At 44.7% G+C, this 243,793-nt stretch overlaps 6 protein-coding genes across 27 annotated transcripts; 3 read left to right on the forward strand and 3 right to left on the reverse strand.

The window, feature by feature from the left end:
- Positions 6,141-21,728, reverse strand: RGS14 (regulator of G protein signaling 14). Of its 2 annotated transcripts, XM_005661452.3 has the most exons (15): positions 21,444-21,728; positions 14,504-14,525; positions 14,136-14,314; positions 13,730-13,822; positions 13,504-13,647; positions 13,000-13,143; positions 12,771-12,882; positions 12,234-12,343; positions 11,576-11,779; positions 8,945-9,021; positions 8,572-8,698; positions 8,412-8,493; positions 8,252-8,298; positions 8,058-8,172; positions 6,141-7,789 (listed from the first exon to the last, which is right to left on the reverse strand). In XM_005661452.3, exons 1-15 carry the CDS (start codon positions 21,486-21,488, stop codon positions 7,587-7,589), a joined length of 1,704 nt encoding a protein of 567 aa, XP_005661509.1. In that variant the 5' UTR covers positions 21,489-21,728; the 3' UTR covers positions 6,141-7,586. The 2 variants fall into 2 exon arrangements, with proteins under 2 accessions (XP_005661509.1, XP_013850320.1); XM_013994866.2 differs by lacking the exon at positions 14,136-14,314 and having other exon boundaries at positions 21,444-21,687.
- LMAN2 (lectin, mannose binding 2) lies at positions 26,794-67,898 on the forward strand. Of its 2 annotated transcripts, none has more exons than XM_005661451.2 (8): positions 26,794-27,275; positions 27,434-27,552; positions 33,952-34,069; positions 34,689-34,768; positions 34,911-35,072; positions 35,160-35,274; positions 37,886-38,005; positions 39,550-40,220. In XM_005661451.2, exons 1-8 carry the CDS (start codon positions 27,071-27,073, stop codon positions 39,708-39,710), a joined length of 1,080 nt encoding a protein of 359 aa, XP_005661508.1. In that variant the 5' UTR covers positions 26,794-27,070; the 3' UTR covers positions 39,711-40,220. The 2 variants fall into 2 exon arrangements, with proteins under 2 accessions (XP_005661508.1, XP_013850319.1); XM_013994865.2 differs by lacking the exon at positions 39,550-40,220 and adding an exon at positions 67,870-67,898 and having other exon boundaries at positions 27,018-27,275.
- On the forward strand, positions 68,508-73,076 carry MXD3 (MAX dimerization protein 3). 3 transcript variants are annotated; one of them, NM_001244104.1, is made up of 6 exons: positions 68,713-69,189; positions 69,455-69,560; positions 70,228-70,257; positions 70,388-70,502; positions 72,327-72,510; positions 72,586-73,076. In NM_001244104.1, the coding sequence occupies exons 1-6, from the start codon at positions 69,120-69,122 to the stop codon at positions 72,699-72,701; spliced, it is 621 nt and encodes a 206-aa protein (NP_001231033.1). In that variant the 5' UTR covers positions 68,713-69,119; the 3' UTR covers positions 72,702-73,076. The 3 variants fall into 3 exon arrangements, with proteins under 3 accessions (XP_005661505.1, XP_005661506.1, NP_001231033.1); XM_005661448.1 differs by having other exon boundaries at positions 68,508-69,189; positions 70,228-70,502; XM_005661449.3 differs by lacking the exon at positions 70,228-70,257 and having other exon boundaries at positions 68,508-69,189; positions 72,586-73,071.
- On the reverse strand, positions 73,574-78,120 carry PRELID1 (PRELI domain containing 1). The gene is made up of 5 exons (NM_001244208.1): positions 77,823-78,120; positions 77,014-77,239; positions 74,518-74,631; positions 74,325-74,403; positions 73,574-74,106 (listed from the first exon to the last, which is right to left on the reverse strand). The coding sequence occupies exons 1-5, from the start codon at positions 77,912-77,914 to the stop codon at positions 73,958-73,960; spliced, it is 660 nt and encodes a 219-aa protein (NP_001231137.1). The 5' UTR covers positions 77,915-78,120; the 3' UTR covers positions 73,574-73,957.
- RAB24 (RAB24, member RAS oncogene family) lies at positions 78,156-83,228 on the forward strand. Of its 5 annotated transcripts, none has more exons than XM_005661447.3 (9): positions 78,156-78,281; positions 78,551-78,699; positions 78,783-78,851; positions 79,054-79,132; positions 79,238-79,305; positions 79,392-79,491; positions 79,715-79,765; positions 79,877-79,939; positions 83,046-83,223. In XM_005661447.3, the coding sequence occupies exons 2-9, from the start codon at positions 78,583-78,585 to the stop codon at positions 83,180-83,182; spliced, it is 684 nt and encodes a 227-aa protein (XP_005661504.1). In that variant the 5' UTR covers positions 78,156-78,281; positions 78,551-78,582; the 3' UTR covers positions 83,183-83,223. The 5 variants fall into 5 exon arrangements, 4 of the variants coding, with proteins under 4 accessions (XP_005661504.1, XP_020933707.1, XP_005661503.1 ...); XM_021078048.1 differs by lacking the exon at positions 83,046-83,223 and adding an exon at positions 80,058-80,406; XR_002340069.1 differs by lacking the exon at positions 83,046-83,223 and adding an exon at positions 80,058-80,406 and having other exon boundaries at positions 79,392-79,765.
- On the reverse strand, positions 81,612-242,664 carry NSD1 (nuclear receptor binding SET domain protein 1). 14 transcript variants are annotated; one of them, XM_021084408.1, is made up of 24 exons: positions 242,558-242,661; positions 239,260-239,373; positions 238,430-238,519; positions 180,109-180,244; positions 167,422-167,594; positions 162,950-165,521; positions 146,925-147,049; positions 144,821-145,091; positions 143,124-143,233; positions 136,258-136,333; positions 134,981-135,099; positions 133,902-134,045; positions 129,924-130,047; positions 123,088-123,288; positions 120,570-120,749; positions 111,424-111,580; positions 108,572-108,777; positions 105,116-105,228; positions 102,771-103,040; positions 100,629-100,745; positions 99,428-99,569; positions 92,608-92,714; positions 89,502-89,706; positions 84,147-88,024 (listed from the first exon to the last, which is right to left on the reverse strand). In XM_021084408.1, exons 2-24 carry the CDS (start codon positions 239,287-239,289, stop codon positions 86,394-86,396), a joined length of 7,299 nt encoding a protein of 2,432 aa, XP_020940067.1. In that variant the 5' UTR covers positions 239,290-239,373; positions 242,558-242,661; the 3' UTR covers positions 84,147-86,393. The 14 variants fall into 14 exon arrangements, with proteins under 14 accessions (XP_003123715.5, XP_020940067.1, XP_020940064.1 ...); XM_021084405.1 differs by lacking the exon at positions 242,558-242,661 and adding an exon at positions 241,299-241,487; XM_021084407.1 differs by lacking the exon at positions 242,558-242,661 and adding an exon at positions 240,820-240,859.

A 243,793-nucleotide genomic window follows, 5' to 3' on the forward strand; every position in this document is an offset into this window, starting at 1 on the left:
CGATGGACATGGAGACCAAGAGGTGGGGGGAGTGGAATGGACTGGGAATTTGGGGTGAGTAGATGCAAAGTATTACATTTAGAACAGATAAGCAATGAGGTTCTGCTGTATAACACAGGGAACTATAACCAATCACTTATGATAGAACATGATGGAAGATAATAGGAGAAAAAGAATGTATATATATGTATGACTGGGTCACTTTACAGTAGAAATTGACAGAACATTGTAAATTAACTATACTTTAATAAAAACATTTTTTAAAAAGAAAGAAAAACTAACATTCCAGACCACCTGTTCATGAACTGGATTCTCCCCCCCTTTTCGGAACCCCTCATTGGCCTGTGGAAGTTCCCGGGCTAGGGACTGAATTCAAGTCGGAGCTGCTATCTACGCCACAGCTGCAGCTAACTTGGACTCCTTAACCCACTGCCCCCGGCAGAGACACCAATAATCCCGTTTTACCACAGCAGCAACTCCATGAACCGGATTTTTTTTTTTTTTTTTTTGGCCTTTTTGTCTTTTTAGGGCCGCACCCTCAGCATATGGAGTTTCCCAGGCTAGGGGCTGAATCGGAGCTGTAGCTGCCAGCCTACACCAGAGCCACAGCAACGCAGGATCTGAGCCGTGTCTGCAACCTACACCACAGCTCACGGCAATGCCAGATCCTTAACCCACTGAACAAGGCAGGGATCGAACCCGCAACCTCATGGTTCCTAGTTGGGTTCGTTTCCACTGAGCCATGACGAGAACCCCTGAACTGGATTTTTTGAGAGGATCTGGTTAATGACCACAACAGGGTTCCTCATCAGCCTAGTTTAGAAATTCCTGCCTCTTCTCATCAACATATTTATTTATTCAACCAACATATAAGCCCCATGGAGGTGGCACAGTTCTGTGTATTTGGAATATGGCCAAGGACACTCCAGCCCAGCATGCAGTCAGCACAACTGCACACCAGCACAGCATAGACGTATATTGCACACCCAGATACACCCTCTCTGTATCTGTGCTCAAGGCAGATGCTCTCACCAGCAGTCTGGGTGACCAGGGGGTCAACTGTCACCTCCCTCTGGGGAATGGAGCAATCCCTCCCCTAGTCCTCTCGACTGTCTTTCTTGGAGAGCCTGAAATCCAGGCTGGATTTCAATCTAAGTTGCTTGGCACAGAGCAGGCAGGGCCCTGAGATATTTTCGCATCTGAGCCCCGCTTGCCAGAGGAGGAGCCCAAATCTTCATTAGCGCCTGTGGGTCCAAGGCAGCTGCGGCTAACTTGAGGATGCCTTGTCCTTGTTTGGGGGATAAGTGCCCTGTATAATGATTAATTCTGGTGGCCCAGGCACTGGTCACTCATTGACTGATGAGGCCAAAGTCTGTGGCCAAAAGAGCTGAGGCTGCTTTGGGCTTTTCTCAGAAATTGCCTCTTCCCCCGCAGCCCCCTTCCTTATGTGGCTCCAGCCCCATGCCCTTCATGCTGGCATCAGGGACCAGGCCTGAGTGGGAGGCTGTGGACTTCCAGCAGGTGGTTCCAGGCTCTGGCTTCTGGGTTCCAGACCTGAAGCTCAATGATCTGGCTTCAGACTTCATGGCCTGGCCACTATGCTCTGGGCCTGAAGCTTGTGTCCAGCATCTGTGTCCCCCCGACTCCAGAAGTGGGGGGGTCTTGGAGTTCCTGCTGTGGCACACGGGATTGGCAGTGCCTTTGGAGTGCTGGGACGCAGGTTTGATCTTCAGCCCAGCACAGTGTGTTAAGGATCTGGCGTTGCTGCAGCTTTGGCTTAAGTTGAAACTGCGGCTCAGATCACAACTGTGGCTCGGATCTGATCCCTGGCCCAGGAATTCCATATGCTTAGGGACTGCCAAAAAGAAAAAGAAAAAGAAAAAAAAGAAGAGGGGTCTGGTTCTCGCCTCCAGGTGGGCTCTTGGATTTGAGCTCCCATCTTGGGCTCCAGTTTTAGGCATCAGGATACCAAGCTTGGGGCTCTGGTTCTCAGCTCCGGGCTCCTGGTTCTGAGCCCTAATCTCCAGTTTCAGACTCCAGACACCAGACTGGGCTTCTGGCTCTTGGCTCCAAGTTCTGGGACTGGGCTTCAGGCCACAGATCTAGGCTTTGTGCTCCAGACTCCAAACTCTAGGTTTGGAGTCTGTGTTCTGGGTTCCTTTGGCACCTCGGCAACCAGGCAGAAAGACAGTGGCCTCCATGGCTAGTGGGTTTATCCCTGCCTACCCATCTTAGCCTGTACTCCATCCTGGCAGCCGGCACCCTGGGCCGGCCTGGAGGTGGGATGCTAGTTCAATGGCACTTCTCTTTGGCTCTCTGCCTCTGCTCTATCCCCCAGGCCAGTTCTCTGGAGATAAGAGCTGAGATGGTTACAGAGCACCCCTCACTCAAGACCCTACAGGAGTTACAGGACACATACACATATTCATGTTCCCAGCTCTTCTTGGACCCCATGGTGGACACCAGTGGCGCCCCCTGCAGCTGTGCAGTGAGCTGGGTCTGTGCTCAGCTCTGGCTGCATTTGATTCAACATAACCCACCATGTGTGTTTCTCCCCATTGGGGCCTTCCTTTCCCTGTGAAAGCTGAATTCCAGCTTCCAATCCCCCAGAAGTCCAAAGTCACCTGACCACCCAGCCAAGTCCCCTCCTGGGTGCACCTTGCGCTCCCCCTTGGGGGGTGGTGGCTGCCCCCAGAGCTCCCACCCACAGCTGCATCAGCACATGCAGCCTGGTTCCAGGTGCACAGCTGGCACCTCTACCTGCCCCCACCCTGGCCCAGAGCCGAGGTCACTGTGTACCCTGGGCTAGCCCTGTGCCCATCCTGTACCATCTGCTTTCCCCAGCCCCAAGGCTGTCAAGATGGGGGTGGGGACAAGAGACAGGTGGCATGATTCTCTCTTGGAGCCTCAAGGGCTTGGGCCCAGAGGTGTCCAAAATAGTCAGCAAAAGTGCCTTCTCTCCCTTCCTTCACACCTGGCACCGGGTACACAAGCCAACTCCCTGCTGGGCTTCCCCCCAATGGGATGAGGGGAAGCAGGTCTGCTACCTTTCCTGACTGTCCAGGAGTCCAGTTCTGTGCAGTGGCTTTGAAACATGGTCCTGGGGATTGACCAGCTGACTGGGGCCTGGCCTGGCTGGGATGGTGAGGGCCCAGGGCTGCTTCAGGGGACATGTTGGGGATGGGCTCTTGAGGGAACTGTGGCAGAGGGACACACCCAGCCAGCCAACATGAACTGAGAGGGCAGTGGGCTGAAGCCCCCAAAGGAAGAGTTGGGTTCCACTTCTGGATAAAGTGATGGCAGGCCAACAGTGACAAAGAAGTGGACTTGGGGGAGTTCCCGTGGTGGCTCAGTGGTTAACAAACCCTGCTAGCATCCATGAGGATGCAGGTTTGATCCCTGGTCTCGCTCAGTGGGTTAAGGATCTGGCATTGCCATAAGCTGTGGTGTAGGTCACAGATGCAGCTCGGATCTGGTGTTGCTGGGGCTGTGGTATAGGCCAGCAGCTGCAGCTCTGATTGGACCCCTAGCCTGGGAACCTCCATTTGCCCTAAAAAGACAAAAAAAAGGGAGGGGGACTTGGGAAGTTCTTTGTGATATTGTAAATTTTTTTTTTTTGTCTTTTTGCTATTTCTTTGGGCCGCTCCTGCGGCATATGGAGGTTCCCAGGCTAGGGGTCGAATCGGAGTTGTAGTCTCCGGCCTACGCCAGAGCCACAGCAACTCGGGATCCGAGCCGCGTCTGCAACCTACACCACAGCTCACGGCAACGCCGGATCGTTAACCCACTGAGCAAGGGCAGGGACCGAACCCGCAACCTCATGGTTCCTAGTCAGATTCGTTAACCAGTGCGCCACGACGGGAACTCCATATTGTAATTATTTTTAATTGCACTTTTTTTTTTTTTTTTTTTTTTTTTTTTTTTTTTTTTTTTTTGCCGCACTTGTGGCATAGAAGTTCCCAGGCCAGGCCAGGGATCAAAACTGAGTCACTGCAGTGACAATGCTGGATCCTTAATCTGCTTCACCACAAAGAGAACTCCTTATTGCACCCTTTAAAAAAAAAATTAGGATTCTTGCTGTAGCACAGTGAGTTAAGAATCTGATTGCAGGGAATTCCTGTTGTGGTTCAGCAGGTTAAGAACCCACTAGTATCCATGAGGATTCGGGTTCGATCCCTGGCCTCGCTCAGTGCATTAAGGATCCGGCGTTGCTGCGAGTGGTGGTGTAGGTTGCAGATGCAGTCAGATCCCACATTGCTGTGGCTGTGATATAGCCCTAAAAAGAAAAAAAAAAAAAAAAAAAAGAATCCAACTGCAGCAGCTTGGATGGCCATGGAGGCATGGGTTTGATACCTGGCCCAGCGCAGTGGGTTAAAGGATCCAGCTGTGGCATAGGTCACAGCTGCAGCTCGGATTCAATTCTTGGCCCAGGAACTTCCAAATGCCATGGGTGCAGCCGTAAAAAAAAATATAATAAAAAAATTTAAAAACTAAAGCAAAGGCAAAAGTTTCTTTGGACCACTGCCCGCAGTCCTAGTTCCCCTCCCATCTCCCTGACAATTTGGTATGTATCCTTCTAGAACATTCTCTCTCATTTTTGTACACTTGTAAGTGCCTGTGTGTTTGTGGTTTATATAAAGGTACCATGCCATATTCATTGCTCTGCTATCTTTTACCAAACAATAACAGGTCTTGAAGAACTTTCCACGGCAGGACTTACTGCACCCAATTCTTTGTCTGCTGTGTGGTATTGCACCTGCTGTTACCCCACACCCCACCCCTTTCTACTTTTGCCAGTTTTTCAGGTCACAGACAACCCTACTGGGGGGTGGGGTCTCCTCGTGCCTGGATGTGAGTGATTCTCTGGTGGCACAGTTTATAATTTTTAGCAGAAACTCCCAAACTTCCCCACTGCAGAGTAACCCTACCAATGTGCCCTCCCCTGAGCGGGCCTTGGCTCCCCAGTAGGGGATTCTGCAGCATCCAGGCCCTTCCTGTTGTGTATCTCTGGGTCAGACAGTCTGGGTGCTGGTAAGGGGATGGTGATGCCCCAGTGACAATTCCCTGCATGACCCTGGACAAGTCACTTCCTCTCCTGCAGCTCTGGTTTCATCCTCACCAGCTGTTTTGTCGTGAGGACAAAACAAGATAAAGGATGGAGCAGGCCTAACTCAGGGACCTTGGTAGATGTGAATTCCTCCTCCTGCAGGGGGTGACCTCTACAGAGGCTCTTCCACCTGGCCCACAACCCCCTCTTCTTTTTTTGTCTTTTGTCTATTTAGGGCCGCACCCATGGCATATGGAGGTTCCCAGGCTAGGGGTCCAATCAGAGCTGTAGCCGCTGGCCTACGCCACAGCCACAGCAGTGCCAGATCTGAGCTACATCTGCGAACTGCACTACAGCTCATGGCAATGCTGGATCCTTAACCCACTGAGCGAGGCCAGGGATTGAACCTGAGTCCTCATGGATACTAGTTGACATGGCGGGCACTCCCTGTGACTCCCCTTTCTCATGAAACAATCTTGTTTGTCCCTAGGAGTAATAGGCATCATTGCTGGGATTGAAGGGGGTAGTCTGTGGAAGGGTGGGCTTAGCCTGCAGGATATTCCAACTTAGGGAAGACACCTCATCTCTCATATGGTGTCCCCACCTCTCTATCGTAGGGCACACAGAAGAATGTCAAGGTAGATGCGCGGGGGCGGGAAGTATGAGTGAAGTTCTGTAGCTGATCAGGGAAGGGATGTGGCCTAGCCTCCCTGCCTGCGTCTCTGGCCACAGACTGTGACCCTGCTGTGATGCAGCCCCCTGTCCAGGACCCCTACTGCCCTGCTGCCCTGCATGCTTCCCTGGAACTACCTGAGGCTATGGCATCCTTTGCCACCCTGCTAGGCCAGGCATATACAGCAGTGACTAAGATGAACAAGGTCCCTGCCATTAGGGCATACACATCATTTTGTCAGCAAACAACTATAAATAAGCAAACAAGGTCATTACAGAGTGGGCTGTGTGTTGTAAGGGAAGAAAACCAGATAAAATGGTAGAGAACAAAGTTGGGGAGCACTTTTATACAGGCTGTCTTGGTCTGGTTGGCTAGTACTATGTTCTGCTGCTATAACAGAAGTACCAGCAATGAAGGGGCTTGTAAACAACAAAAAACTTTATTTCTCAGAGTTCTAGAGGTCAGAAGTCCAAGATCAGGGTGCCAACGTGGTCAGGTTCTGGTGAGGACCCTCTTACAGGTTTTAGACAGCAATTTTTTTCTCACGTTCTCTCCCCCAAATTTCAGGACCCAGTTATAAGATAGGGGGTGGACGAGGGACAGCAAGTGCAGAGCTGGCCTGGGGAAGAGAGCCTGACCTGTTGAGGGTGGTCAAGTGGGCCCCTCACTCCCCAGGTTCCTTCTCAAGGCTCCTGCATTCCCTGGTTTCCTCTGTCACAGCAGTCTGGGCACTTAGTGGCTTAGTCTGGCTTCTAAACCACTAAGTCTGGCTTCTCTGCCTGCAGGTTGGGGCCCTCAGTCTGGGGTCTTCTCTGCTCCCCCTTCCCACAGGGGCTCCAGGCTTCCCTGGCTGCCTCCTGGGGACAGAGATTACACAGCCAAAGCAGGCAAGGGGCAGAACTTCCCCCTGCCCCCTGCCACGAAGACCAGCGCTCTCCTCAAGGCCTTTGATTCATCCATAGGAGCCCAGCACCATGTCTACAGAGTCACACTCAGCCCCGAGCAGAAGCAGAGCACCGTGACCAAACACTGCACTCGGATCCAGAGATCAAGGAACAGCACAGTGACACCGACGGAGGCCTAGCTCTCCAGAGGGATCTACCCCTCCCCTGCCTTCCTCCCTCCCTCCCCCGCTTCCTCTTTCCCTCCCTCCTTCTCTTGGGCTGTCTCTGTCTTTGTCTCTCTCACACTCACACCCATGACTCTGTGCAGTCAGGAAGAGAGGTTCTGACAACAGGAAGCCAGGGGGGCACATCCTGAGGTCCCCAAGAACTTCCTGGCACTGACCTTGGTGACAAAGGCAGTGCAGTTTGGGGGGTAGGGGTGGCGCACAAGGAACATGCCTCATGGCAGAATAATAATAATTATCATTATAACAATATACATTCAGGACAAATCTAGCTGTCCCAAGCCCACTGCAAAATCCTTAATTCCAGTTGTGTCTCTGTGGGTAGAGGGAGGGGCTGCCTGCCTGCACCCCCAGGCCTTGCTCATTCCAGCTCCTCTAGGAGGGACCAGCCCCTCCTCCTGCTCCCAGCTGAAAGCTGACACATGGTGGGGAGGCTGGCACTGCCAACGCCATCCCTCCGTGTTGGGCACACCTGCACTGAGAACTAGGCCCACCTCCCTGCTGTGGCGTGGCGGCGGGGGATGGGTGAGCAAGCCTGTAAGGGATCATGTGGTGGCCGCCGTGGAGTGTCACTCCTCTGAGTCCCCTCTCCACCCTCTCCCAGCTCCTCCTGCGGGCCCGCCCGTGGCAGGAAGGGGCCAGGGATATTCATGGCACAGACAGGGCATGCAGAGCGGGCCCGTGGCATGCTTGGCCCGCCAGGTGCCATGCAGCTGGCTTGGACTTCTGGGCAGCTGTCAGAGGGCTGAGTGGGCAGTGGAGTCTGAGGGGGCCCCCTTAGGCTGGGCCGCTGATTCAGTCTGTGCTGGGGCCTCCTGGGAGTTATTTCCTTGGACAGGCAGCTGCAGAAATTCTGGAAGCACCAGGTCCTCTTTGCGCAGAAGGCCCCTCTGATCATGGGCTCCGCTGCTCTGCACCCGGTTCAACAGCTCCACCAGGCCTGTAGATGGCCACAGAGTCATGGAGGGAGACCCACCTATGCCAGTACACCACAGTTCCACCACCCTTACTATGGCCACAGCCTCCATGAGCCCAGCCCCCCTTCCACCTTCTACCCCAGCCTTTCTGGTCCCTTAACCTCAGTGGATCCTGGTCCAGCCCCAGGGACATCCAGGCCCCTGACTCAACACAGGCTTCTCTGATGCCACCCACCCTCAATGGTCCCCAACTCTTCGGGTCCCTAGCCCCCCCCGTCATCCCCAACATACCTTCAATGTCACAGGTCTGCCGCTTCCCAGTGATACTACTGGATGTCTGGGCCAGTGAGTTCAGGGACTGTGAAGGGGGGTGGGTGGCTTTGTCCTGGATCCTGGGGGGGCCACCCTAAGAGAATGTGGGATCAGAGCCATAACCAGGAGGGGAGTTACCGTGGCCAAAAGAGGGCGCCCCGCCCCTTGCTCACCTGGCTGCGGCAGGGGGGTACGTCGCCAGCTTCAGGGATCTTCACACCTGCAACAGAGAGCAACACTGTTTTTGTTTGCCTTTGGAAAAGACCCTCCTCCCCCTTCCTCTTGGGCCTGAGCTGCCCTGGGGGACCAAGCCCCAAGGCCAGAGTACCCTACCTGGGAGAGTGTCCAACACCAGTCTCTGGGCCGCCACGGAGCTCACCAGCTTCCCTAGATCCAGCGGCTGCTTCTCACCTGGCTGCAAGGACCGGTCAGCCCGCCCCTGCCCCTGCCCCTGCCCCTGCCCCAGCCCCTGCCCCACGGCCCTGCGGCTCACCAGGCGCAGCGCCACCTGTTGCGGGCTGAGGCCATGCTTCGCCAGGATGGGCTGCAGCGCGTCCTGCAGCCGCTTGGTGGGCTTGGCGGAGATCCGCACCACGCGCTCCAGCGCCGCCAACTCCAGCCTGCGCGGGACGCTAAGAGCTGCGGGAGGGCAGAGAGCCCGCCCCACGTCTCCCGCAACCCACCTGGGACCAGCCCGAGAGAGGACAGAGCCTGAACTGGGGAGGTGGGACTGCTCGGGGTGGGTGGGGCCTTAGCACAGCGGGCGGGGTTAGCACAAATGGCAGGAAACGAGGGAAAACCGAAGCCTGAAATGGGACGCAAACCAGGGTCGGGACCCCGGACTCCGCTGGGGGAAAGACCCTTACTCGAAGGTGATCCTGTTCTCCAGTCGCACTTCCTGGTCCGCCAGCACGGTGCAGTCCTGATCCAAGACCAGGGCCTTCTGCGGACGACAGGCAGGGTGAGGGTCTCATAATCTCTTCTCCCCTCCCCTCCCCCTTCCCCGGGTCTGAGGGAACTCTCATTGTCACTTCCTCCCAAGGCCGCCATTGAGGCTCCCTAAGGGTCAGAGGGAAGGGCTGATGGACGGGTGAGTTGTAGAGATGCAGACAGAGTAAGAAACCAAGCTGTGGCTCAGTAGTTAACGAATCCGACTAGGAACAATGAGGTTGCGGGTTTGATCCCTGGCCTTGCTCAGTGGGTTAAGGATCTGGCGTTGCTGTGAGCTGTGGTGTAGGTTGCACACTCCGCTCAGATCCCGAGTTGCTGTGGCTTTGGTGTAGGCCGGCAGCTACACTCCTATTCGACCCCCTAGCCTGGGAACCTCCATATGCCGTGGGAGCCGCCCTAGAAATGGCAAAAAAGACAAAAAAAAAAAAAAAAAAAGGAAAAGAAACCAGGCTGGGTCAGAGCCTAGCTTGGCCAAGTCCAAGGAGAAAGGTGGTAAGGATGCTGGAGAGACTTGGAAAAGGAACAGTTATGGGAAACATTGGGAGGGGGCATGAAATGGTAATGGGGCTGCTTGGCTAGGGAGCAGATTTAAGTCCTGGATCATGTGGCCACCTCTTCCTGAGCCAGATGAGCACCTGCCTTCTAGAGGGCTGCCCCTTGTCCCTCAGGTGTGTGAAATCCAACCAGACCAGCTGCATGCATTTCCTCCCTCACCACCCACCTCTAGTCAGCAACCCTGGCCTTGTCCCTTTTTTTTTTCCCCCTTGCTTTTTAGGACTGCACCCAGGGCATATGGAAGCTCCTAAGCTAGGGGTCTAATTGGAGCTGCAGCTGCCAGCCTACGCCACAGCCACAGCAACATGGGATACAAACCACATCTGCGACCTATGCCACAGCTTGCGGCAACACTGGATCCTTAACCCACTGAGCAAGGCCAGAGATGGAATCTGCATCCTCATGGATACTAGTTGGATGTGTGACCTATTGAGCCACAACAGGAATTCCCGCCTTTCGCTTTTTTTGACACTTGTCCACTTCTCTCCATTCCCACCTCCTAAGGAGACTTCTCGTGGCCTCCCTGCAAAAAGGGCTCTTCCCTCCAAGACACCTGTGAGGCCAGAGGATTTGACTCTCGGCACAGTGCCTAGCACACAGTAGGTACATAAAAGGAGTTGTGATTACCACCTCTGGAGGCCCTGCTGCGCGTACCAGCCCAGGGCAGGGAGGCAGCCTCTCCCAGGCAGTAGGCCTGTGCTGTGCTGCAGGGACAGGTGGAGTGTGGGTGGTACAGTTATATTTAGCAGACACGAAAACCCATCTGGGTTGCGGAGGCTGCCTGGGCGGCCCAAGAGAGTGGGCAGTTTCTCCCACTGCTGCCCTCACACTCCATGCTCCAGACCCCTGAACGTGCCCTGCACTTCTTACCCACCTCTGCCTGGAATGCCCCCCACCCCAGCCCTGCCAAGCAAACTCCTCATCCTCATCAACTGCTGCCTCTTCCATGAAACCTCCTGGGACCAAGCAGAAATGCTTCCCTTGCCCCAGAAACTCTCTGGAGGTTCATTCCTCCTCCCTGATCACATCCTGCTTGGCCCACCTCCAGCCTTTGGACCTGGAGGACAGAGCTCAGCCTGGATCCCTTTGCCCACCCACCTGACAGGGACTTAGGACTGTTTACTGGGTAAATGAAGCACTGAAAGATCTTCCTGGGAGCATCCTTCCTTTACAGCCCTGCTTACTAGATGCTTTGGTTTAAGGGACTTTTCCCCTAGACCCCTCTTTAAAGCTATGCTAGTTTGTACCTAAAGGAGTTTTTCACAGGTTGGGTGCAATTCGGTGTTCAAGGTGGTACAGGAAGTGAAGGCGCCCCCAAATGGCCATTTCTTTCTTTCTTTTTTTGCTTTTCAAGGCCGCACTTGTGGCATAGGGAGGTTTCCCAGGCTAAGGGTACAATTGGAACTGTAGCCGACTGCCTACACGACAGCCACAGCAATGCCACACCTGAGCCACGTCTGCGACCTACACCACAGCTCACGGCAATACCAGATCTTTAACCCACTGAGCAAGGCCAGGGATCAAACCCGCAAGCTCATGGTTGCTAGTCGGATTCGTTTCCGCGCTGCGCCACGACGGGAACTCCCAAACAGCCACTTCAGGGATGGTAATCCTGAACTGGGAGCTGGGGGTGGGGTGGGTACAGGACCAACGCCAGCAGTGGTTTTCTCCCACTCTGCCTCCCAGAGAACATCACATTGAGGATGACAGATAAAGCTGGAAACCCACGTGGGAATAGTGTGGGGATAGGATTTTCATGGGATGAGAGTGGATATTTGAGTTGGAGTGAAAAACTGGTGTTGGGTTGATTTGGAGTTGGGCATGGGGGAGGTTGTGGCGGGGGCTGGAGTTAGGAAGGGGGTGAGGATTGGGGATGTGGTTGGAATTAAGAATAAAATTGGGTTGGGGGTCTTGGCTAAGCCAAGACAGTAATGGGGGTGGGGTCAGGATTAGGAAGGGAGTCAGAGTAGAAGACCAGGCTAGGTTCATACCTGCTCATTGCCCACCAGGTAGACCTTGATGTCAGGTAGAGAGAGGCCTCGTTTCTCACAGATGCCTGCCAGCATGTCACGGATAGTGAGGCCAGGTCGGGCTAGGGCCAAGGAGGCTGTGCCATCAGGCAGGTACACGCAGCAGTACTTCCCTGGCCGGCTTTCACTCTCACCTTCTGAGCTCCCAAGGCTCTTCCGGTGGCTCTGATTCACAGAAGGTGTCAAAGGAGGTGATGTGTTCACATGCAAGGACACACAGACAGGCACACAGACAGGTAAGCTCACGGGGGCACACACAGGCACACACATGCCCAAGGGCACACCTGTAGGCAGGCAAGATGTGTCCTCCTGTACGAATAGATGTATGCTCACCCAAGCATATGGGCACCCAGAGATAGGTCCACCTGCTGACTGCTGCACACGTGCTGTATACACCTGGGCACCCACACATGCACACACATTGGCTCCAGAGGATGTACACTCATGAAATGCACAGGGCCCAATGTGGTGAGGACAGGAAGAAAGTAAGGAGGCTGAGGGGCTGGCTAGTGGATCAAGTGGGGAGATGAAGTAGGGTCAGTGACTGGGAAGGATGGCAGCCACACAAATGGGCCTGAGTAGTGGTTCCAGGCCACACCTCCCACGGCAGTCAACTCACTTCAGACTTGCTGCTGACAAAGGCAAGGAAGCCGAGGTCCAAGCTGGCGGAGGAGTTGAGAGATCCCTGAGACTCTCTGCGCAAGGCTGAATTTGCTGCCCCACCTTGTTCTAGGGGAGGGGGAGAATGAGCAAGACAGCCCCCCTACCCCCACTCATCAGCTGAGGCCTCTCCCCAGCCCAACCAACCCTGCTGGAGTTCAGGGATCTGAAGTGGTTTGGGTTCCTGGAAGTTTCTCTATTGAGGGGGCTTCCCAAACTTCTGGCTCTAGAGTGGGAACTGAATCACCGAGGGAACCTGGGGGATCACAGGGACCTGCATTTCTTTTTCTTTCTTTTTTTTTTTGGAAGCATAGGCAGAAGTTCCCGGGCCAGGGATCGAACCCATAGCCACAGCAGTGACCCGAGCCACCAGGGAGCTCTGTGGGACCTGCATTTTCACAGACTTTAAGACTGCGGGACCAGTAAGAGGAAGGTGTTCTCAAAGCTGTTCCAGACGCCGCTCCCACTCATCTCAGTGGCCCGCTCCTGCCCTCACCCTTGCGGAAGGACTTGCGGAGAGGGCGGCCCCCAGGGCCCTCAGCCTGCGGCTGCTGCCCCAACTCCTCCACACCCAGCGGCAGCGACTTCCCAGGCTTCAGCTTAGGTTTCTGCAAGATAGAGGGAAGGCATTGGCAAAAGGCCGGACCCTAGCCCTCAGGCCGACCGTGGACACACCCCCACAGATCTACACCTGGCTGCTAGCCCCCACACCTCCCAGTCCGCACCTTCCTTGTGGCTTCAGGGCTGCCGAGGCGCGAGGATCCAGGTTCCCGCAGGGGGCGACCCTCGGCCTCCGCTAGGAGGCACTCGCGGTACATCGGGGATTTGACGAAGCGCGCATAGCTGTCGAACTTCATCAAGTTGAAGATCTGCGGAGCCAGCGCCGGAGGGGTGAGCCGGAGGGGGCTCTCTGAACGCCGCCACAGTCCCAGACCTGGCTGGCCTTCGGTCTTGGCGGGGTAGGCAACCTACGAGCGAGCCCCTACCCCCTCCAAGATCCAGACCCTGTCCCAGGTCCTCCTTCACCGCAGCCATCCGTATACCCTTTGATCCGCTCCCTGCCCCTACATTAGCTAAATCCTAGCGTCCGATTTGCGCTTTTCGCTACCCGATCCCACCCTCCCTGCCGTTCAGGCCCCGCCTCTGGATCCGGCCCCGCCTCTGCTCGTGGGCGCTCCCTTCCAAGGCCACGCCCCCTCGTCCCAGGCCTTGGCCCCGAGACCGCTCACCTGAAGCTGCTGTTCCCGGAACATGTCCGGTCGGGGCTCCGCCAGCACCTCCTCGCCGAGCCAGGCCTGCCGGTCGATATTCACCGGGCTCAGCGCCTGGCTGGACAGGAACTCCTGGTAGATGTTGCGGGCCTCCTGAGCTAACTGGGGCAGGAGGGACAGGAGATCAGGGACATGGCTCAGACCCTAGTCCCACCTTGATGCCTCAGCTCCTCCTTCTCCCCACCTGCTGGGTGTCGCTGGCTGGGATCTGCTGGAAGCGCTCGCAGGCCTTCCAGAAAGTCACGTTCTCGGCACTGAACTCCTTCTTCAGGAACTCCTGGGGGTGGGGAGAAGGAGGAGGCAGCCAGGGGATGTGGTCAAAGAGATTAGTATAGAGACAGGGCCAAGAAGCCAAGCCAGACAGATAGGGCCAGACAGACAGATGGGATCGGATCCGGAGGCACAGAGAGAAAACAAGAGGCAGAAAGAAGGAAACTTTCCAGCTGGGAGAAGAGCAAGAGAGTGCCAAAGAAAGGCTGGATAAGGCAGATGACAGAGGAGTCCCACTCTGGCCAGTCGGGAGCTCCCCCCACCCTTCCCCCCGTGGTGGCCACTGCCATCCACCCTCCCTATCCCACCCCAGGGCTTACAGTGAAGTAAGCCAGGCCCAGCGGGTCCTGCAGCAGCCGCTCGAAGGACAGGCCCCAGCTGGCCACAGGCTGCTCCTCGGTGGGGTAGGGGCTGCTGGGGCCACTGGGGAGGCTGTGGATGCTGAGGGAGCTGCCTCGGCCCTCGCCCTGGCCCTGGGGCCCTGCCGTGCTGCTTAGCTCTGCAGGGGGGTGGACAAGTGCAGGTGAGCCTTGAGGGCTTTCCCAGCCCCTGGCCCCACCTCATCTGCAGGTACTTTCCCTGGAAAGACAGCAAGTGGCAGGGGTATCCCCACCCTGTTTCCACATATACCCCCCCAGTCCCCACCCTCACCCCCAGCCAGGCTTCTTCCACTCACTCTGTCACTTACCTCCATCAGAGACAGCCAGAACCTACAAGAGACCCGAGATGGAAAGTCAGGGTAGAGCCCAGAATGGCTTCTCAAGGGACATTTCTAGGCCTGGCCCGCAGGACTGGAGCTGTGTTCTCCTCGCCTGGAGGGCCAGGCTGGCATTCTCAGCTGGGTCACTGCTGGCTCAAGGTTTTGCTCAGACTGCTCCAGGCTTCCCTTCCATCATGTGCCAACTTTTGTTTGCTGGGACTTATTGCCAGGTCTCCTCCAGGCACCCCTGGTTGACCCCCAGCATCCACCTTGTGAGCCTGGGTACAAAGCATGGTGGGGAGAAGCACAAACTTTTAATCTTGTCCCTGCCACTTCCTAGCTGTGACTCTGGGAAAATTAGTTGTCTGTAAATAAGGGATGATGATAATAATAGTATCTTACTTCCTGGGCCTGCTGGGAGGATCACATCAGTTTACTATATTTCCAGCCTCTAGAACACTGGCCAGCATGTGGCAAGTGCCATAGCAATGTTTGCCTCTGTCTTTGAGGAAGAAGGGCTGTCTCTGATGATTTCCTTATGGCAACTGCTTCCTCTTGGGAACACTCCACCTTGGGCAAGGCACAAGGTGCTATTTTATAGGAGAGAGCAGTGGTTCTCAAATTTTAGTGAGCATTAGAATGTTGGGGGTAGAGGAGAACCTCCAAGGGATTCAGGTTCAGGAGCTCCAGGATGGAGCCTGAGACTCTCCATATCCATCAAGCTCTCAGGCCATGCCGATGCCACTGGTTCTGGCCCACACTGTGAGCAGCTGTAGAGGCCAATCCCATCCTCCCCCACCACCCCATGTACAACTCCGGTTTCTCTGGGAATCCCAACCATTAGTGAAACAGAAAAACCCTCCTTTCAAAATGACTCTCGCAGTGGTTTCCCTTGGCCTTCCTACCTTCCTATCAGCATCTCCGGCTTCCTTGTCATCTACACACGCAAGGTGGCCCCTACCCCTCCCTGACTTGTTCTGGGCTCTTCCTTTCTCCCTCCCACATCTCCTCAGCTTCAAATGCACATAGCCAACTTCCTGCTGACATCTCCGCCCAAGCGGCCCACAAGCCCTCCCAACTCAGCCAGTCCCAAATGGAAGCTACCTCTGCCACCACCAGAGCAGGACACGGGACCAGCTTCCCTGCATCCAGTTTTCCTTCCATCACCTGGGCTCCCAACACCAGGGCTTGACTCACCCCTTCCTCCCTCTCTCCCACCGCCTACACTTTCGCTCACAGGAGCTTCCACCACCTGTGCCTTCATTCCATCCCCACTGGAAACAGGTCTGCAAACATCTCCTCCCTAGAAAGCCTCTCCCCCCCTCCAGGCTGGAATCTCCCTCTTTGTTCCTCAGTCCCAACTGGGAGCCCCTGGGTCACCCATCTGTGGGCCAGAGCTGGCCAGCAAATAGGTAGGGCATTATTAATATCAGAATGTTTTTTTTAAACATTTCAGGGGTTTCCCACATTTAAGAGTCTGGAGTTTTACATGAAACCCCAGCTGCCCTGAGCTTCTTCCCAGCATGGCAACCTTGGCTGGCACTAAGAAGCAACTGCTTTGCCTAGAAGGGGTTCGTGCTCTCCTCAGAGGTCTCAGGGGGCGAAGGGGGCCCTGTTGGATGTATTTATGTTACTTATGGAGGCAGGTCCTGCCCCAGGTTGTCTGAGTTCAAATTTGTGCTGTGTGACCTTGGACAAGGTACTTCACCTCTCTGTGCCTCACTTTCTCCCTCTGTATGGATGGGGCAAATAATGGGCCTGACTTCAAAGGGTTGCTGTGATTAAACAAGTTATGTATATGTAGAGAGAGAACTCAGAATACTAACTGGCATGGGGGAAATATTAAAGGAGCATTACTATTATTGTTGCACTAGTGGTGTCTAACCCTGCTCCAGCTTATGGCTTTGTCAAGCCCTGCTGTTGAGGGAGGAGCACAGCTATCCAACTGTCAGACCCAGACCCGGATTCAAATCCTAGCCCTGCCCTTTTCTAGTTTTACAATCTTGGGCCCCTCCCTGAGCCTGTCTCCAGACTGGAGTGTGGGGATAATGCTGAGGAGGAGGGAAAGTTTGTGGGGAGCTGGGCTGGGCATGGAACCGCCCCACGCACCCTTCGGGGCCACCCCAGCCTCACCCTGCTGCCTCAGCACTTGCCCACCTGACACCTTCATCCGAGGCCTCTCCTTGGGGCTGCAGGACAGGGTCCCAATTCCTGGGGTGTGCAAGGGGGACAAGTTGAAGCCCTAGCTGCTTTCTCTTCCTGGCAGCTGCCTTCATGCCAGCACCTGCCTGCACCAGGTTCTTCTCCCCAGGCTGCTCTGTGACTGTACCCAGCCTCCACCCAGGTCTCTGGGACCCATCCTGACCGCCCCCCCCAGCCCTCCATGGTGGCCACCTGGCTCTCCCTCTTCCCACACCCACCCATCTCTCTCCGGCCCCCTTCCAACCCAGGGTTCAGCCTCTCCCTTGCTCAGAGCTCTCCACCATGCCCCTCCTCCACTCTGCAGGCTTACAGTCCTATTTTGTTTTATTCTTTTTGTACCTTTTTTTTTTTTGGCTTTTTAGGGCCACACCTGCAGCTTATGGAAGTGCCCAGGCTAGGAGTTGAATTGGAGCTATAGCTGCCAGTTTACACCACAGCCACTGCAAAGCAGGATCTGAGCCACGTCTGCGAGCTCTACCACAACTCAAGGCAATGCCGGATCCTTAACCCACTGAGCGAGGCCAGGGATCAAACCTGCATCCTCATGGATACTAGTCAGGTTCGTATCTGCTGTGCCACAATGTGTCCGCTGTGCCACAATGGATTGTGTCTTTAGGTGGGGCCAGGTCCCAGGTCCTCTCCTGGCCCCACTCCTCGCTCTGGGAAGTAGAGCAGTTGCTGGGTTACAGCTGAAGCTCTGCCTGGGCCTGACTAATGAACCCCTTCAGCCTCCCCCATTGCCTCCTCCTCACCTCCACCCTACACTTCATCAAACTTCTATTTTCCACACACCCCTTCACACTCCCGCTTCCTGCTTTGCTGTTTCCTCTGCTTGTTATCAGCTCCTGATCCCCCTGCTCCAGTCTCAGCCCGTTGACATCAGTCACTCCCAAACACCAGTCACCTGAATCCCACTGCCCACTCTGCCACTGCGCACCCATGTCTGGGCCTCTCCCCTGTCAGCCTGCTGGCTTCTGGAGGGAACCAGCCTGAACCCCCTCCTCACAAAACACTGTCTTTGCTCGGGTGCTCCCAAGCAGCCAAGAGGGCCCGAGCAACCCTTCTCCACCCCCAGCAGGAGGCCCTGGCCCTCGTCAAGGATGCTCTGTCTCTGAACCATCTCAGTGGCCTGCAGTTCTTCCTGGCCCCTCTTGCCCCACTAGATATTAACCCATGTAGTTGGGGCTGAGGCAGGATGGTGATCCAGAGGTGGCGGGGGGCGAGGAATGAGACCAATTCCAGATCCAACATTCTGGGGCAAGTAACTTCCCTTCTCTGGGCCAGTTTTCCCCTGGGTAGCACGGGGGCTCAGCCTACCCAACCTCCTGGGGCTGCTGGGAAGAGGGAGCGAGGCCCTATTTGTGGCAGCAGCAGGTGTGCAGCTGTGAGAGCAGCGAGATGCTGCTGGCAGGGCTTGGATCTGCCCAGGCTCCCAGGTCTGGGGAAGTTGTGCTGAGTGGGGCTGGCCTTGCCCCACCCTGGCCTGCCTGAAGAGAAGTGGTGAGTGAATGGGAGAAAAGGGGAAGAAAGGATGAGGAAGGGTGTGGTGCCAATGGCGCTCCCGACCCAGGTCTGGCCTCAGTTTGCCATACTTTTTTCTGTGGAAATGGGCCCTGGGGGAGCCGTGGGTAGGTGAAATACTATGCTGAGGGTGGCCTGACATTTGCTGAGCCCTGACTCTGTGACAGGTGTTCTCTGATGGCGACAGCACACATCCATCTTCTCCCTCCATCCTCACATCCCGACTTTGTCTGGCAGGTATTATTACTCCCATTTCACAGGTGAGAAACCTAGGCCCAAAGAACTCACACAGCTGGGAAGTGGCTGAGCTGAAATTAGTTCCTGACTCTGGAACCCGAGTCTCTGGTCTACTGAGCTGCCTCTCTGGATGGACAGGAGACATACCAGGGAGAAGGGAGGCCCAGGGCCTCACCCCTTGCAGCACAGATGGGAGAAACAGACTGGAGGGAAAGGGTCCAGGGACTCCGGGTGAGTTCTGCCCTCTGGAGGGGTCCGACTGCGAAGGGAGGGCTGATTTTCTGAGCATCTTCTAGGCAGGGCCCTCTCTACCATCATCTCATTTCATCCTGGCTTGGGGATACTGGGGCCCCAAGATACTTTCTGGGTAAGCCTGCAGAAAACCCTGGCTGCCTCATTCTTCAGCTCGAGGCAGGCCTGTGCAGCCCCAGGCTGGACTCCAGGAATGTAGGCTGAGGTACAGTGGGCTCTGCCCACGGAGAATGATTAACTGCGCCTCTCCAGGCTTCAGCCTCTCCAGCCCTTGAGCTCTGTCCCTGTTCACACACCCTGTTTTCCTGCATGCATTCCTTTCCCCACGCTGTTCCCTCCTCTGGCTGGCACATCTTTTTAGGACATCGTCAATGCCAACTATGCAGGAAGTGAGTGGTGAAGTTAGTTCTCCCTCCCAGGTCCGCCTCCAGCTTTCTCTATCCCTGACCCCACCCTCCACTCTCACCCAAACCTGGATTTGATTCTGCTCTTCGTGCCTGTGCCTTTGCTGTCCTCCAACAGACCCAGAGCTGTTTGAGGGCCAGGGATAGGGTGACGGGCCTGGGTCTTGATGCCCCGGATAGGGCCAGCACTGAGCGAGCCCTGAGGAGGGGTTGCTGAATGAATGAGTGAGTGACCAAATGAAGGGGCGAGATTGGGGCTGTATGGAGGCATGTCTGGGAGGGGCTGAGAGCCATCTCTAAGTGACAGGTTTCATTGCAGCTGCCTGACTAGCTGAGTGGCAGAAAGATGAGGCTGACACATGAAGCTGCCTTGGCAGGGAACGATGGTGGTGGCGGGTGCGGGTGGCGGCAGGGGGAGGTGGGGGAGGACAGAGCCAGGCAGTTCTGGGGGGTGGAGGGGCCCTGGCACGGAGTCAGATTGGTCCATTCAAACGTGACTCCCTCTACTTGCCAGCTGCCCTCAGCTTGTCATGTACTCCATTGAGCTTCCGTCAAGAGGCAGCTCATGGAAGGAGACTGACAGCTGGCCCACAGATGCTGATGCCTGTTGTCCCTCCCTGTCTCAGCTGAGCATGGTCTCAGAAAGCTGCCCAATGGCCAGCAAGTGGCCAAGCAGTAACCCTTGGGATTCCAAGAGGCAGCACAGAGAGTTTAGAATGAGCCTGGGAAGAGCAAAGATAAAGCTGCGTGTGAAAGTCTCGGAAAGGGGCCAGGGCATCTGTGGGCTTGCCAGGGCTGGGAGCAGAGCTTGGGTGCCCTCCCTCCTCTGAATGACCTTCGAGCATAGTATCTATGTGTTGACATGGGACGGGCAAGGGCTGGATCTGTCTCTGGCCCCCTCAGCTGCCCTGCTGTTCTGGGCACTGCTTGGAAGCATCTACCCAGCTGCCCTCTGGGGTGGGTGTGGGAGTGGGCATGTTCCCCCTTGGCCTGGATGCCCGGGGAGGAGTGAGCCAAGTGTCATGCCTCCGGAGTGGGAATGCGAGGCCCACCGGTGCTTGAACTTTCAAAGTTAGGTTGATGGTATAGATAGCGGTAGGGGGGAGGGATTGGGCCAGCTTGGAGGGGTTCATCTCTCTCCCACCCAATAAAGAGATGCTGGAGGAAGGGGTGTAGAGATAGGTCTTGGGAATTAGGAGGAGGAGCGGGGGTTGAGGTGGTGGCTCAGCTTCATGGTGAAGCAGAGTGTCCTTGAAGAGGGGCTGAGAATGGAGTGGGGGGCATTGGGGCTGACAGTTATAGAACCCCCACAATGGATCAGGGGCCTCATATTCATCATTTGGCTTAATCATCTAAACAAGCCTTTGAAATCCATTCCAAACTTCTCATTTTTATAGAGGAAGAATCTGAGGGTCAGAGAGGACCCTCTAGCCAGGGACAACTGAGCTGAGATTGGAAACCACATCTCTCTGGACCCACTGGCTTTGTCCCACAGTACTAGGCTGGGGCTGTGTAAGAAACTAGGACACTGTCTGGACTTCCCAGAGTTTTTAGGAGGGACTGGGGTTCTGCCAAGTGGGCTGTTGTCCTAGGGATAGAAGAAGAGAAGCCCCGGCACAGCCTGTCTCATCTGCTGAATGAATAAAGAAGCTGGACTCTAAGAGCAGCTCTAACCCAGATGCCAAACAGCCAGGGAGAGGTTTGGGGGAGGGGGCAGCAGCCAGGGGCATCCCAGTACCCAGCTCCCCCTACCTTTCCTAGTGGTCCAGGAATAGAACAGACAGAAGCTGTATCAACTTGGCCTGACCCTGCAGACCCATCCCTGGCTGCCAAAGGGCTCCTAGTTCTGGCAGGAAGCCTCGGGAACAGGTCTAGGGGGAGGGCAGTGACCCAGCAAGGGCTGCCCCTTACCTGACCTTGAGCATCAGGACATGGGGGGCGATATTGCTGAGGCCGAGTGAGGTATGGGAGCTCAGGCCAGTATAGGGGGTGTCAAGGGGCAAAGGCCATGCCCAGTCTCCCTGCTACCCCAGGTGATGCCAAAGTAGCAAGGAAGAGAGCAGTGGGGACTGGGCCAGAAGCCTCTCCTCTAGTCTCATCCCCAGGGCGGCCCCAGGTCCCCCAGCAGAGCCATCTGGAAGGTCCTGTGGTGAGGGCACCAGGTCCCACCACCTGCTGCTATCTGTCCCCAACTTCTCCCGCCCGCTGGCAGCACACAGGCTGTTGCCCAGCCCTACCGGGTGTGCCTCTCGGGCTCCACCCTGGGTGTACCCACCTCCTCCCCGTGGGCCTGGCCTAGAGCCCACACTCACCATGCGTCCGTTGGGGACGCCCAGGTGCTTGGGCTTCCCCGGCATGCCGCTGCTCTTCACGGGTCCCTGCCACGGGAGGCGCCCACCATGGGGACTTCGGGCAGCGCCGGTCAGAGCTTTCACGGTGATGGGCAGGCGGCAGAGAGAGCCCAGCTCCGCTCCTGCGGGCCCTCACATCCTGAAACACCAGCTCACTACCTCTTTTCTCTGCCACAGGAAGCGTCTCTATAGAAACCGAACCACAGAAAGAAGCAAGGTCTAAGAGAGCGAATGCTTCTTCCTACATTCACACACACACACACACACACACACACACACACATGCACACGCACACGCACACACACATTCACGCGCCCGCGCGCACATGCTGCCAACACACCCTTGGCAGTGCTCTACTCAGGCACCAACACAGAGCAGGGGCCTCTGTGTGCCCAGCGAGGAGCCCAGCCTGGTCTGGCGCAGACCGGGGAGCTCCATAGGCATGTCTGGGCACAGAAGTGCCTGTTCACACACCTGGAAAACTTTGTACACCCTGCTGGGGCTTCTGTGGACATGGGAACTTGTGCACCAGGACCTGAATGTCCACTCGTCTACATTACTCAGCACACACCTATCCCACACCTGCTGTGTGCTGAGCATGCACACACTCAGTGCCCCTCCCCCTGGCAGCTGGGTGCATTACTACCTCTGTCCTGAGACACCTTTGGGCTCTCCCTCCCAGGTCTATGCCCAGGTGTACAGACAAATGGATACATCTCATGCATGGTCACATACACACAAGATCCTTCAGGTGTGCGGGTTCTCCCTTGTCAGGTATACCTGGGCCTTCAGTCATGAGTGTGCCCAGTCCCTCGGACAGATGCATGTGACAGGCACACCTGCACAAGGCACATATGAACCCAGTGACCTTTGCAACCAGGTGTGCACGTGCTTGCCCAGCTGGGCAGGGAATGGACCAGGTGCATCTGTGCCCAAAGATGTGTGTGTGCATTCATAGTCACTCATAAAAGTCCCACTTTTGTGAAGTACTGTTGACTGAAGAGGGGTAGTCTGCCTCCTCAGCCCTGGCCCAGTCCCAGTCCCTTTAGCCAGGGTCCTTATTGGCTTTTTTTTGCCCCCCCCCCTTTTAGGGCCACACCCATGGCATATGGAGGTTCCCAGGCTTTGAGTCGAGTTGGAGCTACAGCTTCTGGCCTACACCACAGGCACAGCAATGTGGGATCCGAGTCACATTTGCAACCTACACCACAGCTCATGGCAACACCAGACCCACTGAGCAAGGTCAGGGACTGAACCCGCATCCTCACGGATACTAGTTGGATTCATTTCTGCTGTGCCACAGTGGGAATTCCCTTTCCCTTTTTTTCCTTTTTTTTTTTTTGGCCATGCCTGTGTCATGCAGAAGTTTTTGGGCCAGGGATCGAACCTGAACTACAGCAGTGACCTGACCCATGACAATGATAATGCCAGATCCTTAACCCACTGAGCCGCCAGGGAAATCCCTGGCCTCTTTCTTACATATGTATGTACCCACGAAGACTTGTATTTTACTGAAGTTTGGGCTTTCCTAGAGCCCTGAAGTTACCAGGCACTACAGTTTGGGCCCCACTTTCTGCAAGGAAAAGGTGACACCCCATCTTTCGTATTCTACCCTCTATTCCACTCCCCCTTCCTTCTAAGGCCATGACTTGAATATTTCAGAAGCAGAAAATAAGTGACTCTTCACCATAAATTCAGGTCCTTTTCCTCCTGGGCACATTGCTAAACTTTAATTTCCCAGGCTTCCTCACAGTCAGGTGTGGCTATGTGCTGCCTAGTTCCTACCAACTGAACGCGAGTGGAGTGATGACGTGTACCAAGGCTATCGGGTGCTCTGTGCCCTCTGCCTTCTCTCCTTCCCCTTTAGCTGGCTGGATACAGGAGATGACGAAGCCCTAGGGGATGGTGGAGCCGTAAGAAGGAAGGAGCCTGGGCCTCTGCATTTGTGTAAGAAGGCAAGTCCACAGGCACCAAAAACACAAGCTTTGGACAGTTAAGGGAGAGAGAAAAATTATCTTGTTCAAGCCATTGTATACATTAGGGTTTACTTTTTTTTGGTCTTTTGTGTTTTTAGGGCCGTACCTGCAGCACATGGAGGTTCCCAGGCTAGGGGTCTAATCAGAGTTGTAGCTGCCGGCCTACACCACAGCCACAGCAACTCTGGACCCTTAACCCACTGAGCGAGGCCAGGGATCGAACCCACAATCTCATGGTTCCTAGTCCGATTAGGTTCTGCTGCACCAGGAGGGGAACTCGCATTAGGGTTTACCTGTTGTAGCAGCTAGTGTTATCCTAGTTAATACACCTCTTACCCAGTCCTAACTCACCTTTTTCTAGACACCTTGCTCCAGCCCACCTAGATAGAGGGTGGTGTGTGTATTGGAGGTTGCTTTGGGGCCTAATGCAATGCCAATGGTGGTCTTAATAAGGTGTGTGACAGTGTCAATATACCTGTGATGGGATGGTAGGGTGAGTGATGGGAGTGGAGATTGCCTGCCTGTCTGCTAGGCCGTGGATCCAGGCCTAGCTTCATAGGGGTTTTATGGTTTACAGACCATAATTACCTCATTGGATCCTCACAACCTCTTTGTGAGTGGTGCTCACTATTCCCATTTTACAGATCAAGAAACTGAGAAGTGAGTTGTCCAAGTTTACACATCGAGTTAGAGATCATCTAAGCTGTGAATGTGTGCACTTAGGGCGACAGGTGCTAGGCCTGGGCCACCACCTGTCCAGGTACCAACAGTTCATCTTCTTCCCTGAAAAGGCCCAACCACATCCTTCCTAAGCACATCCCTTCCTGCTGCTGCAAAGATGCCTCTTTGTACCAATCCGCCATGGATGCCAGTTTCAGTTCTGACCACATCTTCACCCCAGGGACCCCAGCCAACCCTAGGATTTCCCATCTCTTAGCCCTTCGTTTTTGCCACCTCACAATCTTTTTTTTTTTTTTAATGGTTTATTTATTTATTTATTTTTGTCTTTTTGTCTTTTTTGTTGTTGTTTTGTTGTTGTTGTTGCTATTTCTTGGGCTGCTCCCGCGGCATATGGAGGTTCCCAGGCTAGGGGTTGAATCGGAGCTGTAGCCACCAGCCTACGCCAGAGCCACAGCAATGCGGGATCCGAGCCGCGTCTGCAACCTACACCACAGCTCACGGCAACGCCGGATCGTTAACCCACTGAGCAAGGGCAGGGACCGAACCCGCAACCTCATGGTTCCTAGTCGGATTCGTTAACCACTGCGCCACGACAGGAATTCCTCACCTCACAATCTTGATGTCACAGATCACTGTTCTCAACTTTTCTTTCCCTGGCTTCCCACAGGGGATTCGTTACCTATGTCTGGTTTACCTGTGGGACTTCTGACCCCCCTTCCCTGTGGAGACCTCCCTGGCCCAGGCCCCACCCTCTCTTATGTGGTCATAACACCTCCATTGTCTCCTTACCTGTTTCTTCCCTCTAGTCTCCTCTCACCAGAGAAACCCAGGTTGGTCAGTCCCATGCTTAAAGCCATCCCACTGCCTTCTGGGGAAAAGGCCATGCTCCTTAGCGGGGAATTGAAGCCTCTTTGAATTCTGGCCTCAGCCAAACTCCCCCCAGTGACTCCTCAGCCATTCCAAACCGCTTGTATTCCTTATGCTTTCAGGGGTCCCTCCTGGCCTTCGCATTTCCTGTTCCCTTTGCTCAGGAAGCCTCTCCCCTCTCTACTAAACTCCTACTTACTCATCATGACCCTTTTCCAGGTTCTAGAACAAATATTCATTCCTTCACCAATTACTTATTAATCATCTGCTAGGAGTTCCCACTGTGGTGCAATGGGATAGGTGTTGTCTTGGGCATGCTAGGACACAGGTTCAATCCCCACCTCGGCACAGTGGGTTAAGGATCCAGCGTTGTTGCAGCTCAGGCCGCAACTGCGGCTCAGATCTGATCCCTGGCCCAGGAACTCCATATGCCGAGGAGTGCTCGCTCCCCAAAAAAGGAAAAAAAATCACCTTCTATGTGCCAAGTAGGCCTAGGATGCTAGATGCTAGCAAAGCTAGATGCTTTGCTAGATGCTAGGGAATCATTAGTGACAATAGCTGACAAAAATCGCAGCCTTGGAGTTCCCACTGTGGCACAGAGGATTAAGGACCTGGCATTGTCTCTGTGGCGGCTACTGAGGTATGGGTTCGATCCTTGCCTTGACACAGTGGGTTAAGGATCTAGTGTTGCCATAGGTCACAGCTGTGGCCTGGATTCAATCCCTGCTCTGGGAACTTCCATATGCTGTGGGTGTGGCCAAAAACACTGCAGCCTCTTGGAGGCCTTGTGGAATGCCCAGGTCTTTGCAGAGACACAGATAAATCTCTGGAAGGGTGTACCCCTTGGAAGAGGAATTTTGTTATATCTATAGATATTTAGACATAACAAACATAGCTATATGACACACACACATATATAGCTAATTTTGTAGCTAATTTAAAAAAGATGTCTCAGCACTTAATCTTGAATAAGTTCATTCATTCAAAAGGAGCAAGCAACCAACTAAACCACCCTGTGCTCTATAACAGGGGTCATTAACTCAACGGGCTAGAGGGGCCAGGCAGGTGCTGTAAATTAGCGGCCAGAATGGAGATTAGTTTAGAAAAGGAAGGAATTTTTATGAGGGCAGCTCTATGAGCTTGGTGTGGTCGGGTCTTACGATTTTTCCTTAGAAGCTGGAAATTTGGATTTTTAATGTGTATTTGTCTCCTGATTTAAAATAACAGTAGTTATGTCCTTATTGAAACACCATCAGCAAGAGCTGTATTTGGCTGTGGGCCACCAGTTGTCCACCTTTGATCCACAGTCGGCTTTCCTGGATGCTTCTTGTTGCAGCAGGCAGGCACAGCAATCATTTAGATATTAACGGGTCCCAGTCATCACTGGGAAAGGATTCAGGTCTGCCCCTTCTGATGAAACCCAACTGGGCCTGAGGAACTGGAAGGAGTGGACGCCATCTAATAACAGAATTCTAAGTTGCTAAAGGTGTGGAGCTAGGGTGGGTGAAGCCAGAGATGGCTAAAGGCTCGCCTGGGATCACCCAATGAGTTCCAGGTGGCGCGGGAGTTGGAATTCAGGCCTCCGCCTTCAATTCAGAATTCCTTTCTCCTCGGACTGGAAAAGGTTACTCTAGGGATCAGACCAGTGGCCAGAGACCAAGAGCTTTGTAGATTTCTACCCAGCCTGCACGAGAGGCCTAGAAAAACTACAAGTCCCAGCATGCCCCGTTCCACAGACGACCCTAGCGCTGCTCGCAAATCTTCCCTCTGCTCCAGGTTGGCACACAAGCCGAACGTGCTGTTCCATGATTGGTTGCTGTTCTTTTCGCCCGTTAAAACCCATTCCTGAGTCTGGCTGACAGGCGCCTCGCAGCCGCCAAGGCACTCTACTAGAATAGAGGTCTGATCAGCAAATAAAGACCCCATTCCCTCGGCAGCGAGGCTTTGTTTTTGCTAGAAACTCCCAGATAAAGCTAGGGTTGGAGCGCTTCCGGCCGGAGGCCATTAGATGGAACACCCGGAAGGCGGAAGTCCTAGGACGGAAGTGCCCGAGAGGAAAGGGGAATGGCGGCGGCGGCGGCGGCAGGCTGGTTTTGGCTCTGGGGCTGGGGCCGGCGGTGCCCGGGGAGGCCTGGGCTTCCCGGCCCCGGCCCTGGCCCCATTACACGTTTACTCTTTCTACTGTTGCTGGGGCCAGTGACTGCGGATATAACTGACGGCAACAGCGAGCACCTTAAGCGGGAGCATTCGCTTATTAAGCCCTACCAAGGTGAGGCCTGGGGCGGGAATGAGTGCAGGGTGAGGGCGAGGCCGGGTAGAGTTGGGGAACGGGTGCCTTTCTTCTGGTCAGGGCATCTTTGTGAGTTTCCTGTCTCTGGCAAATCTCGGCCTGGCCTGGCCTGTGTGTGCCCATGTCTCTGCCCACAGGGGTCGGTTCCAGCTCCACGCTCTTCTGGGACTTCCAAGGCAGCACCATACTCACTAGCCAGTACCTGCGTCTGACCCCTGACGAGCGCAGCAAAGAAGGCTCTATTTGGAACCACCTGGTGAGTGGCTCCCAAGAGGCTGGGTAGACCATTAAGTAAGTCACTACAGACAGTCTTCAGCAGCCCAGACCTGAGCTTGGTTTGAAGGCCCGCCGCCTTCTCCATCTTGATCACACCTGCCAGTAATAACAGGTAATGACTTCTAGAGTTACCATGTGTCAAGAGCTGGGCTTGACACTTTATACACCCTTCTCTGTTCATTCTTTCAAAAGCCTGTGAAGTAACTGATGTTATCTCCATTTTACTGATTAAGAACTTAACACTCTTGAAAGTGCCTTCCACGAAGTCACATAGCCAGTAAGTAGTAGAGCTATTGGCTGTCTGAACTGAACCCTCTCATTAGTGGGATAAATGGAACAAATAGGGTCTTTATTGGGTGTTTTGTGTGTGTTAGGCACTGACTTTAACATACCTTATTGCTTTTAATTCTCATAAACAAACTGATACAGATGGTTGTTGTAGTTTTATGCAAAGCTAACACAGACAGCCAATAACATAAACAGTTAAATTCTTTTTTTTTTTTTTAAATGGGCAAGAAATGGATTTATTAAAATTGTGAGAGATGCAAGCGGGCAGGCAAGGAGGCTCTACAACAGTTAAATTCTGATCTGTCTCATGTCCAAGCCCAGCAATTCGCTTGCTACGCCTGACCCTAGCCCGGACAAAGGAGGAGCCCCTTAGAAATAGTTGCAGACTCAGTCCCCTTCCCCAGTGTTTGATTGAGGATCTAGTCAACAATAGTAATGTAGGGGCTGAACTTGTGGACAGTTTTAGTTTCTGTGACCTTTGGCGTAGAGGTTAGGGAGCCTCAGTTGTCTCTGGTGTGTCATACATGGGCAGTGGCCAAAATCAGCTGCTGTGCAGACTCCACACGGAGGAAGTTCTGGAAAGGGGTGAAAGGGGAATGATTTGGGGCAAAGCCTACTCCTCCCCAGCCTGCTTGATCCCTAAGCTCTTGGCCGCTGTCCTAGTTTTCTCCATCACTCTGCTCTTTGGTCCCTTCTGGATGACTTCCCCATTTAGTTCTGAGAGTCCATGCTGTCCTTGTGTTGCTTTATCTGCCTGTTATCTCCTTGCCTTCCTGCTAGGGGCATCCGGGCTTTAACTCTGATCCACAGAGCCTGGGGTCTCCCGTGAAGAGATAAACGTACGTTATGCATGTACAGCCTGGCCCCTGGTGCTTGGCATCTCTGGTCATTCACTCTTAATTTTGTTCTAGCTTCTCTGGCTGCCTTCTTGCCTCAGGACCTTTGCACTTGTTCCCTCCATCTGGAACACTGCCTCCGGGCTCTTCATGCCCGCTTGGTTCCTTCTCATCTGTTAAGACTTAGCTTTAGAGCCACCCACTCAGAGTATGTCAATAACTACCTTATTTCCCCCGAGTCACATTCTGTTATGTTATTCTGACATAGGGCTTTTGGATAACATTTTAAAATGATAATGTATCCTTGTATTTTTCAAGGAAGTGAGTTCAGCGTAGCATTAGAATTTTTTTTTTTTTAAATGAGGTACAAAGAGTGCCAGAACTGTTAGAAATTGATTCTAGGAGGTAGTTGGTGGTTGGCAGTGTCACAGGGCTGAGAGAATTCTGCACCTTGCCTTCATCAAATTTTCATAGTCTGGAATATACTTGTCCTGTCTTTCTTCCCCCACCTCTTTTTTCAGCTTCAGGGACCTTTTTTATTAGGCCCTGCAGGTATTCCTCAAAGGGTTGGAGTGTTTCCTGTAATTCCTGAAATTGCTTGGAATGCTTAGAATTTTCTGCCCAGAGATTCCCCGCCCTGTGTTATTTATTTATTTATCGAAGTATAGTTGTTTTATAGTCTTGTGTTTAGTTTCAGGTGTACAGCAAAGTGATTCATGTATATATATATAAATCTTTTTCAGATTCTTTCCCCATATATGTAATTACAAAATATCGAGTATAGTTCCCTTGGCTATATAGTAGGTCTTTGTTGTTTATCTGTTTTATATATACTAGTGTCTATATGTTACTCCCAAATTCTTAATTTATCCTTTCCCCCCGTACTTCATTCCTTTTTATGGCTAAATAATATTCTTGTCCCGGTGTGTACACTGCATTTTGTTTATCCAGTCATCTGTTGGTGGACACCTGGGTTGTTTCCACCTTTCAGCTATTGTGAATAGCACTGCAGTGAACACAGGTGTGCATGGGTGAGTGTTGGGGGCATCTGCTTTCACTTGGTATATATCTAGGAAGTAGAATTGCTGGAGCATATGGTAACTCTGTTTAACTTTTTGAGGACCACCAGACTATTTTCCACAGCAGCCACACTATTTGACGTTCTCACTAGCAATGCACCAGGGTTCTAATTTCTTTACATATTCACAGTACTTATTTTCCATTTTTTCCCCCATTTTTATTTAATAATAGCTAGCCTAACAAGTTAAAGTGGTGTCTTGTGGGCTTGATTTGTGTTTCTCTAATGATTAATGATGCTGAGTATCTTTTCATGTGCTTATTCGCTATTTGTATATCTTCTTCTGTGAAAATATATCTGTCCAAGTCTTTTGTCCTTTTGGGGGGGGGGGCAAGGGGCTGCACTCACGGCACGCGGAAGTTCCCAAGCCAGGGATCAGAGCCGGGACACAGGTGTAGCCTATGCCACAGCTGCGGCAATGCGGGATCCTTAACCCACTGTGTCACGAGGGAACTTCCAGTTCTGACCTTCTTACTGTGTTTAGCCATGGGCCGAAAACTAGGTCTGAGCCCAGAGAGCACCTTCATTCTTGAAGGATATATTTGCCAAGTATAGGATCCTATGCTGATTGTTATTTCCTTTCAACTCCAAATATACCAGTCGGTTTGTCTTCTTGCTCCTAGTATTTCTGTTGAGAATTCCGGTATCAGGCTAATTATAGCTCCTTTGAAGGTGATCTGTCTTTTTTTCTTTCTGGTTGCTTTTAAGAGTATCTGGATATTGTTATTGTTCTCTTCCTACCTCTATCCTTCCATCCTTCCCCTCTTTTCTTTTTTTCCTTTTCCTTTTTTGGCTGTTCTGAGGCATATGGAGTTCCTGGGCCCGGGGTCAGGTCCGAGCTGCAGTTGTGAGCTACTCTGCAGCTGTGGCAAGCTTGGATCCTTTAACCCACTGTGTTGGGCCGGGGGATGGAACCTGCATCCTGGAGCTGCAGAGATGCTGCCAATCCCATTGTGCCACAGCGGGAACTTCACTCCCTTCCTTTTTGTTTATTTATTTTTTTGCTCTTTCAGAACTGTACCTGCAGCGTATGGAAGTTCCCAGGCTAGGGGTTGAAGCAGAGCTGCAGCTGCCTGCCTACACCATAGCCATGCCAGATCCAAACCACGTCTGCAACCTCCACCACAGCTCACAGCAACGTCGGATCCCTAACCCACTGAGCAAGGCCAGGGATCGGACCTGCAACCTCATGGTTCCGAGTTGGATTCATTTCTGCTGTGCCATGACAGGAATGCCTGTAGTGTGATTTTTTAAAATTTCAGTTATCTACCAAAATTCTCAATCTTTTATCTCCTTGAACATAGTTACCTAGTTATTTAAAAGGCCAGTGTCTGGAGTTCCTGTTGGCCTCTCTTCCTACTTTCCTTCTCTCTCCCTCCTTCCCTTTCTCTGATTTTTGTTTATATCTTATCTCTTTATGTATCTGGTATTTTTGGTTGTGTCCCAGATGCTGTGTTTATAAGTTTTTTTGTTGTTAAAAATGTGAGGTTGGAGTTCCTATTGTGGTGCAGTGAGTTAAGAATCTGACTATAGTGAGCTTAGGTCCCTATAGAGGTGTGGATTCAATCCCCGGCCTGGCATAGTGGGTTAAAGGGTTCAGCATTGCCACAGCTGCAGCTCAGATTCAGTCCCTGGCTTGGAACGTCCATATGCCATAGGTGAGGCAGTAAAAAGGAAAAAAAAGTGAGGCCTTGATGAGTCTCTTTAGTGTCAGGGATTCTGAGGACTGAGAGCTGAGTTCTGATCCCCACAGGCCCTTTCTCCTTCCTTCTTACTTCTGGCTTACAGTCTTTGTGGTGTCAACCCAAAGCAAGACTGGTTCACAGGCCTTCCACCCCCTTAGCGGGCCTTGGACTCAGATTCCTTGCCCATCTGTCCTTGAGAGCTGGTTCTCATTGCCTAACCATTGCCCCTTCAGAATCTGCAAGTCCTCCCGGGGCCCCTGCACTATCAAGACTTGGGAGGGCTTATTTCACACTGTGCAGGCTGGCGTGCGGGCGCCTGCTAACCCGTGTGTTCAGGGTCCAGGTCCCTGCAGCTGTGTTCCTAGAGCCCAGGCCTGGAACAGTGAGTCAGTGATGTACAAGCCAGATTGCCCATGGTGGGACGTGGAGTTTTTTGGTTTTTATTTTTAGTTTTTTCCCATTACAGAAATACTGTGTTCAGTAGAGAAGATTCAGACATAGAAAGTCAGTGTTCCCCTCCCAGAGTTAGCTTCCATTAATATCGGTTCATATTATGTTCATCTCTTCCTTTCGCTAAACATATACTAATTCCTCTCCTTTTTTTTTTTTTTTTTTGTCTTTTTGCCATTTCTTGGGCAGCTCCTGCGGCACATGGAGGTTCCCAGGCTAGGGGTGTAATCGGAGCGGTAGCTGCCAGCCTACGCCAGAGCCACAGCAACGTGGGATCCCAGCCGTGTCTGCGACCTACACCACAGCTCACGGCAACGCCGGATCCTTAACCCACTGAGCAAGGGCAGGGATCAAACCTGCATCGTATGGACACTATGTTGGGTTCTTAACCTGCTGAGCTACAACAGGAACTCCAGTTTCTTTGATAGCTTGATCTTGAAGTGTAAATGCTCATGAATCTGCCTCATTCCATTAAAAAGCTGCAGCAGCCAGATTTCCCCCAAGAAGATGGGGGCATCCATAGTCTCACGGGTTGTTTGAACATGTGTCTCTCTCCACCCTTGTCTGCATTGGTATTAATTGTCTCTTTAAGACTTGCCAGGAGTTCCTGCTGTGGTGCAGTGGGTTAATGAGTTGGCTCATCTCTGGCGTCACTGGTTTGATCCCTGGCCCAGCATGGTGGGCTAAAGATCTGGTGTTACTGCAGCTGTGGGATAGGTTGCAGCTGAGGCTCAGATTTGATACCTGGCCTCAGGATCTTCCATATGCCACAGGTGCAGCTGTAAGAGGAAAAAAAGAAAAAAAAAAAAAAAGACATCCCAATCTAATAAGTTAGCAATGTCTTGTTTCTGTTTGCCTTTCTTTTTTTTGTGTGTGTGTTTTTGCTATTTCATGGGCCGCTCCCGCGGCATATGGAGGTTCCCAGGCTAGGGGTCCAATCGGAGCTGTAGCCACCGGCCTACGCCAGAGCCACAGCAACGCGGGATCTGAGCCACGTCTGCAACCTACACCACAGCTCACAGCAACCCACTGAGCAAGGGCAGGGACCGAACCCGCAACCTCATGGTTCCTAGGCGGATTCTTTAACCACTGCGCCACAACGGGAACTCCTGTTTGCCTTTCTGAGAGGCCTTTGTTTAATTACTGGCTCACGCACCTATCCGCAGACTTCCTCTAAGTAGAATCTTGTCAAAGTGATGTCGACACCATAGTTTTCAAGAGCAACTTCCTGGTGTAAGGCCTGGTTTCCTTGCTGTGGGGCAGACCTAGCTCTGCACCTGGTATTCCTGGGGGTGGGGAGTGAGCTGCCTTCCCTCACATCCCAGTAGCCCAGAGGTCCCAGCCTCTGACCCATCCAGCCCCTCACGCTGATGCATTTACCACCCTGGGGCTGGGCTGAGTCGGCCAGAAGCTGGAGGTGTGCTGGCTGAGACCTGGGGATTTGGCATCAGCCAGAGCTGGGTTTGAGTCTGTTTGAAAACTCGGTTAGGAGGAAAGACAGTGGGGGTGGAAGGCCAGGAGGGAGTTGGAACAGTTTGTGTTCTGGGCCTGCAGGCTGTGGGAGGTGTAGACGACAGCACGAGTTTCCAAGTCAGACAGCCCTGGGTGTGAATCAGGACCATCCACCTACCTGCCATGGACAAGTTATTTTGCCTTTGAATGTGTTTTCTTTTTCTGTAAAATATGTGACTCAAGTAGTGGTAGTAATCCTTCCACAAGAGCGCAGGGCAGGAGCAGTGGGGATGGAGAGAAAACAGGCCTCACGGGTTTGGCTGGTGTTGAGGAAAGTGAGTCAAAGTGTGAGAACCGGTTGGGAGAAGGCTGGGGCGGGTGGAGCCTGGGCCTCGGGCAGCCTTGGGACAGTGTGTGGCCTCCCTTGTCCCCACCTGGGAGGTCCAGCCGCCCCCTCCCTTCCTGCTGAGAACACTGGGGGTTGGTCAGTGGCACTTGGGGCCCTGCTGCTGGCCCTGTTCTGAGTGCACAGGGTCCTTGCAGGGTCTGTACTGGGCTGTGTCCAGCAGCCCTCTCTGCTCTCTCTCTAGCCTTGCTTCCTCAAGGACTGGGAGATGCACGTCCACTTCAAAGTCCATGGCGCAGGGAAGAAGAATCTCCATGGGGATGGCATCGCCTTGTGGTACACCCGGGACCGCATGGTGCCAGGTAGAGTGGCCTTGAGCAGGTGGAGGCGTCTGCGGCCAAGGATCCTTCGCTCTGCACCCTCCTGTTGGGGTGCTGCTGCTCCTCATCAAGGAACTTTGGGACCTGGGGGTGGCTGGGGGAGCATCCTCTTAGAAGATGATCCTGCGGCCCAGCTCAGTGCCCTGTGTGGCCTGGTGTTCTGTACCAGCTGACCGCGGGTCTGCCATCCTACCATTTTAAAAAAGCAAAAGCAAGGAAGACTGTATGACAAGAACCATCTGTGGCCCACAAAAACCTATGGTATTTTCTCCTTGGCCTTGGATGCTAAGTTGGTGACCCCTGGGTTAGGGCATGGTCCTTACTGACACCTGGTTTTTGCAAGCCAGCCATCCCCTTGTCACCTGACACCTCAGAGCACGCAGCAGGTGCTATTCTCTAGTTCAGGTTTCAGACTTGAGTCCTCTGCCACAGCCCTTAGACCACCCTCCACCCCCCTCCTCATCCCCACTTAGAGATCCCCTCTTGGGAGAACCATGACGGAACAACCTCTCTTGGCCCCACCCATGCTGGCATTACCTTGTCCTTCAGGTACCCATGGGCAGCTCCAATTTCTCCTGTTACAGAAATTCTCTAATTCCAGGGCCTGTGTTTGGAAGCAAAGACAACTTCCATGGCTTAGCCATCTTCCTGGACACATACCCCAATGATGAGACCACGGAGGTAGGTCCCCGCTCTCCCACAGAGCAGGACAGGGCTTCTCCCTGGTCCCCGCTTTAGAGGAGCCTCCAGGGATGGGGCGGTTGGTGCCCTGCGGCCTCCCACGGCCTGGGCTGGCCGTGGAGTAACCAGTGTCTTGTCTTAGCGCGTGTTCCCGTACATCTCCGTGATGGTGAACAATGGCTCCCTGTCCTACGACCACAGCAAGGACGGCCGCTGGACCGAGCTGGCGGGCTGCACAGCTGACTTGCGCAACCGCAACCACGACACCTTCCTGGCCGTCCGCTACTCCCGGGGCCGCCTGACGGTGAGCAGGCGGGTGGGGGGCCCCGCGAGGGCTCGGGGAGGCGGGCAGGCCGGCCCGGGCTGCCCTTGAACTGCTGGCTGGCCGTAGGTGATGACCGACCTGGAGGACAAGAACGAGTGGAAGAACTGCATCGACATCACGGGTGTGCGCCTGCCCACCGGCTACTACTTTGGAGCCTCGGCTGGCACCGGTGACCTATCTGGTGAGCTTGTGGGCTGGGGGCTCAGGTCTCAGTCTGCTCTTTCCTGGTCTGTCGGGAACCTGTGACACAGCCGGTCCCTTTCCTCCTTGATCTTCCTTCCTTTGGTTCCACACTGGCCTGGTTTTCTTCTTCCCCATCCGTTTCCATGAGCGGTCCCTCAGCCATCTTCCCTGTCTGTCATCTGGGAGCTGGGGGCTTTGCCTCTGGAACGGTGACCCCTAACTTCCCATCTCCAGGTCTGTGTCACCAGCAGACTGCTCAGCACCCCCACCTGGTGCCCAGCAGGCCTCTCAGCCTTCGCACACCCACAGCAGAGACAGAAACCACCTCTGTCCTTGGAGTTGCTTGGGTCAGAACACCTGGTGTCACTCCGGCCTCTGTCTTTTCTCTCACATGCCACCTCTCGTCCATTGGCGGGTCCTGCTGGCTTTGTCTCCACCCCCAGCAGACCACTTCTCACCCCTCCTTTCCTGCCTCAGGTCTGGGCCACCATCCTCCCTCGCTTGATGACAAGGGTCCCCTTCTCCGGGCCAGCCCCGACATCTCCTGGCACCGCAGCAGAGCCGCCTGTTAATGCTGCTCCTCTCGCCTCACTCAGAGTCAGGGCCACCATCCGTTCCTGTGGTGTCTGGCAGGCCCTGTGTGTGGCACCTTCCCACCCCATCCCCTCAGCACTCCCTGCTCCCTGGGGACAGGGCCCCCAGCCTCTCTTCAGACCCACTACCACCTCCTGTCTTAGTGCCTGGGCCTCTCCCTCGGCTCCTCCACGTCTCCCTCAGATGTCACTGTGGGGCCTTCCTCTTTTAAAGTCGTGCACACACATCTGAGTCCCTTGCACACTTCCCATCACTTTTCTCTTTATTTTTTTTTTTGGTAGCACTTAACCGTCTTGGAACATACCATGTGATTTATTTTCTGGTCAGTGAGGGGAACACAGAAGTCATACCAAGAAGTCAGGGCTCTGTTTTTTTTTTGGCCCACAGTGAATGCTGGAAGTTTTGGGGCACCGCCTGCCTGCAGACCTCGCTGGGACAACCAGCCTGTGTGGCACTTAATGGTGGCCCTTGCCTGTGGTCCTCAGTTCCTTCTCAGGGCCCTCAGGAGGCACCAGGCCCAGGGTGGGCTCCTGCTGCCCAGCACTGGGAAGCAGCATGGAGGACCAGACAGAGCTGTTGATTGTCAAAATAAACATTTCTGGGGCCTTTGAGCCAGCCTCCGTCCAGGAGCCTCCCCCTCACCACAGAAGGGTCTGAGTCTACTTGGTCCCCAGAGTGTCTGTTGTTTGGGGGTTTTATCTTAAGGCTTTTCCTCTGGAAATTCCAGTTCCACAAGAGGGGAGAAAGGCCCCTTGTTGCTGTTACCCAGCCTCAGTAATTACCAGCTCACAGCCAATCATACTCGTATCTGAGGATCCACGACAGACCTTTCCCTGAGTTAGCTGGAATTCCATCATGACAGGTGTCATGAGAAGGTTCTGGGAGCAGGGCCAGGTCTGTGACAGGTGGGCGTTCTCTCAGGCTGTTTGGAGAGGCCCTGGGAAGGGTGAGGGAGGGAGCTGTGCACACAGTCGTGTCTGACCACTAGTGGGTTGTGCACGCCAGTCTCCCACCAGGCACAGTGTGGGTGAAGGCACACAGGGTGTCCTTAGGTAGGTAGCGGTTTCTCTCCCCTTTCACACAACTGAGACTGCTGGGCATTTGGGAGCTGAAAGGATCTCGTCAGGTTCACATGCCCAGAGAGTGGCGGAGCTCAGACGGGACGTGCCATCTGACTCAAGTCCGTGCTTGTTGTTGGGCTTCTAGGGCCTGTGCAGGCCGGGTGTTGGGTACGGCAGGGTGCTGCCTGACAGAGCTGCCGGGTCCTTGCTTTTAAGCTCTTCCTTTTCTGGGCCCTTCCTCAGACTGCAGCTGGTTAGCTGAGCTGATCATGGGTCAGGCTGACCAGGACCCTCATCTTGGCGCTGAGCCTCAACATCCCCACCTCAGAAACAGGGTGATGAGTTACTGTCAGCGTCAGGCAGAGGTTCTCTCCTGCCCATACCGGTTGGACCTGGGCTTTTCCCAGGTCTCCTCGGGTGCACTTGCTGACCATGTCTGAGGCTGAGCTCTCAGTCACTGCCCCAGGTCACTTGTCTGCATCCTGTACTTGGGTCTCTGACAGGAATGTCTGGCAGCTGCCTGTCCTTGGGAGGATCAGGCTTCTTGACCAGCCGTAGAACAGTGTGTGGGTCCTTATCTGGGTCTGTTTTCAAGGACACTGCCTGCAGGCAGTACACCTTCTGCCTTGTATGTCCTATCTCGTTTAGGTGCCTCGGTAACCATGCACGATGGAGATTACCACCCCATTTACAGATGAGGAAACAGAGCCTCAGAGAGGGTGGCAGAGCCAGGATTAGACCAATGATTTCGATTTTAAAATCTGTGCTTTTCCCTCTCCATTCTGCCTCTCCCACATTTCCTATTGATGAGTTCTGGAGGTTTTCCAGTCCCTGGAATACTGCCTGCTGGGGGCTGAGCACTGGGTTCTTCTGGGGGGAGCTGGGGGGGGCTGTGGTTGGGCCACGAGCACTGGGCAGCTGCAGGGCCCTCAGCAGCTAATTCTTGTTCTGCAGACAATCACGACATCATCTCCATGAAGCTGTTCCAGCTCATGGTGGAGCACACGCCTGATGAGGAGAACATCGACTGGACCAAGATCGAGCCCAGTGTCAACTTCCTCAAGTCTCCCAAAGGTACATGTGTGCAGCCTTCCTGGCTGGGGTCCGGGCCAGCTTGGGCGAGTGTGGGGTCTGCCTGCCTTTCCCTGGTCCGGCTAGGTGCATGGACCTGCAAACAGCGCTCATGAGCTGTATGTGAGCACCTGGTGTCTGTCCTTCTGCATCCAGTGCTGAGATGGTGGCCATTGGAGCCAAAGGGATGGTTTGTTGGTGTGGGTGGCATGCAGGGCACTCTCACCGTCAGTGTGATGCCTTGGTGTGTGGCTTCAGTGAACGGCCTGGAAGGAGGTCCTGCCACTGCCAGGGGCCTGGATTCTCAGGCTTCGTCAGCTAGAAAGGGGTAAAGAGGCGAGATGTGAACTTGAGTGTAGGCAGAAACCCCAGTCTTGGAGTTCCCGTCGTGGCTCAGTGGTTAATGAATCTGACTAGGAACCATGAGGTTGCAGGTTTGATCCCTGGCCTTGCTCAGTGGGTTAGGGATCTGGTGTTGCCGTGAGCTGTGGTGTAGGTTGCAGACGCGGCTCAAATCCCGCATTGCTGTGGCTGTGGTATAGGCCGTTGGCTACACTCCGATTAGACCCCTAGCCTGGGAATCTCCATGTGCCGTGATAGCGGCCCAAGAAAAGGCAAAAAGACAAAAAAAAACCCAAAAAAACAAAAACAACAACCCCAATCCTGAGCTCTTCCCAGGGCAGTAATCAACAGCACTCCATCCTCATGGAGCGAGGGTCCTCGTGAGGGATGTGAGGCGCGCGCGCACGTGTGTGTGTGTGTGTGTGTAAATCTATCCACAGAGCCCCAAAGTCGTGTGGGGGTCCCCCAGGGGGTGGAGCTCCGATGGAACCCAACATTCTGACTCAAGTTGTTTTTAAATGTTTTGGGGGTCTGACATCCTGCTGTAGACCACTGTTTTGCAGCCTTTGGTTGAAGGCTTCTGCTTCTGAGGGCTTTCAGAGACATCTTCTGCTCCAACCCAGCCAGCAGCCCATGTGGCTGGCCAGGCAGGAGTTAACTCGTTTTCAGTCTGGTGGACCCATTGGGGTAGAGGCTCAAAGCAGGACAGGGGTTGGGGGCTGGGGGCCTTGGAGCCCCCCTAGGGGACATCAGATGAATGCAGGTGTGAGTGAGGGCAGTCTGTAGCCGGGGCCATGCTTTTCCAGATGGGACCTCGGGCCATTGCTCGGGGCTGGGGCTGGGGCTGGGGCTGGGGCTGGGGCTGGGGCTGGGGCTGGGGCTGGGGCTGGGGCTGGGCTGGGCTGTGAAAGCAGACCTCGGCCCTCCACAGGCAGACTCAGGGTCTCAGGGAGAGCCCAGGAAGCCGGTGCTCACCAGCTTCTTGCAGCAGAAGGCACCCCAGGCCTCGATCCCTGGGGGCTGTGATCCCTAGGAACCTCAGCTTCAGTGAGACAGCCCCTTTGTCCACACCCCTGCCCCTCCGTGGTGTGGCGGGAGCAGGCCCCAGCTGCCATCTGCAGGGTGGGTGTGGGAGCTGTCACCCTGCTCCCCCGTCTCCTGGGAGCCCACCCGCCCTCTCACTGCCCCCTCTCTCCCTCCCTCAGACAACGTGGACGACCCGACGGGGAACTTCCGCAGCGGGCCCCTGACAGGGTGGCGGGTGTTCCTGCTGCTGCTGTGCGCGCTCCTGGGCATCATCGTGTGCGCCGTGGTGGGGGCCGTGGTGTTTCAGAAGCGGCAGGAGCGGAACAAGCGTTTCTACTGAGTGGTCGGTGTGCGGCTCGCAGATGGGCCCCAGTGCTAATGTGAACTTTTTTTTTTACCGGGATTGTTAAAAGACAAATAAGACGATCTTATTTCTTAACCATTTCAAAGAAATAATTAAAGTATTTTCGTACATTTTGCTTCTTGCCCGGTGGGGACAGGCAGGACTGGGTAATCAGTTTGATGCACCCTCAGCTGGGGGTGGCGGAGGCCCTGGCCCAAAGCTGGCCTCACAGGAGCAGGGGGCTGTGCCTGGAGCTGGGCCGAGACCCTGGCAGGTGGCTGTTGAACACTGGAGGTCCCCAGAGCACACTGGGACGGGTGCCTGAGGACCCGAATGGTGATCTTGTTCTGTGCTTTGTGTGGCCAAGGAGGCTGACTGGGGAGCCTGGGCCTCCTGGTCACCCTCCAAGCTTCTTCCCAAGGTTTACCCTCCAGCGCGGCAGGAGGAGCGGTGTGGTGGGGCCCAGAGTGTGACCGTTTGCTAAATAAAGTGAAATCACCAACCTCAGCTGTGTGGCTGTCCTAAGAGGCTTGTTTCTCTTTCCTTCAAATGACTTTGAGCCGGCCCTGCTTCCTAGCTCCTGTCCTCATCCCCTCAGGTTGGTGGCACAGCCCCAGGAGGCAGGTGGTCTGGTCCCTGTTTCCTAGGTTGCAAATCACAGCTCTTGGAGGTCAAGTGGAATTTGCCCAGTGTCGCACAGCTGGTGGCTTCGTGGGGTGGGACCTGTGCTGTCTTCATGTCCCCTGCGCCTCTGCACCCAGGGATCTGGTTTGGGGATGGTATGGGTCCCATGCTGAGGGTGTGAGCTTGGCTCAAGGCAACTCTAGGGGCTGGGGTGATTGGGAGGTGGGGGGATGGGTGCAAGAGGGCAGGTTGGGGTCAGTGGTTGTGTATTCCCTTTGGTGCTGAGAAGGGTCAAAAGCCATACAGGGAGTAAGGAAAACTGGCAGTGGAAGGAAAGTGCTGCATGTAGCAGCCTCTGATCCTGCTGCGTCCATTCCTCCCCTGACCCCCTGACTGCCACAGTCTGGCATTCAGTCCGGTTTCTTCCCACACACATTTCAACAGGGTTTCAGTTATCACTGACTTCTTTATCATCTTCCTTCTCCACATAAAGAGAAATGAGTGGGATAGCCAGAACATTGAGAGTGTTTTTTCACGATCTCCTTTATTGTTTTCTCCCAGGACTCCGTTTGGTCTCCTTACAGATGCAGAATAACCTTTGTGCCATGACCCATAGGTTTGCCTGTGTCAGCCCCACCTGGACTGTCCTGCAGAAGATTCCAGGCGTGCTGCTCGCTCTCTTTGATGATAACAGACACTTTCTCAGCAACCGGATCGGCAGAATAAAACCTGACACCAAACTCGTAGATCTGTACCAGCCTGCAAAGCCTCTGTGGACCCTTTGGTCTCAGACTTGCCCATAGCACCAAGGTTGTTGGTCAGATTGCCCTTGTCATCTTCGTTCTGGTATCTACAATAGCGAGGGTTTGGTCTTCTTTGTCTGGAATGAGATTAATGTGCAGCTCTTTCCCAGAGTCTGATTTACTGGGATCTATGAAGCTTTCATAGCCTCTTTTGTCCAGTGCATCCAATGAATTTGAAATAAGCTGCCTCAGAGAGAGTTCTTGATTCGAGTAGAAAGTATTATGGTCAGTGACATCAACTGGGCAGTTCTGCCTGAAAGGGAAACGTCTCAACCTCTTCCATCAACTGGTCTTGGGTCTGGGTTTCCTCCAGTATCTTGGCTGAAGGACCACACGGGCTTGTAGTGACATAGCACCAGGATGCAGAAGCAACTGAGCGTCGTCTTAAAGCAAATGCAAACCCTCACTTCCTGTTGCAGCCAGGCTTTTTGTAATTGACATTATCCATGAGATTCTCATTGTAAAATGGTGTTCAAGTAGATGAGGTGAAGAATGAGAACTTATTTTCCCCTTGGGCTTACAGGCTCACACTTCAGGGGCTCTTGGTTGATCTACTTTTAACCATCTTCTTCCGCTCGGTGTTTCCTGTGAGGATACAGCTTAGGTGTTGAGAGGTGGTTCACTAGCTCGCAGCCACTGAGAGGTGTCGCCTGCATTTCCCTCACATGGGTCTGGGGGACTGTTCAGAAAGCTGGAGGAGTAACATAATCCTCCTCATCGAAATATTTTATTGAGCACTTTCCTCAGAACACTTTCTTTAGAAGTTCCCTTGTGGTGCATTGGGTTAAGGACCTGGTGTCATTGCAGTGGTCACCATCGAAGGGAATTTCCTCCTCGACTGCTTTTTTTTTTTTTTTTTTTTTTCTCTTTTTAGGGCCACACCTATGGCATATGAAAGTTCCCAGGCTAGGGGTCAAATTGGAGCTGCAGCTGCCGGCCTACACCACAGCCACAGCAACCCCAGATCTGAGCTGCGTCCATGACCTGCACCCCAGCTTGTGGCAATGCTGCATCCTTAACCCACGGAGTGAGGCCAGGGTTCAAACCCACATCCTCATGGACACTTATCTTGGGTTCTTAACTTGCTGAGCCACAGTGGGAACTTTGTGGGTTGCTCTTTGTAGCCTCAAGAGTTGTGAGTTGGAGCTAAATTTTTTTTCTAAAAAATTGTATTTTTATTTTGCTTTTTAGGGCCAGACCTGTGGCATATGGAGGTTCCCAGGCTAGGGGTCCAATTGGAGCTGTAGCTGCCGGCCTAAGCCATTGCCGTGCCAGATCCGAGCCACATCTGCGACCTACACCACAGCTCATGGCAACGCCGGATCCTTAACCCACAGAATGAGGCCAGGGATTGAACCTGCATTCTCATGGATGCTAGTTAGATTTGTTTCTGCTGAGCCACAGTGGGAACTCCTGGAGCTAAATTTTAATCCAGCCCTAAATTAATTTTTTCCCTATGCAGCCTTGAGCCATCTGATTCAGGATTTTGGTAAGGAGACTCTCCCTTAAATCCACTCATAGAAATTTAAACCTGCAATGCAAAATAAATGTTTTTAGGATGCAATCTAATTCTTACTTATTTATTTATTTATTTAATTTTTTTTGGTCTTTTTTTTGCTATTTCTTGGGCCGCTCCTGCGGCATATGGAGGTTCCCAGGCTAGAGGTCCAATCGGAGCTGTAGCCACCGGCCTACGCCAGGGCCACAGCAACGCAGGATCCGAGCTGCATCTGCAACCTACACCACAGCTCACGGCAACGCCGGATCGTTAACCCACTGAGCAAGGGCAGGGACCGAACCCGCAACCTCATGGTTCCTAGTCGGATTCGTTAACCACTGCGCCACGACGGGAACTCCTTTATTTATTTATTTATTTATTTATTTGGCCATGCCCATGGCATTCGGAAGTTCCCAGGCCAGGGATCAAACTCAAGCCACAGCAGTAACCTGAGGCACAGCAGTGACAACACCAGATCCTTAACCCACTCTACCGCAAGGGAACTCCTCAGTCTAATTCTTAACAACTTGAATTGCTTGTGTTTATGTTCATTCCTGCATGTGATTTGAGAACAAATTTAATATCACCCAGACTATGTGTAGCAATTCAAGTTCCCTTAAATAAGCTGATTCTCTGTTTAAGTGAGAGGGTGTCACCCCCCCCAACAGACAAGGGAGTCGTGCCCCCAGAAACTGAAAAAAGATGAGACATTTTCTCAAAGTAAAAACTTATCATCTGATTACAAATATAAGTTTTCACCAAGGACAGAAAAGAGCTTGCTAAATATAGGACTTCCCATCATTAGCTCAGCAGGTTAAGAACCCAACATAGTGTCCATGAGGATGTGGGTTCAATCCCTGGCCCCACTCAGTGGGCTAAGGATCTGGGGTTGCTGCAAGCTGTAGCCTAGGTCACAGATGCAGCTCGGATCCAGTGTTGCTGTGGCTGTGGTGTAGGCTGGTAGCTACAGCTCCAATTCCACCCCTAACCTGGGAACCTCCATATGCTGCAGGTGTGGCCCTAAAAAGAAAAAAAAAGTTCACTAAACACAATCATGTGGGTTAATTAAAATAATTTACAGGTTGTTATCAATCCTGCTCTGTGCTTATTTAAAAACATCTCAAATAATGTATGCAATGATTTCCAAATCAAATATGCCAAAGTCCACAGCAGCAACAGACATGGCCACCCTTCCGTGATCCCCAGATCTGCTCTCCAGCGGCAGTGATTTTCAACTTTCTTAGCTCTTTCTCCTGGCAGAGACTCAATTATATGCTTGTTTTGTCTTAAATTTGTAAGCATTCAGCATTATATATTCATTTCCTTGTGTAATAGTTGAGGTTTAGCTCTTTTATATCCGCCTTCTCTCCAGCCTCCAAATGTGATTATGTCCCTATTTTTAGCTAAATAAATGATCATTATCACGATGCAAATGTATTCCACTCTCAGCCAGGTAGAGCGCCCCAGTTACAGCACCCTGATCGTGTGGCTTTGAGCTTTTCCTTGAGTTGACACATACCTCACTTTTAACTTGGATTATTTCCCACCTACAGATCCTCAGTTCTTCCTGAAGCCCCATCCCCATCGTGCTGTCTTCGTCTCCTTTCCTGGGTGCTTCCCCTCTAGCCCAGGGTGGCCTTGCACCTGTGCCAACTGCCCAGGTCTTGGCTCTTTGCCCTCCTGGCTTGGAGGCAGGTCTCTAGGGCCTCATTCTCTTCCCAGGCACAGATTTTTCTAGAATCTAAATTCTGGGGGAGTTACATGAAATTTTAGATAGATTGAGATCATGACAGTGCTGTGGTTAGACATCTGGCTGTGCTTGAATCCTTCCTCCATCCTTTTCCAGATGTGGGAAAGGAAGAGACCAAGTTCAGCTCCTATGTGTCTTGGTGTCATCTTTTTTGAGGGGTAGGGGGCTTCCCTACAGGCTGCAGAAGTTTCTGGGCCAGGGAGCAAACTCATGATACAGCAGTAGCCTGAGCCACAGCAGGACACCAGATTCTTAACTTACTGAACCACCAGGAAGCTCCTTGGTGTCATCTTAAATAGGGGCTCATGTTAGCATCTGCCTTAGGATTGCTGAGAGTAGTGAACTCATCACACGAAGTGATGTCTGTCTGCCACAGACTGAGCCCGGAGTAACTGTTAGTGTTGTTATAAATTATTTTCACGTTGGAGTTTTCTGTTGTGGTTCTGTGGTTAAGAACCCGATATAGTGTCCATGAGGATGGGGGTTCGATCCCTGGCCACGCTCAGTGGGTTAAGGGTCTGGCATTGCTGTGGCTGTGGTGTAGGCCAGCGGCTATAGTTCTTATTCAATCCCTAGAGTGGCAACTTCCATATGCCACCATGTACGACCCTAAAAAGAAAAAAACATTAAAAAAGACTTGTGAATTTTTAATCCCTGTGACACCCCCATCCTGCATACAGGTGGTGTTGGGGCAGCTCTCCTGGCTGTCCCACGAGCCTTCCCAAAGGTTCGGGGGCAGAACCCAGCCTGTCTGCTTCTGTTCCCTGCGCCTTTTCTATTTCCTTGAAGCTTTTCAGCGCTAACGCTTCTATTCCCCGGAATGCTTGCCGTTCTCCCTACTCTGGTCCACCCCAGGATCTGCTGACTATTTGTAGAGCAAATTTCATGGCCACCACCCCAGACCACACAGATGAACACTGGTGTCTTATTTCAGTTCTCTTTCCTTGAGTGCTGTCCACTTGAGTCATTTGCTACCAAATTCCTGGGCATTGTGCTTTACTTCTGAGCAGGGTCATCCGGTGGGTTTTGGGGTTTGGTTTTTTTTTTTTTTTTTTGCTTTCATTTTTCTGTTAATCTGTACTGAATTTGTGGAACTTTCAAATTATGGGATCTGACAGTACAGTTTCTGGAAATTTTGCTCAAAATTATGGGATTTGAACACTGTGTGTGTTTTCTAGTGATCTTTTTTCCCTTTTTTTTTTGCTTTTTAGGGCTGCACCCATGGCATATGGAAGTTCTCAGGCTAGGGGTCAAGTTGAAGCTGCAGCTGCCAACGTACACCACAGCCACAGCAACTCAGGGTCTTTAACCCACTGAGCGAGGCCAGGGGCGTCCTCGTGGATGCTAGTTGGATTCGTTTCCACTGCTCCACAATGGGAACTCCTTGCTTTTTATTGATTTTAATGGGGTTTTTGGAAAGAGGAGATGTAGACACATGTGCCTTCCCTCAGGGTCTGGTTTGTATTCTGCAGATGATCAGCTGTGCTTTTCCTTGTGGTGTAAAATAGTAGTCCACTTCTGGAAATAGGCCTGTGTATTGGGATTGTACGGTTTGTTTTTAGAAGTGGAGCTTGATATGTCTGTGTTAGATCAGCCTTATTCTGTTGCTCAGATAATCTATAGTTTTTGTGGTTTGTGTGATGAACAATGAGAAAACTCAGTTGAAGTAATTTTTAGAGTACTTTTTTTTTTTTTAGGGCTGCACCCATGGCATATGGAGGTGCCTAGGCTAAGAGCCCAATTGGAGCTACAGCTGTCAGCCTATGCCACAGCCACAGCAACTCCGGATCTAAGCTGCATCTGCGACCTACCCCACAGCTCATGGGTAATGCTGGATCCTTAACCCACTGAGCTAGGCAAGGGATCAAACCTGCAACCTCATGGCTCCTAGTCGGATTCATTTCCACTATGCCACAACAGGAACTCCTAGAGTACTGTTGGTATTTTTCTTTTAAATCAGTTAATTTTAGGTGCCTAATGCTTTATTTATTTTTTATTGGCTGCACCCACAGTGTTTGGAAGTTCCCAGGCCAGGAGTTGAACCCAGGCCACAACAGTGACCTGCACCACAGCAGTGACAAACACCAGATCCTTAACCTGCTGAGCTACCAGGGAACTCCACTGTTGGTTTTTTTTTTTTTTTTTTCTTTTTTTTCCTTTTTTTGCTTTTTAGGGCTGCACCTGCGGCATATGGAGATTCCCAGGCTAGGGGTCTCATCAGAGCTACAGCTGCCGGCTTATACCACAGCCACAACAACACTGGATTCGAGCCACATTTGTGCCCTACACCATAGCTCACGGCAATGCTGGATTCCTAACCCACTGATTGAGCCCAGGGATCGAACCTGCGTCCTCATGGATACTAGTCAGATTTGTTTTTGCAGAGCTATAAACTCTACTGTTGGGTTTTTTTTTTTTTTTCCTTTGTCTTCTGACCTTTATTTTTATTTATTTATTTATTTGTTGTCTTTTCTGGGCCTCACCCACAGCATATGGAGGTTCCCAGGGTAGGGGTCTAATCAGAGCTGTTGCTGCTGGCCTACCCCAGAGTCACAGCAACGCAGGATCTGAGCTGTGTCTGCGACCTACACCACAGCTCACAGCAACTCATGATCCTTAACCCACTGAGCAAAGCCAGGGATCGAACCCGTAACCTCATGGTTCCTAGTCAGATTTGTTTCCGCTGCGCCACAATGGGAACTCCCACTGTTGGTATTTTTGATATATTTTTATTTGTACAAAGCACTTGACCTTTTCTCTTGCCTAGCTCGAGTTTTTAGTTTACCAGGCTGTCCTTGTACAAACTGGAATGAGGCAATCTTTGAATGATATATTGTTCTAAATGAAAACAATCAGTACTAAGGAAGACTATCCATTGGGAGGTCATATAGATTACAGGCTAATAAATTATCAGGGGAGATCAAAATAAGATACCGATTCTTTGAAAATATGACATATTGACTTGCCTTATCAATAAAACTACCCAAGTTAGTGGTCAAATGTTAAGTCACTTTACTTAAAAAATTTTTTGAAAATGTATAGGAGTTCCCGTCATGGTGCAGCGGAAACAAATCTGACTAGGAGTCATGAGGTTGCAGGTTCAATCCCTGGCCTCACTCAGTCAGTTAAGGATCTGGCATTGCCGTGAGCTGTGGTGTAGGTTGCAGATGTGCCTTGGATCTAGTGTTGCTGTGGCTCTGTTGTAGGCTGGCGGCTACAGCTCGATTAGACCCCTAGCCTGGGAACCTCCATGTGCTGCAGGTGCAGTCCTAAAAAGCAAAAAAATTTAAAAAATGTGCGTAACATTTAATTGACCATTTTAACCATTTTTCAGTGTACAGCTCAGTGGCATTAAGTTGTGCATTCAAGACTTGTGAACTCAGCGTTGTCACTGCAGTGGCTTGGGTTGCTGCTATGGCACAGGTTCAATACCTGGCCCCAGAACTTACACATGCCTTGGGTGCCAGGAAAAAAAAGTAAGCTGTGCATTCACAATGTTATGCAGCCATCACCACCGTCCATCTCCAGAACTTTTTCATCATCCCAAACTGAAACTCTGCACTCAGTGAACAGTAACTCCTCTTTTCCCCCTACTTTAGCCCCTAGGACTCTGTGTTCTACTTTCTCTCTCTGAATTTGCCTGTTCTAGATACCACATTTAGTGGAATCATATGCAATTTGTCCTTTTTGGTCTGGCTTATTTCATTTCACATATTTTTAGGGTTAGGGTTAGGCTTTCAGTGTCATCAATGTTAACAAGTATCATCAGGGCTGAAACTGGAGACTCATACTAAGTAAGCCAGAAAGAGAAGGGCAAATACCACATGATATCCCTTATATCTGGAATCTAATATACGGCACAAATGAACCTATCTATAGTAAAGAAACAAACTCATGGACATGGAGAACAGACTTGTGGTTGCCGGGGGGGTGGGGGAGGGAGTGGGATGGACTGGGAGTTTGGGGTTAGTAGATGTAAACTGTTGCATTTGGAGTGGATAAGCAATGAGGTCCTGCTGTGTAGCACAGGAAACTATATCTAGTCAGTTGTGATGGAACATGATGGAGGATAATGTGAAGAAAAGAATGTATATTTTTGTATAATTGGGTCACCTTGCTGCACAGTAGAAATTGACAGAACATTGTAAATCAACTATTTTTTAAAAAAAGTTAACAAGTCAGAATATGATGACCGGGAGAGTTCCTGACGTGGCTCAGTGGAAATGAATCTGACTAGCATCCATGAGGACGCAGGTTTGATCCCTGGCCTTGCTCAGTGGGTTAAGGATGTGGTGTTGCCGTGAACTTTGGTGTAGGTGGATGCTGCTTGGATATGGCGTGACTGTGGTTGTGGTATAGGCTGGTGGCTGCAGCTCCGATTCAACCCATAGGCCTGGCAACTTCCGTATGCCTCTGGTGCACCCCCCAAAAACAAATAAAAGAATATGATGACCAAGTAATGCTCCATTTTATGGATGGACCACATTTTGTCTATTCATCTGCTGATGGACACTTGGGTTGTTTCCACCTTTCGGTGGTTGTGAATAATGCTGCACTGAACGTGGGTGGCAAGTACCTGGTTGAGTCCTTGCCTTCTGTTCTTTTGAGGTGTTTAACTAGGAGTTCTATGGTAATTTTGTGTTTAACTTTTTGAGAAACCTCCAAACAAATGACCTGGCTTTGTTGGCATTGTGCTGTAACTGTTGGCATGGGCCCACTCAGTCTGCCCTCCTTCCTACAGGATGTCGCTGGATAGACAGGACTGGTGACCACGCTGTGCCCAGCCATGTCCCACTCTCCCAAGGCTGGATGCCCTCCCTAGGCGCACCTGTGGAGAAGGTGCCTGCAAAGTGCCTCAAGAAACTGGCCTACTGCTGCTTTGATGGCCTGTGAGGTCCCAGGCTATGGGCAGTAAGGAGGTCACCTCCTGAAAGTTGGGCTCAGTGGTGAACTTTGGGAGCCCAAGAAAGATGATGCCCCTCCAGTGAAAGGTTATGCCCATGATAGCCGGTAGAGACTAGCGTGATAGCCCTTGCTTCCTGAACTTAAGGTGGAGGAACCTTAGAAAATACTCCAGCTTGATGGAAGTTGGAAAAACTACGACTGTGGGGGCTTTAACAAGCCCCAGCCTCAGTGCCAAGGTCGAGTTTTGTCAGCTGCCCATTGAGGCCCTAAGTATTAAAGAACAACTTTTGTTCCACCACCATAGGGAAGACATCCCCAATAGCACTGCACATTAAGGTCATTATGTAAGTTCAAAGAGTTCCCGTTGTGGCTCAGTGGGTTAAGGACCCGACATAGTCTCTGCGAGGATGCAGTTTCGATATCTGGCCTCGCTCAGTGCGTTAAGGACCCAGCGTTGCTGTGAGCTGTGATGTAGATCACAGATGCTACTCAGATCCTGCATGGCTGTGGCTGTGGCATAGGCCGGCAGCTGTAGCTCTGATTTGACCCCACATACCGAGGACTTACATATGCTGAGGGTTCGGCCTTAAAAAAAAAAAGAAAAAGAAAAAAAGAAGCCACTTGCACACAAGCCCTGACTGCAGCCAGAGCTTTTCAGGGATGGGGAGGACCCAGCCTAGAAACCCATTTGAGACCAACCTAGGAGTACCCATTGTGGCGCAGCAGAAACGAATCTGTCTGGGAACCATGAGGTTGTGGGTTCGATCCCTGGCCTCGCTCAGTGAGTGGGTTAAGGATCTGGCGTTGTCTTGAGCTGTGGTGTAGTCTTGGGAACCTCCATATGTCATGGGTGTGGCCCTAAAAAGCAAAAAAAAAAACCAAAACCAAAACAAAACACAAAAAAAACAACCTAAACCCCAGCACTTAATATATGTTCCCATCCCTGCCAAAAGCAGAGTATGGCCAAAAGGGGGAAACCAAGGAAGGCCCTGACCATAGCAAGTGTTGGACCCCATCTTTGTTTTGGTTCGCTGCTCTGGGTTGGCTCTGCCACCTTCAGGAGAGAACAAACAGTACAGGGGCACAGCTCCCAGAAAACCCAAAATGTAATAGATGAGATTGACCAACATAGTCCTTAGAAAAACCGCAAGTTCACAGATCAGTAACCAGCCCAAGCTGCACCCAGCTGTCCTGAATAGACCACCCATGGGCCTCACTAAATGGCCCATTCAGTCTTCTGTGTGGATTTTGATTTTTGATCTTTTGGCCTCTGTAACCCTTGTCTTTGTACTTTGTTCTGGAAAAAGTCTTAAGAGAAGCTTTTCTCTCTGGAATGAAAAGCATTAGTCCTATGGTTCCCATTTGCCCGGCCCAGGGAACCACTTTTTAAACTCTTCCAGTTGTTTCTTCCAACCCAGGAGCATAGTAGCAGGAGGATGGAGCTCACAAAGAGGCAGAGGCCTGGGAGCACCTGGCCCAGATGGGAGCAGAATGACACAGGATTCAGGTTTGGGGCTCGAGCCAGGGTAGACTTTGGGGCAGCATCATATCCTGGGGGCAGAAAGTTTGAGAGGAGAAATGTGTTAGGTTAAGGAAAATACATTCCAAATATATTTGGCTTTAAGATTTATTAAGGCATATTTACGTAACAAGATGACCTTAGAAATAGTCTGTATGAGGAGTTCCCATTGTGGCTTAGCAGGTTAAGAACCTGACATAGTGTCCATGAGGTTGTAGGTCCAATCCCTGGCCCGGCTCAATGGGTTAAGGATCTGGCGTTACTGTGAGCTATGGTATAGGTTGCAGCTGGAGCTCGGATTTGACTCCTGGTCTGGTAATTTCTCTAGGCCGCGGGTACTGCCCATAAAAATAAAGAAAAGAAATAATCTGTATGATATGCTTGGAGAAACAGATTGAATAGATTTGTGAGGTTATAGTTTGGTCCATGAACCTGTTTTCTGTTGCTGCCATAACAAATGCCTGCTGACGTAGTGGCTTAAACAACACCAGTTTATTTCTTCCAGTTGGGTAGGTCAAAAGCCCAAGCTGGGCCTCCACCTACTGACATCAAGGCGTCACCAGGACCATGGTCTTCTGGAGGCTCTGGGGGAGAGTCCTGTGCTTGCTCATCCAGATTGCTGGCAGAATTTGCTTCCTTGTGGCCGTAGGGCTGAGTCCCTGTTTGCTTGCTGGCTGTCTCCTGTGGGTGGTCCCCTGCTTCTGGAGGCCACCCCTATTCCCTGGGTCACAACCTGCTTTCTCCATCTTCAAAGCCAGCAACAGGGGTTCCTGTTGTGGTTCAGCAGGTTAAGAACTTGGCATAGTGTCCAAGAGGGTGCAGGTTTGATCTCTGGCCTTGCTCAGTGGGTTAAGGAGCTGGTGTTGCCACAAGCTGCGTTGTAAGTCGAGGATGTGGCTCAGATCTGGCGTTGTGGCTGTGGCATAGGCAGGCAGCTGCAGCTCCGATTCAACCCCTAGCCTGGGAACCTCCATATGCCAGGGGTGTGGCCCTAAAAAGCAAAAAAAGGAAAGGAAAAGACAAAATGTCATTATTTGCAAATGATTTGATCAACAATATGGAAAAAATAAAATACAGAATTTCCAGATACAAGATCAATTTCTAAATGTCAAAATCATTTCTCAACACCAGCAACAATCAGAAGAGATAACATAACAATAACAATAGCAAAAAAGAAAAAAAAAACCCAAGAACCCTATATGCCAAAAAGCATTAGAAGTTTTAAACTTTCTTAGGTATCATTGAGGTTAGAGAGTCTAAACTTTACACTGAGTAGTTCCCATCATGGCTCAGTGGTTAACGAATCTGACTAGGAACCATGAGGTTTTGGGTTCGATCCCTGAGGGAAGGAAGGATGAAGAACCACGTGGGAAAGTCAGACTGCAGCCTGGTTCCAAGAGAGGTTCAGTCCAGCACTGCAAGAGTTCTCAAGCCAAAGAGAGATTCCCACCTCCCTTATTTTTTTTTTCCTTTTTAGGGCTGCACCCTTGGCATATGGAGGTTCCCAGGCTAGGGGTTGAATCGGAGCTTCAGCTGCCGGGAACTCCAAGACTGCTACCTCTTGCCCAAGTGGGCTGCCTTCCTAACCTACCTTGTGCTCAGGCTTTGGCTCAGGGACATGTGGCCTTAGGGAAGGCACAGTGGTAGGTCTGGGGGGTACAAGGCTGGGCCATGTTCACGCCTTCCAACCAGCACACATTGACAGCCTCCACACTCCACCTGTCACACCACACAGATCTGCAGCCTCAGGAAGACTTCTTCTATCGCTTCTCTTGGCCTCTTGTTAAGACAAGTAGGAGGAGTTCCTGTCATGGCTCTGGTTAACAAATCCGACTAGGAACCATAAGGTTGCGGGTTCGATCCCTGGCCTTGCTCAGTGAGTTAAGGATCTAGCATTGCCGTGAGCTGTGAGAGTAGGTTGCAGACGCAGCTAAGATCCCACGTTGCTGTGGCTGTGGTGTAGGCCAGCAGCTACAGCTCCGATTAGACCTCTAGCCTGGGAACCTCCATATGCCTCGGGAGCAGTTCAAGAAATGGCAAAAAGTCAAAAAAAAAAAAAAAAAAAGGCAGGAAAGTAATTTAGAAAAGGAAGGTTTATGAGACAAACTGTAGTCACCATTGCTGCAGTTGGTCTCAGGGCCACAGCTGGCTTCCACCCTCATCTTCTGGTATCCATTCTTTTGTTTTGGCCACGCCCACAGCATGTGGAAGTCCAAGGGCCAGGGGTCAAACCTGTGCCATAGCAGCAACCCAGCCGCTGAAATGACCACACCAGATCTTTTTTTTTTTTTTTTTTAATTTTTATTTATTTATTTATTGTCTTTTTGCTATTTCTTTGGGCCGCTCCGAGGCATATGGAGGTTCCCAGGCTAGGGGTCGAATCAGAGCTGTAGCCACCGGCCTACGCCAGAGCCACAGCAACGCGGGATCCGAGCCGCGTCTGCAACCTACACCACAGCTCACGGCAGCGCCGGATCATTAACCCACTGAGCAAGGGCAGGGACCTAACCCGTAACCTCATGGTTCCTAGTCGGATTCGTTAACCACTGAGCCACGACGGGAACTCTTTTTTTTTTAATGATTTTTATTTTTTCCATTATAGCTGGTTTACAGTGTTCTGTCAATTTCTGCTGTACAGCAGAGTGGCCCATTCACACATATATATATATACGTTCTTGTTCTCACATTATTCTCTATCATGTTCTATCATAAGTGACTAGATATAGGTCCCAGTGCTATACAGCAGGATCTCATTGCTTATGCACTCCAAATGTGATAGTTTGCATCTGATAACCCCAGACTCCCAGTCCATCCCACTCCCTTCTCCTCCCCCTTGGCAACCACAAGTCTGTTCTCCATGTCCATGAGTTTCTTTTCTGTGGAAAGCTTCATTTGTGCCTTATGTTAGATTCCAAATATAAGTGACATCATATGGTATTTGTCTTTCTCTTTCTGACTTAATTCACTTAGTATGAGAGTCTCTCGTTCCATCCATGTTGCTGCAGATGGCATTATTTTGTTCTTTTTGTGGCTGAGTAGTATTCCATTGTGTGTGTGTGTGTGTGTGTGTGTGTACACTGCATCTTCTTAATCCATTCATCTGTTGATGGACATTCAGGTTGTTGCCATGTTTTGGCTATCACAGATAGTGCTACAATGAACATACAGGTACGTGTGTCTTTTTCAAGGAATGTTTTGTCCAGATGTATGCCCAAGAGTCGGGTTGCTAGATTGTATGATAGTTTCGTGTTTAGTTTTCTGAGGTATCTCCATACTGTTTTTCATAGTGGTTGTACCAATTTACATTCCCACCAGCAGTGTAGGAGGGTACCCTTTTCTCCACACCCTCTCTAGCATTTGTTGTTTGTTGACTTGTATCCATTCTAAACTGTCTTCATCCTCAGCCATAGCCTTAGCAGATCTTGAGGCTTACCTGGTGGTGTAACCCAAATACTCATTTCTGAGCCATCTGGACTTCTGGTAATCACACCTTTCTCGGGTCAGGCTTGCTGCCTGTGAACATAACTTGGACCCCGTCCTCGGGGTTCTGGGAGAGCTGGACCCAGATGTTCCTGTCCTTTCCCCTGTTAAATGTTGAGCCACTGGTCTCCAGGGATGGGCCCTGAGAGCCCATTGGGTCAGAGGACAAATGGCCGCAGTAGTAAGCAGACAGCGGCAGAGAGGTTTTGCAACCCAAGCAATGACATTTACAGGACGTCCTGAGGAGGATACCCTTATGCCCATGAATGGCCTGTGATGCAGACGGGAGTGTGTAGGTGGAGAATCTCCCACTTCTCCGCAGGACAGGCCAGAGTTTTGACTCTGCAAAGCTCAGAGGTAGAAAGGGAGGTGGTTTATCAGGTGCCCCAGGAGCACATAACATCCTAGACCATAGGCACTTTTTTTTCTTTTTTCTTTTTTCTTTTTGCTGTTTAGGGCCGCACCTGCGACATTTGGAAGTTCCTGGGCTAGGGGTCAAATTGGGGCTGCAGCGGCCGGCCTACACCACAGCCACAGCAACGCCAGGTTCAAGCCATATCTGCGACCCATGCCACAGCTTGCAGCAACATCATATCCTTAACCCACTGAATGGGGCCAGGGATCAAACACATGTCCTCATGGATGCTAGTTGGGTCCTTAACCTGCCTGGCCACCACGGGAACTCCAGTAGGCATTTTCTATAAATGACTCAGTTGGCCCCACCCATGGTCAATGCTGCCCAGCCCATGGATCAGATCAGACTTGTCCCATGGCACCAGGAAGGTAGTCACTCCTTTTTGAGAAGCTGATGTATCTGGTTCCATATACACCCCAGGCACTCTGTCCTGGACCCGACGCTTCACCTGCTTGGAGAAAGATGTTGAGTGCCCGTGGGCACTCAGTCCCAGACACTTGATTCTGTGGCCTATGCAGCAGCTTGAGGAGGACTTAGTTTTCAGCATGCAAAGTTTAGGTTGGGAATACGTAGCAACACCCTGCAAAAAGCAACCTGAGGCAGAAGCCAGCACAGGGCAGGCTCCTGGCCATGGGTGCTGTCTGGTGGATCCCTTAGTAAGCAAAGAGCAGTTTGTAACCATTCCCGCTCACTGTGCCAATTGCTGTAAAGGTTCCTGAGATTTGTTTTCATCAGATTTGGTAAGACACACAGACACAGAAATGATGGCCATAAAGGAAGAAGTTGATACTCACAGTTCCCTAAAAACTGGAGAGATGCCAGGCCATGAAGGGCCACATGGGGAAGTACCAGGGTTAGTCAGGAGGCAGAGAGAGGGAGGAAGAGGAGGAAGTGTTGGCAAGAGTCTTTATTGTGGTTTCTGCAGGAGGGAATGTGTGAGGCATGGTAATGAGGCTTAGAATTGGCTAATTGGAATAGTTTCATCGGGATATAGGGGCTGACCCAAGCTGTGTGGGAACTGGCTCTGGGGTGATTAGGATAGGGGGAGAGTGACCCAGATTGTGAGGGTGGTGGTGTGGGCTCTGGGTTGGTTGGAGTATGAAAAGTGTGCTGGTGGGTGAGTCACTTGCTGTCTCTGGGAATTGGATGAGCACGTGAGGTAAGATGAAGCTTTGATTCCTTCAGGGCCTTTGGGCTCACTATAGTGCAAAACTGCACTGTGATTTGTTACTGAAGGCAAAAGTCAATAATGAAATTTAGAAATGACAGAATCAGGAGTTCCTGTTTTGGCACAGTGGAAACGAATCCGACTGGGAACCATAAGGTTGCGGGTTAGCTCCCTGGCCTCGTTCAATGGGTTAAGGATCTGGCATTGCCACGAGCTGTGGTTTAGGTCACAGACTTGGCTCGGATCCTGTGTTGCTGTGGCTGTGGCTGTAGGCTGGAGCTCTGATTCGACATCTAGCCTGGGAACTTCCATATGCCTCAGGTGCGGCCTTAAAAAGCAGAAAGAAAAAAAAAAAAAAAAAAAAAGACAGAATCAGCTGCCAAGAAGTTGGTTCACTGGATGCATAAGGAAATTCAGAGTTATAAGAAGTAAGTAAAAGACATTCTCCCTTGGTTATTGTTATCTGTAACAGCTAAAATGAAAGCAAGAGAGCGGAGTTCCCATTGTGGCTCAGCAGTAACAAACCTGACTAGTATCTATGAGGATGCAGGTTTGATCCCAGGACCTTTCTCAGTGGGTTAAGGATACGGCATTGCCATGAGCTATGGTGTAGGTCGCAGATGTAGCTCGGATTCTGTGTTGCTGTGCCTGTGGCTGTGGCGTAGACCGGCGCTGTAGCTCTGATTCCACCCCTAGCCTGGGAACTTCCATATGCCATGGGTGTGGCCCTAAAAAGCAAACAAACAAACAAAAAACCAAGAGGGAATGTTGGGGCAGATCCTGAAGATCCTGAGATTGGGCCACACTTGGTCTATGCTAAACACTAGTCTCAGGGCCACTATGAAAGGGAAAAGTGATGCTGAAACAACAAACAGTGGAATGAGTCATGAGAGAGCAAGGGAAAGAAAAGGAGGATCGTGGGGCTCATTCCAGCGGCATGCAAATCTTTCCATGATTATTAAGAAATGGGGAGTTCCCATCGTGGCGCAGTGGTTAATGAATCCGACTAGGAACCATGAGGTTGCGGGTTCGGTCCCTGCCCTTGCTCAGTGGGTTAACGATCCGGCGTTGCCGTGAGCTGTGGTGTAGGTTGCAGACGCGGCTCAGATCCCGCGTTGCTGTGGCTCTGGCGTAGGCCGGTGGCTACAGCTCCGATTAGACCTCTAGCCTGGGAACCTCCATATGCTGCAGGGGCCCAAGAAATAGCAAAAAGACAAAAAAAAAACAAAACAACAACAACAAAAAAAACAAAAAAAAGAAATGGGATGGGGGTTCCCTTGTGGTGCAGTGGGTTAAGGATCTGGTGTCACAGCTGCGGCTCTGGTTACTGCTCTGGTGCAGGTTTGATTCCTGGCCCAGGAACCTCTTCATGTCGTGGATGTGGCCAAAAAAAGAAAAAGAAGAAATGGGGAGTTCCCGTCATGGCGCAGTGGTTAACGAATCCGACTAGGAACCATGAGGTTGCGGGTTTGGTCCCTGCCTTTGCTCAGTGGGTTAACGATCCGGCGCTGCCGTGAGCTGTGGTGTAGGTTGCAGACGCGGCTCGGATCCCGCGTTGCTGTGGCTCTGGCCTAGGCCGGTGGCTACATCTCCGATTCAACCCCTAGCCTGGGAACCTCCATATGTCGCGGGAGCGGCCCAAGAAATAGCAACAATAACAACAACAAAAGACAAAAGACAAAAAGACAAAAAAAAAAAAAAAAAAAAAAAAAGAAGAAATGGGATAATAAGGCAGACGTTTATGGGGTCAAAACATAGGTCATAATCCAGCACTCTTGGAAGTTTTGTGGACTGATGAGAATCCCAATATTGAAGGGCCCTCAGCAAGTCGATTTACCCTCATTTGGAGGAATTTAAAAAGCTGGAAGGCAAAGGTGGCTAGAGGCCTCTAGTTACTTGGGGCAATGGTCCTGCACTATAATCAAGATAAGGACAGACTACTACTGGGGACTTAAGGCCATGTGAACTTGAGTGAGTAAAATGGTCAGAGGATGCAGAAGAGACTTTGCTGGGACTCCTTGCTACAGGACCCCCATGCACCGTAATTCCAGAATCTGTACACGAAGTCCCAATGGTGCTACAGCTGGATTGGGAGGATATAGGAATGCAGGGGTCGACGGGATGAAGAAAGTTTGGATGAAAATTGGAAAGTTAGAACCAACTTTGTGAAGTGATTGCATCTGTTTTACCTGAATATATTGTGGGGGTGGACTTTGTGTCTGATTGGGGAAGGCTTCCCCATAAGCATTGTACAAGAGAAGGCGTGGAAGTCTGCCCTTCCAGTGCTGATTGGACGTGCTAGATGGGAACCAGTGAGATTGCCTGAGCCTGTACAGGTTAATTTGCTCTAGGACAGCCCGGTGTGGAGTGCAGACTGGAGCTGAAGGCAAAAGCCTGTGAGTGCCATCTAGTGGCAACTTCTGAGATATGAGACCAGAAAATTCTCTTTGAGAGAAAATGAGTACTAACCAGCTTGCTATTGGATTTTGAAAATTCCCCAGTGACTGAAAGACATAAAATAACTTTGAAAATGGAAGTACCCACAGTGCTATGAGTGATGTTGGAGAAATGCTGTGATCGGGAGGCTCGTGCCCAGGAGAGTGGAAATGGTTTATACAGGAATGTGCTACCTGTGAAGGAGTGGCAGTACTCATTCTTTTCCCCCAGGGCTAACTCTGGAACTATCTGAGGAGCTGCTGGATCCTGCAGCCACAGGGCTAATTGGGCAGGTGCCCTATGAACAGCTACCCACCCCCCCCACCGCCTGGCCGATCAACAAAGAGCTGCTTGGTTAATGGACTGCAGTTCTGCAGGGAGTGGACAGACAGCTTCCTGTTTGGAAGCTTGCCACTCTGATAGGAGAAGGTAAAAACAAATCAGCTTAGGGGGCCAGATTGCATCTTTCCTAGCAGTCATGGAAGAATTGAACAATGGTTAAAAGCCCCTATAGGAATTTCCTGGTGGCCTATCAGTTAAGGACTTGGTGTTATCACTGCTGTGACTCTGGATACTGCTATGGCATGGGTTTGATCCCTGGCCCAGGGAACTTTTACATGCTCTGGGCATGGTCCCCCCCAAACCCCCTATATTTGGGTTTTTACCAATTCACAGACAGTGGCTAGTGGCCTAGCCATGTGGCCCAGCAGAGGGCAATAGAAAACTGGCCTGTGAACAGGATGCCTCTCTGGGGCACTGTGCTATGGAAACCACTGTGGGAATCTGAGGGGTGCATTTAAGGAAATGTGACACTCATCAGAAGAGTCCCTTCTAGATTTAGAAGAAGATTTGAATTAACGAGTAGGTTTCCTGGTTTTGCTCACCTGAGGTGGCCACCTGGGTATGTGAAACATGTGAACACTGGGGCTGCGGCCATGCAGAGCTGGGCTGTGTCTGCACTCAGTCCTTTTGCACCCTCTGGGGCACAGAATGCAAACCAGGACTGTCTGCCAACAGGAGAGACAGAGGCTAAAGACAAACTTCCCGGGGAGGCCTCATGTGTAGCTGTTAAGTCAGGCTGATGCGGGTAAACCTGGAATCGGGGGACAAACGGGTCCTGACAGGAGCAGACAGTTATTCTGCACTGAGCTCTGGAAATGCTCAGGCTATAATAAAAGGACTGAAACAGAAGATACTAGAATGATTTGGACTGCCAGGTCCCATGTCCTCAGACGAAGGAACACTTTTTTTTTTGGCTTTGTCCACAGCATGTGGAAGTTCTTTGGCCAAGGATCAAACTTGCACCACAGGAGTTCCCGTTGTGGCTCAGTGTTAACGAATCTGACTAGGAACCTTGAGGTTGCGGGTTTAATCCCTGGCCTCGCTTGGTGGATTAAGGATCCGGTGTTGCCACCAGCTGTGGTGTAGGTTGCAGGTGTGCCTTGGATCTGGCATTGCTGCAGCTCTGGCGTAGGCAGGCAGCTACAGCTCTGATTTGACCCCTAGCCTGGGAACCTCCATATGCTGCGGGTGAGGCCCTAGAAAAGACAAAACAAAACAAACAAACAAACAAAAAAACAACCTGCACCACAGCAGCAACCCGAGCCACTGCAATGACAACCCGCTGAGCCACACAGGAACTCCCAGGAACGCATTTTATAGCCCATAATGTCTAATAGTGGGCAGAGAACTACCATCCTCAGAGTTCCTTTGATGGAGAAATAGACAATTGAAACTTTTTTTAAATTGAACCTCAGTTGATTTACAATATTGTGTTAGTTTCAGGTGTACGGTAAAGTGGTTCAGTCATACACACACCTGTTCTTTTAAAAAATTCTTTTCTGTTATGGGTTATTACAAGATACTGAATGTAGTTCCCTGTGCTACACAGTAGGACCTTATTTATCTGTTTTATGTATAGTAGTGTATATTCCCAAACTCCTTTGTTTGTGTGTGCTTTTTAGGGCTGCACATGCAGCCAACCTATGGAGGTTCCCAGGCTAGGGGTCTAATGGGAGCTACAGCTGCCGGCCTACGCCACAGCCACAACAACTCCAGATCTAAGCCTTGTCTGCGACCTACACCACAGCTCATGGCAATGCCGATCCTTTAACCCACTGAATGAGGCCAGGGATCGAACCTGTGTCCTTATGGATGCTAGTCAGATTCGTTTCTGCTGAGCCACGATGGGAACTCCCCAAACTCCTAATTTATCCCTTCTCCCCTTCCCCTTTCATAACCATAAGTTTGTTTTCTCTGTCTTGTGAGTCTGTTTCTGTTTTATAAATAGGTTAGTTTGTAGCCTTTTTTAAGATTCCACATGTAAGTGATATCATATGATACTTGTCTTTCTCTTTCTGACTTACTTCATTAGTAGGATAATCTCTTAAGTTCATCCCTGGTGTTGCAAATGGCCTTATTTCATCTTTTTATGGCTGAGTAGGATTCTCTTGTACGTATATCCATTTTCTCTATCCAGTCCTCTGTCAGTGAACATTTAGGTTGCTTCCAGGTATTGGCTCTTGTAAATAATGCCGCAGTGAACATTGGGGGCGTGTGTGTCTTTTCATATTGGAGTTTTTGTCTTTTCTGGATAGATGCCCAGGAGTGGGATTGTTGGATCATATGGCTACTCTATTTTTAGTTGTTGAAGGAACCTCCATACTGTTCTCCATAGCAAGAGAATTTACATTCTCATCAACAGTGTAGGAAGTTCCCCTTTTTTCCACATCCTTTCCAGCATTTATTATTTGTAGACTTTTTGATGGTGGCCATTCTGACCAGTGTGTAGCGATACACATTGTAGTTTTGATTTGCTTTTTTCTCTCTTAATTAGCGGTGTGAAACCTTTTTTTTTTTTTTTTTTTTTTTTTGTCTAAAACGAAGAAAATAAAGGGTGAAGGGCTGGCTTACATGCCATCATGAATGTGTGTGCTCACTCTCAAATGAGGGGGCCAATGGATGGTGCTCATGAGATGAAGTCCTCTGCTTTGGGGAGTGGGTATTTGCAGTAGAGGGGTTGGGAAGGATGCTGGTATAACTATACTTTTTTCTCTTTCCTTCCATCACCTCAGCCTTTTGTGTCCCACCTGATGAGTTGGTCCTGGCACCAGGGCTGCACCTGCCGGTGCCAGAAGCAGGGATGATCCCTAAGAAACTGTAACTATACCTTCCAGGCTTTATGTCAGGCTTCCTAAGAGTCTGATGGGTTGGGGTTGTGGTTTTACCCCATCTGGCAGAACTTGGGCTGACAGTGGATGCAGCTCTATTGCTTAATGATCAGGACATCCCACCAGCTCTGCACCTATTTGTTTAACCCAACCCCTCAGAGGCCTGAGGGAGGGCAGGTGCTAGACTAGACATGTATTTCTATTGGCAGTCTGGGCCAGCACAGAGGCTGAACCCAGCACCCTTTGCCACAGTGGGAAAGCTAGAGTTAAGAATGGAGAGGAGGAATGGTAGCTGAGTGTAAAGTTGAATGGTTAATGCAGTGAGAGAAATCCATTGTTACACTGCTGCCTCCAGATAGGCTCTGAGTGAGAGGTTATTATCTCTTAGCTCCATTATACCAGAGGCCTGAAAGTGTGACAACATATGTTGTAGAGACCACTCCTGCTTTTGGAGCCTAAAAAAAACTGAACGGAAGTCTGCAAGCCTGAATGACATCATCACTCTGGGAGACATTTCTGCCACTGGACTAATTTTTTTTTTTTTTTTTTTGCTTTTTTAGGGCCACACCTGGGGCATATGGAGGTTCCCAGGCTAGGGGTGCAATTGGAGCTACAGCTGCTAGCCTATACCACAGCCACACAACGCCAGATCCGAGCCATGTCTGTGACCTATACCACAACTCACGGCAACACCAGATCCTTAACCCACTGAGTGAGGCGAGGGATTGAACCTGAAACCTCATGGTTCCTAGTTGGATTCATTTCTGTTCCTCCACGACGGGAACTCCTGGACTAATTGTTAATGGCTGAGTGGGGCTCTGGTCATGTGCCAGAGGCCTTCAGGTCTCCTCTCCTGCCACACTGCGATGGGGTGTAACACTGGTCTTGTTAAAATACTGATATTCATAGTCAGGTGTATTGGGAAGTTGAGGTAAAACTCCCTCAGGAAGTAAAACAGGTGGAAAATGACAGGCCTGAGGGAGAACTCGATTCACCCAATGATCAACTAATTTCTTTGCTAAATAGTTCTGCACAAGTTTATCATAAGATACAAAGGCGAGGAGTTCCTGCCATGGCACAGTGGATTAAGAATCTGACTACAGGAGTTCCCTTTGGGGCTCAGCAGTTAACAAACCCGACTAGGATCCATGAGGATGTGGGTTTGCTACCTGGCCTCACTCAGTGGTTTAAAGATCCAGCATTGCCATGAGCTGTAGTGTAGGTCTCAGACTTGGCTCTGATCTTGGTTGCTGTCGCTGTGGTATAGGCTGGCACCTGCAGCTCCAATTTGACCCCTGAACTGGGAATTTCCATATGCTGCAGGTGTGGCCCTAAAAAGACAGAAAAAAAAAAAAAAAAGAATTCGATTGCAGTGCTTGGGTTGCTCTAGAGGTGTGGGTGGGTTTGATTCCTGACCCAGGGCAGTGTGTTAAAGGTCTGGTGTTGCTGCAGTTGTGGCTCTGATTCAGTCCCTAGACTGGGAGCTTCCACATGTCATGGGTGTGGCCATAAAAAGGAAAAAAAAAAAAAAAGATGCAAAGGGGAAAATGAGTAATTGAATTAGTACACAAATATGAAAATGTATATACTGGCTTTATAAGACAGGTGAGTTTTTTTTTTAAGTCTCTCCCTACCTGGACACTGGCCCCTCCATTGTTGGGCAACAGGATCATTTTGCTTTAAGAGTCTTGGCCAAAGGCAAGAGGTGACCTGTGTCCTAAAGAATTTAACTTTGTGGAGTTCCAGTTGTGGCTCAGCGAGTTAAGAACTTGACATAGTGTCCTTGAGGATGTAGGTTCTATCCCTGGCCTTGCTTAGTGGGTTAAGGATCCAGCATTGCCCCAAGCTGCGGCTCAGATCTGGAGTAGCTGTGCCTGTGGTGTGGGTTGGCAACCGCAGCTCCAATTTGACCCCTAGCCTGGGAATCTCCATGTACCGTGGGTGCAGCTATAAAAAGAAAAAAAAAAAAAAAGAATTTAGCTTTGCCCCCAAAGAAGTCTGACTTTTGCCCTCAGGTCCTGGAGATGTTTTCCCTTGGGCTAGCCAGAGAATAAGGCACAATTTTGGGTGGGACCGCACCTTAGGGTGGGGACAGGTCACACCAGAATCACCACACAGGTGATTTAGGGTGAGGCTCTGGGTCATATCAGTTGACCTGGAAACTGAGCTCAACCAATCAATCATGTCTACATAATCGAGCCCCCAAAATGGAATACTGAGGCTCACAATAACCTCCTGGAGTTCCCACTGTGGTGCAGTGGGATCATTGGCATCTTGGGAGTGGATGCAGGTTCGATCCCTGGCCTGGTGTTGCTGCAGCTGTGGCTTTGGTCACAGCTGCGGCTGGGATCTGATCCCTGGCCCAGGAACTCCATAAGCCTCGAGGCAGCCAAAAAAAAAAAAAAAAAAAAAGATTAACCTTCCTAGTGTGCAGTACCCTGTGTACATTGTCACATGCTGATAGCAGGGAAGTGCCATGTTCTGACTACACAGGGAGAAGGAGCTGAGGTTCCGCTTTTCATACCAGACTCATCAACTTCTTCCCTTGGACAATCTTAATCTGTATTCTTTCCCTGTAAGAAACTGTATAATATAATTTATACAGCAGATGTAATGCTTTGAGTGGGTTCTGTGGTCTGAGCAAATTAACATCACTAACAGTGGTTTTGGAGAATCCCCTGAATTTGCAATTAGTGTCAGAAGTGACGGTGGTCTTGGGTGGACTGTATCCCTTCTAACTATATGGCTGGTTAAACTTCTCACAAAGCTCAGGTGAAGAGGAATCTGAATAAGCCTCTCCCTCTTATTACCAGATAGGTAAAGTCTTGGACTCTTAGGAAGATAAACAGAACAAAACAATATTACTTTGATATGGTTATACTCCATTATATTTCCCTTTCCTTTCCTTTCCTTTTTTTTTTTCCCCTGGCTAGGCCTGTGGCATGTGGAAGTTCCTGGGCCAGGGATCGAACCCACACCCCAGCAGTGATAATACCAGATCCTTAACCTCTGAGCTACCAGGGAGCTCCCTTCCCTCACTTTTATATTCTAGAATCAATAAAAAATTATAAGACATGAAAAGCAAGAAAATGTGCTTTATAAGAAAGAGAAGACAGGGAGTTCCCGGCGTGGCTCAGTGGTAATGAACCCGACTTGTATTCGTGAGGACGTGGGTTTGATCCCTGGCTTCCCTCACTGGGTTAAAGGATCTGGTGCTACCTCAAGCTGTGGTGTAGGTTGCAGACGTGGCTCAGATCTGGTGTTGCTGTGGCTGCAGCATAGGCCAGAAGCTGCAGCTCCAATTTGACCCCTAGCCTGGGAACCTACATATGCCGCCATGCGGCCCTAAAAAAATAAAAAAAAATTAAAAAAAAGCACCAGAGGCAGCTTACCACACAAAAGAAAGCCTTAGCTACCAACACTGTGAAAGGCACAGAAGCGAATTAGTGCTGGGGTATGAAAGGGACATCAGTACACTAACCATAAATATCTACAGCATTGCTGCGTTATGATGACGGCTGTACAACTATAAATATAATAAAATTCATTGAGTTAAAAGGAAGGAGTTCCTGTTGTGGCGCAGCAGAAACGAATCTGACTAGTAACCATGAGGTTGTGGGTTCGATCCCTGGCCTCACTTAGTGGGTTAAGGATCTGGAATTGCTGTGAGCTGTGGCGTAGGTAGGTCTCATACTTGGCTCGGATTTGATGTTGCTGTGGCTGTGGTGTAGGCCGGCAGCTGTAGCTCCGATTAGACTCCTAGCCTAGGAATCTCCATATGCCTCAAGAGCGGCCCTAAAAAGCAAAAAAAAAGAGAAAACAGAACCCATAGACGTGTCCCCCCCAAAAAAAACCCCCCATGTTGGAATTAACAAACAAGGACATACAACAACTATTATGATACAATTAATTATATATATATACAATTATATACAATTATATATACAATTATATATATATACAATTAATTATATATATATATATACAATTAATTATAAAACCAGGTCAGATTGAGCCCTAATCCAGTGACTGGTGTCCTTATGTGAAGAGGGAAGTTTGGGCATTCTTGTCATGGCTCAGCAGTAACAAATCCGACTAGTAACCTTGAGAATGCAGGTTCAATATCTAGCCTCGCTCAGCGGGTTAAGGATCTGGCATTGCCGTGAGCTGTGGTTTCGGTGGCAGATGTGGCGCAGATCCTTGCTTTTCCATTCGGCCCCAACTCCCACCTCCCCTCCCAGTGCAGCTCTCCCCTGCAGGGAAGAAGGTGAAAGGAATCTGGGGAACAGCAGGAGCCATCTCCTCAGGCATCTTGTTCACAGTGTGGGAGAGGATGGAGAGCCTGGGGCTGAACCGGGCAAGGTGGCTGGGTGGGGGACTCCCTTCTCCCCTCCCACTCAGGACAGATGCAGGCTCTGTCCCTCAGAGCCCAGTGGTTTCTGACAGAACCTGCACTGAAATGTAGGCAGCATACCCACAATGACTTTGGTGGGCAAGGCTGAGGGGTGGGGAGCCCGCAGGGAGTCTACAGGGCTTCAGCATGCAGCCTGGACCATGCAGGGCCTGGGGGTCTGGGACAGAGGTTCTCAGACTGCTCACTGCTGAGGGGGCAGGAGCACTGGAGGTCTCTGCCCAGTCCTGCCCCAATGGTGCCTTCTCAGCAGGGCCCAGAAGGGCATCCAAGGGCTTGGGCAGGAGCCCCATTTTCCCCACATGCCCTGCTCCCTGGGAGGGACTGCTTTCTCTTCCTCTGGCCAGGGCCCTGGCCCCATTTCATGGGAGGTCTGAGGCCATAATGGTTCCATAGCTTGACTCCTACCCTCCTAGGATGGAGTTGAAAGTCCTCAGCTCCCCCCCGCCCCACCGCCTCACTTCCACAACCTCCAGTTGGAACGGCTCTAACTCTTCAAGAGCTCCCTTCCTCCCTCTGCAGGGAACTCTCCTCCTTCAGAGTATCCACTCTCTGCATCCTGCCCCTACTCTGAGGCTGGGCTACCTGGATCCGGGTTTGTGCCTCCACTGTGTGGATGCTGCCTTTAGTGAAATAAAATTGGAAATTCATTCACAAGTCTTGTAACACCTTTCTTCAGGCATAATGAATTGGAGGTGGGGGTTTGGGGAACCCATCGGCCTGTTCTGGGCCCTGCCAGCCTCTCCAGTGTCAGCCTGCACCACGCTCTTGGATCGCTTTATACTGGCCACGTGCATCGGGCTTCTTTCCATCTGCACACATTCCTTTCAGCCTCAGGGCCTTGGCACCTGCTGTTCATGTATCTGGAAATCTTGTCGCTTGGCCTGTGTGCCGTGATCGTATAGTAGTTAGTACTCTGCATTGTGGAATGCTCCTCGGTTCCTCCTCCTCCTACTAAATGTAGGTAACTCCTACTCACCCACCTCCCCCAGAAAAACCTTCTCTGACCTTCCTGATTAGGTCAAATGCTCCTAAGGACATGCACTTACATTGTATTTTTCCTGTGAGGACCTGTCAAAGTGTATCTCTACTGTGTGATGACTGTGTCTCTTCCCCCCTCACCTATGAGCTCTGCAGAGGTGTGGACTATATCTGGTTGTGCCCATCCTTGTATTTTCTAGGCCTCAGTACAGTGCCTAGGGTCCAGCAAGTGCTTAGCAAATGTTTCATGAGTGAATGGGTGGGTGAAGGGGTGGACAGTCCCAAGCAGCAGTTCTTTGATCATATCAGTAATTCCTCTGGGAATGACCCTTAGAAACTCAAACGTTTTTTTCGTGGAGTTTCCATTGTGGCTCATTGGTAATGAAACTGACTGGTACCCACGAGGACTCAGGTTTGATCCCTGGCCCAGTAGGTTAAGGATGCGGCATTGCCAGAGATGTGGTGTAGATTGCAGATGAGGCCTGGATCCTGAGTTGCTGTGGCTGTGGTGTAGGCTGGCAGCCGCAGTTCCAATTCAATTTGATCCCTAGCCTGGGAACTTCCATATACCGCAGGTGTGGCCCTAAAAAGACAAAAAGTTTTTTTCTCAAGGATCTGAGGACTGACTGCCATGTGCTATGTGTTTACCCAGGACTGTCTCTTTTTAAAGAATCTAGGGATTTCCTGTTGTGGCTTAGCACTAAGGAGCCCAACTAGTATCCATGAGGACGCAAGTTCCATCCCTGACCTTGCTCAGTGGGTTAAGGATGCTGCCTTGCTGTGGCTGTGATGTAGGCCTCTAGCTATTGCTCTGATTTGACCCCTAGCCAGGGAACTTCCATAAGCCGCAGGTGTGGCCCTAAAAAGCAAAAAAAAAAAAAAAAAAAAAAAAAAGAATCTAGTTCCTACTTCTCCATCCTCTCCTTTTCCGGGTCACAGACCCAGCCCCAGTCTGGCGGTAATGCTCCACCCTGTAACAGCTGCTTTCATCTTCAGGTCTCCACCCTTAGGCTTCACCGCCCCCTCAGGTGTGACGACACCTCGTGGTGCTACCCATAGAAGTCACTGCATCTTCTTCAGGAGGCTATAAAGTCACGTTAAAGAAGGGCCCATGGACTCCGAGTAAGACGACCAGGGGCCCTGTGGGAGGAAGAAGCCTGCATCAGGTTGCACCAACCTTAAGACACCAGGAGCTTCTACAAACTGCACACAGCATAGGCATGGGTTCAGATCCTTCAAAGACGCCGTCCCAAGGCTTCTCGATCCTACAGGAAGGAAGGCATTTTCCTGAGAAGTATTGGTGACAAGAAGAATTGGTGTCGGCTCCAGAACCCTAGCAAATCAGTTCTCAAGTTGGTACCCTTCTGATGTTTTCATAGCGACAGTAGCTTCCCTGCAGATGAGGGGTTGGAGGAGCCGGGAGACTATTCCCATCCGCCACAGTAGGAAGCTGAGGCCCAGTGGGCGTTACGGGGGCAGATGGCAAGCAGGCAAAGGTACAGACCCGGGAGCGCAGGAGCCAGATCCGCGCCCCTCTTCCCTGGCGCTTGCGCACTGCGGGCCCCATTCCCCGCTCAACTCCGCCCTCCTCGCTCGGGTTTTCAAATTTGAAACCTGCTCCTTTTCCCGCCCGAACATGTTGACCAGCGGCGGGAGAAGGCGGAACCGCGCGCAGCCAATGGTGCCTCAGAGGCCCCCCAGCCCCGCCCCAAGGTGAAGACAGCTGGCCGCAGGAGGCAATGGGCAAATGAGTGAGGGCGCCCGTCGGGCCCCGCCTCCGCCGTGCCCACGTGCAGCGGCGGAGCCAGGGGCCTCCTAGAGATCACCCGCCCCCAAAGCACCATTCTGTGTTCCGGCCTTTCGCCACCAGCACGGGGCTGGGAACTGAGGCCTAGAAACGCAAGTAACAGACGTGGAGTTGCTGAGCGAAGCTGTAGGACGCAGCAACCCTCCAGCCCAGGAGTTTGTCCAAGGGTCGGGCCTGGAGCCGAAGCTTGTAGCAGCCCTACAAGTCTGAGGGGGCGGGCGTGGTCGCGTGGGGTGGGCCGAGGTTCCCCGAGGTTCCCCGGCAAGTTTCAGGAGGGCGGGGCCAGGAGCTGGGCTGTCCCGGGGCGGGGCGGGGCGTCCTGGGGGGCGGGGCCGAGCGCCTGTGTTTGTTGCGCCGTGTCAGTTACATTGTAACAAAAGTGGTGCAGCCGCTCCTCCGGCCAGCACCGTAGGCCAGCCCGCCGCCAGCTGTCGCGGACATGGAACCCGTGGCCAGCAATATCCAAGTTCTGCTGCAGGCGGCCGAGTTCCTGGAGCGCCGCGAGAGAGGTGAGGAAGAACCCTTGGTTCTACTCGAGGCAGCGACCTCGTTGACATGGGCCTGGGCTGGACTTGGCTCCCAACTTGAAAGATGCATGGCTTTAGGGCAGTAGTTCTGGGGCACCCCTCCCTCACCTCAGAGGCGTCGGGCAGTGTGGTGGGAGGGCTTGGCGACATAGCCCTGTAGCCAGAAGGCCCTCCCTGATCCTACTGTGCCAGGGCCGCCCGCTGGTGTTAGCCCCAGCCTGACGCGGGCGGGGGTTCTCTCCCGCAGAGGCGGAGCATGGCTATGCGTCCCTGTTTCCGCACCGAAGTCCTGGCCCGGTCCACAGGAGGAGGCGGCGGTCCCCCCAAGATCCTGGCGCGCTGGACAGTGGGCGGTGAGGAAGGCTGGGGACAGCGGGGACCTGGGGTGGGGGATGGGCGCCGGCCCTCTTCGGGCCCCTCCACTGCCCACTTCATCCTTGTTGCTTGAATCGTCTGGGTCAGGTACCCTCCTCTGGAGGTATTCAGACTCCTCCTGCCGTTTCTCCCCTCCTCTCCCGCCCCTTAACACTCTTCGTTCAAGGACTCTTTCTCTGGTATGTTAGGAACTGTAAACCAGACACTTCTGGGTCTTGCGTCCCCTCACACTCTTACACTCCACACTCTTACGTCCCCAAGCTTACTCCTTTGCTGTCTTCTCAACCCTTTGCACATGCTGTTCCCCCCAGTTGGAATGCCTCTCTGTCCACTACCCATTTTGAATAACTTGTGTTGCTGGGCTTAGTTCAGTTGTCACCTGTGTCCAGGAAGCCCTTCCTGATTGCTGCTGGGGTTCTGATTTGGACCCCACAGTCACCTGGGCAGGCCTCTGTCAGCATTTGGCCTCCTTACTCTCTCTGCCTCTGCCTGGCGACTCAGGTGCCTGAAGCCAGTACGAGCTCCCCACAGCGGGCTGGTTTGGGGGACACATCTGTAGTGAATTTTGAGCCTCTGGGAGCCCTGGGAGTGAGGGTGTGGGCAGTAGCTGACGCCCCCTCACCCCATCCTCCCTGGCATTGGCAGGTCTGTGCATAACGAGTTGGAAAAGCGCAGGTGAGTCCCAACCCTGCCCTGACAGCACCAGGCCCCAGGAACTGCCTCCCTCTGGCCTTCCCTCCCCTGCTGTCCCTCATCTGGCCAGCAAGTCTGGGCTGGCACTGCCCTCTAGACCCCTTCCCCGCAGGAGGGCCCAGCTGAAGCGGTGCCTGGAGCAGCTGAAGCAGCAGATGCCCCTGGGGGCTGACTGTGCCCGATACACCACACTGAGCCTTCTGCGCAGGGCCAGGATGCACATCCAGGTAAGGAGCTACCCTGGCACCCTGGGGCCAGCTTGCCAGGATGTGTGAAGCAAGGCAGTCGGGAGGGGCCGGGTGGAACTGAGGAGAGAGGTCTGAGGTTGTGGCCCAGCTGTGAGACATGGGGCTGTTTTCTCTGTGCTTTTAGTTTCCAAATTTGTTAGGTAGGAAGAAAAATAGAAAATAATTCAGAGGATTGTTCTGAGGCTTTAAGCAAGTTCTTCCAATAAATGTTCACTTGTTATTATAGCAATTATTACTTGGATCCCAACTGTGGGACCCTGGACGAGTCACGTAGCCTCTCTGGGTTTCATTTCCTCCTCTGCATGGGAGGCATTCTGTGACGGGTCATGTGTAAGGGTCCCTCAGAAGGTAGAGAGCTGGTTCTCACTCTTCCTCTCCCCCATCCTTCAAGGCCTCCTGCTCTGGGCAGTCTTTCCTGACCCTGTTTTGGGAGGCAGCTCCAGGGGCTGGGAGGGTGAAAGCCCTGAGAGGACACCAGTGAACCATCCTCCAGGTGCCCTCGCTGCTGCCAGGACTGAGCTCAGCGCCCCCTAGTGGACGGGAGTGGAGTGTGCTGACTAGAGCACAAGGCAGCTCTGCATGGTGGGGACTAGAAGTGCCTGGGAAGCGATAGAGAGAGGCCTTTTCCAGCCCTCTTGGCTCTTATGACAGAGGGAGTAATGGAGGTGCAGCCGAACTGTTGAGAGGCAGAATCAGAACCCAAGCCTGGGTCTCCTGACTTGCATTTTTGCCTTCAACAAGTGAGCACCTGCTCTGCCAGCCCTGGCAGAGACAGATGGAAGTGCTGTGCAGCAAGTAAATCAGTGTGGGCCTAGATGCCCACATTCCCCTCATTGTGGCTGAAAAACACCGGGGCTGAGTAGCAGGCTCCAGTTTCTCATATGGAGTTTGCCTTGCTTGGTTCTCAGAGGGGCTGATGTGTGATGTGTACTTAGATGCTGGCTGGCCTGTGGGCAGGACCTAGGGATTGCTCCTTCCTTGAAGCCTTGTCACTCCTTTCCTGGACTCCCTGCTTCCTGTTTTGCCTCGACCTGGCCCTAGATTCTTTGCAGCACATAGTCTGACCAGGTCTATCTCCTGCTGAAAACTTTCCATGGCTTCTGACAGGACAGTTTCCGTTTATTGCTTCCTATGAAACTCAAGTCCCTTCACAACACAGGTCCTTGTCACTGGTTTGCTGTTTTGGTCTCATCTTTGTCCATTCTCCACCAAAAAAGCTGAACTCTCCATGTGCTTCCCATTTTCCCTCTGCCTGGATGCTTCTTCCTCCCCAGTTTTGCCTGGGCAGCTCTTACGTGTGGCCAAAAGTGAGATCTGAGGAGTTCCCTTGTGAGGCACTGGCTTAAGGACTTGACTTTGTCACTGTGGCTGCTGGGGTTGCTGCTGTGCAGCAGGTTTGGTCCCTGGCCTGAGAACTTCTACATGCTGCAGGCATGCCCTCCACAGGAGATCTGGCAGCAGTGGGCCTGTTTCTACGTGGCAGTAATTAGCTGGAAACTGGAGCAGCCACCAGTGCCTGTTGCTTGACACCAGCACTCTCCTTCTTCACATCACTTGACTGGGCCTGAGAGGCCTTTGAGATTGTGGTGCCCTCCCAGTCCCACCCATCTAGACAGAACTCCCTGGGCATTTATGTGGGACAGAAGGGCAGGAGGGTCCAGCTTCTTGCAGGATGTGGGGCCCAGATCTGGTGAGCCTGAATGGAGCAGGTGGTCACCACGCAGCCAGTCTGATGTTGAGTGGTGTTGGGGTGAGGCCTGAACCCCCAGGTAGCCAACCCCAGCCCCTAACTCCTGATTGCAGAAACTGGAGGAGCAGGAGCAGCGGGCCCGGCGGCTCAAGGAGAAGCTTCGAAGTAAGCAGCAGAGCCTGCGGCAGCAGCTGGAGCAGCTCAGGGGGCTTGCGGGGCCTGGTGAGCGTGAGCGGCTGCGGGCAGACAGCCTGGACTCCTCAGGCCTCTCCTCCGAGCGTTCTGACTCAGACCAAGGTAAGTGCCCTGAAGCGGAGGGGTGGAGCGGGCTGAGTAGCCCCTGGTCTCCTGACTGGCCCCCTCCCTGCACAGAGGAGCTGGAGGTGGATGTGGAGAGCCTGGTGTTCGGGGGCGAGGCTGAGCTGCTACGGGGCTTCAGCGCCGGCCAGGAGCACAGCTATTCACACGGTGGTGGCGTCTGGCTATGACCTTCGTTGCCGGAGGGGCCTCTATGCTCAGACCACCCTTGGCTCTGCCCAACTGGAGTCCTCGCCGAGCCTCCAGGGCTGCTGAGAGTCGCCTCCTGTTGGAATGGACTAAATGGACCTTGTGTGGAAACAGGTGCTCCCCCTACCCTGCTGCTGGCTGCCGGCAGCCCCTCCTAGGACAGAGAGCCCTGCGGGGCAGGTGGCTTGGGCCCAGGCTGCCCTTCCAGGCATTTTTAGTAGCACTTGGCTCTGCTGTCCATGGGGGCAGGGAGCCTTTTGGGCCCTCACGTTCCTTCCTAGACAAGGGCCCGCCCCTGGCCTTTGCCCCACATGTACTGTTCAGTGTTTTCATTAAAAGCCCCTTTCTTAACTTCCTGTCCATGGTCTTGCCTGATGAAGATGGGGGAACTCCTAGCCACAGACAAACCAGAAAAGAGGAAATGAGATCCGCAGCCACCAGACACTGCTGACCACACTGGGCAGTGTCCCTTTGCTCCTCACAGCTTGGAGGCTGCCTCTCCCCACTTCACAGTGGGAACAAGACTGAGTGATGTGACTTGCCTGAGTTTTCAAACCAGGAAACAGTGGATTCAAGAATCAAATCAGGAGTTCCCGTCTTGCAGTGGAAATGAATATTAGGAACCATGAGGTTGCGGGTTTAATCCCTGGCCTTGCTCAGTGGGTTAAGGATCTGGCGTTGCCGTGAGCTGTGGTGTAGGTCAGAGACGTGGCCTGGATCTGGTGTTGCTGTGGCTGTGGTATAGGCCGGCAGCAACAGCTCCAGTTGGACTCCTAGCCTGGGAACCTCCATATGCTGTGGTGCAGCCCTAAAAAGACAAAAGACAAAAAAAAAAAGCTTTCTGACTCCAGACTGGGGTTGATTAAATTCAACAGTATTTATTGAATGCCTGTTATGTGCTAGATTTTGTTCCAGGTATTTGGGACACAACAGAAAATAAAACAGGTCCCTGCCCTCATCGAACTTATAGTCTAGCATTTATGACTTCACCTGGACACCATGACCATGGGCCAAGTCACTGCGCCTCTGCCTTCAGCCACGTGATGCAGGAATAAGGAGGCCCAGCTCAGGTATGGGCAATTGGCCTGGTGCGTTGGAGATGCCAAATGGGACAACACCCCCTGCCCACCACCCAAACAGCCGGGCTGGAAGTTGACTTTTAATAAGTACAAGGGGGAGAGGGCACAGGGACTGGGGCCAGTGGTCTGCTGTGCTGTCGCCCCAGGGCCTGGGCTGGCTACACAAACTGCTGCTGCTGCTGCTGCTTCTTGGTGGCTGCCTTGCTGGCAAGGTCCTTGGCCTTCTCTGTAGCTGCCAGTGCCGTCTCTTTGGCCTTCTCCTTGGCTTCCTTGGCTGTTTCAACAAGGGTTTTGGGAGGGGCCTCACCTGGAGCAGAGGGTGGGGCTGGTTCAGAGAATGCCATGAAGACCTACCTAACCACCCCCGGGACATTCACCTCCTCTGCCTCAGGCCCTGCAGGAAATACTCAGGGTCCAGATGAGTTGCAGGCGGGGCTCAGAATAGGGTGTGACAGCCCCAGGCTCCAGCCCAGTCAGCGCAGCTAGGACTTGACCCTGGCCTCTGCCTGTGCCCAGAGCGCTCACCTTGCAGCTTGGCCAAGATGTATTCAAAACCCTTCATAGTCTTGGTCACGTTGCTTTTGAACCGGGCGAGACCAAATTCCTGGCAAAACATGAGAAGGGGAAGGCTTCTGGGCTGCCCAGTGACCCCTCAGCCCCAACCCTAGGTCAAATGCCCTGGCCCCCAGAGCCCTGGTCCCCCCACAACACTGCTCACCTGCACAGCTCTGGAGACACCAAATAAGCTAGAGGAGACCCAGGCTTCCCGGCGGATTTCGGTCCAGCTGTTGTTATCAGAGTTCACACGGTAAACACATCGTTCCTCCACCACCTGTACAGTCAAGTCAGTCACAATAGTGGGAGTCTTTCACTTTGCCAGCTCGCACATAAATCTGATCCCCATTTATTCCTGGGGAAGCAATAAAGTGAAAACTGATTCCCTTTCCTTACTGTATTCCCAAGCTGCACTTCAGAAAGAGAGTAAGATGATGAAAAAAGTAACTTTGCTCTCTAATATCTTCTCTGACACTTCAAACTAAAATATGGACTCTCGGGAGTTCACGTCCTGGTGCAGCGGAAACAAATCCGACTAGGAACCATGAGGTTATGGGTTTGATCCCTGGCCTCGCTCAGTGTGTTAAGGATCCAGCGCTGCCATGAGGTGTGGTGTAGGTTGCAGATGTGGCTCTGATTAGACCCCCTAGCCTGGGAACCTCCATGTGCTGGGATGCAGCCCTAAAAAAAAAAAAGAAAAGAAAATATGGATTCTTGAGTTCCCATTGTGGCACAGCAGAAGCAAATCTGACTAGGAAACACGAGGTTGCGGGTTCGATCCCTGGTCTCACTCAGTGGGTTAAGGATCTGGCATGGCTGTGGCTGTGGCCAGCAGCTACAGCTCCGATTTGACCCCTGGGAACCTCCCTATGCCACAGATGCGGCCCTAAAAAAAATAAAAAATACGGACTCTTGAAATCAGCAGAGGGCCTTCCAGCTCCACCCTGGCTCTTTGTCTTTTTTTTTTTTTCTTTTTTCTTTTTAGGGCTGAACCCGAGGCATATGGAGGTTCCCAGGCTAGGGGTTCAATAGGAACTACAGCTGATGGCCTATGCCAGCCACACGGGATCCAAGCAAGGTCTGCGACCTACACCTCAGCTCACGGTGAAACTCTTTTTTTCTGGTCTTTTTATCTTTGTCCTTTTACATCTAGATATGTGCAGTGTTTTTAGCCTGCCTTCCACTCACTTTGGCTCTTGAGCTCTTGGCACTTCAAATAAAAGTGAAAATCTGGCCATCACCACAGCTCTCATCATCAGAGGAGGAAGTGAACCTACACTTCCAAGAGAAACACTTAAAAAACATCGCTCACAGCTGGAATGACAGAGATTTCTCAGGGCTGGGTCTTGGTAATTTACAAAGCACAGAGATAGTGCCCTCCGGGCAGTCAGCTGTGAGGCCCACAGATAACTCTGGGGCAGAGAATTAAGGTGCCTCCTCACTCGGTGACTTTATAGGATACTTCCCCTCTCTGAACCTCACTTTCTCTTTGTGCAACAGACAGTAATACCCACCTCCGTGTGTCACTGTGAAAATTAGCTGAGAAAGAGAGAGTCCTCTGAAAGCTTCCAGGGTATTCACATGTAAGAAATTACTGTAAAGCTCCTTAAACTAAACCTCAGGTTTTGCAGACGAGGCTCAGATCCCTTGTGGCGCAGCAGAAACGAATCCAACTGGGAACCATAAGGTTGCAGGTTTGCTCCCTGGCCTTGTTGAGTGAGTGGGTTAAGGATCTGGTGTGGTGTGAGCTATAGTATAGGTCAAAGACATGGCTTGGATCCTGCATGGCTGTGGTGTAGGCCGGCAGCTGTAGCTCCCATGGACCCCTGGCCTGGGAACCTCCATATGCTGTGGGTGCCGCCCTGAAAAGACAAAAAAACAAAACAAGAACTCGGCTTTTCAAGCCTTTTTCTTTTCTATCATTTTAGGGGCCACACTTGCAGCATATGGAAGTTCCCCGGCTAGGGGTTTAATCAGAGCTATAGCTGCCGGCCTATACCACAGCCATAGCAACAAGGGATCTGAGCCTCGTCTGCAACCGACACCACAGCTCACGGCAATGCCGGATCCTTAACCCACTGAGTGAAGCCAGGGATCGAACCCACATCCTCATGGGTACTAGTCGGATTCATTTCCACTGTGCCACAATGGAACTTCCTTTTTTTTTTTTTTTTTTTTTAAACAAAGCAAGAGATCAAAAGTATGTGGAGCCCTCTTCTTCTGAAATCCCTTACATAAGATAGATAAAAGACTCCCCTAGTCAACGTGGGGCAAGAGCCCCAGGTCCTCTCCCCTCTGAGGCAGAGCCAAGCCAAGGCACCATTATGGTTTGATGGATTCCTGTTTGAAAACCCTGCCTCTCTCGCTCAGCATCACTCCTATGACCCAACCTATACACTTGTCAGAAACAGTATGAATGCTCTGCATTTAGTACTTGCAACAACTCTGTAAAACAGGTGCCCCTCCTCCACTGTATGAATGAGTCAAAAGGCAGGTCCAGAGGAGCTGACCAGCTCAAAAGACAATTTGAGTTTGCATTCTAGAGCCATCACTCCTCAGCAATCCATATCTACTTGGATTGCAGAAACTCCTTCGTGGCTCCCTAGTCACATGTACCTGCAGCTCTCTACTTTTGAGGGGACCGAGAGAGGGGTCTCACCATCAGCCGGGCGTGGTTGATGTTCCAGGTGAAGGTGGTCATGGTCTGGTTCTGTGGGTCCACGATAGAATCCTCCAGGATGTACACTGAGTGAGCAACATTGGCAGGAAACAGTCGCTCAGCCCAGCGGGGCATCCTGTTTGTCTTGGTCAGGAGTCGCCGGGACAGGAGCTTCTGGTCAGGGGTCACTTCCCGGTGCACTATGTCTTCCGTCAAGACATGTTTGCTGCAGGTGTCAGGGTGAAGGTGACCCTCAGAAGGCTGGCCCTAAGACACTGCTTGTTGGGGTTCCCATCTGGAGCCTCCAAGCCCAGAAACGCCATGCCTTTCCCCAGACCTGCTGTGTGACCTGTATTGTGGCTCAGACCTAACTATGAGCCTATCCCAGGGCAAATTCCAACTCCCGCCCCTTCGCTGACCTGGATTTCGGGGCCTCCCAACAGGGCTGGACTTCATGATTTATTGCACCACTGGAGAGAGTCACAGGCAGAGTAGAAGGCAAGCGCCCGGACTTCCAACCCCAAGATCCCTCCCCAACTCCTGTGCCGCCGCCTTTTCCTGTTTCACCATCCTGCGATGAGAGAACCTTAGACTTGAACCTCAAGTAAACCACTACCCAGACCCAGCCTTCTTCTAGTACCTTGCAGGCCTAGCCTAGCCGCTTCACCGATAGGGTCGTTTTGCCCTAAACATGGCCCCGGTTCCGGCGATGCCCCCACCTCAGACTCGAAGTCGAGTCTTTCCTGGCCCCCTACAATCCAATCTCCAAAAAGCAAGGTGGGAAGGTACCTCTTTATAGGGCCACGTACCTATAGGGATTCGGGTACCGCTGCCAGAAGGCAGCAAACACTTGGTCCCAGGAACTCCGGAGCACGCTCTGGCCCAGGAAATACTTCACCATCGTCCCGGCCGGGGCGGGCTCAGCACCCGCGCAGCATCAGCCGTGCGGCGCCCGGGGCGGGGGGCAAGCGGAGGCTAGGCTGGAGCTCTTTGCCCGGCTACCAGGCTAGGAGGTCAGTCACCACTGTGCCGCGCCCAACCAGCCACAGCCGCCGCCATGAGGAATTATCAGGCTGCGCGCCACTTCCGGCGCAGTCTCGCAGAATCCACCTCTTCCGGCGCCTGCCCATGTGACCCAGAGGTTCCGCCCCTACACCCCCTCCCACCCGGCGCCGGAATCGCGGCGCTGCGGGCTGGAGGCAGGTTGAAGGGTCTTCCAGCCTCCGTAGGGAATCCGTGCCCCAGCGGCCTTTAAGCCAGGCGGGCAAGTGAGTCGTAGCGCAATCGAGCGAGCTGGGCGGCGGCGTGGCGCCGTTGAGGGCGCTACCCCGCGCGCTCCTAGGCCGCCCCGGGTCCTGGGCTCCTCGAAGGAGGATCAGCGCCCGGGGCTGAAGAGCGGGGGCGTAGGGAGGCTCTGCCGTCGTTCAAGCTCGTAGCGGCGTCTGGAGCCGGAGGTTGGCGCCTGGGGTCGGGAACTGAGTCTTGGGCGCTGCTCGCCGGAGCGGAGATCCGGGTTTGCCCCCTGCCCCCCGCTCAGGACCGAGACGCGGGTGAGGCGACCCTGGGAGCATGAGCGGGCAGCGCGTGGACGTCAAGGTGGTGATGCTGGGAAAGGAGTACGTGGGCAAGACCAGCCTGGTGGAGCGATATGTGCACGACCGCTTCCTGGTGGGGCCCTATCAGAACGTGAGTGCGCCCGGCTGGGCCCCTGGCGGGTGGGAGGGGGCTAGCCCGCACCCACGTCCCTGATCGTTTCTTTCTGGTTGCAGACCATTGGGGCCGCCTTCGTGGCCAAGGTGATGTCCGTGGGGGACCGGACGGTGACTTTGGGTATTTGGGTAAGTTCTCTGGGCAAGTTGTTCTGGGAAAACCTATTCCTAAGGAGGCGTAGGTTCTGTCAGTAGACTGATTTGTAGCCTCTTAGAGGCCATTTCTCTTCTCTAGACCCCAGCTTAAAAACGGGGGTCTGGAGGATGTGGTATTAGTTTGCAGTCTTGATCAGTAACTCAGGCCAGCGCTGAGCCTCCCCCTGCCCTTCAGGACACAGCAGGCTCTGAGCGCTATGAGGCCATGAGCCGAATCTACTACCGGGGCGCCAAGGCTGCCATCGTCTGCTATGGTAAGGAGGGATTTGGCCTGTTTCTGGAATAAGGGGTGGGTGCCAAACTGGCCTTACAGAGCAGCCCCTGACCCTTGGTTGTGTTTTCCTGTGTCCCATACCAAGACCTGACAGACAGCAGCAGCTTTGAACGGGCAAAGTTTTGGGTGAAAGAACTGCGCAACCTAGAGGAGGTAGGTGCCTACACCTCACCAGACCAGGCAGGGGCTAGGGGCCTGGTGGTCCAGGGGAAGGACCCTGACCTTGTTTTCTGCTCCAGGGTTGTCAGATCTACTTATGTGGCACCAAGAGTGATCTGCTGGAGGAGGACAGAAGGCGTCGACGTGTGGACTTCCACGACGTCCAGGACTATGCAGACAGTAGCTGTTCCTTGGTTCCTTGGGTGTGGGGGAAGGAAGTGGCTGCTTGCTTGGGTCAAGAAAATAGGGGCTGCCTTGGCTACCAACAGCAAGATCCCTGTGGGAAGCCTTTCACTGACCTTGAATCTCTGGGGTCCAGAAGATTCCCTGTACTGCTGGCCTTCCCCTTTGTCAGTGCGCACCCAGTTCTCAGGTATGAAGCTTCAGTCACTTCTCTTTACAGATATCAAAGCTCAGCTCTTTGAAACATCCAGCAAGACAGGCCAAAGCGTGGGTGAGTGTTGGCCAGGACTCACAGCAAAACAGGCAGGGGCAACAAAGGAGGCAGAAAAGAGCCTAGAGTGCTGGGTTATTGGTCCTCAATGATCACTCTTTTTCCTGCCAGACGAGCTCTTCCAGAAAGTGGCAGAAGATTACGTCAGTGTGGCTGCCTTCCAGGTGATGACAGGTGTGTCATTCCCTAGCCCTGTGGAGACTTCCTCTAGGCCTACTGCATCTGGCCCCCTTCATGAGTTACCTGATCCCCCAAAAGAATGATGCTCAGCTGCCACCTCTCTCTTTGACAGAGGACAAGGGAGTGGACCTGGGCCAGAAGGCAAACCCCTACTTCTACAGCTGTTGTCACCACTGAGTCACCATTCACCTGGCCTGGGGGAATTAAAGGAACTCCCCCAGAGAGGCTGGACCTAGCTCTTGTCTGGGCTTGGGTGATCAAACGTCTGAGCTACCCCGGGGCCCCATGGCAGCAGAGGTGGCACCTGCCTGTGCTGGCCCATGGAAGAGAGGCAGCATTGGACTGACTGAGGGGCACAAGGAGGATAAGGGCTGATTTGGATCTCAGACTTCTGCCCTGGACGTGTCTACAGATTAAGTGGCTTCTGATTTGTAAATAAAATCAATGCACTGTGAATCACACTCAGCCCCCTTCCCTGCTGTGTGGATTGGGTGTCAAGACACCTAGCACTTTCTGGGGCCACCTGGCTGGCCTCACTTCCTATATTAAGGCTCATCCCGCTCTTATTTTCTTTTGTAATCCAAGTACCTTCACCCCAGGGTTGCAGCTGTGATAACGGAGAAACAAAATGGCCCTTTCCTATTCTTGGCAGCAGCAGGGGCGGGGTGGGGGTGACAAAGAGAAGCTGGGGTTGGGCAGTGCAAAGCTCCCAATTCCTTCTTCATCCTAAGAAGCATAAGGAAGGCACTGAAATGGTATTCAGAGATCAAAAGGTCAATCCCTTCTACCTCAGGCTCTGGCTGGCTCTCTGGCGTCCGTCATGACTAGGTCCATGAGGACTAGGCCCATGAGTCATCCCTGTGGCTCAGATCGTAAGATTCCCAGCAACACCCTACAATGTGGCTTAATAGTAGAAAAATCATAGGCTCTGCAAGACTTAGGAAGGTCTTATGGATCCAGATTGGGATCCAACACAGCTACTTAGAAAAGGGACTTAAATTTGGCCAGTGTTTCTGATCTGTAAAATGAGATGACCGCTACCCAGTTCAAAGACGGTAAAGATATGAATAAGAGTAACTGTACGCTAAACGCTTGTCTTCCCATACTCTTCCTTGGGACAACTGAGTTCAGGACTAAGTCAGAAGGGGAAACATACTCCCAGGGTTCCTTTAAAGCATATTTTTAGTACAAATACTTCTGAAGGATCAGATGTTATTGTAGACAGGGCTGACCCTTCCGGGTATGGGAGGCTCAGCCCTTGGCCTTTGCTTTCCCATTTTAGGCCTGGGCCAGGTCCTCTGCAGTAACCAGGACCTAACTTGGCCAAGACAGTCAGACTCGCACTCAGAGAGTACTTTGGTTCCACTTCCTTTTTAAAAACCAATTCCTCAAAATACCCTTCCTTCGTGGGTTATGGAGGCTTCCTGTGTAGGGACTGAAACTGACACCAGCCACTCCCCAAAGGAGGCAGACATTCTGACAGCTTTGGGCTACTGGAAGGTAACCCACACCACTCCCACTGGATGCTTGGAGGAAGAGCTCAGCTCTGTGTCCCCAACTGGGAACTACCTCAAGGAACGGCTTTTGCTCTCCTTCCAAACCCATCCTCCCTCATGTTAGGCTACATCTCCCACGGACAACAAAACAAAACACAGGGCAAGGGCCATAAGAGTAAAGTTAAACTTTACTTTACAGTAATTTTTTTCTATATACAAAGAATTACAGTACATGTTTATGGGGACTCCTAGCACAGGGCTCCCCTCTTTTTCACTAAGAGTTTCACTTACAGCTGACAATCTATGGGGATGGTGGGGGGGACAAAAGTGATGGACCTCAGCTCTAACCCCCTCCACCCCTTTCTGAAAAATATAAAGATCTTTATTGTCAGCTTGTTTCCTTGCCAAGACTTAAAAAGCTGCTCTTCCATGAGCTCCTGTGTGCTGCACTTGCCCATCTTAAACACTCTCACCTACCACGCACACACAGGCACAGCACCCACCTCAGACCTGGAGACCGCCTGTTCTCTGCCCCTACCCTGGAAGTCGAAAGCACCAAAACCACTTATTTCTGTTCCTACTCCCTGGGCTCACCTCCTGTCTGCAAAGCTTTGCCGGATTTCCAGGGTGTTAGACCTGAAGCCTCAATAGCCTGATGTTTTGAGTCATGGGAAAGTAGCTCTAGAGAGGGTACACAAAAAAGTTTAACCTGTGCTGTTTTTGCTTATGTTGATAGGAAACATTTCTTCCCAAGCTGTGGATTTCTACTTAAAATAAATTCTTTCCACTTCTTTAAGAAACATTACCCTTAATCTTCATAAGCAACAGAGGTGCTCCCATGAGAGTGGAAGAGGTAGAGAGGGGCAGAAGGTAGCCTAGGGAGACCCCACACCTGGAGCTCTCTACCAACTTGTTCAGGCAACGTGGACAGAGGCTATGGCCAACGTGACACCAGCCCTGAGAAACTCAATGTCCATCCTCATCTGGAAACAGTATCTCTCTTCCACCTCTGGACTGTGCTGTGCCACTTCAGGGTTGGGTGCAGGATACACCAAGGCTCTACCTTCCCCTCCTCTAAGAGAGCCTCAAGGAAACCGGTCTACATAAAATCTCCTCTTAAACGGGAACCTGGGTTTCTCAAGTCACCAGTCCCTCAACCCTTGGCAGTGCTTATTTATACCAGGAAATTAGCACCATCGTTACTTTTTGTGTGTGTGTACAAAGCAATTACCTATTCTTTTTTTCAGTTTATACTACAGCAACCTCTGGCCCTGCTGCACTAGCCCCATGAAGCTCAGCTGAGAGCTAATTGGCCACAGCCGATGAAAGTCTCATGCAGCAGCTACCCAGCTCTAAATGATCTGGAATGTCTAATGCATGGAACAGCCCAAATACCATTCAGCAGGAAATGGGACTTGTGACAGCTCCTTTCCTGTCATGATCTCAGAGAAGTCAGGATAATGGATTACTCTGACCTCTTGGCTGGCAAACCCCAAGAGGATGACAATATCCCCCCAAAAAAGCCTTAGGAGAAAACCCACTCTGTAGGAGCCGAGGGAAAAAAATCTATCCATGTTTAGTGCTCTCCTGATTCTTCTCCACAGGGGAAGCTGCCAGGACCAGACTTCCTTCCTGCCACTCTGTTCTCATGAGGCAACCTAGGAGTCCAGCTCCAGTGAGTAGACGCTGCCAAGCCTGGGAGAGGATCACTGATGCACTTCATGCCCTGACTGTAGTGTGAGGTGGAGGATGTGAAGAATAAAATAATTATTTTCATCAATACTAAAGATGTAGGTTTGGTAGTTGTTCAGAAGAGGATCAATATAGTGATTTAAATCACTTCAAACTGAGTAACTTCAGGAGGAAGCAGACATTTAAAACTTGGATGCTTTTGTAGCAATGACAACTATTTTGCTATCAGAATGAGTCTGCTCCACCAGAGAAGCAAATGAGGTTTGAATTCAAATTTCAGCAGTTTCTAGCTAGGAGAGATAATTAGTTCTCTAGCTACCTAAGGAAGCTATGGTTTCCCCCTCAGAAAGGCTTCCTGGGGAACTGCCTTAGAGGCAGACTCTCTTGAGATCCTGATTTCCAAGCCTTTGGTGAAATGCCAAAATACCATCTGACACAAAGATCAGGAGTTTCCAAATCTAAAAGTAAAGATTTCCTTTTAATTGCCAGTTCACACTCCCTGGAGAGAACCCCCTAAGGCTGGCAAGGTCACTACCCCACACATTGTCATGCAAGAGCCTCACTTCCCAGAAGTCCTTCTGACTCTGCATATGACTGTGCAGCGAGTGACTGCTTTCAGGATGTTAACAATCTAGTATCAGATGCTATCAGCAGACCCAAGAGCAGACCTTACAGGCAACCTAAGAGAGTCTTTCAATGGCCCTCATGAAAGCCTGGCTGTCTATCCATCCATTTAAATAAAGAACTACCTCCCTCCCCTAAACCAAGCACAGTTCAGAAGTTGTTTCCTAGGCAGGTCTGGAAGGAAGCTTCCAGTGAATGGTGGAGAACGGAGAAAGATTGAAATAAAACCACAAAGTGGCCCCACCTTTCCGTCACTTCTTCCTGTCCTGTGAGACACATCTAGAGTGGCTGTCAATCAATTACCTACCAAAGCCTACTTCAGGATCAAATTTCTCCATGTAAAAATTTTACATAGCCTGCACACCCTCCTGCAAAAAAATAAAAATAAAAAAAAAATTCACAGTTTATTTCATGAAACAAAGAGCTACGGTAATTTAACACACAACGTAGTGAAGAGATTCTGACAGTGCAGTGCGGATATCTTTTTCTGATCACAACTACAGATGATAGGAGAAAAAAGGGCACAGGACTGGCACCAAGCAAACCCTACTCATACAACCTAAGAGATTAGGGAAAGGGACCTACGAGCTGCAATTATATACTTATTATTCTCACACATGATAAATACTTAATATAATGAACTTTAATGTTCTGGGTGGATTTCTTTAAAAATATCTTTTCCATGGTTTAAAATTTTTTAAAAAGAAAATAAGATGCTTTGTTTTCTCTTCCTCTTGAACAAAGAGCTTTTCCTCTCTGATGCTGTGGGAAGAGAGGATGAAAGGGGAGAACTAGGCAGGTGGAATCTACAGAGGAGATTCCGAGGTCTAAGTGAGATGCAGGAATAAGGCCCCTAAACTTGGGGCAGCCCTGCCCAGCCTCATGCCTCTGCCTGAGTTCAAATGTCTCAACCCCAGAGACAGACTTTGGGAAATAAAAGCAAATTCTTTTTTAAATCTTTATATAAAGCGCAAATGCTTCTATAACAACTATTGTTCCCTCCTCAGAAGTGATGGGAGTATCCTCAATAGAAACTCACAAGGAGGAAACTGGGACAAATACAGCATCCTGTTGAGGGTGTAAAAGCCATAACTGAGACAGAATGGCCGGGAGACATTTAGGCCAGGAGATGGCCTATTGGCTAAAGCTGCTGGCTAAGTTGGCAAAGCAGAGAGGTAAACATGTTTGGTCTAGGGACAAAGGTGGGGGGGGGGGTGAATGGGAAGGAACTGGCCAAACAGGATTTCCTGTTGGCAGTCAGTGAGCTGGGTGAATGGTAGGGCAGGGTAGCACCAACAGATTTCCCAGCCCTTGGGCCCCAGCTCAGGGCAGCAGTAACAGATAATCAGCAGTTATGAGGAGTCATCTTTTGACTGGACATTGCTCTAAATGCCGTATCTTGCCAGTCACAGGGGAAGGGTTCTGGCTTGCCTTTTGAGCTCAGTCAGCAGGCAGGTGCTCTCAATACAGAGCAGAGCAATTCTCAGGGAGAGGGTGATAGAATCCTATCATAGGGAGATAGAGAAGAAAACTTCCTCCATTCAGGTAGGAGGGCAAAGGATCAGGAGAGAATTAATTTCTCATCAGGATCTGGCATTCTCCCTGAGCTGGTGATGGATCTAGCCCAGAGCTTGCCAGAGATTCCCTAGGTCTACTGCCCGAGACTCTGAAATCTGAAAGCACCTGAGTGTTTGGGGAACGGGCATGGGGTAGGTTGATGTAAAAGGAGGAAAATCTATAGAAAAGAAAGGTAAGCTTGCCAATTGCCTTCTTCACTGAGGGAAAGCTACATCCTCATAGAGCCCAGCCCTCCAACCAGCTACTCCACCAAAGACAGATCTTTGGACTTGGCATAACTCAGACAGAAGCACAGTGGCTTCCCAGCCAACAGCCCCACTTGGCTTTGATGCAGCCCCTTCCTGCCCATAGAGAGAACCTCTACATGAGCATACATGCACATGCACACAGGCACACTCGACCAGGAGACATCTCAAACCACCACTTCTGGGGCCACAAAGAACATTACAAAATGAGCCTGGAGCCCCAGGGCCCCTCAAACTTTCTGTTACTTCCTGGTCAAAGGTTCTTAAAAACAACCTGGGAACTCAGACAAGCATGTTAGGCTCACAGACAGCAGGTCTTATTTATCTCTGTGTCTCCTGCCAGTGACTAGCACCAGGCCTAGCAGACATGAATGCTCAATAAATCACCACTGGTTTGAATGGATATCATTTCCTCCCAAGGGTTCAGCAGGTACCCTCAGTGGGCCTCTGGGGGGCTAGAGAAATAGCTTTGAGGGCCCCTCTACCTTCCAACCTGACCAGCGGAATCGAATCCCATGCTTGACTCCAGAGTGGACTTTTTATTTCAAGTTCACCATGAGTAAAGGTTTGGGGAAAGAGATCCGAGTCTGTCTGTCTCCTCGGCTGGGGCCCACTGGATTTTCATACATGGTTCATACAACCACAAGCCCCCACTTGCTAATATCACAAGAGTTCTGAGTGTTGGGATATAAGTAAAGAATAACAGTGGAAAAGTGTTGTGGGGGGGAGGTGTCTGTTTTTTAAGAGGGAAAAACATTTCCCTTCCCCAAGAACCCTGGGGCAGCTGGTCTGGTCATGTGACATTTACTGGTATTATTTCTGTTCTGACTCTGCACACTTATGACTGGAAGGAGCCTGGTTAAGAGCTGGAAGTGTATTTTGCTCTGGTTTAGGGTCTTGCCCTCTTCCAAGGGACCAGCAAGTCTGTGCCAATGTCTGTGTGCTCCCAGAGGACCAGCAAGACTGTGCCAGTGTCTGTCCAGCCACCATGGGCCAAAGCCCTGGCCCTGGTGAGGCCTTTCCCAGGGCCCAGGGATTCTGCTCCGTGGTTGTCAATTTCTTCTCTTCAGTGGAGAGGGAGGATGGAGTTTTCCCAAGAGGCCTGAAGGACTGCCCACTCTTGGCAGCAAGTCCAGGTAGTTGCTGGCCTCCGACCAACTGCTTCACCTGCTTCACTAGGCCTGGTGCTTGGCTGGGAGGCCCTGTGGTCTGCTCAGCCCCTGCAGGTGCTCTTCCTGAGGCCTGAGTTGTTGGCTCATATAAAAAAGCCTTGGCAGGGGGCTGAGAAAGAAGTCTGGCCTGGGTGAGTGATTTAACAGCTTGCCAGGGGTGTTCCGGAGGGGCCGCTGCTTTGCTTGGTGGCAGAAGGACAGGATCTGATACACTGCTTCTCTCAACAGCTCGTGGCATCTGTCCCAGACATTTGCTGGCAGGCCACGAGGTCGACTCCAACACTGGCATCTTCTCATCGGCCTGGGGTATGATGTCATGGGGAGAAGCTGCCCGTTCCTTCTGGCGAGGAGTTAGGTCTATTAGATCCATCACCAAAGCAGCTCTATTTTTTGACTGAGTATTCTGGTCCACAGGCCTTAGTGCTTTTTCTTTTGCTACCAGGGTCTGGACCACAGCTGATAGTACTTTGTCAGGAGGTGGGAGTCTCTGGGACAAAGAGGCATGGGATTTGTCAGGGGGCCTGTCTGAAGACTGGGGTTTGGGACCGCTGGTGACTAGCAGTCTGTCTGGCGGTGGAAGTCTCAGGCCAGTAGGGACTGGGGTTTTCTCTAGTGACTGGGGCCTTGGGCTGGCAGCACCTATGGATTTATCCAGCCTTGGGTCAGCTGTCCCCAGGGGCCTTTCCAGTGGTTGGGACCTGACTGAGGGTGAGGAGCTTGGACTGGTCACTGGAGAGGGTTTGTCAGATAGTTGGGACCTTGGTCCTGCCAGGGCAGGTGGCCTGTCCAATGGCTTCTGGCTAGATACCAAGGATTGGGATTTGGTCCCAGACCCAGCAAGGTCCCGGACCCTATCAACAGGCTGGGGCCTGGAGTCAGTTCTGTCAGGAGGTCTTTCAGGCAGCGGTGGCCTCTGACAAGTCCCTGCCAGAGCTTTTTTGGACAGCGACAGTGTCTGGTTGGTGTCAGCAGATGGCTTGTCCGACATCTTAGGCCCCTGAGCAGCCACTCCTGACGATGGCTCTGCCAGGTGAGTGCTTGGGCCTGGAGGCAGCGGTACTGGGGGAGGTACATACTCACGGATCTCCCCAGGTTCCAGAGGGTTGGGCCCACATGGATCATGCTCAGTACAAGACAGACGCCCATCCAATTTGGAGATAAAGAGCATCCCTTCCCGATGCTGCTTGCAAAAGGAGCTGGGGCACATTTCACAGAAGGAGGCTGCTTCCTTTCCACAGATGTCACATTGATGCCAAGGACACTCCCATTTCCCTGAAAACACAGATATGAAACAAAAGCTTAGAAAAACAAGGCATGTATATGAAATGTGCCATGGCTCTGGAACCAAGGCAAAGGAGTGATTTCAAAAGGCTGCCTTCTACAGAGAGCTCATGCTACTCACCCACCTCCTCTACCCCAGGATCTGAGCTTCACCTTCAGCAAAATTCATAAAAATAACAGGGAATTATCAACTAACAACTGAGTAGCAATTTGAAAACAAGCAGGAGTAAATCCTGATTTTTATGACTATTTCCAACAAGAAGAAAAAACCCTCCAAAACACAAAGCCCCTCTTAGATATAATGTGAAGATACTTTAAATCTTCAACTCTAAGGGGAAAATCTCAGCCAATTAAACTGCTTATTTGGTTATTACTAGAAATAGAGAGCAGATACACAAAGGTGAAAAGTGGAAACAGATTTACCTTTACTAAATGTTAAGTCTGGAAACTAGCACAAACTACCTGTGCTGCTTACACTGAATCACCAGGAAAGACCCAAAGCCAACCAGAGTTGCTCTCTTTTATCCCCATTTCCTGATACTCAAGTCTCTGCCATGGACAGTGTTTCCATCCCAGCTCCTTCCAAGTAAACTATGCTACATCTTACTCCTGGCTCAGAAGCAAGATCAGTTCTATGGCAACTTGTGCCAGCTATGGCTTCTGAAACAATTCCCTGCTTCCATTTCCTGGCACTGAGGTCAGTGTTATGGCCTTGCCTGCACACTGCCTCAGTTTCTATTATTTCATTACCCTAGCAACCACATATTGAAGGAAAGCTAATTTGGGGACAAACTCCTCTCACTCCCATTCCAAAGTTCTCTATCTGCAATTCCTAGAAGCAGGCCACTAATGATGTATAACGCAGAATGTTTCTCACTTTTGTCTTTTAAAAAAGATGAGATTACCAAATCCTTAAACTTCCCTAATGTAAAATCACTACCCTGAAATCAGTGATGATTTCTCTAGCCATAAATTCCTGGGTACCATATTTATCCATACAGCTTCTCTTGATTTTACTGAAACAACTGCGTCTTGTTCAGAGGGGAGGGGGCTACAGTGACCGGAAACCTCCATTTTTTCTCAATCCATCTTTCTCTAGAGAACAAACAGGACTTAGTGGGCCTGAAGTCAGAAAACCTGGCTTTTGATAGATTTCCCCCATCTATATGCTCTAAAGTGACAAGTCAACTAAAAAAAAAACCTGACTCAGTTTCCTCATCTGTATCATGGGAAGGTAAAAAGTACTCATCTTTAGGGGTTTCCAGGAGGATAAAATAACATGAAATGCTTGACATGCAGCAAGTTAAGTTCCTGTTCCCTTCTCTATAACCTAGGATTCTTAGCCTTTGTTGTCATTTATTTAAACACGGACCATACCAGCCCTCAACACAATGCATGAGAAGATCTTAAAGGGCTCTAGAATTCTAGCAGAGAACAAGGAGCACAGCAAACGGATTTTGGCACCAACCTGCTGGTCGCTTGGTTAGATTGAGACAGTCTGCATGGTAAACTTTTGGGCAGCCTGGTTTCTTACAGGAGACGAGCTGGCCAGCATCCCCACAGCTGAAACACTCATCTTCTCGTTCTTTTGTGACTTCCCCCTGGGTCCTGCGCTTCCCCTGCTGCTTCTTCTTGAATTTCTTTGACTTTTCCTCTGTGGCAATGGGTTGATTCTAGAGGTCAAATATTGAGCAGTTTAGCATTTTGTCAACACATTAGTTGTATCATCATGACCAAGTTACCTATCCTCTCTGAGCTTCAGTCTCTCCGCTGGGCCAAGGCCTGAATCTAAGCTGCAACTGTGACCTAGGTGACACTGGCAGCAATGCTGAAACCTTTAACCCACTACACCAGGCCAAGGACCAAACCTGCACTTCCACAGCAACCCAAGCTGTTGCACTGCACTACATCAGAAACGCCAGTAAGTTTTATTTTTATTCTTTTTTTCTTTTTTTTTAGGGCTGCACCTGGGGCAAATGGAAGTTCCCAGGCTAGGGGTCGAATCGGAGCTACAGCTACCAGCCTACACCACAGCCACAGCAACGCCAGATCCAAGCCACGTCTGTGACCTACACCATAGCTCACAGCAACACCGGATCCTTACCCCACTGAATGAGGCCAGGGATCAATCCTACATCCTCATGGATACTACGTGGATTAATTCCACTGCACTGCAACAGGAACTCCAGTTTAATTCTTAGGTTTGTCTAATTTCAAAAATAAGGAAGACTTGTCTGGATGTGTTACACACATTTCTTTTTTTTAAATTTATTTTTAAATTATTGTTGCAAAGTTGTGCCGATTTCTGTTGTAACTCATTTAATTTATTCAATGAACCTTCACTGAACACTTAATATGAGCCAAGTGCTAGGAAGACACATAAAACTCATTTGTGGTCTATGACCATGACAAGCTAGGCATCTTTATCGAAGTCAGTTTAGGTTCATATCCACCACTCCTCAAGACAGACCCTGGTACAGCCAGCAGGTCTACTCTGTGCTCCTTGCAACCTACACTTAGTTACCAAACTTCATGGTTTTCTTTTCCTTTCTTTCTTCTTCTACTTCCTTTGTGTGTGTGCCCACACCTGTGACATGCAGAAGTTCCCAACCAGGGATCAAACTTGCGCCACAGAATTGACTATGCAATGGCAACATCAGATCCTTAACCCACTGAGCCACCAGGGAATTCCCCTCATGGTTTTCATCACATTATTTATCTTGAACTAGAAACAGCTAGAACTAATCCAATTTACTGTCAGCCCACAGGGATCTCTTCCCACTTCCAAATTTCTGCTCCTAAACTTCTGATTCATGTGTGAAATACTACACAGACCTTAAAAATATAGAAATTGGCATCCCCAGTGCACCTAATTCAATTAAAATCTGTTACTATTTTAACTTGAAAGGACTAAGTCAATTGGACATCTTATGGAACAAGACCATTTAACCAACTAACAAAACAAGCAAAAAACAATATAAATTTTCGTATTTAATAATTAGTGGGTATTCCTTATGTATTATTGCTCAAAATGATTGCCCTTTTGAACTATGGTTTCTATGCTAATTTGCATTTTCTTCAGTTCTTAATGTTGACTTAGAATCCAAAAAGCATGAGAAATACCCATTTGGAGTCACTATGTCGTATACTTTGCATAAAAATTAAATGTCAATGTTCAGGGTGCTATTACTTATGATAGATAAATCTCCCTTATAACACCCTTAAAATCTTAAATTCAATATCAGGTTCTCTGATACTTTAAAAATGCAAAGAGAGAGATCCCAGCTTGGCTCAGCAGTAACAAAACCGAATAAATCCCATGAGGTTGTGGGTTTGATCCCTGGACTAAGGGTTAAGGATCCAGTGTTGCCAGGAGCTATGGTGCGGGTGGCAGACTAGGCTCAGATCCAGCATGGCTGTGGCTGTGGTGTAGGTTGGCAGTTGGGAGCTCCAGTTTGACCCTTAGCCTGGGAACTTCCATATGCAGCAGATGTGGCCTAAAAGACACACACAAAAAAGGCAAAGAGAGGAAGTTCCCATGTGGCACAGTGGGTTAAGGGTTCTGCATTACCATAGCTGTGATGTACATCGCAACTGTGACAGGGGTTCAGTCCCTGGCCTGGGAACATCCACAGGCCACAAAGTGTGGCAAAAAAATAAAAAAGCAAGAGAAAGAGACTGAATAGCTTATTAGGAAATGTAAGATCAGCTGAGACCAACCTACTTTACAGCCTTTTTAGCTTGAAAGATGTCACCAAAGAAAAGTGAGACTGCCAACACTTTAGCAATACCTAAAGACCCTCTCTAGTGTAACCAAACTGATCATCAAGTGCTTCAACTGCCAGTGGCTCTACTGACAACTACAAAATGTCATTCTTTCTTTATTTTTTTTGTCTTTTTGCCTTTTCTAGGGTCACTCTCACGGCATATGGAGGTTCCCAGGCTAGGGGTTGAATCGGAGCTGTAGCCACCAGCCTATGCCAGCCAGAGCCACAGCAACGCAGGATCCGAGCCGCGTCTGCAACCTACACCACAGCTCACGGCAACCCACTGAGCAAGGGCAGGGATCGAACCCTCAAGCTCATGGTTCCTAGGCGGATTCGTTAACCACTGCGCCACAACGGGAACTCCCAGAATGTCATTATTTCAAAGAGACATCTTCTTGGGAGTTCCCATCGTGTCGCAGTGGTTAACAAATCCAACTAGGAACCATGAGGTTGCGGGTTCGGTCCCTGGCCTTGCTCAGTGGGTTAAGGACCCGTTGCCGTGAGCAGTGGTGTAGGTCGAATATGCGGCTCAGATCCCACGTTGCTGTGGCTCTGGCATAGGCTGGTGGCTACAGCTCCAATTAGACCCCTAGCCTGGGATCCTCCAAATGCCGAGGGAAGCGGCCCTAGAAAAGGCATAAAGACAAAAAACAAAAACAAAAATAAAACAAAAAACAAAACAAAACAAACAAACAAGAAAACCAGAAAACAAAGAGAAATCTTCTTAAAATGAAGACTCAGTCCTTAGCCACTGGTTAGCAAGGGAGGACCACCTCATTACCCGCAATGCAAATGTTTGGAAGGTACCTTTGGCCTTACACCCAAAAAGCCACTGCAGTTCGGGGCTCCACATTTGCAAACAGTCTTTCCATTTCCAAGACATTCTAGGTTGTAGTTGAAGGTAAGTTCAGTGCCTGCATAAGAGACAATGACAATATTAATATCTGTGATTTTAGCTACATTTCTGTATTAATCACAAAAGATACTGACTTATAAGAGAACAGATTAAATTTTTTTTTATTTATTTTTTGTCTTTTTGCCATTTCTTGGGCTGCTCCCACGGCATATGGAGGTTCCCAGGCTAGGGGTCGAATTGGAGCTGTAGCCACCGGCCTAGGCCAGAGTCACAGCCATGCTGGAATGAGCCTAGTCTGTGACCTACACCACAGCTCACGGCAACGCCGGATCCTTAACCCACTGAGCAAGGGCAGGGATCGAACCCGAAACCTCATGGTTCCTAGTCGGATTTGTTAACCACTGACCCACGATGGGAACTCCCCACATTAATTTTTAAAAGAATAAAAAGACATATTAACTCTAATCCTATCATATTAATAAAAAAATTTTTTTTTGGTTTTGTCTTTGTAGGGCTGCACCCGTGGCATAAGGATGGTCCCAGACCAGGGGGCTAATCGGAGCTGCAGCTGCCAGCCTGTGCCACAGCCACAGCTTTGCTAGATCTGAGCCTCATTTGCGACCTACGACCACAGCTCACAGCAACGCTGGATCCTAAACCCACTGAGCAAGGCCAAAGATCGAACCCGCAACCTCATGATTCTTAGTTGGATTCGTTTCTGCTATGCCACAATGGCAACTCCTTAATAAAATTCTTACATAAATAAATTCTAATCCTGCAATGTAGCCAGCTAATATAATTTAATAACATAAAAACTTATATGACTTAATATTTAAAGTAACTTTTTACTTTAGAGGTGTTAATTATCCTAAGCTATTTTTTCATTTTTTTCTAACCACTCAGATTCAAAATATATTCTTTCATAACCAAAAACCAACAACAGTATACTGTACATTGATGGGCCCAGGCACTGGGAAAGCAAGTATGAAGGAAACCTGTCAGTTTGTACCAAGGTAAGCACATCTTCCCAAGCAGCACTCAAGGAGATATCTCAATACAAAATAATACCAGAGAGTTCTAGACCATAGACCTAATAAGCCCTGGCTTTATATCCCAGTTACAATACAATCTGTGTGATGTGAGCCAAAGACTTCACTTGTTAAATGCAGAAATAACAATCTCACAAGCTTATTGAGAATGGCACAAAATGCACACAGCAATAATATGTAAACATTAACAGATGTACAAATTTAAGGTACAAAATGTTGGGAGTTCCCTGGTGGCCTAGTGGGTTAAAGATCTGGTATTGTTAGGGAGTTCCCGTCGTGGCGCAGTGGTTAACGAATCCGACTAGGAACCATGAGGTTGCGGGTTCGGTCCCTGGCCTTGCTCAGTGGGTTAATGATCCATCGTTGCCGTGAGCTGTGGTGTAGGTTGCAGACGCGGCTCGGATCCCGCGTTGCTGTGGCTCTGGCGTAGGCCGGTGGCTACAGCTCCGATTCAACCCCTAGCCTGGGAACCTCCATATGCCGCGGGAGCGGCCCAAGAAATAGAAACAATAACAACAACAACAACAAAAAAGACAAAAGACAAAAAAAAAAAAAAGGAGTTCCCGTCGTGGCGCAGTGGTTAATGAATCCGACTAGGAACCATGAGGTTGCGGGTTCGGTCCCTGCCCTTGCTCAGTGGGTTAACAATCCAGCGTTGCCGTGAGCTGTGGTGTAGGTTGCAGACGCGGCTCGGATCCCGTGTTGCTGTGGCTCTGGCGTAGGCCGGTGGCTACAGCTCCGATTCGACCCCTAGCCTGGGAACCTCCATATGCCGCGGGAGCGGCCCAAGAAATAGCAACAACAACAAAAGACAAAAGACAAAAAGACAAAAAAAAAAAAAAAAAAAAAAAAGATCTGGTATTGTTAATGCTATGGCTTGGATTACTGCTACAGTGAGGTTTGACACTTCGCCTGAGAACTTGCAAATGCCGTGGATACAAAAAAAAAAAAAAAAAAAAAAGTCCCCCTTCTTTTTTTTAAGAGTCGCACCCATGGCATATGGAGGTTCCTATAGGGGCTAGGGGTTGAATTGGAGCTGTAGCCGCTGGCCTACACCACAGTCAAAGCAACACCAGATCCAAGCCACGTTGGCAACCTACACCCAGCTCATGGCAACGCTGGATCCTTAACTCACTGAGAGAAGCCAGGGATTGAACCTGCGTCCTCATGGATGCTAGTTGGATTTGCTTCTGCTAAGCCATGACAGGAACTCCCTAAAGTCCCCTTTCTGATACAAGTATATTCATCAAAATTGAGAGCAAATAAATCATATAAACATTCAAATTCAAAAAGTTAGGGATGCTGTATGTATAGCACTGGGAACTGTATCTAGTCACTTATGATGGAGCATGATGGAGGATAATGTGAGAAAAAGAAGGTATATATGTAGGTGTGACTGGGTCACTAAGCTGTAACAGTATAAAATTGACAGAATACTGTTAACCAACTATAATGGAAAAAATAAAAATCATTAAAAAAACTGCTCTAAAAAAAGAGAAACATAACATATAGAATTTTATACACGCATTCAAAGATGTCTCTGAGTGGGGGTAATGTTTACTGTTATAGTAAAAATGATAACAGAATGGAAGAAAATATTTGCAATAAAGTGACCAATAAGGGGTTAATCCCCAACATACACAGAGTTCATGAAGCTAAATTAAAACCAAAAAGACCCAAAAAATCACCAAGCTCATGTAAAACTTGGCCCATCTGCAATATGCCAGCAAGTATGCATCCAATTTCAGAGAAAACATAATCTAAGGTTTAAAAATCAAAAAATAAAAATCAGTAAGAAGGAGTTCCCGTTGTGGCACAGCAGAAACAAATCCTTTGGGAGTTCCCGTCGTGGCGCAGTGGTTAACGAATCCGACTAGGAACCATGAGGTTGCGGGTTCGGTCCCTGGCCTTGCTCAGTGGGTTAACGATCCGGCATTGCCGTGAGCTGTGGTGTAGGTTGCAGACTCAGCTCGGATCCCGCGTTGCTGTGGTTCTGGCGTAGGCCGGTGGCTACAGCTCCGATTCAACCCCTAGCCTGGGAACCTCCATATGCCGAGGGAGCGGCCCAATAAATAACAACAACAACAATAAAAAGACAAAAAGACAACAACTACAACAACAAAAAAAAAAAAAAAAAAGAAAAAAGAAAGAAACAAATCCTTGAGGATGTGGGTTCAATCCCTGGCCTCGCTGAGTGGGTAAAGGATCCAGCACTGCTGTGAGCTGTGGTGTAGATCGCAGATGTGGCTTGAATCCTGAGTTGCTATAGCTGTGGTACAGGCTGGAAGCTACAGCTCTGATTCGACCACTGGCCTGGGAATCCCCATATGCTGTGGGTGTAAGCCAAAAATAAAAAAAAATTAAATTAAAAAACCCCAACCCCAAAAAGGACAGACATCTAAGTAGACATTTCTCCAAAGACAACATGCTGATGGCCACAAGGAACATAGAAAGAAGTTGATCATTATTAGAGAAATGCAAATCAAAACTACAATGAGGAGTTCTGTCGTGGCTCAGTGGTTAACGAATCCGACTAGGAACCATGAGGTTGCGGGTTCGGTCCCTGGCCTTGCTCAGTGGGTTAACGATCCGGCATTGCCGTAAGCTGTGGTGTAGGTTGCAGACGCGGCTCGGATCCCGTGTTGCTGTGGCTCTGGCGTAGGCCAGTGACTACAGCTCCGATTCGACCCCTAGCCTGGGAACCTCCATATGCCGCGGGAGCGGCCCAAAGAAACAGCAAAAAGACCAAAAAAAAAAAAACCTACAATGAGGTACCACCTCACACCAATCATAATGGCCATCAACACAAAAAGTCCCCAATCAATAAATGAGGAGGACAATGTGGAGAAAAGAGAACCTCCCCTACACTGTTGGGAATGTAAATTGGTACAACCACTATGGAGAACAGTATGGAGGTTCCTCAGAAAACTGAATATAGAACTACCACATGATCCAGCAATCTCAATCCTAGGCATATATCCAGAGAAAGCCATTATTCAAAAAGGTACATGCACCCTAAAGTTCATTAGAGTACTATCTAAAAGAACCAAGACATGGAAGCAAGCTAAATGTCCACTGATGGAGGATTGAATAAAAAAGATATAGGACATATATATGATGGAATATCACTCAGCAATAAGAAAATAATGAAATAATGCCATTTGCAGCAACACAGATGAACCTAGGGATTATCAACTGAGTGAAGTCAGTCATGGTAAGACAAACATCATGTGATATCACTTACATGTAGAATCTAATAAAGAATGATATAAAGCCAAAAAACAGTGTACAAAGTGGTAACTGTCCAGTCAAAATTATAAAAACATGGAGTTCCCATTGTGGCACAGTGGAAATGAATCTGACTAGGAACCATAAGGTTGTGGGTTCAATCCCTGGCCTTGCTCAGTGGCTTAAGGATCTGGCGTTGCCATGAGCTGTGGCATAGGTCGCAGACGTGGCTTACATCCTGTGTTGCTGTGGCTGTGGCTGCAGGTGTAGCTCTGATTTGACCCCTAGCCTAGGAACCTCCATAAGCCACAGGTACGGCCCTAAAAAGCAAAAAAAAAACACAAAAAAACAAAAAAACTGTCAAAACCTGGCAAGATTTCCTACTGCAAAATGACATTATTTCTGTCTTTGAGACTAATCAATATATATAGTTTTCCATCTAATATTGTAAAGAGATTATTATTTATTTGCATAAGCAAATTATAAAGGAGCTGGCTTACATTTAGAGTTGATGGTACTAGAATCACTTGTGACCTGCCTGGTGAAAGGCTTACATTAGGAGGGGCCTACAGAAACCAAGACTAACTAACAGCAGGGTCATATCTCACCTGTAACACCCACTATGAACTTACTGGACTGAATGATGGATAATTCTATGTACATTAATTAATAGTATTTAAAAATTTATGAGCATAAGAGTTCCCATCGTGGCTTAGCAGTAACGAATGCAACTAGGATCCATGAGGATGCAGGTTGATCTCTAGTCTTGCTCCAGTGGGTTAAGATTTTGGCGTTGCCATGAGTTGTTGTGGTATAGGTTGCAGATGCAAGTCAAATCTGACATTGCTGTGGCTGTGGTGTAAGCCAGCAGCTGCAGCTCCCACTCAATTTCTGGCCTGGGAAGCTCCATATGCCTCACATGCAGCCCTAAAAAGACCAAAACAACAACAACAGCAAAAAAAACAGAGACAGAAGAATCAAAGAGATAGAATTGTGGTTGCCAGGGGCTGGAGGGAGGGGTAAATGAGGTACTGTTTAAAGAGTATCTTTAGTTGAGGAAAATAAAAAGTTCTGGAATGGACCTTGTGATGGTTGCAAAACAATGTGGATGGAGTTAATGCCATCAAAAAGTACACTTGAACAAACGGCTAGGAGTTCCCGACGTGGCGCAGCAGAAATGCATCCGACTAGGAACCATGACGTTTTGGGTTCGATCTCTGGCCTCGCTCAGTGGGTTGAGCAAGGATCCAGCTGTGGTGTAAGTCGCACATGCAGCTTGGATCCTGCATTACCGTGGCTGTGGATGTGGCTGCAGTTGTAGCTCTGATTAGACCCGCAGCCTGGGAACGTCCATATGCTTCGGGTGTGGCCCTAAAAAAGAAAAAAGAAAAAAAAATGGCTAGAATGATAAACTTTATGGGCAGAAGATCTAAACAGACAATTCTCCAAAGACACACAGATAAGCAAAAAACACATGAAAAGATGTTCAACATCACTAATTATTAGAGAAATGCAAATCAAAACTACTATGAGGTACCACCTTACGCCAGCCAGAATGGCCATCATCAAAGAGTCTACAAACATGGAGTTCCCGTTGTGGCTCAGTGGTTAATGAACCCTACTGGTATCCATGAGGATGTGGGTTTGATCCCTGGCCTTGCTCAGAAGGTTAAGGATCCAGTGTTGCTGTGGCATAGGTCAGCAGCTGTATTTCCATATGCCACGGGTAGAGCCCTAAAAAGACAAAATGACAAAAAAGTCTACAAACAATAAATGCTGGAGAGAGTGTGGAGAGAAGGGAACCACCCTCTTACATTGTTGGTGCAACCACTATGGAAAACAGTGTGGAGATTCCTCAGAAAACTAAAAACAGAATTACCATTTCATCCAACAATCCCACTCCTGGGTATCTATCCAGAGAAAACCACAATTCAAAAAGACATATGTACTCCAATGTTCATTTCAGCCACTATATACAATAGCCAAGACATGGAAGCAACTTAAATATCTGTCCATTATAATAGTATTTGCAGCAACATGGATGGACCAAGAAATTATCATGCTAAGTGAAGTTAGTCAGACTATGAGACACAAAAGTCATATGCTCTCACTTACATATAGAATCTTAAAGGGACAAAATGAACTTATTTGCACAACAGATCCTGATTCACACACTTTGAAAAACTTATGGTTACCAAAGCCATCGGTTGGGGGGTGGGGTGGGCTGGGCGTATAGGGTAGAAATGCTGTCAAATTGCGTCATGATGATCAGTGTATAACTATAAATATAATAAAATTTATTCAGTTAAAAAATGATAAACTTTGTTATGTATATTTTACATAACCTCAACAAAAAAATACCTAGTACATGCCACATACCACCTAAAAAGTCTTTTATGTATCCTTAGGAGTTTGTTAACTTCATTTTGGATTACAGAATATAATAAAATCTGAAATCCCATTCCTAGCTCCAGAATCCTTAAATGATTCTTACCTGCTTTAATGTCACTCAGAGCAAAAAGACCAACACGGGTATCTCCATTTACGGACCACTTCTGTGTTTCACAGTTGGGCTGGCAGCAATGATTCATGAACCGAGCATAGTTTCCTTTGGGACCAGCATCAATAATCCGGTCCTAGAATTCCAAGAGATGATGTTCATCAGACCTCCTAAGACTCCATTATTACTGATTAAAACTAGAGTATTCTCACTAACAAGCTGGAGTTCCTATTTGTATTTTATTTTCTTCTCTTTTTTCTTTGGAGTTCCTATTTGCCAAGTTTGACTCTCCCTGGAGTGGTTCTCAGCACTACTATCTTTGGAATAGCACCTTGGAATCTGTTAGAAATGCAAATTCTTGGGTTGCACTTCAGATATACTAAAGCAGAAACCCTAATTCTCAGAATGTTGTGTTATAATAAGCCCATTAGATAATTATGATATATGCTGAGGTTTGGGGACCACTGTCCTAGAAGCAGTAGCTTAGTTCTGAACCATCATAAATCATCTAAGATTTTTAATAATGATTTCAAGCCCTCATGCCAAACAAAGATAAGAATATCTTGAGGTAAGGATCTCACAAATCATAAAGATACAACTTGATAATTAAGTTTCATGCCAAGAAAGATCTATTATAAAAGCTAATGGGGTGTGGGGGACTTAGCAGAACCTAACATTCAGGTACAAAGAAGAAACTCAGTATACACAGAAGATAAACACATTAGGATGCTGGAATTAGAAAATAAATACTAATTCTAGACACCAATGAAATCCATCAGAAATTCCAAAGACTGGAAAGCTGAGTTCTATAGTCAACTTATATGCCCTTCTCAAGGAACTAATTAAATAATAACCAAAGTTTCTCAATCTGTAAAATAAAAAGTAAAAATTATTATTCATTTTTCTGGCTTCAAGTCTTAACCTGTAGAAATTACACTGAAAGACATAATGACTCACTTATGTTGGACAGTTGAAAAATGTTACCAAAAGCAGCTTTACTGCCTTCTGTCATGGATGTATAGCTAGAAATGAGCAACCTTATTACCTAACCTCCAAGTCCCTGATAAAGCATTTCCTATAAACATGGGAGAAAGACACTGTTTTGGGCAGTGTGTGACATGCCTAAAAACATAAAACTATGACAACACTAACTCACAATCTTACAACAGTGGAAAAAGCACTTTCTATTACTTACTTTGTCTAGAGTTAGCATGTAAAAATTAGTGATATCGTGTTCTTGGGCATATCGGATTCGAGCTCTGCACTCTTCTTCATCTATTAGCTCACCCACATATTCATTCACAAATTCACCCTGGAACAAGAAAAAGCTCTTGACTTAAATGGTAAAAAGTAAAACTGTGTTCACATTATACTTTATTTTTAAAAAATTAATGAAAATAACAGATCAAAAGCAATTCCTGTATATTTAACTAGTCACTTAAACAAAAGTTTATTCAAGAAATAATACAAACAACTATATGACAAGGAGAACATCTCCCAACTCCTACCAAAGCCAACAACAGAAAATGGGAAACACTTAAGATCAACCAAAATGGAAGTAAACTAATGCTCCACTATAAAGGGGATATGGATGGTTGATCACTTTATCTACCTAAGAACCTAAAAGTCAGTTCCTTTAAGCTATGTTCATTTTCCCTGGAGCATGCCCTGTCTACTGTCCTTCCACATATATCAAACCACTGTCCTCCTGACTCACTATAATATAACCATACTGGCTTCCAATCATGCTTTCCCTTCTACCTGTGGTTCCTGAACACTCAACTGGCCTAAACCAATGACTGTCTCTCTCTCTCATCTTTGTTTTATTTTTTGTCTTTTCAGGGCTGCCACGTGAGGCATATGGAGGTTCCCAGGCTAGGGGTTGAATCAGAGCTATAGCTGCCAGCATACACCATAGCCATAGCCACAGCCACGCCAGATCTGAGCTGCGTCTTCGACCTACACCACAAGTCATGGTAATGCCGGATCCTTAACCCACTGAGTGAGGCTAGGGATCGAACCTGCATCCTCATGGATTACCAGTTAGATTTGTTTCTGCTGAGCCACGACGGAAACTCCCCCTCTCTTTTTTTAATGGTGGCACCTGGGACATATGGAAGCTCCTGGGCCAGGGATTGAATCAGACCAACAGCTGCTGGTCTATGCCACAGGCTGTGGTAATACTGGATCCTTAACCCACTGAGCGAGGCAAGGGGTTGAACTTGCACCTTCATCGATACTAGTTAGATTCTTAACCCGCTGAGCCACAACAGGAACTCCAGTCTCAATTTAAAACATTCTCAGAGACAAGCTAGTTTCAGGCTTTTTGCCACGGTAGGTAATTATTCGATGTCTCTCCCCATATAGAATAAAAACTTTATGAAAGCATAGATTATATCTCTATTACTGAACACTGCATCTGCAGTGACATGCCAGGCACACAGTAGATAAAAAATAGCTACTTAGAAAATTTTACTGGAGTTACTGTTGTGGTGCAGTGGTTAACAAATCCGACTAGGAACCATGAGGTTGCGGGTTTGTTCTCTGGCCTTACTCAGTGGGTTAAGGATCTGGCTTTGCCATGAGCTGTGGTGTGGGTCACAGACGTGGTTCAGATCCCGAGTTGCTGTGGCTGTGGTGTAGGCCAGTGGCTATAGCTCCGATTAGACCCCTGGCCTGGGAACCTCCATGTGCTGCGGGAACGGCTCAAGAAAAGGCAAAAAGACCCAAAAAAAAAAAAAAAAAAAAAATTTTAAAGCAAACTTTAGTAAAATACTTCAAAAAGTATAACCAGAGTAAGATTTACACCATTAAAATGACAAGTATAATTTTTTTCTACTCAAAGACGATACAACATTAGAGAAGGCCTAATCCTCTTCCCCATCATGTTCCATGAACCCAAACCTTTGTTAATGCAGCAGCTTGGGTTCAGTGTCTGGCCTGGGAACTTCCACATGCCATGGGTGCAGCCAAAAAGTAAGAAAAAATTCAAAAAATAGATTTTATTTTATTAGTAAGTGATGAATATTTCTGTATCATGCTCTCTATCCTCTCTCAAATATAGGCTCTAGAATTTTCATGAAAGAGCAGACAAGGTCAAAGTATAAGAATTTCCTTCATTTTTTATCATTCTCCTATAGTAAACATGATCAATACTTGGGCTTTAGAAATAAAGGAGAGCCTCTAGATGAATATGGCAAGACATAATAAAGTTAATGGTTACATACCATGTTATTTCCCTCCCTGATCAATTTTCTCATATTCATCAAGAATTACTCATGTAAGCAATTGCAAAGAAATAGAAAAAATTCTGAAAATTAAGAAAAGTTTTCTTTACCTTTTTAATATCTGTTTTTGTCCTGAGACCCCAGCCCCTCTGTAATGTGCGAAAAATTTCAACCTCTGGATACTGGCGCTTAGTAAAGCACTGGTTTTGGCAGCGCCCTCCAGCAGGACATACTGTGGGGTGGCACTCATAGAGCAGCATGCGGTTGATGCACTCGGAATCTATCCCACAGGGGTTCTCATCAGTAGCTTTACAGTTGCAACGGGGAATTTCAGACAAGTCTGCAGTGAAGATCTGTACCCTGCCAATAGGACGGTTAACCTGGAGAAGAAACACAACATTATAGTATTGCAGGCAAGTCAACATAAGACAATTCAAGACCTGTGAAAGGCAGATTTCTATTCCTTAAAGTTGCATGCCACATTTTACATGATTTTGAACTACCAAGATTTAGCAGGATTATTTACAATAGCTAAAATGTGGTAAAATAATGGATTATGAAGCCAAAAAAGGGAAATTCTGACACATGATATACAACATGGATGAACCTAGGGGACATGATGTTAGAGGAAGTAAACCAGTCAATACAAATACTAATTTTTCTTATATAGAGAGAGAAAGTAGAATGATGGTTGTCAGGTGCTAATAGGAGGGAAAATGTGAAGTTATTGTTTAATGGGTATGGATTTCAGTTTTACAAAACGTAAAGAGTTCTAGAGATGGAAGGTGGCAAGGGTTGAATGCATTTAATACCTTTGAACTATATGCTTAACTAGGGTTGAGGTCAAAAATTTTATGTCTGTATTTTACAATTAAAAAATTACAGGCAATAAAGATTTAGCCAACTTGACATAAAGCCTCATCTGATAAGCAAAATACAAATACCACAAATTTTAAAAATATCATTTCCAAAAAACCTGTAATTTCAAAGCTGGTAGGCCAAGTAAATTGTAAACTGGGTTTCTCCTATTGCCACATGGTGGCGCCACGTTAGCTCTTACATTAAAATATAATAATAATCACCTTAAAAAAATTTTTTTTCTTTTTCTTTTTAGGGCTGTATCTACAGCACATGTAAGTTCCCAGGCCAGGGATCAAACCCACATCCTCACAGACACTATGTAAGGTTCCTAACCTGCTAAGTCAAAACAGAAATTCTTGAATCTGAATTTCAGATAAACAGTTTTTTTAGTTTAAGTATGTGCCATGGAATATTTGGCACATACTTAAACACACCAGACTCTAAAAATGGTGGCAAAATTGATCTCCAAGTGAAGACATCATTTTTTGTTTGTTTGCTTTTGTTTTTAGGCTGCATCTGTGGCATATGGAAGTTTTTAGGCTAGGGGTCAAATTGCAACTGCAGCTCCTGGCCTATGCCACAGCCACAGCAACATGGGATCCAAGCCACGTCTGTCACCTACACCACAGCTCATGGCAACACCAGATCTTTTACCCACTGAGCAAGGCCAGGGATCAAACCCGAATCCCCATGGATACTAGTCAGATTCTTAACCCATTGAGCCAAAAACAGCAACTTCGAAAACCTCAGATTTTAGAAACACAAGGGAAAAAAGTAAGTACACAAATAAAGCATCTAATGACAGAGAGAGAGACAGAAATACAGTCTTTGAATTAGGAATGATGTTGTAACAAACATTCTGCAACAAAAACTTGGATGATCTCATTTTGTTAATAGAGCTGAAAGTATTCTTTCATGTGGCCTGACACTTGAGCACCAAAAGCAACTTGAATAAAAGCTTTTTAAAAAGAGTTTTCAGTAAATACTAAAGTGTCTAATAAATTTATTCCTTACTATTTCTTTATCTTTACTTCTGTAAACTATTTATAAATATGACAATGTAAAAAATACAAAGGGCCTACTGGACTCAGATGATAAATAGTGATAACTCCTACCAGATACACAAGTGTTAGGTACACCTAACATGAATCCTTGTGACCTCAGGAATCCTAGTTATACTAGTCACCTAAAATATCTTTACTATCAGCCACTAGGAGAAGATTTACCATGTGTTGTATTGTTCACACTGCCTCAGGGACATTTATTATTTTTTATCATAGCTCTTTGGTCCCTTTCAAACCACAAGATGTTGACTCTGTGAAAAGAACCAATTCTAATCCACTTGTATGAAAAGACTTTCCAAAGAAAGCAACAAGAACAAGACTATATCAACAAACTACTGATTTTATAAAGTGCATACAAATGTACTGGAAATGTTGCTCTGGCACTTTCTTCTTAACTTCCTTTAAGCTCACACCTCAACTAAAAGCAAATGTGCTTGTGCTTCCAGTTCATCATGAACAGAGTGGCAAGCAGGCAAGCTTTCTGTATACAGGGTCTATCCGAGAGAGGGTCTCCTGAGGTCTTTTCTCACCTTTATATGTTTATAAGGTGGTGGCTTCTTGTCATTCTTTCGATCTTCCTGAAGCTGTCTCAGCTCTTTTTGGGCCTTTAACTCCTCAAACCTTGCTGCAGCTTCCTGAAGAGCTAATAAAACACACAGCAATATCATTTCATCTCTGGGTAGATATTTACTTCTCTTTTTTCTCCTTTAAAATTGGAGAAAATTCATATTTTAGACAAAAATCTAAGAAGTATATATGATTTCTATTTTCAAGTAAGTTGTAGTCCCCAGGGTATTCAGCTACAGCATTAAAATAACATATAATGGCACTATTCAGACTATCAGCTTCAGAGGAAAATTAAAAACAAAACAAAAAACCACACAGGACATCTCCTAACAAGACTGTATCTAATCAGCAAAATCACTGTCTTTAAGCCTGTATCTTTCCTCAGCCCTGAGTTTTCTGCTTCAACAAATAATGTACCTCCTACGTGTCCAGGAATAAGGTGGAAGAATTCAAAGTTGAAGTTTTCCTTCCCCTCTTGCCTTCTCTAGAGTACCTATGCCACTCTTGCTAAAATTCATTCTATAAATATCAACTATTAGCCTAATGATACAAAGACAGTTCTTCAAAGCTAATCTGCATTCAATTCATGCATTTTAAAAGATTCTTTTTTTTTTTGCTTTTTAGGGCTATACCCAAAGCGTATGTAGGTTCATAGGCTAGGGGTCCAATCGGAGCTATAGCTTCTGGCCTAAGCCACAGCCACACCAGATCCCAACCTTGTCTTTGACCTACACCACAGCTCACGGCAACGCTGAATCCTTAACCCACTGATTGGGGTCAGGGATTGACCCCACAACCTCACAGTTCCTAGTTGAATTTGTTTCCGCTGTGCCATGACGGGAACTCCTTAATTCATTAGTCTTGATTCAGGTTAAAAACTCTGAAAAGAGGGAGTTTCCGTTGCCGTGAGCCATGGTGTAGGTTGCAGACGTGGCTCCCATCTGGCGTTGCTATGGCTCTGGAGTAGTAGGCCAGCAGCAACAGCTTGGATTAGACCTCTACCCTGGGAACCTCCATATGCCGCAGGTGCGGCCCTCAAAAGACAAAAGACAAAAAACAAACAAACAAAAACTCTGAAAAGAACTCCAAATTTTCATTTTTCTCTGAGTCTTTCCCCATGCTCTGTTAATTCTTTAAAGAAAATCTCCCCTCTAATCCATCCTTTTTTCTCCATGTCCCTGTCACCATCTAGCGGAAATTATGTCGCCTGAAGCTGTTCTCTCCTTCCTTCATCCTATTATTGACTGTGCCCTACCCAGTTTATCTACTTAGTGTCTTTCTAGTACCCATCATCCTCTCCACACCATGCAGTTTCCTGTGAAAAGACTCATCATCTCTGCCTGGAGCTATTAAAAACATTCATCTCATTGACATTCCTTTCTACAGTCCTGATAGTCTACTCAAGTTGAGATTTCTAAAACTGCTCTGACCATGTAACTTACCTACCTATTCAGTAAAACAGTCCAGTGCTCCCCAAATGCCATGCTTTAAACTATACCAAATACTTGGAGATCACTAACTAATCATGTTAGATGTGTGTTTTCATATATACTATCTTCTTTTTCTTTCTTTTTAGGACTGAACCCATGGAATATGGCAGTTCCCACGCTACTGGTCAAACTGGGGCTGTAGCTGCTGGCCTACAGCAACATGGGATCCGAGCCACATCTATGACCTATACCACAGCTCATGGCAATGCCAGATCTCCAACCCCACTGAGTGAGGTCAGGGATCAAACCCAAATCCTCATGGATACTAGTCAGGTTTGTTACCACTGAGTTACCATGGAAACGCCCTATACTGTCCTCTTGTTACAACATTTTAAGCTATTAACTTCTTCACAGTCAGTGTAGGGATTAAGACTTTGGATTCTGGAGCCCAAACACTAGAGTTTGAAACCTTGCTCTATCACTTACTGGCACAGACACCTTAAGCAACAAATTTAATTTCTATATGCCTCAGTTTCCTCATTTACAAGATAAAGATCATGGTATCTAACTTAGAGGGTTGCCAAAAAAATTTTCGCAGAAAACAAACATTGAACAGGATCTCACAAACAGCAAATGGCAATTATTATTACTATGGGTCTTCTTCAAAGCATCACTTAAACAAGAAGCCATCCATGACCTCCAAACCTCAATACCCAGCACCATTTTGCTTCCTCATGGTCTGCTCCCATAGAATACCAAGCACACTCCTGCCACAACAGCAAAGAATGGCACTTCGACGACTATTATCTGTATCCAATGCTCCCACAAAAGCATGTGTTTCTTGAAGGCAGAGGCAGCCAGCCAGCCCAGGTTCAAGGTACACAAAGAACAGAATCCCAGTGCTTTAGCAAGCTCAGACTTGGAATATTCCCTGCACTCCACCTTCTCCCCCACTTGTGGTGTTGGCCATTTCTGAGCAGACAAAGAAGTTGATCATCTGGTCCCTGACCATCTAAGACTAGAAGACTCAAGATCCAAATTCCTATAGTATTAGTATTGATAGCTCACATCTGCACAGAAGAAAGCTCACTTACTGGTAATAGGTAAGTAAGGACCCTTGAAATAACATGAGGCAAAAAAAACCTCTGTTGAACTTATTCTTCACAGACATCATTCATATGCTCCATCCAGGAAGTTTTACTTGCTTAGAATCCTTTCAACTCAATCCATGCACAATAATATCTTATACTTCAATATTATCCAAATATATTCAAATTTGAAAGGTTTCCAAAGCAACCTTTACTCATTTTTATAGTAAGAGAAACTGAGGTTCATACATGACTCGACCCCTTCTGGCCTCAAATGTCCCTACTCTTTCATTGCTAGTCTAGCTTACAAAAACCTCTTTGATTCAGAACATTTATCCTCTGCCCTTCCCTATCTAACTTTGCTGTATAATTTTTCGGTTAATTTTATTTCTTCCCAAAAAAACTCAAAAAAAAAGAGAGAGAGAGAGAGAGAGAAAGAAAGAAGGGAGGAAGGAAGGAAAGAAAGACAAAAGAGAGAAAGAAAAAAGAAAAGAAAGAAAAGAAACAAACAAACAAACAAAAAACCCCAACATTCCCTGGAACAAATGTGCCTCTGTTAGAGATTATGGCCCTTGCCTAGCAAACTGCAATGTTTATTGTACAAAATAGTCCCAAAGCTCCAATACTTACTTGATGAGATGCTGAAAAAACAGAATTGATAAAACAAGAAATTTCCCTTAAGGAAATTCTAGTTAAGAAAAGGTTAGGTTCAAAAACAATGAATTACATGAGTTAATACCCACACAAAATCTTGTAGCTTCAGCAACATACTGCTCCCAGAGGGTAGAACAAAGCTGCTAATGGAGCGAATGTAAATACTAGAACATACAATTCTACCAGACAGCAGATACTCTGGCAACAGAGGCTGTGTTGGCCTGAGAAACAGAAAGGTTAAAGTTACCTTTTTTATATGTCCCGTCCACTCCTTTGCCCATTTTATCCTTGCTGCTCACATCTCCTTCCATGTAAGGAAAGACTCGGGCCTGGTGAGTCCACAGATAGTCATTAGACCCAAAGAAGAGCACAGGAAACTCTCCTACATCATGTCTCATCTTGTCAATATTGGAAGGTACAGCGCGAGGATGGCAGATCTCAGCTGGCCACCACCTGGAAAAGTTGAAAACAAAGAAGAGAACTTGTAGAAGGTTGCAAGGCATTAAAAAACACATTCTACTTTTGGGACAGGAATAAGGAATAACAATATATAACCCACACTGAAGTCTGACCCAGGGCATCTTACAATCTAGAGAAGAAACAAGACAAAAGCCTAAATTTGCCCACCCTCACAGACATGCTCACATATAGGCATACATTCCCTTGACTCAGTTATTCTACTTTAAGGAATATATAAAAGGAGATAATTAGAGATATGAACAAAGCTTTATGACCATAATGTCCATTGCAAAATTATCTATAAAAATGAAAACACGCGAGTTCCGTTGCGGCTCAGTGGTAACAAATTCGACTAGTATCCATGAGAACATAGGTTCAATCACTGGCCTTGCTCAATGGGTTAAGGATCCAGCATTGCCGGGGCTGTGGTATAGGTCACTGATGTGGCTTGGAACCCGAGCTGCTGTGGCGTGGGCAGGCAGCTATAGCTCCAATTTGACCCCTAGCCTGGGTACTTCCATATGCCTGGAGAGCAGTCCTTAAAAAGACACACACACACAAAAAGAATGGAAATCTAGAAGCAATTTCAATGCTCACATTAAGGGATACAAGTAGCTATGGTACACTACATGATGAACTACAAACTGGTCTTTAAGAAGGAAACCTATCAATAATTATTCAGGGTATAGAAAAATAACATGAAGAAATGACCTCTCAGGGGAAAAAAAAAAGAAAAAGAAATGACCTCCCCACTCCAACCTGCCTGGCAAAGCAAGTACATAAATTAGAACAACCACTTTTAGGAAGACAAACTGGCAATAGCTATGAAAGCTGGAAACCTCGACTAGTCTATTTGAGGACGCACTAGAGAAGCTCCTGTGCCTATACACCAAGAAACCCTGACAAAAATGTTCAAAGTCCAAACATGAGAATGGATAAGTAACTAAACCACATTTTATGATTATATAAAAGAATATTTTTTGGAGTTCCCGTCAGGGCTCAGCGGAAATGAATACAACTAGGAACCATGAGGCTGTGGGTTCGATCCCTGCCCTCGCTCAGTGGGTTAAGGATCCGGCATTGCCCTGAGCTGTGGTATAGGTCACAGATGCAGCTTAAGATCCTGCGTTGCTGTGGCTGTGGCATAGGCTGGCAGCTGTAGCTCCGAATGGACCCCTAGCTTGAGAATCTCAATATGCCACAAGTGTGGCCCTAAAAAAAATAATAATAATAAATTAAAAAAAAAAATTTTTAACAGTGAAGTATGAATGATGTAGAGCACTGCACTAACCATAATAAATGCAAAGAGCATAACAATGAATTAAAAAAGCAAGCTTTAGGAAAATACAACAATTCCTTTATTTAAAGGTCTAAATCATATAGAACATATATGTGGTAAACCTATTTAACTAGGCAAAGAAATAAAAAATACAAAATGCAGCACAGTGGTTACTTCTGAGGGTGGGAGAGAATTGATTCAGAAACAGTATAGAGGGAGCCTCAACGGTGGCAGTGAATTGCTATTTTTTTAATTGGGAGGTACACTCAGGGAGGTACATTTAAAATGCTACATATTATATCTTTTGTACATTCCATAGCCAATAAAAGTAATTTTAAAAATCAAAAGCAAGATACAAAACTGGATACAAACAATAATAAGGTCAACTATTTTGCTTTTTTTTCTTTCCCCATAGGGTTGCAACCACAGCATAAAGGAACTTCCCGCACCAAAGGTCAACTTGGAGCTGCGGATGCGGGCCTACTCCACAGCCACAGCAATGCCAGATCCAAGCTGCATCTGGTACCTACTTCACAGCTCAGGGCAATACGAGATCCTTAACCCACTGAGTGAGGCCAGGGTTCAAACCTACATCCTCATGGATACTAGCTGGGTTCATAACCCACTGAGCCACAACAGGGATGCTGGGCTAGCTATTTTGAAGGTACATGTATTGATATGTCTGTAAGTAAACATGCCAAAATGTTATCAATGTATCCTTGTGTGTGAGATTATGGGTTTTTCATTAATAAAACTTCTACAGACAATAAATATTATTCCTATAAGTATAAAACATAAAGCAAAGTTTTTTTTTTCTTTCATAATGGAAAATTAACAGGGGAGAGGGTGATGTTTGTATAATCAGTAATTTTTAAAAAAGTTGTAGTTCCAACAGGCAAAAGTAAATAAATAACCTATACATTTAACATTTAATCTGTCTGAGGCAGAATTTATATGTGTAGCCATTTCCTGAATTAGTTATATACTCATGGGAAGTCCCTTTTTCTTCCCTGTTATTCCTCATCTATAAAGTTGGAGAACTTGGAGTTTGAGTTGTGGATCAGCGGAAACAAACCCGACTAGTATCCATGAAAATTTGGGTTTGATCCTTAGCCTTGCTCAGGGGGTTAAGGATCGGTGTTGCAGTGAGCTGTGGTGTATGTCGAAGACGTGGCTTGGATCTGGCATTGCTGTGGATGTGGTATAGGCTGGAAGCTGCAGCTCTGACTCAACCCCTAACATGGGAACTTCCGTATGCCACAGGTGCTGCTCTATAAAGAAGGAAAAAAAAAAAAAAGTTAAGCACAAGAAACGGGGGCTGGTTAAACACTTGATTGCCAGTCTTCTTCATATTTACTCACCTGTATCGTCCAACTTTTACCCAGACAATTTCCCGGTAATGCGGCTTCTTGCCTGCCTTACAATCATTGCAATACCAGTTTCCTTCAGGGATATCAATGTTCAGGCATTCACGATGAAAAGCAGCAGGGCAAGAATCACAGCACAGAAGGCTGCCTCCTATGAGAACAAAAAATCTGCTCTTAGAATCATAAGGCTGTGTATAAGAACTCAGCTCAAATAGCTTTTGCTCAGTTCCTAACCAATTATTTATCTCCCTGTCAAGGGCTTAGTAATTTAATTAGTTATGCAGGAATACTTTTCTACAAGAGTATTCCCTCTCCAATGTACCTGAACCACATCCCTGGGGGTTTATTAGATGCAAAGCAAATCATGAGACTGACAAAATTATGATAGGGAAACACAGGCAGAAATAAACCTTTAAAAGTAGTGTATACATACACACACACACACACACACACACACACACACGCACGCATGTGCATACAATTCTTCCTCATCACTAAAATACAAAACTCTATAAATAAAGAGAATATCATGGAGTTCCCGTTGTGGCGCAGTGGTTAACGAATCCGACTAGGAACCATGAGGTTGCGGGTTCGATCCCTGCCCTTGCTCAGTGGGTTAACGATCCGGCGTTGCCGTGAGCTGTGGTGTAGGTTGCAGACGCGGCTCGGATCCTGCGTTGCTGTGGCTCTGGCGTAGGCCGGTGGCTACAGCTCCGATTCAACCCCTAGCCTGGGAACCTCCATATGCCGCGGGAGCGGCCCAAGAAATAGCAACAACAACAACAAAAGACAAAAGACAAAAAAAATAAAAAAATAAAGAGAATATCAATGATACATAATGACACCAGTATAAAGAGCACAAGCCTCAACTGATGTCAGATTTGAACTCAAAGATCATGTAATTTTAGGAAATTCACTTTCTGTTGCTAAGCTTTAATGTCTTCAGTGGTAATTGTTCTCTAAAATAAACAATAAATAAATAAGCAAAAAACTGCCTAGTAGTATACTTAATACATAAAAATATATCATACTAAAATGACTGAAATGTGAGAACAAGAAATTAGATACATGTTTCTTGGTAATGCACAAATAAGATTTAGCAGTAATAATGACAGCAAATGATACTACAGGATATAACAACTGTAACATTTGTGATGTTCACTGGTGACAAATATCATAGGTACCTGTGGCCTAAACTTCACTCAGATATTAAGATCGCCCCACTCAAAGTTTTCAGATATCAGGTGAACTATATATACTATGGTGATGATGAATTTTTCACTTCATAAGACATTATTCCTCAAAGTGACTCAATTTACATGTCTGAATTCTCATGGTTGCAGATAATAAAGAATTTCAGGTAAAGTGAATTTGGATTTGGAGTTCATTGGTGGCTTAGTGGTTGAGGATTCGACACTGTCACTGCTGTGGCATGGGGCCAGGGAATTTCTACATGCTAAGGCAAGAATAAAAATAAAGAAAACTCACATTAAAGGAATATAATAAGTGCCTTATTTATCTTATTCAAGAAATTAGCATGCTTCAAATGTGCTAGACCCAAGCACGTAAGATCCTAAAGAGTTAGTGAGAGATAAAGTCTTGAGGTATATGCCCATGTACATCCTGATCTCTTTTTCCTCGAAAAACCCTATGAAAAATATAATTTTGTGGGGAGTTCCCGTTGTGGCTCAGTGGTTAATGAATCTGTCTCAGGACCATGAGGTTGCAGGTTCGATCCCTGGCCTCACTCAGTGGGTTAAGGACCCGGTGTTACCAGGAGCTGGGGTGTAGGTTGCAGACTCGGCTTGGATCTGGCGTTGCTGTGGCTGTGGTGTAGGACGGGAGCTACAGCTCTGATTAGACCCCTAGCCTAGGAACCTCCATATGCTGAGGGAGCAGCCCTAGAAAAGGCAAAAAAAAAAAAAAAAAAGCAAAAGAAAAAGAAAAAGAAAGAAAGAAAAAGAAAAAAGTAATCTTGTGATACTATCCTTCTACAATTTCTTTTATGTTTTTTTCTTTTTCCCCAATAGTCTAGAGAAGGCTCATAAAATAGGCTTTGGTGTATTTGTTCTGTTGGGGTCAGGGTTGTGCACTTGAGACCTAATTCATTCAACTAGGAGCTCTCCTTTCACCTCATGTGGTTATTTTTACACATTTTGTGGATGAGTCAAATAACCTTAGCATGAGACACTAACAGTGACATAAGTTTAACTGCCTCAATAATGGAATACCTTCTATAATATTCCTCTGCTTAGTTATCAGCTGAGTCACAATTTGATTGAGGACACAATGCCAAATACAGGGTTCAGGTAGAAAAATCCGCCTTTTTTTAAACCGCCATTCATAACAACTAATACATCATGTAAAATAGGACATGTGAATCAGGCCTTCAAAGAAGGCATGAAAAGAATGTGGTCAGAAGAATTACCAGTGAAGACAGGCTAACGGTGGCAAACACAAGAGTTTTGAGGGAAGAACATGATGGAATATGTGCTAAGGGAGAATATAAAGAAAGAAATCAGGGAGTTCCCATCATGGCTTAGCAGAAATGAATCTGACTAGTATTCAGGAGGACGCAGGTTTGATCCCTGACCTCACCCAGTGGGTTAAGGATCTGGCATTGCCATGAGCTGTGGTGCAGGTCAAAGACTGGGATCTGGTATTACTGTGGCTTATGCTAGCAGCTAAAACTCTGATTCTACCCTTAGCCTGGGAACTTTCATATGCCACGGCTGTGGCCCTAAAAAGACGACAAAATAAAACAAAATTGAAGTATAGTCAATTTACAGTGTTTCAGATACATAACAACATAATTTAATTATACATACATATACACACACATTTTTTCAGATTCTTTTCCATTATAGGATATTAATAAAAACCTGAGTATAGTTCATTCTCTTAGTCAATAGGTCCTTGTTGTTTATCTATTTTATATATATTAGAGTATATCTGTTATCCCCAAACTCCCAATTTATTTCTCTCCTCTTTCCTCTTTGATAACCATAAGCTTGTTTTCTATGTCAGTCTATCTCAATTTCATAAATAAGTTCATTTGTATCATTAAAAAATATTTCACATATAAGTGTTGTCATATGATATTTGTCTCTGGCTTACTGCATTTAGTATGATAATCTCTAAGTGAAACTATAATGGCATTATTTCATTCTTTTTTACGGCTGAGTAATGCTCCATTAACATATACATACCCCCCCACATTTTTTTATCTATTCATATGCTGATGGATATTTAGGTTGCATCCATTTACTCCTATAAATAGTGCTGCTATGAACACTGAGGTGCATGTGTCTTTTCAAATTAAGGTTTTCTTCTTCTCTGTAGGAAATCACAGGAGTGATATTGTTGGATCATACAACTATTTCCAGTTTTTTAAGGAATGTTCATACTGCTCCCCATAGTGGCTGCACCAATTTACATTAATACCAACAGTGGACAAGGGGGTTGCCTTTTCTCCACACCCTCTCAGCATTTATTATTTATAGACTTTTTAATGATGGACACTCTAACTGGTATGAGAATGTGATTTAGGTTGCAAATTTTGAAGAAAAATTTTCCTCAATTTTATTAAGATACACTTGACATACAATATTGAATAAGTTTCAGGTGTACAATTTGTTCATTTAATACATTTAAATATTGTGAAATCGTCATTTGCAACCATATGATTAGCAAAAAACTGCATTATATAAGTATCATTTCTTCTTTGTGGGAAAAACACAGAGGATCTACTCTCCTAGTAACTTTCCAGTATATAGTACAGTGTTGTTAACTATAATCACTATGATGTACACTATTAGATTCTCAGAAATTACTCATCTTCTAACTAGACATTTATACCCTTTGACCAACATATCTTCATTTTCTCCAACCCCTGATAACTACCATATACTTTTTTTTTATGAGTTCGGCACTTAAAGACTCCATATAATTGAGATCATACAGTATTGTCTTGTTCTCTCTGAGATATTTCACTTAGTATGATGTGCCCAAGAACTGCCCATATTCACGCAAATTGGAGGATTTCCTTCTTCCTCGTGGCTGAATAATATTCCATTATGGGTTTGTTTATATATTATCACATATATACATAAATATCACATACTCTCTACCCATTCATCTACTTTTTAGAAAAACTAAAAAAATATTGACCTATAGCTGACTTAAACCTCATGTTAATTGCAGGCATATAGCACAGTGATGCAGTTATACATACATACATACATATGTGCATGTATATATATTCTTTTTCAGAATTGTTACACTATAGCTATTAGAAAAATACTGAGTATAGTTCTCTGTGCTATAGATAGTTAGGTCCTTGTTGTCTATTTTCTCCTTCTTCTTCTTGCTTATTAGGGCCACACCTGTGGCATATGGAAAGTTCCTGGGATGGGGTCAAATTGCACCTGCAGCTGCCGGCCCACACCACAGCCACAGCAATGCCATATCCGAGCTGCATCTGCAAACTACACCACAGCCCACGGAAAAACGGGATGCTTAACTCACAGAGCAGAGCCAGGAATTGAAGCTGTATCCTCATGGATACTAATCAGGATTGTAACCTGCAGAGTAACACCAGGAACTCCATTTATTCTTTTTTTAAAAACTTTTCCCATATTTCTAAAACTACAGTTGGTTTACAACGTTGTGCCAATATTTGCCATACAAGTCATACATACATAACATATTCTTTTTTTTTTTTTTTTGGTCTTTTCTAAGGCCACACTCATGGCACATGGAGGTTCCCAGGCTAGAGGTCAAATCGGAGCTATAGCCACCAGCCTACACCAGAGCCACAGCAACGTAGAATCTGAGCCGCGTCTGCAACCTACACCACAGCTCATGGCAATGCCGGATCCTTAACCCACTGAGTGAGGCCAGGGATTGAACCCGCAACCTCATGGTTCCTAGTCGGATTCGTTTCTGCTGTAACATGATGGGAACTCCATTATATGCATTTGGATATAGTTTCCTGTGCTATAAGGTAGGGAGGTCTTTGTAGATTGTCTATTTTATTTATTTATTTTTTGTCTTTTTTTTTTGTCTTTTTTGTTGTTGTTGTTATTGTTGCTATTTCTTGGGCCGCTCCCGCGGCATATGGAGGTTCCCAGGCTAGGGGTTGAATCGGAGCTGTAGCCACCGGCCTACGCCAGAGCCACAGCAACGCGGGATCCGAGCCGCGTCTGCAACCTACACCACAGCTCACGGCAACACCGGATCGTTAACCCACTGAGCAAGGGCAGGGATCGAACCCGCAACCTCATGGTTCCTAGTTGGATTCGTTAACCACTGCGCCACGAGATTGTCTATTTTATACATAGTAGTGTATATCTATTAACTCCAACCTCCAATTTAAACCTCTCCAATTCCTCTTTCCCTTTTTGGTGACCAGAAGATTGTTTTCTCTGTGAGTCTCTTTTGGAAATAAGTTCATTTGTTATTTTTTATTTTTATTTTTTTTTCTGCCTTTTTAGGGCTGCACCCGAGGCATATGGAGGTTCACAGGCTAGGGGTCCAGCAGGAGCTACAGCTGCCAGCCTACACCATAGCCACAGCAATGCAGGACCTGAGCCTTGTCTGTGACCTACACCACAGCTCATGGCATCCTTAACACACTGAGCAAGGGCAGGGATCAAACCCACAACCTCATGGTTCCTAGTCGGATTCGTTTCTGCTGCGCCACGATGGGAACGCCTGTTATTTATTTTTTAGATTCTACAAATAAGTGATATCACATATTTCTCCTTTGGCTTATTTCACTCAGTATGATAATCTGTAAATCCATCCATGTTGTCATAAATGCCATTATTTCATTCTTTTTAGGTCTGAATAATATTCTAATAATTTAATAACACCCCATTGTAATAATAATACTCCACTGTAATATTAAAATTGTTGTAATAATTCCATTGTAATACTAATATTCCATTGCTACATCTTCTTTCTTTTTTTTTTTTTTAATTTTTTTGTCTTTTTGCCTTTTCTAGGGCCACTCCTGCGGCATATGAAAGTTCCCAGGCTAGGGGTCGAATCGGAGCTGTAGCCACCGGCCTACGCCAGAGCCACAGCAATGCAGGATCCGAGCCGAGTTTGCAACCTACACCACAGCTTACGGCAATGCCAGATCCTTAACCCACCGAGCAAGGCCAGGGATCGAACCCGCAACCTCATGGTTCCTAGTCGGATTTTTTAACCACTGAGCCATGACGGGAACTACACTACATCTTCTTTAATCATTCAACTGTGGACGGATACTTAAGCTGCTTCCATATCTTGGCTATTATACACAGTGCTGCTATGAACACTGGGAACATTGTATCTTTTCGATTTATAGTTTTCTCCAGATACATGGCCTAGAGTAGGATTGTGAGATCATAAGGAAGCTGTACTTTTATTTTTATTTATTTATTTATTGCTTTTTAGGGCTACACACAGTGCATATGGAAGTTCCCAAGTTAGGGGTCGAATCAGAGCTGCAGCTGCTGCCCTATGCCACAGCAACCAGGGATCTGAGCTGTGTCTGCAACCTATACCACAGAACACAGCAACACTGAATCCTTAGCCCAATGAGTGAGGGCAGGAATCGAACCCACATCCTCATGGATACTAGTCGGGTTTGTGACCTGCTGAGCCATAAGAGGATCTCCTATTTTTAATTTTTAAAAGATACTACCCTTCATAGTAGCTGTACAAAGGTACATTCCCACCAACAGTGCAGGAGGCTTCCCTTTTCTCCACATCCTGTCCAGCATTTATTTGTAGGCTTTTTGATGATGGCTATTCTGACCAGTATGAAGTAAGTTTTAATTTGTATTTCTAGTTTTGATTTGTATTTCTCTAATAATTAGCAATGTTGAGCATCTTTCCATGTCCCTTATTGCCATCTGTCTTCTTTGGAGAAATGTCTCTTTAGATCTTCTGCCTATTTTTTGATTGGGTTGTTCATTTGTTTGTTTGTTTGTTTTTTGGGGGGGCATACTGAGCTGTTTGTATATTTTGGAGATTAATCTCTTGCCAGTTGCATTGTTTGCAAATATTTTTTCCCATTCTATGGGGTTGTCTTTCATTTTGTTTATGGTTTCAATTGTGCAAGGGCTTTCAACTTGGGTCTCACTTATTAATTTTTCCTTTTATTTCTAATACTCCAGGGGATGGAGCCAAAAAGATATTACTGTGATTTATATCAAAGAGTACCCTGCTTATGTTTTTCCTCTAGTTTTATGGTATCTGGTCTTAAATTTAGGTCTTTAATCCATTTTGAGTTTGTTTGTTTATTTATTTGTATGGTGTTAGAGAATTTCTACTTCATTAATTTCATTTCATTTAACCATTTTTGATAAAAACTCTCAAAAAAGTGGGCATAGAGGGAACCTATATAAAATAATAAAAGCTATATATTACAAACCCACAGAAACATCATACTCAATGGTGAAAGTATTTCCTTTAAGCTCAGGAATGAGACAAGGATGGCCTGTCTCTTTTTTCTTTCTTTCTTTTTTGGGTCTTTTTGACTTTTTCTAGGGCTGCACCGGCGGCATATGGAGGATCCTAAGCTAGGGGTCCAATCGGAGCTGTAGCCTCTGGCCTATGCCAGAGCCACAACAATGCCAGATCCGAGCCAGGACTGCAACCTACACCACAGCTCAGGGCAACGCCACTGATAGAGGCCAGGGATAGAACCGGCAACCTCATGGTTCCTAGTCAGATTCGTTAACCACTGTGCCATGACGGGAACTCCACCAGTCTTGCGCTTTTAATGGATCTTTTATGTATGCATGGTTTTCTTCTGTTTTTTTTCTTTGGCTATAACCACTCTATGCAGAAATTCCCAGGCCAGGGATAGAACCCATGCCACAGCAGAAACAGCGCTGGATCCTTAACCTCTGAGCCACCAGGGAATTCCAAGACAGATTCAGAGAGTGATTAAGATATCACTTAACATAAGATATAAGACAAAGTGGGAAGGTTGTACTTCACTTTCGGTTTATTATTTTTTACTGTTTTCCCCCAGCTTTGATTATATAATTAACATATAATATTGTGTAAATTCATCTTTTTTTTTTTTTTTTTTTTTTTTTTTGCCTTTTCTAGGGCCACACCTGCATGGCACATGGAGGTTCCCAGGCTAGGGGTCTAATCGGAACTGGAGCCGGAACTGGAGCCACCGGCCTATGCCAGAGCCACAGCAACGAGTCTGTGACCTACAGCACAGCTCACGGCAACGCCGGACCCTTAACCCACTGAGCAAGGCCAGGGATCGAACCCGCAACCTCATCGTTCCTAGTTGGATTTTTTTTTTTTGTCTTTTTGCTATTTCTTGGGCCGCTCCCGTGGCATATGGAGGTTCCCAGGCTAGGGGTCGAATCAGAGCTATAGCCACTGGCCTACGCCAGAGCCACAGCAACGCGGGATCCGAGCCGCATCTGCAGCCTACACCACAGCTCACGGCAACGCCGGATCGGAAACCCACTGAGCAAGGCCAGGGATCAAACCCGCAACTTCATGGTTCCTGGTCGGATTCGGTAACCACTGCGCCACAACAGGAACTCCCCTAGTCGGATTTTTTAACCACTGAGCCATGACAGAAACTCCAATATTATGTAAATTTAAAGTGTATAATATATATGTATTTGAGATATATATGTGAAATGATTACCAAAGCTAGATTAGGTAACACATTAAACAATGCACATTTACAATTTTGGGTGGAGGGTGAGAACATTTAAGATCTACTCTTCTAGCAACTTTTAAATATTTGATACAGTATTGTTAACTATAGTATATTATGACCTCCAAATTTACTCATCTTATAACTGCAAGTTTACACCATTTGACCATATTCCTCCATTTTCCAAGAAAGATCTTGTTTCCTTTCTCTTACCTTTTCTTTTAAATTGCTTCAATTATCACTTTATTAAAATTAAGTCATTCAAAATAACAAAAATTAAACCTCGCCATATTGTTTATTCCACAGTACTTCTATGTTATCAATAATTAAGGACATCACTTACCATTATTTCTTCTAGTGGCAATGTGAAGAAAATTATATTACTGTTGCAATTAAAATACTGTATTAATCTCTTTTTAGACTATTCACACATTAAGAAGTTATGTCTTACCTTCTGAGCATACAAAACACCAGCTAACATTAACATGCTCGTGGTTTCGGCAGCCTCGCCTGGGGGTAAAGTGATTAGGGCAGATGATACTATTAGATGCAAGAATCTTTGACCCAGCAGCCAGGCAAAAGTCATTAGCATGGTATGCCACTGGGCAGCGCACACAGCGCATCAGTCGACCTAAAAACATGACAAGCAGGAAAACCAGGAAGGGGCAAAGGAAAAAGATTAAATTTTGTATTAGTTATTCAAGTCTATTTGCTAGCACTGAGAAAAATGTCACAAATAAAAGGAAGCAATACTAGATTAAAAGATCTTAAAAACCCAATTGACTATGAGAAGCTTAGAGGGACGTGTGTGTGTGTGTGTGTGTGCAATACTAGATTAAGAGATCTTAAAAACCCAATTGACTATGAGAAGCTTAGACGGGACGTGTGTGTGTGTGTGTGTGTGTGTGTGTGTGTGTGTGTGTGTGTGTGTGTGAGACAAATGACCTTACGTGTGTGTGTGTGTGTGTGTGTGTGTGACAAATGACCTTAAGGAGTAAGATCCAACAACAGTAAGCAAGTCTGCCTCAACAAGGATAAGCCCTACTAAAACCATTCTCCTGAATCCTTAGAAAGTGGAATCAGATGCAGACTGGTGGTGGTGGTGGTGGTGGTGGTATGTGTTTAATATAAGCAGATTAAAAGACTAGAGACTTCCCTGATGGCCTATTGTTTAAAGGTCTGGAATTATCACTGCTGTAGCTTGGGTCACTGCTTCAGTGGGGGTTCAATTCCTGGCCTGGGAACTTCAACATTTCATGCCCCCACCCACCCCCAAAAAAGACTAGATGATAGAAAATACTTATGCTTGCTTTTGCTGGCTGGCATTCTGATTCTTAAAGCCTTTCAGGCGAATGAAGCTCTCTACTACCCTCCAACCTCCCATGAGATAGAGCTACTAATGTACTTTACCAACTAAAAACAATTACCAAACCATCTGAAAGCAATTAACAATATCAACTGAAAAGGGGAAGGTTGCTGATAGTTAAACTACAATTCTGATCAAGCAACTTACTATACTTAAGACTAACAAGATCTATAGGGCCAGGGAATCATCTTAAAGAAGGTACAGCTAGTCTGATTAAAAGAAAAGTCAACACTTCCACCTGCCACATTTTACCTGCTCAATCCCCTCTGGGAGAAGGGGGGCTTGTTGGGCATAAAATCATTTAATAGTAGAGACACAATATTTGGCTTTCAGTGAAATCTAAGAAACTCACTCTAACTGAAGAAAAAGAAATGATTGTTTTCATAATGGAAATGGGTTTATTAGAAACGAGTTTACCTGCACCCATAGACACTTCTGGAATCCTCAGCTATAACCCTTATTATGAAGCAGGAAAAAAAATTACAGGATAGAAGCTTCCATTTAAAAAATAAAACACGGAGTTCCTGCGTGAACAGTGGGTTAAGAATCCAACTGCTAGAGCTGGGGTTGCTGCAGAGGCACAGGTTTGATCCTGGCCTGGTGAAGCAGATTAAAGTATTCAGCACTGCTACAGCTGCAGCTCGGATTCAATCCCTGGCCCAGGAATTTCCATATGCTGCAGGTGCAGCCATAAAAAAACCCACAAACAAACAAAAAAACCCAAAGCAACGGAATGCCTGTTGAGGCTCAACAGGTTAGGGACCCAGTGTTGTCTCTGTGAGGATGTGGGTTCAATCCCTGGCCTCACTTAGTACATTAAAGATCTAGTGTTGCTGCAAGCTGGGGCATAAGTCGCAGATGTGGCTCAGATCTGGTGTTGCCATGGTTATGGCATAGGCTTTAGTAGCAGCTCCAATTTGACCCCTACCCCAGGAACAACCATATGCTGCAGGTGTGGCCATTAAAAAAAAATTTTAAATGAGGAGTTCCCGTCCTGGCGCACTGGAAACAAATCCGACTAGGAACCATAACGTTGTGGATTTGATCCCTGGCCTCGCTCAAAGTGTTAAGGATCCAAGTAGGTTGCAGATGGAGCTCAGATCTGGCATTGCTGTGGCACAGGCCAGGGGCTACACTCCAGTTGGACCCTCGCCTGGGAACCTCCATATGCCATGGGTGTGGACCTAAAATACAATAAATAAATAAATAATAAAACAAATCAGTATAAAACAAATCCCTCAATTCTGCCCCATATGCATGACTGAATGAGAGTACATCTGACAACCAAACAGAAAAGGGCCCAAAAGAGAATACACTCTGGTCTAGTGGAGGAAGACATCTGGCAGAACACCTTTTTATATTAAATCTGACGTGAATTCCAAATATTTAAAATTACCACACAATGCGAGAGAGCCATAAAGCACATGTAAAAATATATGGTGACTGCCAAACTTGTCCGTTACTTTTTTATTTATCATGTAAAATGCTAGTACCTTAACAAAAGTTAGAGGCTACGAAAAGACATGCCAGATTGCATTTGGAAATATCCACTGCCAATGAAAGTGAGGTTCTATAGTTAGATTGGACCCACAGAAACCCATACCTTTAGATGCAGAAACATTGGCCGGATTTGCAGCATGGCAGGTTATACATATGTGAAGGGAGCACCGGAAGCCCTTGTTCTGCATGACAGTAGGTGGGTACTTTTGGACACACTCTTCGTGGTAAAACTTTCCACATAAGGGCAGAAGGCACCTTTTAACATCTTCTCCACTCTGCTTGCATACAAAACAAGTATGTATTCCTGAGAAATAGAAAGAGTCAAATTAATACCAATTCAAGAATTCACTTAATACTAAAGCATTAAGATAAAAGTGAGTATACAGTTCTGAACCAAATTCCAACATGGGGAGGGGGGAGATCTCCCACACCAAAAAGCCATTCCCTGACACCAGCTGGTGTCCTACAATTCAACTCCATTCTGACACTATCTACCTGGAGATAATATCAGATCCCATGCTTTAAGTAAGGATTCAGTCCAGACTTTCAGATACTAGTTGTAAACTCAAGGTTGTCATCTGTACTTCTGACCGACTGGCTACATAGCAAAGGATCCCAAGACCACACACCACCTCCCCACCACCGGTTTGATTACCTTGCTAGAGTGGCTCAGAGAACTCAGAGAAACATTTTACTTATGAATCATCAGTTTATTATAAAAGGATATATAATTCAGGAACAGGAGTTTCCATCGTGGCGCAGTGGAAATGAATCCAACTAGGAACCATGAAGTTGAGGGTTCAATCCCTGGCCTTGCTCATTGGGTTAAGGATCCGGCATTGCCACGAGCTGTGGTGTAGGTCACAGACGCGGCTCAGATCTGGCAGTGCTGTGGCTCTGGCGTAGGCCGGCGGCAACAGCTCCGATTCGACCCCTAGCCTGGGAACCTCCATATGCCGCAAGAGTGGCCCTAAAAAGACAAAAAAAATACACACACACAGAAAAACACAATTATCACAATGAGGAACTTTATAACAGACTGATCATGCAGACATGACCCTACTGAACAATATTAATATCACGATAAAGTGGAAACAATATACACTTGATGATGTGATGTGAAAGGAAGTACACATCGACCACAGAGTATTCTTACTAAAAGAAAACTGACTTGACCAGATCCAGCCTCTAGAACTAACTGTAAGTTTCCAGGAAATACGCAGCATAGAGAAACAAGTTGAAGGGACCCATCAGGGATGCAATCAACCAAATTTAGAATCTATAATATTTAGTTGGACAAATGACCCAATGGTCTCAAGAAATAAGCAACATTAAAAATTTGGGTGAAAGGCCCATGAAATATGCGCAGCTATTTGGATTTATCTATGAGGTTTGTCACATAGAAGTGATAGGTAAGGTCTGGTTCAGCACAAGCCCAGAAGGGAAACCACATGCGGATACTGAGCACACAAAAAAAGTAAAATACTTTTCAAATTAACATATACTGACATATTTTGAATATGCTGAGTTAAATAAAACATGTTTTTTGTAATAAAAAAATTGGGTGAAAATAGTACTACAGATTAAGAGAAATTTAAGAGATGAATTTTTGGTTTGTTTCTTTTTTGTCTTTTTAGGGCTGCACCTGCAGCACATGGAGATTCCCAGGCCAGGGGTCTAATCGAAGCTGTAGCTCCTGGCCTAGGCCACAGCCACAGCAACAGCAATGCCAGATCCGAGTCACATCAGTGACCTGCACCACAGCTCATGGCAATGTCGGATCCTTAACCCGCTGAGCGAGGCCAGGGATCAAACCTGTGTCCTCATGGATGCCAGTCAGATTCGTTTCTGCTGAACCAAGATGGGAACTACTAAATTTTTTAAATTAAAAAAACCAAAACACTAAAATGATATATTTTGAGGCAAAGTGAGAAAATCTGAACGTGGGACTGAGTAGCTGATGACACATAGGAATTATTGTATTGCTACACACTGGATTTTTTTTTGTTTTTTCTTTTTAGGGCCACACCTGTGGGAAGGTTCCCAGGCTAGGGGTTGAACTGGAGCTGTAGCTGCTGGCCTATGCCACAGCCACATGGTAGCCGAGCCACATCTGTGACCTATACCACAACTCATAGCAACACCGGATCCTTAACCCACTGAGGAACACCAGGGATCAAACCCAAGTCCTCAGGAATACTAGTCGGGTTCATTAACCACTGAGCCACAACAGGAATTCCTAGATATTTTTTTAAAGTTGTAACTGTCAAACCTCTTGAAATAAACAGGTAAAATGAGGCAGAAACTTGATAATTATTGAAACTAAGTGATGGATACATTGAGATTCTTAACCCAGTTCTCTCCACTTTTGTATATGTCTGAGGATTTCTGTACTAAAGTTTATGAAATACTGTAAATCAACTATAATAGAAAAAAATTAAAATCTTACAAAAAAAAGTTTACGAGAAATAAAAAAAAAAAATCTACCTTTCTCTGAGAAGCAGTATGATGTAAGGGAAAGAGCCCAGGCATGAGAGACAGACAGACCTGAATGTGAATCCTGCCTTTGGCAGTTGCTGAAAATAGGAACTCATTAAAATAACTCAGCTCATCTTTATAAACAGTGAGATCAACCAGTTAATAATGATTTTAGGAAAAAAATTTACATATCTGAAAAGAAGCAATCTATTGCCTGATGCTGAATAACTGGCAGGCAACAATGAACTGGAATAACCTAAATTATGGTGTGGTCACCCTACTATAGAAATATACAGGGTGAGCCACAAAAACTAAGATATGACTCCTTTATTCTTTACTCATCTTTACTAAAACTAGGGTGAAATTTCCTAACCTTAAAAAAATAATAACCTCTCTTTACCTCATATGATAAAACTAATTCAATATGGATTATAAATCTAAACTGGAGGCCTAAATCTATAAACACAAAATCTTTGTGACATTGGGTTAAGCAAGACTTCACAATCAGTTCCCACTGTGGTGCAGTGGGTTAAGAATCTGATTGCAGGGAGGTCCCGTCATGGCACAATGGAAATGAATTCGACTAAGAACCATGAGGTTGTGGGTTCAATCCCTGGCCTCACTCAGTGGATTACGGATCGGGTGTTGCCATGAGCTGTGGTATAGGCCAACAGCTATAGCTCTGACTAGATCTCTCACCTGGGAACCTCCATATGCCACAGATGTGGCACTAAAAAAAAAGGTCAAAAAAAAAAAAAAAAAAAAAAAAAAGAATCTGACTGCAGGGAGTTCCTGCTGTGGCTCAAAAGGTAGCAAACCCGACTAGCATCCACAAGGATACAGGTTTGATCCCTGGCCTTGCTCAGTGGGTTAAGGATCTGGTGCTGCTGTGAGCTGTACTGTAGGTCATAGAAGCAGCTCGGATCTGGCGTTACTGTGGCTGTGGCAATGGCTGACAGCTGCAGCTCTGATCCAGTCCCTAGCCTGGGAACTTCCAAATGCCTCAGGTACAGCCCTAAAAAGCAAAAACCCAACCAAACAAAAAAGAATCTGGGGGTTCCAGACACTGTGGAGATGGGTTTGATCCTTGACTCAGTGCAGTGGGTTAAAGGACCTGGTGTTGCCACAGCTATGGCGTAGGATTCAATCTCTGGCCCCGGAATTTCCATATGCCACTGGAGTGGCTATAAGATAAAAAGAAAGAAAAAAGTGCAATATCATTCACCATTGGTGAAGTATTAAAAGCCACAATGACTTACCACTACACATCTGTCAGAATGATTAAAATTAAAAAGACTGATGATACCAAGTGTTAACGAAGATATAGAAGAATTAAAACTCATCCACTGCTGATGGGAATGTAAAATGGTACAAATGTTTTGGATGTTTCTTAAAAAAAGTTAACTCGACCATATTATAAAGCCATTCTACTATAAGATATTCACAAAAGAGAAAAGAAAATGAATCCATACAAAAGATTCACAGTGCTTTATTTATAATAGTCCAACCTAAGGACTATCCAAATGTACATCAAAAGAGGAAGGGAAAAACAAATTGCTATACAATGGAATACTACACAGAAAAAAAAAAAAAAAAAAAAAAAAAAAAGAAACGAATTCTCAATATATTCAACAATGTGGTTGTATCTCAAAATAACTATGCTGAGTGATGGTATCAGAGGGGTAGGTACACACACACACACACACACACCCCTCAAAACTTATCAAATCACACATTTTGTGTAGTTTATGTCAATTACACCTCAATAAAGCTGTTTAAAGAAAGAACCTAACTACTGAAACAAACACATCAACACAGATGAATCTCAAAAACACAATGCTGAGCTAGACACAAAAAACAACACACAGTTGACTACATTATTGTTATTATTATTTTTGCTTTTCAGGGCTGCACCTGCGGCATGTGACGTTCCCAGGCTAGAGGTCAAATCTGAGGTACAGCTGCTGACCTATACCACAGCAACAGGGGATCTGAGCCTAGTCTGTGACCTACACTGTAGCTCACGGCAACACCGGATCCCTGACCCACTGATTGAGGCCTCACGGATACTAGTCAGATTTGTTTCCTCCGTACCACAACGGGAACTCCCAGTCGCTGGCATTTATATAAATAGGAGTGGGATTGCGAAAAGACTGACTGGGTCTAGTCACCAGGGAACATTCTGCACGATGGAAATGTTCAAAACCTTCACTTTACATGGTTACGTGGTTACATGGGTATATGTATTTTATTAAAATCTATCAAAATCCATATTACAAGGGGTATAGTTTATAGTAAATAAACTATACTTCAATGAAATTGATTTACAAAAATTCTTCTTCCTTAGATCAGCCTGATTCAGAGAATATTACATCATAATAAAGATGAGACTAGCACAAATGGAAAGAAGAACCAAGAAGATAAGGATATTAGAGATACGTACATATCTAAAATACCTAAAATTTGCTTCTAAATTTACAGGGCTGGATGTACTGTATGGCACATAATGATCAAAAGCCCAACTGTACAAAAGACAAAATAACCCCATAACCATCTTGTCTTACAACTTGATTCCTACACTGGTAGAAGTCATGGCAGAACTCAATCTGACATGGCTGTCTATTTACAGATACAAGTTAATTCTGTCTATTTCCCACAAGTGTGAGTCTAAACCTACACTGTTCCCTTAGAGTTATAAACAACTACCTTTTACCAAGCCAAGGAAAAGCATCTTCAGCATGCATCTCTCACCAAGCCAAGGAAAAGCATCTTCAGCATTCATCTCTCTCACAATTACAAGGTACATTCTTTTTATCTTGTCATCTCTTCAATATTATCCTCTCCCTTTTCTGTGACTATACTCCACCAATTATTCACCCTCCTGTTTACAGAGATTTATTTCCCCACACAATTAAATTTTAATCTTCAGCCTACAAACATTCAAGATGGTCTTCCTCCTGACCCTGGAACAGCCTCCCTTCAGCTACTGCTCTATTTTGCAATGAAGTCATGCTTCGGAAAGAAACAGTGTATCACCACCCACTCACCTTTCAGTCAGGTTTAGTATTGTACCTTCTAGTTGCCAAATACAATCTCCCTTTTTCACTCCAAAACCTCTGCTGATGTGCCTCTGCTGATGACACTCCATTCTCATGGCTTCATAGACATTCTCTTTTGACTACCTCTTCTTCACTCTCCAGTAGTGCCCCACTTTTTTGGCTATACACCCATACACCCAGCATTTGGAAATTCCCAGGCCAAAGATCAAACGCAGACCACAGCAGTGACAATAGCAGATCTTTAATCCACTAAACCACTAAAGAACTTCCAATAGCCCCTTTAAAGTCAGTATTCCTCTACTATTATCATTAGCCCTCTTTATACTCTACAGAAATTTTCTTTTTGGGCAGCATCATCCACAGCTAAGGTTTTAATGACTTATAAGATCTTTATTGCCAGTCCTCAATTTTTTTAAACTTTTAAAATAGTGTAACATCTACTCATTATTCTGAAAAAAAGAATAATTCCTTGGCATAACTGTGAGGTGTTTTACAGGCTGTGACCGTTTCTGATCAATGTGTATATTATAACTGTCATAAAACAGCTTTCTCTCTTTTTGGTAAATAGTTTTATTGCCATGTAATTTACACACAAAAGTGTACACTTTTTTTTTTTTTTTTTTTTGACTTTTTAGGGCTGCACCCATGGCATATGGAGGTTCCCAGGCTAGGGGTCTAATTGGAGCTGTAGCCGCCGGCCTATGCCGCCGGCTATGCCACAGCCGCAATGCCAGATCTGAACTGCAACAGCAACCTACACCACAGCTCACAGCAATGCTGGATCCTTAACACACTAAGCAAGGCCAGGGATTGAATCCGAAACCTCATGGTTCCTAGTCGGATGCGTTTTGGCTGTAACATGACGGGAACTCCAGAAAAGTGTAAACATTCTAAGTGAATAGTTGACAAATAATTATGAAGTGAACACACTTATGTAATCACCACTGAGATCAAGAAACATATGGTATTATCAGTAACCAAGAAGTCCTCCTTGTTACAATCTATCTATGCCTTGTCTCTTCCCTAAAATATCTTAAAGGCCAAACATTCTGACCAAAGCTTCCTACTCCCCCCACATATTTCATATTTTCTTTACTGGACCTTCTATCCTTCTCCTGCACACAACAATTTTTATTTCTCTCTTAAAGCCAAACTCATATACTTTCTTCTGTGCACTGATGCATCTTTGTTCACAAAGCATTTATGTTCATAACATTTTTTTCATGACATTATGCTGTACATTCATTATTCACTTGATCATGAGCTACAGAACACCTATCTCTGTGTCTGTGCGAACCAGCCCAGTACTGCCACAAAATTGTGCCTCCAATAAATGACTTTTTCCTAAAAAACTTGAAACTCAAATCTTCCCTGGAAGAAGACTTTTCTATATCTACTTTACCTGTGCGACATTCATTGCAGATAAATTTTCCTCTGGGCATTTCAGTTAATCCAAGGCACTCCAGGTGGAAAGCCCCACAGCACTGAGCCTCACATAATAGCAGCTCACCCAGTTTCTCACAGTTCTGTTAAGAGAAAGAAAACAGATCTGTCTAGAGAAAAGGATTTTAAAACTCTCAAGAAGCAAGATCCTCATTAAAAAGCAAAATTAAGAAGTAGCTTTCGCCAAAATTAAAAATGAAAAACAAAAATAAAATAAAAACAAGACAAAAGAAGTGGCTTTCCCAGAAACAAACAAAAATCCCACCCATCACACAGCCAATGTGTAATGATTACCTCCTCCTCTACGCCAAGTATCACAAGGCCCCTGACTCCCACCATTCTTATATTCTGAGGATACGAACATACACATAAATAATTAAAAAAACCTAAAGATATTAGACAATGTAAGTATTTAAAGAATTCAAATAGCAACTTTGGGTTGGGTGATTAGGAAAGGCCTCTTACACTGAGGTCTGAATGCCAAGTTAGCCATGAGATCTGTAAAAAGGACCAAGAAGGCAGAATCAAAAGAAAACCATTGTCATGAGAGTAAGGTAAACAAAGTCAGAAGTGGTAGAGATGAGGGAGTTCCCAACATGGCTCAGCGATAATGAACCCAACTAACATCCATGAGGATGAAGGTTTGATCCCTCGTCTCACTTGGTGGGTTAAGGATCCGGTGTTGTGGAGTTCCCGTCGTGGCGCAGTGGTTAACGAATCCGACTAGGAACCATGAGGTTGCGGGTTAGGTCCCTGGCCTTGCTCAGTGGGTTAACGATCCGGCGTTGCCGTGAGCTGTGATGTAGGTTGCAGACGCGGCTCGGATCCCGCACTGCTGTGGCTCTGGCGTAGGCCAGTGGCTACAGCTCTGATTCGACCCCTAGCTTGGGAACCTCCATATGCCTCGGGAGCGGCCCAAGAAATAGCAACAACAACAAAAAGACAAAAGACAAAAGACAAAAGACAAAAGACAAAAAAAAAAAAGAAAAAAGGATCCGGTGTTGCCATGAACCTGGGTGTAGGTCGCAGATGCAGCTCAGATCCTGAGTTGCTGTGGCTGTGGTGTAGGCCAGCAGCTACAGCTCCGACTCCATCCCTAGCCTGGGAACTTCCCTAAGCTGCGGGTGCAGCCCTAACATCCCCCCCCCCCCAAAAAAAACCCCTATGAAGTGGTAGAGATGAGGTAAGAAAGAGGCAAGCAAGGGTCTGAGTGTGTGGCCTTATACACAGTTCAGATTTTACTCTAATTGCAAAGGTATGCCATTACAGAGCTATTACCAAGGGAACACTGAAATTAGGTATTCATCTAGAAACACGTACCTATGACTGCTACATAGGAAATGAATTCAACAGTAGAAATATGAAAAGAGAAGCAGAGATGATCAAGGAAGCTACTACAATGGTTCAAGCAAAAGATACTAGCCAACTGGAATTAAGTAATAACAATATAGAAGGGCTCTGATTAAGATCTGAACAATTATGGAAGAAAGAGCCTTAAGAAATAAAGATCTAGGTCTGCTGCGTTGAAAAGACTGTAAAATTTATGAAACTTCTGCAAATTCTCAACATTTGTTACTTTTCACCCCATAATATCCTGATTTATTTCCCCATAGTGATTTACCAGAAAAATGCTAAAAATGAAAAAAGTCTTGTTCTGTAAGACCAGAAAGGGAGAGAGAGGACTATGGAAGTCTAATAGCTTCAAGAACCTAAAGAAACAGAACAGGTCTTAGCCACTAACATCAAAGTCTAAATAAACAAGTAGGAGAACTTGGGGAATAAAAATCCAGAGGAGGCCAAGGTAATCTGAGCTACTTTTACGTTTGGCTCTATTATCTACTATTCATACATAAAAACTGACAAATGCCATAAGAGTTACATACATTGTTTTATAAATTCAGAATGCCAGTTATCTTGTTGTGGCTCAATGGAAACAAACCCAACTAGCATCCATGAAGATGTGGGTTCAATTCCTGGCCTCACTCACTGGGTTAAGGATCCCATGCTGCTATGGCGTAGGCTGGCAGCTATACCTCTGATTCAACCCCTAACCTGGGAACATCTACATGCCGTGGATGCGGACCTAAAAAGACAAAAAAGAAACAAAAACTTCACTCTAAAAAAAAAAAGAAAGAGAATGCCAGAGACATCAACTATCATGTAGAAACAAATTTACCTTCAGCACTGAAATAGAAAAATTGTAATTACAGTATACACTGAAGAATGATTTTTTTGGGGGGAGGGGTCTTCTCAGGGCCATATTCACTGCATATGGAAGTTCCCAGGCTAGGGGTCAAATCAGAGCTGAAGCTGCCAGCCTACACCACAGCCATAGCAGTGCTAGATTCAAGCCACATCTGTGATCTAAACCATAGCTCATGGCAACATTAGATTCCTAACCCACTGAGTGAGTCCAGGGATCGAACCTGAGTCCTCATAGATACTAGTTGGTTTTGTTACCACTGAGCCACAATTGGAACTCCATGAATAAATTTTTCAAATTAACCAAATGTTACAGACTATTTATTTGTCTTTTTAAGGTTGCACCTGTGGCATATGGAAGTTCCCAGGCTAGGGGTCAAATAGGAGCTGCAGCTGCCCACCAACGCCACAGCCACAGCAATGAGGGATCCAAGCTACATCTGTGATCTACATACACCACCTATGGCAACAATGAATCCTTAACCCACTGAGCAAGCCCCAGGGATTGAACCTGCGTTCTCATGGATACTAATCACATTCGTTTCTGCTGAGCCACAACAGGAACTCCCAGACCACCTCTCTCATTGGGATGACCATGTACTTCAGCCTTCAAACTGGGACACTTGAGAGTGGAAAGAGGCACTATTAATAAACTATACAAGCACAACAGATTTAAAAAGACTAACACTGTTTGGGAGCAGGTCTGAAAATGATCAACCTTCTTTATATAGTAGTGAAAGTGAATAGACAAAGAAACGGAGTTGAAATTACACTGAAATAACATTCTGGGCCAAGGGTAGTTTTTTTTGGTGGTTTCAATTAGGGGGGAAAAACCTAATATTTCCAACTCTTTATATTCCAGTTTTAAAGAATTTACAAAAGTAAATGAAACATGGAAAAAAAAGGAAAAACAAAAAACAACAAAACAAAATCAAAGCATCCATTTAACTGACTCTTCTCCCAAGCAAGATAAAAGCTCTTTAACCTAAGAGCCACATTTCACAGAGAAGCAAGACAACAAGTAATTAAGACTCTAAACCCACATCACCTCGGTTTGAATTCAGGCTTTACTGGGTGACTACACACTAGCTACTTAAATTTCCTGTGCCTTAATTTCCTTATCTATAAAATACAGATAATAATGGTAATCTATTTTATGAGATTATTATGATAACTGACATAATATTTACAAAGTGACTGGAAAAACATGTTATATATAGTAAAACACTGCATAAATGTTTATCAAATAAATAGAAAAATATAGGTGGTATGTTCTCTAAAGTCACTACTTTAAAGCAAAGGAGCACAAATCTTGATTCTCACACTATGAAAGATGCAGGAAAATTATCTTTTAATGAACAACCACAGATTCACCTCTTCCATTACAGACTTACTTCAAGGCATCTACCCATAGACAACAGTAAATTTCCCTTCTCTGTGGGGAGAGGGAAGAATTAAAATCTTTAAAGGGAAGTGATTCCACTGCAATCATCCAAGAGAATCTTATAATAGCCATGCCCATGGCATGCGGAAATTCTCAGTCTAGGGATTGAAACCGAGCCATAGCTGTAACCAGAGCCAGAGCGGTGACAGTGGCAGATCCTTAATACAGTGAGTCACTAGGGAACCCCAAGAATTTTTAATCTAACTATGATTGAGTCATCAAGAGATTGGAGAGGACATCTCTGAAAAGATAAGCATGAAATGAAAATGCAAGTGGGCAAACATTATCTACCTGACAAACATTCTCCTTGAGTGCAGCGCCTCCTCCTCGTTCACCCTGCAGTTTTTTGGATGCAGGCATCCCATGGTCATTTTCTACACCCTCCTCAATGGTCTCCTTGGGGCTTGCAGCTGTCCTGTGTGCCATCAGTTCTCCCTTGCAGAAAAAAAATAATATCCCACATCTGTATTATTGATGTCTCCTCCATTTGACCCCCTCCCTCTGAGCTGCTATTTGTCTAGCCATTAAGCACTTACAGATGTTCAGCCAATCACGCGGGCGGACTGCATGCAATGTTAGTTCTAACCCTGCTGTGATTGGGCGGGTAGTGGGCGCCTCATGCCCTGCCACTAACTGCTCTGAGGCTGTTCCACTGGAACTTTTTGAGCTGTTCCATTTTAAGGTTTCACTAAGGGAGAGAAAACATTCTTAAGTTTATTTGATTACTTATTTGTCCTTCCAAGATCAGTGTTTCCTAAATAATGCCCCCCTTGGGCATTCTATTCAAATTATCCTGGAAAGAAACACTCTGTATCATCGCTTGTGACGCTAACCTGACCTGTTCTAGTTCATTTTTAATCTGAGTTGGAAACCTAGGGATAGCATCAATGACTACACTGATGCTCTGCAAGGAAATGGCTGTAAATCTATCTTTGTTTCCTAAAAGTTGTTGTTTATAAACATTACTTTAAAATTAAGCAGTTGGTGGTCTCGATAAATAGGCAAATGAATTTTTCCCCTAATTGTAGCAGCCTCAAATTTTAAAGGGTACTATCCAAATTCATGTGGATCATATAATGCTCTCTGGCTTTAGAACAAATTTACTTCATAATGTAACAGTGATGTGTTTCATCTGATACCTAGAGCATGGGGTGTGACCTTTTAAAAAAGATCATACCCATAGATGCCATTCATGCTTTGACTTATTTCTACTAGAATCAGGGTCTCCTTTTTCTGCAGGATTCCGTATCACTACTAGCTGTTTCAATATAATACCATTTTAGGTAATCTTAAGGGAAAGAGGGATATGGACTCTACTATGAAAAGCAGCTTCACTTTGGAAGGTCGAAAGATGAAGAACTGAGTAATACCTCGGAGCTTGGAGGTTCTTTTGATGAGCTGTCATTTTTCACTTTTTTGCAATGCATCTTGACTGTAGCATGTCTCTGTCGTTTTCGCTTCCTTGGTTTATCAAATAGCTTGGTAGCACCTATGACAGGAATAAAGGTATTACCTGAAGGCTGATCATGCACATGTCCAATAACTCCTATCCTCAACTAAAAGGCATTTCATAGAATTACGGAATGTTAGAGTAAAAACCAATCTTAAAACCCATTTAACTCTCCAACTTTATTTTGTTTTTAGGGCTACAGGTGTGGCATATGCAAGTTCTCATGTTAGGGGACAAATCGGGAGATAGAGCTGCTGGCCTCTGCCACGACCACAGCAACCTGGGATCCAAGCCGCATCTGGGACCTAGACCACAGCTCATGGCAACGTCAGATCCTTAACCCACTGAGTGGAGCCAGGGATAGAACCCGAAAATTCATGGATATTAGTTGGGTTTGTTTCCACTAAGCCACAACAGGAACTCCTCATTCACCAACTCTATAGATGGGAAAACAAGGGCAGAGAAAAAAAGGGACTTACCCTGAGTATATAACTAGTTCAGGAAATGGTCACACATATAAAATCTGCCTCACACAGATTAAATGACAACTGTATAGGTTATTTATTTTTGGCTATGCCACAGCGTGGAGAAGTTCCTGGGCCAGGAATTAAACTCACACCATAGCAGATACCAAACTGACAGCAGTGACAACACCAGATCCTCAACTTAACCCACTAGGCTACCAGGAAGGTCTCTGTATAGGTTATTAAAGCAATTTCATTTCACATGAAATGAAAAATTTTTATATCACATGACTGAAATGAAAGACTTTCTAGTTCCAGGAAGAATTTCGATATCCTATAGATGAGGAGGAAATGCATTTAATAGTCAGGAAAAGACACTAAAACCTGGCCTAAAATTAAATACAATAAATTATATCACTTTCTGGCTTAAAGAAATAAAAACAGATTCAAAACCAAGAAGGCAATGATGTAGTTTAGAGAAATACCTAATAAGAAAATTGAGAAGCTCATTTTCCTCTATTGATCCTAACACTTTCTAATTTCAGCATAAATTTACGAATGAATTAATATAATTTTCTAATGTTGTGTAGTTTTAGGAAGCATATATTGGGCAAACAAGTCTTAGAATTTGCAATTTCACTGGTCACGCTTAGTAACTTTTCTTGTTAACTGACAAGGTATATGTAACACTTAGTTTTGCAATACATTTTTTTAAACTCTCAAAAATACTTACCTCCAGCAAACTCTTTAGAACGAGATGTAGCACATGATTCAGTAATGTCATTCTCCAAGTGACCAGCTTCATAACACTACAAATAAGTAAAATGCATCATGTTTTACAAAGGAATAGAAAATAAACCCTTCATATTATGTGCCAAAAGCTGTCTGTCTATTGTATACATAAGAATTTTGACTGATTTCAATAAAATGTCTTTTCCTCAAAGAGTAATATTCTTTATCATGACTGTAAATCAAAATTTAGTGGTAACGAAAATCAATATAATGGGTGCTGTTCTTGAAATGAAGTTCCCAAAGTTTGAGGTCAAAAAAAAGAAAATGCAGCTGTGAATCTGAGTGTTCATTATATACATTAATAAATCTTAAGACTACAGTTTCCTTACATTCAATGTAGATCAGAGTCTTAGAAAGTCAAATAAAATGAAGGAGCAAATATTAGGTATCTATTTAAATGGAACAAAAGACTAGTAGGCAAACCCACAAAAGAGATTCACATAATTTAAAGGAAAATACAATTTACTATATGTTTAGTCTCTTCAGGGCTGCACCAACGGCATACGGAGGTTCCTGGGCTAAGGGTCAAATTGGAGCTGTAGCTGCTGGCTTACGCCACAGGAATGTGGGATATGAGCCATGTCACCACAACTCACAGCAATGCCAGATCCTTAACCCACTGAGCAAGGCCAGGGATCGAACCTACGTTGTCATGGATGCTAGTCAGATTCATTTCCACTTAGGCACTGTGGGAACTCCCACCACCTTGGTTACTTAGATAACCAATTTATACGTCATTGTTTAACACTCACAGAAAAGCTGTGATGCAAAAACAGTAAGAATGTTTCTCAAACTAGGATTAGAGAACAATATAGAAAATATTCTCATTTCTGATGTCATCAATTTTCGTGAATTAAAATAGAAACAGTATACGTGCGTGCATGCACATACGCATACACACACACACACACACACACAGACACAGAAAAATCACACTACATGCATAGGAATCCATCTGCTCTGCCTGGAATTAAAAAGGACCGCAGAACATTGTAAGTGCCTTGGAACACATAACAAATATTACAGTAACTTAATTTTATGCGTAAGCTGGTATGAATATGCATTAAGCTAGTGCACTTTTTTTTTTTCGCTTTTTTATTTAGGGCCACACCTACCACATGTGGAAACTGTGGGTCGAATTGGAGCTAACTACCTCAACAGAAAATCAATGATTAATCCACTTATAGACAGGGGGTGGCCTGCCCAGAATTCCATGAGTGTAATCCATCCCACAGATGGAGATGGAGTTGAATCATGGTTTCAACCTGATGACGGAATATACTTCAGAGTAACCAGGACTTTAGGGAGTCCCCATCATGGCTGGATGGTTAACAAATCCGACTAGCATCCACGAGGATGCAAGTTTGATCCCTGGCCTCACCCAGTAGGTTAAGATCCAGCATTGCCATAAGCTGTGGTATAGGTCACAGACACAGCTCGAATCCCGAATTATGTGGCTGTGGTGTGGCACAGGCCAGTGTTAACAGCTCCGATTCAACCCCTACCCTGGGAACCTCCGTATGCAGCAGGTACAGCCCTAAAACAAAACAAAACAAAACAAAACAAAACAGAGTAACCAGGACTTTAACTGTGAAGCTGACTAGATCAGATGGCAGAACTAACTTCTAAGACAGAAAAGAGGTCACTTTTCTCCAGTATGGATCTAGTTATTACCAATAATCCTGTTTTCTTCTAGTTCTAATGCCAAATCTAATGCCTAACTCTGTAGCAAAAAAAGCTAAAATTCTACAGTGGCTGAGTTATTAATTATACCTAATACTTAAAGCGACCAAAATTATGAGAGATAGAGAATTGGCACTGTTAGAGATCTCTGACAAATGGTGCTGAAACAATTGGACATCCACTTCAAAACTCTTATCTCAAAAACTCAAGATATATATATCAAATCCACACCAGATAACTCCTAAAAGAAAACATGGAAAGTACATCTCTGTGCCCATGCGGTAGGCAAATATTTCTTGACATGTATAAAATATAAATCACAAAGAAAAAAAACCTTTAAAAATTCCTTCACATTAAAGACATAACTAAGAAATGAATAGGTAAGCATCAGAGTGCGAACAATATCTGACAAAGGACTCATACCCCAAATATAAAAAGTACTCTTAAAAAAGAAATGATAAAAAAGATGAATAATCCAATAAAAAAACATAAGTGTGCTTAAATAGTTGTTTTACAAGATAAGATACATGAATGGCCAGTAAGCACATACATTAGGGAAAAGCAAATTAAAACCATAATTAAATGTTATTTCACATCCACCAGAATGGCTAAATTTAAAATGACTGACAGGAGTTCCTGCTGTGGAGCAGTGGGTTAAAAATCTGACTGCAGCAGTCTGAGTCACTGGAGAGGCATGGGTTCGATCCCTGGCCCAGTGCAGTGGGTTAAAAAGGATCTGGTGTTACTGAAACTGTGGCGTAGGTCACAGCTGCAGCTTGAATTCAATCCTTGACCCAGGAACTTCCATATGCCATGGGTGCGGTCGTAAAATTAAATGAATTAAATAAATATACATATATAATGACTGACAAACCAAGTGTTATTAAAGACATGGATCAACTGGAACTCTGATATACTGCTGGTGGAAATGTGAAGTTTCATAACCACTTCGGAGAAGTGTTTTGCTGTTTCTTTAAAAAGGAAATATTCATGAGCCAGCAATCCAACCCCTAAGTATATACTAAGAGAAACGAAAATATATGTACCCAAAAAGACTTAAGAGAGAATATCAACACCAGCCTTATGATTAACAGCCCAAAATGAAAAAAACTCAAAAATGCATCAAGGGGAGAAAGGACAAGCAGGTTGTACATGGAATACCATTCAGCAATAAAAGAAAATGAACTACTTAAAGTGCATCCTTTTGGATGTTTCTCAAATCCATGAGCTGAATAGAAGAAGCCAGTTAACAAAAACAATATACACAACATTCAAGAACAAGCAAAACGAGTTCCCATGTGGCTCAGCGGGTTAAGTAAGAACCCAACATAGTCCTTGAGGGTGTGGGTTCAATCCCTGGCCTCACTCAGTGGGTTTAGGATCTGGTGTTGCCATGGCTATGGCATAGGTCAGCAGCTGCAGTTTTGATTCTACCTCTAGCCCAGGAACTTCCATATGCCACAGGTTCAGGCATTTAAAAAAAAAAAAAAAAAAAAAAAATTTTAAAAGAAGGAGTTCCTGTCATAGCTCAGCAGTTGACCAACCCAACTGGCATATGTGAGGATTCAGGTTTGATCCCTGGTCTTGCTCAGTGGGTTAAGGAACCAGCATGGCCATGAACTGTGGTGTAGATTACAGATCCCAAGATGCTGTGGCTCTGGCGTAGGCCAGTGGCTACAACTCTGATTGACCCCTAGCCTGGGACCCTCCATAGGCCTCGAGTGTGGCCCTAAAAAGACAAAACAACAAAAAAAAAACAAAACAAAACAAAACAAAAGGAGCTCCAGTCATGGCTCAGTGGAAACAAATCCGACCAGGAACCATGAAGTTTCAGGTTCGATCCCTAGCCTCATTCAGTGGGTTAAGGATTCTGGGCATTGCCGTGAGCTGTAGTGTAGACTGCAGACGAGGCTCGGATCTGGCGTTGCTGTGGCTGTGCTATAGGCCAACAACTATAGCTCTGATTTGACCCCTAGCCTGGGAACTTCCATATGCCGTAAGTGCGACCTTAAAATAAAAAAAGTTACAAAACAACAAGCAAAACTAATCTATAGTGACAAATGTTAGAAAGTTTTGCCTCTGGAAGAGAGGAGAATGGAAAACTGAATGAAAAGGACAGAAGAGAACTTTGGGGGGTGATGGATATAGTGCACACTTAGTTTGGGTGGTACCTATGTGGTATATACAATTGTCTAGAGCCATTAAACAGAACAATTAAGATTTGTGCATTTTGGAGTTTTCGTCGTGGTGCAGTGGTTAACGAATCCAACTAGGAACCATGAGGTTGCGGGTTCGATCCCTGCCCTTGCTCAGTGGGTTGGCGATCCAGCGTTGCCGTGAGCTGTGGTGTAGGTCACAGACACGGCTCGGATCCCACGTTGCTGTGGCTCTGGTGTAGGATGGCAGCTACAGCTCTGATTCGACCCCTAGACTGGGAACCTCCATATGCCGCGGGAGTGGCCCTAGAAAAGGCAAAAAAAAAAAAAAAAAAAAAAAAAAAAAAAAAAAAAGATTTGTGCATTTTATTGGCACAATTTAAATCTCAACTTAAAAAGAGTTCTGGGATACAACTGCATATATAAACTAAAATTAAGTACATCTACTAAATCATGCTTTTTATCCCCTCAGGAAAAAAAATTAACCCACAAATGTGACAAATTAAATTTCACATTAGAGGAAGTTCCCGTTGTGGTGCAGCAGAAACAAATTTGACTAGGAACCATGAGGTTGCGGGTTCGATCCCTGGCCTCATTCAGTAGGTTAAGGATCCAGGCGTTGCCATGAGCTGTGGTGTAGGTCGCAGACGTGGCTCGATCTGGCGTTGTTGTGACTGTGGTGTAGGCTGACAGCTACAGCTGCAATTGGACCCCTAGCTTGGGAACCTCCATAGGCCTAGGGTGTGGTCCCAAAAAGACAAAAAGAAAAAAAAAAGAAAACTGCATTTGACAGAGCAAGGTTTTGCAAATTACCACTATCTAAAAAAATTTTTAATACAATTTTAAAAGGTTATACTCCATTTAGTTATTATAAAACAAATTAACCATTTTTTATATAGCCGAGTCTCAAAACATTGAAGACTCATCTTATTTCTTCAAATTATTCACTTACGTATGTCAATTAAAGCTCCATAAATCTGGGGAGGGGAAGAATCTTTCACTTACTTGACCTGAATTCTTACTTTTATTGAAATTTGGATTGTCTTCCCTCTAGCAGTAAGAACAACCAACCTCCCATGACCCACCCTGTACAATACCGCAAAATTTATCATCTGATTGCAAATGTCCCTTTCATGTACAAAACATTCAACTAAATCACAGCTTCCCTGGTTCTTTCCATCTACCTCTTTCAACAATATGCAGAGTGGCTAAGATCTGAATAGTACAAAGCCAGGAGAGAAAGTACTGCAGAAGATTATCACAGCCTTATTAGAGTGAATGTAAAGTACAATGAAAGGATAATGAGTTGGAGACATATTGTCACTGAAGGTTGTACAAACTGAAGACAGAATTCAGAGAATAAGAGATGAATCTAAGAACAACTGAAAGTCCATGTCATAAAACTGCTTTGAGAAGAATAAAAGGATTAAAGTACATAATGTGGCTTTTTAAATAAGGTAAAAAACTAATTAAATTTTACACTTACATAGAAATCCAGTTGTGTGAATATCTAACAAAGAAACTAGGGCCCTTAATATAGAATTAAAGAAGTTTGCTGGAGTTCCCATCATGGCGCAGTGGTTAACAAATCCGACTAGGAACCATGAGGTTGCGGGTTTGATCCCTGCCCTTGCTCAGTGGGTTAACAATCCTGCATTGCTGTGGCTCTGGCGTAGGCTGGCGGCTACAGCTCCAATTAGACCCCTAGCCTGGGAACCTCCATATGCCTCGGGATCAGCCCAAGAAATGGCAAAAAGACAAAAAAAAAAAAAAAAAAAAAAAAAAGTTTGCTACAGCTAAGGAAATTTTCTAAATACTCAATTTTATTTCTGATATGATTACAATATGCATTTTTTCTTTAAAGAAAAAAGTATTTTTATTTTTTTTGTTGCTTTTTAGGGCTGTACCCAAGGCATACTGAAGTTTCCAGGCTAGGGGTTGAATCGGAACTGTAGCTGCCAGCCTATGCCACAGCCACAGCAACACCAGATCCAAGCAATGTCTGTGACCTACACAACAGCTCACGGCAAAGCCGGATCCCTGACCCAGGAGCGAGGCCAGGGATCTAACCCGCATCCTCAAGGATACTAGTCAGATTTTTTTCTGCTGCACCACAAGGGGAACTCTGAAAAAAGTGCTTTTAAATAGGAAATCTATGCAATGTACAACCTGAATTTCTAACATATGCCCTAAGTCACTCCTCAAAGATAGAAGTAGAATGTGTCTTAAGGTATCAATATCCAGCTATCACCCATTAGAGAAATAGAAAATAATTTTTTATTTCCAACCACAATTTAATGATGCCTTCTTGGGTAATTAAAACCATGACTGCAAAACTTAACAAATGTTTCTGCCTCAATTATTGCTGAGCTCAATTATTCCTGAGGTGTTATGCAGACAGGACCATGGTTTGTGGCTAAAAAGTAAAGTAGAAGTCATGTAAGGGGTTTTGAGCCCAGAAAAGAAATTATAACAATAACAAACTTTACTCAAACTCAAAAGCTTTTTTCAGTCTCCTTCTTAGGGCCACACCCACAGCATATGAAGTTTCCCCGGCTAGAGGTCAAATGGGAGCTACAGCTGCCAGCCTCCAGCACGGCCACAGCAATGCTGGATCCGAGCCACATCTGGGACTAAGCATCTGCTGAAGCTTGCAGCAATGCTGGAGAGCCTCAACCCACTACGTGAGGCCAGGATTCAAACCCACATCCTCATGGATACTAGTTGGAGTCTTAACTAGCGCGAACTACTTTTTTCATTTTCATTTAAAAAGAAAATCTAAAACCAACTGATAGACATGTCCACACAATGCAAAATGTAGGATCTCATAGATCAACCAAGTATACTCTGACATTTATAATTTCCACATATATGTGCATTCATGGTATAAGTATTAGTAAAAGATTTATTTTTAAAATCTCCTATTTATTGGTTCAACCCTATTTTAGAATTGACTAAAATAACATACCTTTTTAGGAAGGCCAAGATCCCCTTTCTTGGGCATAAATCCAGGGTCTAAATCATTGGATTCAAGAAGTTTCTTAGTTGGTTTTCTCTGACGCTTACTTTCATAATTTCCTGAAATGCATGTATCTTTTCATTAGATGATTTATAAACTGGGCATAAGCTAATTAAAAAAAAACACCTATATGGCACGCAAAAATTATTCATTATATTTTTTAAATGTTTTTCTCCTCATCTTATGGGGGGGAGGCACAGGGTAAAAATTTATTTACTCTAAAATATTAGTTAACAATAAACAAGAAAATAGCTCTCATTAGACATAAACTAATGTGAGGATATTCTTATGTCAGCATATACGTGTGTGTGTGTATATGTATTTATATAAACATACACACACACACACACACACACACACACACTCTCTCTCTCTCTCTCAAGGAGAAATCAAAAGGGCAAAACTGCCTTTAGAGGAACTAACTGGTGGTAAGAATTAAAGAAGAAGTGAAGTAAAGTAGAACCTGAATTCTGGGCATAAAATGGACCAGGATTAGAATTTTTGTTCTGCTCCTAAAGAAATAAAAGACATTTATTTTGTAGGACTGCTCTTAAGAATTATATAAAAGCGCCTAATAATAGAGTTTGGCGCATAATGGGCAATGAGATTATAAGTATTTTTATTATTCTTTTATTTTTCTTTATCAGCCATACCTGTGGCATATGGAAGTTCTTGGGCCAGGGATTGAATCCGAGCTGCAGCTGCAACCTATGCCACAGCTGAAGCAACGCGAGGTCCTTAACCCACTGTGTGGTACAGGGTATGGAACTCACAACACCAGAGACAATGCTAGATCCTTAACCCACTGCATCATAGTGGGAACTCCTCTTTATTATTCTTTTTGATTCTGCCTTATTTGATTACAAAATTGGGACACCTTTTGTCTTTTGGCCATGCCTGTGGCATGTGAAGTTCCCAGGCCAGGGATCAGACCCAAGCCACAGCAGTGACAATACCAGATCCTTAACCTACTGTACCACCAGGTAATTCCTGGGATACCTTTTTAAGAAATAACATCACAAGCTATTGTTGGGAATGTAAAAAAGTTATATCTGAAATTTTCCTTGGCTGACTACAATACTCAATAGTCAGAAGGTGAATCAGAGACAGTAACATTTAGATCCAGTTGTCACCAGGTGACATGTATACGAAGAATAGTAAAGTGGATTGGGGGAAGGTATTTAACTTCAAGGGAATATGTATACTTAGCTGCTTACTATCTATCAGGTAAATTTCATTATATATTACAATTTGCATTTTATACATGAGGAAACAGTGCAGAGGTTAAACAACCTTCCAAGTAACATACTGGTGAAGTAAGTATCTGAAGTATAACTTATGTGTTGACTTCACTAGTATGCAGTGCCCCTCCTCAAGACCCTGTTATCCTGTGTCTTGATTCACAGGCGTTGATTCAATCATGAAGAGCAATAACAGAATAAGGAGAATAGTTTCTTAAAAATATGTCTTAACAATGTACCACCAATTCATGGCTAGTAACTACATCCAATTAGCCAGTACTTTAGGGATTTCCCAGGATCAAAGTGGGGAGTTTTGTGCAGAGGTACACAATTGGCTTAACATACTAAAATCTCCTACTTCCTTTAATCATACCCACTACATACTGAGGCCCATCCCCATCTTACCTGGTGTTTTAACTAGCAATTCCTCAGACTCAAGGGCAGGCCGTGGAGAGACTTCCAGAGCCACAGGCACAGACAAGGTCAGCTGTGGCAACTCAGCATGTCCACCTCCAACTTCTGACTGAGCCAAAGGCCCTTCCAAAAACGGAGCCTCCCTTTCAAGAACTGGAGGCTCTTCTTTGGTTGAAATCAAAGAATTCTCCTCCACCTGTTTGTTCTGAGCACTAGATCGACATCGGGCTAAAAGGCTTTCCTCTTCACAGCGGGAACTTACCTAAGAGCAAAAAATAGAAATACAATCTGTAGGCCAAAGTTGCTTCAATGTAAGTGTCCAAAAGAATAATGCACTTAAAAAGGAATGAAATTCTGACAAATGCTACAAGTGGATAAAACGTGAAGACAATGTTAAGCTAATTGAAATAAATCAGACACAAAAGGATAAATACTGTATGATTCCACTTAGATGGGGTACCTAGAATAGTAAAATTCATAGAGACAGAAAACAGAATGGTGGTTGCCAAGAGCTAGGGATAGGGGGAAATGGGAAACTGTAAGTAGACTGAAGCTATAAAAATTAATTAATGCCATTGTGATAATCCAAAAAAGAAAAAAAAGACTCGCAATATGTCATCAATAAAAGCAGCTAATAATAAACTTCTGCTGTTGAGTTGATAAATTAATGGGAAAGAAATAAACTCTTATCATGACTTTCACGTATTTAGAACTATAAAATGAGAGACTGTAGATAATACAGGTAAAAGAAACAATAAAATCTGAGTCTTGTTAGTTAGACCGTTATAACTACCACTTAACAGCTTAGTGTCACCTATGACAAAGCAATTACACAAATCTAGAAGGTAGATAGGTCTAAAGGTGTCACTCTCACTGCTTTAATAGTTAAGGTCATGAAAAACGGACTGTCCAGGATTTAAAATGATTCAAGAAATGTAACAACCAGGAGTTCCTGCAGTGGCTCAGCGAAAATTTATCTGACTAGTATCCATGAGGACACAGGTTTGAACCCTGGCCTCATTCAGTGGGCTGAGGATCCGGCATTGCCAATTCAATCCCTAGCCTGGAAACCTCCATATCCCGTGGGACAAAGACAAAAAAGAAAAAAAGAAATATAACAACCAGATATAATGTGTAGTCCTAGACTGGTTATTGGCTTGAATGAACTAAATGAAAAGGTTAGGAAGTAACTGGGGAAATCTGAACATGGATTTGTTATTAGATAAAATGACCTATTAAATGTGACAATGATAAATTTGTTACAAAGAAAAATGTTCTGGAGTTCCCTTCATGGCTCAGCGGTTAACGAACCCAAATGGGATCCATAAGGTTGCCGGTTCGATTCCTGGCCTCGCTCAGCAGGATACAGTGTTGCTGTGAGCTGTGGTATACGCCAGCAGCTACAGCTCCTATTCAACCCCTAGCCTGGGAATCTCCATACGCCTCGGAGTCAGGCCTTAAAAAAAAAGAAAAGAAAAGAAAAATGTTCTGTTTTTTTACAGATGCATGTTATTTAGGGATATAAAGTCAAATATCTCTAATTTTCTTTAAAATATTTTGAGTTTAAAGAAACTGAATTTAAAAATAAAGCAAATAAGCTATTATAACATTTGTTTACATAACTAGGATCAGAATATTATTTTTTATACCCTGTATTTTTTTACTAAACATTTTTTGAGAGGCCATGCCTTGGGTTCCCAGACCAGAGATCAAACCTGTGCCATAGCAGTGACCCAAGCCACACCAGTGAAAATGCAGGATCCTAAACTCACTGACTCACCAGAGATTTCCTTTACTAAACATTTTATCATAGCAATATTCCTAAATTATTAAATATATTTTGAAAGCAAAGGGAGAAAATACTATATATATATATATATATATATGAATACTATATACAGACTCACTTACACATTTCCTATATAACTAGTATACGCTCAGTACTGTGTCAGAAAGAAAGTGGAGATAGAAAACTGGAAAACAAGATCCCAGTTAAGGAAATTATTATCCCATGAAGATAAAATTTAATACTGAAGGCAAAATTACAGAATCCTAAAAAGGACTGATGAAAAGTTGTTGAAATGTTGGAGTATACCTTGTGCACCTGTTCCTGTACCTTCTTTTGTTTTTTCTTAGGAGCAAAAATCTGATCATATTCTTCTGTATACTCCAGAAGCCACTTGCTTGGCTTCCTAAGGCGCTTCTTCTCTGACCGCACAGCTAAAAGAGGGAAGTTCAGTATTAACCAAAAATTAGAGGAAACCCAATGTTTTAATGCAACCACCCTGTACTCCCAAAGGTAGAAAAACAGGAAAATCTCAAAAAACACTCTGACTTAAGCTCCAAGAGACTAAAAATAATTTGCTATGGCTTATCCTACACAAAAAGTTGGGAGGAGGGATACCTTTGTTGCTCTATACACACATGAACAGCCCATCTGATCTTAAGGAAATTAAATTGAAACTAGTACCCTATGGTGACAGACAGAGCTAACATTAAAATATAAATTCTAAATTAGGTAAATACATTAAAAAACAACATGAATTAACATTTTAAATAACATCACTTTGTATTATGCAGAATACTTGATGAATATTCAGATAGAACATTTACCTAATCAACATTTACCTAATCAGCACTACCACATGAATTTCAAAAGCATTTTGCACACACTTCATATTACGGTTATAGTGAGTTTCACATTAGAAACATCAAAAATATTTATGGAGTTCCCATCATGGCACAGCAGAAATAAATCACTAGAAACCATGAAGTTGCGGGTTCGATCCGTGGCCTTGCTCAGTGGGTCAAGTGGCTCTGGCGTAGGCCAGCAGCTACAGCTCCAATTAGACCCCTAACCTGGGAACTCCATATGCTGTGGGTTTGGCCCTTAAAAAGACAAAAGACAAAAGACAAAAAAAAAAAAAAATTATGTATACTATTAACTCAGTAACATAAAAAGAATGTGTGCTATGCATGCCACAGACAGAAAAGATAAAAATATAAAATTCGGGGTACTTGCTTTAAAAAAAAAAAAAAACTTGCCATGTTTTATGTCAAAATAGTAATTTATCATGCCATTTTTCATTGAATTAATGGTGAAATATCTATTATAATTTCCCTATAAAACTTTGTCGTAGTTTTAATACACTTAACATGCTATAATCATTTTACTATACTGTAAATAATTTGGCTACAGAGGCTTATAATAACTATAGAACACAGGATACAGCCTACTCAAGAGGCCAGAGGTATTTCATGATATGATGACCTTAGAGAAAGTTATTCTTGCCTCATTTGAATGTGGCAATATTGTGCTCTCTCAATAAAAGGAACACAAAAATAGAGGCAAAAAGAAAATGTCATAGGTTCAGCAAGCTTGGCAAAAGCTCTTACTCCTTAGCCCCTATGGAAACAAGCCATAAAAACCTTCATTAGGACCAGATACAGAACAGAAGAGAATTTGTTTTTACTAATTCTAACTGATGTAATTTCATAATAGTAAATATTAGTAATATACCATTTATTTAAAGTTAATGTAAAATCTGAAAACTGAGATCCACACAAAAACCTGCATATATGGATTTTTTTTTAGGGCTGCACCTGTGGCATAAAGAAGTTCCCAAGCTACGGGCTGAATTGGGGCTACAGCTACTAGCCTATGCCTCAGCAACACAGGATCTGAGCTGCCTCTGTGACCTACACCACAGCTCACAGCAGTGTCAATCCTTAACCCAGTGAGCAAGGCCAGGGATTGAACCTGCATCTTCTTGGATCCTAGTCAGGTTCGTTAACCACTGAGCAAGAAGGGAACACTGGATTTTTTTTTTTTTAATGGCCACACCCACGGCATATGGAAGTTCTTGTGTCAGGGATGAATTTGAGCTACAGTGGCAACCTATGTGGGATCCTGAACCTGGCCAGGGATCAAAAGCATGCCTTTGCAGTGACCCAAGTCACTGTAGTAGGATTCTTAACCCACTGTGTCACAGTGGAAACTCCTGCACATAGATTTTTATAGCAGCTTTATTCAAACTATCAAAACCTGGAAGCAACCAAGATGTAGATGAATGGATAGATAAACTGTATGGTACATTTAGACAATGAATTATTATTAAGCACTAAAAATAAATGAGTTATCAGACCATAACAAAATAGATAGGACCTTTAAATGCATATTACCAACCAAGCCAATCCCTTTTTTTTTTTTTTTTTTGTCTTTTTGCCATTTCTCGGGCCGCTTCCGCAGCATATGGAGGTTCCCAGGCTAGGGGTCGAATCGGAGCTGTAGCCACCGGCCTATGCCAGAGCCACGGGAACGCAGGATCTGAGCCACGTCTGCAACCTACACCACAGCTCATGGCAATGCTGGATCGTTAACCCACTGAGCAAGGGCAGGGACCGAACCTGCAACCTCATGGTTCCTAGTCGGATTCGTTAACCACTTCGCCACTATGGGAACTCCCAAATAAGCCAATCTTTAAAGTCCACATACTATAGGATTTGAATTACATGACATTCTGAAAAAGGCAAAACTAGTGGTTGCCAAACTAAGGTAAAGACTATCAGGAATGAAAGAATATGACCTTTTGGATACTGGAAGGAAATACTAAAAGATAAAAAACTACAAAAATCAATGGAATGAGTAATCAGGCAAACCTCATTTCATGGTATGCAGTAAATATGAAACTAAACAAGACTTAAGAGATACTACCACTAACTTTCTTGGCAAAGACACATCAATTCTAAACAGAACTATGACGTACTGTGCAGAATGGAGATAAATTGTTCATATGGGATAAGTCCAGCAACAGCTTTAGACTACAGAATGTAATATACACCAGCTAAAATGACAAAATACCCAAAAAGTTGAATCAACTCCAAATGTTCACCAAGTGATGAATGAAAAAGTAAAATATGGTTATCCAAACACTGGAATACACTAAACAATAAAAAAGGACAAAATAGGAGTTCCCTGATGGCCTAGTGTTTAAGAGCTCAGGGTTGTCATTGCCTAACCTGGGTTGCTGCTATGGCTCAGGTTCAATCCCTGGCCCAGAAACCTGCATATGCTGCAGGTGTAGCCAAAAAAGAAAACAAAAGAAAGTAATTTTTAAAAGATAAAAAAAGTTCTCACTGTGGCATAGCAGAAACAAATCTGACTAGTATCCATGAGGACACAGGTTTGATCCCTAGCCTCGCTCGGTGGGTTGGGGATCCAGCACTGCCATGAGCTGTGGTGTAGGTAGAAGATTCGGCTCAGACCCCCTACTGTTGTGGCTGTGGCATAGGTCGGCAGATATAGCTCCAATTAGACCCCTAGCCTAGGAACTTCTAGATGCCGCAGGTGTAGTTGTAAAAAGCAAAAAAACTAATTTTTTTTTTCATTTCTAGGGCCTCTCCCACAGCATATGGAGGTTCCCGGGCTAGGGGTCTAATCCGAGCTGTAGCTGCCGGCCTACGCCACAGCCACAGCAACGCGTGATCTGAGCCGCGTCTGCAAACTACACCACAACTCAAGGCAACACCAGATCCTTAACCCACTGAGCCACGACGGGAACTCCCCCAAAAATTAATTTTTTAAGAATAAGAAAAAAAAAGGACTCTATGTATCTTAAACTCCCTACCCTCAGCTCTTGTCTCACCTCATACATGTTAAAAGGTCTGGCCCAGCACTCAGGAACTAAAGACTAAGGCAGGACACCAAGGACCAAGGGCATTAGGCCTGAGGTAAAGGACTCAGAGCATTGGAGATAGTTAAGGTTGGAGGACTGCAACACCCAGGGTGGTCAGTGTGGGGTCCCAAGGCACTGGATGCAATAAAAGTAGGGCAAAGTTTGGAAGCAGAGGGGACAGATGAGCAGTGCCAGCCATGTCTGAGACCTGGGTGCCCAAGGAGTTAGGTGCACAGAAAAACAGGGTCCTCATGACATCGGGGGGGGGGGGGGGGGGGGGGCAGGAGCGGCAGTGTCAAACAGTGGGTGTGTTCTACGCACGAGGTACTCTGGGTGTGGGGTTTTCTGGCATGGGATACAAAGAAAGACGGGGTGCCCAGTTACAGGATACAGAGGACATGGGGCATGTCCTCCAAGGCACAAGGCACCCTTGGCGAGGATGTCTTGAAGTGCGATGTAGGATGAGAAAGCACCCTGGGAATAAGTATGACATCTGGGTCAGACATGGATATTGACCTGCATATGGTGCTAAAAACACAAGATACTCATACACTCCACAAAGGATTAACCACAGATACATTACATTAAAAGACCAAGACACAAAAGTTCTCATATGGTATAATTTCATTCATACGAGATGTCCACAAATGGATATAGACTAGCCGTTATCTGGGACTAAAAGTATAAACAAGGACTAACTATAAATGGCAGAGAGGGATCTCACAGGGGTGGTGTAAATACTCAAAAACTGACTTATGGAGATGGTTACACAACTCAGTGAATTTACTTGTACACTTAAAGGATGTGTATAACTGGGATACTTCCATATGCCACAGATATGGCCGAAAAGAAAAACAAAAAGCAATAACTACAAAAAACTACCTTAAAAGAGCAAAGCACTGAAAAAACTGTAAAGAAGTACAATACAAAGTAATGGAAAGTAGTAAGAAAATAAGTAGAACACAAACTGATTTCGTCCTAAGGGCCTTTGGGTGATTCAAGAGGGTGAGGCAGAAGTTTAAAGGAGACTAGACTTGGGCCCAAAGAGCTCCATCCTCAGATTTACAGGTGAATCAGAAGTAAACCATATCTTAATTAAACTCCAGGAGACCACCAGGAGAGGTGACTTGGAACAAAGCAGAAGGGGAGCAAAGTGGGTGAACAAGTCTTTGAGAAATTGTGACTGGTCCTTCTGTGGATTTGCAGCCTGGGGGCCTGGAAAATTCAAACCCTCATAAGAAAACTGTAGTTAATATATCATGTTAATAGAACAATGTTGAAATAAACAGGAATGATCATCTCGATAGGCTCTGAAAAACTAAATAAACTAGGTACAGAAGGGAACTTTCTTAACCTGAAAGGCCATCTATCAAAATCAGAGCTAACTGGTATTAAATGGTGAAAAAGCAGATGCTTTCTCCATAAAATCAGCAACCACACAGGGATGTCTGTTCACTCTACTTATCTTCAACAATGCACTGGAGGATCTAGCTAGGGCAATTAACCAAGAAAAAGAAAAGGCATCCAGATTAGAAAGGATGAAGTAGAACTATCTCTGTTGCCTGAAGACATGATCATGTACATTGAAAATCCTAAGGAATTCAAAATAAAATGACTAGAGCTTAAAAAAACGAGTTCAGCAAGGTTACAACATATAAAATCAATACAGAAACTCAATTATATTTCTACAAACTATCAATGATAAATCCAAGTATGAAATTAAAAGTTTTATTTATAACAGCATCAAAAAAGATAAAATACATAGGAATAAAATGAACAAAAGAAGCTCAAGACTTACACATTAAGAACTACAAAACATCACTGAAGGAGATGAAAGACAACCTAAATCAATGGAAAGTGTTCCCTTGTTCATAGTCTGGAAAACTTAACATTGTGACAATGGCAACACTGCCCAAACTGACCTACAGAATCAGCACAATCCCTAACAAAACCCCGTCTGGCTTTCTTGCAGAAATTATAAGTTGCCCCTACAATAAATACAGAAATGCAAAAATCTAGAAGAGTCAAAACAATCTTAAAACATAAAATTGGAGGACTTGCACTTTCCAATTTCAAAGCTACAATAATCATAAAGATAGATTACTATAAAGATAAAGATTTCATAGTCCTGGCATAATGGCAGACATATGTATTAATAAAAAAAGAACAGAAAAAAGATCATCACATTTATGGTCAAAAATTTTTCAAATAGGGTGCCAAGATCACTCAACTGGGAAAGAACAGACCATAATTGGTGCTGAGACAATCAGATTAGGCAATGGTTATTTAGCTATGGCACCAAAAGCACAAGCAATCAAAGAAAAAACAGACAAACAAGATTACATAAAAATTAAGAATGTTTGTGCTTCAAAACGTATCATCAAGAAAGTAAAAGGCAGAGTTCCTGTTGTGGCTCAGTGGTAATGAAACTGACTAGTATTCACGAGGACTTGGGTTTGACCCCTGGCCAGGCTCAGTGTGTTAAGGATCTGGCATTGCCATGAGCTATGGTGTAGGTCAGCAGCTATAGATCTGATTCAATCCCTAGCCTGGGAACTTTCATATGCCGCGGGTGAGGCCTAAGATGACAAAAAAGAGAAAAAGAATGTACAAGGTGAGGGAATCCCCTGGTGGTCTAGTGGTTAGTCCTCAGAGCTTTCACCTCTGCAGTCTAGGTTCATCCATGGTCTGGGAACTGTAATCCATATCAAGCTGCTGCAAGCCATGGCCAAAGAGAAAGAAGGAAAAAAAAAAAGTAAAAGCAGATCCATAAAAAAGGCCCAAGTATGCAAATCATATCCAATAATGGACTATTATCTAGAATATATAAAGAATTCTTACAATTCAGGGAGTCCCTGTCATGGCCCAGCAGTTAATGAGCCCGACTAGCATCCATGAGGATGTGGGTTAAATCCCTGGTTTCTCTCAGTGGGTTAAGGATCCCGCATTGCCATGGGCTGTGGTGTAGGTCAAAGATGAGGCTCAGATTCTGTGCTGCTGTGGCTCTGGAGTAGGCCAGAGGCTATGGCTCCAATTGGACCCCCAGACAAGGTTCCTAGGTTCCTCCATATGCTGCGGGTGTGGCCCTAAAAAAAAAAAAAAAAAGAATTATTGCAATTAAAATAGCCCAATTAAAAAATAGGCAAAGGATCTATAGTCACATTTCTGCCAGATTTACAGCTGATCAATAAATATATGAAAAGATGTTCAACATCATTAGCCATCAGGGAAATGCAAATCAAATCCACAATAATGAGGGAGTTCCTCTGTGGCTCAGTGGGGTAAGGACCCAGTGTTGTTGCTGCAGCAGTTTGGGTCACTGCTATGGTGTGGGTTTGATCCCTTACCTGGGCACTTACATATACCAAGGGCACAGCCAAAAAGAGAAATAGCTAAAAAGAAAAAAAAAACAAAACAAAAACAAAAAAACGCCACAATAATGACACCTTTGCCAAATATTTTGCCAGAAATGTGGTTGTTTTATTCCAAAAAAAAAAACAAAAAAACACCACAATAATACACCTTTGCCAAACATTCTGGCAGTACCTCAAAACTTATATGTACCAAATAATCCAGGAATTCCACTCCTAGATATATATCCAGTAAAAATAAAAACATACCCACAAAAAACACTACACACAAATCTTTAGCACTAAGATGGATTAAAAGAGCCAATTCAGGAGTTCCTGTTGTGGCACAGTGGATTAAGAATCCAACTGCAGCAGCTCAGTTTGCTATGGAGGTGCAGGTTCAAACCCTGGCCCAGGAATTTCCATATGCTGTGGGTGCAGGGATAAAATACAAAAGAGCCAATTTATCTGTGATTACTACTCCCAAAGCAAGCACAGATGAGCTCCCCCTTAAGGCTGGAGGTTGGGGTGGGGTGACCAGCATTCCAGCTTTTCATAGGGCTACCCAAGGGGCAGGTTTCTGTCTAACCTGACTGTGGGCACTAACAGAACACAGATAGTTTGGACTCTTGGGGCACTAAAAAGAAAGGAGAGAGTGGGCAGCATGTTGTAGCATTAGAGGGCCTGCGACAATGCAGAGAGACTCCATCATGGCTTAGTAAGATTGGGAGATGGCACTCAACTGGCTTCTCTCTACAAAGTGAGAAAAGAGAATTGAGGGAGCATTTGGCAAGCCAGATACTTAGAAAACTGCCCAAGCGGCTGGTATCTGTCTTGTCTGCTTCCAGGAAGTGATGGAGAGCCAGCATGCTTCAAATGCCTGTGAGCCACAGAGAATTAAAGAGAATGAAGAAGCTTGTTGCAGGAACAGCTAACCTGCAGTACTGCAGAAAAACACTAGAGAAAGCAAGAAATTATGAGCTCCTGAAAAAGAACTGGACAATTATCTCTAAATAGGAAATAACAAAACACAAGCCCAGAGAAACTCATCCTCCAAAAATAGTTTCAGAGGTCTCCAAATCTGAATCTCTAGCCATGCTGATTGGTAAGTCTTCCTCTATATGAAGCCAGTCCATAAAGATCGAGAAATGTGGTTGTTTATTCCAATTCCAATGCACAGAAATCGGGGGGGGGGGGGGATCGGGAAGCACATGAAGAAACAAGGAAACGTAGCCCAAAAGATCAAATCAAATCTCCAGAAACTAATCACAAAGTAACAGAGATCTATGATTATCAAAGAACCAAAAAAAATTGTATTAAGGAAGCTCAATGATCTACAAGAAAACACAGAAAACTAAAAGAAATCATCAAACAACATAAACACATAAGAATATCAACAAGATAGAATCTATAAAAAGGAACCAAATAAATTCTGGGGCTAAAGAATACAATAACTGAATGGAAAAATTCACTAGAGCAATTCAAAAACAGACTAAAGCACAGGACAAAACCCAACAAACTCAAACACAAATCATTTCAAATTATCAAGTCAGAGAAGCAAAAATAAAAAAGAACGAAGCAGACTAATACACACTTTATGGGAGTTGCAAAAGAATAGAGAATCTGAATAAGTTGTGGCCAAAAATATCCCAAATCTGAAAAAGTAAACAGGGATCCAAAATCAGAAGTTCGGGATCTCCAATCAGGATGAATTCAAAGAGGCCCACACTGAGACACGTTATACTGAAACTGTCAAAAGACAAAGACAAAAACTTTTTTATTTCGTTTTAGAGCCGCACCCGAGGAGTTCCATCATGGCGCAGTGGAAACAAATCCAACTAGGAACCATGAGTTGTGGGTTCAATCCCTGGCCTCGCTCAGTGGATTAAGGATCCGGCATTGCCATGAGCTGTGGTGTAGGTCGCAGACGCAACTTGGATCCCAAGTTGCTGTGGCTCTGGTATAGGCCGGCAGCTATAGCTCTGATTAAACCCCAAGCCTGGGAACCTTCAAATGCTGCAAGTGCAGCCCTAAATAAGACAAAAGACCAAAAAAAAAAAAAAAAAAAAAAAAAAAGCACATGGAGGTTCCCAGGCTAGGGGTCAAATGGGAGCTATAGCTGCTGGCCTACACCACAGCCACAGCCACACAGAATGCAACCTCTACCACAGCTCACAGTAATGCCAGATCCTTAATCCACTGAGCAAGGCCAGGGATCAAACTTGCATCCTCACAGATGCTAGTCAGATTTGTTAACAGCTGAGCCACGACAGGAACTCCGAGAAAATCTTAGAAGGGAGAAAAACAACTAGTCAAGGACAAGGGGGAACCTCAGGTTAGATTATCACTGGAAACCTTATAGGCCAGAGCAGAGTGGTATGAGGTATATTCAAAGAGCTAAAATTAAAAAAAAAAAAAAAAAAAAAAAAAAAAAAAAAAAAAAAACTTCCAACGAAAAATACTCTATCTGGAAAAACTGTCCTTCAAAAAAACATGAAGATGAAACAGACTTTCTAAAACAAAAGCTGAGTTGAGATCTATGATTATCAAAGAACCACTGCCTCTTACAAGAAATACCAAAGAGGGAGTTCCCGTCGTGGCGCAGTGGTTAACGAATCCGACTAGGAACCATGAGGTTGCGGGTTCGGTCCCTGTCCTTGCTCAGTGGGTTAACGATCCGGCGTTGCCGTGAGCTGTGGTGTAGGTTGCAGACGCGGCTCGGATCCCACGTTGCTGTGGCTCTGGCGTAGGCCGGTGGCTACAGCTCCGATTCAACCCCTAGCCTGGGAACCTCCATATGCCGCGGGAGCGGCCCAAGAACCAAGAGATAGCAACAATAACAACAACAAAAAGACAAAAAAATAAAAATAAATAAATAAATAAAAAAAAAAAAAAAAAAAGAAATACCAAAGAGCATTCAGCAAGTTGAAGCAAAAGGACATTAGGCAGTAATACCAAGGCATATAAAAAGAGCTTACAGAGATAAATATTTAGACCAACATAATACTGTTATACTATAATGGTGGTGTATAAAGCACTTTAAGTACTGTATTGAATTTAAAAGACAAACATATAAAAATTAACCATAAAACTATGTTAATGGATACATAATATATAAAGATGTAATTTGTGACACAAATCAGTAACAGTGGGAATGGGAAGATTTTGCAAAAGAGTAAAGTTTTTGTATACAATTGAAGTTACATTGTTACCAGCTTAAAACAGATTGCTGTACCTATAAAATGTTTCATGTAAGTCCCATGGTAACCACAAGGAAAATGTCTATAGAAGATAAAAATGAGAAAGGAATTCCCACTGTGGAACAACAGGATCAGCAGTGTCTATGCAGTGCCAGGATGCAGGTTCAATCCCTGTTTTGGTGCAGCAGGTGGATCTGGCATAGTGGCTACAGCGATGGCCTGGATCTGATCCTGGGCCTAGGAACTCCACATGCCATAGGGTGGCCAAAAGAAAGGTGGTTGGAGATGGGGAAATCAGTTTATCAATACAAAAAACAAAAACAAAAACAAAAACAAAGAAATACAAAGAAAGGCTGCAAGGAGGATGAAGAGGCACAAATTAGCTGCAAGACAGAAAACAGTATCATCAAGTCCTTCCCTGTCAACTACTTTAAATGTAATTGAGTTAAACTCCTCAATCAAAAGACAGGATGGCAAAATGGACTGAAAAAACAAGATGCAGGAGTTCCAACTGTAGCACAGTGGGTTAAGAATCCAATTGCAGCAGCTCATGTTGCTGCAGAGGTGCAAGTTCCATCCCTAGCCCAACCCAGCAGAGCAGGCCCAGTGTTGCCGCAGCTGCAGTAGCGAGGCAGATTCAATCCCTGGCCCAGGAACTTTCATATGCCCCAGGTTTGGCCTTAAAAAAAAAGAAAAGAGAAAGCAAGATGCAACTACACTGCACCTGTAAGGTATATCACCTTAGACGTAAACACATATATAGACTGAAACTGAAAGGATGAAATGGATATTATATGTAAATGAGAGTAGAAGTGGCCATACTTGAACAAAACAGACTTGAGCCAGAACTACAGACCAAAAAGGATATTATATAAAAGAATCAATTTGCCAGGAAAATAAATATTTATAAACACATTTTAGAAAATAATCATAAATAAAAAATAAACATGTATGTAACATTAAAGTATCCAAATATATAGTGCAGACACTGACAGAACTGACATTAGAAACAGACAGTAAAATAGTAATAGTAGAGTTTATTATTCAGCTTTTAATAATGAAGAGACCAGAAAAAGTTCAATATGAAAACAGAACTTGAACATCACTATAGCCCTCCTGACCTAACAGAAAAATATATATTAACACTCAACTTTAGCAGCAAAATACACATTCTTCTCAAGCACACAGGGAATAGTTTCCAGGATATATATCACATACTAGACCACAAAACAAGTCTTAACAAATTTGAAAATACTGAAATCATACCAAATATCCTCTAGTCACAATGGAATGAAATTAGAAATAAATAGCAATAGGAAAATCTAAAATTCACAAATATGTGAAAACTAACACTCTTGAACAACCAATGGGTCAGAGAGGAAATCTCTCCAAACGAGAACATATTCTAAGACAAATGGAAACAACAAAATATACCAAAACTTAGGGAATGCAGCAAAAGAAGTACTAAGAGATAAGTTTAGAGCAGGAAGCACATATATAAAGAAAAAAAGATCTCAAATCAACAGCTTAACATTACACTCAAAGAATAAGAAAAAGAACAAACTAAACACTAAGTCAGCAAAAGAAAGGAAGTAATAATTATTAGAACAGAAATAAAACAATTTTTAAAAATAAAAAAATAAAAATAATCAACAAAACTGAGTTTAAGATGAACAAAATTGACAAGCCCATAGCTAGATGAAGGGAGAGAAGGCACATATAACTAAAACTAGAAATTAGAGCAGACAGTTAACTGAAGCTACAGAAACAAAGAGAATCTTAAGAGACTATTATGATTATGTGCCAACAAGCTGGGTAACCTAGAAGAACTGGATAAATTTCTGGAAACATACAATCTACCCAGACTCAAGCACAAAAAACAAACAAACAAACAAACAAACAACAACAACAACAAAAAAACAGAAAACCTGAAGTAGTAAGGAGATTAAATCAGTAACCAAAAAAAAAAAAAAAACTTCCCAAGAAAGAAAATTACAGGATCAGAATTAATGCCAAAACTTCTCAAAGTCTTCCAAAAAACTGAAGGAGGTGAGAGTGACCATTTCTCTGATACCAAAGCCAGACAACACACATTAAGGAAGAAAAAACAAAACAAAACAAAACAAAAAAAAACCCCACAACAGTATCACTCATGAAACTACTGCAAAAATTCTCAACAAATTAGCAAGCTGAATTCCAACAGCACCACATAAAAGAACTACATGCCATGACCAAGTGGGACTTATCCCTGAGGTGGTTCAACATAACAACAACAACAAAAATTTCAATAAATATAACACATTAAAAGATTGAAGGAACAGAATTCCCCAGTGGCTTAGCAGGTTAAGGATCTGGCATTGTCACTACTGTGGCTAGGGTTCAATCCCTGGTCCGGGAATTTCTGCATGTCACAGATAAGGTTGGGAAAAAAAAAAAAGGAAGAAAGAAGATCACCCGATCTGGACTTCCTGTTGTGGCTCAGCAGTAAAAAGAACCTGACTAGAATCCATGAGAATGCAGGTTCGATCCCTGGCCTTGCTCAGTGGGTTAAGGATTGAGTATTGCATTGAGCTGTGGTGTAGGTCTCAGATGCAGCTTGGATCCTGAGTTGCTATGGCTGTGCAGCTGCGACTCTGACTGGACCCCAACCTAGCCTAAGAACTTCCACAGCCACAAGTGAAGCCCTTTAAAAAAAATAAAGAAAGAAAGAAAAGAAAAGAACATGATCATCTCAGGTGATGAAGAAAGGGTTTGACAAAATTCAACAATATTTCCTGATAAACACACTCAAAAGGGAGTTTCCTGTTGAAAACTAGTGGTTTAATGGTTAGGACTTAGCACTTTCACCTCTGAATGTGTTCAATCTTGATCTGGGAACTGAGATCCTACACCAAGCCACCGCAGAGTGCAGGCAAAAAAACTCTTAAATAAAAAACAAAAACAGGAATTCCTGATGTGGCACAGTGGCTTAGGCACCTGGTGTTGTCTCTGTGGCAGCTCAAGTTCAATCCCTGGCCCAGGAACTTCCATATGCCATGGGTGTGGCCAAAACATTAAATATAAAACTAAAATAATAATAATAAAAAACACTCATAGGAAGTTCTCTTATGGTGCAGCAGGTTAAAGATCCAACATTATCACTGCTGTGGCTTGGGTTCAGTTATGGCCTAGGAAGTAACAAAGGCCAAGGGTGAAGCCAAAAGACACCAAACAAAACAAAACAAGGGAGTTCCGTCATGGCTCAGTGGTTAACAAATCCAAATAGGAACCAGGAGGTTGCGGGTTCGATCCATGGCCTGGCTCAGTGGGTTAAGGATTCGGCGTTGCCGTGAGCTGTGGTGTAGGTCGCAGACACGGCTTGGATCTGGGGTTGCTATGGCTGTGGCGAAGGCTGTCCGCAACAGCTCTGATTAGACCCCTAGCCTGGGAACTTCCATATGCCACAGATGCGGCCCTAAAAGGACAAAAGACCAAAAAACAAAAAACAAAAAACAAAAAACACAAAAATCAACAAACTACGAATAGAAGGAAATTAGCTAAAATAAAAGTCACATATGAAAATCCCGCAACTATAAAAAAGAACAACATAATGCCATTTGCAGCAACATGGATGGAACTAAAGACTCTCATACTGAGTGAAACAAGAAAGACAAATACCATATGATATTACTTATAACTGGAATCTAATATATAGCACAAATGAACGTTTCCACAGAAAAGAAAATCATAGACTTGGAGAATAGACTTGTGGCTGCCCGGGGGGGAGAGGGAGGAAGTGGGAAGGATCGGGAGCTTGGGGTTATTGGATACAACTTGGAATGGATTTACAAGGAGATCCTGCTGAGTAGCATTGAGAACTATGTCTTGATATTTATACTGCAACAGAACAAAAGGTGGGGGAAAAATGTATACAGGTAAGAGGAACTTGGTCCCCATGCTGTACAGTGGAAAAAAATTAATAAAACAAGAAAAAGAAAAAGAAACAAAAAATCAGCTGTTTCTACACACTAATAATGAACAAAAAGGAAATTAAGAAAACAATCCCACTCACAATAGCATAAAAAAAAACACTCAGAAATAAATTCAACCAAGTATGTGAAAGAGTTGGGTATTGAAACTATAAAACACTGCTGGAAGAAATTAAAGATATAAATAAATGGAAAGATATCCTGTGTTCATGGATTCAAGAACTAAATATCAACAAAATGTCTATACTATCCGAAAGTGATCTTCAGATTCACTGCTCTAATCAAAAAATCCCAATTTTTTGAAGAAATTAAAAAAAAAAAAAATCCTAAAATTCACATGACATCTCAAAGGACCAGGAATAGTCAAAACAATCTTGACAAAGAACAAAGACAGGAGTTCCCATCATGGCTCAGCAGAAACGAATCTGACAAGTATCCATTAGGATGCAGGTTTGATCTTTGGCCTCAATCTGTGAGTTAAGGAACCAGTGTTGCCATGAGCTGTGGTATAGGTCGCAGACGCAGCCTGAATCCCATGTTGCTGTGGCATAGGCCAGTGGCTACAGCTCCAATTTGATTCCTAGCCTGGGAACCTCCATATGCCATGAGTGCGGCCCTAAAAAGACAAAACAAAAAAACAAAAAAAGTACAAAGCGGCCTCACTCAATCCATTTTCAAAACATTACAAAGCTATAGAAATCAAAACAATATGGTATCACCATAAAAACAAATACATACATCAATGGAACAAAACAGATTTATCCTTACTTGGATGGGTCAAATTATCTTTGACAAGGGTGCTAAGACTATACAGTGGGAAAGGACAGCCTCTCAATAAATGGTGTACGACAATGTGCATATAGTTGATACTGTAATGTATAAACTTGTTCAGAGGATAAATTCATGTTTTTTTTAATCACAATAAAAACAAAGTGTTGATACTTGCTAAGTAAAAAAAAAACAAAAGGCCATATATTATATGATTCCATTTATATGAAATGTACAGAAAAGGCAAATCTATAGACTGGAGAGAAATGAAATGAGCCTGACAAAGGGTACAAGGTTTTCCCCCGGTGTGATGCAAACATTCCACAATTAATCATGTTTATGTTTGCACAATTCTCTAGGTATATGAAAATCCACTGAAGTATATGTACCTTTCAAAAGGTAAATTTTATGCTATGTAAACTATGTTTCAGTAAAGCTGTTAGAAAACAGAATCTCCTGTGGTGAACAACATTAAAAAAATCTTTCGTTCAAGGAAAGTCAGTTTTATCCTCAATAACAGTATTGTATAATACTTAGAATCTGGAAAGATTCCACTGTTTTCCTCCTGCCGCTAAGGTAGGATACACTGGTACTTCAGATTTTTAAAAATTTATTCTCAAAGCTCACTCCAGAAGTGATGCAAGACATCTAAGGCTTTTAAATAATTACTACAGAACATTTTCAGTTTTTCAAAAGCACATGTCCCCTTTGTCTACATAATAGGTGGATCTTCCTTAAGTTGTGGTCCAAGAGAGCTTAACATTCAATAAAATCTACTTGCTCTCTGTAAACTAACAACTAGATTTACATCTTAGTCTCACAGCATTTCAAATACCAACAATACCAAATTAAGTCCCCAAAAGTTCACAGATTTAAAAGGTAAGAAATGGAGAGCAGGAGCAAAATCTTCTTGAGACTTACTAAAGCAAAAGAAAAAAGAAAAGAGTTTCTTGATAAAGTATAATTTCTAAAAATATATGGAAGCCTGGTCTTCAAAATTCATACCCTCCTACATAAAGCCCTTTCTTCACTTCAAATGATAATCATTCCCTCCTGATTTACACTTACTTAGGTCTTTCATGAAAACAGACAAACTTCAGAAGAGCATCATTGTCATCACTTCTTCTAATCCCTTTCTTTCACCATCAGGAGTCCTTACCTGGTTCTGGGAGCTCAGGCTGAGGAGTCAAACTGGGTATTCCTGGCTCCTTTTCCATCTCTTCAATGCTGGCACTGGATTTATCACAAACATTCAACCTTGGCTCAGCTGAATCTAAGCAGTCAGCATGACTTGGATCTGTCAGGGCATCCTCTAGTATGTTTGCTGGAGGAGGAGGAGGTCTCTGATCTGGGAGAGCATCTCCCTTCTTTACAGGGTCAGCAGGAAGCAAGACCCCAAAGGCACCCTCAGAGTTTTCTTTCTCCCTAAATCTGTTAGTGCGCTTACGAGGTTTGATTCGCCTTTGGTTTAAACGTTGCCACCGCTTTTTAGGCACCGCTTGATTTACACAATTGAGTTCGTCATTCTCACTGTTCATTTCAGAGTCTAGCTCTGGGCCTTTTACGTTTTCAAAAGAGGGGCCTTTTTCAGGAATTTTACCAGGGTCAGAATGGTTGACTTTATTATCAAAACTAACACTGGAAAAATGGGCACCATCTTCACTTGTTAAATGGCCCTTTAATGGAAGGGGTTCTTCTTTACCAGGGCTTTCTGCCTCACCTCTGGAGGAGCCATTCTCTGAACCTCTACTCTCTCTCTCTCTCTGCAGTGCAGCCTCAAGAGTCACAGCTGGAAGCCGGTTCAGTTTTCTTTTGCGCTCTGTCTTTAAGGCTTTACGGTTCACTGTGTTCCTTCCCACCTGTGCTGAAAAACCATCTCGTAATTTGGATGGCTTTGATCGCCCACAGTTGCGCCTAGTAACACAGTTTGAACGACTTTTGCCAGAAGCAGGGAGGTCTCTCTTACCAGACACTAAGCCAGGTGGGGAGCCAGATAGCTCCCCAGACAGTGTAGAGTCACCCCCTGTAGGGCTAGGACGGACCGGATCCTGAGTGCTATCTCCATTTTTTTCTGAATTGTAAGTGGAGCCTCCTGAAACCAAGACTTTAGAAGCCCCCACAGGACTACTGGTAGAACAGTCCCCCAGACCAGGACTTCGATAAGAGACCAAGTTTTGAGCAGTCATTAATCGTTGTTCCTTGGTCTTACTATCATGCATATCTTTCAACATCATTAGCAACGTACTGAATTTGTAGTCCGGTTCAATAGGCATATGATTCTGACCAGAGGCAGAAGAAAAAAGTAATGGTTTTGATGGCTTTGATGTTCCAGAGTCACTGACATCTTCACTTAAGGATCTATAAGAGAGTTCTTTCAACTCTGATAGAACATGTTTCACCACTGCTGTTTCTATGTCATTAGAATCCCTGGTCTTCTCATGCATGTTGCTCAGTAGTTTTAGCCCATCCATTTTCCCACTTTTGGAAATGCTGGCCAAAGGAGAGCCTTTGGTATCAGAAGAGCAGCATTTCAAACTGCAGTCCTCATTTGCAACTGGAGGTTCTCCTACAACTGGGTTTTCTTTATGTTTGCACTTGATACTACGGATCTTGGGCTGTTTGCTTTTTGAATGTAAGAGAGCTTGATTTGTAGCCCCACCTTTTATTAGTGAGTTATCACCCGAAATGCTTGACGGTGTGTTGAATTTTGGAGAAAGACCATCATTTCTAAAATCTGATTGGGGTTTTCGGACAAGAGTTGACACTTTAAGATCAGCGATATTAACCTGAGACGTCTCAGTTCCAGGTTCTGCTATCTTGGTACAATCTGTTAAATGGTCTGTATGGGAGTTAGTAATGAGGGTCTTCTGCTTTGCTTTTACCTTAGTGTTTGTGGCAGGATACCTAGAATACTTTACCTTTTCATTTTTCTGCACAGGTAACATGTTCTCTGTTCTATCAAAAGTATCTGTAATTTCAAGGACACTGTTATCAGACTCTGAACTATGATCTATGGGATCCAGATCACTGCTTCCATCATCAGAAGTGGTACAGATACTAATGGAATCACTTCGTTTTTCTTCATCACCTGCTCCAATATAGCAGAGCTGCACTTTTGAACTACATACCAGACTTTGCTGAAGTTTCTTCTTCTCCCCAGAACGTTTAGAGATCAAGGCACCCTCAGACAAACCCAGTAAAGAGTCACAATTTGAAGTCTCAAATTCTTTCTTTGCAGTGTTTTTTGCACAAGAAGAAAATAGGAAACTTCCTGGGGCAGTACTGGACCCTGTGAGGCTATTTGCTATCCGGGAAAGTTCATTAGAGGCTTGCTTATCAGATACATCCCCAGAAATAAAGTTTAGGCCAAGGTTCTCTGGAATCTTTCCCCTCCGTTCTTCCTTATGTGCTTCAAATTGCATGTGGCCCTTTTTCACACTAGTCCTTTTTGGATTATCAGAACTCTTTCTGGCTCGAGATTTAACACAAGGCTTTTCCTTTTCATCTGCAGAATGTTCAGAGTCAAAAGCCAGAGATTTCAAGCACCCATTAAGCAACAGATCATGTTCTGACTCAGGATCATTTGTACAATCCTCAAATGGCATATCCTCCTCACTGTCCAACTTGATTGAACTGGTGATACATTTTCGGTTCTTCGACTCTTTGGGAACATCATACTGCTCAGCAAGACCAACACTGGCTTCCCATTTACTCAAAATTTTCTGAGGAACCTTAAAAAGAAAAAGATTATCACTTATCTAAGAAATTGAAGGGGAAACAAGGAGATAATCAGTGAAAACCTCACAAATCAGAAACTTTTTCAAGCCTCGTATTTCTCTGAGGCCCTTTTAAGGGACTGTCAGATGGTTAACACCCATAGCTAACCCAGAGCTTAGCTAATGGGGATTCCTCAACACTACTTCTACCACTAAAATCTATCACTGGAAAAAGGTCAATTCCATAAACCCTCCATTCTCCTTATCATTAAAGCACAAAAGAGTTGACCATAAATTAGACTACAACATTATATTACCAATCAACATTATATTTCTAGTTCAAAGAATAACCAGACCACTCTTACATACCCCTCCACACCTTAGAATAAAGATTTCCTTCCTGACTTATGAAGGCCAACCACTTCCTCAACTACATAAAGGAGAAAGCAAAAGACTAAAGAAGATGAATGTGGAAAAACTAGGACTGGAGAAACGACTAGGTCAGACGTACTCTAGAAGACCTGAAATTTGAAGCTCTGGTTAGCACCAGGGCCTTGGCTAATCAAGATTCTTCTATACATGTGATAATCTAGATTATAACCAAGCAGCCTTCTGGCTCAATCATGTAATCCAGGCACATCATTAGACCCTAGATATATAACAAATTACATATACTCTTTTCTTGATTCCACACAGAGGCTCTGAGAAATATACCTAATTTCAAGATTCTTATTTCCATCCCTGGCTTCATAAAACAGATGTTCATCAAGGTTCTAACTATCAGTTAATGTCCACAAATACTTTAATACTTGTGAAAGGGATGTTCTGCTGAGCCTGTAAAAATTTGGGTCGCTAGGTTGGTAGCCTTGTCTTATGACACAACAAATTGATCACCTGGCTCATTTTACACATACACACACACATTAATTCTCTGACTATAACCCTACTACATCAATGTTCTAGAATATGAAAGCCCAAGGAACACCTCTGAAAAGGGGGCTGGTCAATCTACATAATTAAAGGCTTGACACAAAAACTCTGAAACCACCCCACCACCAACTACGCAAAGTATTAGAAAGGATACAGTTAGCCTCCTTCATCCCAACAACAGCCCATATTAGATGTTTCAGAGCATCAACGTTATAACATATAAAATATTTATTTATAATCCTCACAAGAATGCTACAAGGTACATATTATCACATTAGCTTTAGAAATGAAGAAACTCAAATTGAAAATAAGGACTGTACACTGACTCTAAATTATTCTACTTGTGATTTTTATAAAATAGCCTAAAAGTATTTATACACAGAGAAGTATGAAACATCAATCGAAGAGGAACTGTATCCTCTTCTAGAATTGACTAGAATATCAAAAGAAATCAGCCAAAATTTTACAAAGCCAACTTTAACACAACATTCAACAAACGAAACAAAAATAAAAACAGCCAGGTTTGAAAATGCAATCTTAAGCATTAACAAATAACAACCACACACAAAAACTGAAACAACAAAACAAAAATGTTTAAAGCCTGGTCTTTTTTTTTCCTGATCTTTCTCATTTTTAAGAGAAATTAGTCCAGAGAGTGAAAAGTAGAACATTTCATTTTGATAATCATTTTCTTTTTATATCAGATGTACCCAAAGATGACTAGTCATGCATCTTGTATATAATATCTAAAGGACATAGCAAAAGTTAACTGAAATCATTTCTCAAAAATTTTAGTATAAATATTTGGAAGGCTCCATCTCATCCCTCCAAAAAACCATGCTTTCTGTCAATTTTCTCTACAACATCCTATTAACATAGAATGTAATAGGTTCCTTCGCTTGAACCCACTGATCTCCATTCCCTCCCTCCCTGACTACTCCTAGGAGAAGATAATTTGAGAGGCTTTAAAAAAAAAAAAAAATACCTTATGCCTATATCCTTTTTCTTTCTGCTTCCCTCTTCTTCTAAGGACAGGTAGCTCTTCAAATTGATGTCTGCCTTCGAACATGACAATTGCTTTTCCAGCCACCCAGGCTCTCTCAGAAGGGTCTCCAAAAGCCTCCACATAGTACTGTCGATAGGGCCTCCTGTTAGAAACTAAATAAATATAAAAACCACAGTCATTAATTTTAAAAGACGGCTATTTATCAAGAGAATACCCACATCACTGTTGCCAAAGAAACTTCTTTCACTCAAAAAATAAAAAATCAACAAGCTAAAAAAATCTACAGAAGAAACTTTGATATAGGTCAGACAAGAAGTAAATTTTAAATTTAAGTCATGAAACAAGAAAATGTTAAATGTTTAATGAAAGAATTCAATGGTTTGGTACACTGACATGCCATATATTCCAAGCTAGTTAGAGGTTGATTAGCTAATCACATAACAAATTCCTAGTAACAACCAAGTTCCTTTTACCATCAATCTATAAAGTTTTATACTACCATTTCCAGAAATTACAAAGGGCAGATAATAAGCTGCAGCACCACAAATGTAATAATCAACAAGAACCAACCACCAACTCTTAAAATATAAGAGAAAATATAAGGACGAAGAAATGTTTCAACACCATACCATGTATGATGTGCTAACCTTTATGACACAGTTACTTTGGGTAAGGCACTACACTAGGTGCTTTGCATGTATTCTTCACAACAACCAACTCTAAAAAGTAAGTAGTATGATCCCCATTTTATAGACACAGTAATCTCTAAGCCCAATAACTGCAGAGAGGGCAAATTCATAGTGAAACATGGGCTTTACAGGGAAAGTGGAACTTGATATTTCAAAACATAGAAATGAAGAAAAGAAGAAAAATAAAATCTCAACAGCAAAAGAAATCCAGTTATTTCAGTTTCTTTCTTTTTTATTTTTTGGCCATGCCTACAGCATGGATTAACTCCTGGGCCAGGGATCAAACACCAAGCAGCATAAGCTCCTACAGTGACAACACAGAATCGTTAACCCAATGCATCACAAGAGAACTCCTACTCTGTAGTTTCTTGCTTATCCAAAGTTCTAGGCATACAAATTACCAAAAATGAAAACCAAATACAAACCTCACTCAGGAAAAAATTATAATCAAATTTAACTAGTATATGCATCTTCTGTTACAAAAGAAGTAATAGTCAAGGCTACACAAGGTGTAATTATTATTGTCTCTTTTTAGAAAAGGAAATCATCTTATATAAAAATTCACTAATTCACACGGAATTGGTGTGAATTAAATTCATTGTACATTTTAAAAATAACTTCTATGAAAAAACTGAACTCCTTAGTCTCTACCTACTAAAATAAATGCTTCATTAGAAACCACTTATAGGAGTTCCCGTCATGGCGCAGTGGTTAACGAATCCAACTAGGAACCATGAGGTTGCGGGTTCCTGCCCTTGCTCAGTGGGTTAACAATGTGGTGTTGCCGTGAGCTGTGGTGTAGGTTGCAGACGTGGCTCCGATCCCGTGTTGCTGTAGCTCTGGCGTAGGTCGGTGGCTACAGCTCCGATTCGACCCCTAGCCTGGGAACCTCCATATGCCGCAGGAGCGGCCCAAAGAAATAGCAAAAAAAAAAAAAAAAAAAAAAAAAAAAGAAAAAGAAACCACTTATACGGGAGTTCCCATCATGGCAAAGCAGAAATGACTAGTATCCATGAAGATGTGGGTTTGATCCCTGGCCTTGCTCAGTGGGTTAAGGATACAGCATTGCTGTTAGCTATGGTATAGGTCATAGACATGGCTCAGATTTGATGTGGCTGTGGCTGTGGCATAGGCCTATGACTGTAGCTCAGATTTCACCCCCACACTGGGAACTTCCATATGCCGAGTATGTGGACCTAAAAAGTCAAAAAAGAAAAAAAATCACTTATAGGAGTTCTCTAGTGACTCAGGCGGTTAAGGATCCGGCTCCGGTCGCTGCTATGGCGTGGGTTCAATCCGGGCCCAGGAACTACGACATGCCAAGGATGTGGCTAAACATACACACACACATTTGAAAAGTAAATCATTCTCTCATAAATAAGTAAATTCAACTAACAAAGACTGAACATTTATGATGTGTCAGCACTATAAAGAAGACTGAAAATATCTCACTGCCTGGTAGGTAAGAGATACACAATATGAATAGATTACGGTAAAACAGCATGATAATTGCAGTAACATGAACATTCACTTTTTAAAAAGTGGAGATCATTCATTGGAGGACAAATGGGACACCAGAAAAAAATTTTAAACGTAAATAGTTTGTAGAGCAGAGAATTCCAGTATGAATGCCCAGAATCCTCAGGACATAAATGAATAAAACAAATGAAACAACTATTTCTAGTAGCTTAGAACACTAAATCATAAAGTGGAAGAAGAGGGACTCTAAGCAGGGTAAGCAACTGTCAGACGTAAAAGAGCTTGGATGCCATGTTAACAGCCTGACCATTATTATCCTATTCGTAAAGAACCTCATTTAATGTGAGGAACCATGAGATCAGTTTTGCATCTCAGAAAGATAAAATCTCCTTGACTTCTGAATATGAGAGGAAACTCAGGGGACCAGAGATAACCAAAATAGTGTATGCTCAAAGACGACTAGAACTTAAACGAAGGTAGTAGAGCAATGGGAATTAAAAGAATAAAATCTGAAGAGTTTCCACTGTGGTGTTGTGAGGTTAAGAATCAAACTGCAGGAGTTCCCGTCGTGGCGCAGTGGTTAACGAATCCGACTAGGAACCATGAAGTTGCGGGTTCCATCGCTGCCCTTTCTCAGTGGGTTAACGATCCGGCGTTGCCGTGAGCTGTGGACACGGCTCAGATCCCATGTTGCTGTGGCTCTGGTGTAGGCCGGCAGCTACAGCTCCGATTGGACCCTTAGCCTGGGAACCTCCATATGCCGCAGGAGCTGCCCAAGAAATGGCAAAAAGACAAAAAAAAAAAAAAAAAAAAAAAAAAGAATCAAACTGCAGGAGTTCCCGTCGTGGCGCAATGGTTAACAAATCTGACTAGGAATCATGAGGTTGTGGGTTCGGTCCCTGCGCTTGCTCAGTGGGTTAATGATCTGGCATTGCTGTGAGCTGTGGTGTAGGTTGCAGACGCGGCTCGGATCCCGCGTTGCTGTGGCTCTGGCGTAGGCCGGTGGCTACAGCTCCGAATCGACCCCTAGCCTGGGAACCTCCATATGCTGCAGGAGCGGCCCAAGAAATAGCAAAAAGACAAAAAAAAAAAAAAAAAAGAATCCAACTGCGGCAGCTTGGATCCCCTCAATCCCCATCCCAGTACACACAGTTAATGGAACCGGTGTTGCCACATCTACAGCTTGGACTTAATTTAATCCCTGGTCCAGGAACTTCTGAATGCCACAGGTGCAACCATTAAAAAAACAAACCAAAAACACTAGATATGGAGTTCCCACTGTAGCACAATGGGCTCAGTAGCATCTCTGGAGTACACTGGGAGGCACGTTCAATCCCCAGCTCAGCATAGTAGGTTAAGAATCTGCAACTGTGACATAGGTTGCAACTGGCTGGGAACTGATCCCTGACCTGGAAACCCCATATGCTGCAGGGTGGCCAAAAAAGAATAAAGGGTGGTGAGAAAGGACTTAGATACATAACAAAAAGTCAAACAGAAAAGACACCTAAGCACTAACCTTCACAGCAACATTATTCACAATAACCCAAAACATGGAAACAAAACCAAATGTCCATTGAAGAATGAATGGATGAACAAAACTTGATATACACACACACCCCCTAATGGAATGTGACCCTTAAAAATGAATGATATGTATAATACAAAAGAGAAGAACCTTAAAGATATTATGCTAGGTGAAACAAGCCAAAGATGGACAGAGACTATATGATACCACTTACACCAAGTACCCAGAATATTCAAATTCATAGAGAAATTACAATAGTGTTTACCAGGGACTGAAGATTACTGTTAAATGGGTACAGTTTCAGTTCAAAACTATGAAACAGTTCTGGAAATGAACAGTGGTAATAACTGCTTAAAAATGTGAATGCAAAACAAAAAGACCACTTACAAAATGAGACAAAAAACTTTCAAATGATGCAACTGACAAGGGCTTAATCTCTAACATATACAAACAACTTATACAACGCAACAGCAAAAAAGCCAACAACCCAATAGAAAAAAGGGCAAAAGACCTAAATAGACATTTCTCCAAAGATATACAGATAGCCAACAGACACATGAAAAAATGCTCAACATCACTGATTATTAGAGAAATGCAAATAAAAACTACTATGAGGTACCACTTCACACCTGTCAGAATGGCAAAAACACTACTTTGGAAAGATACTTACAGTATGGAGGTATTTCAGAGAACAAAAGGTAGTTCCCATCATGGCTCAGTAGTAAGGAACCTGACTAGTATCCATGAGGACTCGGGTTTGATCCCTGACCTTGCACAGTGGTTTAAGGATCCAGCATTGCTGTGAGTTCAGGTGTACATCACAGATGAGGCTCAGATCTGGTGTTGCTGTAGCTGTGGCTGTAGCGTAGGCCAGCAAATATAGCTCCGATTTGACCCCTAGTCTGGTAACTTCCATATGCTGTGGCTGTGGTCCTAAAAAGACAAAACAAAAACAAAAACCCAACTACCGTATGATCCAGCAATACCACTCCTAGGCATCTATCCAGACAAACTTTCAATGAAAAAGATACATGCGCCCCTATGTTCACTGCAGCACTATTCACAATAGCTAAAACATGGAAACAACCTAAAGGTCCATCGATAGATGAATGAATTATGAAGATGTGGTACTTATACACAATGAAGTACTACTCATCCATAATAAAGAACAAAATAATGCCATTTGGAGCAACATGGATGGAACTAGAGATTCTCATACTAAGTCAAGTAAAGTCAGAAAGAGGACAAATACCATATGATATCCCTTATAAATGGAATCCAAAATATGGCACAGATGAACCTATCTACAGAACAGAAAAGACTCACAGACATGGATAACAGACTTGTCATTGCCAAGGGGGAAGAGGAGGGAGTAGGATGGATTGGGAGTTTGGGATTAGTAGATACAAACTATTACACTTATGATGGCCACCCTCCTCTAGCACCCCCCCACCAAAACACTCACACATACAGAGATCAGATTAATAGTTACCAGATATTAGTAGGCTGTAGCCGTAGGCCAGCAAATATAGCTCCGATTTGAGTGAACTGAATACTAAAATCAAACCACTCAGTCATCGTCCCCACTGAATGACTGAGCTCCCAGAACATGAGAAGCCAGATTCTTATTCTCTAGGTAGGAGACAAGTGACTGTATGCTCTCTGAGGAGTCTCACCAAGCCAAGAAAAAAAATGGAGGAGGTACTGACAAGGAACTGGGAGGGGGTAAGTCACCCTACAAGGAAATTGCTCATATGCTCTTTAGTCCTCATTCTTGAACACTGATTTGAGGGAAGCTCAAACATAAGAAAATAAGGAACAAAGATACAAAAAGCAAAGATGAAAAGGTACCTGAAACAAACAGACTATGTATAAAGGAGAAAATATCTCAAACTGTATCACTGATATTCCCTGAAATACAAAAGATACTGTGCTCATGAAATAAGATGCAGGGAACAAAAAGGAATTCTTGGAAATTAAAGGCAGAATGGCATAAATGTAAAACTGGAAAAAAAAAAAAGGTATTGAAGACAAAGTCGGAGTTCCCACCTTGACTCAGCGGTTAATGAACCTGATTAGTATTCATGAGGACTTGCCAGAGCCACAACACGGGATCCAAGGCTCGTCTGCAACCTACAGCACAGCTCACGGCAACGCCGGATCCTTAACCCACTGAGCAAGGCCAGGGATCGAACCCACAACCTCATGGTTCCTAATCAGATTTGTTAGCCACGGAGCCACAATGGGAACTCCAAAATAATCTCATTTTAACAGAAACTCTAGATGCTAGAAGACAATGAAGCAATGCCTTCAGAATTCCAAGCAAAAATGATTTTCAGCCTAGTATTTTTTATAGCCAAACTGTGAAGTAAGTATGGGAAAAGAATAAAAGATATGTTCAAATAATGCAAGTCCTGAAAAAATTTACCCTCCAATACTTCCCTTTCAGGAAACCACTGAAGGACACACTATACATTTAAAATGAATAAACTAAAAACAAGGAAGAGGTGAAATTCAACACAAAAGAAAATCAAAGGCAATCCCCAAGATAACAGCTGTTCTCCAGGCACAGAAGGTAACTTACATAGATTGAAGGAACAGAAAAGGCTCTAGGTGATTCTTCCTCAAGATGATGAAAATGACAAATTGTGGATTAAACAGATCATGTGGAAGAATAAAAACTGGGAGAGTTTTACTATGAATCATTAATAAGTACACAGAATACTAGGAACCCTCTCCCTCATCAAAATACATACATACACACACACAAACACACACATGCACACACGCACTTACACAAAAACGGGGGAAAAAGTTATGAGGTCAAAATAAGCACAGGATACTACACAGTTAAGCTATTTATGGTGCCAACAGAATAATACACATGCTCAATTCTTAAGCAAATTACAACATGATAGGGAAGACAGGAGGATGCTGGAGGTGAGGGTGGCAGGCCAGGCAGTAATCCTTAAGGATACCACTCCAAGCCTCCAATCACAGCCACCTCATCCACCCCTAATGCTAACACTTGAAAGATACTGCTTTTCCCCTCCCAGGCCAGTTCCTCATTGTGATATGAATTCCATCTATCTCGTCCCTTCTCAGAATTCCTGTTATGTTTCCATCTTAGATCCTTTATTTCGCCTGTCTGCAGTCACTCAATTGTCACACAACTGTATGAATATCCCCATTTAAAAAAAATCCTCCTAGGAGTTCCTGTCGTGGTGCAGTGGTTAACGAACCCGACTAGGAACCATGAGGTTGCGGGTTCGATCCCTGGCCTTGCTCAGTGGGTTAAGGATCCAGCGTTGCCGTGAGCTGTGGTAAAGGCTGCAGATGCGGCTCGGATCTAGCATTGCTGTGGCTGTGGTGTAGGTCAGCGGCTACAGCTCCAATCTGACACCTAGCTTGGGAACCTCCATATGCTGTGGGAGTGGCCCAAGAAGTAGCAAAAAGACAAAAAAAAAAAAAAAAAAAAAAAATCCTTCTGAAACCTGGAGTTCCTATCCTGGTGCAGTAGAAACAAATCTGACTAGGAACCATGAGGTTTCAGGTTTGACTCCCGGCCTTGCTCAGTGGGTTAAAGATCCGGCGTTGCCATGAGCTATGGTATAGCTCACAGATGTGGCTCAGATCTGGAGCAGTTGTGGAGTAGGCCGGCAACGGTAGCTCCAATTAGACACCTAGCCTGGTAACCTGCATATGCCTCGGGTGCTCCCCCACTCCCAAAATGGCAAAAAAAAATCCTGAAATTTGTATCTCTCTCCAGTAGTATCTCTGCCTTTGTCTTTACTTCCTCAAACATGTCAAATCAAATTTCAGCCATAATAATACCACCATCTGATCTCTAGGCATCAACCAAATTAACAAATACTTCATTTGTAAAGTACTTTAGTCAGTAATACCATAATTCTCCTGATTTTTCTCTTTCGTCTCTGATTTGTTCCCATTTCTTTTGCAGGCTTAGTCCTCTCCACACACACTTACAATGTTTGTTGGCTTCTTCAGAGCCACTTTTTTTTCTGACTGTGTATTTTGTCCCAAGGCCATCTCATCCATGGTTTCAACTAATAACAATAACTACATGTCACCTCCAAGTTATAGATGTTCCAGTGCTCTCAGTAAATGGCAACACTATTAATGCACTGGTGAAGCTAAAAACTTGGGATCCATCCTCAGATACAGAAACCTCAGAGCCTTGCGATCTCCCTCATTCCCCATTTTCCATCCATTACCAAATCAGAGAGATTTTTATCTACAGAGTAGTTCTTTATTCCCTATTCACCACAATCACTGCCATGACCCTTTTAATTACCTCCTCAGATTTATTTGTGCCCACCCCCCAAGTCATTTTCCACACTGCACTCAGAGTGAACTTTAACAAACTGATCAGGAGTTCCTCCATGGCACAGTAGGTTAAGAATTCAACACAGCAGCCTGGGTCACTGAAGAGGTTGAGTTCAATCCCCAGCCCAGCACAGTAGATTAAAGGATCTGGGATTGCCACAACTTCTGCTCCCATGACATCCGCACCTTTGATTCAATTCCTGGCCCTAGTACTTCCATATGCTGCAGGTGAGGCCATTAAAAACAAACAAACAAACAAAAAAACTGGTAGTTCCCATTGTGGTGCAGAGAAACAACCTGACTAGCATCCATGAAGAAGTGGGTTCATTCCCTGGCCTCGCCCAGTGGATCAGGGATCTGACATTGCCGTGAACTGTGATCCACAGTAGGTCGCAGACGAGGTTCGGATCCCAAATTGCTGTGGCTGTGGTGCAGGCTGGCAAGAGTAGCTCCTATTTGACCCCTGCCCTGGGAATTTCCATATGCCCTGCGTGCGGCCCTAAAAAGCAAACAGCAAAACAAAACAAAACAAACAGGGGAGTTCCCGTCGTGGCGCAGTGGTTAACGAATCCGACTAGGAACCATGAGGTTGCGGGTTCGGTCCCTGCCCTTGCTCAGTGGGTTAACGATCCGGTGTTGCCGTGAGCTGTGGTGTAGGTTGCAGACGCGGCTGGGATCCTGCGTTGCTGTGCCTCTGGTGTAGGCCGGTGGCTACAGCTCCGATTCAACCCCTAGCCTGGGAACCTCCATATGCCGCGGGAGCGGCCCAAGAAATAGCAACAACAACAACAACAACAACAAAAGACAAAAAAAGACAAAAAAACAAAAAACAAAAAAAAACACCCCACACAGATCAGATCTCACACCTCCCTCTGTTCATGGCCCTTTAATGGTATCCTATTGTTCCTAGGAAAAAATACAAAATTTTAAATGAAATCTACAAAACCCTGAATGATGTGGCCCATATCTAGTTTTCTCCAGCCTCATACTATACCACCTTCCATCACTGTATGGGTTGCAGACCTCTCTGGGGTGCAGCATGTGTACTACTTTCTGTGCTTGGAACCATCTTCTTTTTTCCCTAGTTAATTCCTCCTACTCATTCTCTCAGGTCTCAGATCAAAGGTAATTTTACTAACAAAACCAGCCCTGACTACCCCTCACACCAGAAGTCCAGGTTAGTGTTTAGTCCACTAAATCACTATTGTACATCAATATTTACCCTTGAATATTTATCCTCAGACAAGTCACTATTTGTCTGGTTATCTGCTGGTGCCTTGTCTCTTTAACTGGATTCTAATTATACACAGAGGAAGCAAAAATGAAGTATTGCCAATTACTGGATGCCAATACCTAGCACACTACCTATAGAATGCACTTATTATTTGTTTTTTTATGTCTGTCTTTTGAGGTTCCCAGGCTAGGGGTCCAATCGGAGCTGTAACCTCTGGCCTATGCCAGAGCCACAGCAATGCCAGATCTGAGATGCACCTGTGACCTACACCACAGCCCACACCAACGCCTGATCCCCAACTGAGGGAGGCCAAGGATCGAACCCGCAACCTCATGGTTCCTAGTCGGATTCGTTTCCACTACGCCACGACAGGAACTCCTATTATTTGTTGATAATAAATGTTATATACCCAACTAAAGTGTTGATAATAAATGTTATATACCCAACTAAAGAACACCGTAATGAGTAAGAAACGAGTAGTCGCACAGGCATAGAAAAGTAGAGAGGGAGGACTAAAAGAATTCTCTTACTAGTAGAATTTAAATGTCCAAACAAGTCACAAAGTCAAATATGATTTTCTTTAAATAATGAGCTATATAGATCTTTAGGTTCTTAAGATACAAACTATTATATTTAGAATGGATAAGCACTGAGGTCCTGCTATATTGCACAGGAAACTATATCCAATCGCTTGTGACAGAACAAGATAGAAGATAATATGAGAAAAAGAATATGTATGTGTGTGTTTGTGTGTATATAAAAATATATATCTATTCAGGTGTGTGTGTGTGTGTGTATATATATGTATACATATATGATTGGGTGACTTTGCTGTACAGCAGAAATTGATAGAACACTTAATAAACTATAGTTTTTAAAAAGAATTATTTGGGCACTCTAATATTCAAAATATAAAATCAAATCCAGAATTCCACTGTGGTTAATTATCCTACAGACAGGAGTTCCCGTCATGGCGCAGTGGTTAACGAATCCGACTAGGAACCATGAGGTTTCGGGTTCGATCCCTGCCCTTGCTCAGTGGGTTAACGATCCGGCGTTGCCGTGAGCTGTGATGTAGGCTGTAGATGCGGCTCGGATCCCGCATTGCTGTGGCTCTGGCGTAGGCCGGTGGCTACAGCTCCGATTCGACCCCTAGCCTGGGAACCTCCATATGCCACGGGAGCGGCCCAAGAAATAGCTAAAAAGACAAAAAAAAAAAAAATTATCCTACAGACAGATATGTATACATGAAACAGTTATTCTTTAGAGCACTTTTATGTATGCACACAAACACATATGTATTTGTATACACAGCTTTTCAAACATAAGATTAGAAACAACCTAAACATCAGCAACGGGAGAATGGTTATATAAAGCATACCATATTCAACAAGTGGAAAACTAGGCAGCCATTAAAATAAGAAAAAAAAAAAAAAAAACAGGACATTTTCAATGCACCAATGTGGAAAACTCTCCAAGTGAAAAAATGGAAAAAACTGTACAATATGCTCTAAGCATGCTACTTTTATGTTAAAATCATGGTTCCTTTTTTTTTGTGTGGGGGGGTGTCTTTTTATCTTTTTAGGGCTGAACCCATGGCATATGGAGGTTCCCAAGCTAGGGGTCTAATGAGAGCTACAGCTGTTGGCCTACGCCAGAACCACAGAATGCCAGATCTGAGCTGCATCTGCGACCTACACCACAGTTCCTTAACCCACTGAGCAAGGCCAGGGATCAAACCCGCAACTTCATGGTTCCTAGTTGGATTTCTTTCCACCATGACCGGAACTCCTATGTTAAAATCAAAAGGGGTAGGTAGATGAAAATATATAGTTGGGTTTACATAAAGAAAGTCTAGGAAACCTTCCCCTGGCTCAACAAGTTAAGGATCCAGTGTTGCTACTGCAGCAGCCAGGGTCACTGCTGTGGCAAGGGTTTGATTCCTGGCCCAAGAACTCTGACATGCCAAGGGTGCAGCAAAAAACAAACAAACAAACAAAAAAAACCTATCTATAAAGAAACAATAATAACAATTGATTACTCTTTGAAAGGAGAGGTAAAGGAGTTCCCTTGTGGCACAGCCAGTTAAGAATCCAGCAATGTTACTGCTGCGGATCAGGTCACTGCTGTGGTATAAATTGGATTCCCAACCTAGGACTTCCACATGCCATGGGCACAATGGAAAAAAAAAATCCTCAAAATCTCCCCCTTGGAGTTCCCATTGCTGCTCAGCGGGTTACAAACCCAACAAGTATCCATGAGGATTCGGGTTCAATCCTTGCTTAGTGGCTCAGTGGATTAAGGAAGGATCTGGCGTTGCCGTGAGCTATTGTATAGGTTGCAGAGGCAGCTCGGATTCGACCCCTAGCCTGGGAACTTCCACATGCCGTGGGTACAGCCCTAAAAAAAAAGTTTCAATTAATTAATTATTTGAAAAGAGGTAAATGGGGCTGGTCAAAGAAAAGGCGGGAATAATTTGATTTTCTGAGTCTCAGGAATATATGACCTATACAAAAACTAAAATACATATATTAAAACTACAATAAAATCAGGAGTTCCCATCATGGCTCAGCGGTAATGAACCCAACTAGTATCCATGAGGACATGGGTCTGGTCCCTGGCCACGCTCAGTGGGTTGACATTGGTGTAAGCTATGGTGTACATCACAGATGCAGCTCAGATCCTGAGTTGCTATGGCTGCAGTGTAGGCTGGAAGCTACAGCTCTGATTTGACTCCTAGCCTGGGAACTTCCATGTGCCACAGGTGCGGTCCTAAAAAGACAAAAAAAAAAAAAAAAAAAAAAAGATTAAAAACTACAATAAAATCACAAACCTAAGATAGTTAAAACAGTTAGAAAAAAGGGAGCTCAAAATGAAGTTTCAGTCCCATTTTGCTATGTTTTAATGTTAAGACAAATAAACAGAAAAAATAAACATAAAATTCAAAGTGAAAAACCAAATAAGTAACAAACTATAAGTCACCAAAGATTTAAAATAACTTATAAGCCTTCTTTTCTTTTTGCTTTTAGTTTTTTATTTTTAATTTTTTATATGCATTCCTTATAACTGTTTCAGCTTTAAAACTTTTAAAAAATGATACAAACCTGAAGACTGATGTAGAAAAATATAAATATACTGAAAAGTTATTCTGGATAATGTAAACATTAGATAATCAGTCTAATACTTTCCTGGTATCTACAGATAGAATAGTTGAGAATTTTTAAGTCACAGAGTAAAATAAAACCTTTAAAAAAAATCCAAAAAGATAAAAAATGTTAATAACAATTATTCACAAAAATGTTCAAAGTTAATAAAGAATTATTACTAAAGGCAACTGCAAGTTTATAATTCCATAGTGTATTTTATCATGTATTATCACCTATAAGTATTACCTTTCATTTTTGAATGTGTATTAATCAATGGATCTGAACAAATCCTGCAGGGCCACCATGGACGTCTCTTGAATTTTGCCCAGATGAGATCTCCAACTTCATACTTCAATGGCGTAGCCTTTTTCTTGGGTTGACACTTTAGACAGACAAAACATGGGCATCAATAAAAATTAAAACTTTCTAAAACAACACATCATCTTCCCACTAGCCTTCCGAGAAACCATTACCTAAAGAATACTGGATGAAACACTCCAGCTTAGCAATTACAAAAGAAGTACAACTAAATTATTTTGTCTTAGCTGTTTATAACACAGCCCTTTATACAGTCAACAGTAGCTCTCAATTTATATTTCTTTTATGTAAGTAATCTACTTACACTTTGGGAAAATAAATAAGCTATTTCAATTTTTAAAGAGTTGAAAACTGAAATAACAGATAAATTGAATCATCAACAAGGAAAAGATGTATTTGCCCTACGTCCTTGGATCACAACACAACATAGAGGGATTATAAAAAGATATTTTAACAATGTCAAGAGACTGTGATCCCACTACAATGTTATATGTCAACTATTATCTCAATAAAACTGGGAAGGCAGGGGGAGACTGTGGTCCTTTCTATAGGTGATACTCCACAAACACAGACATTCCTATAAATTAACAATAATGGACCTAACAAAATACTGAAAACAACAGGCTAGATAGATTCTTGCATGTCAGTATAACTGGGCTAGATTTTACCCAGGACACTCAACAGAGGCTGCATCCAGAATAGTTCACTGCATATCTCTAAGGGACACCATTCGTGAATTCACACCAATACAGTATGAATCAAAGTCCCTGGACTTGTCCAATGCCCAGACACTGGCTGCATCTTTTCTCCAAAAATAATATACCTAATTGATCTGCAATCCAAAATCTTCCATCTCCGCTACACCCATGCTCATGCCTTTAACATCCAACATCCCATCAACAATAAAGTTCTCCTGCCCTGAGAGGAAGACAGCTTTGGGTTTAGTAGGACTGAGTTTCCCACTTGATAAACCACACAAAGGCAATCACATGCAATGAGCTATTTCTGGGTAGCTAAGGCAGAAGAAGAGGCACCTAAGTGGGAGTTCACTGTTGTAGCTCACCAGAAACCAATGTGACTAGCATCCATGAGGATGGAGGTTCAATCCCTAGCCTTGATCAGTGGGTTAAGGATCCTGTGTTGCTGTGGCTGTGGCGTAGGCCAGCAGCTACAGCTCCTATTCAACCCCTACCAAGGAACATACATATGCTGCAAGTACGGCCCTAAAAGGACCAAAAAAAAAAGAGGCACCTAGAGGAGTAGACCTCAGTGACCTCCTTGACCTCTCATTATTGTACCTCAACTTTCCCCTCTCCATTGACTTCTTCCCAAAAGCATTATATTCATTCGAGGATTTAAAGATTCAATTCCCAGGTATTTATCAAGCATCTTTGCTGCTTGAGTTCTAAACACTGATGACACAGCAGTGAATAAGTCCTAACCTCTTGATACTTCCATTCTAGACAGAAGGAACCAACCCTTACAAACAACATGATACAATTTCTAACCTCCAGAACGCTGAGACAAGTTTCTGTTATTTAAGCCAATCAGATGGTGGTACTTTATTATATCAGGCCCAGAAAACTAATACATATATATTACCTTGCTTAATCCTCACATTACTAAATTATATTGTATCTATTTCATAAGTTAAAAAAAAAATGAGTGTCAAAAAGGTTAAATTCCAATTGGAAAGACTGGATTCAGACCCACATCTAATGAATTCTAAAGACCACGTTTTTTGCACCACATCTCATTGTTTTTCTTTAAGTATGAGTAAGTATGGGCAGAATTTGTTTTCAAAGTGTTTAAATTAAATCTAAAAAGCAGTTCGAAGTTCACTGATGGCGAAGTGGGTTAAGGATTCAGGCAATGTCACTGTTGTAGCCCAGGTCAAAGCTTTGGCCCATGGACTCAACCCCTGGCCCCAGAACCTGTGCATGCAACAGGTGTAGCCAAAAACAAAAATAAATAAATAAAAAGCAACTAGGTTCAAAATCTCCTTTTTTTATTGACAGTAACATGTCATTTCATGTTAAATTCACCTATAAAAGCTTGTCACTGTCATTTTTAAAGGAGTGACACATCTCTACAATCACAATCAAAAACTGGTTCTTGAACCAAAAGATATGATTAAAAGACATTTCCAGTAAGATCTTTAAGTACTTTCACTAGGAGACCCCACTGTGGCATGGCCAGTTTAGGATCCAGCATTGTCTCTATGGCAGTTTGAGTTCAAATCTCCAGCCCAGTGCAGTAGGTTATAGATCAGGCAGTCTCAGCTGTGGCTCAGATTCGATCCCATGGCATTTCCATACAAGCTGGGGTGTAGCCAAATGGGAAAAGTACTTTCACTAATGAATTTCCATAAAAAGGTCCAAATCAGATCTTTAATGCATTTCATTCTTTCTTTTTTTTCCTTTTTGGCCATACCCACAGCATGTAAGTTCCCAGGCCAGGGATCGAATCTATGCCACAGCAGGGACCTGAGCAGTAACAACACTGGATCCATAACCTGCTAATAAGCCTATAAGAGAACTTCCTATAATGCATTTCTAAGATAAAACAAGCTCAGGCGGTGCAGGTATGTTCCTAAGTTGCATTCTATGTCAACTGAATTTTACCACAGGATAATTCTTGGATACCAGTATATTTTCTAGCATATACAAAAGTTACAGTTAAGTGAACTATTCAAAATCAGCGAAATCGAAAAAGAAAAAGAAAAAAAAAGGCAAGACATAGTAAAATAGTATTTTTTCCCTTTAATTTTTAAAAAATTTTGTGGTATGAAGTTCCTGTTATGGCTCAGCGGGTTATGAACCTGACTAGTATCCATGAGCGATGTGCGTTCAAGCCCTAGGCTCACTTAGAGGGTGAAGGATCCAGCACTGCCATGAAAAGTGGTATAGGTTGCAGACCCGGCTTGGATCCCACATTGCTGTGGCTGTGGTATAGGTTGCCGGCTGCAGCTCCAATGTGACCTCTAGCCATATGCAATAGGTACAGCCCTAAAAAGCAAAAAAATTTGTGCTAAAAACCTTTTAACTGAGATTATCCTTTTAACAAATTTAAAGCATATAACTGAGTTCCTCTGGTGGCTCAGTGGTTAATGAATCCAACTAGTACCCATGAGGACTCAGGTTCAATCCTTGGTCTTGCTCAGTGGGGTAAGGATCTGTTGTTGCTGTGAGCTGTGTGTAGGTCACAGACGTGGCTTGGATCTGGTGTTGCTGTGGCTGGCAACTGTAGCTCCAATTAGACCCCTAGCCTGGGAACTTACATATGCTGTGGGGTGTGGCACTAAGAGGACCAAAAAAAAAAAAAATGTACAGTGATATGGACCTTAGGTTAAAGAACCTAGGGTGTGGGGGCAATCTAGTACTTTCATGACAATTATCGGAGAACTTACTACAACTCTAAGACTCAGTTCTCATTTTAGTTAACAACAAATGGAGTTGCCTGGTGGCCTAGCAGTTAAGGATTGAGTGTTGTCTTTGTTGAGACCTGTGTTCAGTCTCTGGTCTGAGAATTTCTGCGTGCCAGTGACATGGCCAAAAAAAAACAATTATAATTGCAATAAAATTAAATTCACATAAAAAGACAAGGGCAATATACAAGACAAAAATGTATCTAAAAATGTATCAAGATAATGCTTGATTTATATGATATCTAAAAGCTACTCCTGGTAGTTCCCTTCTGGCACATGGGTTAAGGATCCAGCATTGTCATATCTGCAGTGCAGGCTGCAACTGTAGTGCAGGTTTGATTCCTGGCCTAGGAACTTTCACACGCCACAGGTGTGGCAGAAAGAAAGAAAGGAAGGAAGAAAGAGAAAGAGAGGAAGGAAGGAACAAACAAACAAGTGTTGGTAAGGATGTGAATAACTTAGAACCTCTGTGTACTGCTGGTGCAAAGGTAAAAATGGTACAGTCACCATGAAAAATGGTACGGCAGTACCTCAGCTGAAAAGAGAATTACCATATGATACAGAAACTCTACTTCTGGGTATATATTCAAAAAAAAGCAGGATATTGAAGAGATATTTGTACACACATGACTAAAGCAGAACTATTTCCAACAGCTAAAATGTGGAAACAATTCAAGTGTCCATCAACAGATTAATGGATAAACAAAATGTGGTTTAAAACATACAATGCAATAATATTCAGCCTTAAAAAAGAAAGTGACTCTGACATATACTATAATGTGGATTAACCTTGAGGATATTAGGAGTTCCCATCGTGGGACAGTGGAAACCAATCTGACTAGGAACCATGAGGTTGCGGGTTCAATCCCTGGCCTTGCTCGGTGGGTTAACAATCCGGCATTGCCGTGAGCTGTGGTGTAGGCTGCAGACGCGGCTTCGATCTGGCATTGCTGTGGTTCTGGCGTAGGCTGGCAGCTGTAGCTCTGATTAGACCCCTAGCCTGGGAACCTCCATATGCCGCAGGTACAGCTCTAGAAAAGGCAAAAGACAAAAAAAAAAAACTTGAGGACATTAGAGTAAGTGAAACAAGCCACTGTATGGAAGTTTCCCAAGGGTTTGGTAGATTAGTAGGTTAAGGAGCTGTCATTATCACTGCTGTGACACAGGTTTGATCCTTAGTCTGGGAACTTCCACATACAAATATATTCTTTTTTTGGCCATATCCACAGCATGTGGAAATCCCCAGGCCAGAGATCAAACCATGCCACAGCAGCAAGCCACTGCTGCAGTGACAACGAAAGATCCTTAACCCACTGGGACACAGGGGAAACTCCAAAAATAGAAAATCTGAAGAGACATTCCTCAAGTAAAGGCTGAAATAGAAGTCAAAAAACTGTCCACAGAGAAAAAGTCAGAGGTTTTTAGGTGTTCACTGGTGAATTCAACAAATACTGAAGGAAAATTAATACTAACACCTCACAAACTCTTCCAAAATTATCCTAACTCATTCTATGAGTACACTATAACCCCATTATCAAAATCAGACAAAGATATTATCCCCCCCAAAAAGACTAATATCCCTTAAGAATATAAACACAAAAAACTCTCAAATGAAATCTCCCAAAACACAAAAAGGATTATACAAGACCAAGTGGGATTTACCCTTGTTATACAATGTTAGTCGAATATATGAAAATTAATCAACATAATACACTATAAAATAGAATGATTTAAAAAAACACATGATCTCAATAAACACAGAAAAAGCACATGACAAAATATTTTATCAAAAATTCATGATAAAACCATTCTAAAACACAGAGATACAAAATCTGATATAGGACATATATGAAAAACGTACATGTAAGAACATACTTATTAATGGTGAAAGATTCAACGTTGTCTCCTAAGATCAGGATCAAAACAAGGATGTCCACTCTTGCCACTTCTTCTGAATATTGCCCAAATGTACCACAAATTTAAAATGAACTAAATGTTGGAGTCCATTTGACCAGAAAGGTAATTTTTTAAATGTTACATAAACTCTAGGAGTTCCCGCTGTGGTGCAGTGGGTTAAGAACCTGACTAATGAGTGGGAGTTCCCATCATTGCTCAGTGGTAATCTCTGACCCTCTCAGTGGGTTAAGAATCTGGTGTTTGATCTCTGACCCTCCCAGTGGGTTAAGGATTTGGTGTTTCCATGAGCTGTGGTGTAGGTCACAAACATGGCTCCGATCTAGCATTGCTGTGGCTGTGGCGTAGGCCAGCAGCTGCAGTTCCCGTTCTACCCCTAGCCTGGGAACTTCCATATGCCACAGGTGTGGCCCTAAAAGACAGAAAAAAGAAAACAAAAAGAATGTGACTAGTGTCCATAGGACATGGGTTCAATCCCTGGCCTTGCTCAGTGGGTTAAGGATCTAATGTTGCTGCCAGCTGCCATGCAGGTTGCAGATGTGGCTCGGATTCTGTGTTGCTGTGGCTGTGGTATAGGCCAGCAGCAGCAGCTCTGATATGAACCCTAGCCCGGGAATATCCATATGCCATACCTGTGGCCCTAAAAAGGAGAAGATTTGGAATTGCTGCAGGTGTGGCACAGGTCCACAACTGTGGCTCAGATCTGATACCTGGCCCACAAACTCCCTGTGTCTCAGGGCAGCCAAAAATGCGGGAAAAAAAAAGTTATGCCTCCAGTAACGTAGCCTCAAGATATAGAAAGCAAAAACTGACAAATGCAACAGAATTTTTCCAACAAAATTGTAACCATAATGAAGATAAACCTCTCTCAGTAATTAACAGAATAAGCAAAGAAAAAAAAAAACCACTAAAGATTTAACAAATTTCAATATCAAGAACAACAATCTTGGAGTTCCTGTCGTGGCTCAGTGGTTAACGAATTTGACTGGGGACCATGAAGTTGTGGGTTTGATCCCTGGCCTCACTCAGTGGGTTAAGGATGCCGCGTTGCTGTGGCTGTGGTGTAGGCCTGCAGCAACAGCTCCGATTAGACCCCTAGCCTGGGAACCTCCATATGCTGTGGGTGCAGCCCTAAAAAGCCAAAAAGCCGGGGGAAAAAAATAAATAAATAAGTAAATAACCCAAGAAACTTGAGGAGTTCCCTAGTGGCCTAGTGCTCAAGAATCTAGCATCATCACTTCTGCATGCCATGGGCATGGTCATAAATAAATTAACAAACAAGCAAATAAATAAATGTGACCTATTGCATACATATAAACTACTACACTCTAATTTTAGAATATACAGTTTTACAAGCACAGTGAATATTTAAAATATTCATGATTTATTAGGCCATAAAGTGTATCTCAACTGATCTGAAGGAATTAAACATCTGAAACATAACCTCTGCTCTATAATGTAATTAAGTCAGCTATTACAAAAAAAAAAAACAGAATTTTTCTATTTGGAAATTAAGAATTATATATTTTAAAATAATCCTTAATTCAAAGAATAAATTATAACAATTAGAAAACATTTTGAATTGAAATGTTTGATGATGAAAACTGAATGATGAAATACCACATCATAAACACCACAGAGAACTCAAGATCACTCCTTTATGCCTTAAATACTACAAAGATGGGAGTTTCCATTTATTAAAATGGAGAGGACTACAAGAGACACAGGTTTAGGGAATTTGGTTTTGAACAAGTTATTCATAAAACTCCAATTTTGGATTTCTCTTGTGGTGCAGTGGGCTAAGGATCTGTCATTTTCACTGGACCAGCTCAGGTCACTACTGTGGTGCAGGTTTGATCCCTGGCCTGGGAACTTCCACATGCAGCAGGCACAGCCAAAAAATTCTTTTAAGAAATCAAATTTCAAACTTCACAACCTAATGAAAGTGCCAAGAAAGCACATCCATATAAGATTCTGGAGTTCTGAAGATCAAGGATTGGGAATCATGATGATAAAAGACCAAGAAAGTGAGTACAGTAGAGAAAGGCACCTAAGAACTGAGTAGTGAGGAATAGATTTAGGTAAGGATTCCTTTTAAGCTTTGCTGGAATTGCTAGACCAACAGATTCCTCAAAACTCTTCATACTCTCTGTTGAGGGAAGGGAGAAAAAAAGGGACAGCAAAGTTCTTAGAAAAAACTTAACAGTGATACTAATCAATTTTAGTACTCCCTCTTGGGAAGCAACATGGCAAAACTTTGACACAATACTCAACATTCTCGGAATTCCATCCTAAGAAAATAATCCAAAAGAAGGAAAAAACTACAGGCTATAAACACACTTTCATTGTTTCTTTAACCACACAACAAAAGATAAAAACTAACTGAAATTATAAGATGCTAAGCAAACTTAGAATGACTTGTTGTTCTATTAAGCAGTCATTAAAGATTACTATGTGGGAGTTCTCCTGTGGCACAGCAAGTTAAGGATTAGGATTAGGCATTGTCACTGCTGTGGCTAAGGTTTAATCCCTGACCAGGAACTTCCACATGCCCACGCCATGGGTGCTGCCAAAACAAACAAACCCTATGGGAATCCAGAAAAATATGTTCAAAAAAAAATACAAAACCTTGGAAGTTCCTGTCGTGACTCAGTAGTTAACGAATCTGACTAAGAATCATGAGTTTGCGGGTTCGATTCCCGGCCTTGCTCAGTGGGTTAAAGATCTGGCATTACCGTGAGCTGTGGTGTAGGTTGCAGATGAGGCTCGGATCCCGAGCTGCTGTGGCTCTGGCGTAGGCCAGTGGCTACAGCTCCAATTCGACCCCTAGACTGGGAACCTCCATATGCTGTAGGAGCGGCCCTAGAAATGGCAAAAAGACAAAAAAAAAAAAAAAAACAAAAAAAAAAACTTTTAAGGATGTTATTACCACTTTAAAAAGGAAAGTATGCATAATAAAGGAATTTACAAATTTTAATTACTAGGTATAAAACTCTGGGGACTAGGTTTCCTTTTTAAATTTTCTCTAATCATGTAATTGTTTTATGCAAGTCAGTTAAAAATACATAAAAAGTAAAACCTGCCAAACAGGTTTTTAAATTTCTCCTATTGCTCCTCTAGTCATTTCAGGATATACTGTTTTAATAATACTAACAAAACATGGAGTTCTTGGGGCTAGCATCCATGAGGATGCGGGTTTGGCCTCACTCAGTGGGTTAAGGATCCGGCATTGCCATGAGCTGTCGTGTAGGTTGCAGATGTGGCTCAGATCTGGTGTTGCTGTGGTTCTGGTGTAGGCCGGCAGCTGTAGCTCTGATTAGACCCCTAGCCTGGGAACCTCTATATGACAGGGGTGCGGCCCTAAAAAAAAAAAAAAAAAAAAAAAAAAAACCCTCACACATCACAAAAATCACCTTTTAAAACCACTTAAAAGTACCCAATTCCATGGTTTTTAGTGTATCTTGCCAAATACTTTAAAATATATTTTAAGGAGTTCCCGTCGTGGCGCAGTGGTTAATGAATCTGACTGGGAACCATGAGGTTGCAGGTCGATCCCTGCCCTTGCTCAGTGGGTTAACGATCCGGCGTTGCCGTGAGCTGTGGTGTAGGTTGCAGACGCGGCTCGGATCCCGCGTTGCTGTGGCTCTGGTGTAGGCTGGCAGCTACAGCTCCGATTCGAACCCTAACCTGGGAACCTCCATATGCCGCAGGAGCGGCCCAAGAAACGGCAAAAAGACAAAAAAAAAAAAATATATATATATATATATATTTTTTTTTTAATACATAATTCTTTGTAGGTAAAGATAAAATGTATAGAAATGCACTAAGGGAGAATCTCCTAGCAATAGTGAGATAAGTGCATCCAAAAAAAGCACTATAATCCTGAGTTGCCTTGAAAAAAATGTGAAAGTATTTTATCTACTTGCCTCATTTGCATCATCTGTAAAATATGAACAATAACAGCGCCTACTCCATATTGCTACTAGAAGTACTAAATAAGCAAATATCCAAACATATTAATATATAAAATGCCAATTGCTGGTAATGTGCTAACACTGTGACTTACATGTCAAAGCTTGTTCTTCCTATTCTATTCAAGCCTGATTCTACCCACAGTTGCAACATTCTTTTTGGTGGGCCTGCAAAAGTTTCCAGGCGAGGGATCGAATCTAAGCGAGAACAGTAACCCGAGTAACAGCAGTGACAATGCTGGATCCTTAATCTACTAGACCACCAGGGAACCCATTTTACTTTTTTTTTTGGCCATACCTGTAGCATATCAACAGATGTTCATGGGCTAGTTATCAAATCTGAACCTGACAACACAGTTCCTTAACTCAATGCAGCAGGCCAGGGGATCAAACCACGAGATTGCAGAGACAATGCCAGACCCTTAACCCAATGCTCCACATCATTGCAGGAACTCCCCATTTTACTTTTTATCTTAATTATTAGTATGAAACTGTTATTTTGAGAGAGAGCATAGTGTAATGGTTAAAAACATAGGCTCTCTGAAATCATACTTCACAAAGTTATAGAGTGCCTAACATATAATTACAACTCAAAAAGCAGCTGCTGGACTTCCTGTCATGGTGCAGAGGAAACGAATCCTACTAGGAACCATGAGGTTGTGGGTTTGATCCTTGGCCTCGCTCAGGGGGTTAAGGATCCAGTGTTGTCGTAAGCTGTGATGTAGCTCGCAGACATGGCTAGGATCTGGCCTTGCTGTGGCTGTGGTGTGGGCTGGCAGCTGCAGCTCCAAGTAGACCCTTAGCCTGGGAGCCTCCACATTTCAATGGTGCCACCCTAAAAAGCAAACAAAAAAAGCAGTAGCTGTAACATTGTTACTGTATTTCTTTGAAAAGATACATTTTATTGCAATTACTTTAAGAATAAATATGAGCTCCTGTTGTGGCTCAGAGGGTTATGAAACTGACTAGTATCCGTGAGGATGAGAGTTCAATCTCTGGCCTCTCTCAGTGGGTTAAGGATGTGGCATTGCCATGAGCTATGGTGTAGGCTGCAGATGCAGCTCGGATCCCACGTTGCTGCAACTGTGGTGTAGACTGGCAGCTACAGCTTCAATTCAACCCCTAGCCTGGGAACTTCCACATCATGGGTGTGACCCTAAAAAGCAGAAAAAAAAATTTTTTTCATTACTTAATTTTTTAAAAAGAGAGGTAAAAATGAGGCAGATCAAAGAAAAGATGGGAATAATTTGATTTTTTGAATCTCATGCATATATGATCTATTCTAAAACTAAAATAGATATATTAAAACTACAATAAAATCATGAGTTCCCGTCATGGCTCAGTGGTAACGAACCCGACTAGTATCCATGAGGATGCAGGTTCAATCCCTGGCTTTGCTCAGTGGGTTAAGGATCCAGGATTGCCGTGAGCTGTAGCGTTAGTCACAGACAAGAGTTGCTATGGCTGTGGTATAGATCAGCAGCTGCAGCTCTGATTATACCCCTAGCCTGGGAACGTCCATATAACAAGGGTGTGGCCCTAAAAAGGCAAAAAGAAAAAGAAAAAAAAGAAAACACAATTAACAGAGACCCCTGGTGGTGCAGTGGGTTAAGGATATGGCATTGTCACTACCATGCCTCTGGTCACTGCTATGGCAGCGATCCTTGGACCAGGAATTTCCACAAGCTACGGGCACAGCCAAAAATAAAACAAAACTAAAAGCTGTGTCAAAATAGTCAGAGAGGAAAAAAAAGACTAATAGGACTTCCCTGTGGCACAGGATCTGGTGGTGTCACTGCAGCAGCTTGGGTCCCTGCTGTGGTACAGGTTCAATCCCTGGCCCAGGAACTTCCACATGCTGAGGGTACAGCCAAAAAAACAAAAACAAACCAAAAAAAGCAAAAACAAAAACAAAAAAACACACACCTCTGATGCTTATTAGTCAATCGAATCAAGCATCTATCACCTATCCAAACAGTATCCAAGGTCCTCCATAAATTGATTTCAATGTGCACACCCTACCTTACTTCCTACATAATCTTTTTCCACACCTTCAAATCTAAATAGAGTGTAATTTGCACTACCTATTTCCTCATACTGAATTCCTCTTGCCTCAGGGTACCCTACAACTTCATTATGCCATGTCTAAATTGTCCTAGGCGTCCTTCAAGACCCAAGTTGAACAAACCCTTCCCTCCTCAAATAACCTATTTCCATAGCATCTTGCCCTTTGCAAAGCAAATTTGTTATCTTGCATGCTAACTACTTCAGAGACACAGCTATTGCCCCTGTTACTAAGGATTTATCTTGGATCACTTTTAAGGAAACTACAACATATGATAAGAAAATTTAGACACATAAAGTCAATTATCAAACCTCAAAAATACTTTCAGATCATTTCTTTTTCTTTTACGCTTAACTTTAACCTTTTTTTTTTTTTTTTTTTTTTTTTTTTAATGGATGCACCTATGGCACATGGAAGTTCCTAGGCCAGGAACTGAATCCAAGCTGCAGCTGTGACCTATGCCACAGGAACAGTAATTCCAGATACTTTAACCCAATGCACTGGGCCAGAGATCGCACCTGCACCTCTCCAGTGACTCAAGCCACTGCAGTTGGATTCTTTTTCTTTCCCCCTGTTATTAACTTTTATTTTAGTATAGTACATATATTTAACACAATAGGTGAATGCATTCAGATTCTTAACCCACTGCGCCATGGTGGGAACTCCCCTGCTTAAATCTATTAAGTTATAATATCATACAAATCATTTAAAAAATGAATGTCTTCTCTGAAGGATAAACTATTCCCAAACAGAATGTGAAAGACAAAGGGACCAAATGACTTGTCCAAGACTATGAGATAAGCACAGTAAGAAAATAAATATCTATACTATTCTGTGAATTTTTGGGGGAGGCACACCTGCGGCATATGGAAGTTCCCAGGCTAGGGGTCCAATTGGAGCTGCAGGTGCCAGCCTAAGCCACAGCCAGAGCAATGCGGAATCTGAGCTACGTCTGCAACCTACACCACAGCTCATGGCAACGCTGGCTCCTTAACCTACTGAGCAAGGCCAGGGATCAAACCTTGTCCTTATGGACACTAGCCAGGTTTATTACCACTGAGCCATGACAGGAACTCCCATTCTATGTACTTTTAATTCACTAAGTTTTTAGGTCTTAATTCCTCATATGCATTACATTACTTATAATTAAATGAGGAATTATGTAAATACAACCAATGCCAGCATAACAGAGAAGCTCTGTAATATACTAGAAATTCATGGGCTTAACTCGTACTATGCCCTTAACCATCCATGAAATTTTGGAAAGTTATTTTACCTCTCTGAGCTTGTTTCTTCGCCTGTAAAAGTAGAATACTGCCTCCAATTTTGTAGGAGATTATTTCTAACATTATTATCAATCTAGTACAAGACATCGAAAACAAATGATAATTATTTTTAGTCAGCAATTACAACAATTCTTCCACATTACAAGAATTGTGGTTTTCTTTCCCAGTCTCAACCCAAAAGTGCAAAGGAAATGTTCAACTCTGGTATGATAAAGTAAATTACTACTATAAGCATTTATATTACTCCCGCCTCATTCACAGCCATGTACACTCACATTGTCAAAGTTCTTTTAACATCCATTACATCAAATGAATCTCAAAAACTAGGTGACAGAGGCAACACAGATTTTTAGTATCCCATATTTACAGCAGACAAGGAAGTAGAAGCTCAAAGTGACCTTGTTGCAAGTCTAGAGGCCTTTAGCAAAGAGGAGGGATTTGAGGCCAGTATCTTCTGACCCCTAGTTGCCACACCAACCACAGAACAAAGACGTGAACTAGAGTACTTTGAAGTTTCCTCCCACCAAACCTCTCTACCTGGTAGATGGGAGTCAGAGCTCAGTCTTAACTTTCACTTTCAGTGAGAAGGAAAGCCAGATCTGAGACCCAGGAAAGAAAATCTAGCAAAGAGTAGATTTTCTGGCAGCATTACAATTTTAGCAATTTTAGCCTGCAGCAGTCTAAGACAAAAGATGAAAGATTATTGCATAAAACTTGTTACTGAGTTAAGAAATGACCCCTGTTTAATGGCTAGATCCCAGGAACAACACATCAAAGGACTCGAAGTCTTTCTTGGAAAAGGGTAGCAGCAGAAAAGCAGGGAATTGGTCCAATTAAAGCTGAAAAGCAGAACAGCTTCTATGTTGGTTGTGGAAACCAATAAACTGAAGATCACATCGTAAGGCTGAGGCTAGAGGGACTATCAAGTGGAAGCCCAGCCCAGACCAGCCATGAAGCTGCTCACAGAGGGCACCCTACTTAAGAGGTAGAACAGAAACATGCAGGTCAAGGCATTCCAGCTAGTCCAGGCCTTTGGCTTATGCCTTAAAAATTCTCAGACCCCATAGTTCCTGTTGTGGCTCAGCAGTAACGAATCCAACTAGTATCCACAATGTTGGTCCAATCACTGGCTTCCCTCAGTAGGTTAAGGATACACCATTGCCTTGAACTGTGGGGTAGGTCGCAAGACGTGGCTCAGATCTGGCATTGCAAAGACAGGCATCTGCAGCTCCAGATTTGACCCCAAGCCCAAACTTCCACATGCTGCACTGTGTACCTAAAAAATAAAAAATCTCAGACCCACAATAAAACAGGCTTGGTGAAGACAAGACAGTCATGAAAGGGTGCAGCCCTCTACAACATCAGGAGGCTTAAAAGAGGGAGGAGAGCTATACTCAGGCCTAACCCAACAGAAGAAATTGTTCTATACAGTTGTGACTATATGTAATATTGGAATGGAATGATTTAAACATTTGTTTGACCCGCAACCTCAGGTGCCTAATTGGATTGGTTTCTGCTGTGCCATGATGGGAACTCCCTGCCTTTTGCTTGTCAATGAACCATGCAACAAGATTGAGACAAGTCCTTGCAGCTAACAAAGATTAAAGCAACTGTGACAAGTTTTTGTGACTCCTTACCTCAGTACTTGTGAAGGCACCTGTCCTCTGACCAAAGCAGGAGTTTCTCTTCTCCCAGGACCTTGCCTGACACCTGTGCCACTGTCCCATGCAGTGTGTGGTGTCCAGAACAGCTCACTCAGCCCACGTACCTGTGGCCTTGCTGTTCTCAGGGTGCCTGACACAAGGGGCTTATACATTAGTGTCGTACAACCTGCTCACTTAGTGGCAGTCACCTTTAGGCTAAAGCATCCAAATTCTAGGGAATACTCATGTTAGTTGGTGGATGTTGGAAAGCATTGGAGGAAAACACCACAATTAGGATTATTGATGACTTATACACTGTTGGTAAGACTGATCTCAAAATATGTACATTTATCATAGCAATGATGATGGTGGTGGTTAGTGCCACATTCAAGTAAAAAGAGTTCTATACAGTATGTTCAATAAACAAACAAACATTAGTTCGGGGCTATCCTTGGGTTTTTAATCTGGAAAATTTCATTAACAATGACCATAGACATTTTCCCTACAACAGAATATCTAGGGCCCAACCACTGCAACATAAATCAATTTTATTCTGTATAGTCTTTCTGCCCATACATTTTTCTTTCAATGTCTGAGAACCTACTATGCACCCAGCAATTCTCATTTATTATTACATCATATAACTTGTTGGGTATGACCTGGGGCTTATCTGTCCTCTGACTTATGCTTTAGAGTCCGTGCCTTTTAGGGATTTTTTTCTGAGTGCTAGAAGAAGCAGATCAATAGTTCTCAGCCCTAACTGTACATCAGAATTACCTTGAGGAGTTACAAATGCATGAGAAAGTCTCACTCCCACAGGCCTAATGCAATTCTCCAGATTAAAAGCCTAAGGATAGCCCCAAACTAATGTGATTCAGTACACACGGGGTGAAGCTCTTAAAACCTAATTTTTCAAAAGCTCCATGGGTGATTCTGACGAACAGTGAAGGCTGAAAACAAATCTATCACGTAGCTAGTTAGTATGTGATTATAATTACAGGCCTAAGTGAGTTTGTTTTGGGGGAAGGGGTAGAAAGGATAAAATATGATAATCAAAAAAGAGGTATGATCCTGACACAAGCCAAGAAGTACCTGACCATACAATTCCAATGTAAGTCACACGGGAAAAAAGGAAGCATTTATTTGATAACCCAAGTATGAGAACTGCTAAGAGCATTCATATATTGTGTCTCTCTCCTAAAACTCATAGTGACAATTCCACAGTTATTAACTTCTACCTCCTTATTACAGGTGTAAAATCTGAGGCTCAGAAATTGGAAGTGAGCTGCCCAAATGCTGACAGCACTGTGTGTGTGCTCTGTTCAATTGTCTGTACTCTTTCCACTAAGTCACAACACAGAAAAACAAAATAAATACAGCCTTTAGTATTGGTAATTGTACACAATTAGTGACCTTACTCTCTGATTCAATGAGCGAATTCTACTTATAAACTCTCACTGGAGTTCCCGTCATTGCTCAGTGGTTAGCGAATCTGACTAGGAACCATGAGGTTGCAGGTTCGATCCCTGGCCTTGCTCAGTGGGTTAAGGATCCGGCGTTGTCCTGAGCTGTGGTGTAGGTCACAGATGCGGTTAGGATCCCACGTTGCTGCGGCTCTGGTGTAGGCCGGTGGCTGCATCTCCAATTAGACCCCTAGCCTGGGAACCTCCATATTCCACGGGAGCGGCCCTAGAAAAGGCAAAAAGACAAAAAACAAACAAACAAACAAACTCTCACCAAGCCAATGTTCCTCACACACCTTTACACTATAATTCAACTAACAGAATATGCCCCAATCTCTTCAAAAAAGACTCATACACATCTATGCTCCTTATAATACTTCTTTACCTGGGTCAAAACTAATCAATGCTGTTAAAAGGCAAGTCACCAATGGATAGCACTGAACTTGAGTCTAGAGTTAGGTTATGTTTAAAATAAAGATGACTTCAGGTGTTCCCGTTGTGGCACAGTGGAAACGAATCCGACTAGGAACCAGATTTCAGGTTTGATCCCTGGCCTCCCTCAGTGGGTTAAGGGTCCGGCATCGCCGTGAGCTGTGGTGTAGGTTGAAGATGTGGCTCAGATCCTGAGTTGCTGTGGCTGTGGTGTACACTGGTGGCTACAGCTCCCATTTGACCCCTAGCCCGGGAACCTCCATTTGCCGCAGGTATGGCCCTAAAAGGACAAAAGACCAAAAAAAAAAAAAAAAAAAAGATTCCTTCAGAAAAACATAGTAGAACAATTTGAATATAGCCTTTTGCAATTTAAAAAAAAGGAGCAATTTGGGGGAGTTCCTGCCATGGCGCAGTGGGTTAAGAACTTAACAGGAGCAGCTCAGGTTGCTGAAAAGGAGTGGGTTCTATCCCTGATCCCCCACCCAGTACAGTGGGTTAAAGGATCCCACATTGCGGCAGCTGCAATCTGCTGCTCGAATTCAATCCCTGGCCTAGGAATTTGTATATGCTACAGGTAATTAAAAACAAACAAAAAAAAAAGAGCAAATTTTTTTTTTTTGGTCTTTTTGCCATTTCTTGGGCCACTCCCGTGGCATATGGAGGTTCCCAGGCTAGGGGGCCAATCGGAGCTGCAGCTGCTGTCCTACACCAGAGCCACAACAACACGGGATCTGAGGCTCATCTGCAACCTACACCACAGCTCACGGCAACGCCGGATCCTTAACCTACTGAGCAAGGCCAGGGATTGAACCTGCAACCTCATGGTTCCTAGTCAGATTCAAGTTAACCACTAAGCCACAACGGGAACTCCCAAAGAGTAATTTTTTTTCATAGTAACCTAAACTTTTTTTTAGCTGTACCTGAGGCAAGTCAAAGTTCCCAGGCTAAGGATCAAATCCAAACCACAGCAATGACACCAGATCCTTAACCCACCAAGCCACCAGTGAACTCCACATAGAAACATGAACTTTACATGTACTTTTCTTTTTTTTTTTTAAAGGCCACACCTGTGGCATATGGAAGTTCCCAGGCTAGGGATCGAATCGGAGCTGCAGCTGCCTATGCCACAGACACAGCCATGCCAGATCCAAGCCGCATCTGTGATGTATGCCACAGACTGCATAAATGCCAGACCCTTAACCCACTAATCGAGGCCATGGATTGAACCCGCATTCTCACGGGTTCTTAACCCACTGAGCCACAACAGGAACTCTCTATATGTACCTTTTAAAAAAAAATGTTCTCCACACTGCAAGAAAACAAAAAGACTAGGACATCAGACCTTCTCTTCCTGCGTCTTTTCCCTATAGCCATGCTGTCTTCCCAGAATTAATGCTGCACACATCCCCATCCCTCTCAAACAATAGAGGCCCAGAACGATTTTGGTACAGGCTGTGCTGCTCTAAAAAACTAGATGTGATGAATTCTGATCCTAACACTTGCTATGAATTCTGATCCTAACACTTGCTAACTGTAAATTCAGACAAGTTACTTAACTTCCTGAACCTCTGGTCGTTAGTCCTTAATTTGTAAGACGGAGATAATATGTAGAAATAAATGTCTACTGGAACTGGCGCAGTTCCAGTATAAAAAAGGTGCCCCCCAAATGACTGACATATATTACTTCTTTTTCTTTTTTGACATATACTGCTTCTGAAATTCACCAACAACTCATGTTTCAAGTAACTATAACCTCAAGTCAAAAATAAGCTTTTGGAGTTCCTGTCGTGGCTCAGCAGTTAACGAATCTGACTAGGAACCATAAGGTTGCGAGTCTGATCCCTGGCCTCGCTCAGTGGATTAAGGATCCAATAAGTGAGGTATAGGTTGCTATGAGCGAGGTATAGGTTGCAGACGTGGCTCGGATCCCGCATTGCTGTGGCTCTGGCATAGGCCGGCAGCTACAGCTCCAATTAGACCCTTAGCCTGGGAATCTCCATATGCTGCAGGTGCAGCCCTAGAAACAACAACAAAAGACAAAAATAAGCTTTAGTTTTCCAGACAGTTGTGCCATTTCAAGGTCTCTGTGACTCACCTCTGCCAAGCCTCTGAAGTCCCTCCAGGGTAGCCTCAGCAGGGAGAATACAAGAAAATGACTCACAAGGACAAGAAGTTAGTTTATTTTTTGTACTGTTTTTTTTTCCCCTTTGAGGGAGTCCTCTTTGGAAACTATATAATAAACCTACAAAAATAGCACTTACATTTACTCATTCATTCACTCAAAAAATATTTACTGACCACTAGGCTAGGTAGGCCCTAAGGCTATAGACATGATTAAAACATAATATCTCCCTCAAAACACCAAGTCTAGCTCAAGATTTGAATCTGTTCTCCAACTACACAATAATATACCAGCCTTAATTCGAGTGGGATGGTCAAATATGGAGCTTGACCTTCAAATAAATAGTGATAAACAGCGATAAATAGTCCAGGTCCTCATAAGACTCTACAATAGTGTTCTTTCCCTAGCATCAGCAATTATGCAGTTAATTCCCTTCTAATTCATCCATAAAATGGTAATAATACCAACCTGATATTAGTTCTTAGTTAAGTTTTGTCGGAATTGATCTAAGTACTCAATATATACGTTGTACCACTTCAATCAAAATGCCAGTCAAATGAAGCCAGTTATCAGAACAATACTTCCTAATGAATTAAAACCAATTTCAAAGCAACCAAACTTAAGTTAATCTGTTTACCATGATTACTAATTACAGATTATGACTGAGAAATTAACTTGTTAATCACCTGAAGATATAAAATCATAATCACTCATATCCTTCTTCATAATTACCCCAAAATAATGGCTTAGTTTAAAAACATAATTAGGTATAACATTATACCTGGACATTTAAATAACTACTAAAAGAAGTATCCTTCTAAAAAAGCACTAGAGAAGTTCCCATCATGGCACAGAGGTTACAAACGGGAAGAGTATCCATGAGGACAAGGATTCGATCCCTGGCCTTGCTCAGTGGGTTAAGGATCCGGTGTTGCCGTCAGCTGTGGTGTAGGTATTAGACACCGATCAGATCCCTTATTGCTGTGGCCGTGGCGTAGGCCGGCAGCTGTAGCTCCGAATTGACCCCTAGCGCTGGGAACCTCCATGTGCCATGGGTGCAGCTTTAAAAAGACAAAAGAGAAAAAAAAAATAAAAGCATAAGGTATAACATTATACCTGGACATTTAAATAACTACTAAAAGAAGTATCCTTCTAAAAAAAGCTCTAGAGGAGTTCCTGTTGTGGCTCAGCAGGTTAAGAGCCCGACTAGTATCCATGAGGAGGAGGCAGCTTCAATCCCTGGTCTCACTCAGTGGGTTAAGGATCCAGCGTTGCCACAATTTGAAGAGTAGGTAAAAGATGCAGCTCAGATCTAGCGTTGCTGTGGCTGTGGCATAAGCTGGCAGCTGCAGCCAATTTGACCCCTAGCTTGGGAACCTCCATAGGCCCCAGTTACAGCTGTTTGTTTTTTTTTTTTAACCAAAAAAAAGGAAGAAAAGCACTAGAAAAATGATAGGACATTTTCACATATAGTTCGAAATTACAGTTGACCCTGACAGACGACAGGGGTCAAGGACACTGACCCTTGGAGGTATGTAGTTGAAAATCCATGTTTAACTTTACAGTCAGCCCCTCTATATCCATGGTTCTGTATCTGTGAATTCAACTGTGGACCGTGCAGTATTACAGTACATATTATTTATTGGGGGAAAAAAGTCCCTATTATAAGTGGATCCAGGAGTTCCAACCGTGGCATAACAGGATCAGCAGTATCTTGGGAGCACTGAGACACAGGTTCAATCTCCAGCCTGGCACAAAGGGTTAAGGATCTGGCATTGCCGCAGCTGCAGCATAAGTTGCAATTACGGCTGGGATCTGATCCCTGGCCCAGGAACTCCATGTGCTGCAGGGTGGCCAAAAATTAATAAATAAATGGATCTATACAGTTCAAACCCATTAACTCTTCAAACGCTTTTCTTCCAACTCTTATTGTTTAAGAATTAACCTTTTTTTTTTTTTTTTGCCTTTTCTAGGGCCGCTCCCGTAGCATATGGAGGTTCCCAGGCTAGGGGTCCAATCAGAGCTGTAGCCACCGGCCTACGCCAGAGCCACAGCAACTCAGGATCCAAGCCGCGTCTGCGACCTACACCACAGCTCATGACAACACCGGATCGTTAACCCACTGAGCAAGGCCAGGGATAGAACCAGCAACCTCATGGTTACTAGTCAGATTCGTTAACCACTGCACCACAACTGGAACTCTGAGAATTAGCCATATAATTTTAAACACATTTAAAAATATATAGCTCACAGTGGTTAACGAATCTGACTAGGAACCATGAGGTTGCACGTTTGACCCCTGGCTTTCCTCAGTGGGTTAAGGATCCAGCATTGCCATGAGCTGTGGTGCAGGTCGCAGACGCGGCTTGGATCCTGAGTTGCTGTGGCTCTGGTGTAGGCTGGCGGCTACAGCTCCCATTGGACCCCTAGCCTGGGAACCTCCATATGCCATGGGAGCGGCCCTAGAAAAGGCAAATAAATAGCTCAATCTAAGCGCTAATTTTCTGATTCATAATTAACAATCAGTAAAATAATAATTTTCCACTTAGTCTATCCTCAGGAATTTTTCTTAAAAATTTTTATGGAAAATGTCAAATATATATAAAAGGAAGAGTACAAGGAATTCCTATACAATCATTATGCAGCTTCAACAAACATTGGTTTATTTTGTCCATTCATAACCTCATCTATTTCCTACCTATTTCCATCCCTCAGCCCTCATACCTGGATTATTCTGAAGCAAATCCAGATGTCATACTATTTTATTCATAATGTTCTAGTATGTATCTCTAAAGGAATTTTTAATTAATATCAATTATTTATTAATAGACTATTCTAAAAAACAAGAATAATTTCAGAACAGCCCAAACACAGATGATTCACTTTCTATCCCCCTTGCTCTCCTCCACATGTGAGGTCACGTTTTGTCCCCCTCTAACAATGTTTGGTTTTCTTTTTTAGCTGCACCCACAGCATGCAAAAGCTCTGAGGACAGGAATAAACTCGCACCACAGCAGTGACCTGAACCACTGCAGTGACAATGCCAGATCCTTAACCAGTTGAGCCACAGAAGAACTCCATCTAACAACGTATTTTACATTTATTGGTTTAGGTAATCTCTGCGGACTTGTCAAACAAAATTTTATGGAAACTCCATCCCAGAAGTAGTTCCAATTGTGTTCCTCAGAGAGAGTGTTCTGGAGAGTCCTTCTGGGGCTGCCCAATCAAGTGAGAAGAAAACCTGCCTGCTCTCTATCCCAAATTAAAGCAGCTCCATCTTTTTTCTGTTCTATACTGGTGTTCTATAGTATGAGAATTCATTTGAAGCTAAAAAGTAAAAAACACAAAATCAAGTCCAAGTTCTTAAGCTAACAAAACAAATTTCTTCCTGATTTGACCCCTATTCACCTGCATCATACAATTTTTTTCTTTTTTAGGCCACAACCGTAACATATGGAATTTCCTGGGCCAGGGATGGAACACAAGCTACAGCTGCAACCAAGGCCATAGCTAAGGCAATGCTAGATCCTTAATCTGCTGCACCACAGTGGGAGCTCCTGCCTCATATAATTTATACTTTGCAGTTACATAAATCTCATGCTGTCATACCTCCCAGGCCTCAATTCTGCTTGTCCATTTATGTCTCCTTCCCTCTTCTGGCTGATATTTACTCACACCAAGATTTGGCCCTACTCTTCTTGAGTTTACATTATCCCCACTTATTAAGCGTCTGCATTCCCCTGTGCAGATGCTTAATAAGTAGAGGTAATGTAAACTTATTACTTCAGACATTGTATTGATTTTAATCTCTAACAGTCTCAAGGACAAGGACAATATCTTATTTCCATTCTTTTTTCTGTCATTCATTTTTTTAAACTCCAGCACTTATTAGGTATTCAAAAAAAGTCTACTCAGGAGTTTCTGCACAGTGGATTAAGAATCCAACTGCAGGAATTCCTGTCGTGGCTCAGTGGAAACAAATCCAAATAGGAACCATGAGGTTGCAGGTTCAATCCCTGGCCTTGCTCAGCAGGTTAAAGATCCGGCATTGCCGTGAGCTGTGGTATAGGTCGAAGACACGGCTTGGATCTGGGAGCTGCTGTGGCTCTGGTGTAGGCCGGTGGCTACAGCTCCGATTGGACCCCTAGCCGGGGAACTTCCACATGCCGCTAGCACAGCCCTAAAAAGCAAAAAAAAAAAAAAAAAAAAAAAAAAAAAAATCAACTTCAGTGGCTTGGGTGGCTGTGGAGGTGTGGGTTCCATTCCCAGCCCAGTGTGGAGGGTTAAAAGATCAGCCATTATTGCAGCTCCGTAGGTGGCAACTGCAGCTGGGATTTAATACCTGGCCTGGGAACTTCCGTATGCCATGCGTGTGGCCATTAAAAAAAAAAAAAACTCTACTCTGGAGTTCCCGTTGTGGCTCAGTGGTTAATGAATCCAACTAAGAACCATGAGGTTTCGGGTTCGATCCCTGCCCTTGCTCAGTGGGTCAAGGGTCCGGTGTTGCCATGAGCTGTGGTGCAGGTTGCAGACACGGCTCGGATCCCGAGTTGCTGTGGCTCTGGCATAGCCTTGGCAGCCACAGCTCCGATTAGACCCCTAGCCTGGGAACCTCCATATGCCACGGGTGCGGCCCTAGAAAAGGCAAAAAGACAAAACAAAACAAAACGTCTACTCAAACACATTCATCAATAAAACTTAAGACAATACAGAAGCTCAGTAAGTATTTGTTAAAACTAATAATTTATCCTACAGACAGACATACTCAATTATGGAATGTGGTATACACAAAGTTAACTGCTACAATAGTATTTATAACAGCAAAAGATCAGGAAACAAATTAAACATCCATCACTAAGGGAGAAAATTAGGACATATGCATACAATGATCTATACTGTACCCATAAAAATGAATGAGGCAATTCTTTATGTACATATACAGAATGATTTTACAACAGGTGGAAAAAAGTACGGTGCAAAAGTAGTATAGCCTGTTACCGTAATTTTATATAAAAATGAGGGTGGAGACATATGCATTTGTTTGCATATGTATAAAATATCTCAAAGGATAACACACAAGAACCATAACTGATTACCAGGGAGGGGAACTGGCTGATTAAAAGACTTTTCACTACAAAGCTTTTAAAATGTAAGGCATATAAGTATTATAAATTTAATACATGGAGTTCCCGTCGTGGCGCAGTGGTTAACGAATCCCACTAGGAACCATGAGGTTGCGGGTTCAGTCCCTGCCCTTGCTCAGTGGGTTAACGATCTGGCGTTGCCATGAGCTGTGGTGTAGGTTGCAGATACGGCTCGGATCCTGCGTTGCTGTGGCTCTGGCGTAGACCGGAGGCTACAGCTCCGATTCGACCTCTAGCCTGGGAACCTCCATATGCCGCGGGAGCGGCCCAAAGAAACAGCAAAAAGACAAAAAAAAAAAAAAATTTAATACATAACATCATTTAAGCAGGAAACAAAAAAACACTGCTCTAAAAATCTTAACTGAAATAAGTATTTCTTTAGAAGACATCTTGAGAGAGAGTGAGTCTAATTAGAGCAGACAAGAAAATCTGAGCATTGGCATAATGAGTTTTCTCTTGAGACCACTGTTGGTGCAGTGGGTTAAGAATCCGACTGCAGCAGCTCAGGTCACTTGGGAAGTATTGCTTCGATCCCCAGCCTAGCACAGTGTGTAAAAAGGACTTGGTGTTGCTGCAGCTGCAGCTGCAGCTCAGAATCAATCCCTGGCCTATGAACTTCCATATGTTTCCTCTTACCCTGGTCAGTCTAATACTGAATTTAAAAAAGAAAGGAAAAGAAATCTGAATGGCAAAACCTCAGGATGCCCAGGATTTAATCATAAGCTCATAGACTTTTGTGAAGTTACTGAAACTACTCTGGCTTCCTTTAACCTTTACTCAAGCCTGTTGTTCTGCTGCCTAAAATGCTCTTTCAATTCCTTTCTCACATACTCACCACCACCCTCCCAGCTCCTTTATCTGTACATCGCTTTCTTAGGGAACACCCCTAAGTACCAAACTAGATCAGGTCTCCCCATGATGTATGCTCAAAGTTCCCCACACTTTTCCTAAATGTCAGTTTAACTGCAGTTACTACGTATTGTGGAGTATCTTGTTTAACGTTTGTCTCTCCCACTGGACTGGGAGATGCATAAGGGCAGATCATGCACGTTTTGCTCATCACTGTATTCCCAACACTTAAAATAGCGCCTGGCACATTGTTAATGCTCATATTTGTAAGCAATAAATGAATAATGAAAGACCAAAAAAATAACTTAATGAGATATTGTAAAAGTTTTTATCTTCCACTTCAGTCCTCACAACACGAGGCAACTTTAAATACTAAGTACGTGTGGGTAGGAAAAGAGAACATTCAATGCAAAGGGAACCCTTGGATGCACAAAGGTGCAAAGCATCTGCACAAGTGTCACGCATATTTATAAACTACAGCCAATGGGCACTTAGTCCTGCATTTGCCAGTAGTGTACTATGAATATCCTAGAAATTTAACTAGTCTCCTTCAGTGGTATATGATTTGATTCCCACACAGAAGCAGGAATGTCAAAATACAAAGAGCAAAGAAAGCTAGCTATAGTATGTGCTAAGAGGCTCCTGATACAAATATGTAGAGACCAGAAAAAAGTTTCACAGTTTATCCAAGTTTCTTAGATTCTCACCCAAGCTTATTGGATTTATGGAAATTCTGTATCCAAAGCTTCTGGTGAACAAAAATAGGCTCAAACAACATTTTGAAGGATGAAGAGCCAAAAGGTCTTAAGTCTTCTGAGTCAATTAAGTATACTAAGCTAAATGACGACATATATAACTTGAAAACCCAATGTTTGTGGGCTAGTGCTTGAATTTTTAAAGTAAAATCTTGACAATTTAAAATTTGGGATCAGGCTTAATCTCAGGTCTAGAGGAAAAAAATACTTCTCAGAACTTGCTATGAGCCAAGCCGTTTCACATACAGTATGAGAGAATCACAAAAATGGTTCATAGGAGGGTACTACCTCCATATACTACTGAGAAACCCAAAACAGAAAATTTCCAATGGGACACTATTAATTCCTGAGCTCTATTCTGACTGATCCCCAAAGTCTGGGTATCCACTATCTTGCTTGCTCCAAAAAGTTGGGCCTGGGCTCCGGACTAAGTTTTAGAGTTAAAGAATCATGAGGTCACAATCAAAGGGATTTTCTCTATTATGATTTTGGCTGCCCCCAAGCCATGCAGAAATTCTTGGGTCAGGGATTGAACCCATGCCACACCTGTAACCAGAGCCACAGCAACGACAACGGCCAAATCCTTAACCCATTGAGTCATGAGGGAACTCCCCAACACAATCTTTTTAGATTTCGACTATAGTAATCAGGAAAAGTAATGACAAAACAAGCCTAATTTAAACATTTCAGGAGTTCTCCTGTGGCACAGCAGGTTAAGAATCCTGTGTCGTCACTTCAGCCGCTCAGATCGCTGCTTCGGCACGGGTTTGAGCCCTGGCCCAGGAATTTCCACATGCCATACACATAGCCAAAAAAAATAAAAGATAAATAGGAGCTCCCCAGTAACAAATCTGACTAGTATCCATGAGAATGCAGGTTCATCCCAAGCCTCACTGAGTGGGTTAAGGATCTAGCATTGCTGTGAGCTGTGGTGTAGGTCCCAAGTGCAGCCTGGATCTGGCATTGCTGTTGCAAAATCCAGCAGCTGCAGCTCCGTTTCAGCCCCTAGCCTGGGAACGTCCAAAAGCCACGGGTGTGGCCCTAAATAAATAAATAAATTTTGGGTAAATGCAAACAGTATTTTTGATTTGCAATCATAAAAACTAATAGAATAATTTAGATTTTTAACATTGTGATTTTCAAGACACTGAAATGAAAAGATAGAATTTTCTAATTTGAATGTTCACATCACAAATAAGCTTTGCTATAAAAAGCAGACAAGATATATCACTTGCCATTCTGGAAATTAATTTTTAAACTTTATCCTGCATGTTATTATTTTAAATGACATACAAAGTATCCTTTTCCATGTGGTTTAAATGATACACTACCTAGTACAGTCAAAGCTTTAACCTTCCAAGAATAATCTCTGAAGGAGACTTTTATTTTAATGCCATTATTTTCTTTAAGTCATACGCAGTCAAAGTACTTTCTATTCACCACAGAAAACTAACCCTCACAGTTGATGACACAGCCCCAAAACAAAATCAATAAATAATAAATATGTACAAGCTATACTTGGAGGAATCAAAGGCAAATAACTGTTTTGGGCAGTGGAGCCCTGAGTATGTAACAATTTCCTACAACTGATTCAGTACTTGCCAAGTCCCTACTTATTTTAATATACATCTCTAAAACAGAAATCTCGCTTTCCTCTCTCTGGAAGAGGACCAGCACAAGAAATGACATACATATTTCTCTAACAGAATATTCATTCTTTCCTCCTAAAAATATTTGTTGCTTACCTACTTATCAGAAACTATGGTAGGCCTCAGTGATACAAAAATAAAGACAACACAATCCCAAGCTTGAAGTTGTAAGTTTACTGGGGGATACAGGACAGAAAAAATAATCAAAACATATTATGAAAAATGCTATAACAGTATAATAGGAACACAGAACTTTTTACCCACTTTTCTGAAAACCAAGAGTATTAAGAGAACAAGAAATGCTAACCAAATGACAATATGAGTATCAAACTACCTGTAAACATCCTTCCCATTAACCATAAAAGTTTTTTGTAGTTAACTACTAAATTACTGTTTTCATTCACTAAAACTTAAAATACTATATGCGCTTATGAACAAAATAACGCTTTTAATTACACAGCAGAACTTGGATAAATAAGTATTTTCCTTACAAGGTCATTTAGTAACTCTTGGGATAACATACATAGGAGAGTAATAAAATTTTTTCTTTTAAGAGCCAAATAGTAAGTATTTTAGACTCTAAGACACATTCCTTTTCCCAACTAGTCAACTCTGCCATTATAGACGAAAGTAGCCATAGACAGCAAATAAAAGAGCCAAGTTCCAAAAGAAATTTATATATGGTCACTGAAGTCTTCATTTCATATTTTTTTTTTTTTTTTTTTTTGGTCTTTTTGGTCTTTTTGCTATTTCTTGGTCTTGGGCCGCTCCCGCGGCATATGGAGGTTCCCAGGCTAGGGGTCCAATCGGAGCTGTAGCCACCGGCCTACACCAGAGCCACAGCAACGCAGGATCCGAGCCGCGTCTGCAACCTACACCACAGCTCACGGCAACGCCGGATCGTTAACCCACTGAGCAAGGGCAGGGATCGAACCCGCAACCTCATGGTTCCTAGTCGGATTCGTTAACCACTGCGCCACGACGGGAACTCCCATTTCATATTATTTTAACATGTTATAAAATATTTTCCTTTTGATTTTGTCTTACCCATTCAAAAATGTAAAAAATATTCTTGGCTCATGGGCTGTAACAAACACAGGTGGTAGTCAGATTCAGCTGCAGTTTGTCAGAAACTGCCACTAAGAAGTTAACTCTATACATACCACAAAATAAAAACCATTCATATTAACTCCAAGTCACAGGTAAACCTAAACCCTTATCTTCTAATTTACCTTGTTTACTAAATTCAATCATTACTTGATTTTACCTAAGAAAGGCAAGATCTGAAGACAATTATATAAAATAAACTCTAAAAATATTTTGAGCAAAGGCTGTCAGAATCAAACATTTCTAGAGCAATATCAGAAAAAAATGAGGGAATAGGGAATTTCAAGGGCAAGTCTCTCCATAAAAATAGCACATGAACAGGTGAAAAACTATTACAAGCAACTCAGACCTAAAGAAACTACTAAAAAGGTCTATAGGAACCAGGCAAATGCTTAATCAAGAAAAGAACAAGGTCAAAAAAAAAAAAAAAAAAAAAAAAAAAAAAAAAAAAAAAAGAAAGAAAAGAACAAGGTACCTTGGAAAGGTAAACATAAATAGCACATGATCTAGCAACTCCACTCCTGAGTAACACCCAAAAGAACTAAAAGCACGGACTCAAACAGCTATTTGTACACACACTGCAGAAAGGTAAAAATAACCCAAATGTCCATCACAGATAAATGGACAAATAAAATACAGTATATCCATATACTGGATGATTATTTAGCTATAAAAAGGAATAAAGTTCCGAATATGTTACAACATGGATAAACCTTCAAAGTATTATGCTAAGTGTAATAAGCAAAACACAGACACAAATGTTTTATGTTTCCACTTACATGAGGTATCTAGTAGAGAAAAATTCATAGTGAACTCTCAATAACAGAATAGAGCTTACCAGGGGCTGAAGAGAGAGAACAATTAGACTTAACTGTTTAAAGGGTACAGAGCTTAAGCTGGAAATGATGAAAAAGTTTTCAGTATAGATAATGATGATGGTTACACAACATTATGCATGTAATTAAAACCACTGAATTGTATTCTCATATATGAATAATAAATTCTTTTATAACAAAGGGTCTCCACCCCCTAAAAAAAATCAATGTAATACACAACAACAACAACAACAACAAAAAAGCATTTAACAAAATCCAACACCGTTGGAGTTCCCATCGTGGCACAGCAGAAACAAATCCGATTAGGAACCATGAGGTTGCAGGTTCAGTCCCGAGCCTCACTCAGTGGGTTAAGGATCTTTTGTTGCCCTGAGTTGTGGTGTAGGTCGCAGACGTGGCTGTGGTATAGGCTGGAAGCTACAGCTCCGATTGGACCCCTAGCCTGGGAACCTCCATATGCCACGGGTGCGGCCCTAAAAAGACCAAAACAAACAAACAAACAAAAAAAAAACACAATCCAACACCCTTTCATAATAAAAATTCCTAACAAACTAAGACTAGAGGTAACCTCCTTAACCTAATACAAGACAACTGTGAAAAAACACAGTTAACATCATATTTGATGGTGAATGACAGACCAAAAACTTTCCCCTTAAGATCAGGAACAAGGTCAAAACATCTTTTTTTTTTTTTTTTTGTCTTTTTGCTATTTCTTGGGCCACTCCCGCGGCATATGGAGGTTCCCAGGCTAGGGGTCAAATCAGAGCTGTAGCCACCGGCCTACGCCGGAGCCACAGCAACGCGGGATCCGAGCCGCGTCTGCAACCTACACCACAGCTCACGGCAACGCCGGATCGTTAACCCACTGAGCAAGGGCAGGGACCAAACCCGCAACCTCATGGTTCCTAGTCGGATTCGTTAACCACTGCGCCACGATGGGAACTCCTCTTTTTTTTTTTTTTTTTCAAAACATCTTCACAAATGCTATTCAACACTGTACTTCAAGTTCTGGTCAGAGCAATAAAGCAAGAAAAGAAAAAAAGGCATCCATTTGGAAAGGCAGGAGTAAAACTACCTCAATTTGCAAATGACATTAATTCTACACACAGAAAATTCCTTAGGAATTCTCTCACACACACACACACACACACACACACACACACACACACACAATACTAGAGCTAATAAACAAATTTAGCAAAGGAAGTTCCTGCGTTAAGAATCTATGCTATCACCAATGTGGCAGAGATTTAATCCCTGGCCCAGGAGCTTCCATATACCACCAACCAGGTACCTCCTCAAACCAAAAAAAATTCACAGGGTACAAGATCAACCCCTAACCCCTTAACTATTACTTTTGTTTTTATACAAGAGCAATGATGTTGAAAAAAAGAAAATGGAAAAAATTCTACTTTTCAATAACATCCAAAGGAATAACAGTGAAAGAATTGTACATTAAAAACAAAAGACTGCTAAAAATAAAGACCTAAATGAAAAGACATCAATGTTTACTGATCAAAATTCTTAATTTTGTTCAATACTCTCCAAAGTAACCAACATATCCTATGCACTCCCTATGAAAATTCCAAAAGCTTCTTTGAAGAAATGGAAAAGCCAACTCTCAAATTCACAAGGAGCTACAAGTAAATAGACTATCCAAAACAATACTGGAAAAAAAGAGTAGAAAGACTCAAGCATCCTGATTTCAAAACTTAATACAAAGCTAAAGCAATCGGAATAATGTGATGCTGGTATAAGAACAGAAATATAGATCAATGAAATAAAATTGAGAGTCCAGAAATAAACTATCACAAATATGGTCAACAGATCTAAAAATAGCACCAACACCATTCAAGGAAAAGGAATAGCCTATTCAACAAATGATACTGGAGTTCTCATCGTGGCTCAGCGGTAACGAACCCAACTAATACCCCTAAGAATTCGGGTTCGATCTCTGGCTGCTCAGTAGGTTAAGGATCCAGTGTTGCTGTAGCTGTGACATAGGCCAGCAGCTGCAACTTCCATATGCCTCCAGCGTGGGCCTAAAAAGGAGGAAAAAAAAAAAAAAAAAAAAATAGCACTGAGACAACTGGATCATCACATGCAAAAGAATGAAGTTGGACTCCTTCCTCACTCCATATACAAAAATTATCTCAAAGTGCATCATAGCCTAAATATAAGAACTAAAACCATAAAACTTAGAAGAAAACATAGAGTTAGTAAGTCTTCATGACCTCAGATTTGGTAAAGGATTCTTAGATTTGATACCAAAAGGACAAGCAGCAACAAAAAATAGACAAATAAGACTTCATCAAAATTAACTTCTGTGGGAGTTCCCACTGCAGCTCAGCAGTAATGAACCCAACTAGTGTCCATAGGATATGGGTTCAATCCCTGGCCCTGATCAGTGGGTTAAGGATGCAGCGTTGCTGAAGGCTGTGGTATAGGTTGCATATGCGGCTTGGATCTGGCATTACTGTGGCTGTGGCGAAGGCCGGCAGCTGCAGCTCCAATTTGACCCCAGCCTGAGAACTACAATATGCCTTGGGTTTGGACCTTACAAAAAAATGAAAACTTTTGTGAATCAAGTAACAATATTAAGAATGTGAAAAGACAACACGTCAACTGAGATAACATATTCACAATTCCTAACTGGTAAGGGCTTAATATCCATTACAGATACAGAACTCAATCAAAAGGGCAACCCTGATATTAAAATGAGCAAAGGACGTGAACAGACACTTCTACAATGAAGATATGCAAATGGCCAAAAAGCACATGGAAAGATGGTTACCTTATATGAGCGAAGAATGCAAATCAATACAAGACACCATTTCACAGCCATTAGGATGGCCTTAATCCAAAAAACGGAAAACAGGGGGTTCCCATCATGGCTCAGTGGTAACGGACCCAACTGGTATCCATGAGGATGTGGGTTCAATCCCTGGCCTTGCTCAGTGGGTTAAGGATCCTGGGTTGCCATGACCAGCAATGTAGGCTGGCAGCTATGGCTCTGATTCAACCCCTAGCCTGGGAACTTCATATGCCATGGGTGTGGACCTAAAAAGACAAAAAAAAAAAGATAAAAAGAAAAAGAAAAGAAAGCATCAGATAGGTGAGAATATGGACAAATAAGAACTTTAGAACATTGTTGGTGGGGATTTAAGATGATGTAGCAACTGAAGAAGAGTTTGGCAGTGCCTCAACAAGATAAACATAAAATTACCACGTGCCCCAAAAATTCTACTGCTAGGTATATAGTGAAAGGTAATATGAGGATATAGCTACAAAGAGACTAGTACACATATAGTGACATTATTCACAAAACCCAAAAAGAGGGAAGAAACCAATGTCTATCAATCAATGAATGAACAAAAATGTGGTATATTAATACAATGGAAAATTCTTCAGCCATAAAAAGGAATGAAGTACATACTATATGGATGAACTATGAAAACATTATGCTAAGTGAAACAGGCCAGATACAAAAGGCCATATATTATATGACTTCATCTATATGAAAATCCAGTAGAAGCAAATATAGAAACAGAAAGCAAACTGATGAGTGCCAGGGGGTAAGGTGAGAGGTATATGGGAAGGGACTGCTTAATGGGTTTGGGGTACTCACTTTATTTGACGTGATGAAAATGCTTTGGAACTAGATAGAGGCAGCAGGTGCACAGTATCATGAATATACTAAATGCCAATGACACTTGAAAATGGTTAATTTTTGCATGTGAATTTACGTCAATTTTTATAAAAAGCAGAGGGAGAATATTGGGAGTATGCAAGAAAGCAGGCCTAAGTTCAGAAATCATGATTTTGTATCTTAGTTCTAATATTTAATTTTAAAACTTTAAATAACATTAAATGTGGATTCAAGATAGGTATATACCCAAGAGAAAAGAAAACATACATCCACACAAAAAATTTTATATGAATCTTAATTCTAGCATTCATAATAGTCAAAATGCAGAAACAAACCAAAGGTCCACCAATTGATGAATGGATAGCAGAATGTGGAATATACCCATGCAATGGGATATTAAATCACAAAAGAATGGAGTACTGGAGTTCCCGTTGTGGTGCAGTGGTTAACAAATCCGACTAGGAACCATGAGGTTGCGGGTTCGGTCCCTGCCCTTGCTCAGTGGGTTGATGATCCGGCGTTGCCATGAGCTGCGGTGTAGGTTGCAGACGCGGCTCGGATCCCGAGTTGCTGTGGCTCTGGCGTAGGCCAGAGGCTACAGCTCCAATTCGACCCCTAGCCTGGGAACCTCCATATGCTGCGGGAGCAGCCCAAATAAATAGAAAAAAGACACAAAAAATAAATTAAAAAAAAAAAAAAAAAAGAACGGAGTACTGACATTTGCTATGGCATGGATGAACCTTGAAAATATTATGCTAAGTTAAAGAACTCAATCACAAAAGACCACACATTATATGACTTTACTTATATGAAATGTCTAGAATAGGAAAATGCTCAGAGAAAACATAAACTGGCAACTACCTAGGGCTGAGGAGAGTGACTGCTAATGGAGTAATGAAAATTTTTTACAGTCAGATTGTGGTGATAAATGTGGTTTATCTTTGATAAAGATATCGAAGAGCTAAACATAAGAGCTGAAACCATGAAAATCTTAGAAAAAACACATCAGTAAATCTTCATGGCCTAAGATTTGGCAATGGATTCATGGGAAGAACACCAAAAGCACAAGCAAAAAAATAGGTAAAGTAGACATCACCAAAATTAAAACTCTTGGAAGGTTCCCAAAAGGATCTGGCATTGCCACTGTCTGCATCCCTTTTTTTTTTTTTCAGGGCCGCACCTGTGGCATATGGAAGCTCCTGGATTGGTCTAGGCTAGGGGTTGAATGGTAGCTGCAACTGCCAGCATATGCCACAACCACAGCATTGCAGGATCCGAACCTCATCAGCAACATACAACACAGCTCATGGCAATGCCAGACAGATCTTTTAACCCACTGAGCAAAGCCAGGGATTGAACCTGCATCCTCATGGATACCAGTTGGATTTTTAACCTGCTGAGTCACAACGGGAACTCTGACACTTGTCCTTCTATTAATGTTTTCAGGACAAATTAACATGTAGACTTGAGAAAAATTATCAAATTTCTCTCATTTTTAATCTCCCACTCACGAGAGTCCACTAAAAATACATTGTGTAATGAACAGTACCTTTAGTCCTTTGCAACAGGGGAGGCAGCATAACAGAGAGAAAATGCTCGCAAGCCAGATGGTCTTGACTGGAATACCAGCCCCATCACTTGGGAAACCACTTAAATTTCTCTAAGCTTCCATTTCCTAATGTTCCAATTTTAGTATATGTGATACCAAAGCAAGCACTCCATTTCCTAATGTGTAAAACTGAAATAAGCAACTCTGTGGTCTTGGTCTGAGGATTAAATGAGATCACACTTATTAAGTGCTTAGTACAGAGCCTTGCTGCCCAGCATATGGTACTCAATATATGTTAACTATATTAACAATAGCAACAAATACCAGCCATGTGCTAGGAGTTAATTTCCAAAACATCTTATAGATTAAGAAACTGAGATTGGCGTGACTCAGTGGAAATGAATCTGACTAGCATCCATGAGGACGCAGGTTCGATCCCTGGCCTCGCTCAATGGGTTAAGAATCCAGTGTTGCTGTGAGCTGTGGTGTAGGTTACAGACGCAGCTCAGATCTGGTGGTGCTGTGGGTGTGGCATAGGCCAGTGGCTACACCTCTGATTCAACCCCTAGCCTGGGAACCTCCACATGCTGCAGGTGCAGCCCTTAAAAAAGAAAGAAAGAAAGAAAGGAACTGAGGTTGAGGAGTCTGCTTGCAGCCAAGCAGTTGATTGGTATTGCCACTGCCGTGGCACAGGTTTGATCCCTGGCCCAGGAAATTCTGCCAAAGGCCCCCTCCTCCGGCCCCCCAAAAAGAAAAAGTAGAGAAACTGAGTTTGAAAGGTAAGGTCACTTGTCCAAGGTATACAAAGGAGTCAAGTCTGGCCTCAATTGGAGATCTTCCAACTGCAAAGTCCACATTCTTTCTACAAACCCAAACTGCCTTTCCATATACGGATTCTTATAATTACTTTTAATGGGATTTAATCTATGCTATTCCTAGTGAGTAGCAGCCAAAATTAAAAATCAGTAACAGGTTAATAAGAGATATAAAATTCAGAGTTCACCATCAAATACAAGCAGAAAAAAAAAGGAGTTCTCATGGTGGCACAATGGAAACAAATCTGACTAGGAACCATGAGGTTTCGGGTTCAATTCCTGGCCTCACTCAGTGGGTTAAGGATCCAGCATTGCCGTGAGCTGTGGTGTAGGTCCCAGATGCGGCTCAGATCTGGCGCTACTGTGGCTCTGGTGAAGGCCAGAGGCTACAGCTCCAATTAGACCTCTAGCCTGGGAACCTCCATATGCCGTGTGGATGCGGCCCTAAAAAGACAAAAGACAAAAAACAAAAAGAAAAAAATATCATTTCAATCTTTAAAACAAAAATATTTAGGAAATGGCCTAGACTTTAACCACCTCCGTCAATGTTATCCCTCCCTACCCCCTCCTACCAGCCTACTCATGCCATATAGACTCCTTATTCTTCCCAAAACAGCAGCTATTTCATCCTTGGAATCCTAAATCATACTCCTCTCAGCATAGCACACTTTGCCCTGCCTTAACTTCCACCATATTCCCACCTTATGAATGCCTGGCACATAAAAAAATAACTGGGTGATGAATGAAGAATGTCTCAACTGTTTCAATGTTAGCAATTTCCAAGTTGCGAAGTTTAAACTGTACCTTTAAAGTCACTTTTAACTGATAATTTAAAAGGAACTATTATGAAAATAATCACACAGAAAATGAAGTGAAACTCATTCATTCTATTAGAATAGTATTACTTGATACAAAAATCAGAAAAAGACATAAGAAAACTACAGACTAGTATCCCTTATGCATAAAGATACAAAAATTCCCAAGAAAATATTAGCAACCCTAATATACCAACAAATAAAAAATATTTTATACCATGTACAAGTAGAATTTATCCTAGGAATGTAAGGATGGTTCAACATACAAAAAGTCAACTAATGTAACACTTCATACTAAGGAATGGAGGGGAGAGAATTCCTATTGTGGCTTAGCAGTAGCGAACCCGACTAGTAACCATGAGGATACAAGTTCAATCCCTGGCCTCACTCAGTGAGCTAAGAATCCGATGTTGCCATGAACTGTGGTGTAGGTCACAGATGCAGCTTGGATCTGGCACTGCTGTGGCTATGGTATAGGCCAGCAGCTAGAGCTCCAATCAGAGCTCTAGCCTGGGAACCTCCATATGCTGCTGGTACCACTCTAAAAAACAACAACAAACAAACAAACAAAAACTATGAGATCAGCAAGACTGCAAGATACAAGATCAACATACAAAAATCCATTGTATTGGAGTTCCCGTCGTGGCGCAGTGGTTAACGAATCCGACTAGGAACCATGAGGTTGCGGGTTCGGTCCCTGCCCTTGCTCAGTGGGTTAATGATCCGGCGTTGCCGTGAGCTGTGGTGTAGGTCGCAGATGCGGCTCGGATCCCGCGTTACTGTGGCTCTGGCGTAGGCCGGTGGCTACAGCTCCGATTCAACCCCTGGCCTGGGAACCTCCATATGCCGAGGGAGCGGCCCAAGAAATAGCAACAATAACAACAACAACAACAACAACAACAACAACAACAAAGACAAAAAAGACAAAAAAAAAAATCCATTGTATTGCTATACACTAACAATGCACCATCCAAAAACAACAATTTCATTATAATAGCATAAAAAAAAAAAAAAAAACCTTTAGGAATGTTTAAAAAGGAGTATAAGAACTGTACACGGAAAACTATAGAACACCAATGAAAGATAATAAGGAAAACCTAATCAGGCCACTCTCAGCTTCTGAAGAGGACTGCATTCTGCCTATGGAACATATACCTCTCTAAACCTTTCACTTAAAAATTTTTTTTAAAAAAGACTTAAATGAATGAAGAAATGCTCCATCATCACAGACTGGAGACAATATTACTAAGATAATGATAAACCACAAAATCATCTACAGATTCAACAAAATATCAAAATCCCAGTTCCTTTTTTACAGAAATTGACAAGATAACCTTAAAATTTGTATGAAAATGCAAAGAATGCAGAATATCCAAAACAACCTTGAAAATAAAGAGCAAATTTAAAGACTCACACTTTTTTTTTTAAATCTTTCGTCCTTTCAGGGATGCACCCACAGCATATGGAGGCTCCCAAGGCTAGGGATCTGATCGGAGCTGTTGCAGCTGGCCTATGCCACAGCCACAGCAACACCAGATCCAAGCCACATCTGGGACCTACACCACAGCTCACAGCAATGCCGGATCCTTAACTGACTGAGTGAGGCCAGGGATCGAACCCGCAACCTCATGGTTCCTAGTCGGATTCATTTCCACCACGCCACTACGGGAACACCATGGACTCACACTTATTGCAAAACACTTATTTCAAAACTTATTGCAAAACTATATCAATCAAAAATGTGTGGTGCTGACATAAGGATACATTATATAAACCTGCAGAGGAAGAACAGAATTTGCAGAACAGAATTAAGAGTCCAGAAATAAATCTGTATATATTTTCAACTAGGATGCCAAGACCATTCAATAGGAAAAGAGTAGTCTTTTCAACAAATGGTACTGAGACAACTGGATACCCACATGAAAAAGAAGCTGAGACCCTACCTCACATCATTTACAAAAATTCAAAATGGATCAAAATTCATTAAAAAAAAAATGGATCAGGCGTTCCCGTCGTGGCTCAGTGGTTAATGAATCTGACTAGGAACCATGAGGTTGCGGGTTCGATCCCTGGCCTTGCTCAGTGGGTTAAGGATCGGCGTTGCCGTGAGCCTCGGTGTAGGCTGCAGACGCAGCTGGGATCCCACGTTGCTGTGGCTCTGGCGTAGGCCGGTGGCTACAGCTCCGATTAGACCCCTAGCCTGGGAATCTCCATATGCCTCGGGAGGGGCCCTAGAAAAGGCAAAAAGACCAAAAAAAAAAAAAAGGATCAAAGTGTTGTTTTTTTTTTTTTTTTGTCTTTTTGCTATTTCTTGGGCCGCTCCCACAGCATATGGAGGTTCCCAGGCTAGGGGTCTAATAGGAGCTGCAGCCACCGGCCTACGCCAGAGCCACAGCAACGTGGGATCCGAGCCACGTCTGCAACCTACACCACAGCTCACGGCAACGCCGGATCGTTAACCCACTGAGCAAGGGCAGGGACCGAACCCGCAACCTCATGGTTCCTAGTCGGATTCGTTAACCACTGCGCCACGACAGGAACTCCCAGGATCAAAGATCTAAATGTAAAAAATTAAAAAAATACAAAACCCTAAGGAAAAAACAAAGGAGTAAATCTTCCTGATCTTAGATTAGGAAATAGTTTCTTAAATCCTATACCAAAAACATAGGCCCCTCCAAAAAAGCTATATTGGGCTTCATCAAGATTAAAAACCTTTGGGAAGGTCCCACTGGGGCTCAGTAGTAACAAACCTGACTAGTATCCATGAGGATGCAGGTTCAATCCCTGGCCCCACTCAGTGGGTTAAGGATCCAGCGTTGCCATAGCTGTGGTGTAAGTCGAAGATGCAGCTCAGATCTGGCATTGCTGTGGCTCTGGTGTAGACTGGCAGCTACAGTCCCAATTCTACCCCTGGCCTGGGAACTTACGTACACCGTGGGTGTGGCCCTAAAAATAAAAAAACTTTTTTTAAAAAAGATTAAAAACCTTTGTGCTTCAAGGATGCCACCAAGAAATCGGAAAAAAAAAAAAAAAAAAAACCCTAAGAATGGCAGAAAATATTTGCAAATCATTATCTGATACAGGATTTATACCCAGAATACATAAGGAACTATAACAACTCAACAATAAAAAAGACAGCCGATTATTTTTGTACTCAAAGCATGTGGAAGTTCCCAGCCAGAGACTGAACCCTCACAACAGCAGTGACCCGAGCCACTGCACTGACAATACTAGATCCTTAACCCACTGCACCACAGGGAAACTCTAAAGACAGCTAATTTTATTTTATTTTTTTTAAGGGCCACACCTGCAGCATATGGAAGTTACCAGGTTAGGAGGAGTTGAATCAGAGCTGCAGCTGCTGGCCTATGCCACAGCCACAGCCAAGCCAGATCTGAGCTGAGTCTGCAACCTACACCACAGCTCACTTCACTGCCAGATCCTTAATCCACTGAGAGGGGCCAGGGATCGAACCGACATCTTCCTGAATACCAGTTGGGTTCATTACCGCTGAGCCACAAGGGAACTCCTAGAGACAGCCAATTAAAAAAATAATAATTATAAAAATAAAGACAATTTTTTAAAATATAGGCAAAAGACTTAGAACCTAGACTCTACAAAGTAATTATACAAATGATCAATAAGCACATAAAACAATGTTCAACATTATAAATTTAAATCAAAACCACAATGAGATAACACATCACTCACTAGGATGGCTAAAATTAAAAAAAAAAAAAAAAAAAAAAAAAAAAGTTGGGAGTTCCATCATAGCTCACCAGAAACGAACCGGACTAGTATCCATGAGGATGCAGGTTTGATCCCTGTCCCCACTCAGCAGGTTAAGCATCTGGGGTTGCTGTGAGCTGTTGTGTAGATAGCAGACAGGGCTCTGATCCCCCATTGCTATAGCTGTGACATAAGCTGGCAGGTGAAGCTCCAATTTGAGCCGTAGCCTGGGGACTTGTATATGCCACAGGTGCAGCCCTTAAAAAAAAAAAAGTTGGAGTTCCTTGTTGGCTCACCAGGTTAAGGATTCAGCATTGTCACTTCTGTGGCACAGGCTGGATCTCTGGCCCAAGAACTTTCAAAAACCACAGGAGTGGCCGAAAACTAAATAATTTTTTTTTAAATACCAAGTATTGGCAAGAACTTGAAGAAATTACAACCATCATACATCACTAGCAGTACTATAAAAGGATACAGGACAGCAGAGTGGTTTCTCAAAATGTTAAAGAAATCACCGGGAGTTCCTGCCATGGCTCAGTGGTTAACGAACCTGACTAGCAGCCATGAGGTTGCGGGTTCAATCCCTGGCCTCGCTCAGTGGATTAAGGATCCAGCTTTGCTGTGAGCTGTGGTATAGGTCGTAGACGCAGCTCAGATCCCATGTTGCTGTGGCCCTGGCTCGGGGTGGCAGCTGTAGCTCCACTTCAACCCCTAGCCTGGGAACCTCCATATGCCGCAGGTATGGCCCTAGACAAAGACAGAAGGAAAAAAAAAAAAAAAAAAAAAAAAGGAATCATCAAATGACCCAGCAATACCACTCCTAGGAATACACCCAAGAGAACTGAAAACACATGACCATACAAAAAAACCTGCATGCAATTGTTCCTAACAGCATTACTCCTAACAGGCAAGAAAGTGGGAAGAAACAAACCTCATTTAAAAAAAAAAAAAAAGTTCCCACTGTGGCACGGTAGGTTAAGGATCTGGCATCATCTCTGTGAAAAGTGCAGGTTAGATCCCTGGCCTGACACAGTGCATTAAGGATCAATCCACAATTGCTGGACCTGGGGCACATGTCATATTCAATCCCTGGCCAGGAACTTCCCCCATGGCACATGTGCCCCCCCAAAAAACCCCACAAAACAAAAATGCTCATCAACTGATGAATGGATAAACAAAAGATGGTATATAACATAATGCAATATTATTTGGCAATAAAATAGAACCAAATATTTTACAGTAATACAACAACATGGATAAACCTGAAAACATTATGCTAAATGAAAGTCAGACACAAAAGGCCACAAACTGAATGTTTCCATTTATATGAAATACATATCCAGAAAATAAACACATATCCAGATAAATTCAGCAACTGAATGTGGTTGCCAAGGACCAGGGGATGGGAAAATAAGGGGTGATTGTTGGCTAGTGTTTCTTTCTAGGTAATGAAATGTTTTAGAATTAGATAGCAGTTTTGATCATTCAACTCTGTAAGTACCGTAAAGCCACACTCAGTCGTACCCTTGTTTTTTTATTTTTTTTATTTTTTTGTCTTTTTGTCATTTCTTGGGCCGCTCCAGCGGCATACAGAGTTTCCCAGGCTAGGGGTCTAACCGGAGCTGTAGCTGCCAGCCTTTGCCAGAGCCACAGCAACACGGGATCCAAGCCACGTCTGCGACCTACACCACAGCTCACAGCAACATCAGATCTGCGCTGCATCTGCAACCTACACCACAGCTCACGGCAACACCGGATCGTTAACCCACTGAGCAAGGGCAGGGATCGAACCCGCAACCTCATGGTTCCTAGTCGGATTTGTTAACCACTGCGCCATGACGGGAACTCCCGTAACCTTGATTTTTAAAATGTAGTACTATGCTTTTTAAATTTATAAGTAATACAGATATTCAACGTTGAAATACTGAAAAAAATTCTACATGATATAAGTATAAGATGTTAAGATTGATTTTTCAAAGTCCATGCTTTAAACAACCAAAAATACCTTTGGAAATAAAGGAAGGGAAAGGAGAAAGGAGGGAGGAAAGAAGAAAAGAAAAAAGATTTCCCAAATTCTACATTATTTAGGTACGAAATAAATGTTTACTATTCCTTTTCCCCCTCAGAAGAAATAACTTCATTTAAAATCCCCACTGATGGAGTTTCTGTCATGGCTCAGTGGAAACAAACCTGACTAGTATCCATGAGGATGCTGGTTCAATCCCTGGCCTCACTCAGCATGCCAAGGATCCAGCACTGCCTTGAGCTGTGGTGTAGGTCACAGACACGGCTTGGATCCATCATCGCTGTGGCTGTGGTATAAACACATTTGCAGCTCCAACAGGACCCCTAGCGTGGGTACTTCCATATGCTGCAGGTGCGGCCCTAAAATAAAAAATAAAAAGAAATTTAAAAAAAAAAAAAAGAAAAAAAAAAAAAAAAAAAGAATCCCCACTGAGGAGTTCCCTTGTGCCACAGTGGGTTAAATATCTGGTAATGTCACTTCAGGCAGCCCAGGTTGCTGCCACGGCACAGAGTCAATCCCTAGCCTGGGAACTTCCGCTTGCTGTGGGTGCAGAAAAAACAACAAAAAGAATCCAGGAGTTCCCGTCATGTCGCAGTGGTTAACGAATCCAACTAGGAACCATGAGGTTGCGGGTTCGGTCCTTGCCCTTGCTCAGTGGGTTAACGATCCGGCGTTGCCGTGAGCTGTGGTGTAGGTTGCAGACGCAGCTCGGATCCCGCGTTGCTGTGGCTCTGGCGTAGGCCGGTGGCTACAGCTCCGATTCGACCCCTGGCCTGGGAACCTCCATATGCCGTGAGAGCGACCCAAAGAAATAGCAAAAAAAAAAAAAGAATCCACACTCATGTTCCATGTCAGCATAATTCACTATGACCAAAAGGTGGCTATCAACTGATGAATGGATAAAGAAAACGTCGTATATACATACAACAGAACATCTTTTAAAAGGAAGAAAATTCAGTTCTTGTTTGGCTCAGTGGGGTGAGGACCCAACAGTGTCTCTGTAAGGATACAGGTTCGATCCCTGGCCTCACTCAGTGGTTTGGGGATCCAGTGTTGCCACAAGTAGCAGCACAGGTCACAGGCGTGACTCAGATCTAGTGTTGCTGTGGCTGTGGCATAGGCCTACAGCTGTAGCTCTGATTCAACCCTAGCTTAGGAACTTCCATATCCCCTGGGCACTGCCAAAAAAGGGAAAAAAAGGAGTTCCTGCTGTGGCTCAGTGGTAACAAACCTGACTAGGATCTGTGAGGATGTGGGGTTTGATCCATGGCCTTGCCCAGTGGGTTAAGGATTCAGCATTGCTATGACCTCTGGTGGAGGTCGCAGACGTGGCTTGGATCTGGCATTGCTGTGGCTGTGGTGAAGGCCAGCAGCTGCAGTTCTGATTCAATCCCTAGCCTGTGAACTTCAATATGCCACAGATTCGGCCCTAAAAAGAAAATATAGGAAGAAAATTCTTTTTCTTCCTACAACTGCAGCCACAGCCACAGAAGTTCCCAGGCCAGGGATCAAACTGCACAATAGGAGTTCCTGTTGTGGCACAGTGGACTAGGAACCATAAGGTTGCGGGTTTGATCCCCGGCCTTGCCAGTGGGTTAAGGATCTGGTGTTGCCGTGAGCTGTGGTGTAGGTCGCAGACACAACTTGGATCTGGCATTGCTGTGACTCTGGAGTAGGCCGGTGGCTACAGCTCCGATTAGACCCCAGCCTGGGAACCTCCATATGCCGTGGGAGCGGCCCAAGGGAAAAGCAAAAATACAAAAAAAAAAAACAAACCTGCACCGTAACAGCAACACCACAGCAGCACTTGCGGCCAGATCCTGGGCAACAAGGAAACTCCAAGGAAGAAAATTCTGACAGGCTACAACATGGATGAACTTGAAGACATTACACTATGTGAAATAAGGCAATCACACAAAGATAAATACTGTATAATTCCATTTACACGAGGTATCTAGACAGATCAAATTCAGAGACAGAAAGCAGAATGGTAGTTACCAGGGGCTGGGAGGAAGAGAAAGTATCAAGTTGTTTTAACAAGTTTAAATTTTCCAAGATGGAAAGAGTTCTGGAGAATGGTTGCACAAAATGTGAATACATTTAATATTACTCAACTATACACTTCACAACAGTTAGGATGGTAAATTTTATACTATATATATTTTACCAAAATTAAAAAGTGACACAAAGAATCCTCACTAGATAACCCTCTGTGGCTCAGGGGGTTAAAAATCTGACTGTAGTAGCTCATGTCACTGCAGAGGCAAGGCTTCCATCCCTGGCCCAGTGCAGTGCATTAAGAATCCCATTGTTGCCACAGCTGGGGCTTGGATTCAATCCCTGACCTGGGAACTTCACTATGCCACAGCTGCAGCCATCAAATTTAAAAAAAAAAAAAAAAAAGAATCTTGACTGAAATAGGCACATTCACATATTGCTGGTTGGGAGTACAGATACATATACTCTTTTGGTAGTATTGGCAGTATTTCTCAAAATTATAAATATATTTGACACACAATTTCCATACCGGAGATTTACCTTACAGATTTACATGCATACATTCAAAACGACTTATTATGTATAGTCATTCACTTTCAGCAAGAGTATTTATTTGAATGGAAAACGCCCATACACTCATACAATAAAATACTATCTAGGTGTAAAAAAGAATGAGAAAGGAGTTCCTGCTATGGCACAGTGGGTTGAGAATCCAAATGCAGCAGCTAGGGTCTCTGAAGAGACTGTCCCCAGCCCAGCACAGTGTTTTAAAAGGATCCAGCATTGCTGCAGCATGCCCCAACTGTGGCTCAGATTCAATCCCGGCCCCAGGAACTTCCATGTGCCACTAAAGAATGAGAAAACAATGTTCAAAAATGGAAAGATTTCAACAACATATTAAGTAGAAAAGCAATATTAAGTGTGCACAATCTGCTATCTCTGTCATTAAAAAAGGAGGGAAGAGCCAAAGGAATTGAAAGAGTCAAGTGAGCAGATAGGTACAAGGGTACTTCATTAGTTATCTTTCTATATTTTTCAATCATATACCTAATTCAAAAATTCAATTTGAAAAAACAAGGTCTATTAGCTTAGCTTAAAAGTAAAATAAAGTGTATTTTATACTTTGTAAACTTAAGCTTTCTCCTTTTTTTTTTTTTTTCGGTCTTTTTGCCTTTTCTAGAGCTGCTTCCCTCGGCACATGGAGGTTCCCAGGCAACGCGGGATCCGAGCCGAATCTGCAACCTACACCACAGCTCACAGCAATGCCAGATCTTTAACCCACTGAGCAAGGCCAGGGATCAAACCCGCAACCTCATGGTTCCAAGTCAGATTCATTAACCACCGCACCACAACGGGAACTCCATCTGTTTTTAATTAAAACTATTCATTTCTTGTTGTGTGGGCATGGTAACCAGCCACCCTAGATGGCCCCCAACGATCCATGTTTCAATATATTCCCCTCCAAAACTATATCCCTTGGATCTTCTTATTAGGTCTCTCCTCTCTTGGATCACTCACTCTAGCGGAAGCCAGCTACATACTGTGAGCAGCCCTATGAAGGGGCTTACAGGGCAAGGAACTGAGACCTCCCATGAACACCCAATAACCATGAGTGAGCCATCTTGGATGAGGATTCTACAGCCTTCAAATGACTGCAGCCATGATGGACATCTTGCTTATCATCTCGTGAAAGACTAAGCCAGAACCATCTAACTAAGCCACTCCCTGATTCCTAATGCTACATGAGAGACTGCTAAATTTGAGGGTAATCTGTTAGGCAGAAGAGATAACTAATACAAAGGCAAACATTCCTTATAAGAATTCTTTATAAGAATGTGTTTTCAAGAAAGATATTAAAGACACTATAAAAATTATCATCAGCATTGTGCTGGATATTAAAATCTCTATTAGATCTATAAGACTAGAAGACAGGATTTCTTCATTAGAACAAGTGTGCAAAGTTGGTTTATCAAATAGGCAAATGCAAAATAAGCTTCAGGTTTCCTCCAAAACACAAATTTGGTAATATGAAAAATGAAACCAGCTCTACAGCTATAGAAAATCATTAACTAAAATGAAAAACAGATTGAGAATATTTATACCCAATAATATAAACAGACAACAGCTATAAAACACTACAACCAGACAGATAAGTCAGCAAAGGATATAACACAAAGGCCATAAAAGCAAACAAAGAAATCGTTTTCAACAATAAAGTTGTATTCAATCAATCCTGTGGTAGCTTTATGCATCTATTAAATAAAGTAAAAACTTACAACACCAATGCTACCAAAGTTGGCTTGCTATCAAAGGGAGGAAAATACTATTCATATATTATTTAGAATTGTGTAAAATAATACAATACTTTTGGAAAGCTATACATAAGTAGGTATATACATCTGAGACAAAAAAAAATTCAGCCCACTGCCCTGATAATTACACTATCAGCAGCTTATCCTAAGGAGATAATTCCACAGACAGTACTAAGAAATTAATAAGGTACCTATCAAGACTTTACTTACAACTCTAATATCTACTCCACCAAAAAACTAATTTTGGTAGTTTAATTACCTTCTGCCCCACAGCTCTACTATGTTAAAAAAAAAAAAAAAAAAAAAGTACTTTAAATGTAGAACTGTATTACCTCTCAGCCAACTGCTCCGCAATTCTTTAAAGATCATGGCACCATGGAAGTGCTTTCACTTGATATGATAATTATAAAAACAGAGTCGGAGTTCCTGTCAGGGCACAGCGGAAACGAATCCAACTAGGAACCATGAGGTTGTGGGTTCGATCGCTGGCCTCACTCAGTGGGTTAAGAATCCGGCATTACCACGAGTTGTGGTATAGGTCGCCGACACAGTTTGGATCTGGCGATGCTGTGGCTCTGGCATAGGCCGGTAGCTGTAGGTCCAATTGGACCCCTAGCCTGGGAACCTCCATTTGCCGCTGGTGCAGCTCTAAAAGGAAGAAAGACAAAAAAAAAAAAAAAAAAAAAAAAACAACAATACATTGTCAATTGAACCAACTACAATGTTAAAGAAATGCCTTTCGAGTTTCCACGTGACACAATGGAACAGGCAGCATCTTGGGAACACTATGTCGCAGGTTCGATCCCAGCACAGTGGGTTGTGGATCCCATGTTGCAACAGATGTGGCATAGGTCATGACTGTGGCTCAGATCTGATCCCTGGCCCAGAACCCACATGCCACGGGATGACCAAAAATCAAAAGGAAAAAAAAAAAAAAAGAAAGAAATGATTTTCAATACAAAATTCCAATAACAATTAGCAAGCATTAATGCCTATTATTTTTACTGGGTACAGATATAACTTGCACATTGCCTACTTTCACCAGGGATCCCAAACAGCTCCAATTACTGCATCAAGAGAAATTAGAGATGACAAGGGGAATACACCCTCATAATTTACAAAGAAAGACTACCTTCAGATTCTTCCTGGTATATGAGGGGATATCATATAACCAATAATTATTTTTAATTTAATCTAATGTGTAAATATACTTCTTCTTGCTCCAAAATGGAATTTATCTTTCCAGCAATCTTTAACACAGTATTATGGCATTTTATGTAAGGTCACTGGAGATGTGAAAAGAACTTTAGAAGCCTTAATAAAGTAATTTCATCTTGTAACAGTAACAAACACTAAAATCTGTTCTGATTTATTAAGGGGAAACCACCAATGTATGTGATTTTACTTTCTCTAGTAAGTAATCCAAAAGTAGAAGCAATACTTAAAAATTATGGTTTGTATAAGGCATTACAAAGAATATAGATCATCTAGAAAAAAATTAAAAATAAAAAAACCTAAAATAAAGAATGTAGATCATCTAGTATACATAAAGAACTCTCAAAACTCAAAAAATTTTTTTAAAAAATCAAATAATCCAATTAGAAAATGGGGAAAAGACATGAATACACTTCACCAAAAAAGATATACAGCCAGCAAATAAGCATGCAAAAAAGATGTTCAATGTCATTAACTATCAGGGAAATGCAAATTAAAACCATAACAAGATATCATTACATAACTCTCAAAATGGTTAGAACAAAGATAGTGACAACACCAAATAATGGTGAGGATGAAGAGAAGCTAGATCACTTATTCACCACTGGTGAGAAAGTAAATAGCACAATCACTGTGGAAATCGACTTGGTAGTTTCTTATAAAAGTAAACTTGCCAGTATCTCATAATTCAGCAAATACACTCTTAAGCATTTATCCCAGAGAAATGAAAACTTATGTTCACACAAAATCTGTATATGAATGTTCATAGCACTTTTACTTCTAAGAGCCAAAAGCTAGAATCAACCCAGATGTCCTTTTTATTTCTTCTTTTTTTTTTTTTTTAGGGCCGCACCTGTGGCACATGGAGGTTCCCAGGCCAGGGGTCAAATCAGAGATACAGCTGCCGGCCTATACCACAGCCACAGCAATGCCAGATCTGAGCCTGTCTGCGACCTACACCATAGCTCACGGCAACGCCGGATCCTTAACCCACTGTGTGAGGCCAGGGATCGAACCAGCAACCTAATGGTTCATGTTGGATTCGTTTCCGCTGTGCCACAAGGGAACTCCAACCCAGATGTCCTTTAACAGGTGAATGATTAAACAAACCATGGTATATACATATCATAGAACACTACTTAGTAATAAAAAGGAACAAAATATTGACATACTCAACAACTTGGAACAATCTCCAAGGAATTACACTAAGTGAAAAAACCCAATCCCAAAGGCTATATACATATACCGTATGATTCCATTTACATTTTTGAAATAACAAAATTTTAAAAACAAAGGACAGATTAGCCGTTGGCAAAGTTTGGAGAAGGAGCTACCAGGAAGATGAGTATAGGATAAAAGGGTCTCAGGAGAGATCCCTGTGGCACTGAAACTGTTCCACAATTTGACTGTGGTAGTGCATATGCAAACCCACAGAGGTAATAAAAATGTAGAGGACTTGGGGGAGTTTCCTGGTGGTCTACTGGTTAAGACCCAGTACTTTCACCATTGCAGCCCAGGTTCAATTCCTGATCTGGGACTAAAATCCCACATCAAGCCGCTGTAAGCCTTGGACAATAAATTAAAAAAAAATTTAAGTGCAGAGAACTTAATATAGTACATACACACAAACAAGTACAAGTAAAACCAGAGACATCTGGAATACATCCTTATGTAGATGTATAGAATTTTCTTTTGAAACATTAAAAAAAAAAAAAAAACTGAGCTCATCTAAATAAGATTGGTAGATTATATCATTGTCACTATCCTGCTTGTGGTATTAGATGTTTTGTAAAACATTACCATTGCAAAACCATGCAAAATATTCATGGTATCTCTCTGCATTATTTCTTATAACTAACTGCATGTAAGTTTACACTGATTTCAAGTTTTTAAAAAATGGAGATTTACCTACATGCTCATATGAATATATGTCCTTAACTTAATAACCAAGGTATTCAATAATATGTATATCAGGCCACTTGCATTACCAAATGGTTAAAAAAAAAGTATACAGACACAAAGAAAATTCTAATACAATATTAAGAGTGATAATGAAGGAGGATATAGGGATGACAGAAATAAAGTTCCTTTTTGTTAATGTTTCATTTTTAACTTTTCTTTTATCATGAATTTTTACTACTTTTCTAACTAAAAAGATCCATAGCAACTTCTTTAAAAGGTTATAAAGTTTTGGGAGTTCCTGTCATGGTGTAGCAGAAACAAATGCAACTAGGAACCATGAGGTTGTGGGTTTGATCCCTGGCCTCGCTCAGTGAGTTAAGGATCCGGTGTTGCCATGAGCTGTGGTGTAGGTAGCAGATGTAGCTTGAATCTGGCATTGCCGTGGCTCTGGCATAGACCAGTGGCTGCAGCTCCGATTTGACCCCTAGCCTGGGAACCTCCATGTGCCGCTGATGTGGCCCAGAAAAAAAAGACAAAAAAAAAAAAAGGTTATAAAGTTTCAAAAATTGGAGTAGCCTCATGGCCCAGAGGGTTAAGGACCTGATGTTGTCACTGCTGTGGCTATGGTTCAAGCCCTGTCCCAGGAACTTCCACATATTGCAGGCACAGCCAAAAATAAATAAAAGTTAGAATGACCAACCAATGAAAATAAAACCTGAAAAGAGGTGGGATCTCCTTTCATTAGGCTCCCTGAAAAACCATGGAAATGAAACATTTTTATTTATGACAAAGGACAACCAAAGTTACACTACCTAATAGTTGGGATACAGAAAAGATACTGATTCTAAGGCCCAAATTAAATTCTCTTGATTACCAAATAAAAAATAGATCAAATTCTCTTGACTATTAAATAAATATAGAACGGTCAAAAAAGTAGTTAATGCCTTTATCTTACCAACTAAGCAAGAAGAGTTTGGAAGGAAAAAAAAAGCAAAAATGCAAAGATAGGATGCCCAAAATTCACAACTAACTTTCCAAATGTGCATTTAACTCTTGACATATAATAAAACTAGGCATCATATGCTCAGCACCTACTTCAGAACTAGCACTGTGCTGGCCACTTCATATAATTTTACCTTGTAACATCTCAGTCGTGCGAGGCTGCACAGTATTCACTCCATTTAGAGATGAAGAACTGGGTCTCAGAGATTAAAGGTACTTCTACTAAATAGGTAGCAAAATACACTCTCAAAGAGATCTATCCAACTTAAAAGTATTATGATTTAATATCCTTAATTAAGAGATTAAAGGAAAATGAGAGAAAAATGAATGTCTGAGATAAAGGGATCACAAATTCAAAGCTCTTAGAAACTCAATGTATGAGGAGATAAAATCTCTTTAAGTTTTAAAACTTGGTACACTGAGCTCACATCCTCCCTACCTAAAATTTACTCCCCTCCCCAACTTCTATCTCTGTATTAACGCTGTTTTTCTTTCTTTCACTCCATAAATATGTAAGTGTAATATAAGGAAGACACCAGGCTACACACTGTTAAGATGCAAAAAGATGAATCAGACCAGAAAGAGAAAGGCATGAGCCAGGGGAGGGTAAGGCAAGGCTCCACTAACAGTTCAGTTTGGCCGAACCCCACGAGGATGTCTTGGGTTTAACAAGAGATTTGGGAAGGTCAGGATGAGGTCTTATCAAAAAGGCTTTATTTGTTAGTCAAATGGGGTGAGAAAGAGACACTGAAAGTAAAGCTTTAACCAGAAACCTAGTATTTGTCTTTTTGGAAGCCAGAGGAAATATTGTCTGTCTCTCCAGAGAGACTGGAGAGAAAGACTTTATGAACACCAGTGATAAAAACATCATAGTAAAATGGAAATGAAGAAATTAAAAAGGGAGTTCCCATTGTGGCTCAGTGGTTAATGAACTCAACTAGTGTCCATGAGAACACTGGTTTGATCCCTGGCCCCACTCAGTGGGTTAAGGATCCAGCATTGCCATGAGCTGTGGTGTAGGCAGCAGACAAGGCTTGGATCCCATGTTCAGGTGGCTATGGTGTAGGCCAGCAGCTACAGGTCCAATTCAGCCTGGGAACCTCCATATGCCAGCAGAGTGCGACCCTAAAAAGACAAAAGACAGAAAAAGAAAAAAAGAAAAAAGAAAAAAACAAGCAATTTGTACAATTTAGAAATAGCATAAAAATTCAACTCTAGGAGTTCCTGTTGTGACACAGAGGTTAACGAATCAGACTAGGAACCATGAGGTTGCAGGTTTGTTCCCTGGCCTTGCTCAGTGGGTTAAGGATCCGGCGTTGCAATGAGCTTGTGGTATGGGTTGCAGACACGGCTCAGATCCGGCGTTGCTGTGGCTCTAGCATAGGCCGGCAGCTACAGCTCCAATTCAACCTCTAGCCTGGGAACCTACATATGCCAAGAGTGAGGCCCTAAAAGGACAAAAGACGAAAGACCAAAAAAAATTCAACTCTACCTACCAGACCATGTGGTATTTGGTATTGCCATTGTTTACACTTGTCTAACCCACAAAGTAAAGTTCCTCAAAAATGGATGGAGTACCCATCATGGCTCAGCGGTTAACAAATCTAACTAGCATCCAAGAAGACAGAGGTTGGATCCCTGGCCTTGCTCAGTGGCTTAAGGACCTAGCGTTGCCGTGAACTGTGCTGTAGGCCGCAGACAGAGCTCTGATCTGGCATTGCTGTGGCTGTGGCATAGGCCAGAAGCTACAGCTCCGATTTGACCCCGAGCCTGGGAACCTCCATACTTTGCGAGTGCGCCCCCCAGCCCCCCAAAAAAGCAGACTATGTCTTTCCACAGGAGGCACTCAAATGCATTTTGAAAAAAATAACTCAAAGGTTTCCAGCCATGAGCAAAACTGGAGGATGATACCATTAAGATGGAAGGAAGAGCATGTTTGACAATAAAAGATAGGGGTTAAAGGTAAGTATGATACAAGTGGAAGAGGAACTTAGTTGGCAATTTGAGTTTCTTAGTCTGAAGCTCAGAAGTCATGTTAAGAAAGTTTTCACACAGAAGAGAAGCAATAAAGTGGATCAATGAAAGCAGAGACTCCGGGGAATGAAGAAGAAGAGAACAAGCAGTCAAAAAAGGACTGTTTAAAGGAGTGATGGTCAAGAGTTCTGATGTGGCTTGGTGGGTTAAGGATCCAGCAGCCAGGGTCACTGCTGTGATACAGGTTTGATCCCTGGCTCGGAAACTTCCGTATGCCGTGGGTGCAGTCAAAAAAAAATTTAAGGAGTTCCCGTCGTGGCACAGTGGTTCACAAATCCGACTGGGAACCGAGAGGTTGCGGGTTCAATCCCTGCCCTTGCTCAGTGGGTTGACGATCCGGCGTTGCCATGAGCTGTGGTGTAGGTGGCGGATGCGGCTCGGATCCCGAGTTGCTGTGGCTCTGGCGTGGGCCGGTGGCTACAGCTCCAATTGGACCCCTAGCCTGGGAACCTCCATATGCCGAGGGAGCGGCCCAAGAAATGGCAAAAAGACAAAAATAAATAAATAAATAAATAATAAAAACTTAATTAAAAAAAAATTTTAAGAAAAAAATAAGGGAGTGGTGGTTAAAACACTACACATCTGGTAGGATAAGTATAGAGATGTCATTTGTGACTTTTGAAAAGATTAGAGAAGCCAATCAATCCACAGAGCTTTAAGGATATAAACAAGGAGTCTCAGTGTGGCTCAGCGACTTAAAGATCCAGCATTGTCACTGCGGTAGCTCTGGCTCAGGTTCAATCCCTGGCCAGGAAATTTCGCATGCCACGGGCTCAGCCAAAAAAAGAGAGAGAGAAAGTAGGTAACTCTTGAAAGAAATTCACCAGTAAAAAGTAAAGAAACTGAAGGGGTTGCAGGATAGAGAAAGATAGGCAGATGTCACCCTGGTTTTAGGAGAACAAGTGATTCAATGAAGGTTGAAAATAAAGATCCTGGAGGGAAAGTGGAAAGAGTAATGAATAGAACCAGGGCCTCCAGTAAGATGGACAGAGTCAGATAAAGTGCAGCAACTGAGAAATGTGAAGATAGGAGGGAGTAGAGAGTTGCTAGGATGAGGAGGGAAAAGGAGAGATTCCCCTGAGGAATCATTTGTCTCAGGCACAACACAACAAGCCTTGGACATCATGTGCACTTATTTAACTCTCTCCTTCATTCCCAAAATCCAACCTCTAATTTTGCCTCCTATCCAGGCAACCCTAAAAGGGCTGCCAATTTCCCTCCTGTGAAACAATCTTTTGGATTTATCCCCTTTCTACTGCTGACTTTGCTAATTCTAATTTTTAGTTACTACTACAACAGATTCCTACATCCTAACATTGCCTCTACTCTCTCCCAGCCAGTTTTCCAAACAGATTTCATCATTATCATTTCTCAACTAAAAATCCTTACTGGCTCCCAGTTTCTGTCACATAAATACCAGTGTCACAGTCTAGATTTTTAGGCTTTATTACTTGAGGACAGCCATCCTATCCAACCTTCTGAAAATACTATGTTCAGGAGTTCCTGTCATGGTGCGGCGGAAACAAATCCTACTAGGAACCATGAGGCTGCAGGTTCAATCTCTGGCCTTGCTCAGTGGGTTAAGGATCCAGCATTGCTGTGAGCTATGGTGTAGGTTGCAGATGCGGCTTGGATCCCGTGTTGCTGTGGCTCTGGCGTAGGCTGGTGGCTACAGCTCTGATGAGACCCCTAACCTGGGAACCTCCATATGCCGCAGGTGCGGCCCTAAAAAGACAAAAGACAAAAAACAAAACAAGAAAATACTGTGTTCATTTAATTCTCTTTATCCAAAGTACCCTTCTAAAGCTAACCAAACTCAACCCAGTCGACGTCAATTCAAGTCCCACTTTTTTTTTTGGTCTTTTTTTAGGGCCACACTCTCAGCATACGGAAGTTCCCAAGGTAGGGGTCAAATTGGAGCTGCAGCTGTTGTCCTATGCCACAGCCACAGCCATGCCAGATCTGAGCCATGTCTGCAATTAATACCACAGCTTACAGTAATGTCAAATCTTTAATCCACAGAGAGGCCAGGGATCGAACCGCATCCTTATGGATACTAGTAGGGTTCTTAACCCACAGAGCCACAACAGGAACCTGTAAGATATCTTTTTTTTTTTTGTCTTTTTGCCATTTCTTGGGCCGCTCCTGTGGCATATGGAGGTTCCCAGGCTAGGGGTCTAATTGGAGCTGTAGCCGCTGGCCTACGCCAGAGACACAGCAATGCCAGATCCGAGCCGAGTCTGCGACCTACAGCACAGCTCACGGCAACGCCAGCAATGCCGAATCCTTACCCACTGAGCAAGGCCAGGGATCAAACCCGAAACCTCATGGTTCCTAGTCAGATTCATTAACCACTAAGCCAGGAGGGGAACTTCAAGATATGTTTTTAAATGGCCAAAAATCTCTACTGAAACATCCATCTCATGGACAACATGTCTGTCTCCACCCAAGGAAGCACTAACTAGTATTATAGTGCAAATCAATCACAAGGTAAAAGTACAAACAAATCTGGCAAAAAGAGGCCGTTTTTCTTAAAGTCTATGCAAATAATAAAGACAAACCACCCCAATTACATGTTAGGGAAAACTCTCATCTAGGTCAACCATTAGACGTGACAACTGACAAGGACAGCAGAACAGAAGCTCCAAAGAGTGATGTGATGAACATCAAAGGATTAAGAAATGTTAGTGAGTGACACAGTGAAGGGAAGTTAAAATAAGTCTGCCAATATTATGAACACATATGGTGTCTAATACCTCAACCTTAATAGAATGCTAAATTAAAGTATTAAAAACAAAACAAGATTGGGAGTTCCTGTTGCGGCGCAGTAGAAATGAATCTGACTAGTATCCATGAGGATGTGGGTTCGATCCCTGGCCTCGTTCAGTGTGTCGGGGATCCAGCATTGCCATGAGCTGTGGTGTAGGTCACAGATACAGCTCAAATCTGGCACTGCTGTGCCTGGGGTAGGCCGGCATCTGTAGCTCCGACTGACTCCTAGCCTAAGAACTTACCTATGCTGTGGGTGTGGCCCTAAAAAGCAAAAAAAAAAAAAAAAAAGTTGGCAAAATATCTTAATTCTTGAAGCTAGGTAAGGAGTACACGGAAATTCAATTATTTTCTCTTCTTTGGAATTTGTCTGAAATTTTCTGGTGGATATTTTTTAAAAGAGAACCCTTAACACAACACTGCAAATCAACTATACTTTAATCTTTTAAAATTAAAAGAGAACTCTAATAAGACTAAGTAAGTCTTTAAATAGTTTTACAAAAATTTATCCTCCTTATGACCATGACAAGAAAATGAAGCAAAATAAAGTATGGCATCTCCCTATCGATTCTGCTGGCCAAAATTTTTTTTTTGATCATGCTCACAGCATGTGGAAGTTCCCGAGCCAGGAATCAAACATGTGCCGCTGCAATGACAACACTGGATCCTCAACCTGCTGAGCCACACAGGAACTTACAAATTTTTTAAAAATCTATTTGATTCTTACATTATAACAAATAGCTGCCATCATAATCAAAATTTTAATAAAGATTTAAAACATTTCATAATTCTTAATTTTACTCTTCAATACAAAATCCTAAGTAAACCTTTCTCTCCTTATGAAATTTTAGTTCTCATTTTAAGTGTATTCATTTTTAGTTGTCCTCTTTAGATAAAAGATGTATAACATGTACATCGACCATGATGGAGGCTGGCTACATTTGGATCCCCAAATTCAGGAATACTGCCATAACATAAATTATCTATCTTCATATTTATCTCCATAAAATAAGTGAAGAAGAGTAAAAAACAACTGCTACAAATCAGCCTAGTGAAAAAAATAGGAGTCACTTCAGACCCAGGCAAGAGTGTTGGAGACCTTCAAAAGTCACTAAAGAAAACCAAGAGTACTCATAATTCTATGGCTTCATGGGTTTCAGTCTTGTCTCCAATAATCTCAAATGCCTTAAAGGTTGATCTATGTCTTTTATGGCATCTGTTTTTACTACAGAGCTATGAAGACCCAATGAGACAATACAGACCAAAACACTTAATAAACTGTAAGTTATTGCTTGTTTTAACTTGGAGCTCTGGGGACCAATCTTCCTTCAAGATTTTTTTCAAGCACCTACAATGTACAAATCACCGTATATGTACATTGCCCGAAATTAGACAGTATCAACCTAAATAAATATAAAAGCACCAGGTCAGGATTATGACCTATGATGACAACCATTTCACATTACTGTATGCAGAAAAAAATAACTGAAGCGTATAGGGAAAACTGAAGAGCCTGCTCATTTATGACAGAGGACAAAGTCTGCTGGTAGCTAGATGTACAAAACAACTAGCGATGTGATGCTGAATTATGTGTATTTCTCTAACTCCAGAGGGCTTAAAACCCTAATATAACTACTTTTACTCTCACCAAAAAAATCTTTTTCTATCACGATATTACTAACAGAAAAAAATACAAACAGCATTTGTTAAAGGTTTTCTAAAATTTCTAGCCCTGAGCATAGGAGCAAATACAGAGTTTAAGTGCTCTATACCTTCTGCATCAACTAATCAACCATGAAAAGTCTGAATACATCAATAGTGTGTGGCTACACAGCTTTTTTTTTTTTTTTTTCTTTTCCGCTGTCTAGGGCAGCACCCATGGCATGTGGAAGTTCCCAGGCTAGCAGCTATAGCTGCTGGCCTACACCACAGCCATAGCAACACCAGATCCAAGCCACATCTGCGACCTATACCACAACATGTGGCAATGCCAGATCCTTAACCCACTGAGCGAGGCCAGGGATCAACCCCATCCTCATGGTTACTAGCCAGGTTCATTACCACTGAGCCACAATGGGAACTCCCTGTATTATTTTTAATTAAATCTTTCCCAAGCTTAGTCAACTAAATTTGCGTCTTGCAATTGACTTCACTTTAAATCCTCAGCTAAAAAATATCAAAGGCAAAAATCAAAGCTATAGATTTTATTCACAACCTTGAATTAAAGTCTTAAAAGAATAAATTAAGGAAGGATACTTGCTTCTACAAGCCCATAATCTTTGAACAATTTAGTTTTCCTACCTGAAACAACTTCTTCTACATGTATACAAGGTAACTCCCACTTCAGATGCACAACATACCTTCAAAAGACTCCAGTATTTTCAACTGTTCTTAATAGAACCAATACTCCACTGACATCTTTGATAGGAACCAGATAAATTAATTTATATCTGCATGCTTCTAGAGAAACATCTATCTCCACTGTCAGATCTAAGTTTTTATGTAGATACAAAGACAAAACTATATACATGTAAAATAAATTTCAATGTGAATCCAAGAAGGATTTGTCTGAGTTGCCAATAGACTGCCGACAAAACCCATTTACCCTAAAAAAATATCTAGGACAATACACTCAAGATAACTACCAAAACAAAATTTTAAAATCTGCAACTGCCAAGCTAAGAAATCAAGGAGTACATTTAAGATATGAATCAACAGAAACAAAAGTGACACACCCACATTCTCACTCTAAAGAACAGCAGGGCCGTATGATAAAATGAAGGTTTAATGCAATCAAAAAGATCACCACACGCCATAAATTGTTTCTGATTAAATCATAGTATTTCAGAGGCACTGTTAAGGGGTAAAGGGGTCCTCTGTGATGACAATACAGGTGACCATGACAATATTTCTGGGCAGAAACAAAACCAGAATCAAACATTTAAAGCTGAAAGGAATCTTTTGACAATCGAGTTGGTTCAGATTTTAAAGGTGATGAAAGTGAAGCTAAGAAAAGTTACCTCTGTCATTTGGCTAACTAGGGAGACTCAAATTCTGCTTAAGATCAAATTGAAAAAAAACTTAATCATTTACCGCAATCTAACAATAGTATTATTGAGTAACTCAAATTACATTTTTTTTTCCACTTCTATAACACATACTATACATATATATACAAAACTAAAAACTACAAAAGGTCCAAGACTTCCTGATGGTGGCAGTTATCTGTACAACAGGTAGTTCAGAAAAATTACTGATGTCCAAGAAGGCCTTCTCAGCTACTTTGAATGTGTACCCCAAAGGCACTGCAACCTGTAGCAAGGATCACCCCAACAACTAAAAAATACATGCCATGCCTTATGCAGAAACAGGACTCCAAAATAACTGGTTCACCTGTACTCATGACACCAGTAAGCCAAAGCCAAGCCCCCCCCTTTAAAAAAAAAAAAAAAAAAAGCTAAACAAATGTATACCTCCATCTATCTTGAAAATTTAAATCTGAACTCAATCAAACGCCCTTAAAGGTTTAACTCTTAGCCAGTCCTCAATGGAGTTAACTGGGAAAATCAGAAAAGGACCAAACTCACACAAGAAATTCAAAAATCTAAGTAAAAATTTCCCAAAGAGCTTATCATTAGCAGTAAGCTTTCCAAAAACCAATTAGTTATTAGCAACCAAAAACCAATTATTATTGGTTTTTATAACTTCCCTTTAAGTTGCCTGTATATATACATTTATGTATATATTTAAGTTGTACCAAAAACTGCTTACAAATGGCAATTCCTGTGAAGTAGATGATGATGAAGTTCCAGGTAATTCTAGCATGTTTCCTAATGTACTGGTACTGGAGTCTGGATCATCCTGAAAAGATAAATTTATTGAGTTTAATTGCTCTTCTATGGTAACCTTTGCATCTCCTAGTGAAAAGGGGGCTGGGAGAAGGGATGCTTTTTCATTGCTGCCGTCCACTTCATTTCTTTGCTTATTTTTCTGTGTTTCAGTTTGAGGAGCTAATGCCAAGAATGGCGGTTTGACTGCACCGTGTCTACTCTCTGGTGTGCTGTCTTGTTCATTTCCCATGGCCACGTCTACACCATTCTCTGATTTAGGCTCATAATTGCAGGTGGCATTGGTCTGAGTTTCCTCAAAGATCTCCTCTATACTCTCATCCTCTGTGACTGGCTGTTCTGGGTCCATTTCAGAATCTATATCTGCATCGTCCACACAAGTAAAATTCTCAAAGTGCAGAAAGCCATTCTTGACAGTCTTTGTTACTTTTACCTGGAGTTCAGGGGAGTTATTACAAGAGGGTTCCTGTTTCATAGCAAGTGCTGTTGGACCACCAGGACTCAAGGAAGTGCAAACAACTGGCGACTGAGCTCTTGAATCACTTTTTTCAGGGTCTTGAAAGGATTCTGATCCATCAGCAGACCCATTTAAATACTCTACATTGATCATGGAGGCCAAATCCTGTAGTCTCCGCAGTGGAATGTAACAAGATGGAGAATCTTGTCCATAAGCATTTTGGGATGTTCCACTGGCAGTCGACAACTGCATAGTACACCCATTAAGTGGCTCAGAAAAATTGGATTGACCATTACCGAAAGGGCTGTCCTTGTCTTCAGGGGCATCTAAATTCACTGGATTGGAAAAGGGCAGCAGACAATTTCTTCTAGATAGTTCACAGGTCTGATCCATCCTGGGCCAGCATCAACCTGGAATCCAAAAACACGGCAATTAATCTGAGTTTACAAGCCATTGACTCTTATCTTCAAAATGGCAGCCACTTCTCAAGGCCTAGTGGCCTCGATGCCATTCTTGCTGCACTTCATGGGCGGAAAAAGTTCCCCAGCTGACGATGGAAAAATGGCTTCGGGTGAGCCTCCGCAAACTCCATCTTCCCGGAGCTGGGGAGATCTTGCCACATGGAAACAGCCCGTCCCTTTTCCCTGCACTGCAGATTGGTGGACAATTGGGCTGATCTAAAATTAAAATCCCTTTGGCAGTAGAAATTTCCAAATCTCAAAGTAGAATCGTCCTCCCCTCCCCCGTTGGGGGTCCAACGGCAGGATCTCCCGAAGGGAGGGGGGCTGTAGGGATCGAGTGGGGGCTCCCGGAGGCTACACAAAAAGGTTATTACCCCCCCATCCTTCCTGACTCGCTCGGGCGCAGCGGTCACAATAGCGCTGCACCCTGCGCCCCAGCCGGCGCCGGAGCCTTTGCAGCGGCCGTGCTGAGGCCGTAGGCAAGTCGGCCGAAGCGGGTGCACAACGAAGCTCGCCTTCCTAACGGCAGGCCTGCTCGGTGCACGGCTGCAGGGCCCAGAGGTCGGAACGCGGCAGGGGGAGAAACGGAGGCAGCGGGTGAAGCCGAGTCAGGGCAGCAGCAGCTGCTACAGCTTGACAAACATGGCTGCTGCCGACGCCGCCGCCGCCTGCCCGGGCCGCGCTCCTTCCCGCAGGGCCGGCAGCACCTCCTGGCCGAGCCGATCGCACTCATCAATATTCAGCAGCAAGCAAAGTTTGCTGCAGGAGAGCAGCCGGCCCCGTGCCCCCAAGCCGGCTACCTGAGGGGAGGCGCAGGCCGAGGTGCGCGCGGGAGGCCGGTGGGGCACAGGCCGCGCGGGGAGGAAGTTCGCGGCGGCCCGGCCGGCTAGGCCTGAGCCCCGCTGGTAGTGATGGAGGGGGAGGGGGCCTGCGGCCGCAATGCCGCCGGCCACCAACCCTGAGCCGCACCCGGCCCTCCCCCGCGCCCCTCACCTCACGGCCACCACCATCTTCCCCGCCCGGCCGCCTCCTCCCTCCTGCTCGCGCCTGCCCGCCACCCACCCCAGCGCACTAGTTACCGTGCCCCGCGCCCCCTCCCGGGCCGGCTGGGGGGAGGGGGTGACCCTCATTACACTGGGGCGCAAGCGGAGCGGTGGGGAGAGCGCGGAGCCGCTCGCCGCACCCCCCTCCCCCCCGCGTCTCTCTTCAGGGTAGAAAGCAGCTAGCGCGACCTGCCCCGGCCTATTCCGCCGCCGCCTCCTCCTCCTCACACCCCCACCGCGCGCGCCCCCGCGGCGGCGCGTGCGACCGAGCGCCTCGCGCCGGCCCGCGTGCGGCTGGGGCCCCGAGTGCGCGCGCACCCCTTCCCCCACGGCGCGCGCTCCCTCGCCTCACTCTTCGGGGTTCAGGGCGGGTGAAGTCGGGCTCGCGAGCGCGTCGCCCAATCAGCGGAGCCGCCGCTGCCGCCCCCTCCCCTCCCCTGCGCGCCCGCTTGCGGCCCGGGCCTACGGGCCGGCCCGGCTGTCCGGGCGGGGCCTGAGGCGGGTTCCCCAGAGGCCTCGCGCGCCTCCCCAGAGTGTCCGGGCCTGCGGGCGTCGTGGGTGGCACTCCAGTGCCCTCACCTACCTCGGGGCGCTGCGCGGGCCCCGGGCTGCATACAACTCTAGCACCCTACCGGTCTCGAGCCCAGCCCCGGCGGCACCTGGCCGGGCTGGGGCCTGTCTGACCGCCCCGCCAGACCCGCTCGGGCCCGCGTCAGTCCCGGCCTCCATCTTAGGTTACAGCCCGGGTTCCCCATCCACTGGGCACCTGCCCTCAGCCCGCTCGGCTCGGCCCGAGGCCAAAGCAACCCCCCCTCCTGCCGCAGGGCTCACCTGGGGGGTTGGGATGGGGTCTTCGAGGCCTCAAACCCCGAACAGGCGCGGCCGCAGGTGAACCCCCTGCCCGGCCGCACCCCAAGCCCACACCACCACCACCACAGACCAAGCTGAGCAGGAAACAAAATGGAGGCAGTAGCTCGGGTCTGCCTCCCCGAGCCAAGCCTGTACAGCCCCAGGGCTCCCTCCTGCCGCAGGCCCGACGCCCGCGAGGCAGGGGGCTGGCTCGTCTGGGGCTCCAAAGGCAGCCGCCCTAGAGCTGCGCAGACAGGCCGGGGACTCGGCCCTGCGGTCCCCACGGCCCCTCACCCACCACTCCTTCCCTTCCCCCTCCTCCCCATTCCTCTCCCTCCCCCTGCCCGGCCGTGCGGGGTGAGCGGCTCCCGGGAGCCGGGTCGGGTCGGGTTACCCGCCCGGGCACTGCCCGCCCGGCCGTGGCCTCGGCGGGGGAATGAGGCCGGGCGACCCCCGCGCTGAGCCCACCCCCCCGCACCCGAGCCGGGCAGCAGCCTGACAGCTCTCCCGCACCTCGGCCTGCCGCCGTACGGCCCCCTCCCAGTGAGGCCAAGTCCCCAGCCTGGGCACCGCCAGCACGAAGCTCCCTCACCACCCCGGGGCCCAGGGGTCCTCGCTGCCTCGGGCGGGGCAAGGGGAGCGCTGGGGGAGGGGTCCACTAATCCCTGCACCGCCTCCGGTGCCTAGTCCCGGTCTAGGCCTGGCACTGGGACCGGGACTCGGTCCGGGGGTGCGAGCCAGCGTGGGTAGGTGCGTGCGCACGGGGCAGAGGACGGAGGCTGGGGGCCCAGAGGGGCCGCGCCTCGCACCGCAGACGCTGCAGTTCTCTGCACCAAGGCAGATGGCCCTCTCGTGGCACCTCCGCCCGGCGCAGGCCGTCTGCTTCACAGCCCTGCTCCCGGGAGAGCGCGCGCCTCGCCCCTGCGGGCCGGGCATCGCGACCCCGGCGGAACAGCGCTGGGAGGTCAGACGCCGGGTTGGCCCTGCCAAGCCTTGTGGCCTAATCCCTGGCCTGGGGCGCTCTGCTCTCGGGCGCCTGGCACCTCGAGGCCTGCACCCAGCGTCCGGAGCCCCGCAGCACTGTCCTAGCGCTGCTGCAGCGCGTACAATCACCAAAGACCTGCAGTGGCAGGTGAGGGAACCCCAACAGCTAGGTCCCGCGCGCCGGCCCCCCCAGGCCCTTCCCCCAAACCGATCCAACCCTATCGCCCCCTGGGCTTGCTCCCTGACAAAAAGCTCACCTCGGGACCTATCAGGTCCCTAGAGTGCTAAGCTCATCCTTGCTGTTCAGAGAAAACCACAATCAACTGCCATAAAAATTCCACCTCCTCCAGAAAGCCTTCTGTGATTAGAGTTAACTCCATCTCAAGGCTGAGGGCGCCGCCCTCGAGAGCCACGTGACTACCATTCCTCCCTGGGCTTAGTAAATGTGCATAATTATTGCCCCAGTGGAGTGTTTACCTGCAGTCTCTTTCTATCTGTTAACCATGAGCCCACCTGGGAGAAAGGCCACTTTTGGCACTGCCCTGCGCTGTACTGGTTTTGGCACAGGGCTCCATAAATTCCATCCTTCAGCCTTACCCAACCTTCACCCTGAAACCCGGCACCAGTAAGCTTGGAGTTCAGGATGCCCCTTGCCTCCTGCTCTCCAAGGCCCACAGACCAGCCACGGAGGTACACAAGAAAACAGGTCCTTACCACGCCTAATTGCTGAGATGCAAAACCTGCCAAGAGAGCAAGCAGGCTTTCTCAGAGGGAAGCTGCCCCTGGAACCAGAGTGAGAAGGAGAGCACTGTGACCCCAGAAGGACTGCCTTCTGTTGAAGACTGAAGTAGCCAGGTGCAAAGTCAGGTTGGCAGTGTTCTGTGAGCTAGGACCAGCCTAAGAGCTGGGTCAAACCCCCAGGGTCCCACCCTAGAGACCCACCCTTCTGCTAAGGAGTGATTCCTGATAATCCCTTCTAGGCAGTTCAGTGGGGGAGCTCCGACTGGTTCGTCTTCACACCTAATTTGAGCCAATCATTTCTGACAATTACCCCCTGCCAATTGCCCCAATTCATCCAGGTTACTCTCCACTCTTTACTTTCCCACAACCATCCTGACTGTGGGAGCTGACACTTGAGCCAGTTGATTAACAGCCCCAAGCCTTGGTTTCCTGAGGCTTCTAATGCAAAAAGGTGCTCTGAGGATCCTGCAAGGTAAAGGTAAGGGTTAGGAGCCTGTACAGCACTTGATGAATGCTGAAATGTACTTCACTGCTTCATTCAGCAACCATTTCCTGCATTGCCAGGCAGTATTGCTGGGTGCTAGGGAAACAAAAAAAGAGAGGTGCCTGCTTTAAGAAGCCCCATGCCTTAGGAAATAAATAAAGGTGCTAAAGTGTGAAGAGGGGCAGCAACAGTAGTTCCTCCCAGAGCTGACCTCTAGACATCACTACCCTATAGGAACCCCTCTTCCAACAGCCCAGGCCCCATGGCA

Source organism: Sus scrofa, chromosome 2, assembly GCF_000003025.6.
Source record: "Sus scrofa isolate TJ Tabasco breed Duroc chromosome 2, Sscrofa11.1, whole genome shotgun sequence".
Lineage (NCBI taxonomy): Eukaryota > Metazoa > Chordata > Mammalia > Artiodactyla > Suidae > Sus > Sus scrofa.

Bases quoted from the DNA above. Each gene is read 5' to 3' on its own strand.
- RGS14 (XM_005661452.3), bottom strand. From the start codon at position 21,488: ATGCCGGGGAAGCCCAAGCACCTGGGCGTCCCCAACGGACGCATG. The intron at 13,648-13,729 runs GTGGGGAGAAGG...CTCCTGCCCCAG, and splicing joins CAGCCAGCGACACCCAGCAG to TTAGCTCAGGAGGCCCGCAA. The intron at 8,494-8,571 runs GTGAGCCGCAGG...CGGTCCTTGCAG, and splicing joins AACAGGTGGCGCTGCGCCTG to CCAGGTGAGAAGCAGCCGCT.
- LMAN2 (XM_005661451.2), top strand. From the start codon at position 27,071: ATGGCGGCGGCGGCGGCGGCAGGCTGGTTTTGGCTCTGGGGCTGGGGC. The intron at 27,276-27,433 runs GTGAGGCCTGGG...CTCTGCCCACAG, and splicing joins GCTTATTAAGCCCTACCAAG to GGGTCGGTTCCAGCTCCACG. The intron at 34,769-34,910 runs GTAGGTCCCCGC...GTCTTGTCTTAG, and splicing joins CCAATGATGAGACCACGGAG to CGCGTGTTCCCGTACATCTC.
- MXD3 (XM_005661448.1), top strand. From the start codon at position 69,464: ATGGCTATGCGTCCCTGTTTCCGCACCGAAGTCCTGGCCCGGTCCACA. The intron at 70,503-72,326 runs GTAAGGAGCTAC...TCCTGATTGCAG, and splicing joins GGGCCAGGATGCACATCCAG to AAACTGGAGGAGCAGGAGCA. The intron at 72,511-72,585 runs GTAAGTGCCCTG...CTCCCTGCACAG, and splicing joins GCGTTCTGACTCAGACCAAG to AGGAGCTGGAGGTGGATGTG.
- PRELID1 (NM_001244208.1), bottom strand. From the start codon at position 77,914: ATGGTGAAGTATTTCCTGGGCCAGAGCGTGCTCCGGAGTTCCTGGGAC. The intron at 77,240-77,822 runs GTACGTGGCCCT...TGACACCTGCAG, and splicing joins CGGTACCCGAATCCCTATAG to CAAACATGTCTTGACGGAAG. The intron at 74,404-74,517 runs GTGAGCAGTGTT...ATGTTTTGCCAG, and splicing joins GTGTCTCCAGAGCTGTGCAG to GAATTTGGTCTCGCCCGGTT.
- RAB24 (XM_005661447.3), top strand. From the start codon at position 78,583: ATGAGCGGGCAGCGCGTGGACGTCAAGGTGGTGATGCTGGGAAAGGAG. The intron at 78,700-78,782 runs GTGAGTGCGCCC...TTCTGGTTGCAG, and splicing joins TGGTGGGGCCCTATCAGAAC to ACCATTGGGGCCGCCTTCGT. The intron at 79,306-79,391 runs GTAGGTGCCTAC...TTTCTGCTCCAG, and splicing joins AACTGCGCAACCTAGAGGAG to GGTTGTCAGATCTACTTATG.
- NSD1 (XM_003123667.6), bottom strand. From the start codon at position 239,356: ATGGATCAGACCTGTGAACTATCTAGAAGAAATTGTCTGCTGCCCTTT. The intron at 130,048-133,901 runs GTAGATAATGTT...TTCTCTTAACAG, and splicing joins TCAAGGAGAATGTTTGTCAG to AACTGTGAGAAACTGGGTGA. The intron at 108,778-111,423 runs GTGAGTAAATAT...CAACTTTTCCAG, and splicing joins GTAAAAGTTGGACGATACAG to GTGGTGGCCAGCTGAGATCT.